General features: G+C 39.5%; 6 protein-coding genes across 10 annotated transcripts in view; 5 read left to right on the top strand and 1 right to left on the bottom strand.

Annotated features, from left to right (window-relative positions):
- The first annotated feature begins 62,927 nt into the window (after positions 1–62,927).
- On the top strand, positions 62,928–72,642 carry bscl2l (BSCL2 lipid droplet biogenesis associated, seipin, like). 2 transcript variants are annotated; one of them, XM_051650363.1, is made up of 9 exons: positions 62,928–63,068; positions 63,347–63,752; positions 66,980–67,061; positions 68,482–68,625; positions 69,915–70,049; positions 70,224–70,321; positions 70,432–70,564; positions 71,661–71,745; positions 71,971–72,642. In XM_051650363.1, exons 2-9 carry the CDS (start codon positions 63,505–63,507, stop codon positions 72,249–72,251), a joined length of 1,206 nt encoding a protein of 401 aa, XP_051506323.1. In that variant the 5' UTR covers positions 62,928–63,068; positions 63,347–63,504; the 3' UTR covers positions 72,252–72,642. The 2 variants fall into 2 exon arrangements, with proteins under 2 accessions (XP_051506323.1, XP_051506324.1); XM_051650364.1 differs by having other exon boundaries at positions 72,014–72,259.
- Positions 72,643–84,540: 11,898 nt separating this feature from the next.
- si:ch73-22a13.3 (inositol-trisphosphate 3-kinase A) lies at positions 84,541–102,475 on the top strand. Its single transcript, XM_051650334.1, has 7 exons — positions 84,541–85,421; positions 87,867–87,951; positions 88,282–88,495; positions 97,821–98,025; positions 98,126–98,227; positions 98,792–98,863; positions 98,978–102,475. The coding sequence occupies exons 1-7, from the start codon at positions 84,618–84,620 to the stop codon at positions 99,209–99,211; spliced, it is 1,716 nt and encodes a 571-aa protein (XP_051506294.1). The 5' UTR covers positions 84,541–84,617; the 3' UTR covers positions 99,212–102,475.
- A 3,937-nt stretch (positions 102,476–106,412) lies between these two features.
- Positions 106,413–145,478, top strand: LOC127412649 (nuclear RNA export factor 1-like). Its single transcript, XM_051649187.1, has 17 exons — positions 106,413–106,479; positions 107,517–107,606; positions 113,813–114,014; positions 114,128–114,203; positions 114,458–114,541; positions 126,112–126,216; positions 127,206–127,286; positions 134,768–134,836; positions 134,919–134,974; positions 135,773–135,877; positions 138,838–138,896; positions 139,048–139,163; positions 139,249–139,291; positions 144,398–144,470; positions 144,616–144,798; positions 145,128–145,188; positions 145,433–145,478. Exons 1-17 carry the CDS (start codon positions 106,413–106,415, stop codon positions 145,469–145,471), a joined length of 1,509 nt encoding a protein of 502 aa, XP_051505147.1. The 3' UTR covers positions 145,472–145,478.
- A 7,730-nt stretch (positions 145,479–153,208) lies between these two features.
- Positions 153,209–219,950, top strand: LOC127413302 (autophagy-related protein 2 homolog A-like). 2 transcript variants are annotated; one of them, XM_051650311.1, is made up of 42 exons: positions 153,211–153,744; positions 155,118–155,280; positions 155,777–155,926; positions 158,756–158,858; positions 160,395–160,533; positions 161,068–161,274; positions 170,270–170,372; positions 170,627–170,794; positions 170,900–171,042; positions 173,160–173,235; positions 173,361–173,613; positions 174,334–174,475; positions 176,429–176,527; positions 178,160–178,327; positions 180,652–180,898; positions 181,771–181,858; positions 181,961–182,129; positions 183,581–183,723; positions 183,931–184,085; positions 184,280–184,434; positions 188,905–189,055; positions 189,281–189,465; positions 189,540–189,620; positions 190,260–190,366; positions 190,457–190,549; positions 190,629–190,699; positions 191,838–191,914; positions 192,063–192,233; positions 192,330–192,456; positions 196,427–196,644; positions 196,779–197,008; positions 198,779–198,914; positions 206,072–206,287; positions 206,404–206,505; positions 211,112–211,196; positions 211,266–211,419; positions 211,512–211,581; positions 212,080–212,162; positions 212,526–212,647; positions 215,423–215,577; positions 215,850–216,002; positions 216,925–219,950. In XM_051650311.1, exons 1-42 carry the CDS (start codon positions 153,574–153,576, stop codon positions 217,159–217,161), a joined length of 6,066 nt encoding a protein of 2,021 aa, XP_051506271.1. In that variant the 5' UTR covers positions 153,211–153,573; the 3' UTR covers positions 217,162–219,950. The 2 variants fall into 2 exon arrangements, 1 of the variants encoding a protein (XP_051506271.1); XR_007892567.1 differs by lacking the exons at positions 215,423–215,577; positions 215,850–216,002; positions 216,925–219,950 and having other exon boundaries at positions 153,209–153,744; positions 211,492–211,581.
- Positions 219,951–244,360: 24,410 nt separating this feature from the next.
- LOC127412895 (transforming growth factor beta-2 proprotein-like) lies at positions 244,361–253,667 on the top strand. Its single transcript, XM_051649594.1, has 7 exons — positions 244,361–245,455; positions 247,213–247,376; positions 247,625–247,757; positions 247,869–247,979; positions 250,345–250,522; positions 250,945–251,095; positions 252,611–253,667. The coding sequence occupies exons 1-7, from the start codon at positions 245,107–245,109 to the stop codon at positions 252,767–252,769; spliced, it is 1,245 nt and encodes a 414-aa protein (XP_051505554.1). The 5' UTR covers positions 244,361–245,106; the 3' UTR covers positions 252,770–253,667.
- Positions 253,668–273,549: 19,882 nt separating this feature from the next.
- The window catches only part of LOC127412953 (potassium channel subfamily K member 4-like), a 20,419-nt gene continuing 5,610 nt past the window's right edge, over positions 273,550–288,358 (bottom strand). For all 3 annotated transcript variants that reach the window (XM_051649688.1, XM_051649689.1, XM_051649687.1), the window contains 2 exons: positions 280,524–280,660; positions 273,550–277,654 (listed from right to left, as the gene is read on the bottom strand). In XM_051649688.1, coding sequence (XP_051505648.1) covers positions 276,818–277,654; positions 280,524–280,660 — 974 coding nt within the window. In that variant the 3' untranslated portion in view covers positions 273,550–276,817. The remainder of the gene's footprint in view (positions 277,655–280,523; positions 280,661–288,358) is intronic.

The raw sequence follows: 288,358 nt of genomic DNA, 5'->3' as shown, positions 1-288,358 counted from the left end.
GACCGCCGCTGGAGCGCCAAACCTGCCAAATAGAGTGGTGGACGGTGGTCGTGATGACGGCTGTGCACACCGGAAACGTGACCCAGGGAACAAGGAAACTGCTCTTGCTGAGCTCTTGAGTACTGCAGCCACTTGGGCATGCAGCGCAATTAAATGCAAAAGGTAACAAAAAGATGGAGACCTGCTTACCAGCTCCAGAGCAGCGGGTTTTGTTGTCCCTGGGTCGCCCGTCTCAAGGGCACTTTGAAGCCTTTCATGGGTTCTGGGCGGCCACGAGACAGGTGGCGTCTGCTTCCTGCGGTGGGCTCCACGCCAGGGCCGGACCGAAGGGGCGGGCTGCGGCGGAGCCGGTGCAGTCACCGCAGGGGGATGCCCATGGCAATGAGTAGACAGGGTGTGGGATCTTGAGCCGCGCCGGGGCAGGGTATGCCGGCTAGCATCCATCTACTGCTCTACCATCGAAAACTGCTGGGCAAAGTCCTCGACAGTGTCGCCGAATAGGCCCACCTGGGAAATGGGGGCAGCAAGGAATCTTGTCTTGTCGGCCTCACCCATCTCGACCATGTGGCCATCGTCTGCCCGAGAGACCGCACCGTGACCTCCGTCACTCGGAGAGCGAAGTCGGTCACCGAGCGAAGTTCCTGCATCAATCCCGGGGCGGAACTACCCTTGTGCAGTTCCTTTAGCACCTTGGCGGACTTGCAGGAGAGCCATGGCATGCAGGGCGGAGGCGGCTTGTCCAGCGGCACCGTAGGCCTTGGCTGTCAGAGACGACGTAAACCTACAGGCCTTGGACGGGGGCTTTGGGCACCCGCGCCAGGTGGCGGCGCTCTGCGGGCATAGGTGCACCACGAGCGCCTTTATCCACCGGGGGATTGCCGAATAGCCCTTGGCCGCCCCACCATTGAGGGTAGTGAGGGTGGGGAAGCTGAAAAGATCGGGACCGGGCACTAAAAAGTGCCTCCCGTGATCTTGTCAGCTCTTCATGCACTTCCGGGAAGAAAGGAACGGGGGCGGGGTGTGGCTTTGAGCGGCGCCGCGAGCCCAGGAACCAATCACCAAGCCGCGAGGGTTCAGGGAAGAGCAATTATTCCTTACATAAGCTACCGTGGAAGTTACTGGGGAGGGGGATGAGGGGAGGGTAAGGACAAAGCGGTGCAAGAGAGAGAGAGGAGAGAGAGGAATAACCTGGTTTGCCAGCACCCAGATACACTGTCGCCCAGCCCTCTGCCACTCCCCAACCTCTGGTGGACAACAGCCCCTCCTCCCCGGGTGGATTGGAGCAAGTCCACCGACCCCTGGCGGATGGAACGCCCCTCCGCGTTCTGGCAGCCGGTAGGGAACTCCTCCGCCCCGGCAGCAGCTCCTCCACGTCCAGGCAGCCGGCAGCAACTCCTCCGTCCCCCGGCATATGGCTGTGGCTGCTCCTTTGGGTTAGCTGGTAGTGGCGAGGACTCCATGACAGTGCATCCCTCCTCCTTGCCGGGTTTCGGCACCAATGTAACAAGGTTAAGGTTGGGAAAGGAGGAGACGTGAACTGGCTGAACTGTCAAAATAATGTTTAATGAAAACAAAAGATAAGGGTTTTCATCTGAGATGAATTGCTAGCAATAGCTGTTTTTTTTTTGTTTTTTTTTTTTTGTTGTTGTTCAGAGTGACAGACAGGGGAAATTAAAGGGGCCAGACCTCAGAATGAGGGAGAGAGAGCCAAGCTGAAGCTTCGAGTGTGTTGGCAGCTGCCAGTCCCACTACATTTTGAGTGTTTATATGAAGCCTTACCATTACGCAGTCAAGCGAACGTGTTTGGGTGAAGAATAAACTTACCTTTGAGTTGGATTCGCTGTCTCCGCTTCCTCATTCCTCGAACCTGTTACACTGGTGCGTAAACCCAGGAGTAGAGGAAGAACGATACGTTGTCATGGAGTCGTTGCTACTGGAGGAAGTCTTCCGGTCCCTTGCCAGCATCCACCAGGGCCAACAACAGGCCCTCATGGAGCTTCAGAGAGAGCAGTAACAGCGCTTTGAGGCACTCCTTCGAGCCCAGGAGGAGGACCGGTGGGTGCTGCAGAGCGTAGTACCCCAGGAGGGGGCGGCCTCCCCGTCCCTGGCAGCAGAGCACCCCCACATTTTGCCCACCAAGATGGGGCCTCAAGATGATCCAGAGGCCTACCTTGAGCTCTTTGAGCACACTGCTGAAGCTCTGAAATGGCCGCCATAACAGTGACCGAGGAAGCCCAGATTGCAGTACAACAATTTCCGGTCGCCAACCTCCTGGACTACTCGGTGCTGAAAAAGTCCATCTTGCAGCGGGTCAGCCACAGCCCACAAGAACATCGCCAGCTTTTCCACTCCATAACGCTGAGCAAGGGCGGCCACCTGTTTGCCTTTGCCCAGCAGCTCCATGACACCTGCCGGCAATGGGTGCTGGGAAAGGAGGACAGCGACGCCAAGGATGCCATCGACCTGCTGGTGCTGAGGCAGTTTGTCTCCCGGTTGCCAAAGGGGATGGCTGAGTGGGTCCAATGCCACTGGCCAGCGTCGCTGGATGAAGCAATCCAGCTGGCGGAAGACCATCTGGCAGCATATCTGGGGGCCAGCGCGGCCAGCTTACCCCCTCTAATATCTCCTCCCCTGTTCACTCTCCCCACTTCTTCCTTCCATCCTGTTCTGTTTCCCCGGTCATGGGTCATGTTCGAGAGCAATGCCCAGTAATGGAGGTGGGGACCTTGATCCGGATCCCCGACACCCCACAGACCACCCCCAAGCGAGCAGGGACATACCAAATACCTGTAAGTATTAAGGGGTACATACCAAGCCTTGGTGAATTCAGGTTGTAATCAAACATCCATTCATCAATGCTTGGTTCAAAACAGGGCATTTGAGGCAAATAATCAGGTAAAGGTGAGGTGCGTGCACAGGGATATTCATGATTATCCTGTAGTGAACGTCACGGTAATATTCCAGGGACAAAAGCATAATATTGAAGTGGTGGTTAGTCCTCACCTCATCCATCCGCTAATTTTGGGAACTAATTGGCCGGCTTTTCGATCATTATTAAAGGGTTTGTGTGTGGATGGGTCCTGTGAGAAAGTAAACCAGTGTGGGATGTGCGAAGTGCTGGCTGGGGAGTTGTGGCCTAGGCTGTCTGCAGCTGCTCCGCATCAGGCTGATGCTGGGTAAGGGGAGGTGTCATCCTCCCCCGCCCTTAGGGAATTCCCAGTAGGGGATTTCCCGCTAGAGCAGTCACGAGGCGAAACCCTGAAGCATGCGTTTGACCAAGTGAAAGTGACTGATGGGCAATGTCTCCAGCTGGGCATCGCACTCACATATCCATATTTTTCAATTATAAATGATCGGTTGTATAGAGTGACACAGGACACTCGGACAAATGATAATACAACCCAATTGTTGATTGCTGTTGGGAAATGTTATTCCAGGCGGCTCATCATAATCCAATGGCAGATCACTTGGGACAGGGGAAACACTAAGCTGTCTCATGGCCCATTTCTACTGGACAGGCATTCACGGGTTGTGTGCAGCATGCCATGAATATCAACTGGTGAATCCGCCAGCCGCTCCAAAAGTTCCTTTCGAACTAATTGGCATGGACTTTGTCTGGCCATTAGAACGGACAGCACGTGGGCATCGCTTTGTGTTAGTCCTGGTGGATTACGCAATGCGATATCCGGAAGCAGTGCCACTGCGCAACATCTCAGCACGTAGTGTTGAGGAGGCACTCTTCAAAATTATCTTCCAACTGGGGATTCAGAAAGAAATCCTCACTGATCAGGGCATGGCTTTTATGTCACGAACACTGCGCCAGCTATACGGATTATTGGGTATTAAATCGATTCGGACAAGCGTGTATCATCCACCAAGGGATGGCTTGGCTGAACGATTGAATAAAACCTTAAAGAATATGATTCGTAAGATGCTCGGAACTGGGGTAAGTGGCTTGAACCCCTGTTATTTGCAGTGCGACAGGTCCCGCAAGCCTCCACGGGGTTTTCCCTGTTTGAATTGTTATATGGGTGTAAGCCCCGTGGCGTGTTATATGTCATGAAGGAAAATTGGGAGGAGGGACCTTCATAGAGCAAAAATGAAATTCAATATGTCCCTTGTGGAGACGATCTCTCGTCATCACAATGTACAGAGGTTGCCAGGTTGCAAAATAATTTCTTGCACTAATCTCATAAAACACCACATCGAGACAACCCCAGGGGTAGTGGTAAGTAGACGTCCATACCGCTTACCCGAACACAAGAAACAGGTAGTACAGAAAGAATTAAAGTTCATGCTCGATATGGGGGTAATCGCACAGTGACTTGGCCAGCCCGGTGCTGTTGGTATTGAAGAGTGACGGCTCGGTCCGGTTCTGTGTGGACTATAGAAAAGTTAACGTGGTGTCGAAATTTGATGCTTATCCAATGCTTCGCATTTACGAACTGCTCGATCGGTTGGGCACGGCTCGCTTTTATTCGACACTGGATTTAACCAAGGGGTATCAGCAGATCCCCTTAATGCAGATTTCCCGTGAAAAAAACGGCCTTCTCCACACCGTCTGGCTTAAGCCAATTTGTGACCCTTCCATTCAGTTTGTTTGGGGCACCGGCTACATTTCAGCACCTTATGGGCAGGGTCCTCAGACCACATGCTACATATTTCTGCTCTGCTCTATTGGAGGCACTGTGTATAGTTTTTTTGAAGCTCAAGGACATATTCGGTGTGAACAGTCATTGTAAAAGAGAAAACAATGAGTGTATGGAACATTATTTACATGGAATACATTTCAAACATGAATTATGTTTATTTACGTTAATTTACGCTTTTGCATCCATCTGCAACCAACGTGATCTCATAAGAATTCATTTATATTCTTACATAAAGTTTGGATTTCGCAAATGTACGTTCTCTTATGTTAGCATAGACACTGAAATGCACAATAATTTCAAACGTCATAATTTTACATATTAACACCTGTAGAAACGTACAAAAATGTATGTGTACTGTTCGAATTGATTAATATTGAATTCATAGAATGAATCAGTCACATTTAATTTATAATCAATGAGATTAAATGAAAGCCTTTTATATATATTTGATATGGATCCGTCAATATTTTAAATTTTTTAAAGCTGTAAATATGTGAAAATGTTTACGTTTTAGATGCTTTCAAACATCCATATTGTATGTTTTAGTGTCTATCCAAACGTACAAACATGTAAGTTTAAATGTTGCAAATATTAATGTACAAATAGCTACATATATTAATGAGATTTGGCTGATTTAACGGATGTCTTTGACTGTTTCACCTTCTGTTAAAAATATATATTGCTCTATTCGAGGCACTGCATCTAGCTTTTTTGTAGAGCAAGGACGTATTTGGTGTGAATAGCCCCTAATGAGTCAATGTAAAGAAAATAATGTTTCATTAAACATTACTACAAAATAAATGCAGACATTGTTTTTTATTTTATTTATTTTTTTAGCAGAAAAATAAAAACTTTTCTTTGAAAAGTCTTAGTGGGGTTTTTAGAAAGTAACTTAAAAGTAAAGTAATTAGTAATGTTATTCCATGTTTTGAAGAAAAAGTAATTAGAATCGTAGAGAAGTAATTTGTAACCTGTAGTGGATTACTTATCTTACCCAACACAGTTCTTGGGTCATGGTGTCAATGTGGAGCATTTATGAAGTACTTCCATTTCAGGGACACACTGTGCAATCACAGCCAAGCACAAAGCACTATATGTATACAGTACTGTCGGTCCATCATGCTGTCTGACAGCACCGTGTAAAGATCCCAGCCATCTAAGAAAAGCATGTGAGATGCTCACACAAGAAAAAACACACGCAAGTAGCCTTATACTGTACCAGTAAAGACACACACATACAGTCATTCTTATCTCCTGCTTTACAGACCTCCTCATATCCTTGTGCATTGTCAAGACCCCTACTGTTGTGGATTAGATGTTTTAAGAGCATGTGTTCTGAAGCACTTCCTGTCTGCATCAGCCATCCTCTAGGATACAGTAATATGCTTCAAAGTGTGCTCACTGTTACACAACTGTGGAGTTAAAAAAATGGTTAGAGAGCATCTGCTCTTGAAGGGAATCTTAACGTTATGTCTCTTGGCATTAAACCCATAAGACTAGTGTGAAGATCTCAACAGATCAAAAATTAATCAAAGTAATCTCACCTACTGTATTGCTCTTCAGGTTCTGGAAATTGAATTTTGTCCTTGAAGTTTTTGGAACAGTTATGCTTCAAATGTTCTTACGTAGTATTCACACTAAACATGTTCTTGCACCCATCCGTGCTGTTTTAAAATATATATATATATATTTTTTATGTAAATACTGTATGCACTAGATGGTTGTTTTAACTGTTGATGTGTCTTACTGTTTTTTCAGTGTCTTGCGCATGAGCAAAGCACTTTTTTAAGACTATTGTCAAGTTAAAAACAGGTCAACTGTTAAATACGAGTCTCACTTGAAATGCAAGAACATGTGACTGGCCCTTAAGAAGTTTGTAGAGGTTGACTGTGTATAGTTTTAGTAATCCCTTTCAATTTCCCATCATCACTGTTGTTGGAAAGCATTTTAGATCCTACAGAACATGAATGATTATTATGGGATGCCCCGCAAGATGATCTTGTCCAAGTGAGGAGTGTAGCTGGACAATTTAATAACTTCCCAGTGCTTATCTTCCCAGTCCATCTTTTATCAAGCCTGAGTTCATTCCAACTTGTTTAATTTATTAGAGTGCTTGAAAAAGTGGAGTATCTTATGTAAATGGCCACTACAATTATTCAGGCCGATTGGATTGTTACTTATAAGAAAGTATAAGTAATAATATGAGGTTTCATTTGAAGATATTTGGAGTCCGCACTAATTTTAGTCAGTAACTGAATATAGATAAGGTTTGTCATAGTATAGGTCTGAATTGGAATTGGAAGGACAGGAAGAGGATTTAATCTAAATCAATAGACCGCAACAGTGCCCGTCCAGTTTTTCAGCTCCTTGGTTCCAGAGGCATTTTTTTCCATAGAGATTTAATGATGTCTAAACCATGATGCACTTTTATTTGAAGCAAAAAATTATTTGAAATTTGTTTGTACTTAACATTTGTCATGAGGGAATGAACTACAATCTCATAAAGCATTGCGAATTACATAATCAAATTAAAAACTATAGAAAAATATAAAACTATTAAAACTTCTTGATTTTGTTATGTCTACAAAAATAGTCCGATATTCTGAAGATTGTAGGGAAACTGACTTGATTGCATCATTCTGAAGAGCTCTTTTGACTCGTTTTGCCGCGATTCTCTTATTTGTGGATCTTTCTCTGCTGGATCACGGGTAGTTGAATTGCAACAGACTAATGCAGTAGTGTAGTCTCTAGGGCATACGCAGGCATACGCAGTATGCCCATCTAACTTTCTATGGATTTTGCGAATGCTCACCTAAAATGAGTGATGATATGTATGGCCACCAGAGCAACGAGTAGGCTTTTGACCCCGTAACTTTTCAATCTACTGAGGTGATAGAAAAATTTGCTTTTCAAGATGGTTTACTTTGCTGTTAGCCTGCTAAACATAAAAATATGTATGCATTTAAATACAACTTATGCTATTAAACTTGTGAAAATACTGTGTGTCATTGCACCCGTGCTATTTTTAAATGCTGTTCCCAGGTGCTGGATCAGTTAACTGGTTTGTCCCATATTTATATCAAATGTGCTTTTCCCTATCTGTCACTCACTCGACGTTGTGTCGATGTAGTGACACTAGGGGTCACTCTTGGGAGCCCGAAACACCTCTGGTCTTTGAAAAAAGGCCAATGAAAATTGGTGAGTGGTATTTGCATACCACTCCCCCGGACATATGGGTATAAAAGGAGCTGGTATGTAACCACTCATTCAGATTTTCTCTTCGGAGCCGAACAGTCAATGTTCACTGAGCTGAATTCCACGACTGTTAATTCACCTCTGCTGGATCTGATGGCGCATTTCAGCAGCTTCTCCCTCCTCTGCACTGATGCACTGCAGAGAACGCCCCTGGGTGCTTCGGCAGAAATAAAAGAGTATATTTCTCTAAAAGAGCTGTCTTTTTTAAGACGTGTCTTTTTAAAGATGCCTTTCCATTTGTGTGTTATTCCTGGTTGCGGTCGTTATCTCTCACCTTCTGATGGTCACGATCGCTGTCTTTCGTGTCTGGGCGTGACTCACGCAGAGACAGCGTTCGTGGATGGATCATGTACTCATTGCAAGAACATGACCATGGCAACGTTGCAGTCGCGGCTTGCCTTTGTAAGAAAGCAAGCCACCCCAGCTGCTCCCCGCCTCGGTCCTTCTACCTACGGGTACCCACGGACCTCCCATTCCCTAGCACGCTCGTCTGCCCCGATCGGGCTTCCGGATGAGTCCGCCGGCTCGTCTCATGGCGAGTTTGACCTCTTGTTCGGAGCCCGCAAAGCTGATGAGCTCTCGAGCGCAACATCGGAGAGCTGGCTCCTCCAGTCAGATGTGGAAGCCTCAGCTGGGCTCCCCCCCCTCGGGTACGGTCGCCCAGTCACAGGCTGACGCTGAAATGACGGACATGCTTTCCCGGGCAGCCGCGCACAGCCACGCCCCACCCCGCCCCAGTTCCTTTCTTCCCGGAAGTGCACGAGGAGCTGACAAGGTCGTGGGAGGCACCTTTTACTGCCCGGTCCCGATCTTTCAGCTCCCCCGCCCTCACTACCCTCGATGGTGGAGCGGCCAGGGTCTATTCTGCGATTCCCCTGGTGGATAAGGCGCTCGCGGTGCACCTATGCCCGCAGAGCGCCACCACCTGGCGCGGATGCCCTAAGCTCCCATCCAAGGCCTGTAGGTTTACTTCGTCCCTGATGGCCAAGACTTACAGTGCCGCTGGACAAGCCACCTCTGCCCTGCACGCCATGGCTCTCCTGCAAGTCCACCAAGCCAAGGCACTAAAGGAACTGCACAAGGGTAGTTCCACCCCAGGATTGATGCAGGAGCTGCGCTCGGCGACCGACCTCACTCTACGGGCGACAAAGGTCACGGTGCAGTCTCTCGGGCGGGCGATGTTCACCTTGGTGGTCTAGGAGCACCACCTTTGGCTCAACCTAGTCGAGATGGGAGAGGCCGACAAGGCATGGTTCCTTGCTACCCCCATTTCCCAGGTCGGCCTGTTCGGCAACACCGTCGAGGACTTTGCCCAGCAGTTCTCGGCGGTGAAGCAGCAGACGGAGTCTATCCAGCACATCCTGCCCCGGCGCGGCTCAAGATCCCGCACCGCACCTGCTCATCGCCAAGGGCATCCCCCTGCGGTGACTGCACCGGCTCCGCCGCAGCCTGCCCCTGCGGCCCGGCCCCAGCGTGGAACCCACCGCAGGAAGCAGACGCCACCTGTCTCACGGTCGGCCGCCAAGAACCGGCGAAAGGCTTCGAAGCGCCCCTGAGAAGGGTGACCCAGGGATGACGAAACCCGCTGCTTTGGAGCTGGTAAGCAGACCACTCCATCCTCGGCGCAGGGCCAGGAGGAGAATCATTTGTTGCCTTTTCATTTAATTTCGCCGCATGCCCAAGTGGCTGCGGTACCCAAGAGTTCAACAAAAGAGCGGTTTCCTTGTTCCCTGGGTCACATACCCAGTGTGCACGGCCATCATCACGACCACCATCCACCATTCCATTTTTGCAGGTTTGGCGCTCCAGCGGTTGTCTCCTCACCCCTGCGTGCCCAGATGTGGCACAAATCCCCGTGTGACAGTCTCCACGGGTCATGAGGACAGGCCTCTTCCTTCCCCGTCCCAGGCTGTTCCGGGGGTGGTCACAAGGAGCCAGGTAAGTGTTTCAATGTCCCTGAACACAGCACGGCCACGACACGGCGTGGCACCTCAGGCTGCGCCCCGCCGCGAGGCCCCACCCGTCGGTACATCCAACGAGATTGTCCCCTTGGTCCCCCTCACCCGAAGCTTGGACGTGTGGCTTGCGCTTTCCAATCCGTCGCGATGGCTGGTCCGGACCGTCCGACTCGGCTACGCGATTCAGTTTGCCAGGTGTCCGCCCAGGTTCAGCGGCATCCACTTCACCTCGGTGAAGGGCGAGAATGCCGCTACCTTGCACGTGGAGATCACTACTTTCCTACGGAAGGATGCGATAGAGCCTGTCCCTCCGGCCGAGATGAAGAAGGGGTTTTACAGCCCCTACTACATTGTACCGAAAAAAGGCGGTGGGTTGCGGCCCATCTTGGACCTGCGAGTACTGAACTGGGCTTTACACAGTCTCCCGTTCAAGATGCTGATGCAAAAACGCATTCTAGCAAGCGTCCGGCATCAAGATTGTTTCGTGGCGGTAGACCTGAATGACACATACTTCCAAGTCTCAATTCTATCTCGACACAGACCCTTCCTGCAGTTTGCGTTCGAGGGTCGGGCGTATCAGTACAAGGTCCTCCCTTTCGGCCTGTCCTTGTCCACTCACGTCTTCACAAAGGTTGCAGAGGCAGCCCTTGCCCCGCTAAGGGAAGTGGGCATTCGCATCTCGAAAAATGGCTAATCCTAGCTCACTCTCGGGATGTGTTGTGTGTATACAGGGACCTGGTGCTCTCGCACCTCAGCCGACTAGGGCTTCGGGACAACTGGGAAAAGAGCTCCTCCCGGTTCAGAGCATCTCTTTTCTTGGCTTGGAGTTGGACTCAGTCTCGTTGACGGCGTGCCTCACAAACGAGCACGCACAGTCGGTGCTGACCTGTTTGAAGGCATTCAGACAGAAGATAGCAGTTCCACTGAAACTGTTTAAGAGGCTCCTGGGGCATATGGCATCCTCAGCGGTGGCCACTCCACTCGGGTTGATGCATATGAGACCGCTTCAGCACTGGCTCCAGACTCGAGTCCCGAGATGGGCATGGCACCATGGGACACATCACGTGGCCATCACGCCTCTTCAGCCCTTGGACCGACCTCACATTTCTATGGGCAGGCGTTCCCCTAGAGCAGGTCTCCAGGTGCGTCATGGTTACGACAGATGCCTCCAAAACAGGCTGGGGCGCTGTATGCAATGGGCACGCAGTTGCTGGCTCCTGGATGGGCCCATGGCTACGTTGGCACATCAACTGCCTCAAGTTGCTGGCAATTCTGCTCACCCTGCGGAGGTTTCGGCCATTGATCCAGGGCAAGCATGTGTTAGTTCGGAGCATATATCAACCATCAAGGCAGTCTATGCTCCCGGTGTATGTCACAACTCACCTGAGCAGGTCATCCTGGTAGCACCCTACTGGCCCACCCAGACGTGGTTCTCGGACCTCACGCTCCTCGCGACAGCCCCCCCCCCGGTGAATTCCCCTGAGGAACGACCTTCTTTCTCAGGGACGGGGCACCATCTAGCACCCGTGACCAGACCTCTGGAATCTCCATGTCTGGCCCCTGGACGGGACGTGGAAGACTTAAGCGGCCTACCACCCGCAGTGGTAGACAAGATCACTCAGGCTAGGGTCCCCTCTATGAGGCGCCTGTATGCTTTGAAGTGGCGTATGTTCGCTAAGTGGTGTTCTTCCCGACGCGAAGACCCCCAGAGATGTGCAGTCGGATCGGTGCTTTCCTTCCTGCAGGAGAGGTTTGAAGGGCGGCTGTCCCCCTCCACATTGAAGGTGTATGTAGCTGTTATGGCGGCACGCCACGACACAGTGGATGGTAAGTCCTTAGGGAAGCACGACCTGATCATCAGGTTCCTGAGAGGCACCAGGATGTTGAATCCCTTCAGACCGCGCCTCGTTCCCTCATGGGACCTCTCTGTAGTTCTTCAGGGTCTACGGAGAGCCCCCTTTGAGCCCTTGCAGTCAGCTGAGCTTAAGGCACTCTCTTTGAGGACTGCCCTCCTGACTGCGCTCACTTCCAGCAAGAGGGTAGGAAACATGTAAGCGTTCTCTGTCAGTGAGACATGCCTGGAGTTCGGTCCAGGCTACTCTCACGTGATCTTGAGACCCCGACCGGGCTATGTGCCCAAGGTTCCCAAGACCCCTTTTAGGGACCAGGTGGTGAACCTGCAAGCACTGCCCCAGGAGGAGGCAGACCCTGTGTCCGGTGAGCACTTTACGCATCTATTTGGGTCGCACGCAGAGCTTTAGAGTGTCTGAGCAGCTCTTTGTCTGCTTTGGTGGACAGCAGAAAGGAAGCGCTGTCTCCAAGCAGAGGATCGCTCACTGGCTCATTGACGCCATAACAATGGCATATCACGCCCAGGACGTGCCGCCCCCAGCAGGGCTACGAGCCCATTCTACCAGGGGTGTAGCGGCCTCCTGGGCCTTGACCAGTGGCGCTTCTTTAACAAACATTTGCAGAGCAGCGGGCTGGGCAACACCCAACACCTTTGCGAGGTTCTACAATCTCCGTGTGGAACTGGTTTCATCCCGTGTAGTGGCAGGCACAAGCAGGTAAGTCTGGGACAGCTGGCCGGGTGTATCGCTTGCACATCGCGCCTTTCACCTCTCCTGAGCTGAAGATGTGTGCTGTTGACTCCCAGTAGTGTTCACAAATTGTGTTCCCCGGATGATTTCCTCTGAGCCTTGTGGCAGACAAGTTCACAGAGAAAATCGCTGCTGGCTCAGTATATGTGCGAACTAAGCCCTGTACTGGGGTAGGTGGTCCACATGTGTTGGTTCCCCATAGGTAACCCCATGCAACATATATATTCTGCTAATTCGTTTCCCTCTTGGTAAACTGCATCTTCCTTGGGCAGAGGCCCCTCTGCCCCAGTCACCATGTTTGTAGAAACTCCTCCCCCATAGGGTAGGACCTACCATGGGACTTCTCCACATGACATACTTCCGACAAAGCTCGGCAAGACCGTGTGACGTATTTCCACTCAAAATACACCCCCCTCTCTGGGCGGGGTGTGGTCTCCGCGGTGTCTTCCCCTTGGGAGGAACACCCCCCCGATGTAGACCTGGTGGCCCCAGTCGGTTAACTCCTTTTTTTGGGGAGAGGAAAAAAAAGAGGATAAGAGGCCACGACTGAGCTAGCCTGTCTCTAGCTTTTGGGCAGTCAACTTGTCCCCAAAGGGCCGTTCGACACTCATGACAGCGTTGGGGGAGGTTACGTGTCAGCCTGATGTGCTGGCTATGAGGCACACAGTGGTCTGCCTGTCACACACCGCCAGTTCACGTAGCACATTTCAGCCAGTTGTGGCATTTCGTATAGGGAACCCTAGTGTCACTACATCGACACAACGTCGAGTAAGTGACAGATAGGGAACGTCCTGGTTACTTGCATAACCTCTGTTTCCTGATGGAGGGAACGAGACGTTGTGTCCCTCCTGCCACAATGCTGAACTACCCGCTGAAATGGCCAGGACCTTGTCTCGGCTCCTCAGCACAAAACCTGAATGAGTGGTTGCATACCAGCTCCTTTTATACCCATATGTCTGGGGGAGTGGTATGCAAATACCACTTGCCAATTTTCATTGGCCTTTTATCAAAGACCAGAGGTGTTTTGGGCTCCCAAGAGTGACCCCTAGTGTCACTACATCGACACAACGTCTCGTTCCCTCCATCAAGGAACAGAGGTTACACAAGTAACCAGGACTTATTCTGTCTTTTACTGCTGTCAGTGGTGGCATTATTCTCATGATATTTCAATTTATATTTCTAAGTTGGAAAACCATATACATAATTTTTATTGATATGGTAATACAACTTGTTAAAGTGAACAGTACTACACTTATATTAGCTATACAGTGCTTAACAGTTTATAGCGTATTGTGTGTTTTATTCATTAAAATTATAAAGTACATTAAAAAAATTAATCAAACCTATTAAGTCAAATCTATCATGTTTCCATTTTATTATTTTTATTGTTGTATTTTTTTTTAATTTTTTATGAAAAGAATCTTTTACACATTAGGGGTATGTGCATTTAAAAAAAAATATATATATATACAGTATATTTATTTATATATATATATTTTTTTTTTTTGTTTTTGTTTTTTTGTTTTTTTTGGGGGGGGGATGGGTGGGGTTAAAAATTCACAACATGCTCAGCTCTTCGGTCACTACTACACCACTGGACTAATAGCTTAATAGAAGCATATAGCAGTATAATAGTAGCTCAAGACTGGTTGCCTACTGAAGCTAAGTAGGGCTGAGCCTGGTCAGTACCTGGATGGGAGATCTCCTGGGAAAACTAAGGTTGCAGCTGGAAGAGGTTTTAGGGAGTCCAGCAGTAGGTCCTAATGCCCCAGTATAGTGATGGGGACACTATACTGTAAAAAGGCACTGTCCTTTGGATGAGACGTTAAACTGAGATCCTGACTCTCTGTGGTCATTAAAAATTCCAGGACACTTCTTGAAAAGAGTAGGGGTGTAAACCTGGTGTCCTAGCCAAATTCCCCCCATTGGCCCTTCTCAATCATGGCCTCCTAATAATCCCCATCCATTAATTGGCTCTAACACTCCACTCTCTCCTCTCCACCAATAGCTGGTTTGTGGTGAGTGTACTGGTGCACTATGGCTGCCGTCGCATCATCCAGGTGGATGCTGCACACTGGTGGTGGTTGAGGAGAGTCCCCTGTTCACTGTGTAAAGCGTTTTGAGTGTAGTGTCAGAAAAGCGCTATATAAATGTAATGTTCATTCATTCATATGTCATCAATTAACAACCTCGGAGCTCATTGTAGGTCTGTCTTTAAAGGTTTATAAGTTATCGTTAAAAATCAATTTGCTTGTGGAGAAAATAAAGTAGATTTTTAATACAGCAACCAGACTGTTGCACTCTATTGAATTCAAAGAAATTCAGCAGTCACAAAAAAGAATAATTTCATTGGTCCAACACAAGTCTTTCGACAAAACATAATTATATAATTAATTTAAACTTATTACAGTGTGTAATTACAGGATGAATAATCCTATTTATTCCCTGAAGTTCAGAGTACTGTCAAAATAATTAACACAGCCATTAAAATAATTTTAATTTAACCATAAACCACCATTACATTTTGGATAAAATGTCAGATATTGAAATCAGAATTTTTCATTCAAATTGAAATTACAATTCTACATCCTGTTTGCTACCTTAAAAATACTTTCACAAATTGAAATGGAATTTAAAAGGCAATAACTTATGCATTGGCATACAACCCTGCACACACCACCTCTACCTGCCTTTTGATTAGAGATGCAAATTTTAAGTAGTTTAAAGCTGAAGTGTGTAATTTCTGCGAAACAATCTTCACTAAACAGAACTGCTCAAATATACATTGTTTTCAAACAGATTTCTGGATAAACCCTCCATCTGCCTTCAGCCAAACAAACAGATGGTCCTACCCCCAAATTACACCATTGTTTGAGTTAATGTTGCTGTGATGGGTGGGCCGTGCAGCTCAAACAAACAGATCCATGTTTGAAAGAGCTACAGATACACAATGTTTACACTTTTAGAAGAAATCAACCTTCGAATGGTTTACTTATAGTTGACTTGACATATTTTGGTTACAGTAAGGCCCTTACAATGGAAGTGAATGGGGCCAGTCCATAAACACTAAAATACAGATAGTTTCAAAAGTACAGCCACAAGACTTAAATGTTATACAAGTTAACACATCAAGCGAGCAAGTCATGTGAGTCGAGCTCTCAATCAGCTGACGCTCAGCTGATCACAACATCTACAAATTAAATTTAGACACTTTTCAGAACAGTCCTATTTAAAGGTCCTGTAAGCGATTTTTTCATGGTATGCAAAAACATTTCCTACTCCCTGAAAGATATTAATGAAATAAGTGTGCTGAGATATCTCACCAGTCTCTTTGACAGCTGTAGGCTCTGTAAACAGCAAACAATAATGTGTCTGTGGTCCGCAGACAATGATGCTGTCTGCCTGTCAATCATTCTGCGTGTTCTCTTAGTGTTGGAATTGCAGCAAATTATTGAGGCATAATGCATTTTTATGCCATGTTGTTCATAACAGTTGTTAGTTGTGGGTGCTTTTTTGCAGCTGTTGTTCTTAACAACCGTTTCTGCTCTCAATAAAGCTCATTTTGGGATCTTTGGAGTTTGGGGTTTTGGAAAGAGGGGGTGTGGCTAATCCAATGACTCAGTCTCGTGGAAGTAGAACAGCTGAAATCGCTTACAGCACCTTTAAGTCCTCCATTTATTAATTGCCTTAGCTGCCTTTCCATTGCATGGATGCAAGCTGCACTTAACACCCTCCTCCATCCCCAGCTTCACATCTGTATGGCAGCTTGCCTTTTAGTTTTCTTACATCTGTTATAATGTTTACGTCTTGTGGCTATACTTTTGAATGTGTATTTGAATGTTTATGGACTGGCCCCATTCACTTCCATTATAAGTGCTGTAACTTTTCCTATTTTTAAATTATTTTTTTAAAAGATACTATAATTTATTATGACAAAATACTGTTCTGAATGTGTGTCTATAACTACATGTTGTGTTATATAAACAACCAGTCAGTAATAACACATATTTTGTACTCAAGACTTATGTACTTATGACACCGTAACAGTTCTTTGTTCATTTCATACTGGATATGATGAAAGTAATGACTTGTGATTTAGTTTCCCAAAGCATCATTAGCCAACTATGGTCGCAAATTCCATTGTTACCAACATAGTTCAACGATTTGGTGTTTCTTGAAACCATAGTTCCAACGAACTTTCGCAAACAGCATCGCAAAGTTGTGTGGCTTCTGTCGGAGAATACGACTTATGTGTCCATGTTAACGCATAAATGGCATTCTTATAGGTTTCTGAAGTGCGCGCATGTGCGTATGTGCCCAAATGCGCCGGGGGAACACCGAAGTTTGATGTAAAGGGAAACCCCACTATTGCAGTGAAATGTATATGTCGCATTACACAGTACACGCCACTGTCGTGTCTTCAGCAGCTTTCGTGCATTAAACAGCTTTCTGGAGTACATGTAAATCAGCTATTATAATTTGATATCTTCAGAAGTTATTACTCCACCTGCTGAGTAACATCATTACTGACAGCTCTATGTTGTTAAACCAACGTCATTCGAACGATAGATGTGTTACATAGTTACTAGGGTCTCGGGAAACAGTTGTGACTAGCTAGTTAATGTCTCCAACATTAACAAGTACTATGGTATTTAAGCAGTGATTTACAAAAAACCCTGACTGATTCAGTCGTCAAGTGAGTCATAAGCCATTAGTCTTTCTCTCCCTTTACAATTAATTCAGACTGCGAGTTCACAACTGCAAGCTAAAACCTGATTTTTTTGTTGTTGTTGTTCTATAGATTGGTGCTGGTGCAGATGTTCAAGAAGTGTTTAAAAAATTGAACGTCATGTAAATTTTTGGTTCCCAGTCCTACTTTTGATGCTGTATGTTCAATAAAAAAACAAAACTTTCTTCTCTGCACTTGAGCAGTGGTTACAAATTATGATTGATCATCCTCTAAAGCTCTCCATTTTCTGACCTATTGAGTTTGATTTGCATTGGCCCGCTTTCATTCACAGCTGTGATCCATGAGAGTAGATGCTGCGGGTAAGTTTTTGGGGTTTGTTCAAAGCATCGCCATTTATCACCTCTCATTACAGGGCTGAGCGTCTGGTGACCCAGCGATTCATTGCCGCAGATACAGAACTCTTCTGTTCCAGTCCATTAGCTTGGGTGATGGGCCTGAGCCTGTGGTAAATGCTTTCCAGAACATTCTAATCCCGCTCATCTCTCTGTCTCTGCACCATACTGACTATACAACAGAGATTCATTCCATCCCCATGACAACACTGACAACATGCCCCACTCCCAGTTCTAAATTCTGTTCTATCTGCACACAGAGGGGGTGGGTCATTAACATGGAGTTAAAAAAAAACGTGTTAATAATAAAAGCAGGCTTAATTTGAGCGTAGTTCAAAATTGCACTATTTCATAATTGTTCTGAAAATGTCCATAATGTGACACTGTACCTAAATCACTGCAGAACAATGTACTGTAAATCTACAGCAGAAGGTACTGTTGGGCGCTTCGTTCAGGTTTGGTTATTAGTAATAATTAATTATTATCAAAGATAATTATTATTTATTAAAATCAATAGAACTTTGATTAGAATCAACATTAGCTTTTTAATCCTTTAAATCAACAATCATCAAAGATAACTATCAATTATCAAAATCAATAGAATATTAATTATTATCAAGGACAACTATTAATTATTAAAATCAATAGAACATTGATTAGAATCAACATTAACTTATTAATCCTTCAAATCAACAATCATCAAAGATAATTATTAATTATTAAATCAATAGAACATTGATTAGAATCAACATCAGCTTATTAATCCTTCAAATCAACAATCATCAAAGATAACTATTAATTATCAAAATCAATAGAATATTAATAAGGATTCATATTGCCGGGGGGGTGTCGAGTGGTGCCATGTGGGGGTCGGACGTGTAAATGGCGAGCTCTGTGCACTTTTTAGTTTTTTATTTTTTCATTCTTTTTGTGTCTTAAACTGGTGAGATTCGATACACCCTGCTACTTAACTGTTCTAAGAAGTCAACATGTCAAAGAATTAAAAATCCTCGGGCTCTGGAGATATTAAAAGACACTTACGTGCTCAAGCTGATACCCCAGGCAGGGCCGCAGACCAGGGACTCAGTTTGGATGGTGCAGTAAGAGAAATTCAGCGTCAACTGGCGAGTATGTCTGTGATGCTGACGAAGGTCGTGGCGGACTTGGAGGATCTTGTGGTAATACATCGATAGATCACTGCGATGGAGACGAAATTCTCTGAGTTGATTACAAGAATCGGGGATGTTGAGAAATGGATCGATTATCTGGAGTCATCGGAGAGGGAGTTAGCTGCTAATCCGCTAGCAACCAAAATAGATTTGGAACGCGTTTGGGAAAAGTTAGAAGACCTTAGAAAATTGTAATCGGCAACATCCGAATTGTTGGAATTCCTGAGCATGAGGAAGGCCGAGATATGGTGAATTCCTAGACGAGCTCTTTCTGAGTCTGCTCGACGTAACAGGCCATAAGCTGGAAATCGAGCAAGCTCACAGGGTCCCGGCTTGGAGATCCGCGGAAGGAGACAGGCCTGATCAATTCTGGCCAAATTTCTGAGATCATCCGATAAAGATCTCGTGTTATGTGAGGCGAGGAGTAAAGGAAGGCTTTCTTGGAAGAACCACAACATTTTCTTGTTCCCAGACTTTGCGAATTCGACAAGAGAGAAACCTGATCGATTCAAGGAATGCAAGAAACTCTTACATCAACGGAAGGTCGCTTTTGCACTGATGTTTCTGGCTAAATTGAGAATAGATACTAAGGATGGCCGCAAAATATTTACATGCCCACAGCAAGCATTGCCTTTCATAGAGACAATGGGGTGAGTAAGCCATTTGGTGATTTTCATGTTGCTCCCAAATGAGCTTGACTCACTGAACATACACTTGACTGTCTGAGGAAACTGGGCGCCTTTTGTTTCTTTTTGTGTTGGTTCCGCCTAGCGGCTGGAGTTTGTTTTGTGGATTAACACTCCTTCAAGAAACTTTTGCATTGATGGAATGCAAGAAACTCTTACATCAACAGAAGGTCACTTTTGCACTGATGTTCCTGGACAAATTGAGAATAGATACTAAGGATTGCCGCAAAATATTTAAATGCCCACAACAAGTGAAATCTTTCATAAAATCAACGGACTGAAGAAGTCATGGTGTGTGGAGAAATAGGCCCAGGATTTTATATAGAAACTGGCCCAAAAGGTCGCTGTCCTTTTCTGCATATTGCTTCCCCCTGTGACGAATGAGCAAAAAATTCTCTTGATTCTGAGATAAACTTGGAGGAGCTTGACGAGTTAATTAAGGCCCTGCCTACAGGCAAGGCTCCGGGGCCAGATGGCTTTGCCGCTGAATTTTCTAGATCTTATGCTACAGAACTGGCTCCACTTTTGGTAGAAGTTTATATGGAATCATTAAAGAATGGAAAGCTTCCTCCAACCATGACACAAGCCCGGATCAGTCTGATTCTTAAAAAAGAATAAAAAAAACAAAAACAAAAGAGAAAAGTTCTTCTGATAACATTAGTTGTTTCATCAGTATCATGTGGTCAGTGGTGAATGATCAGACTCCGGTCACTGCCATCTCACTTGACAGCAAAAAGGCATTTCATATGCTAGAATGGGATTATCTTTTTAAGATTTTGGAAATGTATGGGTTTGGGAGTACCTTTATTGGATGGATTAAGTTGCTTTATAGACACCCGGTAGCGGCGGTACAAACAAATGGATTAATTTCAGATTATTTTACTCTGGATAGGGGCACCTGGCAGGGTTGCCCTCTTTCCCCATTATTGTTCTGTCTTGCCCTGGAAACATTAGCAGCCACGATAAGAAAGGAGGATGATTTTCCAGGGGTGATGGCGGTAGGTATGGCGCATAAGCTTCTGCTTTATGCAGATGATATTTTATTATTCGTATCTGACCCTACTAGATCTGTGCCTTTCCTGGGCGCCTTCCAGTGGCCCAAACAGGGCATTAAGTATTTAGGTATTTTATTCCCAGCAAATTTGTCTGATTTAAATCAAATCAAATCAAATCAAATCACTTTATTGTCACACAGCCATATACACAAGTGCAATGGTGTGTGAAATTCTTGGGTGCAGTTCCGATCAACATAGCAGTCGTGACAGTGATGAGACAGTACCAATTTACACTAACATCAAATTAACACAACACAGTTTAAACATCTGATATACACATAATTACACTCAACAATATACAAATAATAACATACACTGTACAGTATACAATACGCACTATATAGATACACATTATTCAATAAAAAAATTTTAAAAAAATATAAAAAAGTATATATAGTATATATAGAATGTACAGTATTGTACTGTATTGACATTCAGCTGTCGGTTGATAGTCAGTTATTAAGAGAGAATATAATATAATAATAATATAATTTATGACAGTCCGGTGTGAGATATAAGAGTAAGGGTAATAAAGTGCAGTGCTGATGTATTTGATCGTGGGAGATCAAGAGTTCAGAAGTCTGATTGCTTGGGGGAAGAAGCTATCATGAAGTCAGCTGGTGCGGGTCCTGATGCTGCGATACCGCCTACCTGATGGTAGCAGTGAGAACAGCCCATGGCTCGGGTGGCTGGAGTCTCTGATGATCCTCCGAGCTTTTTCACACACCGCCTTGTATATATTTCCTGGAGGGAGGGAAGCTCACCTCCGATGATGTGTCTGGCAGTTCGCACCACCCTTTGCAGTGCTTTGCAGTTGTGGGCGGTGCTATTGCCGTACCAGGCGGAGATGCAGCCAGTCAGGATGCTCTCTACAGTGCAGGTGTAGAACTGTGTGAGGATGTGGCGGTTCATTCCAAACTTCCTCAGCCGTCTCAGGAAGAAGAGGCGCTGATGAGCCTTCTTCACAACGACTTCAGTGTGGATTCTGAGTTAATTTTGAATCTTTAATAAAAAGGTTTTTGAGCAATGTGGGCAGGTGGACTTCATTACATTTATCTATGATTGGGAAGGTTAATGTTATTAAAAGGAATTGTATTCCAAAATTCAACTACCTGCTACAGTCACTTCCTATAGATGTCCCCCTCTCTTATTTCAAGCAATTTGATAGCATCTTTCATTTGGAATGGTAAGCGTCCCAAAGGCTGATTGACAAAGGTGGGTTAGGCTTACCCAAGATTTAGTTTTATTATTATGCGTTCGGTCTCAGACATTTGGCTTATTGGTCATATCCACCTGAAAGAGCCCCTCCCTGGTTTTGTATTGAACAGGAAGTTATTGCTTCTATTTTGCCATTGCAAAGCCTTTCTATAAATCTAACCAGAGAAGCTAAATTACACCCCGTTATCTCGCATTTGCACTCGGTATGGACAAAAGTGTCCAGAGTGTTTAATTCTGAAATTTATCTAAATGTTGCCTTGAGCTTATGGCTGAACCCCAAATTATGTATTAATAAGTCCCCTTTCTGCTGGTCAGAGTGGATTGTGAGGGGGGTTACTACACTCGGTGACCTATATGTGAGTAGTGTGTTGAGATCCTTTGAAAATTTGGTTCAACATTTTGGGATCCCCAGATCTCAGTTTTTTAGGTATCTACAGCTGTGCCACTTGCTCTGTACTATTTTTGGGAATTGCATACACCCCAGTAAAGCAGCAGACACCATGGGAGTGATGATTACTGCTTTTAGAAAAGGTCATGAGGCATCAATGTATTATTCCCTGTTAATTCAGAGTCTTTGGGATGGAGCTTCAACTTCTCTCAAGAGATTATGTGAGAAAGATTTAAACTTGGAATTGGAGGAGGGAGAGTGGGCTAGGATTCTAAAAAACGTCAATTCTGCATCTAGAGACGCAAGGGTGCGCCTTATGCAATTCAAGAGTTTACATTAGTTCTATTGGACCCCCTCTAGATTGTATAGGCTTGGTTTTAAAGACACACCCACCTGCTGGCAATGCCAATCAGAGGATGGAGACATAACCCATGACTTTTGGGGGGCTGTTAAGATCCAGGAGTTTTGGTTGAAGGTTCAGAGTTTGGTGTGTGATGTATTGGGCACTCGGGTATAATTTTTCCCCAGACTCTGTATTTTGGGTGATGGGGTGGTCATCGATATTGAAAATAGACACATAAAAAGTTGGGTCTTAACCAGTGTCATGATCGCCAGGCAGATACTTTTAAGGGGTTGGAGGTCGGCTGGAGCACCCTCATTTCAGGAGTGGTGCTTGGAGATGGGAAAGGTGGTGGCCTTTTAAGAAGGGTCATATAGAAGAATGGGGAAGTTTAGCCTGTTCATGAAGAAATGGGGTGGATATATGTCATTTATGGATGTGTGATTATTATTGTTAAATTTTGTATTTATTTTTATTTATTTATTTGTGTGTGTGTGTGTGTGTGTCTATATCATTTACGACCACTGGGATGTTGTTGGGGGCCAGGGTGGGATTGGGGATTGGGAGGGGGAAGGGTAATAGTGGGGGTTAATGTTGATTCTGTGTATGTATGTTTTGTTTTTTCTATGTTCAAATATGTGAATCAAAAAAAATTGTTAATCTGAAAGAAATATTGCCGGGGCACCACCCTGGAATCAGGGACTAATAACCAGACAGTATAGCAGTCTCAATATAGGATTGTTCTCTTAGGAAAGTCGACGTCTGTAGAACATCGACATTCAATAGGCAAACAATGAAGGCTTGAATCCGACCACTGACATCCCGACATCCCGCCACCTGAGCCATGGGCTGTTCTCACTGCTACCATCAGGTAGGCGGTATCGCAGCATCAGGACCCGCACCAGCCGACTCCATGATAGCTTCTTCCCCCAAGCAATCAGACTTTTGAACTCTTGATCTCCCACGATCAAAATACATCAGCACTGCACTTTATTACCCTTACTCTTATATCTCACACCGGACTGTCATAAATTATATTATTATTATATTATGTTCTCTCTTAACAACTGACTATCAACCGACAGCCTGAATGTCAATACAGTACAATACTGTACATTCTATATATATATATACTTTTTATATATTTTTATTTTTTATTTTTATTGAATAATGTGTATCTATATAGTGCGTATTGTATACTGTACAGTGTATGTTATTATTTGTATACTGTTGAGTGTAATTATGTGTATAACAGATGTTTAAATTGTGTTGTGTTAATCTGATGTTATTGTAAATTGGTATATGTCTCATCACTGTCACGACTGCTATGTTGATCGGAACTGCACCCAAGAATTTCACACACCATTGCACTTGTGTATATGGCTGTGTGACAATAAAGTGATTTGATTTGATTTGATTTGATTTGACATCCCCTGCCAGCCCTTGACACAGGTGCAAGCAGAACAATACCAAAACACTTCTCTTTAAAGTATAACAAAGTTTATTGATGCAGTAATATCAATTAATAATCAATACAATGCAGTCGATAAACTTCTGACTTCCAACTACAAACTAAACAGTAACATGATTAGATATGGTAACAAATCAGATAAGCCTATAATTCATGAGGAGGGTAGGTGTGTGTGTGTGTTTGTGTAAGGAGAGAAGGAGGGCACAAAATGGCGGATGTGGCTCTCGAGGAGAGTACATCACACGAGGTTTCCGGCCAGAGAATGTGGCCGCGATTGTGGGCGGAGAGACTGGTTAATGGCGTCTGCCCTTTTAACGCACGTCTCCGCTGGTACTATACCTTAGGGACAAAGATGGGCTCTATCGCCAAGTTATCTACTCGCCAAATGTGTGTGCGGGTATGTTTGTGAGGGGTCGTGTGTGTGTGCGGTCTGTACGAGAGAGAGAGAACAGGGTGACGGCACTAAAGCCGGTTTTAGCGATCGTGAGAGAGAAGGCAACTGTTAGTTTTATCACTCAGAGATGTGGTGAACGGCTCATAATACGTACACCGTGGCCGTTGGTTCTTTAATGGATAAACTCAGTGTGCCGGTCTCACCCGTGATGGTGGAAATACACAAACAGCCCAACGTGGTTGAAGACAACACAGCAAATCTCATTCATGGTAAGAGTAAGTTACATGAATACCCTGAGTATTATTAGCAGCAATGAGCAGACTCGGCGGTCCGTTAACTGTACAAGCAATAGCCTTGATACACAAGAATAAAACACTATAATAATCTATCTCTGCCCAGACGTAAGAGGACACGGGTAGAATTTGTGTTCGTCCATCATTTGACTCTGATGACGGGAGGCCATTTCCTCACTCTGCCGGTGGGCGGTACGGCGGCTGATTCTCGGCGGGTCAGCGGAGAAAACAGCGATGTCGACTCGGTTGAAGGAGGAAGAGAAATCTTCTTTCTTCACTTCTGCAGGCAAAAGGGTGAGGCGCGGATTGCTCAGCGGTCTCCTTCAGATCCGAGTGTGCTCGGTGGAACACAGAGAAATCTCGGCTCGTCCAGCGAGATGGAGATTGTATGGCCAAAGTTCAGGTTCGTACATTACTTCCTTGAGCAATGAGGCTACACCTGGGAGCAGCAGGGCTGCAACTAGATGTGCCTCATACTGTCACTGGAAGCAAATCTTAGAAGGATCTCCAAGGTTTTATACTCTCGATGACGTCATGGTTGAGGGACGCGTTCTGTCATGCGTTTCATCCAATAGTAGTTGAGAGATCGATCCTTCAGAATTTCACACATGTGTAAAGTGAGCAAGGCTCGATGGGATCTGTAGTCTGTTTTGGACTCCCTTTGTTTGATTTTGGCGGCGTTTGTGTAATCAGGCTTTGAGTGTTCCTTCAGGCCGCAGTCAGGCTTTATGACTGTATGTATGCCTGCCTTTGACTCCTATCTGAGTACGTGAGGCCCAACAGTATGGTCCCTTTGATCAACATATTCTCATGACAACTATCATGTAATATTTTGTATTAGATGTCGAAATCATAAGACATCGTATGACTTGGCTCATTCAAAAAGGTCCAACTTTTACACCAACCAATCAACAAACACAATTTCAAATGTAATGCATATTAATTGTTATTTGTTCTTTTACTTACCTACACATTTATTTAAGATAAACTATTTACAGATGTTTTGGTCAATTGTTTGATTTGCTTGTGACATATGTATATCTTCTGAAAGTAGGCCTACACTACAGTTTGTCCTTACAAAAATGTTTTCCTTCCTTTGAGGTGCTTGCTGGATGATTCATCTCCCTTCATGGAAAGAAAAACTCCTCGAATATGTACACACCCTTTTATCTATAACCAGAAAGCAGCTTTGGCATTTTCAATAGGCTGTGGCCATTAATGACACCATTAAGACAGCAAATTTGTTCAGCCCACACTAATTTATTCATAAGCACAACAGGAACTCATCCTTTGAAATGTGCAGCTGACCTTTAGACTAGCTTTCTGTACTAAAACAGCCATTGTTCATCCACGGTCAGGCTTACTACATGTTTTAACACATTGGCTGCTGTTGTTTAGAAAGTGGTCATTAATTATGGGATTAAACCCTCACCAGCTATATAAATGGATCATGATTAACAGTAGTGATCTTTTCCAAAACATAGTGAGCTATCAACAGAGGCAGAATTTTAATGGATCATAGGTACCCTCTAGTGCCCGACCGATATTATCGGCCGATATTAGCCTTTCACCGATATATCAGTATCGGCGTATATGTTTACCGATATGCGCAAATATGAAAACTTTTTTCAGAACATTTAATGCAGAAAACAATGCTTTAGAATTGGTGTCATTACATAGTTTGTCCAGCAGAGCGTGCTCCGACTCCATTGTTTACAGAGCTGACTCTGAGCTGATGGTGGCTCTGCAGACAGGGCGGAGTTGAGCGGTGTCTTCGTGGTAAGTTGCTAACTAGTTTGTGAAATACATACCTGAAAGTTAATAAACAATGACCCCATCATTTTCCCTTTTCAATATAACTAATATAACGTTATCCCTGTCCCTGACAACCATGTCACTCATGTCTGTTTGCTGTTAGCCAGCTATAGTTTGTCAGTGCAGTCAGTAAAGTAGTAGATTGAAAGGTAAGCATCAGAGCATCTTTTTGCAACTCAGCAGACAACGGTGCAGTGGTGGATTGTGTCAGATGAGTGTTGATTTCACTCTATGCTGTTACCTAGTTGGTGAGATGCAATGCTGGAAAGTAAATAAAGTCTATCTTTTACTCTCCGTGACAACGAGCTTATAGCTAACTAGCTAACCACGTAGCTACTTTCATTGCTTGTCTGCTGAGTGAAAGCTAATGTATAAACATGTATTCACCAAACTGTTTTGTTCAGGATTCACAGTTTGGTACCCCCTTCAACCGAATAATTCCAGTCGTTGCATTTATACAATGTAATATTTAAAAGTCTGGTTTTCCACCATTGAAAGTTTCCCCTGAACTTGTATAGCAGAATACGGTGTAACACCGCTGCCGCTGTTTATCACTTGACTCAGCAGGTGTAAATGTTTCTTGTTTTACAACCTGCCAATAATTGACTGGCAGTATTAAAATAGTCAGCATTTGACTGATACTAAACAGTACTACTGATGTTTATTTAGCTTTTTATTTTTATTTATTCTTTATTTTAATGGTCAGCATTTGACTGATACTAAACATACAGTACTGATGTTTATTTAGCTATTTATTTTATTTGAATTTATTCTTTATTTTAATGGTCAGCAACTGACTGATACTAAACATACAGTACTGATGATTTTTAAGCTGTTTATTGTATTTTAATTTATTCTTTATTTAAATGGTCAGCAACTGACTGATACTGAACATACAGTACTGATATTTATATAGCTGTTTGTTGTATTTTTATTTGTTCTTTATTCAAATGGTCAGCAACTGACTGATACTAAACATACAGTACTGATGATTTTTAAGCTATTTATTGTATTGTTATTTATTCTTTATTTTCTCCGTGTTCATTTCTAGAATTTGTTGACAATGTATAATAATGTCAGATATTCTTTGATAAAAATATTTGTTTAAGAAAGCAGCCTTCTGAGTACCTTTGCATAGTCATATTGGTGCAAAATTGGTGAACAATCCAAATAGAAAAGGTCTGTTTTCATTCCAGCTCAAAAATGTAATATATCGGACACCATATTGGTAATCAGTTAATTTTCCCCCTCTAAAATCGGTATCGGTCTCAAAAATCCCATATCGTTCAGGCTCTAGAGAGACAGACGTAGAAAGACGTTGAGTATAGAGTGCATGCTGCCAAGATGACAAGCGCATTGCACTCACGCCAATACAAGACAAGACATGGAACGTGAGCGTCCGGATCCGGATCCCGACACCGAACCAGACAGAAAGGTCAGGATCCAGACACCATGTTCCGGACATGAAACAAGACCAACCGAAGAGCACACGGCAGGGAAATCAACCAAAACCGTGCACTCACACTTAGACAGACAAGGAAATACAAGACAGACATGGGACGACGATGTCACGGTCCTGTCAGACAGAAACCCTGAATGACAGAGTGACAGGACCGTGACACAATATTTGTTTGTAGCTACAATGTATTTTTATGCTAATAAGGTAGAAAACAATTGTGAGTCGAGTCTCCCATGCAGAGTGCTATTTGTATGAAAGCTGGATCCTACCTCAGAATAAAAAGTTAATTCAGACTTTTTTTCTCACAATTGTGACTATTTCTTGAATTTGCAAGTTTATATCTCACAATTCTGACATATAAACTCAAAATTGCGAGAAATAAACTTAAAATATATCTCGCAGTTGTGATTTCTTGTAATTGTGGCTTTATATCTCAGAAGTGCGAGTTTATATCTGGCAATTATGACTTTACATCTCCCAATTTAGATTTTATATCACGCAATTGTGACTTCTTGTAATTGTGACTGTATACCTCAGAATTTGGAGTTTATATTTCGCAATTGTGACTTTACATCTTGTAGTTGTGACTTTATATCTCAGAATTGGGAGTTTATATTTTGCAGTTGCGACTTTACGTCTTGTAATTGTGACTTTATATCTCAGAATTGGGAGTTTATATCTTGCAATTGCGACTTGAGTAACTGTGACTTTATATCTCAGAATTGGGAGTTTATATCTTCGCAATTGTGACTTTAGTAATTGTGACTTTATATCTCAGAATTGGAAGTTTATATCTCGCAGTTGCGACCTTACTTTTGTAATTGTGACTTGATATCTCAGAATTGGGAGTTTATATCTCGCAATTGCAACTTTACTTTTGTAATCGTGACTTTATATCTCAGAATTGGGAGTTTATATCTCACAATTGTGACTACTTTTTTTATTGTGACTATATCTCAGAATTGGGAGTTTATATAATGCAATTGCGACTTCTTGTAATTGTGAACATAACTCAGAATTGGGAGTTTATATCTCACAATTGTGACTTTATTAGTAATTGTGACTTTATATCTAATAATTGTGAGATTATATCTCGCAATTGCGAAATTACCTCTTGTAATTGTGACTTTATATCTCAGAATTGGGAGTTTACATCTCACAATTGCGACTTTAGTAATTGTGACTTTATATCTCACAATTGCAACTTTACTTCTTGTCATTGTGACTTTATGTCTCGGAATTTTGAGTTTTATATCTCGGAATTGCGACTTTACCTCTTGTAATTGTGACTATTTCTCAGAATTGGGAGTTTATATCTCGCAATTGCGATTTCTTGTAATTGTGAACATAACTCAGAATTGGGAGTTTATATCTCACAATTGTGACTTTATTAGTAATTGTGACTTTATATCTAATAATTGTGAGATTATATCTCGCAATTGCAAAATTACCTCTTGTCATTGTGACTTTATATCTCAGAATTGGGAGTTTACATCTCGCAATTGCGACTTTACTTTTTTAATTGTGATTTTATATCTCAAAATAGTGAGTTTATATCTCGCAATTGCGACTTTACTTTTCTAATTGTGACTTTATATCTCAGAATTGGGAGTTCACATCTCGCAATTGTGACTACTTCTTGTAATTGTGACTTTATATATCAGAATTGGGAATTTGTATCTCGCAATTGCGACGTAACTTTTTTAATTATGACTATATCTCAGAATTGGGAGTTTATATCTCACAATTGCAACTTTACTTTTGTTATTGTGAATTTATATCTCAGAATTGGGAGTTTATATCTCATAATTGTGACTTTATTTTAGTAATTGTGACTTTATATATCAGAATTGGGAGTTCATATCTCGCAATCGTGACTACTGTTTTAATTGTGACTATATCTCAGAATTGGGAGTTTATATCTCGCAATTGCGACTTTACTTTTTTAATTGTGACTACATCTCAGAATTGGGAGTTTATATCTCACAGTTACGACTTTACTTTTTTAATTGTGACTATATCTCAGAATTGGGAGTTTATATCTCGCAATTGCGACTTTACTTTTTTAATTGTGACTATATCTCAGAATTGGAAGTTTATATCTCACAGTTACGACTTTACTTTTTTAATTGTGACTATATCTCAGAATTGGAAGTTTATATCTCACAGTTACGACTTTACTTTTTTAATTGTGACTATATCTCAGAATTGGGAGTTTATATCTCGCAATTGCGACTTTACTTTTTTAATTGTGACTATATCTCAGAATTGGGAGTTTATATCTCACAGTTGCGACTTTACTTTTTTAATTGTGACTTTATATCTCAGAATTGGGAGTTTATATCTCGCAATTGTGACTTTACTTTTGTAATTGTGACTATACCTCAGAATTGGGAGTTCACATCTCACAATTGCGACTTTAGTAATTGTGACTTTATATCTCACAATTGCAACTTTACTTCTTGTCATTGTGACTTTATGTCTCGGAATTTTGAGTTTTATATCTCGGAATTGCGACTTTACCTCTTGTAATTGTGACTATTTCTCAGAATTGGGAGTTTATATCTCGCAATTGCGATTTCTTGTAATTGTGAACATAACTCAGAATTGGGAGTTTATATCTCACAATTGTGACTTTATTAGTAATTGTGACTTTATATCTAATAATTGTGAGATTATATCACGCAATTGCAAAATTACCTCTTGTCATTGTGACTTTATATCTCAGAATTGGGAGTTTACATCTCGCAATTGCGACTTTACTTTTTTAATTGTGATTTTATATCTCAAAATAGTGAGTTTATATCTCGCAATTGCGACTTTACTTTTTTAATTGTGACTTTATATCTCAGAATTGGGAGTTCACATCTCGCAATTGTGACTTTACTTCTTGTAATTGTGACTTTATATATCAGAATTGGGAATTTGTATCTCGCAATTGCGACGTAACTTTTTTAATTATGACTATATCTCAGAATTGGGAGTTTATATCTCACAATTGCAACTTTACTTTTGTTATTGTGAATTTATATCTCAGAATTGGGAGTTTATATCTCATAATTGTGACTTTATTTTAGTAATTGTGACTTTATATATCAGAATTGGGAGTTCATATCTCGCAATCGTGACTACTGTTTTAATTGTGACTATATCTCAGAATTGGGAGTTTATATCTCGCAATTGCGACTTTACTTTTTTAATTGTGACTACATCTCAGAATTGGGAGTTTATATCTCACAGTTACGACTTTACTTTTTTAATTGTGACTATATCTCAGAATTGGGAGTTTATATCTCGCAATTGCGACTTTACTTTTTTAATTGTGACTATATCTCAGAATTGGAAGTTTATATCTCACAGTTACGACTTTACTTTTTTAATTGTGACTATATCTCAGAATTGGAAGTTTATATCTCACAGTTACGACTTTACTTTTTTAATTGTGACTATATCTCAGAATTGGGAGTTTATATCTCGCAATTGCGACTTTACTTTTTTAATTGTGACTATATCTCAGAATTGGGAGTTTATATCTCACAGTTGCGACTTTACTTTTTTAATTGTGACTTTATATCTCAGAATTGGGAGTTTATATCTCGCAATTGTGACTTTACTTTTGTAATTGTGACTATACCTCAGAATTGGGAGTTCACATCTCACAATTGTTACTTTACTTTTTGTAATTGTGACTTTATATATCAGAATTGGGCATTAATATCTCGCAATTACGACTTTACTTTTGTAATTGTGACTTTATACCTCAGAATTGGGAGTTCACAATTGTGACTTTATACCACAGAACTGTGAGTTTATATCTCGCAATTGCGACTTTACTTTTTTAATTGTGACTATATCTCGGAATTGGGAGTTTATATCTCGCAATTGTGACTTTTCTTCTTGTAATTGTGACTTTATATCTCAGAATTGGGAGTTCACACCTCACAATTGTGACTTTACTTTTTTAATTGTGACTTTATATCTCAGAATTGGGAGTTTATATCTCGCAATTGCGACTTTACTTTTGTAATTGTGACACTATATCTCAGAATTGGGAGTTTATATCTCGCAATTGCGACATTACTTCTTGTAATTTTGAGTTTATATCTCAGAATTGGAAGTTTATATCTCAGAATTGGGAGTTTATATCTTGCAATTGTGATTTTACTTTTGTAATTATGACTATAACTCAGAATTGGGAGTTTACATCTCGCAATTGTGACTTTACTTCTTGTTATTGTGACTTTACATCTCAGAATTGGGAGTTTACATCTCGCCATTGCGACTTTACTTTTGTAATTGTGACTTTATATCTCAGAACTGGGAGTTTACAGCTCACAAGTGCAACTTTATTTCTTGTTATTGTGACTATATCTCAGAATTGGGCATTTATATCTCACAATTGTGACATTACTTCTTGTTATTGTGACTTCATATCTCAGAATTGGGAGTTTATATCTCGCAATTGCTACTTTACTTTTGTAATTGTGACTTTATATCTCAGAATCGGGTGTTTATATCTTGTAATTGCAACATTACTTCTTGTTATTGTGACTTTATATCTCAGAATTGGGAGTTTACATCTCGCAATTGCGACTTCTTGTAATTGTGACTTCATATTTTAGATTTGGGAATTTATATTTCATATTTGTGACTACTTTTTTAATTGTGACTTTATATATCAGAATTGGGAGTTTATATCTCACAATTGCGACTTTACTTTAGTAATTGTGACTTTATATATCAGAATTAGGAATTTACATCTTGCTATTGTAACTTTACTTCTTGTAGTTGTGACTTTATATATCAGAATTGGGAATTTATATCTCGTATTTGTGACTACTTTTTTAATCGTGACTTTATATATCAGAATTGGGAGTTTATATCTCGCAATTGCGACTTTACTTTAGTAAATGTGACTTTATATCTCAGAATTGGGAGTTTATATCTCGCAATTGCGACTTTACTTTAGTAAATGTGACTTTATATCTCAGAATTGGGAGTTTACATCTCGCAAGTGCAACTTTATTTCTTGTTATTGTGACTATCTCAGAATTGGGCATTTTTATCTCGCAATTGCGACTTTACTTTTGTAATTGTGACTTTATATCTCAGAATTGGGAGTTTATATATAGCAATTGTGGCTTCTTGTAATTGTGACTATATCTCACAATTGTGAGTTTATATTTCACAATTGCAACTTCTTGTAATTGTGACTTCGTCTCAGAATTGTGATTTTAAATCTCAGAATTGCAGGTTTATCCCACGCTGTTGTGACTTTTTATCTTAGAATTGTGAGTTATTAAGTCACAATTGCAAGAAATAAAGTCAGAATTGTGAGAAAATCAAAAAAAAAAAATTTAATTTTTTTTTTATTTTGTTGATCAAGGCACCATAAATGTATGAGTTTCCGCTAAATCTGTCACGTAACAGTTAGGATGCTGCCTTAGAAGGCAGCTTCCTATGTAGGCAACGAGGAAGCTCACTTCTGTAGTTTTAGGAACTGAGCTTATATGATGGAGAGGGAGTGGAAAAGAAAATCATCTTTATTATTCAGCTGAAGGTTTGCAGCTAAACTTTTTCAACAAAGTATAAATGGGCAAATCACCATCTGGCCTACTGATACTCTTAGATTGTATTTGTGAGCAGAATACTTACATCAAACCTTACTCTCAACTCCTGGTTAATCAGGGAGCCTAGTGAGGCGTGTGCTTCTCTTTTTAATCTGCTTTCTACTCCAGATAACTAATTTTGACTCCCTGCAGACCTTTGAGGTTTAAGTATTAGCACTGAGAGCATATTGAGTAAATGGTCCCAGCTGGATAAATGCATCTTGGCTTCTATCAAAATAGTGTATTAATCATTTTAGAGGCAACTTTCCACTCTTTTTTTTTTACTATATACAAAAGTGTTTGGTTGATTTAAAATGAAATTATTTCAGATTAAAATTAGGTAACAGGTAATGGTGAAATACATTTTTTTGAGATAAGCTGTAGTTTTTATCTCAACAGGCTATGCCAAAATTAACTGAACATCAATTACCACTGACTGCTTTCATTTTAAGCTTGAATTAATCAGGAAAATGTAAATGTGTTTTGTGGAGCTGGTTTCATCTTCATGTCTTATGCAACTTCATTCATTTATTTTTCTTCTAAACAAAACAGAAGCGAAAAGACATAAAAGGAACTGTTCACCCAAAAATGACATCACATCATTCAATCACCCTCATGTTGTTCCAAACTCATATGACTTTCTTTCATCCATGGAACACAAAAGGAGTTAGACAAAATGTTAGGCTCAGTTACCATTCACTTTCACTGCATCTTAATTCAATACAACAAAAGTGAATGGTGACTGAAGCTAACATTCTGTATAACATTTCCTTTTGTGTCCCACGGAAGAAAATAACATTATATGGATTTGTAACAAATTGATGGCGGGGAAATTATGACAACTTTAAAGGGATAGTTGAAGAATGAAAAAAACTATTTACTTTCTAATGCATGTTCCTGGTCTTGAGAACAATTCATTTGCATGTTATTCCTTCGGCTACTGATCATTCTGGAATATATCTTTGCCAGTAGAAAAAGTCCCACCCTCTTTTTGAAGTTTCAAGCTTAGTTTATTTATCAAATGCACAACAATACAGCACAAAGCAGTAAATTCAGGCAATGAAATGCATTATGTGCAAGCTCCAGAGCAGAAGAAAGAAGAAAATCTAAAAAAAAAAAAAAAAGAAAAAGAAAAGTTGAAGCTAATTTAAGGAAAAAACAAACATTTAATAATTTTATAAAAACATATAAGTAGAGAACACTTCAGAAAAGCTACAATGTAGAAATATAAACAGTCAATATAAATAAATAATAAAATAATATAACCATATTTTGAATGATTAAGAATGACTGTTGCTGTTAAGCAGTCGTATCACCTGCAGATAAAAACTGTTTCTAAGTCTGTTTGATCGGGTGGAATATTTCTGTACCGTTTGCCTGAAGGTAAGAGATCAAACAGTTGCTGGGTTGACTGGGATTTCCTATCACTCTAAAAAAAATGCTGGGTTAAAAACAACCCAAATTGTGTTGTTTTTAACCCAGCCACTGGGAAATAACACACATTGGGTTAAACTAACCCAGCAAGTTGGGTTGTTCATTTTAACCCAGCGAATGGGTTATTTATTCAACCCAAACGCTGGTTCATTTTTACAGGAATGCTGGGTTAATTTGATCTCATAAGTGGGTTAATATTTTCAGATTGTTTTATCCTTCAAAAAATATTGTAAAATAAACCACACCATAAACATATGTGTAAACATGATAGCTCCTTTATTTTGGATGAACATAAATACATGTCATAAATACATTTAAATTCATTTCACAAACATTTTAATAAACAGCATGTAAAACATTAATGTATTAACAATGCCCATTGTATTGTTAAAAGGATAGTTCACCCAAAAATGAAAAATGTCTCATTTACTCACCCTCATTCCAGATGTGTATGACTTTCTCTGCTTCTAAAATTATTTGTTTTTGTTCAGACTATCTCAGCTCTGTTGGTCCATTCTGTGCAAGTGAATAGTGGCCAGACCTTTGAAGCTCCAAAAAGTACATAAGGGCAGCATGAAGGTAATCCATATGACTCCAGTGGTTAAATCCATGTCTTCAAAATGTTATGATAGATATGGGTGAGAAACAGATCACTATTTAAGTCCTTTCTTGCTGTAAATCACCACTTTCACATCTGAAAGAAAAACTAAACAGGTGCCACGTGTGACTTTTAGATGTGAAAGTGAAGATTTATAGTAAAAAAAAAAAAAAGGAAAAAAAGGACTTAAATATTGATCTGTTTCTCACTTTTCTCCCTTTCACAGTCATTTAACTACTGGAGTCGTATGGATTAATTTTATGCTGCATTTATGTGCTGTTTGGAGTTTCAAAGTTTTGGTCACCATTCAGTTGCATTGTAAGGACCTACAGAGCTGAGATATTCTTCTAAAAATCTTAATTTGTGTTCTGCAGAAGAAAGAAAGTCATGCACATCTGGGATGGCATGGGAGGGAGTAAATGATGAGTGAATTTTCATTTTTGGGTGAACTATACCTTTAAATGTTACTTATAATTCTAGTGTCTATTACTAGAAAACTATTTATGCAAGGAATTAATAAAATCCATCAAATTAATTCAATTCAAATAAGAATTCAAAATTATCTATGTGCAGGCCTGTATTGTTGGATGTGGGGGAGGCTTTGACATCTCAGCCTGGAGGTACTCCACCATATTTGTTCCAACCTACAAAAAGACAAGAAGAAGTGAGTTCTTTAATGCGCGCGATAATTAAAACAATAATCTTACTTTACACTTCACAGCAGACGTACTGAAGAACAGATTATATCACAGCAGGTGCACTGAAGTTCAGATGATATATTATCAAACATATAACGTGGTGTTTAGATGTTTATTATGACTGATTATGATAGATAAGATGCAAATGCGCTTGCCAGTGTTATGGATCAACTGGGGATCATGTTAACTGGGGATGTGGGCGTGCACGTGAATAACTTGCATTTTCAGCAGATTCGTTCAATGTGAATTTTCAAGGAGCCAAGAAAAGGCGTTTTACACATCATAAAAAATGTTGGTATCATTATTATACCAACTTCGTATGATCGATGTCGGTTCCAATGAATTTGACACAGTTTAAGAGCGATTTTAACATGGTTTCACTGGGTAACATTGTTGTAACTGGCGATTACACTTGTCAGAGCAGTAAACCACATGTTGAGTTCTTTTATTTGCAACACTAAAGCATCATAGGCTGATATGTGTCAACAATAGGCCTATATTCTTAAATTATATGTATATATAAAACAATAGCTTAATAAAGTTGATAAAACAATTGTTACTGTTCATACAGAATGTCTGTTGGTCTAGGGGTAGTGTGTTTGCTAACTGTGCATATAGACCTGGGTACAATTCCCTGTGAGTCCCTGAATTATTTATTAAATTGTTATAATAGCATCTTTTACTTTTCAAAGGTTCTGTGCATGACAATGTTGTGTGTTTCACTACCCATGACACTGCCAAAAGATGATCTTTTAGAACGGTGCAATATTTTGGGTGGAGAGCAAGTACAAAGGCCAAATTGACTAATGGGTAAGAATAAATGGTACTCTGAGAAAGCGTTAGAAAGTTTTTCAGATATGTAATGATTTAAGATTTTCAATATTAAATCTTGAAATTGTTTGACAATTTTAAAAAGCCTGTAAACTTTAGAAAATGTATTTTCTCTCTCTCTCTCTCTCTCTCTCTCTCTTTCTCTCTCTCTCAGTAATTCAAACATTCTCAGAAAATTCAGTAGAGTATACTTTAATTACTGGCTGTTAAATTCACTTGCAATTTTGATCGATTTATTTAAAACAATATAATCAATTGTGTCTGTGTATGTGATTTACAAAATTGTTTTCAATAGACCTGTTAAAAATACGTCATAATCTGCAGCTAAGCTTCAAATTTGTCCTGATTGATTGGGAATTGAACTCAGGTCACTGTGTTTACTGCCAATGTGACTTACCACCAGACCAGTGTCTCATCAATATTTAGTCATTCAATTTGTCTAAGAAAGTTACTCAAACTATTAGTTCATCAAGCCATAAAGAAATAAAAGCAATTGAAAGTATATTATTGACTCATATCAGCATATGATGCATTAGTATTGCAAATAAAAGAATTCAACATGTGATTTACTACTCTGACAAGTGTAATCGTCAGTTCCCATTCAAACCAATGTCCCACGTTAATATGGGCAACCATGTTACCCTGTGAAATTGAAAAGGTAAATGATACCTACATTTTTTATAATGTGCAAAATGTCTTTTCTTTGCTCCTTGACAATTCACATTAAACAAATCTGCTGATAAGGCAAGTAAAATTATTCACGTGTACACACACATCCCCAGTTAACACGATCCCGTTGATCCATAACAAAGCTATGCACGCCGCCATATTGTTTATATGCAATGAAACATGGGATTTTGAGTTTGTGATAGAAACATAGAAGGTTCTAAAAGCCTAGCCCTTCCACTTTTTTAGAATGAGTGACTGATGGAATGGGAGATGTCTCAAGTGGACTTACTAGTTTGTATATTCTTTGTTTGACATCTGAAAACATGGCCGCATCGCTGCATCAGAACAGTGCACTCCAACAGTAACGGCTTTAAACTTTTATTTAATGATTGTTTGAACGTTTGTAATATATAAAAATAAAGATATTGTGATGTTGAAAAGACTATTTGAGCAGCTGGTTGATTATGACAACCACTTTAGTCCCTCTTTTGCAGCAGCAGGAATGCAGATCACACTGGTTTGATCATACGCGTCTGAGCTCAGCCTAGTGTAATCACACCGGTTTGATTGTATGTGTGAAATGGTTCATGTAGATTGGTGAATGGTCTCCTCTCTAATGTTTTCAGAAGTCCACAATCATCTCCTTAGTCTTAGTAATATTTAGAGAGAGGTTGTTATCTTTGCACCATACTGCCAGGTCAGCAACCTCCTCTCTGTATGCAGACTCCTCGCCATCTATAATCAAACCGATGACTGTGTGTCATCAGCAAACTTGATAATGGCGTTTGAGTCATGCCTATCGACACAGTCATAGGTAAACAGAGAGTAAAGGAGAGAGCTGAGCACACATCCTTGTGGGCTACCAGTGTTCAGAGTCAGAGCAGATGACATATTACTGCCCACTCTCACCACCTGTGTCCTTCCTGTCAGGAAGTCCATGATCCAGTTACAAAGCGTGATGTTAAATCCCAGATACTGGAGTTTCAAGACAATTTTGATGGTACTATGGCATTGAACGCAGAGCTGTAATCAATACACAGCATTCCCTTATATATGCCTCTCTTGTCCACATGCGAGAGGGTAGTGTGGAGAGCAGTGGCAATAGCATCCTCTGTCGATCTGTTCTGACGATATGCAAATTGCAGGGGGTTCAAGGTGGAAGGAATGGAGGAGGTAATGTTTCCTTTGACCAACCGTTCAAAGCACTTCTTAATTACAGAGATGAGTGCAACTGGGCGGGAATCATTCAGACAGAAAACTCTAATTTTCTTGGGGATATGAACAATAGTAGTCTTCTTGAAACACACAGGAACTGGACTGGTTCAGGGAGATATTAAATATGTTCAAGAAAACATCTGCCAGTTGATCGTGCATGCTTTCAGATCATGGCCAGGGATGGCATTTGGGCCAAAGGCTTTGCGTGGGTTGGTCTTTTTAAATACTTTCAGCACATCCGCTCTGGAGAATTTCAGTGATTGCTCTCCCTGGGTTACTGATAACCTTGTTGCTTTTTCTGAGGTTGTACCTGCTTTTCCTGTTGCTGTCCATATCACCAAAGTTAAAAGCAGCTGTCCTGGCTTTCAGTTTTTCATGTATTGTGGTATTGACCCATGGTTTTTAATTAGAATAAATACAGACAGTCTTTGTTGGTACCTTGTCTTCGATACATTTATTAATATATATAGTAACATAATCTGCATACATATACAGTAAATATTGTTTTCAGCTGCATTGCAGAAGATCTACCATTCAGTGGCAGAGAAACAGTGACGTAATGCTGAATCTGACTCATCCACCCGGCGTTGAACAGTTCTCAGTACTAGCCTCTCCTGATTCAGCTTTTGTTTGTAGGCAGGGGGTAACAGGATGGAGATGTAATCAGATTTTCCGAAGGGTGGACAGGTGAGGGCTTTGTAACCATGCCAGAAGAGAGAGTAAACTTTGTCAAGCGTGTTTTCTCCGTGAGTCGGAAAATCTACATGTTTATGAAGATTTGGCATGATTTTCTTTAAATTTGCACACAGTGATGAATGCCACATCAGTATAAGAACTGCCATGCCTGATTTGATGCTCATGTAATTTATCTAGTGCCATTATGAAGTTTGCTTGTGATCTGATGTAAACAGCTGTGAGTACCATCAATGTAAACTCCCTCGGTAAGTAGAAGGGACGGCATTTTATGGTCAGGTGCTCAAGGTGAGGGGGACATGATGACGAAATAGTCTCTACATCTGTGCACCACCAGTTGTTTAACATGAAGCACACACCGCCGCCCATGCTCTTACCCGAGTCCACTTTTCTGTCCTGACGGGGAATGGAATACCCTCCTGGGTCAACAGCCACGTCCAGAATAGATGGTTCCAGCCAGGTCTCTATAAACCCCAACGCGTTGCAGTTTTAATGTTCCTCAAACATAATCTTAGCTCTCAGTTCATCCAACTTGTTGTCAAAGGACTGAACATTGGCTAGGAGCAGGCTCGGGATTGGAGGGCAGTGACTTTGCCATCTCAGTCTAACCAGGAGACCCCCTCATTTTCCCCTCTTCCTCCGATACCGGTTTCCAATTACAGGCAAAGGTAAGATGCTCTACTGCAAGTAATCCAAGTGATCGATAGTTATTTCTGTTTCAATTTAACTCTGTCCATATTCAGTCTAATATCCATGAGTCCTTCGGATGAGACGTTAAACCGAGGTTCTGACTCTCTGTGGTCATTAAATACCCCAGGGCACTTCTCATAAAGAGTAGGGGTGTAACCCCGGTGTCCTGGTCAAATTCCCCCCATTGGTCCTTCTCAATCATGGCCTCCTAATAATCCCCATCCATTAATTGGCTCTATAACTCTACTCTCTCCTCACCACCCATAGCTGGTGTGTGGTGAGTGTACTGGTGCACTATGGCTGCCGTCGCATCATCCAGGTGGATGCTGCACACTGGTGGTGGTTGAGAAGAGTCCCCTGTTCACTGTGTAAAGTGTTTTGAGTGTAGTGTCAGAAAAAGAGCTATATAAATGTTACATTCATTCATGAGTGTCTGTCGATCATATCTGATCATTGAACAATCAATATGTGTGTTTGTCAGAACTAAAAGTAACAAGAAACATAGAAAAGAGAAGAATTGGAGCTCGCAGGATGGCAGCCTTGTTTTCCAGTGCCATCTTTTTATGATTTTGTTGAATATCCTGTTTTACTCTGGAATATGTCACATATAAACAAAAACAAAAAAATATTTTATTATAATATATTATTGCAATATTGTGAAAGTTATCTATAACACACTAACCTGAATCACTGGTCTGTTTAAAATCTTAACTCCAGTGGGTAACACTTTATACTGTATTAATGTTCCCTTTTGGGTTTATAAAGGGATTCATTAATGACCAATAACTAATTTACAAATGCATTATTCATTAGTATGCAGTTAAAATAATATAAAGTGTGACTGTCATGCAATACTTGCCAAATAGTGAGCTATTTTACCTCACTTGTTACAAATGCTTAATAACCCTTATTCCACATTATGAATCTATGAAAATGTATCTTAATGTATAGTGGACACATATGAAGCATTTAAACCTATGTATATAAAGTTCAGTATGGTTTAATCGCCATCAGGCGATATATATATATGCTCTGACTGAGCATGAAGGCTAGAAAAAAATTTCTGCAGAGGACTTTAGGTAACTAGGACTAGAAAAGTTAGGGCAGCACTTGGAGAAGCACTATATAAATAAATAAATCATGAATTAGGGCATTTATGTTTTTGATTAGTATAAGTATGAATAAGTGCATTTATTAAGCATTTATAACATGTACATTAAAATGATCACTATTTGACAAGTATTGCATGAAAGTCACCCTTTTTATTTATGTTCTTATAACTGCATATCAATGATTTATAATGCATTTGTAAATGACTTCTTAGTTATTAAAGAACACTATTATAAACCCTTAAAAAAGAGAAAATTTATGTTTGTGTTACCCTGTAGTGAAAAAGTTTTACATTTAATTTATTTCTTTTAAATTTACACCACACTGGTAAAAAAGGAAAAAGAAAAAAACCCTGTTCTCTAATAATCTTCAATCTCTAATAGTGTTCAGTGTAATCCAAATACATTGGTTTGAAAAAGGCAAATGGCAGTAGCATGTGTTAACCAGCATCTGATGAGCCAAACAGGGGCAGTTTGGGCCAAATAATTTGTGCTTGGCATTGGACATGGCCACCAAAGCACTGAAAAAAAAGATGAACTCAGATGAACCAATATACTGTATAACAACTACAAATAGACAGTAGACCATCATAACTGCAAGAGAGAGCAGGAGAGGTTGAAAAGGGTACCCTACAAAATAATCAGTTCTACTGTGTATCATTGCTGCAAAATAATATCTCCTCTTCAAGGTTGCAGTACTACTTTAAAAGAGCCCAAATCACTCACTCAGATTGCAACATCAGCCAGTCTTTAGGACGACTTCTGAAAGATCAGATGCGAGACACAATCCTTCAGGGTTTGAATGAAGAGAGAGAGAGAGCGAGAGAGAGCAATCTGTCCCAGCACTGCTATCAAATGACCTTCACAGAGCAAACATATTCATATGTTGTGTTGGCTAAGTGAAAATAAAGCCAGTATCAAACACATAACGATCCATCTTTATTAATGTCTGTGCAGCCATTTACAGGATTTTACTAACAAAAGCTCCTGAAAGACAGAGAACCAGGCATATACAGTATATCTGTTGAAGGTAGAGCATTATAAACTGTTTTTAATAGCAAGACAAAGTGCAAGATAATGTTTAAAATAGGGCTCAATCGATTAAAATATTTAATCATGATTAATCTCATTCTTTTTTGTAGTTAACACGTTAACACATTCAGTTCCATGTTAAGAGAATAAAATTAACTAATACTGTATGTATAATTATAAGGTTCGGCAATTTGTGTGGATGATACACATTAAACAATCAATCAATCAACAAATCTATCCATCTACAGTATCTATGTATCTGTTTCATAGTTCTATCTATCTACGGTTGAAGTCAGAAGTTTACATACAGGTTGAAGTCATTAAAACTCATTTTTTAATTCACAGATTTCATATTAGCAAACTATAGTTTTTGTAAGGACATCTACTTTGTGCATGACACGAGTAATTTTAACAGCAATTGTTTACAGACAGATTGTTTCACCTTTAATTGACTATATCACAATTCCAGTGGGTCAGAAGTTTACATACACTAAGTTAACTGTGCCTTTAAGCATCTTGTAAAATTCCAGAAAATTATGTCAAGCCTTCAGGCAGTTAGCCAATTAGCTTCTGATAGGTTAATTGGAGTCAATTGGAGGTATACTTGTGGATGTATTTTAAGGCCAACCTTCAAACTCAGTGCCTCTTTGCTTGACATCATGGAAAAGTCAAACAAAATCAGCCAAGACCTCAGAAAAAAAAATGTGGACCTCCATAAGTCTTGTTCATCTTTGGGAGCAATTTCCAAATGCCTGAAAGTACCACGTTCATCTGTACAACAAAAGTACATAAGTATAAACACCATGGGACCACGCAGCCATCATACCACTCAGGAAGGAGATGCATTCTGTCTCCTAGAGATGAACGTAGTTTGGTGCAAAAAGTTCAGATAAATCCCAGAACAACAGCAAAGGACCTTGTGAAGATGCTGGAGGAAACTGGCAGACAAGTATCTATATCCACAGTAAAACGAGTCCTATATCGACATAACCTGAAAGGCTGCTCAGCAAGGAAGAAACCACTGCTCCAAAACCACCATAAAAAGCCAGACTACAGTTTGCAAGTGCACATGGGGACAAAGATCTTACTATCTGGAGAAATTTCCTCTGGTCTGATTAAACAATAATTTAACTGTTTGGCCATAATGACCATCGATATGTTTGGAGGAAAAAGGGTGAGGCTTGCAAGCCAAAGAACACCATCCCAACCGTGAAGCATGGGGGTGGCAGCATCATGTTGTGGGGGTGCATTGCTGCAGGAGGGACTGGGGCACTTCACAAAATAGATGGCATCATGAGGAAGGAAAATTATGTGGATATATTGAAGTAAAATCTCAAGACATCAGTCAGGAAGTTAAAGCTTGTCGCAAATGGGTCTTCCAAATGGACAATGACCCCAAGCATACCTCCAAAGTTGTGGCAAATGTCTTAAGAACAACAAAGTCAAGGTATTGGAGTGGCCATCACAACTCAGTTACACCAGTTCTGTCTGGAGGAATGGGCCGAAATTCCAGCAACTTATTGTGAGAAGCTTGTGGAAGGCTACCCAAAACATTTGACCCAAATTAAACAATTTAAAGGCAATGCTGCCAAATACTAACAAAGTGTATGTAAACTTCTGACCCACTGTAATTGTGATGAAAGAAATAAAAGCTGAAATAAATACTATTATTCTGACATTTCACATTCTTAAAATAAAGTAGTGATCCTAACTGACCAAACATAGGGAGTGTTTTCTACGATTAAATGTCAGGAATTCTGAAAAACTGAGTTTAAATGTATTTGGTGTATGTAAAGGTATATGTAAACTTCTGATTTCAAAGCCTGCCTGACTGCCTGCCAATCATTTCATTATCTATCTATCTATCTATCTATCTGTCTATCTATCTGCCCTACATGAATACAGTAACTTTAGTTATTGCACATAGTTACAATGTAACAACATGTAATAAACATGTCTGGCCTTTCATAATGTCAGATATCTGTGTAAATGTCCTCTTTAGCTGACAGATTTATTTTAGCTGACAATTATGAGCTGATTAAATAAAAGAGTGACAGATGATTTCTGTAAACAGAAATTCAGCAGAATTTAGATGTCACAGTTCAACAGAGCTGTCCATAACTGTTTAATACGAAGTTTAATTCTTTCAGTCTTTTATGCTTTTACTTATTAGTAAAAATATTTCGGTGAGCTTGCATCAGCTGATTGAAACATTTTGATGTTTTAAACAATGATAAAAACACCAAAGTAGGACAAAAGAATTAGAACAAAAGACAAGAATTGCAGGGAGAATGAAAGTCTTTCTCTCAGTGATAAAATATTTCACTTTACTCAGTAAAACTCAATACTGCAATGAAACGTTTTACTGTCATGAGTCATATGTGAGGAACATTCCAGGCAGCATTCTTTGGCACAGCACTTTATGAAACCTGACATGTGACCTTTAAATGGCGAAGTGATTTAAAGTTATCAGCAATTGAATTAATGCATGTAAATGCATAAACAATTAACAACATTTTGCCGGAGCTACAAATCTGATCCCTGAGCATTTTTCGATTCTCATATCCATAGGGGTACTGTGAAAACATTAGTAGAATAATTCAGCATAATTAATACAAATATAAAATAGTATAAAACCATACTGAACTTTATATACATAGGTTTAAATGCTTCATATGTGTCCACTATACATTAAGATACATTTTCATTGATTCATAATGTGGAATAAGGGTTACATTTCTGAAGAAAATGTAAATAATAATTGCCTGTACAAAATATGTCGCCCCAATGGTAGGGTGTTATGGGTGGTTGCCAGTGCACTGCTATGTGGTTAAAAGGGTGTTCTAGGTGGTTTTGGTGTGTTGTAATGCAGTTGCTAGGGTGTTCTGGGTTGTTTCCAGGGCGTTGCATTTATGTACATTTATTCATTTAAAAAAAGCTTTTATATAAAGCAACTTGAGGAATGAGGAATACAGCAAAAGTTATTCGTCCTAAGGAGGCAATCATTTGAGAAGTGCTGCAATACAAAGTTTCAAATTGCTTAGAGAAGTACAAGTAGAAAGGAAGGTGATGAGACAGTGGTGAAAGAATATATTTTTTTAAAGAAAAGAAAGAAGTCAGTGGCATTAGAAGGACTGGATCAAGTACTCATGGAAGAGATGCATCTTTAGACTTAAAGCAGCTAGATTATCTGCTGCCTTGGTTGAGTTCAGAAGGCCGTTACACCAACAAGGAATGGAGGAAGTGAATGTCCGGAAAAGCATTTTATTTATTTATTTTTGGCCTCAATGAGACGAGGCATTGCTCACCCACTGATCGCAAGCATCTGGAGGGCACATAGAGTTGAAGTAGTGAGTGTAAATAGGGGGTGTAGAACCAGTGGCTGTCCTATACGTGAGCATCAATGTCTTGAATTTGATGCAAGCAGCCATTGGCAGCCAGTGCAGTTCAATGAAGAGAGGTGTGACATGTATGTGCTCTCTGCCTCACACACCACCTCTTTCTGGATCAATTGCAGTGCTTTCATCCAAGATGTGATGTCTACCAGGCAGGCTGAGATCCGTGCAGCTACCATAGGATTGTCTGGCTGGAATGAGAGGTAGAGTTGTGTGTCATTGGCATAGCAATGATAGGAAAAGCCATGTGCCTGACTGACAGTCATGTACACTCACTGAGCATTTTATTAGGAACACTATGGTCCCAATAAAGTGTCCAACGTGGTCTTCTGCTGTTGTTGCCCATCCGCCTCATGGTTCGACATGTTGTGCATTCTGAAATGCTATTCTGCTCACTGCAACTGTACAAAGTTTACTTACGTTTTTGAAGTGTTTTTAACTGCCCCATTCTTCAATAACAGTTCGTTTGCAAAGCTTCAAAATCATATTTTGTCTGTTCACAAGCAATCCATGCTGATATTAGACGAAGAAAATGCACATACATAGTCCATAGAATCGTCCATCATCAAAGAGGTCCTATGTTTACATACACCAACAAATAAAAATAGTGCAGATGGGTGAAAGAACACATCCATGATTCATTTGTGCTCAAGTAAACAAGAAGCAGCAGCTGAAGGAGAGAATTGCTTCTCCCTTTCAGAGTTGTAACTTCAATCATTCATTCAAGACATAGCGTCTTTTAAAAGCAGTGAGATACATGGCAGCAGTCAAAGAGTCTGTGTAGTTCATGTTTATATACAAAATAATAAAAAAAATTTAACTGCACGCCAATGGGCGTGGCCAAGGGTGCAATGATGCATGTTGTGGGATGTGTAAATATAAATGAGTAATGTGTTGTGATGTGATTAACACAGAGATTTCAAAACGAGACTTTCAGCAGGGTGGCAACTATAAATGCTCTTTATAGACTGGGGAGGAAGTTTTCAGTTCTGAAATTTACAGTATGTTTTTATAGTACAGTTAGTTACCTGTTATATGTCAATATGCCCTCCCCCCCCCCCCAAATACAGTTACAGAGAATAATTTACAATCTTTTCATATACATATTGTTAATAATTAGGCTTCATGCTAATACTACTACTGTTGTTGGTGCTGTTATTACTCATTTTCCATTCGAAGATTCACATGTCTATCTTACTCCTTATCAAACTCTATTAAATATCCCTTTACAGTAAGTCACTAAAATCCTCTCAACAGTAACTGACTCCTGATGCTCAAGACACTTGCCGCCTTATGATTGTGCCTCATATTAAATGGAAGTGTAATGTGGTAACATGGGCAAGGAGGAGGCGGGAACTGGCTGAAGAGTCAACGTAAGTTTTAATGTCATAAATGAACTAAAAAATGAACTTAAACACAAACACATGGACACATACACACACACACACACACACACACACAGCGGCCTCATGTGGCTCTCTCTCCCTCGAACTGGCACCTCCGGCTTATCTTTATCCCTCTCCCGGCTGATTAACTCGATTCAGCGTGTGTCCTCACAGCCCGGCCCCACCCTCCTCCTCGTCACAAGAAGATTTACACATTTTTCACTTATTGTTATATACTGTAGAAAGGTATTGTCTATATACAGTATATATTATTATGCTAAATATATAACTTTTTTCATCATGATTCACCTGCTTGTTGGCTGGTGTTTTGAATCCAGCTTAACAAAGAAACACTCCCTTTAGCAGCCTCCCTCCGCTCTTTCTGGTCTTCTTTTTTGTGATGGCATGGTACTATAAATGGTGTGCAACACACTTTGAACATATACAATGTACACAGCATAATGTGATGCCTTATGCAGACCTGGTGTTATTTAACATTATGCAGTTGAATTCCAAGGTTAATTAAGTGTTAAAATCACTGTTATTTGTATATATATATGACTGACAAAGGCTTTATATATTTACGTATACTTTAATACACCGTAAATTGTAAAAGACAGCTTGCTTATATATTCAGTTCAGCAACAGTTGAAGGGCTCACTTTATCATTCTATATCATTTATATTATAACTTTATGATTTAGGTGTGCAGCAGCTGTAGTAATTGGACAGCCTACATTTAAGTTTAAATAACAAAAAAGTGAAGAAAATTATTAATTTTTAGAGACTTACATTAGCTTTGCCATCTGATCATTCACCTTATAAAACAATGGACATTTTTAATGCATTTGGGTCTGCTCAAGCAATGTCAATAATAATTCATGCACATTTTTGATGCATTTAGACCCGCTCAAGTGTCAAGCGCCCCTCCCCCTGTCGCTCCTGATCCACTGCCCTTCAAAACAAGTGACACCACGCAACAGCCGAAGACGGTCATCTAGCGCATGTTTACATAAACAAACAATCAACAAATAAGCATAATATTTTACTATTCATCATGTATTAATTGCACTGACACTGTAGATAAAAAGCATCTGCAAAATTAATGTTTGCAAATGAAATTTATTTCTCCAGAGGGGCACCTCAGCCCAGGAGGGCAAAGGGGCAGTGGGTTAGGCCATCGAGCCACCCCCCTGTGCACGTCCCTGCATTCATGTCTATAGCACAAATGTAGGACAAGTTCTACAACGTTTAATACTTGGGTTAAGAGCTTTGTTCAAATTCTTAACCCCAAGTATGAGTAAAAGTGACGACTGCCTTTGCAAGAACAATAAAGTGAATACAAAGTTATTTTATTACTATAATTTCAAAAACAGAAGAACAAGGACCTGGCAGCTCATAATTATGGAAAAATTTTTACGTTTTTCAGTTTTAATGTTTCTGAAGCGTTTTTTCTGATGCTGTGTATCAGAGATACATTGTGTGAGATGCTGGGTTCAGAACTACTGCCTCATGAATGATTGACAGTTGTGTTAGTGCTGCCCACCCATCATTTACATCTATTCACTCCCATTATGCATGCTTGTCACTCTGCATCAGGTCACAATCAATATTGTGTGTGTGTGTGTGTAAGCGTGTACGTATGTGGTTATTTTTGTGTGTGTAATCATGTGCAAGTATACACTTGTGTGTATGTATGTGTTTGTTATGTAAATGTGTGCATCAGGGTATGTGAGTGAAGTAAAGTGTCAGAAATTTCCCCTACCGGCTCAAAGCATTCTGTAATCACTCTGCTCCAACTCCACTCCAGGTTTTCCATTTCCCATTCTTCACTTGCTCACTCCACTGTAAAGTTCTTTCAATGTTTTTTTTTTTTTTTTGTTTGTTTTTTGTATCATGAGCACAAGATATATTAAAGCTGCACTACCGAACAAAAATGCCATTATTGACTGCGCACATTAAAAATCAGTGTTCAGAACAATGCCCTTGCCTTACCCCAATTCACTACGGTAAGCCTACAAAAATTATTTGTATTTTGAGCTGTCAGGACGTATTTGGCAGGGAATCGTAGGCTTATGTCATTCATCCTTGAATTATTACATCATGTCCGTAAACCCAGAAGAGAAGGACAGACTGTTGCATGTTCCGGCTGGGGGAACCACGCTGTTCAATCAGTCACACTCACACAGTTCAGGATAGCATCGCGGCAGTCTGGATGGATGTTTATCTGTTAAATGTTTGGTGAAGTTCTTTACTTGCTATAATGCTTGGATATGTTTTCTGGCAGGGTTGTTGAAGCCTATATTATACTATGTCATACTTTAATGAATCAAACATTACTCATATGTTTACCGATCACGTATCTACATTTTCCGGTGAAGTTACAGCAACATGTTTACGAATGTTATTGACTTCGGAGTATTTTATAACATTGCTGTAGTTTTTGAGTTTTTCAAGTGTTTGTGTGTGTGTGGATCATAACACACACAGACAGGACTTTATCAGTGGCCAAAGAAGCAACAGAATACTTCATCATTCATTGGGTTTGGAGGTAATCTCATGACCCCAGATGCTATCTGATGTCACACACCTGCAGGTGGGCAGCACTGCATCATTCTTTGGTGCTCTAGATTCATGTCTTCTCCTATTTTTGTCATTAATCCAGCACAGCGCACTGAGCCAAGCCTGCAAATACAGAAAAAAGTGTGTATGTGCCTTTTTCTGAGTATGTGCCTGTGTTTTGTGTGAGTCAGAGCATGTTTGTGTGAGTTTTAGTGTCTTTTGATGAGAGAACTCTAGTAAGCAGATGGCCACCCGGAAGGGCTTCATCTCTGGCCTCATTGGCTGCTCACATCACAGGCATGCTGGGATGTCAACCCACCTAAGCCAAGTTTCTCTCCCACAGATATTTACATGACTATTGTGAGAGGAATATTTACCAGTTCAGGGACATGTTATTCTGCAAAAGCACATTATTATGACAGTAGTAGTTTAATGTTTGCACTTAGTAAAATAATCAATATCTTGGATTTCTTGACTGAGATTTGTGTGAGAAACAAATTTACTCGCTGCCACAATGGTAAGGTGTTTTGGGTGCTTGGTCACATTTACCTTTGCAAGTCGAGATTCCGCAGGCGAACAAGGTGTGGGCGGACATTGAGCATGTGTGAAACCAGTAAAAAATTAATTGCCAAGCAGCCTCTTTTTATTGCTCCACTTTATACTCTGTGAGAGTGAAGTTTAAAAAAAACTCACAGCTAAAATGATATCCTTGTCAATTGTGAATATTCAAGCACCGCCCACACAGAGGTCACTGCCAAACAAGCCACTTCATATTAGTCAATGCTGCGAATTCGCCATTCAGAGTTCACCAGACTTGAACTCCACGCGAAATCTGAGAGGGGAAATTCTTCGGCACCGGAAGTCCATCATGCGAAATTTATGATTTGCGCTGATTCCCATTCAAATTACTGAATATCGTCTGTGGAATTGTGCCCTGCGGACTTAAATGTGATTGCACCTTAAGTCAAATGAGCAGCCTGATCTCATGAAAATTATGTGACTACACATTAACAATATATATTGTGGCACTTCTGAGGTGAATTGTACACTGTGTGGTGCTAAAAGCGAGTTAAATGTTCTCTCAAACAAATAAGGTTTTTAAGGTTAATGCTTTATAGAGTTTTAAGTCAACAATCCTACGTCCCTATCCTAAACGATTAAACCTAACCAATAGTGTCATTAAAGCAAATGTGTGCAAAAGCAACCACGCCATTTGTGGTGTTTCTATGACACATCTGGCTCACACGTCGACTCGTAATGTTCAGGATTATTCAGGCCAAGTCCAATGATCTATCAGATTTGACCACACTTGAAAAAGCTTGAAAATGTAGTTGATTATGTAATGCTAACATTAAAATGTTTTGCCTTCCAAGTCATAATGCGCTATATTAAAATTGTTTTCATGTCATAAGACAGCATTGTGTGAGGAACAGAACAATATAAACAGCCGTTTTTATGTGATTTATGTATTTCACCAGGAAGCTGTCGCGATTGTGACAAGGAGGAGGGTGAGGCCGAGCCGTGAGCCCGCACAGCCAGCCCCCAATCGGGCTAATCAGCCGAGGAGAGGGATCAGGCCAAGCCAGATGTGGCAGTTCAAGAGAGAGAGAGCCACACGCAGCTGCCTTGTGTGTTTGTGTTTTGTGTCTTTTTAAGTTTTTATTAAACATTATTTTGACTGTTCAGACAGTTCCCGCCTCCTCCTTGCCCATTTTAACCCTTGTTACATTGGTGCCGAAACCCGGGAAGGAGGAGGGATGCGCTGTCGTGGAGTCCTCACCACTGCCATCCGCCCAAAGAAGAAGCAGCTGCGGCCGTCCGCCAGGGGATGGAGGAGTCGCTGCCGGCCGCCTGGACGCAGAGGAACGGCCACCATCCACGAGGGGAGGAGGGGCTCGCTGCCGGTCACCTGGAGCGTTTGAGCTGCTGCCAGGGGCAGAGGGGCTCACTACCGGCCGCCAGAACACAATGGGGCATTCCATCCGCCACGGGTCGGAGGACTCGCTCCTGTCCGCCTGGGGAGGAGCGGCTGGGAACCGGCGAGCAATTATTATTTTTTGGACAAAACACGTAGACATTTATTGTTGCACTTTTCAGTCGCACATAATAAGGCCGCTTTTCAGCAGTTCACAAAAGGTTTGTTTTTCAGCAACTCCACACTGACACGCAGATACACACAAACAGCTTCACACATCTCTCTCTCTCCCGTCTGCCGCTATCTCTTCTTAAGTACTCCCGCCGCCCCTCGCTGGAACGCAAGACCGGTGTGGCATGCAGGTGAAAGTCAATGGCCACTTATATTCCCTGCCTCACTCTGCCCAGACGCCGCTCGGCTCCACCCTGCTCACCACAGCGTGGTGCCACGAATGGCTGCCTCGGTGTGGAGTGTTTCTATTGTTTTGTTGTTTTTGTTTGTTTGTCCTGTGTTTAGTAATCTTTATTCAATCAGTTTTACCAGAGACGAACTGCTGAACATTCGACAGCATGTACCAGTCAATCTTTTCCTGGATTTTGAATATTAGGACATTTTGTTTGACATTTTAGTCGGAGGCGCGGCTGTGTTGTTTAAACACGCTATGAGACACAGGCGAGGGAGACGAGCAGGTGCGCTGGTCAGGCTGCGTCGGCGTGGATTTTGAACAACGCTGCCGAGCATTCATCTAGCGAATCTCCACTCTCTCCCTACATCTCCTCACCCGCACAAACAAGGACTTTTCAACCTCTGCTGCCTTGTGCTTCACAGAAACCTGGCTGAGTGAAGCCATTCCGAACAGCGCGTTACATCTGCCGGGATTTCAGCTGTTCAGAGCGGATCGCATTGCGGAGTTAACGGGGAAAACGAGAGGTGGTGGAACATGCTTTTACATCAATGAAAGTTGGTGTACAGATGTAGCAATGTTAAAGAAGATGTGCTGTCATAATTTGGAAGTGCTCTTTATTAACTGTAAGCCTTTCTACTCGGCGCGGGAGTTTTCCTCGTTTATTTTGGTGAATGTTTATATCGCGCCAAACGAGTGTTTGAACGCAGCGCTGCAACAGCTGGCTGATCCAATCACAGACACGGAACAACAATACCCGGACTCAGTTATTATTATTCTTGGGGATTTTAACAAAGCAAACCTCAAACGTGAACTGCCCAAATACAAACAGCACATTACATGCCCAACCAGAGACAGAAATATACAGGATCATTGCTACACAATAATAAAGGATGCATATCGCTCTGTCCCTTGAGAAGCTTTGGGACTATCTGATCACTGTCTGGTTCATCTTCTTCCAACCTACAGACAGAAATTAAAATCGGCTAAGCCTGTATTAAAGACTGTAAAGAGATGGACCAATGAAGCAGAGCTGGAACTACAAGCCTGCTTTGACTGCACTGACTGGAGTGTTTTTGAGGCTGCAGCCATATACCTGGATGAGCTCACAGATACTGTTACATTATAAATCAGTTTTTGTGAGGATATGTGCATTCCTACTAGGACTTATTTAACATTTAACAATGATAAACCAAAGTTTACAGCGGAACACAGGCAGCTTCGTCAGGCCAAAGAGGATGCTTACAGAGTTGGGGATAAAGTCTTGTACAATCAGGCCAGGAACACACTGAATAAGGAAATCAGAGTGGCTAAAAGAAGATAATCTGAGAAGATACTCCAAATTACAGGACTCCTACCCCCAACCCTGTGGTGGACCAACAACTGGCTGATGACCTGAATGTGTTCTACTGTAGATTTGAAAGGCCCAATCTCACACCCCACTCTGACCTTCACACAAACACTAAGACCTCCTGCAACCCCCCTCCTCCCCCCTCCTGCTACTCAACCTGCACTTAAGATCTGTGAAGATGATGTGAGCCGCATCTTTCGACAACAAAGGATAAGGAAAGCACAGGGCCCAGATGGCGTTTCACCTGCATGTCTTAGATCCTGTGCTAACCAGCTGGCCCCCATCTTCATGCAGATCTTCAATAGATCACTGGAGCAGTGTGAAGTCCCATGCTGCTTCAAACGATCCACTATCATCCCCATCCCAAAGAAACCAAAAATCACAGGACTTAATGACTACAGACCTGTCGCCCTGACATCTGTGGTCATGAAGTTATTTGAGAGACTGGTGTTGGCCCACCTGAAGGACATCACTGGACCCTTTCTAGATCCCCTTCAATTTGCTTATCGAGCAAACAGGTCTGCATGGGATTGCATCATGTCCTGCAACATCTGGACAGACCAGGGACATATGCAAGGATCCTTTTTGTGGACTTCAGTTCGGCTTTCAACACCATCATCCCAGCTATTCTCCAGACTAAATTACACCAACTCTCTGTTCCCACGTCTATCTGTCAGTGGATTACCAGCTTTCTGACAGACAGGCAGCAGCTTGTGAGACAGGGGAAATTCACTTCCAGCACCTGTACAATCAGCACTGGTGCCCCCCAGGGATGTGTGCTCTCCCCACTACTCTTCTCCCTCTACACCATTGACTGCATCACCAAGGACCCCTCTGTCAAGCTCCTGAAGTTTGCAGACGACACCACTGTCATCGGCCTCATCCGAGATGACGATGAGTCTGCATACAGAAGGGAGGTTAAACAGCTGGCTGTCTGGTGCATTCAAAACAACCTTGAGCTGAACACGCTCAAAATGGTGGAGATGATTGTGGACTTTAGGAGGAACCCCCCCAACACTGTACCCTCTCACCATTCTAAACAGCACTGTGGCAGCAGTGGAGTCATTCAGGTTCCTGGGCACTACCATCTCACAGGACATGAAGTGGGACCCACATTGACTCCATTGTGAAAAAGGCCCAGCAGAGGTTGTACTTCCTTTGCCAGTTGAGGAAGTTCAACCTGCCACAGGCGCTGCTGATACAGTTCTACTCAGCGGTCATTGAGTCTGTCCTCTGCATTTCAACAACTGTCTGGTTTGGTTCAGCTACGAAATCAGACATCAGAAGACAACAAAGGACTGCTGAGAGGATTATTGGTTGCCCCCTGCCCCCCCTTCAAAAACTGTACACTTCCCGAGTGAGGAAAAAGGCTGGAAAAATCACTCTGGACTCCACTCACCCTGCCCACTACCTTTTTGAACTGTTGCCTTCTGACCGACGCTTCAGAGCTCTGACACTAGAACCGTCAGGCACAGGAACAGTTTTTTCCCCCAGGCTATCCATCTCATGAACAGTTAAAACTGCCCCTTTGAGCAATAATTAATGTGCAATACACAGCTTAGTCTTTTTATGTTATCCAACACATCCTACCTCTTCTGCCATTACATTCCCTTGCACTGTACATAACCGATTTGTATTTAGATTTGCACTACGTATGTGTGTGTGTGTGTATGTATGTATGTATGTATGTATGTATTTGTATATATATTCATATATGTGTATATGTGTATATATATATATATATATATATATATATATATATATATATATATATATATATATATATATAGTATATATACACACACACATATACACACATACATATATATATATATATATATATATATATATATATATATATAGTCTATTGTGTATTCTATATATACTTTTTTCTTTTCAATATTTATCTATTTTTTACTCAATTTTTATTATTTTTTAAAAGTCTTGTTGCTGTTTTTGTATTGTTGTGTACTGGAAGCTCCTTTCACCAAGACAAATTCCTTGTATGTGTAAGCATACTTGGCAATAAAGCTCATTCTGATTCTGATATAAACTCATTTTGCAAAAATGAAGGTATAGTTCGCCCACTCCTAAGTTTACAATATTCGGACCCATATGACTAAGGTCCATCCCCATATGACTAAGGGATTTTGCTGCCCGTATTATAGTCCGCCAGGAAAAAATTGTTAGCATGATTGCTTAGAAAATAAATAGTAAAACTCCTCAACAAGCCACATAATTCATGTCCAGAACACAAACAGTTTGGGGCAAGAAAATGTAAAACTTAAAGATAGGGGTTTGTTAAAATACCCAGCAAAAGTATGAGCAATGGTAATATTGAAATTAGCCTTTGCAATCACCACTAATAAAAATGTCCAGGCAAATGGTGGTTGACCCAGCTTTATTAGACTAAATCTAAAATGATTCTCCTTGTTCTCCTCGCACCTTGTTTTGTCTTCCAGACTCACGAAAGTGGAAAGGTGTGTCTGTCTGAGTGACATCTGCTCTGGGTTTTTGCTGGCTGGGGCAGAAATAATCAGCATGTTGTCGGGCGGAGACGAAACCAGGCAAACAGATCAGCATGTTTAGTGTCAAAGAGGTGAAGAGAAACGTTCACTGTCATTTCCTCTACGTATGTTTAGCACTTGAGCATTTTTGTCTGGAATTCTTCTCGTCTGTAAAACCAAAATAAAAATGCTTTAGTGTTCCCATTTAATCCTTTTTGGATTAAAAACCCCAGGTATTTAACTGTCATTAAATTGTAATAATAATGCTAAAAGTGCTCTAAATGGGTAAGTCTTAACTAAGTAATATTTTTGAGATTAAGGTGTTTGTCAAAATACTGTATATAGCCTAAAAAATATTTCTAGCTGAAAGTCCTTTGGTACACAAGAACAACTGAGGGCTTTCAAAGCCTGAGTAAGGTCTTAAAGGTATAGTAAACCCAAAAATGAACCAGGTTTGATATCGCCACATTGCACCAGGTTTGACATCAATGACGAGACACAAGAGAACTAATGACATTTAAACTGTATTTGAATGTTTTAAATACATATTCTCTTAATGTCACAAAAACTTGTTGCCATCAAAAAAGGGCTGGTTAGTGTAAAGCATGGACAGGAGTGAGAAAGAGAGAGAGAGGGGGTAGAGAGATAATGAGGCGTGGTAAAGAGAGTAGAGGTCACTGATGGCTTTATTACTGTGGTGTAATAAGAAATCACCCCAAAAAAAAGAAAAAAAAAAAAAAAAGAAAAAAGAGGACACCTGCCACAGTCTCATAACCTTCACACATACTACCACTATTTTAAACAAACTTTAGCCCACCTACACCCAATAAAACATGTCTGGAAAGAGCTTTGAATGCGGCTGCTTTTTTCCTCTGTAATTAAAACTCCTTTGTGAAAATATTGAGTGTAAGAGTGACCTCTACAGGTCAACACAAATACCAACAGCAGCCACAGTATGTTAAAATGACTTCCAAAGTAATAGAAGCAGATGAGATTGTGTTTTGTCTATGGATATTTTTTTTAAATTTAAGTGCATAAAGGGTGAGATCAAAAATAAGGTATGCTTTGGGTCAAAACAGTGGGATTATCAATCAAAAGTCTGGCTTCATATGTGGCGAGTACACATGCAGCCGCTGGTCTTCAGTTCACCTGTGACTGCGGCAACCTGAGCAATATGCTCTCGCTCTGTTCTAAAACCTAGTGAACTGCCTTACTGCTCACTGCCCACATAGTCAGCTGCCTTCTATGGCAGCATCCTAAAAGAAACGGAACCTCATAAGTGACTAATTTGGAAAACTCTACATTGGCAGCAACTCTGTGTGTCATTACAAACAGCTCTTTACATGGGAGAGTGACTGAATAACTGATTCCAACAGAGCGCAACAGTCTGGTTCCAGAAGTAAAAATCCCATAATTTTTTTTCCATAGTCGAATTGATTTTCAACAATAAACTTTTAAAGACAGACCTACCTTGAGCTCCGAGGTTGTTCATCGATGGTATATGCTTCCACTGAAGCCATACGTCTGCGTTATCTCAAATTTATTGTTTAAAAATCGTGTTTGATAGCAGAATTCATGTAAACAACTACATTACCCATGGTACAACAGAGAAAGATCCACCAATCAGAGAACCGCAGCCAACCAAGCCCATGAAACGAGCCTTGGAGTAACTGCCCACTCCCATGATGCACTGTGAATGATGTAATCAAGTCGGTGTCTCTTCACCCTTAATATACTAACAATATCTATTTGTGAATATCAGAATATTTTACAATAAATTTAAAATATATTGTTTCTATACTTATAATCAACTTTAATCAAATAATTAGTTTGATATATTCCCATAGTTTTTTATTCAGTGACATCATTGGCAATGCTTCATGGGACTGTGTTCCATGCCCTCATAAAAGAAGATAAGTACACAGTCTGTCTCAAAGTACCTTTGTCTTTTTGTCAGATTTTCAAATTAATTTTGTCTCAAAACAAAGTTTGTGATGTTATGATCTACCTCGGAGCTGGTTGGTTTGATTCATGGCTTACAACTCTTTTATGAAGGATTTTATGTAAAGTCTATGGGAAAAATTAATGGGAAAAAATACTTCCGGAACTCAGATGGCTGAATAAGTGGACAAGCAATGTTACGCTCTATTGAGTTTGATGTTAGCATGATGCTAAGCTAACAGTGTATGAGATTTGAGGGAAAGATTTTCAGTGATTAACGACCCCAATTCTTTTTAGAGATTGACAGTATAAATCACAACCCACTTTCATCTCTTCCCAGTTATAGCCAGAGTACAGCTGTATATATTATTGCTTTACATACTAGCAGGGAGAATGACTTGCAAATGAGAGAGAGAGTGAGAGAGAGAGAGGTATTAAAAATATCTCAGCTCATCAGTTCACCGAACACTCACTATTTTTACAAATTCAGTTCAGTCTCCATTCAAATTTAGAGAAGTCATGCTTTAAATGTATACTATATATCTCTATCAGAGCAAAAGGAACAATTACCTGCAAGATTGTTTTTTAAATATGTACTGTGTGTAGGCCAGCTGTCTCTTTTTAGCAGGTCATTCTAAACCATTCACAGAATTCCAATCACCTGCCATCTCTGTCTCTCTCTCTCTGTCTCTCTCTCTCTCTCTCTCTCTATCTGGCACAAGTAAAATCAACCTGAATGTGGCACATTTTCACAATAGCTCACAGAACACTTACATGTATTATAGTGAAAACATCCCATAACAGTGTTTGATGTTTTGATAACATACATGATTATATAAGCTAGATAGTAATAGTTTTAAAAAGAAATTGCAAGTGATGCTTGCCCGTGCAAAAGTCACCAACACAATGCTGCAGTATTATGCATAGTTGCCAAGGTGTTTTTTTTTTTTTTTTTTTTTTTTAAATTATGATACATTACGGTGGCTAGGTTGTCTTGGGTGGTTGTTAGGGCATAGGGTGTTCTGGATGGTTGCATACTATCCCCAGTCAGAAAAGCCATCTTCCAAGTCTTAAATCCTAGTCTCTAGATGGCCTGGCTCCCCACTTCAGTGTAGGTCAATGTTTTGTTTTGTTTTTTTAGATTAAAATTGTAATTTGATCACTTAATAGCACATTTCTCCTTAACAAACCACACAAGTATAATTTATAACACAATACTTAGGGTAAGGGGTTTGTTAACCTAAATACTCTTAATAAATTGTTTGAACTGCATTTTTCAACAAAATGAATGTCAGTATAATTTCACTATTACCAAAACAATCACCATAATCTGGTTTAAAACAGTTTTGCATGTGTGGAAGGGTATTTTAGTGCCATCTAGCAGACGAATGTTCACACTGCATAAACATGTAATGGTGGACAGCACTGATCTATAAATACTGTTCCCTATCTGTCACTCACTCGACGTTGTGTCGATGTAGTGACACTAGGGGTCACTCTTGGGAGCCCCAAACACCTCTGATTTTGAAAAAAAGGCCAATGGGAATTGGCGAGTGGAATTTGCATGCCACTTCCCCGGACATACGGGTATAAAAGGAGCTGGGTCGCAACCACCTCTTCAGATTTTCTCTTCAGAGCCTAGCGGATGTGTTCAGCGAGCTGAATTACTCTGCAGATCCATTCACCATGAAAAGCTGTTGGATTGATGGCGCATTACAGCGGCTTCTCCCCCTCTTGCACTGGTGAAGTGCAGAGAACACCCCTGGGCGCTTCAGCAGCTAAATGAGTATATTCTTACTACTGAAAGAGTATATTGTCCCTTCTAAAAGAGTGGCATTAATGGAGAGCATCTTTTTAAAGATGCCTCTCCGTTTGTGTATATTTCCTGGTCGCGGTCGTTACCTCTCCGCTTCCGATGGCCACGATCGCGGTCTTACATGCTTGGGCGCTGCCCACGCAGAGACAGCGTTTGTGGACGGGTCATGTTCTCACTGCCAGATCATGACCATGGCAACGTTGCGGTCGTGGTTTTTCTTTCGTTAGAGGGAAAAACCACCCCAGCGGCTCCCCGCCTCTGTCCTTCTACCTACGGGTTTGAGGCCGCGTCGGTTAGCACTGGGGGCGATTTAGGGACCCCAATGGGAGCCCTGCTGGGATGAGACCGCCGGCTCATCTCAGGTCGAGTTCACGATCTCGTTTCTGCGCTTGCGAAGTGGATGAGCTCTTGATTGCAGCATTGGAAAGGTGGGGCTGCAAGGGGGTACTCGGCGATTCCCCAGGTGGATAAGGCGGTTGCGGTGCACCTGTGCCCGCAAAACGCCACCACCTGGCGGGGCCGCCTGAGACCCCCATCCAGTGCCTGTAGGGTTATGTCGTCTCTGGCGACTAAGGCCTGTGGTGCCACTGGACAGGCCACCTCCTCCCTGCACGCCATGGCTCTCCCTGCAAGTGCGCTAAGAGAACTGCACAAGGGTAGTTCTGACCCGAATTTGATATAGGAGCTGCGCTTGGCGGAGGTCATGGCGTGGACTCTCGGGCAGGCGATGTCCACCCTGGTGGTCCAGGAGCGCCACCTATGGCTCAACTTGGTTGAGATGTGGGAAGCTGACAAGGTACGGTTCCTTGACACCCCGTCTCCCAGGTCAGCCTGTTCGGCGACACCGTCGAGGACTTCACCCAGCAGTTCTTGCTGATGAAACAGCAGACGGAGGCTATTCAGCATATCCTGCATCGGCACGGTGCAAGACCTCACACCTCGTCTGCTCGTTCTCCTACCGTAACAACACCGGCTCTGCCACAGCCCGCCCCTGTGGTCCAGCCCCGGCATGGAGCCACCCGCAGGAAGCAGACGCCACCCGTCTCACGGCCGGCCGCCAAGAACCCGAGAGAGGTTCGAAGTGCCCCTGAGACGGGCGGCCCAGGCATGCGGAGACCTGCTGCAGGCCTGGAGATGGTAAGCAGACCACTCCATCCCCCGGTGGAGGGCCGGGAGGAGAATCCTTTGCCTTTTCGTTGATTCACCGTATGCCCGAAGGGCTGCGGCACCTACACGTAGAGTCACTCTACTAGGAGTGTGGCAGCCTCTGGGGCCCTGACCAATGGCACTTCTTTGGCAGACATCTGCAGAGCAGCGGGCTGGGCAATACCCAACACCTTTGCGAGGTTCTATAATCTCCGGGTTGAGCCGGTCTTGTCCCGTGTATTGTCAGGTACGAGCAGTTAAGTTCCGGGACAGCTGGCCAGGTGTACCGCTTGTACATAGCGCCTTTCCCCTCCCATTAGAGAAAGACGTGCGCTTTTGACTCCCAGTCGTGTTCACAAGTTGTGATCCCTGGATGAATTTCCTCCTTAGCCCTGTGGCATGCGGAGAAACTCGCTGCCGGCCCAGTACATGTGCTAACTGGTGTTGGCCTTCAGAAAGTGAGCAAATAGAGAGCGAAGCGTCTTGAGTTCCATGAATGGAATCAGTCTCACCGAGCACATGATCTTGGCCCAGGCAGGTGAAATTGTGCTTGTGTGTGTCAGACAGAGGGATATATCGCTTGCACGGTGGAAATATTTACGAAACACCATCTTGAAAAAGAGACGTTGTTAAACTTGAAAGAAACACTGAAAGAAACACACACAATACAACAATTGCAAACACAGAAATGTTTAAAAGATTCACTCTCCACAACAGGGAGAGGAAGAAATATAATTCATTCTCTGTTGAAGGGTGAAAATCAAAACTACGAAGCACTGAGTCGGGTTCAGAGACGAGAGATGTTATCGCGACCCTGAAGATTTATTTTATTTTTTTTTTAAACATGGTTTATTACTACTACAATATTACTGTAGAAAAACCATGGTTTCCGGCAAAAAAAAAACAACAAAAAAACATGATCACTACAATCATGGTTACTACAATTTACAACAGTAATACAATGGTTAATTTATGGCAAGGGAATGCAAAACTGTTATTTTTTTTTAAATCTCTTCCTGTCATCTATGAGGCTCTGTAATGTGCATTATGCAACGTTACGTTTCAAACAGTATTACGCTAAATTGTTGTCACATGACATCATCACTTTGCATGTGTGTGGCATTTAGTTATCCTGATAGTTAAGTTTGTAACTTGTTTTAACTTTTGTCAGTCTGATCAAACAATGAGTCAAAATAGAGATTTTAAAAATCAGTTCAATTCAGATTCTTCCATCCTAATGGAAATAAGGTCAGCTCAAGTGATTTGAATTTTGAAATATTCATTGCATTGCAGTATTCTGTATGAGGTGACATGTGTAACATGTCTAATTTTGTGAACTGAATGAATTACGTGACACAAAATGCAATATTTTATTTTGTTATGTCACATACTGTAATTCATTCAGTCCACAAAATGAGTCATGTTATACATGGCACCACATAATTCTGCACTGTGTGCTCTGTTGTTGACTGCATATTTTGGCAAATTAAATAGGTCATCTGGTATACTGTTCACAGCAGAAAATGTACTGCAGAAAAATTAAAGGTAGTATGATAGTTTTATTAATTATGACAACATAAAATAAAAAAGGTTGATTTAAGGAGTGATGCACCAAATACAGTACCTCTGGAATATTTAGCATTATCCTGTATTGCAGTAGACAGATGTGTAACTCCCAAAGTACATGATTTTCAAAAAAATAAAATAAATAAATATGGGGAATGATTATATACTATTTTTTTTTAAATAAAGTAAATTATTTAATATTGCTATTACCCTTGTTATTTAATCATTAATATGTCACAAGGGTAAATAGCTATCACAAATATTGCATTGTCCAATTGTGGTCATCTGGACACAGATATTTAAAGATTTCAAGGATTTGACTTGGATATTTCACACTACTTGTATTTCCTAACAGCACTTCTTGTCCTGTTGCCTCACATGTTGGTCATGAGTCCCAGTCTCGTCCCACTGAAGCCTTCAAGTCCAGCTGTTCTCTGGATGGTCCGAATTTTCCAAGAATCCACAGTGTCACAGTCCATTACTGCAGGAACATTAATCACAAAGAGCTGCTATATTCATACAGAAGATTTTAGATTAATCAAAGTCAGATGTCAGAGCTTCTAGGGCAGAGTGTTGTCAGGACGCCAAACACACAGGAACTCAGTCAACAATACAGAAATATGAAGTGGTGGTGAGTCTGGGGCAGCATGAGTATTGAGGGAGTTTCTGGTAAGTTATTTGTAGATAGTAAATTATTATATTGGCAGCTAGAATTTGTTTTTTTTTTTTTTTTTTTTTTACCCATTGTTTTAAGCATTTTCTTTGTTTTAATTAATGTTCAATAAAAAAAAAAAAAAGTATTTGCCACTGGGATAAGAAAGTAACTTTAATTCAAGACATATTCTCCTAAAAGTTTAAATATTTTACACAATTTTGCTTCTCAAGTACTGTACATTTATCCTGTTTTTAAAAATAAAAATACTGATGAAGAAATTATTTTTTTTCAGTGTTCAGCGATGCATACCAAAGGACGCCAAGGACAGCTGGGATAGAAAGACAAGAAGAGGTTGTGAAATACTTTTCCAAGACAGTAGCTTCAACAACTTCAATCTGAATACAACAAGAACATTTGAAAGTTATAAATCTCTTTAAAAGTGCACCAAGAATGGAGGAGTTCAGTCCCGAGAGTTATAATGTGCAAGATATCAGACCTCAGATTGGTGGGCTGTTGGTCCAGATCCAGGAGATGGCATCAGTGCTGTTTGTGAGGATCAGACAGAAACTTCTGGAAACAGCCATTTTGATCTGTGTGATTCTACTGGTGTTCTGGCTGGCCTTATTCCTCTATGGAAGCTTCTATTACTCCTTTATGCCCACTGCCAATCACATTACACCTGTCCACTTCTACTACAGGTGAGGGCAACATTTTAGACCATGTGAGACATGTCTACAGCTAACCGTCAGGATACATAACTTTATTGTGCTTCCTGCATTTGTATTGAGTAGAATAAGTGAACAAAAAAATTACTTTCTTACTTTACCATAATGTTTTTAGCACTCTAAATGAGGAATTTGTTATGGTCATTCATGATTTGTGTAAAAGAGAGCTTATTGTGTCCACAAGTACTTCCATTATGAAAAAAACACCAGTGAGATATCTCTATAATGTCTCATTTTGTTTCTTATTTGTTTCTCATCGATAGCAATGAAATTAAATGGAGGTCAAAAGGAGACTTAAGACCTTTCACCACACACGCAAATTTAAATTTTCAATACAAACAATGGATTCCTATGGAGCCTTTCACACCGGGAGCGAACATTCATGCACCAACAAAGCTGAAAAATAAATTGCGCCACTTACTGTACCGAGTAAAATTGGCTGTCCATGAGAGGCACCTACTGTAAAGGAGTGAATGTGCTAACAGCGAGTATTCGCGTCACGTTCCATGTGAAAGGGTCTTTAAATGGTCTTCTATGCTGTTTAGACCCCAGTAATCGCACATCTCCTCTTGCATTTCAGAAGAGATCATAACAGTGAGTGCGTTTACGAGCACTATAAAAGTTTTCTTGTTTTAAATGCTTAAAAAATTAATTAAAAAATCTGCCAATGGGGTTCTGTCAAACTTTGGATTAAGTTTATTTTTCTTTCCCCATTTGCAATATATATATATATAAAATTTTATTTTTTTAAGCATAAACCTCACTAAATTTAGTTAGATTTCTGAAAACAAGACAAACTATATTACGGCATTTTGCTTGTCAAGTAAATGTACAATGCATTCAGAAAGTATTCAGACCCCTTCATTTTTTCACATTTTGTTATGTTGCAGCCTTATGCTAAAATGCTTTAAATTATTTTTTTTCACATCAATCTACACTCCATACCCCATAATGACAAAGCAAAAACCAGATTTTTGATAACTTTGCAAATTTATTAAAAAGAAAAAACTGAAATATCACATTGACATAAGTATTCAGACCCTTTGCTATGACACTTAAAATTTAGCTCAGGTGCATCCCATTTCTCTGGATCATCTTTGAGATGTTCCTACACTTTTACTGGAGTCCACCTGTGGAAAATTCAATTGATTGGACATGATTTGGAAAGGCACACACCTGCCTATATAAGGTCTCACAGCTGAAAATGCATATCAGAGCAAAATCCAAGCCATGGCCAGATGGAAGACTGAAAGGACTCTCACACTGTGAGAAACAAGATTCTCTGGTCTGATGAAACAAAGATTGAACAGTTTGGCCTCAATTCCAAGCGTCATGTCTGGAGGAAACCAGGCACCGCTCATCACCTGCGCAATACCATCCCAACAGTGAAGCATGGTGGTGGTAGCATCATGCTGTGGGGTGTTTTCAGCGGCAGGGATTGGGGGACTGGTCAGGGTTGAAGGAAAGCTGAACGCAGCAAAATACAGAGATTTCCTTAATGATAACCTGGTCCAGAGCGCTCAGGACCTCAGAGTGGGCCGAAGGTTAACCTTCCAACAGGATAATGACTCTATGCACACAGCCAAGACAATGCAAGTGTGGCTTAGGGACAACTCTGTGAATGTCCTTGAGTGGCCCAGCCAGAGCCCGGACTTGAACCCAATCGAACATCTCTGGAGAGACCTGAAAATGTCTGTCTCCTGACGTCCCCATCCAACCTGACAGAGCTTGAGAGGATCTGCAGAGAAGAATGGCAGAAAATCCCCAAATCCAGGTGTGAAAAGCTTGTCGCTTCATACCCAAAAAGTATTGAGTTAAGGGTCTGAATACTTATGTCAACGTGATATTTCAGTTTTTTCTTTCTAATAAATTTGCAAAGTTATCAAAAATCTGGGTTTTGCTTGTCATTATGGGGTATGGAGTGTAGATTGATGTGGAAAAATAAATAATTTAAAGCATATTAGCATAAGGCTGCAACATAACAAAATGTGAAAAAAAAATCAATGGCTCTGAATACTTTTCTGAATGCACTGGATATTGTTTTAAGAATGTTTCAATATGTTTTACTAGAAAACATGACAAAAATACAAAAGACCATTTTTTTTATTTATTTATTTTTGCAGTGTTTAAAAAATAAGCATAAAAAAAAACTTTTTCATGATCTTAAGTGGACTATTTAAATGTAAATTCCATCATGAAATACAATAAAAGAGAGAATATCACCAAGGTTAGCCGGCTAGCATTAGCATTAGCACCATGAATGCAGGATGTAAACATTACAAATTACACACTATCTACTGCATACGTCTTACTTTCAATTATCATCGAGTGGTTATAACAGCTACTTTTACTGATCTCATGTGGATTTCATTCATAGAAAGAGGCAGAAAGCATGATTTTTATTGAATATGCAGCCTGAAGCAAATGACAGGTACTGATGAAGAACTGTTCAAGTGTACAAACAAAAAAAGTTTAAAAATTCCAGCGATCACTTGGAAAATATAGAAAAACTATATATTTTCTTAATCATCTTTATATTCTTAACATCTCTCCTCAGTCTGAACATTATTATTACACTTTACATGGAGTTATAAGGCTGAAAGCAAAGCAAAGTGGAGCTTGTATATTTAGAACAATCCAGGAACAAATTGCGTCACCTTCCGCATTTAGACATCACCATAAGCAAAACGGATAACGTTCATCTGATCTGCACCAAAATCAATGCATAAAGAATGTAAGAAATGTACATGGCTGTAAAGTTTTCCATGTTGTTGTGCCCATTGTGTGCCCGCTGTTGAGAAGCTAGTTAGCTGACATATTCGATGCGCTACTATGATGCAGAATCATAAAATATCTGCGTCACTTCCTCAGCTGACGTTCTTTTTTTAGCTATTCGATTACGCATGGTGTCATGTATACTTGGACAGAGAGATGAAGACTGTAGCTTGACAATGCAAAAATCTGCAGTTGCTCGATTATAACTGCCCACTGTGAACTGTGCTCAGATTTGCCAAGATACCAATTCCTGCAATCAAAAGTAAGAATAATAAATAGTAATACAAATTATTTTCCTGTGGACCAGTTTATGGTGGCAATAAACTTTTAAAATGGGACAAATAATTCAGACCTTTATTCATTTAGGCTGTATTCTCAGTAGCTCTTGATGTCACACATGTCAAATGTGTGTTTCTGCTTGGCAGGACTGAGTGTCCATCTCCTCATCACTCCATGTGTTCTTTTCTCGAGGCTAACGTCTCACTGCTGAAAAATGGAAAACAACAGGTGACCATACATGCTTTACTACACTGTTTATATTTATGATTATATTATTTGTCTTTGACAACATATTTGCCGTTGTGTTTTGTTCTCGAGTTTCTGAGATTGACTGGTAAATGCAGGCTGTGTCTGGAATGGAATATTAGCATACTGCTTACTGTTTAGTATATACTGTGTCCTGTAAACTATTCTTTAATAGTAGTATGTGAAACAGTACATAGTATGCAATGTAAACATTTTCAAATGCTATGTTCGGAATAGTATATTGCCATACTACTCTATTTCTATTATATTGGGTTTCTCTTTAACTTTGGGTACTTCTGGCAATGTAGACTTCTAGAAAGTAAAGTCTCATTAAAACATTTTTCACACTCTCACTAAGTTTTTTAAAACTAAGTTTTCTAACAATGTACATGCATAATTTTCGTCTTTTCTTTTTCTTTTCTGAAAGTCATGAAAATTCCCAGCAGTGTCATTACCAACACATCTCAAATTCTGTATTGTGTTTAATATAATTCTGTGGTGGAAATGACTTTTTTTGACTTAAGACTAATTTCATAGCTAACATTTTATTTATACTAAATACACACAAGTAAATACTATTTTCACACTTAATTTAGCAAAATTACAGCTTGCTGGAAATTATGCCGAATAAAAAATATTCTGCTCACAAGTGATATTTACCATGAATTTTCTTTGTTTTCTTCAAACATCACTTGTCTCATATTTCATCTCAAGCATGTTCTTTACTGACACTTTTATCAACTGGCTAAACATGTACACTTACTTTTGAAAAAATATATATATATATATATATATTAGGGTGAAAATGATGCTAAAACTGCGGGACAGTTTTTATTTTTGTAAAATATTTAGAAATAATTTTCTCACAATAAATATTAAATTGGTTTATATTTATTTCAGTCTTTGTTTAGATGATCATAGTTTTTAAAATGTAATAACTTAAAATGTATTTTAGTAGTATGGTAGTATTCTGCATTGTTGTCACATGATCATATTATGATGCATGTTTAATTCAGCAAGTGACACCCAGTTGCCCTCAGGGAAATAAACATAGTAATTTTGCAATTTAATCCAATCGTAAGAAAAAATTTGCTAAATTTTGGCAGTCTGATAAAATAATAAGTGAAGAAAGAGATTGAAATAGGTTGATATCACTGCTGGTTTATTCCTTACAATGGAAATTGAAGGTCTTTCGAATGGCTTTGTAGGATACTGTTTTCCGCGCAGTGTTCTTTGGTTGCATTCTGGACATTTTGGCAAATATAGTTCATCATCTGTTGTATTTCATGCATAGAGAAGGTGTATGTTATGCACAGTATAGATGCTGCAAAAATAGTTCAAGTAGTAAGCCACTGCAAACATACCCAATCTTCTTTGCTTTTCTTTTTTCTGCCGACTACAGGTAATGACATATGGTCAGCCCTATCAGATCACGCTAGAGTTGGAAATGCCAGAATCTCCAGCCAATCAGCAGTTGGGAATGTTCCTGGTAAAAATGTCCCCCTATTCTAAAGCTGGTCAGGTTGTTGGCACATCAGCACGTTCTGTAAGTATGAGAAGACACAGACACATGCAAAAACAAATACATTTGCTTTTGTTGTTCTTGACAATGAATACTGATATCAGTATTATTAAATGTTCAAATTACAAAAATGTACATGGTTCAACCAATAACGTTAATTTAACTGCATACTTCAGCTAGTCTGAAACCAATGCAACGTGTTGTTTTTAAAATGCAGCTGTGTCATCTTGTCAGATCAAATCCAAGATGGTCTCATTGAATCACGTTACTATACCTAATTATTATTATTTCTTTTTTTATGTGGCTCAATGTACGTAGCACATAGGTGCTACAACAACGACTTTCATTCACTTTCACACAAATCATGAGATAAATGGCAGATTATCAGTTCATAAACACAATGCTATCTTATGACATCTAAACACTTTTACTAAATCGCTTGACTTGTAAAGTGATACATTTTTGCATTAATAACCAACTACATTTACAAGCTTGTTCGAGTGTCATCAAATTATGCGGTAGCTCAACTGATAGTGTTACACTTGTCTGGTACGAGTTCTGAAGAGCGTGCAAGTCGACACATGAGCCGAAAGTGTCATAGAAGAACCACAAAACAACTTGGTTTCATCAGCAGTTGTATTTTTCATCTCACATTTGCTTTATGACACTGTATATTGATTAGGTTTATTTTTAAGGTTTATGTTAGTGAGGTACGTTTTGTTGGTTTAAAACTTTATAGACGGGTGGTGTGGTGGCTCAGTGGTTAGCACTGTTGTCTCACAGCAAGAAGGTCCCAGGTATGAGTCCCAGCTCAACTGGACCTTTCTATGTGGGAGCTTGCATGTTCTTCCTGTGTTTGTGTGGGTTTCCTCTGGGTGTTCTGATTTTCCCCCACAGTCCAAAAGACATGCAGGTTAAGTTAATTGGAGACCCTAAGTTGCCCACAATGAGAGTGTGAATGTGTATATCTGTGTGTATTGCCCTGTGATGGACTGGCCACCTGTCCAGGTGTTTCCCTGCCTTTGGCCCAAGACAGCTGGGATAGGCTCCAGCACAACCCTACATAGGACAAGCAGCTATAGAAGATGGATGCATGGATGGAAAACTTTATAGAGCATAAACCCTAACAACATCATCTGTTTTAGAGAGAATTTAATTCACTTTTAGCGCCACACAGTGGAAATTTCACCTCGGAACTGCTGCGTTATATGTAACGAATCACGTAATGTCATTTTGCAAAAATGTTGCCAGTCATGTAATTTTCATGAGATCATGCCAATCAAATTGGATCTCTTTCGCTCTTTTTCATTCAGGCAATGCTTCATTATCGTTCCACTCTGCTCCAATCTCTGGGTACAGTCATCTTCTCCCCCATGCTGTTGACAGGGGTGTCAGAGCAAAAGCAGTCAGTTATGGTGGAGCTGTTCTCTGAATTCAAAGATGACACTGTGAGTGTAGCCTCAGTACCATTCTCACATCCTAAGATGCAGCTAGCTCAAATACCTATTTATTCATAAGATAGTTGAAATTATTCTCTTATTATTTTATATCCATGAAGTTGTGAAACTTGTTGATGTCAAATGAAAAACACAGTTTGTAATGTTATCTCTCTGTTTTCTCAGTACAAACCCACTATTGGTGCTGTTATAGAGATCCATTCTCCACATGTTCAGATCTACAAAGCAAATCTCTACATCTTTGCTCATTTTTCAGGCATCAGGTCTGTATTTTGTGTGTTTCCGTCTATTTATTTGAACATAGTGCTCACATTAGTCCATTTGAATTAATTTACAGTCTTTATATCAATGCATTTATCTCTGAATTGTACAGGTACCTGCTGTATCATTTCCCCCTGACCTCAGCTGTGATCGGGGTGATGAGTAACTTTACCTTCCTCAGTTTGATCATCGTTTTCAGCTTCCTGCAGTTTAATATGAGTGGCCGCATGTTGTTACCTATAAAGGTGGGCTACTCTAAAATGGAACTGATGTCAAACTCAATATATTGTATATTTAAAGTAAATGTTAAAATTCCTTCACCTATTGTAGGTTATAAGTAGTGGTTCTCAACCTTTTTGACTCTAAGTTCCCCACTGACCAAGACAACATTCACAGATTTGTTTTCAATCATGTCAGCTGCAATCAAAAGTTATAGCATTACAAAAATTATTTATCCTAGTGTCCAAAAACATCTCCATGTGTCCAAAAGCCTCTCAAAACAAATAAAACATAATAATTGTACATAAAAAACTAATTACACATGCAAACACAACAATGACTAAAGGTTGATTTGATTTGAAATGATTTTAGTTATGAGATTTCACAGAATGAGTGCCTTTTGACTCAACGAGTCTGCATCGAGTGTGGGCTCGTTCCGTTTATTTTTCGTGAAGTTATAAGTGAAAATGCGGCACTTTAGCAACACCAAAATAATTGTCAAAGACATATACTTAGCTATTACTCACTATATTTTTGTCTGTGAGTATTGTTGCTGGTTGTATTCTACTCTTTGAGAGCTTTCCAACAACATATGACACATGGCTATTTGATCAGTTTGATGTTTTTACTGATTGCAATAATATGTACAGTGCAAATGTATTTTTATATATAAATGAGCAAAACGGAACACTTCTGATTTGTCGGCAAATTTCAAAGCACTTGTTCAGTTTTGGTCATAATGCATGCATGCATTGTAAAGTAGAGTTTCGAAGCTTTCAAACAATACCTATTTTGTGTTGGTCAAGACTGTAGTGGTTAATATTTTGATGATTGTGTTTTTTTCACGGACTCGCTGGCAGGCCCATCCAAGCTTAAAGGGTTAAATAAAGTGTTGGATAGGAGGTGAGCTAAAATTTGATGCCTGTATTATATTGATTGGTTAGTCTCTTTGGGAATAAAAGTTGTTCATTTTTCGTACGAGCCATGTTGTTCGATATCTTGCGATTTCACCATCTTGTACGAATTATTACAAGTTGTCATGAGACTGTTTTCGAATGGTTCTATTATGCAGCAGGTTTGTGCACATTAACAAAATGTCATACATTGTTTTCTTTGCTTCAGGCTGATACGCAACAAGAAGAATTAAAGGATGAATCAGAGGACATGAACGATCAGTGTGAACTCCAGGATGAAGAAAATGCCACAGGTGAAGTCTTGTTTATGTACTATAATTTTCAAGCAATCCTAACAATGTACAGTAGCAATAAAACATTTAAAATCTTGAAATTAACTAATTTAAGATTTACAGAATTTCATACTGTAAATATTGTACATAAACTTTCATTTACAAAACTGCACTTACATATCTTGGTGGTTTAAGTTTGTGAATGAGAATTTAATGTGCATTAACTTACAGTATGTCTGTATACAGCCACTACAACACATTTGATGGATTCCCCCCTTGTATTGGGCAGCGATGACATCATGGATTCCAATGCTGTTGAGATGGAAGAATCCATTCCAGACATGGGGATGGCTGAGAGTGAAGACTCCAGAGAACTTGCTGAAGAAGAACCCATTTGTGAATTAGGTAATGGGGAAATGATTTTGAGGCAAAGGCATTTGTCAGAGGGGACGTTACAATCATCTCAGGCATTAAAAGACACCGTAGATAAGAACTACTATCGTGTTGGTGTCTGTTTGTGCTCCTAGAGCCGATGGAGTATAACTGTCTGCTTAACAAGGGGAAAGGTTATGACAAGCAAAGGCCACCTACTGGACTATATGTACTTTATAACTTTAGTAACAGTTTCCTTTTTTTTAAAAAAACGATTAACTTTTTTGCTAGACTGATGTAATAGCTTGTATTTTAGTTCACTATTATTTGACAAGAAAAGCACACATATATTTGCCACCATGTTCGAAAATATATTTTTGTCTCCCAGCTATTGACAAATGACCTACATATCCAAGCACATTTTGATTTATAACCTTTTTATTGATAACCAAATGTAACCTTTGATTCTGTATGGATTGTGTTACGCAAACAACATTGCCTTGTCTATTAAAAACAATGAGACTACAGCAATAAATAGCCGATAGGGAAAATGCTATTTGGTTGTGGTTTATGTTTGGAAAAAAACATTATTCATTTGCATTCATTTACATGTGTGCCTCTTTTGAAAACACATCACCAACCTGAGAAATATCCACTGGCTGTTGGAAGTGAACTATTGTTTATACTTAGAGTGAGGGATTAAAACAAACTCTTAACCCTTAATATTAAACTTTGGGTATATAACTCATCCCCCACTGCTTGTGCTACAGACACGAATGTACATAAAATCATGTGGCTTGTTGAGGAAAGGTGCGCTATTACTTTTGTAAGTACTAATTATTTTCTACTGAAAAACAGCATCACCAAATGTCTATTTTGCTTCAATTAAAATATGTTTCAGTAGCAGAACGTCATGGTTACTGGTGTAACCTCCGTTCCCTGATGGAGGGAACGAGACGTTGGTGTCGATGTAGTGACACTAGGGGTCACTCTTGGGAGCCCGAGACACCTCTGGTCTTTGATAAAAGGCCAATGAAAATTGGCGAGTGGTATTTGCATGCCACTCCCCCGAACATACGGGTATAAAAGGAGCTGGTATGCAACCACTCATTCAGGTTTTACGCTGAGGAGCCGATATAAGGTCCGGCCATTTCAGCGGGTAGTTCAGCGTTGTGGCAGGAGGGACCAACATCTCGTTCCCTCCATCAGGGAATGGAGGTTACACCAGTAACCATGACGTTCCCTATCTGTCACTCACTCGACGTTGGTGTCGATGTAGTGACACTAGGGGTCCCTATACAAAACGCCACAAGGCTGAACTGTGTTACGTGAACTGGCGGTGTGTGGTGGGCAGACTTGCTGTGTGCCTCATAGCCAGCACACCAGGTCGACACGTAACCTCCCCCAACACAGTTATGAGTGTCGAACGGCCCTTTTTGGGGACAAGTCGACTACCCAGAGATAGAGACAGGCTTAACCCAGTCATGGCCTCTTTCCCCTTCTCTTTTTCCACTCCCTAAAAAAGAAGGGGGATTATCCGACTGGGCCGCCAGGTCTAGTCGGGGGGTGTCCCTCCCAAGGGGAGGACACCGCGGAGACCACACCTCACCCCAAGAGAGGGGGGGATATTTAAGTGGAAGAATACATCACATGGTCTTTCCAACCATGTGGAGAGCCTTCAAGGTAGATCCTACCCAATGGGGGAGGAGTTACTACAACATGGAGACTGAGGGGCTCTGCCCAAGGAAGACGCAGTTTGCCAGTAGGGAAACGAACTAGCGGAAGATATAGATCGCATGGGGTTAGCCTTACAGGGAACCGCCACATGCGGAGCACCTACCCCAGAACCGGGCTCTTAGTTAGCGCGTGTACTGGGCCGGCAGCGAGTCTCTCCGAAAACTCAACTGCCACAGGGCTCGGAGGAAGTCAACCAGGGAACAACCTTTGTGAACACTACTGGGAATTAACAGCGCACGTCTTCAGCTCAAAAGGAGGTGGAAGGCGCTATGTGCAAGCGATACACCCGGCCGGCTATCCCGGGCTTATCCGCTTGTGTTGCGTGCCACTACCTGGGACGAAACCGGTTCCGCCCGGAGGTTGTAGAACCTTGCAAAGGTGTTGGGTGTTGCCCAGCCCGCTGCTCTGCAATGTCTGTTAGAGAGGCACCTCTGGCCAGGGCCCAAGAAGCCGCTACACCACGAGTAGAATGGGCTCGTAGCCCTACCGGGGGCGGCATGTTTTGGGCGAGACGTGCCATAGTTATGGCGTCAATGAGCCAGTGGGCGATCCTCTGCTTGGAGACAGCGCTTCCTTTCCGCTGTGCACCAAAGCAGACAAAGAGCTGCTCAGAGAGTCTAAAGCTCTGCGTGCGATCCAAATAGATGCGCAAAGCGCGCACCGGACACAGCAACGCCAGGGCTGGGTCTGCCTCCTCCTGGGGCAGCGCTTGCAGGTTCACCACCTGGTCTCTAAAAGGAGTGGTGGGAACCTTGGGCACATAGCCCGGTCGGGGGTCTCAGGATCACGTGAGAATAGCCCGGACCGAACTCCAGGCACGTTTCGCTGACAGAGAACGCTTGCAGGTCACCTACCCTCTTGACGGAAGTGAGCGCAGTCAGGAGGGCAGTCTTCAAGGAGAGTGCCTTAAGCCCGGCTGACTGCAAAACTCAAAGGGGGCTCTCTGTAGACCCTGAAAAACTACAGAGGTCCGATGAGGGAACAAGGCATGGCCTGGAGGGATTCAGCCTCCTGGCGCCTCTTAGGAACCTGATGATCAGATCATGCTTCCCTAAGGACTCACCGTCGACTGCGTCATGGTGTGCTGCTATGGCAGCAACATACACCTTCAAGGTGGAAGGGGACAGCCTCCCTTCCAACCTCTCTTGCAGGAAGGAAAGCACTGATCTGACTGCGCACCTCTGGGGGTCTTCCTGATGGGAAGAACACCACTTAGCGAACAGACACCACTAAAAGGCATACAGGCGCCTCGTAGAGGGAGCCCTAGCCTGAGTGAATGTGTCTACCACCGCAGGTGGGAGACAGCTTAGGTCTTCCGCGTCCCGTCCAGGGGCCAGACATGGAGATTCCAGAGGTCTGGGCGCGGGTGCCGGATGGTGCCCCTTCCCTGAGAAAGAAGGGCCTTTCTCAGGGGAATTTGCCCGGGGGAGCTGTCACGAGGAGCGTGAGGTCCGAGCACCACGTCTGGGCGGGCCAGTAGGGTGCTTACCAGGACGACCTTCTCCTCGTCCTCCCTGACCTTGCACAGGGTCTGTGCGAGCAGGCTCACTGGGGAAAACGCATATTTGCGAATGCCAGGGGACCAGCTGTGTGCCAGCGCGTCTATGCCGAGGAAGGCCTCGGTGAGGGCGTACCAGAGCGGGCAGTGGGAGGATTCTTGGGAGGTGAACAGGTGCACCTGTGCCTGACTGAATCGACTCCAAATCAGCTGGACCACCTGAAGGTGGAGTCTCCACTCTCCCTTGAGGGTAACCTGTTGTTACGGCGCGTCCGCCGAAGTGTTGAGGTTGCCCGGGATGTGAGTGGCTTGCAGCGACTTGGTGCTGCTAACTCCGTTGGAGGAGACGGCGGGCAAGTTATGACATACAGCGGGAGCGCAGACCGCCTTGGCGGTTGACATATGCTACCGCTGCCGTGCTGTCTGTCCGAACTAGCACGTGCTTGCCCTGGATCAACGGCCGGAACCTCCGCAGGGCGAGCAGAATTGCCAGTAACTCGAGGCAGTTGATGTGCCAACGCAGCTGCGGACCCGTCTAGAGGCCGGCAGCTGCGTGCCCGTTGCCAACAGCGCCCCAGCCCATTTTGGAGGCATCTGTCGTGACCACGACGCGCCTGGAGACCAGTTCTAGCGGAACACCTGCTCGTGGAAACGAGAGGTCGGTCCAAGGGCTGAAAAGACGGTGACAGACCGACGTAATGGCCACGCGGTGTGTCCCGTGGCGCCATGCCCGTCTCGGGACTCGAGTCTGGAGCCAGTGCTGAAGCGGCCTCATATGCATCAACCCGAGCGGGGTGGCCACCGCCGAGGACGCCATATGCCCCAGGAGCCTCTGAAAATGTTTCAGTGGAACCGCTGTTTTCTGTTTGAATGCCTTCAAACAGGCCAGCACCGACTGGGCACACTCGTTCGTAAGGTGCGCCGTCAAGGAGACTGAGTCCAACGGGAGGAGCTTGCTCTTTTCCCAGCTGACCCGAAGCCCTAGTCGGCTGAGGTGTGAGAGCACCAGGTCCCTGTGTGCGCATAACCTGTCTCGAGAGTGAGCTAGGATTAGCCGGTCGTCGAGATAGTTGAGAATGCGAATGCCCACCTCCCTTAACGAGGCAAGGGCAGCCTCTGCGATCTTCGTAAAGACGCGAGGAGACAGGGACAGGCCGAAAGGGAGGACTTGTACCGATACGCCTGACCCTCGAACGCAAACCGCAGGAAGGGTCTGTGTCGAGGAAGGATCGAGACGTGAAAGTACGCATCCTTCGGGTCTACCGCCGCGAACCAATCTTGATGCCGGACGCTCGCTAGAATGCGTCTTTGCGTCAGCATCTTGAACGGGAGTCTGTGTAAGGCCCGGTTCAGTACTCGCAAGTCCAAGATTGGCCGCAACCCACCGCCTTTTTTCAGTACAATGAAGTAGGGGCTGTAAAACCCCCTCTTCATCTCGGCTGGAGGGACAGGTTCTATCGCGTCCTTCCGTAGGAGGGTAGCGATCTCCACGCAAGATAGCAGCGTTTCCATCTTTCACCAAGGTGAAGTGGACACCGCTGGACCTGGGCGGATGCCCAGCGAAGTGAATCGTGCAGCCGAGTCGGACAGTCCGGACCAGCCCTCGCGACGGACTGGAAAGCGCAAGCCATGCACCCGAGTTCCGCGCAAGGGGGACCAAAGGGACAACGTCATCGGATGTACCGGCGGGTGGGGCCTCACGGCGGGGTGGAGCTTGAGGTGCCACACCACATCGCGGCCGTGCTGAGTCCGAGGACATCGAAGCACTTACCTGGCTCCTTGTGACCACCCCCGGAACAGCCTGGGACGGGGGAGGAAGAGGCCTGTCCTCATGACCCGTGGAGACTGTCACATCGGGGGCGGATTTGTGCCACAGCTGGGCGCTCAGGGCGGGAGACCGCCGCTGGAGCGCCAACCTGCCAAATGGAGTGGTGGACGGTGGTCGTGATGCCAGCCGTACACACCGAATATGTGACCCAGGGAACAAGGACTTGGGCATGCAGCGCAATTAAATGCAAAAGGTAACAAAAAGAAGATCTGCTTACCAGCTCCAGAGCAGCGGGTTTCGTTGTCCCTGGGTCGCCCATCTCAGGGGCGCTTCGAAGACCTCCGTGGGTTCTTCGGTGCCGACTGTGAGACGGGTGGCGTCGGCTTCCTGCGGTGGGTTCCACGCCGGGGCCGGGCCGGAGGGGCGGGCTGCGGCGGAGCCGGTGCAGTCACCGCAGGGGGACGCCCTCAGCGATGAGTAGATGGGGGGATCTTGAGCCACACCGGGGCAGGACAAGCCGGCTAGCATCCATCTACTGCTCTACCATCGAGAACTGCTGGGCAAAGTCCTCGACAGTGTCGCCGAATAGGCCCGCCTGGAAAATGGGGGCAGCAAGGAATCGTGTCCTGTCGGCCTCACCCATCTCGACCAGGTTGAGCCAAAGGTGGCGCTCCTGGACCACTAGTGTGGCCATCGTCCGCCCGGGAGTCCGCGCCGTGACCTCTGTCGCTTGGAGAGCGAGGTCGGTCGCCGAGCGCAGTTCCTGCATCAATCCCGGGGCGGAACTACCCTCGTGCAGTTCCTTTAGCGCCTTGGCGGACTTGCAGGAGAGCCATGGCGTGCAGGGCGGAGGCGGCTTGTCCAGCAGCGCCGTAGGCTTTGACCGTCAGAGACGACGTAAACCTACAGGCCTTGGACGGGGGCTTTGGGCACCCACGCCAGGTGGCGGCGCTCTGCGGGCATAGGTGCACCGCGAGCGCCTTTATCCACCGGGGGATTGCCGAATAACCCTTGGCCGCCCCACCATCGAGGGTAGTGAGAGCGGGGAAGCTGAAAAGATCGGGACCGGGCAGTAAAAGGTGCCTCCCGCGATCTTGTCAGCTCTTCATGCACTTCCGGGAAGAAAGGAACGGGGCGGGGCGTGGCTTTGAGCGGCGCCGCGAGCCCAGGAACCAATCACAGAGCCGCGAGGGTTCAGGGAAGAGCGGTGAAATCCACTCTAACCGACGCTCGCGGCTGTCCGGGAAAGCATGTCGTAATCTCCGCGTCAGCCTGTGACTGGGCGATCGACCCCAAAGGGAGGAGCCCAGCCGAGGCTTCCGACTGGACGAGCCCGCTCTCCGATGCTGCGCTCGAGAGCTCATCACTTTCGCGGGCTCCGAATAAGAGGTCGAACTCGCCGTGAGACGAGCCGGCGGACTCACCCGGAAGCCCGATCGGGGCAGACGAGCGTGCTGGGGAATGGGAGTTCCGCGGGGGGATACCCGGCGGAGGCGGTCCCATTGGGGTCCCCAAATCGCCCCCAGTGCTAGCCGCGCTGGCCTCAAACCCGTGGGTAAAAGGACCGAGGCGGGAGCCTCTGGGGTGGCTCGCTTCTTTACGAAGGCGAGCCGCGACCGCAACGTTGCCATGGACACATTCTCGCAATGAGAATGTGACTATCCACGAACGCTGTCTCCGCGTGAGCAGTGCCCAGACACGAAAGACAGTGATCGTGACCGTTAGAAGGCGAGAGATAACGAGCACAACCAGGAATAACACACAATCGGAAAAGCATCTTTAAAAAGACGCGTCTTTAAAAAGACGTTCCATGTGTGCGCTCTTTTAGAGAAATATATACTCTTTTAGAGGGGAAAAATGCTCTTTCAGAAAATATACTCTCTAGTTTTTCTGCCGAAGCGCCCAGGGGCGTTCTCTGCAGTGCACCAGTGCAGAGGAGGGAGAAGCCGCTGAAATGCGCCGTCAGATCCAGCAGGTGAATGAACAGTAGAATTCAGCTCAATGAGCATGACCGTTCGGCTCCGAAGAGAAAATCTGAATGAGTGGTTGCATACCAGCTCCTTTTATACCCGTATGTTCGGGGGAGTGGCATGCAAATACCACTCGCCAATTTTCATTGGCCTTTTATCAAAGACCAGAGGTGTCTCGGGCTCCCAAGAGTGACCCCTAGTGTCACTACATCGACACCAACGTCGAGTGAGTGACAGATAGGGAACTTTTAACCTACTATCACCGAATTCATAGTGAGCTTAGTATGTTTTTACTTGGTCCAAACAGCAAACATGCTGGCATTGTGGTAGGGCTGGAAGATATATTGAATATTCACAATATAATCACGATGATTGTGCTGGCGATTTAAAATGAAGGAATATTGTGAATATTGCGATTTTAATGCACTTCTATTTGGCCACTATTTTTCCTAATAAGCCCGCCATAAGACTAGTTTCACAATCCTTCAGGGCTGTACAGATTCACACATTTGCCCACTTCCAAACATCTGTAATCTCAGGATCATAGGAGGAACATTGTAAACTGTGCACGCTGCACTTTCAGTGTTCCGCCAAAATAAAAGCTCCAGGTAAAGGTAAAGTTAAAATGACAGAAAAATAAAACTGTTGCATACAACTAATCTAATTCTCAAAATAATTATAATAGTAATTTTGTTATGTTACAATAATAAACTATACTAATTCAGTATTGTAACAACATTCAACTCGGTTCCAAATATAAGTGAGTGAAGTTGCACTTTTTGCACACCCTGTTCATTCACAAAAAAAAAAAAAATTCTAGTAAAAATGTACAGTGTTTGTAAATAATGCTTTTTTTTATATACACTACTGGTCAAAAGTTTTGAAACACTTACTCATTCTTTATTATAATTTTTTTTTCTTCACATTTTAGAATAATAGTAAAGTCATCAAAACTATGGAATAACATAAATGGAACTATGGGAATTATGTTGTGACAAAATTAAAAATAAATCAAAACTGTGTTATATTTTAGCATCTTCAAAGTAGTCACTCTTTGCCTAGAATTTGCAGACATGTACTCTTGACATTTTCTCAACCAACTTCTTGAGGTATCACCCTGGGATGCTTTTTAAACAGTATTGAAGGAGTTCCCATCTATGTTGGGCTCTTATTGGCTGCTTTTCTTTATTTCTTTATTATTTGGTCCAAGTCGTCAATTTCAAAAACTGTTTTTTTTAAATAAAATTTTAGTTTTATAATTAAATAAATTAATATGGTGGCACAAATATATTTTTGTCTACAAAACTAATTTCAAACATTTAAGCATACGCCTTCAGATCAAAAGATTTTTAAGATCATGAGAAACATTTCAGTCAAGTGTTTCAGAACTTTTGACCGGTAGTGTGTGTATTATACTGTTGCATATAAATTAAAATGATTAAATATCATATTTTAAATAGATTTTTACTTCACGCATTAAACAATTTGTATCTATTTGACTGTTTGGTTTAAATGAAAAAACTGAGCTCCTCATCTTTCCAGCCAACCATACTGTTGAGCACAGTATCACTGTTCAGCTGGGTAACCATCAACAACCAACTCAATTTCACCAACCACATCTCAAAAGCAGCACAATCATAAGCACATCAGAAAAATAAGACCCTTCTTCTCTGATCCTTGCAAAAAGTAGCTTGCTACATTGTTTATTTTTTCCCAGCCAGATGCACAGAGCATACTGTCATATACAAAGCATCTAAAAGACTTATTCACACGATGTTTATCAAAGCCATGGCACAGTGTAGTACAGTATAGTGTAATACAGTATACAAATATACAGTACGGTTCAATATAAAATGTACAGGTATATCCATGTAAAAAAAAGAAAAGTTAATTAATATTAAGACATGTTACCTAAACAAACTAGAGGTGCAATGGTTCAAATTTCTCACGGTTCGGTTTGTATCACGGTTTTAGGGTCACGGTTTTGGTACGGTTCATTATTTGCTATGTTCAGAAAAAAAATATTACTTCAAAATCCAAAGAATACTCTATTTGGTAAACACTTCAACAGGTTTGCCCTTAATAAAAATCATGGTTTTACAACAGTTACCATAGTTTAATCATGGTATTTGTAGTAAAACCATAGTAACCACAAAATGAACATGGTTACTGTCATGGTTACAATATATAGTAAAATCATGATTACTATATGAAAACTGCAGTATTACTGTATAAAACCATGGTTAATTGTATCAAAAACATGATTTCTGCTCAGATGGTTACTTCTGGTTCATGGTTACTAAAATATTACTATAGTAAAACTTATAGTTAATATAAGTTTAATATTATAGTTAATTTTCATCAGGGTCCTTAACTAAAAAAAAAAAACATTTCTCTAATTACTGAATCAACATTTAAAATTAATACATGACTTTAATGCTACATGCATCAACATAAAGTGCATTTTAAACTTAACATATGTTCTGTACATCACTATAAAAGGAATACCCTTGCTAATAAAATAGATAATATGGCTCAGGTATTTTAATCATTCGTGGAAATCCCACATATGTCAATGAACAGCGCTTTAGTTATTGTTTCCTGTCTGTCTGAATTAGCACTGATTGCCTGCTTAAAAAAACGGAAGGGAGAGTGTGCAGTTTCAGCTCACCTGCGGCTCTTTCTTTCTCTGGGTGATATCGACGTAAATGATTAATCATGTATCGATGTATTACTATAACGGCATTTTAATGGCATTAATCAAAGCGCATTATTAATGCTCGCATGCTCGATAGATTACAGCCAAGCAAGGAAACAGGAAGAACTCGTGTGCACGTTTTAAACCCTTGCTCGCATTTTTTACAGAAAACTGTTGCACCCCTAATACAAACCCAATATCCAAAATCACTATTTTTACATTATATTTATTCTTTTACCTGTACAAACCCATTTGAACATAATTTCCTTTGCACATTCATGTGTAACAACTCTACTGTACATACATACAGTATACTACTACTCATACTGTAATTCTGTATAGATGTTGTATTTTCTGTATGTACTGGAAGCTTCTGTTCAGAGGCAAAATTCCTTGTGTATGTGTATGTGTGTGTGTTGCTATTGTATTTGCATGGTGCTCCCAGGTAATGGTACATGTCCAAAAAACATGGAAATGCCATTGTACTCTTTTGATGTGTTTTTGTGTAAACTACTAAGTGTTTTGATGCTCTTTTGGTTGGAAAATATCTTTACCTGCAGAAGTCGTTTACAAGCTGCAAACGTGTTGAACTTAATAAAGAATTTCTTCATTATGGGCAAACGATAGAGTATTTGCAGGTTTGGTTTCCATTGATTGTACAAAAATATCCACTGCAACCAGCGTTATCTTTGTTTTTCGTGTTATAGAATATTTCATTAGTGTTCTGACATGAGAGTACCGCTCCAAACTTTCTGTGTTATTTAGATTGAATTAAACACTGATTCAGACTACTTTGCTATGACATGTGACTCATTCATTGTATAGAAAAGACTCAAATGAATGAATTGTTTGTGAATTGGACATCTTTAGTTTTTATTGAAAACTGGCAACAGTAACACTGGGTTCACATGTTGTAGCTTTTGTCAACACTACATCGCTACCTAATCAAAAAACAAAATAGCTACGCTACCGTGGCAGACATGCCTCTTGTTCGGTAGGGAAAGGAGGAAGCAGGAACCGGATTAACAATCAACAAGACTTTAATTACAACATAAATCGCTGAACTGAAACATAACAACACACACACAGGAACACTGCTGTGTCTGTCTGTCTGTCTGTCTGTCTGTCTGTGTGTGTGTGTGTGTGTGTGTGTGTGTGTGTGTGTGTGTGTGTGTGTGTGTGTGTGTGTGTGCTCTCTCTCTCTCTCTCTCTCTTTCCCACAGCTCCTCCTTTAGCTCTCTCCCACCGATTGGGCAACTCAGCACCGGGCGTGCATCCTCACGGCCCAGCCATGCCCTCCTCCTCGTCACAGCTACTGAAAAACTACTTGATTTAAAAAATAGTGAAGCTACCACCTCACTACTGAGAAATGTAGTTAAGCTAATAGCTCACTCCACACAACTCCTTGTTCAGTCGCTTGTCATATCTAGACTGGATTACTGTAATGCTCTTTTAGCTGGCCTTCCTGCATGCACAATTAGACCTCTGCAAATGATCCAGATTGCAGCAGCACGTCTGCTCTTCAACAAACCCAAGAGAGGGCTTGTTACACCCCTCCTTGTCTCTCTACACTGGTTGCTGGTTCTGCAGAGGACGTTCCCACCAGAAGCCTGCAGTCTGCAAATGAGTGGTGCCTTGTCGTACCAACACAAAGAGGCACCAAAACACTTTCCCGGACATTTGGCTTCACTGTACCTCGTTGGTATTTTTCTGATGCAATTGAAACTTTGTGATGCAGCACTTTTCATACTACTGTCTCCTTAAGATGAATCACTAATATTGTATTATTCCTCTTTTGCATCTGCCAAATGAATAAATGTAAATTAAATTGTAAACTTTAAAACCATTTCAGAGCAAATATATAATTGCAGAGATATATATCAAATATCATCAATAGGCTGGAAAATACTGAGATATAATTTGTGTAGCCATATCACCAAGCCCTGCATTGTGGCCGCAAGATTTTTATAAGCAAGCACCACTCACATTTCCTTAAAAAAATAAAAAATAAATAAATAATCTAGATTTCTTTGGTGTTTTTATTATTATTATTATTTTATTGCATCATTATAATTCTTTCCTTGCTTGTGGTAATATGAACATTTAAATAAGTAACTTGATACTACATCCATCATAAAGTAAGTGATAGCATCTCTTTAGTTCAAGTGGATGAAACACCAAGATCATGCCACATGGGTTCAATTCCCAGGGAAAATGAGTACTGATCAAATATTCCCCCTTTAAGGCGAAAACGTCTACCAAATGAATAAATGTAAATGTATCTGGTTGTAAGAGGCAGTTTCTGCTGAATTCTCAGCCCAACCCCGGAAGAGCTCATTGTCCAAAAAATTTCTGGAAACTTCTTGTCACACTATGCAAATCATTGGTGGTAAACATTGACAGCAAGACTTTGAACTGGTGTTGAGTCTTTGGCATTGAACTGCTGGAGTGTTCAGCGTAACAAACTGGAGTGATAGGTAATGACAGGTAATTCTGGTACGTGGGAGTTAGTGCTTTTTAGTGCTTTTTTTTTGCTCTGCACCTCAGCATATGTGAGCTATTTCCAGGGCACATATATAGCATATTCATGGACTACAATGCATTCATATATGACATAACCACTGATGACAGTTTTTAGTTTTTAGACCAAGGCTTAAAATGTGTCCAGGAAATAACTAACTAACTAACTACTCTATCTATCTATCTATCTATCTAAAATGTATTGTCTTATCAAATCATTAATGTCAGTATCATTTTGCTCATTCCCTCAGATTCTCTTTTTTCAATACTCAAAATAATGAAACTGGATTTTCATGCACTTCTGATGATAATTTCCATTCAAGCAGCTTCATGAAAGACTTGGATTTACCTCCAGGAAGAATGAGCATGTTGTCAGCAAAAGAGAGCAACGAAGGTGATGTAGAAAGCGTGAAAGATGCCGTAGAAGAAACTATTTTTTATTTCTCTTCATCTTCGATCAAACTAAATTATAATAAGAAGAATGTGGGATTCAGAGTCAGACCTAAGCTGGCCTCTGCGCACACAGTCCTATCGTCGAAGCTAGAAGAGCCAACAGAAATGCAGACACTTGAACCAGAGCCTCCCGAACATGTTTGTGTGGATCCCCTACCAATGCCTGCTGAAGAAATGACCATGGACAAGGATATGGAGGAAAAGAGAGTGAAAGAGAGAGTGATGGCAGGTAAACCTTATGTCAAAGAGGGTTTGAGGATGGAGCTTAATACAGCAACTAGAAAGAGCCTATGGAGGGGTAAGTTTGAACTCAAGGAAAGATTGAAGGAAGGAATGCAGGAGAGGCTGGGCAGAAGTCTGGAGAGTATCGATGAGGGGAACGAGAGAGAGTTGAGTGAGAATCAAAGGCAAAGGAGGATAAGTTGGGTTTCAAAACAAAGAGACGCACAAACATTGGGGGCATCAACGGATGGAGAGAATTCTATGGACAGAAGTATTGAGAAAGAGGATAAGATAGACGATAGGGAAATGAAAGACTGTGTTCCACATCCTTTCCTCTCTCGGGTTCTCCTACATTCCTCGGCTTCATCCTCATCCTCCTTCAACTCCTCAGCAGAGAGCGATGATGTATTTAGTGAGGGGGAGGATAATACAGCTGCCAGGAGGAAGACAATGAGGAGGGTAAGTGGATCTTTCAGGACCAGTTAAACTTGATGTTATCACTATAAAAAAAAAAATAAAAAAAAAAAAAATAAAAAATATGATACTATTTGGGGTTCATCAGACTGTCATGTCTGTGGAACCCTTTGTAGAACCTCCAGACTGTAAAAATTAAAAGTTACCTGAGGCAATATTTGGGGTTCCCCAGTTGCCAAACCAGCAGAACCCTCTGGAAATCCTCCAAACACCCTTTAAAGGAGTCTCAAATATCCTGTTTATGTAGTCAAGGAACTTCTAAATATATTTTGAGAGCATATATATATATATATATATATATATATATTAGAGCATTTTCTTCATGATAAGGTTGCTGAAGGAACTATTGACAGTCCTTAGAGTTCTTAGAGATCCGATCACACTTACCCACACAAAATGGAAAATGCTACTTACAACATCAGAGGCTGTGGTAAATGAACATTCTCCTTGATTTAACATGTTTTAAAAACATTTATGGATAATTCAAATGCTTTCCATCACTTTGACAATTAAACAATAAGTAATGTCTACTTTAGAAACATCTGCACAGTAAATGATGCTAATAGTGACAACGCTTACATGTACTTAAGAAAGATTTTTGCAGTAAGTGGCATTCTGAAACATCATGTAAAGAAGAACATCGATTTGCCGTTTAAGGGATTAAGAGAAAGCAGTTTAACACTTCCAGGTTTCTCCTGAAGAACATGGCTTAATGTGGTCATTTAAACACATAAGCGGTGTTCTAACAGGTTTTTGGGGAGCGCGCATGTGTGTGAACAGACCGGATAACAAATATCATAGGATGAAGCTCAACAACAATTCAACACAATGGAAATACTTCAACATTTCTGGGAGTACAGTGGGAAAAGCACACACACTATAAACTATACTCATTTATACACACCAATGTAAAATATCAACTGTCCCTTACGTTGAAGTTAAATTCCGCTGCAGGTTGCGACAGAAGACTAAGGAAACAAACACAGCAACAACTCTGGAATATCTGGAAATAAAGTGAAGCAAAGGGGAATAAAATAGTGAAGACTTCCTTGGATACCATGTTTGTTATTTAAACAAGCATTACAGGGAAAGTACGTTGCTGTGGAGAAAGATGCCTACTGACCGAGCCGCATGAATACGGGAGTAAAGAGTACGCCGTCTATACAGTGCATGTAAACGGGAATGCTACTTTCTCGCAATAAGCCAATTTCTGGTGTCCATGTACACATAGTCAGTGATTAGAAAAAGCACCAGGAGCAGAAATTGCGTTAAAAAAAATCTTTATCAGTGAATCTGACGGACTTAGTTGTAAAATTTCCGCCAAAATTTCCAAATGGTAGCTAGCCAAACTATTGTTGTTTGGAAAACTTTACCTGGTAATGAAACATTATTCCCTCCACCCCCTGACTTTGTCGGTTCCTGCTAAAACACCAGCAAGCTTTTGGGGCTGGTGCTGAACCAGTTATTCCACCACAGAACTGGATTTTCTACGGTGTAAACAGTTGTGAATTTGCACCGGCCCAGAAGCCAGCCTTGGAGCCATGTTGGTGGAAACGGGGTACCAGAGAACTGAAGGGGTGTCTGGAGGATCTCCATTGGGGTTCAACTGAGGGGCTGCTGAGGAACCAAAAATGGAGCCTTGAATATCGTTAAATTTTTACAGTGTAGGTACAATTTAAAAAGAGTACATTTCAGAACTTTCAAAATGGAACCAATAACTTCCTGCAAGAACTCTAAAGATTGTGAATGGTTCTTCCAGTAACTGCATCATAGGGTAAGGGTTTTGAGGCACTTGAAATATACTGTATATTCAAGTTCCTTGAGTACACAACTGGATATTTGAGGCACATTTTAGAGGGTTTCTGGATGTTTTCCAAGGGTTCCACAAGTGTGGGGTTTACAGTTTTGGGTTTCTTAAATCCGAGAAACCCCAAATGGTATGTACTTGCAGAAAAGGTCTTCATTTTTTCGGTACAGTGAAATGTGTTAGACAATTTGCATGATTATGAAACACCACCAAACGATAGTGTATTTGAATATGTTATTTGCATAGTCCAGACTGAGATAAGGATAGAGTAACATGTTACTGTCAAATTTGCAATATTCCCAAAACAAACTCAACTTGTTATCTGAAAATTAAATAGAATTGGAATGAAAAGGACAAATATTCAGTTTTTGGGATTTAAACAGTTTTACCATTGATAGTGTATAAGTGTGAACACTCATGAGGATTGAAATGCTATTTTGTGAGTTGCAAAATTTCAATGATGGCATCTACTGGTCAACTGCATATGGACCAGCATAAATCAGGTCTAAACCAGCATGGAAATTCATGCTAGTCTAAGCTGGTGAGGAAAGTTACAATTATTGATTACAGTTTTAAGGGACTGTTAACTGCACTAAAAGAAATGGGCTTATTTTCTTTCCCAGTGTCAATCTTGGAGAACATTTTTGACCATAATGCAGTGGTCAAAGTGCACACCGAGATCATGGATCCAACTGGCTGGTCACCAAGGTATGTAGCTCGCACTTTAAAAAAAAACAATAACTTTGTGATTCATCAGTGCATGTTATTTTTACTTTGTTTACTTTGTAAACTTTTATAAATGTAATAACTTGCTCCGTCTCTGAAATAACTTTGCTTTTCGAATGACATAATCCAGGTCAGGTCTGGCTGCAGTCTTTATGGGATGGAACATACTTTTTTTTTTTTTTTTTGGCTTGACACACACACACACACACACACACAAATATTTTTGCCTTGTTGCCTGTAACACCTTGAACATTTATTTTGTGTTTGCAATGCCCATTCATTCAAATAAAGAGTGTTTTGTGGTCTCTCCAGGTAATGTCAAGCTGAGCAAGGGTGGGGAGGTGCTCAAGAGGTTTTGTGACGTGGAAGACCACTGTCTGCAGGCCCTCATGTCTGACACTCTCTGTCAGTTTGTGCCTCATTATTTTGGGCACATCAGTCAGGATGGAGAGCAATACATCCGTCTAGAAGATCTGCTGAGTGGCCTCAAACATCCTGTTATAATGGACTGCAAAATGGGTGTCCGGTAGGAAGAGCCTAATAGCTGTACACCAATACTGATCTGGTTTCCATTTTGCCGAATAACATTTCTGAAAACCAATGTTCAATTGAGATCGAGATTCGATTGAGAAAGTATTTGCTTGAGTGCTCCTGGCAAATTGTATGAAATAGTGATACAGTTCCCTGCTAGAGGCTAATGAGACATGATTCATTGCCAGTGAGCAATATTAATGGAATAGTTCACCCAAAAATTCTAATTCTCTCATCATTTACTCACCCTCATGCCATCCCAGATGTGTATGACTTTCTGTCTTCTGCTGAAAACAAGTAAAGATTTTTAGAAGAATATTTCAGCTCTGTGGGTCCATGCTATGCAAGTGAATGTGTAACAAAAATTAGACGCTCCAAAAAGCACATAAAGGCAGAATAAAAGTAGTCCATAAGACTCCAGTGGTTAAATCTATATCTTCAGAAGCGATATGATCAGTGTGGGTGAGAAAGAGATCAATATTTATGTCCTTTTAAATTATAAATCTCCACTTTCACTTTCTTCTACTTTTGTTTTCAGCAATTTGCATTATTTGTGCATATCACCGCCTGCTGGGCAGGGAGGAGAATTTATGGTAAAAACAGACTTAAATATTGATCTGTTTCTCACCCACATTTATCATATCACTTCTGAAGATATAGATTTTGACCACTGGTGGTTAAGGATTACTTTTATGCTGCCTTTATGCGCATTTTAGAGCTTTAAGATTTTTTTACCCATTCACTTGCATTGTATGGACCTACAGAGCTGAAATATTCTTCTAAAAATGTTTGTGTTCACCAGAAGAAAGAAAGTCATACACATCTGGGATGGCATGAGGGTGAGTAAATGATGACAGAATTTTAATTTTTGGGTGAACTATCCCTTTAAGGAAAATGATACAAATATTTCAAAAAATCTAAGTGTGCTTTGTAGCATCTCTGCAAAATACTTAAGAAGTTTTACACAAGTGACTTAAAATTGCAGTTTCATCTGCTTTTATTCATGCTTTATTTATGCTTTATTAGAATCTTGCATAAGGCCTTTGAGTAATCTTGCATATGGCACAGTTTTAAATTGGCAGAATGGGTAGTTGTGTATATTTATTCTTTGAAAAGACCAAAAGCACAGATTTTTATAACAAGTGTGATTTTAAAACAATTTGATGGTTAACTTAATGTCTACAGTATGTTCCAATTTTGTGTCAAATTCCGACAATTTCGATCGTACATCAGTTTGTAAAACTGAACAGGAATTACATTAAAAGTAAATACCTCAATTTTAAAAAATGGGTCCGGGCGGTCACCTCAGAGCTCTTTTGGTACACCGCAGTTCTCTGATTGTTTGATTATTTCTCTTCAGGATCATAGGTAATGTAGCTCTTTACCATATTCTGCTATTTAACACAATTTTTATTTTTAAATGAAGTCAAAATAACGTAGACTGGCTTCAACAGAAGCATATACCAACAATTAACAAACTCAGAGCTTGTAGTAGTCTGTCTTTTATAAGTTATCATTAAAAATCAATTCCTCTTTTTTTATTTATGGAGAAAGACTGTTGCCTTCTATTATTGTAGTTTTGAAGATGGATTTTTTCCCATTCTTGCTTGATATAAGACTTCAGCTGCTTAACAGTCCAGAGTCTCACTGTCTTACGTTGAGCATCATAATGCGTCACACTTTTTCAATGGTAGACGGGTTCGGGCACCTGGAATATGAAGCCATGCTGTTGATACACATGAAGATTGTGGCTTGCAGTTGTCTTGCTGAAATATGCAGGGACGTTCCTGAAAAAGACATCATGAATATATAGATGGCAGCATATTTTGCTCCAAAATGCGCATATACATTAATAGTTCCTCTGCGGAGGTGCAAGTTAGCCATTTTATATTTGAGTGCTAACACCATCACTGCATACACTCACTGAGTACTTTATTAGGAACATGTGATGAGGAGGAGGCACCCTCACGGCCCGGCCACACACCTGGTGCTGAGTTGCCCCAATCAGCGGGAGAGAGAGATAAGGAAGAGCCGGAACTGAATCATAATGGTCACTACAGGATAATTGTGAATATCACAATGCACACACCTCACCTTCACCCTGTGACTAGCACCCAAAGCCTCGTCTTGAACCAGGCATCGATGGATGGAGGTTTGGTTGCAACCCGAATCCACCAAGGCCTGGTATGTACCCCCCTTAATACTTACAGGTATACGACATTTCTTACAGGTATACGACATGTCCCAGCTCGACTGGGGGCAGCCTGAGGCGCGTCGGGGACCCAAACCAATGTCCCCACCTCCGTCACCAGGCATTGGTCCTGGAAATGCCCGGGCTCCCCGCAGCTCCAGCAAACCGGCCCAGGTGGAGAGGGACAGGAGAAACAGAAGGAATGTGCAAACCCTGAAGCCGGGGAAGCGGCTTGGGGGAGAGAACTCCCTGTTTCCTGGGAGTGGGAACAGGACGGAAGGAAGGGTTGGGGGAGAGAGAGAGAGAGAGAAGAGATGATGACGAGGGCTCGCCGCCCTCTGGATAGGCTGCCATGTGATCCTCTGCCAGCTGGATGGCGTCATCCAGCGACGCCGGGCGATGGCATTGGACCCACTCTGTGGTTCCCTTCGGCAGACGAGTGATGAATTGCTCCAACACCATCAGATCGATCATCACCTTTGCATCACACTTCTCCCTGGCCCGTACCCACTTCCGTCAGGCATCACAGAGCAGCTGGGCATAAATAAACAGACGGCCGACCTCGCTGAGCGTGAGGGAGCGAAACTGCTGGCGGTGTTGTTCTGGAGTGCGGCCAACTCATTGTAAGATTGCTTTCTTTAGGGCGTTGTACTCCACTCGAATATCCTGGGCTTCCCTGGACAGCAGAAGAAACAGCTGAATTGCCCACTTGGCTTTTGGCCATCTGAAGGTGGTCGCGGTCTGTTCAAAGAGCCCCACGAATACCTCCAAGTCATCCAGGGGCCCCATCTTGGCCAACATAAACAATGGGGTTGTGGCTGAGGACTTCCGGGGTACCAGGCTCTGTAATGCCCACTGATCCTCCATTTGAGCTTGGAGATGCTCCTGGAAGAGCTGTTCCTGGGCCAGGAGGGCTTGATGTTGCATCTGTTGCATGTCTGCAAGGGCTCGGATGACTTCGCCCAGTGGTGAGGATTCCATGGTGGCAGCTCTTCCTCCAAAGACTTGTAATAAACAAAACACAACATAAAAGTGCTTTTCAGCAAAACAAAACATTGATGCGCACACACACAGCGGCTGCGTGCATCTCTCTCTCTCTCTGGCATCTCTGGCTCCTCCTTATCTCTCTCTCCCGCTGACTGGGGCAACTCAGCGCCAGGTGTGCACCCTCATGGCCCGGCCATGCCCTCCTCCTCATCAAATACCCCCAACACCCGATTCAGGCCAGGAAACCAAATGGCCTGACCTACTCCCTCCCTCCCCTTCCTGGAGGGGAGGAGTTGTCACTTTGGCCATTCCGCCGCCAGCTGGTCTTCTCTGCCTCCTGAGAAACTGAGTAGGACAAAGTGAGGGAGAGGGGAGAGTGAAAGAGAGCGGGAGAGCCCGAGAGAGAGAGAGAGAGAGCGGGGGGGCACTCCGGTTCGCCGGTCCTGACGGACGGCAGCTGGTTCCTCTGCCTCCTGGCGGATGGCAACGGCGAGGATTCCATGACAGTGCATCCTTCCTCCTTCCCGGGTTTTGGCACCAATGTAACAAATCATGTTCTTATTATGGAAAGGAGGAAGCGGGGACCGGGTGAACTATCAAAAAGGCTTTTAATAAACAAAACACAACACAGAAGTGCTTTTCAGCATAAAACATTGATGCGCACACCCAGGGTCTGGGGCAAAATTAAACCTGAGTGCCCAAAATGTCACATACAAAACTCTGAACCATCAATCAAAAGTCCTGGATCTTAACACATCCCCAAAAAACATGGGTTGTGTCTCCATCTTCTGAATGGCATCGCCAGTAGGTGGGTGTGTCTTTAAGACCAAGCCTATACAATCTAGAGGGGGTCCAATAGAAAAAATCTTGAAATTGCATAAGGTGAACCCTTTCATCTCTAGATACAGACCTGAAATTTTTTAGAATCCTAGCCCACACTCTTTCCTCCAATACCAAGTTTAAATCTTTCTCCCATAATCTCGAGAGAAGTTGAAGCTCCATCCCCCAGACTCTGAATTAGCAGGGAGTAATACACTGATGCCTCATGACCTTTTCCAAAAGCAGTAATCACCTCTCCCAGGGTATATGCCATTTAAGTGGGGTGTGTGCTACTCCCAAAAACAATACAAAGCAGGTGGCGCAGCTGTAAATACCTATAGAACTGAGATCTGGGAATTCCAAAATATTGAACAAAATTTTCAAAAGATCTCAACCCTCCACTCTCATATAGGTCACCGAGTGTAGTAACCCCCCTCACAATCCACTCTGACCTGCAGAAAGGGGACTTATCAATACATAATTTTGGGTTCAGCCATAAGCTCGAGGCAACATTTAAATAAATGTCTGAATTAAACACTCTGGATACTTTAGTCCATACCGAGTGCAAATGCAAGATAACAGGGTGTAATTTAACTTCTCCAGTCATTTTGATAGAAAGGTTTTGCAATGGCGAAATAGGGGCAAGAACTTCCTGTTCAATACAAAACCAGGGAGGGGCTCTCTCAGGTGGAAGCGACCAATGAGCCAAATGTCTGAGACCGAATGCATAATAATAAAACAAAATCTTGGGTAGGCCTAGCCCACATTTGTCAATCGGCCTATGTAACTTATTAAAATGTAATCTAGGACGCTTACCATTCCAAATGAAGGTCTTCGCTATGCTATCAAATTGCTTGAAATAAGAGAGGGGGACATCAACAGGGAGAGACTGTAGCAGGTATTTAAATTTTGGAATACAATTCATTTTAATAACATTAAGCTTCCCAACCATAGATACATGTAAATAAGCCCACCTGCCCACATTGCTCAAAAACCTTATTAAGGGATCAAAACTAACTCTAACTAAATCACATAAATTTGCTGGGGATAAAGTGCCCATATACTTAATGCCCTGTTTGGGCCAATGGAAGGGGCCCAGCTGGAAAACCATTACTGGGCAGTATGCTGTCAGAGCCAAAGCTTCGGATTTAGACCAACTGATTCTGTATCCTGAGAAAAGGAATTAATAATTCTGTGGAGGCAAGGCATAGATCTAGTGGGGTCAGAGACGATCAATAAAATATCATCTGCATAAAGCAAAAGCTTATGCACCACACCTCCCACCACCATCCCTGGAAAATCATCTTCCCTTCTTCGAACAACAATGGGGAAATAGGGCAACCCTGCCGGGTGCTCCATCCAGAGTAAAATAATCTGAAATTAATCCATTTGTTTGTACCGCCGCTACCGGGTGTCTATACAGTAACTTAATCCATCCAAGAAAAGTATTCCCGAACCTGTGTATTTCCAAAATCTTAAAAAGATAATCCCATTCTACCATAACAAACACCTTTTCAGCGTCAAGTGAGATGGCCACGACCGGAGTCTGATCATGCACCACTGAGTGGAGCCAGTTCTGTAGCATAAGATCTAAAAAACTCAGTGGCAAAGCCATCTGGCCTCGGAGCCTTGCCTGTAGGCAGGGCCTTAATTACCTCGCCAAGCTCCTCCAAGTTATCTCAGAATCAAGAGAATTGTTTTGCTCAGTTGTCAGTTTAGGGAGATCTAATGGTTCCACAAAGTTTCTAATATCCTCATCAGTAGACGAAGACGTGGAACTACAGAGATCAAGATAGAATTCTTTAAAAGCATTATTAATATTAATGGCCGAGGTAAAAATTTCACCACCAATTGATTTCACTGAGGGAATAGTAGAAAAAGACTCTCTCTGCTATATATATCTAGCCAATAGCATCCCTGCTTTGTCCCCCAACTCAAAGAATGAATGTCTTGCCCTGAATAACCAAAACTCTACCTTCCGCGACAAAATAGTATTATATCTGTATTTCAATTGGGTCAATTCTCTGAGGCCATCAGACAGCACTTTTAATATTCCCTTCCAACTTCACAAGTTCTCGTGCTATGGATTTTTTGATGAATGAGGCATACTGTATGATCCGACCCCTAAAAACCACCTTAAGTGCCTCCCAAGCCATGCCCATAGAGGATACTGAGGACCAGTTGGTCTCCATATATATATATATTGATTTCAGCCTTTAAAATGTTTTGGAAATCAGGATTTTGCAAAAGGGATACATTAAAGAGCCAACTATATGATTTATTTTTCTCCATATGTGGCAAAACCCGATGGTTTGATGCTAATTTATCTTTACTTTGTTTGAGACATTTAATTTGTAGATGTTTACTTATCAATGTAATGACTCCCCTGCTCATACTTGAGCCACCACTAAAGAAAACATGTCCACCCCGTATCTTCCCAAATCTTTCAGCTTCCTGCAGGGAAAGATGCATTCTTGAAGAAACACTATATCATATTTCTTTTGTTTAAGAAAAGAAATAACCTTCCTTCTTTTGATGGGGTGCCCCAACCCATTCACATTCCATGCAGAGAGAGAAAATACACTCATATTAATATTTGACATTTTGACATATGAGAAAAAATAGATCGTGTGTCAAAAATAAAATTATAAAGACCACATTCCAACATTATTGCAACAGTCAAACCCCAAACTTACCCCCAAAGCAAAGAAACAGAAAAAAGAAAAACGTGTGCATTAACCCCGTGTACGATAGTGTTAAACGGTGTCCATCTCTCTAAACTCAAACAGTCCATGTATGCCTATGAGAGTCCCCGTGACCACTTTGCCATCGGATTGCTCAAGTCCGGTGTTTCTATACACATTTTGTAAGATAGGATTACATAACAGAAGAAAATTTATAAACAAATTCCAGCCAATAGGCAGAATAAACACAACGAACATGTAGATTCATCTGCATAACTGTCCCGAAGGTGTGTTCTTCCACAAAACAAACTCCAGCCTCTAGCGAAACCAGCACACACACACACACAAACACACACACACACACACACACACACACACACACACACACAAAATGTTCAGTTTCCTTGGACAGTCAAACAAATGTTCAGTGAGCCGGCTGTTCATGAGTGCAGCAGATGACCTAATCCTTCCAATATCCTGCAAAAAATACTCCACAAAACAAACTCAAGCCAATAGGAGGCATAAGCACAAAGAACATGCAGATTCATCCACATACTGTCCCGAAGGAGTGTTATTCCACAAAACAAACTCCAGCCGCTAGGCGGAACCAGCACAAAAAGAAACAAAACAGGTGCCCAGTTTCCTCGGACGGTCAAGTGAATGTTCAGTGAGTCAGGTCCACTAGGCTGCATCACACAATGACTTATTCATTCCATTGACTTCATGAAGGACAATGCTTGTTGGGGACAAGTAAATATTTGCAGCCATACTTAGCATCTATTCTCAACCTGGCCGGTAACTTCAGTGCAAAAGCGACCCTCCGTCGATGCAAACGTTTCTTGAAGGAGTGTTATTCCACAAAACAAACTCCAGCTGCTAGGCGGAACCAACACAAAAAGAAACAAAAAAGGCTAGCCTAGCTTCCTCGGACAGTGTATGATCAGTGAGTCAGGCTCAATTGACTGCAACATGAGAATCACACAATAGCTTACTCATTCCCTTGACTTTATGAAGGACAATGCTTGCTGTGGGCATGTAAATATTTTGCGGCCATCCTTAGTATCTATACTCAATTTGGCCAGGAACATCAGTACAAAAGCGACCTTCCGTTGATGTGAGTTTCTTGCATTCCTTGAATCGATCACGTTTCTCTCGTCGAATTCACAAAGTCTGGGAACAAGAAAATGTTGTGGTTCTTCCAAGAAAGCGTTCCTTTACTCCTCACCTCGTGTAACACGAGATCTTTATTGGATGATCTCAGAAATCCCCTCAGCGGATCTCTGAGCCAGAACTTTGTGAGCTCGCTCAATTTCCAGCTTATGGCCTGTTATGTCGAGCAGACTCGGGAAGAGCTCGTCTAGGAATTTAACCATATCTCGGCCTTCTTCATTCTCAGGAATTCCAACAATTCGGACGTTGTTTCGCCGATTACGATTTTCAATATCTTCCAACTTTTCCCAAATGCGTTCCAAATCTATCTTGGTCACTAGCGGGTTAGCAGCTAATTTCCTCTCCGATGACTCCAGATAATCGATCCGTTTGTCGACGTCCCCCATTCTTGTAACCAGAATTTCATCTTCATGGAAGTGATTGATGACGTACACTACCGTTCAAAAGTTTAGGGTCACTTACTCATTCTTTCTTTATTTTTTCTTTTTTTCAAATTTTAGAATAATAGTAAAGTCATCACAACTATGGAATAATAGAAATGGAAATATGGGAATTATGTTGTGACTAAAAAAATCCAAAATAAATCAAAACTATGTTATATTTTAGCATCTTCAAAGTGGCCACACTTTGCCTAGATTTTGCAGAAATGTACTCTTGACATTTTCTCAGCCAACTTCTTGAGGTATCACCCTGGGATGCTTTTTAAACAGTATTGAAGGAGTATATGCTGGGCACTTAGTGGCTGCTTTTCTTAATTATTCGGTCCAAGTCATCCATTTCAAAAACGTTTTTATTTTTTTTATTTTAGTTTTGTACATAAATTAATATGTTGGCACAATTATATTTTTGTCTACAAAACTAATTTCAAACATTTAAGCATACGCCGTCAGATCAAAAGGTTTTTAAGATCATGAGAAACATTTTAGGCAAGTGACCCCAAACTTTTGAACGGTAGTGTATTACAGCAAGATCCTCCAAGTCTGCAACAACCTTTGCCGGCATTGCTGACATGCTCGACAGTTGATGCTGAATCTCTCCCGCCACACCATCCAAACAGAGTCTCTGGTCTGCGGCCCTGTCTGAGGTACCAGCTTGAGCACGTAAGTGTCTTTTAATGTCTCCAGAGACCAAGGATTTTGAATTCTTTTACATTTTGTCTTCATAAAACAGTTATGGAACAGGGTGTATCGAATCTCACGGGTTTATGACACAAAAAGTATTAAAAACTAGCAAAGTGTGCAGAGTCCGACCCACGCATGGTGCCACACAACTCTTTTTTTCCCAATTCTGATGGTTGATGTGAACATTAACTGAAGCTCCTGACCCGTATCAGCGTGACTTTATGCATTGCACTGCTGCCACAAGATTCGCTGATTAGATAATTGCATGAATAAGTAGATGTACAGGTGTTTCAAATAAAGTGCTCAGTGAGTGTATATCACAAGCCTGTTCTGGGACATTACTCACAGGACTTACCAAGAGGAGGAGATCATTAAAGCCAGGAACAATGTCAGTGTGCGGACTGATATGTATCAGAAGATGCTGAAAGCTGATCCAGCAGCTCCCACTGCGAAAGAACATGCTCAGAGAGGTGTGACAAAGCTGCGTTACCTGCAGTGGAGGGATGACAGCAGTACTACCTCTACACTGGGCTTCCGCATCGAGGGCATAGTGGTTTGTTGTTGTAGCTGTTTTGACCAACATGCCAGCCAATTTCAAGTATTTCTGATTCTAAACCTAAAAAGTGACCCATGTACAATGTTCTCTTTCACAGATGGGGAATGGGAAAGTATTACGGAACTTCTACAAGACACACACAGAAGCCCAAGTGACAGAAACACTGTTATCCTTCACCAGGAGTCAGGTTCACGTTCTTGTGAGTGCACACCATTTCATACTTGGGTTAAGAATGTGATGGTTTGATGCAAATTTTTTGGAACATTCTCAAGGTTTTTCCTCAAACTGTATGTAACAAGTTCAGTTCTCTTAGACAATTCTCAGGAGGCGACGAAGCAGTGCAGGCAAGACTTTTATTTTTCTGCCTCAGATTCTGGGGTTACTTAATGCAGTCTATTCACGTAGATTCAAACACTCAATCAGATAACAAAATAAACTTTTTAAACACTCAGTCAGATAACTAATACACTCAGCAAGCATCGAATTTGTGCTCTCTCTCTCCCAACTGGTGAGCTGGTGCGGCTTTTAAGTCTCCCTCTGCCATCACTATAACAAGAGACAGGTGTTAGAAATAATTACAATCCAGGTGACGAGCCTTACCGCTCTCTCTTTCCCGCAGACAGACACACGACCACGCCCCCATCACCACACTGTGTTTAATTATAAAAATGCAGAAAAGAAGCATTATCCCAAGTGGACTTTTTTTTTAAATTCCACTGCATTCTGTATAAACATTCTTTGTTTGTCACTCTGCGTATTCCAGAAGGCCTACAAATCCAGATTACAGGCTCTGAATGAAACGCTAAAGCAGTCAATGTTTTTCAGCAAGCATGAGGTCAGTGCAAAGCTCTTTCATTATTATTTTGCAATATTATTCTCGGGCCATGTACATTTTTATGGGACTCCTGGATTCAGCTTTACCTCTAAATGTCCTCTCAATCTCTCACAGATCATAGGAAGCTCTCTGCTTTTTGTCCATGACTCCAGCAGCAAAGCAAACATATGGATGATAGATTTTGGGAAAACCATCCCGACCCCAGAGGATGTCCATCTGAGGCATGATCTTCCATGGGTGGAGGGAAACAGGGAGGATGGGTACCTCATCGGTTTGAACTCCCTAATCTCTCTGCTGGGGGAAGCTATCAGACAAGCAGAGGAGCAAAGTCAAGAGCAACCACTTTGAGACTGAGCTCACAGAGACTGTAAAAAGTAACATTTAAATCAATGAGTTCACATCAGATCCAGCTATAGACTCCATAGAAACAGCCTGTTTAAAAAAAAAAAAAGCCTTACAAGTATGTTAAAATTAAACAATCTTTAGATACCTGAAAAGGTTGGAGGACTGGATCCTCAATTCTTTGTTCTGGAGTTATCCCTTTATGGAACAGTTCACAACTGTGAATGACTCCCTTTCGTCTGTGGAACACACAAGAAGGGATTTAAAGGACATCCTGTTTGTGGCTGACTTTAAAGCTTAAAGCACCCAAAGTATCATGAAAGTAGTCCATGAGACTTGTGCATCACATTCTAGTCTTAAGGCGTATGATAGCTTTTGGTGAGAAATGTGTCTTTCACTGCAAAAAAAGATTTTTGTCTTATTTTCAGAACATCTAACGTCCTCAAAACAATACACACACAAAAAAAAAAAAGATTTGAGAAGCAGAATGGGTTTAAGATATTAAGTCTTGTTTTCGCAGAAATATTTAAAAAAAAAAGAATTCTGGGATTCACTTTTTAATAAATGTTTATTTCTTCCCCCATGGACAAAGTTTTTTTTTTCTTGTTATAAGCATATACTTTACAATTTTTTTTTTTTTTTTAAGATTTCTCTGAAGACAAGATATAAATTCTGTCTTGTGTCATTTAGCTTTTCTTTTAAATGTATCTTTAAGAATGTTTAGATCTGGAAAACAAGACAAAAATACTCCGTAAGAAAATAAATTTTTGCAGTTTGTACTGTGAAAATCTGGAAGCTTATTCGCGTGAGAGCGCTGTTTTTGCTTTCGCGAGATTTAACTGCGAGCCATTGTGAACAAGCTTCTGTCATACACTCACGAACGCTTAAAGGGGTCATGAAATGCCCTTTTTAATAGTTTTATTATCTTCCCTGAGGTCCACTGATAATGTTGGTAATTTTTTTTTTTTTTTTTTTTTTGCATTAAAACAGTCATAATTTATTAATATATGATCATTTTCTACCCTATCTCTGGCCCTCTGTCTGAAACGCTTGGTTTTGGCATAAACACCTCCTTAAAACTTCAACGTAAACGCCCACTGTTCTAATTGGCTAATATTGTGCAGCCTCTTAAATTCAGCCATATTTGAAACTCAAGTATGAACAAGCTCCACAACATTATAAAACTAAATTTCAGGGGTTATACGCACATCAAACAAATTGCATATGAATATATTAAACTGTTCTTTTCAAGCACAGCTGTTAACAATCGCACCCTGTCTACACCGGACGCTAGAGTTGCGTTGCATCGTGTCAAAATCAATAGAACTCGTTATAATCAATGATGCTATGTAGTGTGTACCATGGAAACATCCGTTGTGGCACGTCTCATTTTGCACTGCACGTGCTGACGCTACTACTGCCAACAACAAATAAACGGTTTAGAAAGTTTGTGTCGACGTGGCCGGTGTAGACAGCCTCAAGCCGTTGTGTCGCGTCAGCGGATGCGCCCGGTGTAAATAGGATGCACCATAAACTATCAATCAGTCATGACTGAATGGAATATTCAAATATTCATGAATGGAATTGTTTACTTACTGTTTTGCATCAGGTCCAAGTGTTTTTAACTTGACACCATGTCTTATAAAAGCACCCGAAATATGTATCAAGCGGACAAAGACATCTGTCTACAAAAATAATTTAAAATAGTCCAGATGAGTCCCATTTGGTGTTCAGGAATAACAATTAGGCCACAGTAGGCCTTGTTTGTCCTTCTCTCTCAGTTTACAAACTGAAGCACCAGTGGGCAGGGCCAAGAGTGCACTGATGTAAAAGTAGGCATTGATGTTTTTGAGTTGTAGAGGTGTTCATGACTTAATGAGCCCCCAAATGACGTTTGGAAGATGCAGAAGTAGAGAACGAGGCATTTTTGCAGCTTGGTTTCAATAAATGCTTTTATTGCCTTTGGGATTAAGTTTTGAGCTCTGAAATTTACAGTATGTTTTTATAGTAAAAAGACCTCTTATATGTCAAAATTTCAAGGAAAATTTGATTCCTCGTGACATGACCTCTTTAAAGGAGAGCCATATATAGCCATATATAAATATCAGAGTTCACCGGACTTGAACTTTGGTATGCAGAATACAACATTTCTTCGTTTTTGATGTCCCGTGTTCAGATGCGTATGAATGGAAGTGAATGGAGTGCAAAGTCTAGTGTGGCGGAGGAGGGTACCGTTTCTGTAGTGAATGATAGGTCTTATTAATTTTTCTAAATGCAGCTTTTCCCGTTTAGCCGTTTCGGTATCATACATTTACATATAACAGTAACCATTTTGATGCATGTTGTTCATTTTTTTACACAGAGAAAATAGCATATATTTGACCAAAATACATACAATTTTGACCAAGCTAACTAACATGTACCTGTATTATGGTGTCAAAATAAAAGTTCCCCAAGAAATGTGCAAAAATGAACCTGGCGTTCTCAATGATTCCTTCTCTCTTTGACAACAAAGCACTTGAATGTGATGCACTCGTAATTAAGACTCCTGAAGTGGGAAGTTGAATAATTTCTACAGCATAATAAGCTGATGTGTTGAATCAGGTGTTGGATAGATTGGGGATCCTACAAGACCAGGATTGGAAAAAATGTCTCTTGTCCAGACCATTAAGGTGAAGCACTTAACAGTATTAATAAGACACTAAATTATTTGTGTTGCTATGGCTGGGGCAAATGTTCTTGTGAAATGTACATAAGTGCATTGTTTGTTTTTGTGTTGTTGCTGTTGTTGTTTTACTTAAAATATTTGTTTATTACATTTTTGATATGATACAAGAACTTGCACTATTTGTGTAATCCTCCTATTTAAGTTCCCAACTAATGGCCCTGCTTTTACTGATCTCATGTGGATTCCATTCATAGAATGGAATACAAGAGACTGCATGAAAATTATAGACAAACTATAGTTTTGTAATTGTCTATTTATTTTACGTCTCATCAGTCAAATCATTTGTTTTAAGTTTTATAAGGAGTTTATTAGGCTAATATCCTAATATACTACGGTATATGGAAGTCCCTGGCTGAGTTCAAAATGGCATACTACACATACTACTCTTACTACTTCTGCCATGTCTGTCTATGGCAGAAATAGTAAGAGTAGTGTGGTAGTATGCCATTCCAAACTCTGCCCCTGTATGGGCACTAAGGTAGGCATGATGTCATAACTTTCTTTTTGTATAAGACCAAAAAAATAAATAAATAAATAAAATAAAAAAACTGAACTTATGCACCTTCTAGCTTCTTGGAGGAATGGATCTCATGCTTTTGCTCATCATTTATATGAGACAACCAAAGAGTAACCTTCACACATCTTATCAGTATGTGGTGCTGTGTTTTATACAACATTTAAAAGTATTAATATGTTTGTTTCAAATTTCAATAAACATCCAAATGAGGCAGAAACAGACAGACAGACAGACAGACAGACAGACAGACAGACAGACAGACAGATAGATAGATAGATAGATAGATAGATAGATAGATAGATAGATAGTGCTTTTCCAAACAACTTTAAAAATCTACAGAAAATATAGTTGTGCAACAAAGCGGTTTTGTGAAGAAAAAAAAAGAAAAAAAAATCCTATTCATTTTTATCATTCACAATTTAAAATTTAATTTGAAAGCTAACTGTTAGGCCTAACCCTTTAAAAACAACCACCATAAGCTCTGAGGTTGTTAAGCGATGATATGTGCTTAATTTATTATTCTTTTAGTCACCAGTATATCAGACTTGAGCCATATCTAGGGACCAGAATGTCATGGGGACTTGGGGGTGGACCAGTAACCCCAGATCTAACAATCACCTGACAACCACCCAGGACACCTTAGTAACCACATAGCAATGTGATCAATACAAATTTTTAATAAAAAACTCAGGGCATCCTAGGCTAGCAACAAAAGGTAAAAAGTCTTTAAACTTTACTCATTGTCAATGCTTATATCTAATGGTCAGATTATTTACCCAGTTGAATACATTCAAATATATATATATATATATCTTAGTGACTATGTTGGACCTTGCAAGAGAACGTCCTTTTTGCTCTTATCTACTGAAATGCAGTATCTATGGAAGCCCAGGATTTCCATATACAAAAGAATGAAGGAATAAATTATCAATTTATTAATTTGAAGATATAAATGTGAATAAATAAACCAATTTATAAATGGACAAATAAATAGACACATATAAATGTGTTTATTTAATTCATGTTTTAAAATGTACTTATATTTAGCAATAAAACAGCACATTATTAAGTCATTTTTAAATGCACCTTTTAAATTGTGTTTTAAAAAGCATTTGGCAATTGCTTTTCTTCATCCATTTGCCAGTTGCTTTTTTTCATCCATTTACCAAATGCTTTTCTTTATTGTTTGACTTTTCCTTTTCCGTTTGTCAGTCCATACCTGCTGAAGCCCAGGTGTGCCAATTAAAAAAAGAATGAAGGAATAAATTACCAATCTATTAATTTGAAAATAAAAACTTGAAGTCAATTTATAAATGGACAAATAAAAAGACACATTTAAATGTGCTTATTTAATTCATGTTTAAAAATGTCATTAAATGTAGCAATAAATTATTACATTAATGAGTCTTTTAAATGCACTTTTTAAAAGCACCTTTTAAATTGCATTTTAAAAAGTTATTTGGCAATTGCTTTTCTTAATTCATTTGCCTATTGCTTTTCCTCATCCATTTGCCAATGGCTTTTCTTCAGTGGCGTATCCAGGACATTTTTACTGGGGTGGCCAAGATGGGGCACAGACCTAGTGTGGGGTGGCGATACCGGGAGAACCTTTATGAATGGCACATGATCAAAATGTGTAAATATCGCATTACTTTGCTTCAACATCTACACATGTAGAATAAATGAATTCTTAAACTCATGTTAGCATTCACTGAATTGTTTGTATTCAATATCAGACTGTTGTTTTGACATTTGACAGTTTTCTATTCCTGTTCTATTTCAACCTATTACAGTTTCTGGGAATCTCTGGTTATTTTAACATAACATCCATTTTTAAATCAGTAATTGTTTAGGAAAAGTCAGTTACACATTTTTAAGAGCTATTCTCATTGTAGAGAATGAATCTGCGTATAACATCAGGTATAGTGTATAATCATAAAAAGATACAAGTACAGGTGATAACTGATTGATCAATCATTCAATCAATTATTCATTCATTCATTTATTTATTAGCTATAACTGCACTGTCCAGCAGAAATATTGTTAAATTGGGTACAAATCAGTGTGTGAAATTGGCTATGAGGGCTTATAGGTGTCTGTCTAGAAACCCCAAAATTGCAGATTGAGCTCTGAATACAGTAAAAAACAAAACTCTATTTACAGTGTCTACTCAGGTTTATTTTCCACATGTTCTGATAGCTTCAATTACTTTGAATATTACCAAATAAAATAGTTAGTCAAATCCTTTGTGGCATTTAAGTGCATTTTGCCCTGCCTCTGCATAATTAAAATGTCAAATAAGGTATAAAAACTTTGAAGATTTTATTGGTCTGACTGACCAATAATACACATAAAGAGCTCATAAATAACTCATGTAAAGATTTAAAGTACAGTCACAGCACAAACCCTTCCATTTCACACACAGGTTAGCCATATATAAAACTTTAGCTATTTAACATATACATCTGTAAAACGCTTTACACACCTCCGTCATTAAATCAGAAAACATGGCATTTCATATTTCATGTCAATATAAAGATAACATGCTGAATGTGGTGTAGGGTCTAGCTTACTCTTTAACCTAGCTACTGTAACAATGAAAAAATGTTGTCACATTCACATGGAAATTCAGGATAAATTAAATGATAGATTAGATGAACATACCTCTCAAATAACAGCTTTTTTTTTTTTTTTTACCACAAATCGACGTCAACTCATTGGAAGCTGGAGGTAGACGCTAGCTTGTGTCAGCTTCATGCTTCTGACCGACCACTATACTCCAGACCTGGCGCCCGCTGCCCGCGATCTGTGGCACCTGCCCCTCCCCCCACTGATCAAAGATCAGCTCACACAGCTTCAGTCCCACCACTACTATAATGGTCAGAAATATAAAACTGACCCTGGGTCAGTGTGGCTCTAAATCAACAAATGACCTGAGACGTCATCTTTGATTGACAGGTGTTTCTATTTGTTCTTCGTTCTTGTGTTGATGAACATGATGAACTACCAATCAGTTCTGGGGTGGCCACAGGGTGGCCAATGAGATTTCAGGGGTGGCCCAGGCCACCACAGGCCACCCCCTAAAATTGCCACTGCTTTTTTTTTTTTTTATTTTGCTTTTCCTTTTCTTTCTCCAATTGAGAATCAAGTTTTTAAAAAAATGGCAGGTGGGAGAGGGGTGTGTCTTATAACTGAATCGAAAGTTCATTGGTTGCTCTCACAAGTCAACAGTCCAATGGCATTTGTTTTTAACTCGATTCTCAGTTGAAGAAAGAAAAGGAAAAAGGAAAAGGAAAAGCAAAACGAAAAAGAAAAGCCATTGGCAAATGGATTATGAAAAGCAACTGGCAAATGAATTAAGAAAAGCAATTGCCAAATACTTTTTTAAAATGTAATTTAAAGGTGCTTTTAAAGTGCATAAAAAAGTGTATTTAAAAGACTCATTGTACTCATTTATTGCTACATTTAATGACATTTTAAACATGAAATAAATATGATTTATTAATGCACAATTTTATTTTTTAAATATAATGTCATTTTTAAACATGAATCAAATAAACACATTTAAATGTCTTTTTATTTGTCCATTTAAAAAGGCGCATTTAAAAATGACTTATTAATGTGCTGTTTTATTGCTAAATATAAGTACATATTAAAACATTGATTAAATAAACACATGTAAATGTGTCTATTTATTTGTCCAATTATAAATTGGTTTATTTATTCAAATTTAAATGTGTCTATTTTTTTGTCCATTTATAAATTGGTTTATTTATTCACATTTTTATTTTCAAATGAATAGATCGATAATTTATTCTTTCATTCTTTTGTAAATGGCACTCCTGGGCTTCCATAAGTATGAGCATGTTTTAGATGAAGTAATCAAATCTGCAGTTTCCCGTGCATTGGTGAGTTGCATGCGGTAGCATGCACTTATCACATATCAATTAAGTGGGTGCACGATGACTTGGTACAGGGAATGGTACCCCAACCTGTCTTTGACTACACGGGTTTCCTCCTATTTTTCAGGTATCAAATCTATCGTAATTTAGATTTTCTTGAACCAATGTGGCTTGTGTTTTTAAGCAGAGGCTCTGTTCAACTAGCACACTGCCTGATGTTGATTAAGGATGATTGACATGTTTGAACATGAACATCATCTGCCGCGATTTTTACATTTTTATCATACGATCGCATCGCATTGTTTTTATACTCCTGACAAACTTTTGGCACGCAAACGTTTGGTAATGGGTGCAAAGAATGAAGTGAAGTATAATGATGTCTCCTATCAGAAGCTAAATTTAAATACTGTTTAATAGTGAATCTGGGTAAAGAAGGATACATGTGTTTTGTTATTAAACCTATTAAATTGTATCATGGAATGTGTAACATTCTTAACATGTATCTGTGTACAGGGAATTGAGGGAGAGACACTCACTTTGTGTTAGATGGATTTTAATTCGATTTGCACTAACATTGGCAGTGTTAGGGAAAATAGTGAGAATTCAAAAACATTTTCTTTAAAATGTTCTATAATATATTACGTATTTGGTTCAAATCCCCGAGTTAAGTGCAGATGCAGTTAGTTTATACCATTTGCTATTTACTTTTGAACAACAGCTCTGCTTATTGTTCGTTAATGATTCATTTGAATACTTTTTTGGAGTCGAAGCCCTTATGTCCATACACGGTTCTCTGCAATGCTAATATTGTCTATGCATGATAAAATACGTAATTGTGTGCACATTGCTAAATATCATTCGTCTGTATTTTTAGGTTGGCAAATACCAATCGTTAGAGCCAAAACACAAGTTCTATCGTAGTTAATTTCGGAATATTTTAAAAGTAGTTTCGATGCATTGTGGGTATCGTAGTTCAAGTTCTGCGCAGTCGTAATTCATGACGATTCATTCGACGCACTTTTCAAAATGTAAAGCCGTTAGATTTTTGTAGTTTAATTATGGCAGTCGCTGCTCGCTCAAACAGGGGTATGCTCATTTAAAAACATCAATAATAACAACAACAAATCTCTCACAGTTGTGTTTGAACTCTTCTCCTCTCCTCAGGTGCTGATGGCGCTGCTTCTGTAAGAGAAGTCACCAGCAGTGGAAGCTCTCTCACATGTACAGTTGGACCTGCTGTTGTCAGTACACTGGGTAAATAAATTACACATTATTATAACATTACATTATTTGCTGTTTGGATCCAGAACAGGATTTGAAAAACTCACTAATCAGCCAGTTTGGCTACAAAATCTATGTTACCAGCCATTCAGAACTTCTATTGGTCAAAACAAAAATTTCAGAAATAAATCGTATTGTTAAAGTCACATCACATGCATAATGAATACATTTATTATTAAACTGATACTTGATTACAAATACCCCTGTTCCCCCCTGATATTTATATCCCTGATATCAGAATGAGCTTTATTGCCAAGTTTGCTTACACATACAAGGAATTTGTCATGGTGACAGAAGCTTCCAGTGCACAAACAATACAGCAACAAGAGAGATAATAACAATAATTAAAAAAGCCAATAGAAAATATAAGAATATATAGAAATACACAATAGGACAAATACACACACACACACTTATGTACAATATACAAATACAAATCTGTTATATACAGAAGCAAGGGAATGTAATGACAGAAGAGGTATGGTATGTTGGATAAATATAAATAGACTATGCTGTGTATTGCACATTAATTATTGCTCAATGGGGCAGTTTTAACTGTGGGTCAGTCTGAGGGAAAAAATTGTTCCTGTGCCTGACGGTTCTGGTGCTCAGAGCTCTGAAGCATTGGCCAGAAGGCAACAGTACAAAAAGGTAGTGGGCAGGGTGAGTGGGGTCCAGAGTGATTTTACCAGCCTTTTTACTCACTCTAGAAGTGTACAGTTCTTGAAGGGAGGGCAGGGGGCAACCAATAATCCTCTCAGCATATATTAGTTGAAGTCAGAAGTTTACATACATTTTGGTTGAAGTCATTAAAACTAGTTTAACCACTCCACAGATTTCATATTCCAAACTTTTAATTGACTATATCACAATTCCAGTGGGTCAGAAGTTTACATACACTAAGTTAACTGTGCCTTTAAGCAGCTTGGAAAATTCCAGAAAATTATGTAAAGTAGACAATTAGTCAATTAGCTTCTGATAGGAGGTGTATCTGTGGATGTATTTTAAGGCCGACCTTCAAACTCAGTGCCTCTTTGCATGACATCATGGGAAAATAAAAAAATCAGCCAAGACCTCAGGGGAAAAAAAAAAAAAAAAAAAAAAAATGGTGGACCTCCACAAGTCTGGTTCATCCTTGGGAGCAATTTCCAAACACCTGAAGGTACCACGTTCATCTGTACAAACAACAGTACGCAAGTATAAACACCATGGGACCGTGCAGCTATCATACCGCTCAGGAATGAGATGCATTCTGTCTCCTAAAAATGAACGTAGTTTGGTGTGAGAAGTGCAAATCAATTCCAGAACAACAGCAAAGGACCTTGTGAAGATGCTGGAGGAAACAGGTAGACAAGTATCTATATCCACAGTAAAACAAGTCCTATATCGACATAATCTGAAAGGCTGCTCGGCAAGGAAGAAGCCACTGCTCCAAAACGGCCATAAAAAAGCCAGACTACAGTTTGCAAGTGCACATGGGGACAAAAATATTACTTTTTGGAGAAATGTCCACTGGTCTAATGAAACAAAAATTGAACTGTTGACCATAATGACCATTGTTATGTTTGGAGGAAAAAGGGTGAGGCTTGCAAGCTGAAGAACACCATCCCAACCGTGAATCATGGGGGCAGCAGCATCATGTTGTGGGGTGCTTTGGAGGGACTGGTGCACTTCACAAAATAGATGGCATCATGAAGAAGGAAAATGATGTGGATATATTGAAGCAACATCTCAAGACATAAGCCAGGAAATTAAAGCTCTGTCGCAAATGGGTCTTCCAAATGGACAATGACCAAGTATACCTCCAAAGTTGTGGCAAAATGGCTTAAGAACAACAAAGTCAAGGTATTGGAGTGACCATCACAAAGCCCTGACCTCAGACCAATAGAAAATTTGTGGCAGAACTGAAAATGCTTGTGCGAGCAAGGAGGCCTACAAACCTGACTCGGTTACACCAGTTCTGTCTGGAGGAATGGGGAGAAGCTTGTGGAAGGCTACCCAAAATGTTTGACCCAAGTTAAACAATTTAAAGGCAATGCTGCTAAATATTAACAATGTGTATGTAAACTTCTGACCCACTGGGAATGTGATGAAAGAAATAAAAGCTGAAATAAATAATTCTCTATTATTGACATTTCACATTCTTAAAATAATTGAGTGATCCTAACAGACCTAAGACAGGGAATTTTGAAAAACTGTGTTTAAATGTATTTGGCTAAGGTGTATGTAAACTTCTGACTTTATATACACACAGTTGAAGTCAGAAGTTTACATACACCTAGGCCTGTAACGATAATTACGTTATCAACTTATCGTACGATATATGGACATGACCTCGATATTGCCCATTGTGTTTACATGCATGTCGACATTAACACTTGTATGGGACAAGTGGAAATTTTGAACGGCAAGTTAAAGACAACTTTACTTGCCCGACTGGACAAGTTGCCTGATTAAAATCTCAACTAATGTTAGCTCAATAGCGTGGGTTTGCACCCTCATAAAACAGCAAGAAAGGCAGAAATTGCAAAAATGCTTTGTGTAATAATACCATCTGTAGAGTGAAGAGAAACGCTTAAAACAGACTTATGCACCCGTAACATCTCTCTTCTTTCTAGAGCTCCATCTAAAGCTCAATCTAATCTGAGGTATTTTCTCAGCCGTATGAATCAGTCAGTTTGAATAAGTATTTAACAATATACATTATTATAATATTAACACTATAATAAATTACACACAATGGGGGGCCTGGGTAGCTCAGCGAGTATTGAAGCTGACTACCACCCCTGGAGTCGCAAGTTTGAATCCAGGGTGTGCTGAGTGACTCCAACCAGGTCTCCTAAGCAACCAAATTGGCTCGGTTGCTAGGGAGGGTAGAGTCACATGGGGTAACCTCCTCATGGTCACAATTAGTGGTTCTCGCTCTCAATGGGGCGCGTGGTAAGTTGTGCGTGGATCACGGAGAGTAGCATGAGCCTCCACATGCGGAGTCTCCGCGGTGTCATGCACAACGAACCATGTGGTAAGATGCACGGATTGACGGTCTCAGAAGCGGAGGCAACTGAGACTTGTCCTCCGCCACCCGGATTGAGGTGAGTAACCGCACCACCACGAGGACCTACTAAGTAGTTGGAATTGGGCATTCCAATTTGGTAGATAAGGGGATATAAATAAATAAATTACACACAAAGAAAACATTATCTATCTTTAATATGCATATCTGTTTTGGATATACAACATAACTGATTTAGCATCAAGGTTCTCATGATTTTATCTGTTAACATTTTCAATGCATTTTGTCAATATTAAACAGTTTTTAATGCAACTGGTGAGAATTGGCTTGTACTCTCATAGAGATGATTTACCCAAAGTGAAAATTGGGTAGCACTTTAAAAAAAGGTTCCATTAGTTAACTACATCAGTTAACATGAACTAACAAACACCACTTTTATATAATTTATTAATCTTGGTTAATTTTAATTCCAACATACAATATATTAATACATTTTCATACATTAAAATAGTATATGTTAACATTAGTTCATGCACTGTGAACGAACAACGAACAATTGTATTTTTTTTAGTAACTAACATTAACTGAGATTGATAAGTGCTCTAAAATATTGTTCATTGTTAGTTCATGATAGCTAATGCATTATCTAATGTTAATGAACCTTATTGTAAAGTGTTACCAAAAATTATGTCATCATTACTCGCCTTCATGTTGTTCCAAACCTGTCTGACTTTCTATCTTCCGTGGAACTCAAAAGAAGTTGTTAGCGAGAATGTTAGTTTCAGTCTCCATCCACTTTTATGTTATGGAGAAAAAAAAAAGATGCAGTGAATAGTGACTAACATTCTGCCAAAAATCTAATTTTGTGTTCCTCAGAAGAGAAAAATTCATACAGGCTTGAGGGTTAGTAATGGTTTACCGTCTTTCTGCACTGTGTTCTTAATCCCTATCAGGTGTAAATGATGACGATGGAGGCTTATTTTTTTCTTTTTTACGTATTTTCTTTGTTTTTGTCTCCGGACAAGTAACTTTTTTTACTCTGACAAGTAAATGACCAATTTACTTGTCCAAAGGACAAGCACATGACGATGCTTAATGTCGAGCCCTGTAATAGGTGTTTTCCCGATGATTGCATAATTCCAGCCAGAAAGTTCGGAAGAATTAGTCCAAATGGACTTGGTTTCAAAGCCTCATTCCACAGCTCCCCTCCGAATGAGAGAGGAGTCCATTAACGTGAACGAGCCGGTATGCTGACTTTGTTTTAAACAATGGCAAAGAAAAGTGGCTATACAACTAACCTAAAAGCTCATCTAAAACAACCATCCCATCCAGTTTTCTGAGCTGGGAACAAAAAACGCAGTTGGAGATGGAGAGCGGCCTTACCGATTTAAATTATATATTTTTTTTAACTTTCTGATTCCAATGTCTGAATATTCTTAAGAATTAAAAAGTGAATTTCTCTTTGAAAGGGTGTACTTGCATTACTATGGGTAGGTGCCTTTTGGCAAACTCCAGGCAGGCTGTGATGTGCCTTTTACTGAGGAGTGGCTTCCGTCTGGCCACTCTACCATACAGGCCTGATTGGTGGAGTGCTGCAGAGATGGTTGTTCTTCTGGAAGGTTCTCCTCTCTCCACAGAGAAATGCTGGAGCTCTGTCAGAGTGACCATCGGGTTCTTGGTCACCTCCCTGACTAAGGCCCTTCTCCCACGATCACTCAGTTTGGCCAGGCAGCCAGCTCTAGGAAGAGTCCTGGTGGTTCCAAACTTCTTCCATCTCCAGATGTCCCCACTGTGCTCATTGGGACCTTCAATGCTGCGGAAATTTTTCTGTAACTTTCCCCAAATCTGAGCCTCGATACAATCCTGTCTCGGAGGTCTACAGACAATTCCTTGGACTTCATGGCTTGGTTTGTGCTCTGACATGAACTGTTAACTGTGGGACCTTATATAGACAGGTGTGTGCCTTTCCAAATCATGTCCAATCAACTGAATTTACCACAGGTGGACTCCAATCAAGTTGTAGAAACATCTCAAGGATGATCAGTGGAAACAGGATGCACCTGAGCTTAATTTTGAGTGTCATGGCAGAGGCTGTGAATACTTATATACATGTGATTTTTTTTCTTTTTTTTTTTTTTTAATACATTTGCAAAGATTTCAAACAAACTTCTTTCACATTGTCATTATGGGGTATTGTTTGTAGAATTTTGGGGAAAATAATTAATTTAATCCATTTTGGAATAAGGCTGAAACATAACAAAATGTGGAAAAAGTGAAGCGCTGTGAATACTTTCCGGATGCACTGTAAATACACACACTGATCAGCCACAACATTAAAACCATCTGCCTAATATTGTGTAGGTTCCCCTCGTGCCGCCAAAACAGCGCCAACCCACATCTCAGAATAGCAATCTGAGATTATATTCTTCTCACCACAATTGTACAGAGCGGTTATCTGAGTTACCATAGACTTTGTCAGTTTGAACCAGCCTGGCCATTCTCTGTTGACCTCTCTCATTAACAAGGCATTTCCATCCACAGAACTGCCGCTCGCTGGATGTTTTTGGCACCATTCGGAGTAAACTCTGTTGTGCGTGAAAATCCCAGGAGATCAGCAGTTACAGAAATACTCCAACCAGCCCATCTGGCACCAACAATCATGCCACAGTCGAGATCACTAAGATCAAATTTTTTCCTCATTCTGATGGTTGTTGTGAACATTAATTGACACTCCTGACCCGTATCTGCATGATTTTATGCACTACACTGCTGCCACATGATTGGCTGATTAGATAATCGCATGGATGATTGTTGGTGCCAGATGGGCTGGGTTGAGTGTTTCTGTAACTGCTGATCTCCTGGGATTTTCACTCAAAGTTTGAGCCCCTTGTGTCTGCAAACACTGTACCTAAAAAGTAACTAGAGTACTTAATAATGAAATTACTTTGCCCCTGACAATTGCTTCTTGCAGCTATATTTTATTTTATTTATTTTAAAATTTTGTTGAAGACTGCTGTATGTGTTTATTTGCATTTTTGCATGTTTTTGTATATTGAAAAATGAACTGATGAGCATCTTATCAAATGTACAGCCCTCAGTGGCACAGTGACTTATTGTAAGCATGAGAATGTTCTGTGTTTTTTTTTTTTTTTTTTTTTTTTTGCAGAGTATGACAGCTTCATGGGCAACCCACAGTTTTGTAAGCGTAAAGGATGGGGATCAATCAAAGGTTGTCAATACAATCCAGTTTGCTCGAAGCAGCAAGGTGGACCTCCAGGATGGTTTGGCCCAGGACCCCGCAGCAGGTTTCAGGATGCCAGTTTTGATTTGTCCGAAGATGATCTGCGTTGGAAGTCCCAACAGAGTTTGTAAGTGTGTGTTTGTGTTCTTGCCAATGATAACAAGGTGCGATTGTATCTATAAAGTTTGCAAGTAATTCCCGCCACATTTTAGCTTACTGCATAATATGCTTTTCCTGCAGTATTCCATATAGAAAGCACAGCCGGAGAGGTGTCAATGTAGGGAGAGGAGGAAGGAAAAAATGGTTCAAACTTAATGTAAGAATTGAGAAGCACTATTAGTATCAGTAGTACTGTTTCTCATAATTGAGGTGATGAATTTAAACAGTCCACTAATTGTAAGTATTAAACTTGTGTGTACAACCCGTCCTTGGTTTTCACTAATGTGAACATGAATTATACACAAAGAAAAAGTGACCTGGAACATTTCTTGAAGATATTGTTACTTTTTTTTTGGTTAACGTGACTTTGTTTTCCTTGATTTTCTCTTTACTTTTCTCTTTGTTACACAGATACCACATGGACAAAATTATGATAAGACATGGCTGCTAACAGCACTGCAGAAACGCTGTCCCATACCGTTCACCCCACTACATGTAAGTTATTATCAGAATTCAGTCAGTTACTTTGAACTTGACCGCAAGCTGTATAACAGTTTGTCCACTAGAGGGCAGAGCTGATTATAAGGCAATGGAAGTCTGATGATGTGATCCATTTTTATTTTTAGCATTTTCGCAAAACGCAAGATATTTCACTTTCTTTGTATTTTTTTGTCTTTTCATTAAACCATAATCACTTTCTAATACACTGAGTGCATTTACATGCACTTTAAAAAGTTATATTTTACTAAAGTAATAATTTGTCTTTTTAAAGTGTTATGTAAATGCATTAGTCCAACTGAAGTCCAGCATGTTTTTTTGAAATCGAACTAACAGACCTAAATAATGCAATTGGAAATCTGCTTCATCCAGCATGTATACACGTCAGTCAGGCCGTAATAGGCCTTGGCGTTATGTGCTTGCTCCAAAAAACAGAGGTGTTGCACAGTGTGTATTTAACCTGATAGTCGAAGGCAACAGAATGCAGAGAAGAAGAGCAACAACAATAACAACAGGGTGCGTTTCATTCTGAAGTGATCATCCCTATGCCCTCTTCCCTTTCAAAGACTTCACCATCCATTGTGAGCTTTGGAGGGCTGAAAGGTGTGGGGCTCAAAAATAATGTTTATTCGGAACTCACCTTTTAACTAATTTTTATTGGAAATTCAGTTTGAAGTGATCTTACAGCATGACTATCATGAATGTTCTCCTTTCAAAGTGCCCTTCGGAGGCTGATTTATCTCAACAAATGTTCATTTTTGGACTGATCAGCAGTTTGTAAGCCAGTCACACCTGTGACGTTAATGTGGCTTTAATTTTTATTCTTTTGTCTGTATTCTGTCCAGTGACTAATAGGGATGCACCGATACCACTTTTTCTCTTCCGATTCTGATATCCGAAATCTCAGTATCGGCCAATCCGATACCAGTGTTGTTGTTGTTTTTTTTGTTTTTTGCATAATCAGTTTAGAATCTCTTTACATTATTTTGTGGAACTAATTGGGAGTGCTCTTTAATATGTAAAGAAACACAAACCTCTAACTACATTATTTCAATATAAATGTATTTTTCATTCACACAGTTATTTTTTGGAACCCATTCAACTTAAATATTATAACTTGTAAACAAATGATGATAATAATAATAATATATTATATTAGTAATATATAGTAATATATCTCAATCGTACACCTTTAACTTTTAAACCCTCACGCTTTTATTTTGACATCCTGAACTCTCCAGGAATTCCTGTATGTGTCTGTTTGTAGGCAAGTTCACAGTAGTTTGATTCGCTTCTTATTCAAATTCTGATAAAAAAATAAAAAACCGCCTTCAGTGCCATTCTAAATGCATATTATAAGTAAACCGAACTATTGAGCATCTACATCTGAGATGTTGTTCGTGAGAGGTGCTCAAATATTGTGCATCATGTGAAGGCTAAAAATAGCCATGGGTGTGTGTCAACAGAGCAGTGCCATTCACTGACGTACTGGAGCGGAGTGTGCATTTTATATATTTACTTATTAAACACGGACTTTTGTGATTCACAGAGCTATTGCATGTCTTCAAGTGGCTTTGAATAAAATGCATAAGTCATATGAACTACTTTAATTGTTTTTTTATGGTTCTTTTATGTCATTTTTTTGAGCTTGATAGTAACGAACATGACTAACACACAGTATCGGATTTGGATCGGGCTCGTCGGACCGATACCCAATCCATTTAAAAGCTTCTGTAACGGAGCTGATACCGATCTAGATTTATTGTGAAAATCTTGCATGGATTTTCACAAATTCCAACATAAAATACAATAAACCAGAGTAACAGATGCATATGGCCAAGGTTAGCCCACTAGCATTAGCGCCATGAATGCAGGATGTAAACATTACAAATTACACACTATTTACTGCATATATCTTTCGATTATCATCGAATGGTTATAACAGCTTCTTTTACTGATCCCATGTGGATTCCATTCATAGAGGCAGAAAGCATGATTTTTATTGAATATGCAGCCTGAAGCAAATGACAGGTACAGATGCAGAACTGTTAAAGTATACAGACAACTAACCAATAAAAATACCAGTGATTGCTAGAAAAATATAGACAAACCATGTATTTTCTTAATTGTCTATTCACAACATCTTAAGTTTAAACGTTATTATGCTTAACACAGAGAATATTAGGATTATGTCAAGTGAAGCAAAGCAGAGCTTGAAAGTTAGGAGCAAATTGCATCGTCTTCTGCCCTCGGATATCACCATAAGCACAACGGATAATGAACATCCGATCTGCACCAACGTCAACGCATAAAGGATGTAAGAAATGCAAGTGGTTGTAAAGGTTTTGCTGTTGTTTGTGTCTCGCTGTTGAGAAGCTAGTTAGCTGACTATTTTGACGTGTTACTATGACCCAAAAGGTCAACCAGAAAATTTGGAATAATAGCAGCAGAGTTGCGAAGGTTATGGAAATATCAGGGAATTTTTTTAAAATTGATTTATAGAATGTAAAAAAAAAAAAAATCTTAGTCCGACTCCTTCCTTATGATGGGCACAGAGGCAACGAGTCCAAAGTGAACAAAATCCCAGATGCAGTTTGTTCAACCAAAATCCCAATAATAACCAGAACAAATTAAGATTTGGTGCATAACTCAGGACTTTTAACTATAAACAAGCCCAAAACACACCAGGGACTCTTATTTTGAAATAACGGAGAATTGGGTCTGTTAAGGCCGGTTTATACTTCTGCGTTGAACCTACGTCAGTTCCGCATAGTGGCCAGCACGGTGGTTCGTATTTATAGGTCTGCATTGGTGTCTATGTCATTCTGCGAGCACACAGCCAAGTGCTAATATATTGAAAAAGAATGCATTCATTTCTTAAATAATTATATATTTCATTAATGAATAAAAAGCAATGCAATTCGTAAATTATTCATAAAGTATTTATTAAATTATTAAAGTATTGAATATATTAAGTCTTTTTATTATTAAAAATGTATCTCGCTTCGTCCCATCTTGGGTTTATTTTTCGACCGAGTGTGTCACAGTGCATTCTGAGATCGCCTACCTGGGGAAGGATACATACAATGTTACCTTAGAATTTGGCCAAAACAAGATATCTTAGGAGGCAGCAAAAAGGCCTTCACGTCAGGAGTGTGCCTATGATGCCTTAAAGGGATAGTTCACCCAAAAATGTAAATTCTCTCATCCTTTACTCTCCCTCATGCCATCCCAGATGTGTATGACTTTCTTTCGTCTTCTGAACACAAATTAATATTTTTAGAAGAATATTTCCGTTCTGTATGTCCATACAATGCAAGTGAATGGCGACTAAAATGACTACTTTGAAGGTCCAAAAAGCACAAAGGCAGCATAAAAGTCATCCATATGACTTCAGTGGTAAAATCCATGTCTTCAGAAGTGATGTGATAAGTGTGGGTGAGAAACATATCAATATTTAAGTCCTTTTTTACTATAAATTCTCCTCCCTGCCCACTAGGTGGCAATATGCACGAAGAATGTGAATCGCCAAAAGTAAAAGAAGAATGTGAAAGTGGAGATTTATAGTAAAAAAGCACTTAGAAATGTATCTGTTTTCACCCACACCTATCATATCATTTAAGACCTGGATTTAACCACTGGAGTCTTATGGATTACTTTTATGATGCCTTTACAGAAGGGGTGCACCTATACTGATACTGGTATCAGAATCGGGTCCGATATCGTGCTCATGTACTCATGTAAAAATGCTCCAATACTATCTGACATATGAATGTCATTACGTAAACATTCAGCATACAGATTAAAATCACGTCGTCCTAGTGAGATTATTTAACAGCAAAAGCTGCGATTTAATGAGATAAATAGTTTGCATATGCAGCGTTTTAAATGTGAGTGCTTGTGAATGTGTGGAGCTGGTGTTGTGCAGGCATAGAGACACAAACTGCTCATACCTTTAGAGATCCTTGGCTCATACACGGAAAACATTTGTAGCAGATGACAGCAGGCAGAGCGCTAATTCAGTTTTTAGCATGCGTCATATACAGACTACATATTTATTTAAATAATAGACTTTTGCGGTTTAATAATTACTGTGATTCATTGCGACCGGCTTTTCCGGATTGGAAATCTGCCGTCATTACGTCAGAGGTCCTTGGTCTAACAACACAGAAACTCTTCAAAATAAAAGCTATGTCAAAATAAAAGTTGCAGCCGAGTGGACCGGCTCACTGAATATTCGCTTGACTGTCTGAAGAATCTGCACGCTCTTTTTGTTCTGGTTCCGCCTAGAGGCTGGAGTTTATTTTGTAGAATAACACACCTTCAGGACAGTTTTATGGATGAAGCTACACACACTGTGTTTATTCTGCCTATTGGCTGGAATTTGTTTTATGGATTATATTTTGCTGTGTAATTGTGTCTCACAAAATTTGCATAGAAACACCGGACTTGAGCAATCCGATGGCAGGGTTGTCCCGGGGGCTCTCGCAGGCATGCATGGACTGTTTGAGTTTGGAGGGATGGATGCCAGTTGGCACTGTCGTGCGCGGGGTTAATGCGCAAATTTTTTTTTTCTGTTCTAGGGGATGTTCGGGGTTCGATTGTTGCATTAATTTTGGAATGTGGACTTTATAATCCTTTTTTTTTTGACATGCAAACTATTTCTTATGTCAAAATGTCAAATGTTAATATGAGTGGATTGTCTCTCTCCATGTGGAATGTGAATGGGTTGGGGCACCCCATAAAAAGAAGGAAGGTTATTTCTTTTCTTAAATGTAAGAAATACGATAGTGTTTTTTCAAGAAATGCACCTTTCCCCGCAGCAAGCTGAAAATTTGGAAAGATATGGGGTGGGCTTTTTTTTTTTTTTTTTTTTTTTTTTTTAAATGGCGCTGGCTCGGGTAAGAGCAGGGGAGTCATTACACTAAGTAAACGTCTACAATTCAAATGTCTCAACCAGAGTAAAGATAAATTAGGAGTCATTATTGTTTTAGCTGAAATTCAGGGACAAAGTCTTATTTTGGCTAATATTTATGCACCTAATGTTGATGATCAGGGCTTTGATGGCACCCCTCATGATATAATATTGGGAGGAGACTAATCTTTTGATGGACTCGCAGTCCTTGATCATAGTGAAGCAAAAGTGTGCAAGCCCCCTTAGAGCAACAGTGACGCTTCACAGGATGTGTAAAAATCTTGGTCTTACAGATATTTGGATACTTTTGAACCCATCTGGTAGGGACTATAACTTTTTTTTTCATCCGTCCATAAGATTTACTCTTTTTTTATTTTATATCAAAGTCCCTCGTTTCATCTGTTGTTGATTGCTCAATTGGAAACATCTTGGTCTTAGATCACGCCCTGGTGAGTTTAGAGGTGTTGCCACATACGGAGAAAAAGAAATCATATAGTTGGCGCTTTAATGTAGCCCTTTTGCAAAATCCTGAATTCCAACAAATGCTAAAGGCTGAAATCAATGTCTATATGAGACCAACTGGTCCTCAGTATCCTCTGTGAGTATGGCTTGGGAGGCATTTAAGGCAGTTCTTAGGGGCCGGATCATACAGTATGCCTAATTCACCAAAAAATCCAAAGCACAACAACTCGTGGAATTGGAAGGGAATATTAAAAGTGTCGAGGCAGAGCTGAAGTTCTGAATGTCATCTAATGGCTTTGGAGAATTGACCCGATTGAAATACAGATCTAATTCTATTTTGTCGCGGAAGGTGAAGTTTTGGCTATTCAGGGTAAGACATTCCCTCAGTGAAATCTGCTGGTGGTGAAATTTACCTTGGCCATTGATATTAATAATGCTTTTAAAGAATTATATCTTGATTTATATAGTTCCAAGACTTCATCTACTGCTGAAGATATTAGAAACTTTGTGGAACCATTAGAACTTCCTAAACTGACAACTGAGCAAAAAACTCTTGATTCTGAGATAAACTTGGAGGAGCTTGGCGAGGTAATTCAGGCCTTGCCTACAGGCAAGGGTCCGGGGCCAGACGGCTTTGCCGCTGAATTTTTTAGATCTTATGCTACAGAACTGGCTCCACTTTTGCTAGAAGTTTATATGGAATCATTAAAGAATGGAAAGCTTCCGCCAACCATGACACAAGCCTGGATCAGTCTGATTCTTAAAAAGGACAATGATCCAAGTGAGTGTAGGAGTTGCCATCCAATTTCCCTGATCCAGCTAGACGTTAAAATATTGTCCAAAATTTTGGCTGACCGATTAAGTAAAATAATGACATCTCTGATACATATAGATCAGGTGGGGTTTATTCGGGGCTGTAGCTCTTCTGATAACATTAGGCGTCTCATCAATATCAAATGGTCAGTGGATAATGATCAGACTCCAGTTGCTGCCATCTCACTTGACGCCAAAAAGGTGTTTGATATGGTAGAATGGGATTATCTTTTTAAGATTAAGTTATTTTATAGACACCTGGTAGCGGCGGTACAAACAAATGGGTTAATTTCAGATTATTTTACTCTGGATAGGGGCACCCGGCAGGGTTGCCCTCTTTTCCCGTTATTGTTCTGTCTTGCCCTGGAATAATTAGCAGCTGTAATATGAAAGAAGGATATTTTTCCAGGGGTGATAGCGGGAGGTGTGGCACATAAGCTTCTGCTTTACGCAGATGAAATTTTATTTGTCTCCGACCCTACTAGATCTATGCCTAGACTCCACAGAATTATTAATTCCTTTTCTAAATTCTCAGGATACAGAGTTAATTGGTCTAAATCCGAAGCTTTGGCACTGACAGTGTACTGCCCGGTAATGACTTTTCAGCCTGGCGCCTTCCAGTGGCCCAGAGAGGGCATTAAGTATTTGGGTATTTTATTCCCAGCAAATTTGTGTGATTTTAGTTAGTTAATATTGACCCTTTTAATAAAGAGGTTTTCAAGCGATGTAGGCAGGTGGGCTTCATTACATTTATCTATGATTGTGAAGGTTAATGTTATTAAAATGAATTGTATTCCAAAATTCAACTACCTGCTACAATCTCTCCCTATAGATGTCCCCTCTCTTATTACAAGCAATTTGATAGCATAGCGAAGTCCTTCATTTGGAATGGTAAATGTCCCAGATTACACTTCAGTAAGTTACATAGGCCGATTGACAAAGGTGGGCTAGGCCTACCCAAGATTTTTTTGTATTATGCATTCGGTCTCAGACATTTGGCTCATTGGTCCACCTGAGAGAGCCCCTCCCTGGTTTTGTATTGAACAGGAAGTTCTTGCCCCTATTTCACCATTGCAAAGCCTTTCTATCAAACGAACCGGAGAAGTTAAGTTACATCCCATTATCATGCATTTGCACTCGGTATGGACAAAAGTGTCTAGAGTGTTTAATTTGGACATTTATTTAAATGTTGCTTTGAGCATATGGCTGAACCCCAAATTATGTATTAAGTCCCCTTTCTCCTGGACAGAGTGGATTGTGAGGGAGGTTTATACACTCTGTGACCTATATGGAGTGTTGAGATCCTTTGAAAATATGGTTCAACATTTTGGGATTCCCAGGTCTCAGTTATTTAGGTATTTACAGTTGCGCCACCTGCTTGTACTATTTTTGGGAGTAGCATACACCCCCCCCCCCCACTTAAATGGCATATACTCTGGGAGAGGTGATTACTGCTTTTGGAAAAGGCCATGAGGCATCAGTGTATTACTCCCTGCTAATTCAGAGTCTGGGGGACAGAGCTTTAACTTCTCTCAAGAGATTATGGGAGAAAGATTTAAACTTGGTATTGGAGGAGGAAGTGTGGGCTAGGATTCTAAAAAACGTCAAGTCTGCATCTAGAGATGCAAGGGTGCGCCTTATGCAATTCAAGATTTTACATCGATTCTATTGGACACCCGCTAGATTGTATAGGCTTGGTCTTAAAGACACACCCACCTGCTGGCGATGCCAATCAGAAGATGGGGACACAACTCATGGTGGTGTGTTAAGATCCAAGAATTCTGGTTGAGGGTTCAGAGATTTATGTGTGATGTATTGGGCACTCAAATTTCATTTTGCCCCAGACTCTGAATTTTAGGCGATGGGGCGGTCATTATTATAGGGGATAAATACATAAGAAATTTGGTCCTAGCCAGTGTTATGATCGGTAGACAGATCATTCTGAGGGGATGGAAGTCGGCTGGTGCACCCTCATTTCGGAAGTGGTGCACGGAGTTGGGCAGGGTGGCGGTATTTTAGGAGATGTCAGATAGAAGGCTATGCAACCTGGATGTTTTTAATATGAAGTGGGGCCTGCACCAGATTTACCTGTTCTTGCTGTGAGATGTTACCCCACTCTTCCAACAAGGCACTTGCAAGTTCCCGGACTTTTCTGGGACGAATGGCCCTAGCCCTCACCCTCCAATCTAAAAGGTCCCAGACGTGCTCAAGGGGATTGAGAACTGGGCTTTTCACTGGCCATGGCAGAACTCTGACATTCCTGTCTTGCAGGAAATCATGCACGGAACGAGCAGTATGGCTGGTGGCATTGTCATGTTGGAGGGTCATGCAGGAAGGGTACCACATGAGGGAGGAGGATGTCTTCCCTGTAACGCACAGCGTTGAGATTGCCTGCAATGACAACAAGCTCAGTCTGATGATGTTGTGACACACCGCCCCAGACCATGACGGACCCTCCACCTCCAAATTAATCCCGCTCAAGAGTTAGGCCTCGGTGTAACGCTCATTCCTTCGACGATAAACGCAAGTCTGTCCATCACCCCTGGTGAGACAAAACCGTGACTCGTCAGTGAAGAGCACTTTATGCCAGTCCTGTCTGGTCCAGCAAAGGTGGGTTTGTGCCCATAAACGACGTTGTTGCCGGTGATGTCTGGTCAGGACCTGCCTTACAACAGGCCTACAAGCCCTCAGTCCAGCCTCTTTCAGCCTATTGCGGACAGTCTAAGCACTGATGGAGGGATTGTGCATTCCTGGTGTTGCCATCATGTACCTGTCCTGCAGGTGTGATATTCGGATGTACCGATCCTGTGCAGGTGTTGTTACACATGGTCTGCCACTGCAGGGACAATAAGCTGTCCTTCCTGTCTCCCTGTAGTGCTGTCTTAGGCGTCTCACAGTACGGACATTGCAATTTATTGCCCTGGCCACATCTGCAGTCCTCATGCCTCCATGCAGCATGCCTAAGGCACGTTCACGCAGATGAGCAAGGACCCTGGGCATCTTTCTTTTGGTGTTTTTCAGAGTCAGTAGAAAGGTCTCTTTAGTGTCCTGAGTTTTTATAACTTTGACCATAATTGCCTACCATCTGTAAGCTGTTAGTGTCGGCTGTAAGCTGTTAACGCCCGTTCCACAGGTGCATGTTCATGAATTGTTTATGGTTTATTGAACAAGCATGGAAAACATTGTTTAAACCCTTTACAATAAAGATCTGTAAAGTTATTTGGATTTTTACAAAATTAAAATAGTGTCCTGAAAAAGGGATATTTCTTTTTTTGCTGAGTTTATATATATATATATATATATATATATATATATATATATATATATACATACACACACACACCGTACTGTGCAAAAGTCTTAAGATGTTTCACAAAAACATTTGTCTTAAGATGGTTATTTATATCTGCTACTTTAGTGTGTCAATAGGAAATATACATTTTATACTCCCAAACATTCCTTGAGCAAATAGAATAGAATAGAAGAACAGGGAGCCCTGCAACAGATGGCATGGCCCTCACAGAGCCCCCCACTGAACATCGGGTCAGTCTGGGAGTACACGAAGAGTAATCGAGAGAGCCTAAATAGATAAAACAACTGTGGCGAATTCTCCAAGAAGCTTTGAACATCCTATCTGCCAACAACCAAGAAAAACTGTGCCCAGGTGCAAGTAGGAGAATCGGTGCTGTTTTGAAAGCAAAAGTGTTCACACCAAATATTGATTTAGCTTTTTTATGTTTACTGGACTTTGTATGACATAAATTGATTAATGAAAACTATGTCATTATTTTATTTTAAGAAATCCTCACTTTGAAAGTTTTTCACAAGTGCCTAAAACTTTTGCACAATATTGTGTGTGTGTGTGTGTATATATATATATATATATATATGTATGTGTGTATATGTTTTATTTATTTTCTTGTGCGTGTAATTTGGCACCCACAGGGATGTTGGGGATTGGGAGGGGGAAGGGGAATAATGGGGGTTAAAAGTTGATTCTGTGCATATATGTTTTGCTTTTCTGTTTTATTTGTTAGAATCAATAAAAAGAGTTAATCGTAAAAAAATGTAAATAAAATAAAAGTTAAATATCTTTTGAATGCATTGTCAGATTTATAAGAAATTTGGTATGCATCATTGATGTCATGTCCTAAACGTACCTGATCAGTTTGGAGACAGCACCACCTATAGTTCAAAAGATAATCCACACTTGTATGCTGACTCCAACCTTGACATGTCTTTTTGCCATTCGTGAATCATGTCAACTGAGTGACACAGTGTGTACATTTCTGTAAATTGTATATATTTTTGGCTAATCTAGGACAAGTGATTTAGATTGCAAAAAAAGTTATTTCCACATTCTGGTGGTTAGTGGCAGAGGTATTCAAACATTGTTACATTTTGTAAAATGAATTGAAAAGTAATGGAAGTCTGTTAAGTTGTTTTTAAACTTTGAAGTGTTACTACTGCATACAGTATATATGGCTGTTCTTGTGCTTCCTAGGCATTTACATTTAGAGAGCGATGCGATGACATTGTTTTCTCTTAAATTTTAACCTTAAACTTCCTGTAGCTGATCTTAAAAAGGTCTTTAAAAAGTCTTGAATTTAGCTTCATAAAACCTGCAGAAACCCTGTGCACCTCCAGTTATGTTGGTGTTTATTTTGTGAAAATGACCATTTGACTCCTCATTATCAAGCTTATTACAAGACTACTTGCCAAATAAATAAATTAATAAATGGACATGAAACATTGATTTGAGTTTTAAATGTATTTTAGTAGCTTACTTGTAGATATCACAAAGGGATCCAAGAAGCAGGAGAGATGACTCTCAATACCTAGATGATGGGTCTGATACGGCTTAATCCCCGGATGTGCAATTGTTACTCAGACATATCAGACTGCTAGATGACGCCATTGACCAATCAGAATAGAGTATTCCAGAGACCCGTGTAAAAAATGAAAATATATCACTGCCTTTTGTTTTCCTTTTATTTTTGGGGGGGGGGGTCATTTTTGCATCAAAATTTTGAAAACCCCTGCTTTTAAAAGAAATGGAAATTTCTATAGTGAGTATAACTTTTCCTCACTGTGCTCTGCTCTGCTGTATTTTATCAGCTAGAAATTAAAAGTTTAAATCTTCAAAATGTATAACAATGTTCAATACATCACAGAAAAACAAATGTTTGAGTCTGCAGGACATAAAAATATATGTTTGAAATCGGTAAATATAAGATGTCCCAGTTGGGCAAGTGACAGTTTATCAACTAGCCCAAACTCTCAGGCCATCCTCACTGTTGAGGCGTGTACAGTATTTGCAGCTGCTGTTTCGGTTCTGTCTGATTGTCTGACTGTGTCTCTCTATGTTTGTCTCTAGTACTCCACAGATGGACATCAAGTGCATTTCTATGTGGAGGATGGAGCCACTGCCAGCGCCCTGTGCAAACTCTCACGCAAAATCACAGACAGTGAAGGACGCAAGGTACTGTGCAGCTTCCTCTAGTCCTAAACCAACCATCTATTTCAAAGTTGATTTGCTTTTTTAATTGGACAGTGTGCCTGTAAACAGGGCTGACATGTTAAAAGCTAGTTAAAATTGATTTTTACATCATGGTGTTCCTTGACAGTAGTGGGCACCCAATCATTTAGTCTGGATGGCATATATGTAATGGTGTATATATGTAATGCAGCTATATTTGAAATGATTCAATAAATGATGGAGAATGAGATGCACACAAAATTGATTAAATTAAGGAAACACTTATTTTATACAATATTTACTCATAATGACTAAATAAGTGATGAAAAATATATTTTTCTTTGACGAGGCTGTTTATTACTGTTCATACTATTCTGCAGTTTTACTCATTTTGAATGAAATCCTGAAGTCCTTTTTGTACATTGTGAGTCTGTATATGTCTCCATTCACTGAATTTGAAGATGTCAGTGCAGGGTTTTTCCTAGGACAAAAATGGTCTTCGGTGGTTCTTCCTTAATTCTATGTTCTTCTTGCCCTATGTTTACTATGCTTGCTCTGTTTACAATAGTTCTTCCATTGTGGCATTTGTAATGTCATAACCACATGTAAGACCATTGACGTCTCCTCATTACTAATGTAATGATTAAAATAAAATATAAATAATAAAAATAAAGTCTCATAGATTGTCCCTGACAGAATATTTAATATGAAATTTCTGCTTGGCTTGTATGACACTCGCATGAAACCAGGCTTCAGTAGTGCAACGCACATGCACGTTTCAGACGATTCGCTTATTTAACGCACATGAAGCACAGAACATTGAATATCATTGAATTTGCGTCAGCAGCCAAAACATTTTCAGTACAGGAAAAACCCTGCAGTATCATTCTGTAAATAATTTGTACAGAATGCTAGTGACATCTATTTTCTAAGCTAGAGTAATAAAACATGAATTTTGGTTTGTTTAGAGTAATGAGATTCTTGTCCTCCAGGTGGTCGTGTTTATGAATCATTGTTCCACTCCCCCTTTCCTTCAGAGCGAGCTGAAACATCAAGATCTAGATCATTCAAAGGTAGGATCTACAAGCTGTTGTCCCACAAAGACTTGTCTTTTCTCTCCAATATATTTCTTGTTGTATTAAAACCCAAAGCACACTTCAGTTTTGTGTTAACAGCAAGTGATATATATTTCATCATCAGCAGAGTGCGAGTACTGTACCTGTGCGGCCCGATTTTTCTAAAATAGTCTGCCCATGCGCCTGGAATTAACACTAATTAGTTGTCCACAAGGAGGCAACCCTCAGCCGTTAACAGTGCTGGGTAGTAAGAGATTACATGTAACCTGGATTACGTAATCAGATTACAAAAGGTGAGTACTTGTAGTTGGATTACATTACGTTTTATAAGGTGTGTAATCGGGTTATAGTTCAATTTGTATGGATTACATGATAATCCATACAAAGGCAAGTAATAGTAAATTACTTGTGCGTAATTTACTATTTTTGCTCCCAAATTTTAAAGAGCGGTCTGTATTTTAAATAGTTGTGTAACATCTAGTCATTAGGCATGTAACGATACACAAATTTTATGATACAATACGATGCATAGCCTCACGATACAATACAATACGAGCACCCACAAATGTTTCGCTCAAACTTATTCAGGGATTCAACATAAATGTCTTTTAAATCATAAATTGCACAAAAGTGTCTGATATTGGAAATAAAAAGCAGAGCTCGAAGTAACTTAAACAACAGCACTGCATTTATTTAGTCTGATTGAGAAAAACTAATATGAACTTACAATTTTCATGTTTTTCTTGAGAACATAAGTTTGTGTACACTCTAGTCATTTATATTTATATAGCACTTTTCACAATACACAGTTTCAAAGCAGCTTTATAGATAATCATGCCTTTTGTTGTCTGAAAGTCCCCTGTGAAAAAGCTGAAGTGACTGTAGCAAGGAAAAAACTCCTTTCAGTGTTTTTTAGTGGTGAAAAAAAAAAAAACTCGAGAGGACCCTGACCTCTGGTTTTACGATGTACATAACCCACTATTATTTAGCGGCTTGAGCAAAAACCGATTGGCACACAATTTTTTTTGCCCTCTTCCCCTTTTAACTTTCCATGTAAACTTTACCGGCATTATTACCGGCTTATAACATGTGCGCAAGTGTTGTTCTCAAAGCTGTTTACAATTCAAATTCAAAGGCAGATAATTATAAGTCTCATGTAATCGTGGATTTCTTACGTTGTTTGTTTTTTGAATAAGGTGTACAATCTACTCGCTGTTTGCCATTGATTTTCTCACCTATGTACTGTAGATATGTTGCCCTGTTGTCCTGTGAGCGCTCAGCGCCGCCTCTCATGGGAGGAGACTGTTCCGCAGCTCTCGATATTGCGCTGCTTGGTTTTAATTACACTGTAATGTGTTTATGTATCGTATGATACATATGGTATTGTATAGTGAGCGTTGTATCGTACGATAAAATAATATACAATATTTTTTACACCCCTAGTACACAGGGCATTTGGTCTTGTTTTAAATTTAGTTTCTAATTTAATAAACAAATAAATGCCAAACTGTTTGTATTTGCACCCTGCTTTGAAAAATAATGTACGTCAGACTATCCAACTGTCCATAATTCTAGACACTCTTCTGCAAAAATATATGTTGCCAACAAACATTTCAGAGGTGAGTCACATGCTACTTTGTGTTGTTGCACCATGTAAATGCACTTCGCTCCATGCTTCAGAATAGCAGAAAAGCCCCAGTCTTAGGTTAAGGCCACAACTTCTCATGCATAATTATGACGAGTGACAATTCATACATCTCATATACATACATAATATCTTCAGACATTTTCTTATTGTTGATTTCAAAGCTGATTTCAATCCCTGTTCCTAATTTCATAAATACAGTTTTCCTTAAAGTGCTTTAAGTGCTTGAATTTAGCTTTTAGAAATGCAAGTACTGGAATACCTGGGAAATCGGCATGTTTTGTTAAAGTGTTTAAAAGTACTTGAAATTCAAATGGAACATTTCTATACATTTAGCATGCCTTAGAAACACATTCGTTTTCCACATGTCTCTTGATTATATTCACGATATCACCCCCAACAGCACATAATTGAACCGCCCAGAATTGGAAGGGGTCATCTGGCTGACATAAAGTGACCAATCTTAGCTCGTTTTGTTTTTTACGTGACGTGAGGTGGGTGGGTAAACAACAAAAGTCTGTTGTTGCCAAATGTCAATGTGGATACACAGACCTTTACAACTCTCATAAGGCAACATGTCTGTCATTGGCCACTGGCCAGTGATAAAGTTGTGTAGTGGCGAAGAACATTAACACCAAAGTCCTTTCATTACGTGTTGTCGCATGAATGCATACTCTGATGGATTTGCTGCATGGAATGTCACCATCTCTTTAGTATGAGCCATGATATGCCATAGTTACATTTACACAGAATTGCATGAGGTCAGCTCTTATTTTGGTTCAACTTTACAACAGATTTTCACAAGATTCTCCCTTGTAACGCATATGCCTCTAAAGTGGAGTCTAATGTGGCAGTGCTCCATTTAATGTGTCCATCAAAGAGGAGATCCAAGCAATCCATTTTCATTGAATAATATCTTTTAATATCCTTTCTGTTCTGTACAGTCAATTGTTTATCAAAAAGTAAAAAGAACCATTAATTCTAGTCCGACATTGTGCAGATGCGATAAACCGTGCAACTCTTCTCTCGTTAATGTGCAACAAAAAAACATGTCTGTCAGATGCTTGCTGTAAAGTGCCAGATTTCTTGGAGACAGTACCATTTTAGCGCTCGTGAAACAAATGAATGTAAACTCAACGCAAAATATTTGCAAACAGTAAAAATTATTGCAAACAGTGACAGCTCCTTAATAATATATGCAATTTCATTACATCATGTTAATTGATCAAATGTAGAATTTATAAAAATTTTAAAAGCTAAAATGTGTTTATAATAATGACATACAAGTTCTCTCTCTCTCTCTCTCTCTCTCACTATATATATATATATATATATATATATATATATATATATATATATATATATATATATATATTATACATTTTCACATACTATACATAGTGCGTTACTTTTCCTGGCCGATTACCTCCAATACAGGGTCCGAAATTAACACCTGCCAAGCGCCAAATGCGGGTACATTTTATGTTTGGCTGGTGAATTTCACGGCGTCACACGCCACTCTGGCGGTGCTTTGTGCTTTCTATCATGTCAGCGTGTAAAATAATTGTATATGTTCCACTTTCATCCTCAAGGGGGCTCTGTAGGCCTACAGTCATGAAGGTCACTAGCATTTACATAAAACAGCTTTTATTAGCTAGTCCGCTGCTCCACTGGCACATGGTGAGCAAACGTGGATTCAGTGCACACCATTGTTTAATCCAGACTTTAAATTATGATTGCAAGCATTCATCGTGGCAACTGTGGCTAGGTAAGCAAAAGTTTAATAAATCAACACTGTTTGTATACTTTGGGCATTTGAAAACGAAGTTGGCATTTTCCCAACTGTAATAGTGCATATTTAAAATGATGTCATTGCTCGTGTACTGAAAGCTAATAGAAGACGATACACATGCTGGCTTTGCATATTACGAACTTGCCCCAAAGCTGCAGCTGTCTGGCGTGGTGAGCGGAGTTGAGCACATTTCTTCCGCACCAGTGGACACGTACCGTTCGCAGTAAATCTCAATGCAAGATGAAGGCAATGAAGGGAAGACCACTCTAGGATTTCCAGTGGATGTGCGAGTACGTTTTAATTATGCACCATCACACATACAAATTCTTTGGTAATAATTGCATTGTAATACAAACCAAATCATTTTCATGACGTTCGGTTTCATTTACGGTTCTTGAGCATTTATTGTTCCGACGATGCGGACAGAAAACTGGACTAAAACACTTAGACAGTGTTTCCTGTACTACCATTAATCACCACAGCAACACTGCTACTGAATCTATATAGCGCGAGACGAGACATAAAGCGCAACCAGTGTAAACCGGCTCCCAATCAAATGACTTGTTTGAGCCGATTCTTTTGAATCTACAGCGCAAGACATAAGAAGCGACCGTGTAATCGGATTTCAAAAGTTTTTTTTTTTTTTTTTGTGAATCAAAAAGACTGAATCAGTTGGAGCTGACTGAATCACTCCAAATAAACCAAGAACTGTGTTATGTGTAGAGTTACTAGCTGGGAGTTCATATGACAACATGTAGTTTAAAATGCAAATGTACTTTTGTTGTAAAGTTAATAATCTGAAAAATAACTCTAAATGGACTATCAGGCAATTAAATATTTCATAAATAATACAACGATACAATTATTTAAAGCAGTTCACTTTTAAACATGCTTATAGTATTGTTTATTTGTCTCTTATGTCTGTAAAATCCACTTGTAAAATGCAATAAAAAAAAAAAAGTCAAAAAATTGGCCGGTAAGAATTCTGACTTGCTGGTAAAAAAAAAAAAATTAATCTACCAGCCACTTTGGCTGGTGGGCTAAAAAGTTAATTTCAGACCCTGCTCCTATACATTTGTTAATGGTCCATTAATGCCTTGTCAGAATGACTTTTAATTGCAAGTTTCCGACTTGTACATTTTGTTCACGTCACTTGTAATTAGGGATGAGCATTTTGGTCATTTTGTCTACTCGAGTACTCTGACTAATTACTCGAGTACTCGTCGAGTACTTGAGGGGCAATGACATGTTCATAACTTTATATATAATAACATGTCTGACAAATGTCTATAGCTGCTGCACTGTGTCTTGCTGTTCCAGTGTATTGTCTATTCATCATTATAGGCTGTTATAAAATGAAATGTTACAAAATGTACAACAGATTGCATAATCAAAATATATTGCATCATATTTTGTCATTATGTGAAGATTCACTGCCCAGCACGGAAAGAATATGCACAACGTACGTCTGTCTGTTCTTCCTTCAGGTTACCGTAGTAATCTTTGTAAGCACGCACCAGTTTTTTAAGTGACTGTCTGAACCGTCTAGTTTCAAATCGCATTTGGCTTATCAGGAGATGCCATAACCATCGTGTTTTTAATATGCATGTTAAGTTGAAGTTCAGTTTTGAAGACGCTGCATTCTGTTCCATTTAGCTGCGCTCTGTCAAAGTGTTTGAAACACTCGCCTGCTGTATATGCGTTGCTTCATCTCGTTGAGTCCACTGCCATACTGCCTGGTGTGTGTGTGCGTGTGTAAGTAAGTGTGTGTGTGTGTGTGTGCGTGCGTCCAAGTGTTCGCTCTTGTGGGGAAAGCCTCGATGCTCCGTATTGTGTTTGCTGTGATTCATGAAGCATTCCATTCAACTTGGAGAGTTGGAATTTCCACCTTTCAACTGGGGAAAGTGCAACGGAATGACACTTTATATCGGACATCTAACTTAGAAACTTGTGCGGAAATCTTCATTCATTTCATCGAGATTCAGGCGTGTTACATCAATGACGCCACCCAGGGCAGGGAGGTTTACAGTCAGTGACAAATATTCACTTTTATTAAATAATGTCCATTAACGAGTCAAAGTTCTTACATTTAAATGATAATAAAACGTGTTTAGCAAACGTTTTGCATAGACAGGTGTTCAAAACACGGTTAATTACACTCTCTTTTGATTATCGTAACTATAGCATTGCAGTGTTGTATCAGTTTGGTTGCTATGAGACATCTCTGATTATCAATGTACCCCTCAAAACCACAATGTAATCAATCGCAAAATTAAAAATAAGCTTCCGCTTTGACACATTTGTGTTTAGTTGTCAGGTAATTGTCACTGGATTTCGAATTATGTGAAAAGTCACATCATGCATGATCACTATCGATCATCGATTTCATGATCGATCATTGCTGCCACGTCCGAGTACCCGAGTACTTGAGTACTCGTGCCCATCCCTACTTGTAATACAAGTTGGGAACTCAGAACTTTCATATAATTCTGAGTTCTTCTGTGACGTCCTTGAAAATGAAGAATTGGTGCTGGAAAAAGTACACACATGCAACCAGGTAAATTACAGGAAAATTGTTGGGTTGCCTTTACGGGTAAATGTACCAAATGTGCTGTTCACACATTCCATCAATAAGGAAATGTATAGGTAATGATACAACTTCACATTAAAGAAAATTGCCAGAGCAAAATTTACCAGCATTTACAAAAGGGTCGTTCACACATGACCTCTAAACTGGAAATTATAGGTACTTTTCTGGAAAAGGCTGTATGTGTGAATGTGACTTGTCTATTTTCTTGAGTAACATTACTTTTTATGACCCTTTAAGCACCTTTTTTTATCTCTGCAAATAGCAGGTCTCTGTTGGGTTTTATGTTTACTGAAAGTGTTAATTGGTACTGAAAAGTAAAAAATCAGTAAAATGGTTTTTAAACCAGTAAAAATGAATTTCAAGTTTTGCTGATTATAGTCCATATCTATTAGCTTTAAGGTCATCTATATGATAATGTACTTCTAAACATTGGCCAAATTCATTTTCGGAAGATATAAGCATTTCAAGTCTGCCTTCTCTTCAGGCTAGACAGACCCAGGCACAAACATGATGTCACACATTGGTTGTGAAACTTTGTCCAATCAAATACTTTATAGAACGAGAACGCACCCACCCCCTACAACACGCACATGGCTGTGTACATACTTCAGCAGGAAATGCATCAACAGGCCAAAGAAAACTGCCCTCATCAAGGCACTTCAAGGGGGACTTTAATGATACAGTTTTTAGGAAAATATGAAATGGGTAATCCAAAAGTAATCCAAAAATAATCTGATTAGATTACCTAAAAGTGGCATCTAAAGGATACTTAATGGATTACAATTTTAATTGTGTATTTTGTAATCAGTACCTGATTAAATTTTTAAAGTAATCTACCCAGCACTGCTCGTTGCTTCTACGAAGTGCGGGAAGACAATGTAAATTCCACTGAACAAGAGGAGACAAAGATGGAAACAAGAGTGGATGTGCTCGTCAAGAGCGCATGTGTAAGGAGGCCAGGAGATACTATAACTAATACAATAGAGATATCTTTACAGGGCTAAACTCCTTAAGAAAATTAGTCCAGTATGTCATAACAGTCTTGGCATGCGTGCATAAACCGCCTGTGTATGCACGCACACAAATGGAAGTATACTTTGGGTTTAACACTAATGGCCTACTGGTGGCAGCAGTTGAAGATTATGCAATGAAGGTGCACTTTTCTTTTCTGCTAATTGCTAAACATTTAAACAAAGAAATGAATCATTTTTTTAAAGAATACGTTTAAAATTCTGTCCACTCCTATAAGATAAAGACTCTGGTCATATCACAGCTGCTTTATTCTACATATGGTGATGGCCAAAACCCAGAAGAAGATAGAAAAATAGAAAACAAGCGGAGAAGAGAGAACGGGCTACTCCCGTCATTGAGGCTAGACAGTGGTGAGAACTACTGAGTGAATCATGTGAATAAAACATGCCGTTCTCTTTACAACACTGTTGCATCTGTAGGATGATCATGTGCTTCCAACTACCATCGGATTTGATGTGGAAACAAGCACCACCATTCCTCCCTGCAAGGTAACTGAAGGAGTCTACTTTGTTTTGCATTGTTATATTGACCTGAAGCTAAATTTTGACTGCGTCTGTGTAACTAATTCAGGGCAGCCACTTTGTCTCAGAAGAAATCAAGGTCTTCATTCAGGGTTTCCTGCAACAGTAAGTGCACGTGTGTTTAACTACTAATGTTTTGATGAATATTAAAAATGTTAAAGGACAAAAACATGAAATGCCATGGATCAATATTTATGGAATAATACATTATTTTGTCAAATGAAAATGTTTGCCTTATTTCTAATCTTTGTTTTGTTGGACAAGAAAAACTAGCTTCCATGTGACCCGCATTCGGTTTTTGACCATTGAAAGCAATTTACGAATGGAGCCATACTAAGAGCCCAATATCAAACCATATAGCTTTAAAAATGAAGATACCAAAAGGAAAGTTTAAGATTCTGGTTCAGAAAGTCTATTAAGATATCTTTAATACTTATGGAGTTATAGACACTCAACAGCACAAAGGTTTTTATTTCTAAATTTTTGAACAAACCATTGCCACATAATGCAAAAAATGGTGCAGAAGTTAACTAATTTTAGTAATAGACCTAGCTATCTCTTTTTAAATGAAAATAATGATGCTGCCACCTTTATGGGTATTTTTTGGACCTGTCATTTTGCTCCAAAATCAAAAATGAAAACTGTAATTGTAATATTATCAAAATAAAAAATTATGACATTTGGTTGATTTGACATGCCATTTGCATTTACACTTTATTTGAATGTGGTCAAAATGTTTCCCTGACCTCTTCTGGATGTGATTTCATTGATCTGTTCACAATCCATCTTGGGGACATTTTACCCATGGCATTTAATGTGGTCAAGTGTTGTGTGATTGTGATCCAGTCATGGAAAATGCACAGTGATGCCAGGTGTAAAAGGGACCTGTTTGATTTGTGTCAGTTATTACAGAGTTTATGACTCTGGGGACAGACAGCCGCTGCTGGAGGCGTATCATTATGGTGCCTGCTTCTCTCTCACTGTACCGCCAATATGCAATCCCTCCAGGTACAGTGCAAGCTCTCTGTTCTTAAAACACCACCCATCTGAGGTATATCATTCTGTTTTACAAAGATTTGCCTTCTGCCAACTTTAATATCTCGGTGAATCTCATGAAACCAGTCAAGAACATGTCGAGGTCACATTTCACCCCAAAATCGAAAGAAATATGAAATTATATTTTAATGAAAGAAAATTAAGCCTATTTTTAGGACCCTTAAGATTTTTTGTATTGTGACATTATTTTCATGACAATTAAAGGGATAGTTCACCTCAAAATGAAAATTCTGTCATTATTTACTCTCATTTATGTTGTTCCAAACCCATATGACTTTCTTCAGCGGAAGGTATTTTAAAGAATGTAGCGATCGCTGATTTCTATACAATAGCAGTTAATCGTCATTCATCTGTAAGCTTTAAAAACACCCATAAGTGTCATTAAAGTACTCCATGCAGTGTCATATTCCGCATTGCACATCAAACATGGTGACACGTCAATAACATCAAATCTCTTTGGTTCTCGTGTCATGATGCTTAGTCACGAGATGCACAAGAACCAATTAGATTTGATGGGATTGATGCATCTCCATATTTTATTAGGGCTCTGTATATACATGTTCAATTATTTGATTTGAGAATGAATAGCGACTTAAATTTCTGTTTATACATCATACAAATTGATCGAATATCTTCAGAAGACTTGGAATATGATGCCTGAGTTATGCATCTAAAACGCATTCTAAAAGTTATGGACTTTGCAGATGAAAATGTGTACGTTTGAATGAAACTGTCGGATTTATCAGGTATCATTTAAATGGTCACTGATGCCTATGGATAACGCTGGATGCACACAAAATGTTTGGAAAATGCAATACATGCAAGAAAAGATGTTAGATTAATTTTAAAAGAAGTTTAAAATCCATGTATTTTTTCCATATTTATTGTGTAGCCTATATTTGTAACAATATTTTGGTTTGTGTCTTTAATCTATTCACTGAAAATATTAATACATTTGTAATGGTTATTGAGACAGGTGTACATTTGTTTATTCATTATTACTTGGAAGGACATTATTATGAATAGTGAATATTGATTGGCTTGCCGGAGGTCCGACCATGGCAAGCTCGTGGCATACGTGTGCCACCCCAAAAATGCTGGAAGACAGACAGGTCATTGTTAGCTGGGGATTATGAACCGAATGTGGTCGTGGGCCGCCAACAAAAATGGCAACTATGCCACCGGCAGTCCGCTACTGGCGCTATGTCCTTATGTTAGGTGCCAACATCGACTCCATCGTAGACAATATCTTCTTTTCTTGCATTATAACATTTTGTGTGGATCCAGCGGTATCCTATCTGTGGAGGCGTCCGGGACAGTCTCATTCACTTGCATTTTCATTGCCCATAACTTTCAGAATGCATTTTATATGGCTTTTTCTTTAACCATCTTAACGCCAGCAACCACAGGTCTATATATGCCATTCATAATTCAAAATACATTTAAAAAAATGTTTTTCATTAATCATGTCTTTTGTATGTCGTTCATAATTCAAAATAAAATGTTATATCATTAATCATCTCCGTTTTTGCTGTTTGTCCATGATGCGGTCATATAGGTCTTTGTTTTAGCCCTTTGTTGTGGCCAAATATTATGTTAAGGGAACAAGATTATTTGCTCGTGGCCATGAGAAAAGGATGGCGGTCCCTAGACATATTATCTAGTGGCCACAACATATTAATATGATGTGGCCACAACAAAACTAAGTGAACCGAACCTGTCCCTTCCCAGGCACCATAGTTTTACCATTGTTTTGCTATGTAAACACATGCTGGATGAATGTCTTTGACTGTTGCATCGCGTCTTGCTGTTTGTTGAGCATCAGGACCGATTATTTTTAGACTTGTTAGGAGAAGAAATGAAGACAGTGAGCGACTTCTGCTTATCAAATCAATACATAAATGGATAAAGAATATTTGCTAGAGTTGAATAATTGTATTATGTGTGAAGAAAGTGGAGTAAAATATATTAATTTTTTTTTTTCACATTTTGTTATGTTGCTGCCTTACGCTAAAATGCTTTAAATGTTAAAATCAATCTACACTTCATACCCCATAATGACAAAGCAAAAACCAGATTTTTGATAACTATTAATTATAATTACTATTTATCCGATGCAATGACATTAGCTAATCAGAACAGTGGGCGTTTACTTACAAGTTTTAAAGGAGAAGCAGCCTAAAACCGAGCATTTCTGACAGAGGGTCAGAATGAGGATGGAAAATGATCATGATTTACAAATATTTGACTGTTTTTTTGTGCAGAAAACTTTAACATCATCTTTAACACACTTTAACAACATAAGCTAATCTCAAGGAACATAATAATAATTAAAAAAAAAAACATTTCATGACTCCTTTTAAATATCTCCTTCTGTGTTCCGCAGAAGAAAAAAAGTCATTTGGGTTTGGAACAACATGAGCGTGAGTAAATCATTTTTGGGTTAACTATTTCTTTATGCACTGTAATGCAAAAAAAAAAAAAAAAAAAAAAGATTTCATTTATAAAGTATTTATACATCATGGCAGTTTTTGTTGCACTGCCTTTGATTTACACTGATGTTAATGAAATTATATTTGTATTTACAGTAATTAGTTATGAGAATTACCATCATAATGAGAATTTGAGGGGTAAATTGTCATGAAAATATATTCGCAATACCAAAAATCTTATAACGTTTTTTATTTTGCTTATAATTTTGTTCCTTTGATATGGGATGATATGTGACCCAAACATGTTAGAATGAGATTTACCCATCTACTGAGGCCTTTAAAAGTTTGTACAAAAATGAAATGCCATCTTGTTTCAGGGAGAAAGAAAATGAAATAATTTGAAGTCAGTTTTCTTGTTTATAAATGTGCAAAGTTTGATTTGACGTGCACACAAAGTGTATTTGCTGGTGTCATTTACAGGTATGGTTTGGAAGAGTACCATAACAATAGCCGCAACATCAGCAAGGTCAGAGATTTCTGTAAGTTTCAAACATGAGAAACGAGCAAATTAGAGTTTCAAAAATGTAAAAATCTGAAATATAGCAGCTGTTCTCATCTCAAGGTGAAGTCCAAGGAAAGTCTTTTGCTGTGTTTATGTCCATGAAGATCTTCACTCAAACTTCTTTACAGCCAAATGGACCCGCATGCTAAAGCGCTCCCGGGTGAATGTGGTTGCCTGCCTTAATAACCTGCCACAAACCCAGCATGACATAGCTTCGTTTACTGTGGACGTTAATACATACACAGTGAGTTCCTTGATCATTTCAACATTGCCATCACTGCAGCTCTTGTTCAGCTATTTACTTTTTTGATGTCTTGTCTTTTTCATAGAAAACTTTATTAATGTTCACAGTGAGTGGAGCATTCAAAGAAGGTGAGTCTTGCTTGAACACTGCTACACCTTTCAAAGAAAAGTCTGTTGATTTAAAAGTGCACTCAGTAATTCTAATCCAGTACACTTTTTGTCAAATTCTGCAAATATCTCCTCACAGACTGCTAGCTGTCCGTTCTGTGCGTGGGCTGAAAAAAAAAATCTAGTATTTGTACACAGCCCTGTTTCTGTAAATGGGACAAAAACAAAGTGGATCAGACTGATCCACACAACACTACTTCAGCCAATCAGCAACAGGGGGTGGTTCTTGTGCGTGCACAGAATGGGGAGTGGGGGCAGAGCGAGAGGGAAATTTATTAGAAGAACGACTGCAAATCTGGCTGATGCGAACTTTCTAAACTCCAAGGAAGACAAATGGCTGAGAAACAGACCAAGAGAAAAAGGTCAGATGAATATAAACTAAAAAAGGATTATGATAAGTCGAGGGCTAGGAGCTGCGTCAACATCGGCGAGGCTTTTCAGCGGTGTAGAGACCTCCGAGAGGTAAAAGGCTTGAAGACGGATGCAGAAGTTGCTCTTTTGGTGGGTAATATAAATTTTGCTATGTTTCACAGAACATGCATTTGTTGTGATGTTAGATTTAGTAGCAGGAGAGTTGTGAGTGTCTGGAGCTGGTGTGCGTAAATCCGTCTCATCTTCTCTGCAAGTTATCTTAGCAGCAGCAACTTACTGAATTTGGGGGGCAGAGCTTCCAAAGAAGCACTGAAGGGAGGGGTGTGTTTGTTATGGCAGTTGAGTTTGAATATCAACAGTGTTTCTCAGGAATCGCTGAGTGCACCTTTAAAGACCTCTGTGAGGGTGGGGGTGGGGGGGAATTCACTTAAACGTGTCATTTGTGGGTGGGACCAGAGTCAGAAATTAATGGGGGCTTTGACCAAAAATGCCACAAAAAGTGAGAAAAACAGGTGAAAGGAAAAAGACTGAAACGCCTTGTTGATGAGAGAGGTCAATGGAGAATGGCCAGACTGGTTTGAGCTGACAGAAAGGCTACGGTAACTCGGATAACCACTCTGTACAATTGTGTCAATCACTTCAAAATCACTTTTACTGAAATGCAGGGCTATTCAACTTCATAGACAAGTGGGCCAGATGGGAAAAAATCTCCAGAGCATGTGAGCCAAGCCAGACAGTAACAGTTAAGTTTGTTATACATGCAATGATTTAAATACTTTTCAAATGTTTTTTTGACAATTTATTAATATAACTTTTCTGCTTCTCCGAAATCGTTTATTTTAGTTCTTTAATCTTCCCATTTCGTCAAAATTACAGATAATGATTATTTGTAGCGTAACCTCTGAAAGCATCTAAAGCGCTGTGCTCCTGCATGAGACATTGTTAAATCATTGAGACCTGGGCGATGCAAGTCTACATAGGAAAACAATGAAAAAACAGCACAAACAGACACAAAACGCATTCAGTGTGAACAGCCCCTAAGACAACTGACAACCTCACGCGCGCCACTGAAAATTACAAACAAGCCAGATTTGGCCTGCGGGCCACCAGTTGAATAGGCCTGCTCTAACACATCATTTGAATACTTTTCAGGGCTCTACAGTGCGAGTGTTTCACTCGCATTTGCATGTAAAAATTACTGTGTGTGAATACGGAAAATTATTTGGCCGCACTGGTGCGAGTGACAGCTGATAACACCCAAAGTTTAAACTTAAATTATTGCAGCCTATCATCAAAATAAACACTCCCTACTGAATCTTGCCTTAAATACGAAGTATTTTAGTTAGTTATTTTTACATTTACACATGACTGCGAGCAGGGGTGCAACTACACATTTGTTGAGGGGTATGCAACGTCAATGTCTTTAAGATTTTCAGTGATAAAGTGATAAGTTAAGCCTATCAATCCCTCTTTATCCACTTGGGCATTGTTTTCTTCATTTTAATGCACTGTTTTTCATTTTCCATCTTCCTTTTCTGTTCTACGCCCCAGACTTGAACACATTCCCCCTCTGACCATTTTTGTCAAGTGACAGCAACGTCGGTAGATGGAGAGTGAGCGGTAGATATGAAGGTACCACTTGATAAAATAAAAATGCATATTTGAACCCATTTAAAATGCTTAGAAGATTTTAGGTTAAATTAAATCAAATCAAAGTTAAATAAAATGGTTTAAAATTGTGCTTGTGGTTATTTGTAAGGTATTATAGGAGATTTAAAAAATATGATTTTGTGTTGCATATGTTGCATACCCCATTTTTGTGTCCCTGGCTGTGAGCATTCTGTCTGTCTCTCTCTTTCACGTGCATGCAGAGACCGAGACAGAAGCGGCACTCTGCTGCAAGGCCTGAATTCTATAGAAAACGCTACCGTAAAGATGAGTTTCTTGCTTGTTTTTTATCCGTCAAAATGACGGACAGCATTTTGAATAATGACGGATGTCTTAAAAACCTTGCACTCAAGCGCAAGATTGTGAGAAAAACAGCCAGTCAAATAAAAATGTGCGATACCAGTAATACAGCATGTCCTCGTTTATCTCAATGTGATAATAGCAAAATCTTAACATTTAAAATACAACAAACAAAAAAAATAATAATAAAATGTCCAAAGGCCTTGACACCCTGGTAACTGTAGCAAAACTTCATGAAATGTCTCCCTACCACCCAGAGCCTCTTTGCACAACTGTGTGTGGATGAAGCACACCAAACTTACAGTGTTCTGCTTCTAACAGAGATGCACTCACTGTTGGGTGGCCAAGTGCTTGAGTTTCTTTTTTTATTTTTATTTTTTATCTTTTTGATCTGCACAATTCATAGAAAATTCAACATAATCATAATTCCGCACTGCAAGACTGCAAAAACCTCTCAAAACTGCACTTGTTGACATGTTCACGCTTTATAATGAGGCCATCAAGAATCTGCAGGGCACTGCATCAAGCTGGACTATAGTCCAGTAGAATTGTGTCAACCGCTAGAAATGCGGTTATGCAAAATCCTGCCGTTCCAAAAAAATTTATTATCACATTATTTTTATCTGTCATTATTCTTTTGCGATATATTAATTTGCATTTCTTACTGCCATAGATGATAGCGCTCTCTTGTGTGAGCACACAGCACAGGGAAGGAGAGAGAGAGTGCATATGTATAGTCTTTCTGATATACAAGTAGAGGGGGCTTCAAGGTCAAAAGCATGGGAACCACTGTTCTAGTGCTTATTTTCATAGAAAAATGATTAAAAAACAGCATATAGGCACATTTTATAACTTTCATGAATAACCTTAAAGGTGCACTCAGTAATTTTTTCCTCATTAAAAAAGTTTAACTCCTAAAGACATGAATTGTAATTTTGCAATATATGTATGAAATCATGAGCACTCACATTAAAATGAAGACTCCAGTCATATCAGTAACCTTATAAAAGCTGTTTTATTCTACATGGAGAGGGTCCGCACATGGGGTCTGCCATGTTAGAATCACATGACCAGCCGAATACTACTCGCTTAATCTCAGTAACTGTCCTGTTGTTTGACACTTTCACTCATTGATTAAAGTAATCATGGCTGACTGTGAATACTACATTTCAATCCAATGAAATGAAATGAAATCTGTGGAGTGGTTAAAAAATTTTTTTAATGACACTAAATGTATTGAAACTTCTGACTTCAACTGTAACTAAAGGTTCCGCTTGCACCAAATGTATTTTTTATTTATTTTTTTTTTGGTTATTATTGGGATTTTGATTGCACAATAAACTGCATCTGGGATTTTGTTAATTTTGGACTTTTGCCGCTATGTCTGTGCCTGAATTTTTTTACATTTCAATAAATAGATTTTTAAAACCTATTGGCTGGTTAATCAGTTATCGGCTTTTTCCTCCAGCTTAGTTATCAGTATCAGCAAAATCCACTTCGACCTCTGTATCTACCATCATCCATTTGTCAACCGAGTCACATTTGAAAAGTTTCCCCAAAAAACTGGTTTGTGTATAGTGCTCTGTGCATGCATCAAGTGTGAGGAAGTGTGTGCGTGTGCGTGTGTGCGTGTGTGTGACTGAGCTTCTCTCATGAACGTGCCAAGGAGACTGCGTATGTCAGGATTTATAATGAATAAGGACTTACATTTTGGTCTGTTTTTCACAAAAAGCGATAGTATCACTTCAGAAGAAATTAATAAACAAAGTCGTGTAGATTACTTTTATATAAAATCAAGTAGGATTGAGTGCTTTGTCCACAGTGCACATTATTAGTGAAACGTAGCTGAAAGCATACTGTACTCGGACCACCTACAAAGACTGTCTTGGTTTTGTTCTTTTATACTTTGCAGTAGTATCAGTGTCATCATAAATTACAAAAACAGAGTGTAATCGGTGCACATTATGGCAGCATATAACCTGTTAGTGCATTAGCGTCATGAATTCAGAATCTAAACAAGACAAATTAAACATTATTTACTGCATATTTATTGCTTTAAATCATCATTGAGTGGTTAAAACAGCTTCTTAAACTGAGCTCGTGAATTCTCATAGAATGAGGTATGAAGTCGTTGATAACACATTTAATGTCACATTAAGGTTTTACTGAGCGTCCTCATATTTAAATGTACCTCTAAACGCCTCCCACATCGCTGTGATGGGTGTCTGAATGTTTGGGAACAGTATACTATTGCTCGGCTGTTTAGAACTTATTTTTACCCCTGAACGAAGAACGCAGAAGAACTTCTCCGGAATTATATCAGGGTCTTTAGGCTTATTAGTTGCTTTATTCACAGAACTCAGCACTATTTTCCTGGCACAATTTAGATCGACCTTTTGTTGATCATGGCACATTTGAAAAATATCCCAAAAACAAACTCAACGAAAACATTAAGCACAGTATAAAAGCATCCCAGATTAAGATAGTCTGACGCATCCTCCACAACCTACTGTAGCACTCAAAATCCAGAATAGTGCCGTGCAAATTGCGTTCAGCTCTACTTCTGTGGCCACATTTGTGCCAAAACTTCTTTAATGGATAGGCTTTAAAAAAATGCATACACCATGTGCATAAAAACCACGCTAACAACAGGCCCAATTCATTCTTAGTGAATTCCCCACCTGTGTTTTCCCTCTTAGCTCAAAATGTTTCTTTTCCCCTCTTAAGTTGATGGCACATGGAGAGAATCTGTTAAGGCGTTCTCCAGAGTCTTCATCACAGTTCCAGCTCAAAATTCTGGGTAGGAACAGCAGCAAAACACAACTCTAAATTAAATTAAAAATAATCTTATTATTTAAAGCAAATTAAAACAATCATGAGTTCATTGATCAAAATGTCCAAAAGTTAACTTTGCATATGTTCATTGTACTTGTTGCATCCTGCAGTTTGTGCATTGTGAATGACGAACTCTTTGTGAGGAATGCCACTCAAGGCGAGATACACAGAGCGTTTGCTGTACCAGCCCCGACCCCCTCCAGCAGTTCTGTGCCCACCCTCAATGCATCCCAGCAGGAAATGATCTCCGCCTTTGCTTCCAACTCGCAAATGAACCTGGAATGGTCACAGAAGTGAGCGGAGAGAAACAAAGATTTTTGTCTTGCAAAATCATGCCCATTTACATCCTATTCTTTCCAGGAGCTATACAGCCATTATTATATGTCAGGTATAGAATTAAATGTCTATGCTGAAAGAGGACTTTCTGTATGGACAGAGTTCCCATGTAAAATGTATCTTTGTGAGTGCAATCTCTATTAAAGAAAATCCTTCTCCACTGATCACAAACGACTAGAGAATCTTGTTAGAAAAGGAGTGGGAACCCTGTGTAGACATTTACGTGGATACCTCGATCCTGCTGGTAAGGCTTGTTGATTGAAGGTTTTTGTGTTTCTATATGCAGGTGTCTCCAGGATAATGGCTGGAATTTTAACAGAGCAGCTCAGGTCTTCATGGCATTGAAGGTAAGAGTACAGCTACACAATTGTTCTGACTCGAGCCTTAAACTTGAGGAATTTAGCTGGATTTCCTCTTTTACATGGTGTGATTTGTTTGGTGAACATGCTGTAAACCATTGGTCAATTTGTGTTGATTTTTAAGTAATTTGAAGTGGACCATGTGGTGCTGCTGCTTACTTTCTTTGTGAATATCTTCACTCTTCAAACTAATGTAGTCATCTTATTCCACCTATTTTTGTGTCTTCTTTAGGTTCAAGGGATGATCCCAGAGGCTGCTTTCTTCAAGTGAAGATTATATGCATATATAGGATTTTTCTTCTTTTTTTTTCTTCTTTTTTTTTTATTGATTGTTTTATTTGTTCATATCATTATTTTAGATTATTTGGATTATTACAAAATGTAATACGTTAAAATTGTGAGAGCATAGAAGGAATGTTTGGCCCTTGCAAATACACAACCAGTTAAAAGTCTAAACAAACACGACTGAATGTGTTTCTTTGTGATCCTAAAAACATTTTGATTGTAAGGCTTTTACTTAAAATACGTTTTGTAGATGAATAGAAATTGTATTTATTAAAAAAAAATTTCTTTGAAAATGGTTGAATTGGTCCGGCTAGTGGAGGAATAGCGGCCAACAAGTGACTAGCATGTATGGGAACTCTTCATTAAGAAAGGCATCATGAAGTCAGTTGATAATGACCAGAGTTTGCAGTGCTATAATCTAGACCTGTGCTTTTCAAACTGGGGTCCGGGGAACACCGGTGGGCCTGAAGGGGGTGCTTGGGGTTCCGTGGAAAATTTCAAAAGGAAAAAAGTTATCAATATTTATAAGGAGTAATTCAGACTGAATGCATTCTTGAAAAAAGCTTGACACAGCGCAATGAATGGAGTCGACTGCAGGTGTCTCGAGATGGATATATATATATATATATAATATATATAAAAAAAAAAAAATTTTTTTTTTTACATTGCCTGACACTGTCTAAATATGTGGTGCTTATGTGCAGGATGCTGAAGAAACAGCGGGCCGGGGCACAATGGTCAAAGATGTCCATCTAGCACATAGAAAAACTAGTAAAAACAGTGTAAACTGTCTGTTACTTTTTTTTTATTATTATTATGCTTTCAAAGGACAACAAGTAAATTTCAATTGGATTGAAAATGTTTCTTAATCTAACATTACGTTACTATAATAGTGGATAGAAAAAAAGATATGCTGTCAACTTAATACAAAATACAAATATTTCCAGCTTTAGTACAATATATAAGCCAATTATTTAATTTTAAAAATAACATGTCTTATCTTTATAATGCCACACTAATTTTTCTCACACGGTATAAATTGCTCTTTATAGATAAAAACATAAAGTTGCCTTTATAGATTAGAAAGGGGGGCCCTCAAATCGGAATCATCATATTTGGGGGTCCTTGGCATTAAAAAGATTTTAAAAGCCTTATCTAGACAAAGAGGTAGATACTTTTGACTTTGACTAATATATATATAAGATGTCATACAATTTTTACTGTTATTGATTACTAAATAATTCCCATACTTTTAGATTTATCCATATGTTATTTCATAGTTCCAATTAATTTTCTGTTGTTCTAAAATGTGGACAGTAGTAACTTGGAAAAATGGATTCTGTGGTATTTTCTACAATAGTCAGTTACTCCCTACTCGGAAAAAACCTTAAACCAGCCTATCTGTCAGGTTGATCTCTTTGCTAGTTTAAAAGAGGTTATATACTATACAGTTTAAACTAATTGAGCACTTTATTAGGAACACTGTGGTCCTAATAAAGTACCCGACGTGGTCTTCTGCTGTTGAAGCCCATGCGCCTCAGGGTTCAACATGTTGTGCATTGTGAGATTATATTCTTCTCACTACAATTGTACAGAGTGATTATCCGAGTTACCATAGCCTTCTGTCAGCTTGAACCAGTCTGGCCATTCTCGGTTGACCTCTCTCATCAACAAGGCGTTTTCGTCCGCAGAACTGCCACTTACTGGATGTTTTTGGCACCATTCTGAGTAAACTCTTGGGACTGTTGTGTGTGAAAATCCCAGGAGATCAGCAGTTACACATATACTCAAACCAGCCCATCTTGCACCAAAAATCATGCCATGGTCCAGATCACATTTTTCACCATCCTGATGGTTGATGTGAACATTAACTGAAGCTCCTGACCCATATCTGCTTTATTTTATGCATTTCACTGCATAATCATGCCACATGATTGGCTAATGAAGGTGTTCCTAATAAAGTGCTCAGTGAGTGTATAAAAATATTTTTAATAAATATACCCTTAATATTTAAATATATTACTCTAAAAATAATTCAAATAAAAATGTCACATCTGGCCACATAAAACATGAATAAACACTTACTAAGCAAAATTGGAGTAGTGGAGGAGCTGGGGCAGGAGGAACAAACTACAGCAATTAACAATGACATTATGTGGAGAAGGTGTGTGAAACTCATTTTATGTCATTTTTTAAACCTGTACTTGCAGAGAGCACATACACACTATATGTTCCTATGGATCGAGTAAAGTCCTGAATAAACTTTACCACTTTAATGACGAATATTGGGGTAAAACTAAAGGGAGCTCTCACCCACTACTCTTGGCTCTTTTGCTGTAATTAGCCATATGTAACCGTATGGTAGGATTGCCAACTCTCATGCATTTAGCATGAGACACACTTTCAGGCTCTGTCTAATGCTACCCAAATAAATATCATGCCAAATAATAAGACAGTGTAATTCAATGTAAAAATATAGCTGCAAGCAGTAATGATTGGGGCCAAGCCCTAAAACCATTCCCCAAGCACAATTCAAGGAGCTCCAGCACAGCAGAGTCTGGATGTCTACACTGGCTAAGGCAGGTTTAGAACTGGGGTTCACCTAGTTCTTTGAACTGAAGCTCAAAGCACTAACCACTGCACCACACAATTGACAGGTCTGAGTGACATCAAAGAAACATTCTAGGTTGAGAATATACAACTATTGCTGAGAAAATATTGTTACAGCTTATTTATTTTTATTTTTTATTTTTTTTAATTGAAGCAGGGATTATGCAATAAAGTACAGTCTGCATTGCAGTGAGCACAAGATGAAAACATAAGTAGCGTTTTTTAAACTGTTTTTTCCTGGACTCAAACTCATAACCTTTTGTCCTGTATTCCAATGCATTTACCAGTGGGCCATTCAGGTGACAAGCTTAAGGTGCCAAAGAGTTATTCCAAGCTGAGAGCAACAGGCATGAGGACTTCTAACTCTAAGAGTTTCTCACAAATGATCCAAAGCATGGCTGCTGTCATCAATCCACATTAAAAACAATATATTACAATATTACTATGACACTGACCGTTTAAAAAAGGCATCACCTGAATAACAAATGAGTCTATGTATTTTAATAATATAATATTGTAATATTATACTGTAAATGTTGACATTGACCTTTAAAACGGTATCGTCTGAATCACGAGGCGGTTTGTATTATAAACTTTGTTAAAGATGCTGTTACCTAGGGGGCCTGGGTAGGTCAGCGAGTATTGATGCTGACTACCACACCTGGAGTCGTGAGTTCGAATCCAGGGCGTGCTGAGTGACTCCAGCCAGGTCTAAGCAACCAAATTGGCCCAGTTGCTAGGGAGGGTAGAATCACATGGGGTAACCTCCTCGTGGTCGTGATCAGTGGTGTGCGTGGTAAGTTGTGCGTGGATTGCGGAGAGTAGCATGAGCCTCCACATGCTGTGAGTCTCCACGGTGTCATGCACAGCAAACCATGTGATAAGATGTGCGGATTGACAGTCTCAGAAGTGGAGGCAACTGAGACTTGTCCTCTGCCACCCAGATTGAGGTGAGTAACTGCACCACCACAAGGTTCTACTAAGTGATGGGAATTGGGCATTCCAAATTGGGAGAAAAGTGGATAGAAAGAAAAGAAAAAAGATGCAATTACCTCTCCCACAAACCGAAACAACCTAATTACACTGGAGATAAAGGCTGTTTTTTTAATTATTTTTACATAGGACAAGACACATAATAGAACAAGACATGGATACAAAGTAACAGTAGAATACACAGGTGGTTTTACATGATTGTGTATGGTGTGTGTGTGAGGGTGTGTTGTATGGGTATGTACAACTCTATTCAATCTAGAACGAAGTATATTTATAATTAAGGGAAGAACAAATATATATATATATATACACACACTACCGGTCAAAAGTTTTGAAACACCTCATTCATTTATAAACATTTTTTTAAAAAAATCACATTTAGAATAATAGTAAAGTCATCAAAACTATGGAATAACATAAATGGAAATATGAGAATTATGTTGTGACTAAACAAAATCCAAAATAAATCAAAACTGTGTTATATTTTAGCATCTTCAAATTAGTCACTCTTTGCCTAGAATTTGCAGACATGTACTCTTGACATTTTCTCAACCAACGTCTTGAGGTATCACCCTGGGATGCTTTTTAAACAGTATTGAAGGAGTTCCCATTTATGTTGGGCACTTATTGGCTACTTTTCTTTATTATTTGGTCCAAGTCATCAATTTCAAAATTTATAACATTTTTTATTATAACATATTTATAACAAGTTTTATAATGAAATAAATTAATATGGTGGCACAATTACATTTTTGTCTACAAAATAATTTCAAACATTTAAGCATATGCCTTCAGATCAAAAGGTTTTTAAGTTCATGAGAAACATTTCAGTCAAGTGTTTCAGAACTTTTGACCGGTAGTGTATATATATATTTAAATAAATGGCCTATGTATAGCAACAAGGAGGATGCTAGGAGAGCACTGGCAGTATGTCCATGTGTCTGCCCCAGGCCACCAGCACCAGAGCGGTACAAGATCAGGTCACCATCAGAGGGATCCCAGAGCAGCTCAGCAGGGTAAGGTCAGCCAAGGAAGCAGTATTGTTATTTTATGGTTATTAAATTGAACCATTTCTCATTTTTATTATTTACCATGCATGGTTTTAATTTATTTTGGTGACCGAGACTGCGTTCTGAGTCGCCCCCAAACCCCGTCAGGAGAGAGCTGACCCATTGCATGATCCCTTCCAAAACAGCCCCCAAACCCTGAGGAGGGAGCCTGTTTATTAGGGAGTTAACAGTCTAGTCACGTTGACGTTGTGTGTAATTAAAATGAGGGAAACGATGACTTGGCCTTCCCCACCCATGCTGTCCACTCCCAGGGAAACCCAAGTGCGACCTGGATCCGCATAATACAGCTACCATGGGCAGGGCCATTTCTAGTGGCTAATCAAATAAATAAAGAATACAAACACTTAATTTTTTTTTTTTTTTTTTTTTTTATCATGCCACGGTCCAAATCACTGAGATAAAACAAATTTCCCATTCTGATGGTTGATGTGAACATTAACTGAAGCTCCTGACCCGTATCAGCATGATTTTATGCATTGCACTGCTGCCACACGATTGGCTGATTAGATAATCGCATGGATGATAGTTGGTGCCAGATGGGCTGGTTTGAGTATTTCTGTAACTGCTGATCTCCTGGGATTTTCACACACAACAGTCTCTAGAATTTACTCTGAATGGTGCCAAAAGCAAAAAATATCCAGAAAACGGCAGTTCTGCAGATGGAAATGCCTTGTTGATGAGAGAGGTCAACAGAGAATGGCCAGACTGGTTTGAACTGACAAAGTCTACGGTAACTCAGATAACCACTCTGTACAGTTGTGATGAGAAGAATATCATCTCAGTGCATCTCAATGCTATTCTGAGATGTGGGTTGGCGCTGTTTTGGCAGCACAAGGGGGACCTACACAATATTAGGCAGGTGGTTTTAATTGTGTGGCTGATCAGTGTATATATTGTTGTCTGTCTTAGCTGACAAATAGCAGTTCCTTTTCTACCAATCAATGGGCGATTTAAAAGAGCGTGCTAATAAAACGTGACGTCATCCATAACAACGAGGTCCACTCCGCCTTACTCTTAAGATTTCCTTATAAAAACTTGCTCTTAGCAGTTTTGTTAATAGGTTTTAAGCAAAAACATCTAGCTAGGAAGTCTTTGGAGAACTCCTAGTGGTAAGATAAAAATATTTATGAATACGGGCCCTGAACTCTGTGCTACACAGCTGACGTTGTACTGCTGCAAAACAGACATACCAAGCTGAGAGTCAGCAGGTTTTAAACGAAAATAAATAAAATTTAGAAATTTCTCTCTGCCATTTTCAGAAGACTTGGAATAAGCAAGCAATGATACATAAAAAATAAATAAATAAATTGACTAAGCATTTCGACCACTATGTGGTGCTATATCCAAACTGCTCAGGTACCCTCAGGACATGATGTCAAAGACCCCTGCCAATTTTCTTTCAAATCGGACAAAACTTTTAAAATATACATTACTTTTTCATGAAATTTAAAATGGCGGAGAAGTTATATGGCAAAATATGGATAGTTGAAATCCTTATGACCCAAGGAATCCAAAGACCCCAAACCCATAATTTTAGGACAAACTGTTCAAAAGTTATGGGAAAAAATAGCCAATTTTGACATTTCTTGACCCATAGGTGGCACTGTAACCAAACTATGCATATTCCCTCAGATCATGGTCCTGATGAAGCATACCAAATTTTGCTTCGATAGGACAAAGCGTTGCCGAGATATAGTCTCACTCCCTGTTTTATGCCGACTCGTTAAATTCGCATTGGCATCATTTCTGATTGGTAGCACAAATTAAAATGGTTTAAAATAAGTTAGTTTGATTTCCCATAGCATTCTGAAGTGAAAAACAATTGTCAAATTTAAAACATGAAATGGAATTAAGTAATTATGTTCATTGGTAAATAATAGCATTTATGTAACCAACCAGCTTTGAGCTTGTGGTTGACAGTGTACCTCAGCCATCACCGAAGACCATTTTTGGACCCAGGAAAACCCCTGGTTTCGCCATAGTGTATGGGTGTTTTTGAGCTGTGAATGCCAGGTTAACTGGCATGAGCACAAAAATGTTTGTTTGCATTGTAGGGTTTGATTAGGTTTTATTGTGGCGTTAGAAAGTAAAGATAGTACTTGTATCAAATACGCGAATAATATTTACTTCCATTAATAGAAAATATTACATCCAAACATGATATGTGTGTAACAACACATAAGCATAATTGTTATGGTAGAAACTATTCAAAAAATGCAGTTGTTCTTTTATGGCTATGAGTGTGGTTATAGACCTTATTCTTTCTTTTTTTCCTCCCCAATTTCACATGCCCAATTCCCAATGTGCTCTAACTCCTTGTGGTGGTGTAGTGGCTCACCTCAATCTGGGTGGCAGAGGACAAATCTCAATTGCCTCTACGTCTGAGACAGTCAATCCATGCATCTTATCACAGGGCTTGTTGAGCATGTTACTGTGGAGACATAGTGTGTGTGGAGGCTTCACACTATTCCCTGTGGCATCCACACACCCCACTGGGAGCAAGAACCACATTATGGTGACCATGAGGATGTTACCCCATGTGACTCTACCCTCCCTAGCAAACCGGGCCAATTTGGTTGCCTAGGAGACCTGGCTGGAGTCACTCAGCACACACTGGATTCAAACTCACGACTCCAGGTGGGCTAGTCAGCGTCTTTACTCACTGAGCTAACCAGGTCCAATATATACCTTATTCTTTTATTTTTGATGGGAATGACAACAAGGCTGTGAGGACGTACAGTCTCTTCAGTGGGTTTTACAGTTGTTTAAAGTGTTTTTGTATTGTTCCGCTGACGAAGCATTTAAAAAAAATATATTTCCAAGAAATGTCAGTAGACAAAAAAACTCAACAAAATGAGTTGTGAAAAATTTTATGTGATCTAGGAGCTTTTCGATAGCTCTATACAGTGCATGCTCACAGCCTCGTATTCATTCCCCGTCAAAAATCAAAGAGGATGCTGCTGTGAATAAGGACATTCTACTGACCTTCCCAACATGGCGGATCCTCACGTCTAACTTCTGGCGGCTTGCGTCCGCGATGACGTCATGACGCCATTCGTTAAGTCTGAGTATGAAAACAATAAACGATCCGTTGGCCAGAAGAAGCGTTGAGGAACCTGTCACATATTTCTGTGACATATACGATTAAAAGTATAACCGGAGAGACCCGTTTCAGCAAAAATAAACTGTTTAAAAAGCAGCTTTGGAAAAAGCCAGGTCCAAACACGGATATTCGTGGGAATTTGGTGTCAAAGGGCAGGAAGTTAGACGTTTCAGTCCCTCTTTTTCACAGTAGTAAGCTTTTATTCTTGTATTCTCATCTGTACATACTACCGAGGGGGTTTAAATTTGTTATGCAGGACTGGTCTCTTGCTCCGTCGCCTCTCTACTCCCTCTCCCCGTCTGCTCTGACCCCATGTCTCGGTGGCTCTTTCCCTGGTCGGGCTCTATAAAGAAACGGGCCTGTCGGTACCTCTTGCAGCACTACCTGGGCCACTTCTTGGAGGAGAGACTTAGTTTGGACCAGCTGAGCTTGGATCTGTACAATGGCAGCGGGGTCATTAGGGATATTAACTTGGATGTTTGGGTAAGTTGTTCTGAACACAAACGAAGGTTTTTAGAAGAAAATCTCAACTCTTTAGATCCTTACAATGCAGGTAAATGGGATCCGAAAATTTGAAGCTCCAAAAAAACACATTAAGGCAACATAAACATAATCCATATGATTTCGGTGGTTTAATCAGTGTCTTCTGAAGCGATCCAATCTGTTTTGGGTGAGAACAGACCAAAATCTAATTCATTTTTAACTGTAAATCTTAACATCAGCAGTCTCATTGGCGATCATGAGTTTAAGCTCGATTACACTTCCTAGTGCCATCTAACGCTCTGCGCATGCGTCAAGCACTATGACGCATAATTGAGCTTGAAATCATGATCGTGCCTAGAGACAGTGATGGCAAGTGAAAAGGGGGTTACATTTTGGTCTGTTCTCACCCAAAATTGATCAAATCGCTTCAGAAGACATGGATGAAATACTTTTATTCTGCCTCTATGTGCTTTTTGGATGGACCAACAGAGCTGAGACAGTCTTTTAAAAATATTATTTTGTGTTATGTAGAAGAAAGTAAGTCATACAAATCTGGGTTGGCTTGAGGGTGAGTAAATGATGAGAGAATTTTCATTTTGGGGTGAACTATTCCTTTAAGAGCTCTCCACCATATGGCCCTGATTTCCTTTGCCAGTGTTTCACAATGTCTGGACAAACTAGACATCAACACAACTCACTCATGTTTCCAAGGTTTGATGACTGTAATGTATTTTTATCTTACAATGACAAGTGCAGAAAAGCCTGCAGCTTAAATTCTATCATTGATTACTCACCCTTATGTAGTTCCACACCCATATAACTTTCTTTCCTCTTTGAGGAACACATAAGAAGAATGTTCACACTGCACTTTTCCTTACAATGAAAGTGGATGGTCACTGTGGGCTTGCAAGCGTTGAAAAGTACTAATGAGCATATTAAAAGTAGTCCATATGACACATGCTCTATGATCCAAGTCTTCTGAAGCCATATGATAACTTTGTGTGAGGAACCGACTGAAATTTATGTCATTATAATCTTGCTCGACAACTGTGGTCACTTTCATTTTATTGGTAAGAGCAACTTGTATATTCTGCTGTAAATCACTCCTTTTGTGTTTCATGTAAGAAAGAAAGTAATTGAACAACGTTGAAGGCCCTTGATCTGCTTTAATTACTTCTGCTTTAACTTTCCGAATTAACACTCGTGTGCCTTTACTATGTTTTGCAATATTTCTGGTGATGTCATTTAGCTCAACATCCTTCCTCTGTTTTGAAGTCATCACCTCTTTTGGCACACCTTTCTCTTTTTTTCTTCCACGTGGTTAGTTGTCCACCTCCAGATTTCCTAACTGCACTCTGATCCTTCTCTTTCAGGCGGTGAATGAGTTGTTGGATTCATTGGGGGCTCCGCTAGAGATTGTTGAGGGTTTCGTGAGCAGCATAGCGGTGACTATTCCCTGGGCGGCACTTGTGACGGACCACTGCACCCTTGAAGTCACCGGATTGCAAATAACATGCCGACCCAAATACAGAACCAGTGAGTTTAGTTGACTGTGCTTTGTGGACTCATTTGATTTGATGTGAGAATAAAAGCACAGGACCAAATTTAATACAGTAATTTAAAGTTGTAATTTGTAAAGGTAAAGAATTTGGTTGTTAAAGTACTTTCTCCTGTCCCAGTTTAATATGCATAGATTGCAAGTAAGCCATTCGTAGATTGACTTCTTGAAAAATGTAAATACTGTGGCTCTGTGGCACTATCAAAGCATTGCTCTGTTTGTTTGAGCATCCCAACCAGCCTGACACAGGAACATTGGCTCAACCAATGGCATGAGTTTGGGGCGGGACTATCTGTTTGCCCAACTAATAACAGACAGCAGTCATTATTTTTGCAATTCCACACACTTCGGCTTTAAAAATCAACTACTGAAAACACAAATTGGTTGACTATTATTTTGAATATTAAATTAAAATAGTTTTTGTGAAAGCTTTTGGTCAGTTTTAGTAACTGTTTTTTTAATGATCTCTGTTAGATGGCAGCTGGGATTCTCAAGGGTGGTCCTCATGTATGACGTCCAGCATGCAGCTGGCCCAGGACTGCTTGAAGGACCCGCCCGAGGCATCCGAAGAGCCACCTGCTCCACTGGAGGGGCTGGAAATGTTTGCACAGACCATCGAGACAGGTGTGTATCAACACTGACCAAAAGGGCTGTACTGTACAGGTGCTCTGTTGTCAGCAGTTATTGTTGTTTGTTTATTTTTTGTAATTTGATGTCACAGAAGAATCTTCTGGGTTCAGTACATTTTAATCTCTATTGACAGCATTTGTAACAATGTTGATTTACTTATTTTGTATTTTTTTTTTTTTTAAAGAAGAAAAATTTGTGGTTACAGTATAGCACTAAGCCCAAAGTATACTTCGGTTTTGACGTGAATGCTTAGCGTAAGTCCAACACTCAGCCTTTTAAAGTATACTTGACTGTGCACATACACAGGCGGTTGGCACAAAAGCTCTACGACTGCTATGAGAAACTGGACTATTTCTTACACACGCGCTCTTGACGTGCACATCCACTGTTGTTGTTTCCACATTCATCTCCTGTTGTTTAGCGGTGATTACATCTTCTGGCACTTCTTTGTGTCCGCAACGGCCAATGGCTGAGTGTTGACACCTTGTGGACCCACTAATTAGGGCAAATAATTCCAGGCGCATGCGCATACTGGATACGCATGGATAGAAAAATCGGGCCATGTCCGTTCAGTGCTCAAGCACTCGGCGGATGCCGAAATTTATGTCATGCATCCTGTATGCAGACGCTTAAGGACTAAACGTACTCTACGCAAGTACACGAACGCAGATGTAATCGTATGGCCAGTGCATTGCCAACGCATGATCCAGTAAAACATGCTAAACATGCGTTCTTGCGTTACCGTGGCTGGAACAAACCTCAGTACTCAAGGGGGTGATAGAGTTACCTTCAAAGGTCAGTGCCATTTGGATGTGTCATTATTCAGGTACGTTGCTATGAATATATTGACTTTAGCTTACTTGCTCAGCAATATTCTCTTCAAACTGTTGCTCCGCCATGACAGTAGTTGACTTGCACGAGAAAATTCACCATAGAGGTGGACAGTTCACACTAATCTTGCTGTAGCGGCCCTTGTGGCAACGCTGAGAATGCAATGCATAGTTGCGTTGAGTTATGAATTGCGCTCTGACACATTTCAGAATGCAATGATGCGTGAAATCGAGCTTGCGTTGCAAGATGCGTCTGCGCTCACATACTTGTGTAGAGTATGTTTCAGCCCTTGGCGTTCGCGTCTAACCGAAGTACAATTTGGGCTTTAGAAGAAAAGTAATGGGTACAGTGCAATAAACAATAACATACACACTGTTTTATAAGTAGCCTTAAACATGCTAACATGACAGTATTTTCATGGAATCACTTGCTTAGCTTGTCTGTGTAAAGTTATGGGCAGTATTTCCAGCTCTTTTTTCCTGACCTTTTGCATTTTACCCATGAAGGATACAAAATAAGGACTTTTTACACACAAAAAAGTCCGTACACCAGAATTATTCATTGGAGACGAATAACAATGATTAAGTTAATTGTCAAGAACAGTAATCCTACAACAAATTATCATCTAGACAGCATTAAAGCTCAGATCATATATTTATATATATAACATTTTTAAAGAAATCAGTCAATCACTTTAAGCATTTTAACAAAAATAGAAGCTTTTCTGCTTTTAAAGGAATTTTACGGGTTTAATACAAGTTAAGCTCAATCAGCAACAATCTGTTGATTACCAAAAAAATTCTCTCATCATTTACATCATGCCATCCCAGATGTCTATGACTTTCTTTCTACTGCTGAACACAAACAAAGATTTTTAGAAGAATATCTCAGCTCTGTCGGTCCTTACAATGCAAGTGAATGGGGTCCAAAACTTTTAAGCTCCAGCTTTTGGGTGAGAACAGACCAAAATGTAACTCATTTTTCACTACTAATCTTGACATCTGCAGTCTCCTTTACAATCATGATTTCAAGCTTGATTACACTTCTTATAGCGCCAAGCACTAGGAAGTGTAATCAAGCTTGAAATCATGACCTTGCCTAGAGACTGCAATGGCAAGATGTACAGTGAAAAAGGAGTTATATTTTGGTCTGTTCTCACCCAAAACCAATTAGATCACTTCTGAAGACATTGATTAAACTACTCGATTCTTATGGATTACTTTTATGCTGCCTTTATTTGCTTTTTAGAGCTTCAAAGATTTGGACCCCATTCACTTGCAATACTTGAAATATTCTTCTAAAAATCTTTGTTTGTGTTCTACAGAAGAAAGAAAGTCATACACATCTGAGGATGGCATGAGGGTGAGCAAATGATGACAGAATTTTTATTTTTAGGTGACCTGTTCCTTTAAGGCACTTACAATGAAAGTGAATGAGGCCAACTTGTAACCGTTAAAATGCTCTGTTTTAAAAGTATAGCCACAAGATGTAAACATTATACATGTTAACATGATTTTAGTGTGGTAAAATGGCTTACTAACCGTAGCTGTGTAAAGTTATATTCAGTACTGAGATTGCAGGTTTTCGTTGTCATGATCACAAAGTTTTAAGATTGGTTATAACTTTACACAGATAAGGCTTCTAAGCGGTTTTATCACACTACAGTCATGTTAAAACTTATAATGTGTCTGTACTTTTGAAACAATGTGTATTTTAGCATTTTTGGACTGGTCCCTTTAACTTCCATTTTTTAATGCCTTACCGTTGCTGCTTTTTTTGGTGCTTTTTTTTTTTTTTTTTTTATAAAGTAGGGATGAGTCATTTACTTTGTGTGCTAATGGACTTTATGCCACAAATGCTTTCGATAATGCTTAACTTGTACTGAATGTGGAACATTCCTTAAATATCTTTTTTGTGGTTCATGAACTTGTCTATTACTGGAAGCTTTAGCTTGATATATTCAGATTTACTGGACTGTTTATATGTTTACAGTCCTGCGTCGAATTAAAGTCACCTTTCTGGAGACCGTAGTGAGAGTAGAACACCATCCCCTGGACGCTGACACTGGGGTTGCCTTAGAGATGCGCATTAAACGGTGAGACCTCACATAAATCACATCTTTGTAGACATGAAAATTATGTTTTATGTGTGTATTTATAAGGTATTATAATTGGTAGTACTACAAACAGTGCATGTCAGGTAACTCCTTCAATAGAAAAACAAATGCTAAATACTAAAAAGAGCTTTAAATTGTTTTAGAAGATCCACTGGTTCAACTAAAAGCAGTGCTATGACATACTTAGTGACTCCTAGACACTCATAGACTTATTAAACTGGTGGCCAAAAGTTTGGAATAATGTACAGATTTTGCTGTTTCGGAAAGAAATTGGTACTTTAATTCACCAAAGTGGCATTCAACTGATCACAAAGTATAGTCAGGACATTACTGATGTAAAAAACAGCACCATCACTATTTGAAAAAAGACATTTTTGATCAAAACTAGACAGTCCCCATTTCCAGCAGCCATCACTCCAACACCTTATCCTTGAGTAATCATGTTAAATCGATCATTTGGTACTAGAAAATCATTTGCCATTATATCAAATACAGTTGAAAGCTATTTGGTTCATTAAATGAAGCTTAACATTGTCTTTGTGTTTGTTTTTGGGTTGCCATATGCAATAGACTGGCATGTCTTAAGGTCAATATTAGGTCAAAAATGGCAACAAAAAAAAAAACAGCTTTCTCTAGAAACTCGTCAGTCAATCATTGTTTTGAGGAATGAAGGTTATACAATGCTTGAAATTGCCCAAAAAAACTGAAGATTTCATACAAAGGTGTACACTACAGTCTTCAAAGATAAAGGACAACTGGCTCTAACAAGGACAGAAAGAGATGTGGAAGGCCAGATGTACAACTAAACAAGAGGATCAGTACATCAGAGTCTCTAGTTTGAGAAATAGAAGCCTCACATGTCCTCAGCTGACAGCTTCATTGAATTCTACCCGCTCAACACCAGTTTCATGTACAACAGTAAAGAGAAGACTCAGGGGTGCAGGCCTTATGGGAAGAATTGCAAAGAAAAAGACACTTTTGAAACAGAAAAACATAAAGAAAAGGTTAGAGTGGCAAAGAAACACAGACATTGGACAACAGATAATTGGAAAAGAGTGTTATGGATCTTAACCCCATTGAGCTTTTGTGGGATGAGCTAGAGAGTAAGGTGCGTGAGAAGTGCCCGACAAGACAGCCACATCTATGGCAAGTGCTACAGGAAGTGTATCTGGACGAGTATCTGGACAAACTGACAGCTGGAATGCCAAGGATCTGCAAAGCTGTCATTGCTGCACATGGAGGAGTTTGAAGTAGTTTAAGAAGTTCTGAACATTTTTTTCAAATTGTAATAGTAATTTTTTATGTTATTAATGTACTGCCTATACATTGTGATCAGTTGAATGCCACTTTGGTGAATAAAAGTACCAATTTCTTTCCATAAGAGCAAAATCTGTACATTATTCCAAACTTTTGGCCACCAGTGTATATCTGATAAATAAACTGATTTCTACAATGCATTTCTTTGTTGGTAACTGATCTGTATCGTGTCCCCGGTGGCTATGTGTGGTATTGCAGGTTGGACTATTGTGATGAGGCTGTGAGAGACTCAAGCCAGACAGTGCCTGTAGACATCCACCAGCCACCAGCCTTCCTGCACAAGATCCTACAGCTCAACTCTGTACAGCTGCTCTACGAGACCCTGGGAGGATCACAGGTGAGAAGCACTGTAGTCTCGAAAAAAAACACAAAAAAAAAACCCCGCAATAGTCCTAGCCAAGAACCGCCCACTTAGAACTGAAATGTAAAGCAATCATTTAGAGTTGATTTTTTTTCACATGTCGTTTTGGGTAATAATAGTTGACTGAAGCAAACATCATTATTACCATTGCTTGTAATTCCCATATACAAACAATCCCGTATATTTGTATTGATGGAGGGACCCTAGCCTAGCAACCACCCAGAGCCCCTAGCAACTGCACAACAACACGCTAACAACCACTTTGAACACCTTAGCAACCACATAGCAAAAAGCCCTGGCAAACATTCTAGCTAGAACCACTCTTCAGAAAATGTAAAAATCTAGTGCAGTTTTAGTGTGTTGTGAGTTGGAAACTGAAAGGTTGTAGACCTGAACCTTGCAAAATGCCGTTGTGCCCTTGAGCAAGGCACTTAACTCAGGTTAAAGGGTATTATTCCTGTAAATAAAATGCTGTTGTTGAATTATTTGAGCTTCTTTCATGTGTTTCAGGGACTGATTCATTTTGACATGGAGAGCAGCAGGGAGAGTTTTAAAAAGACAGATGATGATGATGATGATGATGAAGTTGCCTCTGATGCCCCACAATCACTGAATCTGACCCAGAAGTCCCCTGAACCCTTGCTGATTGGACAGTGCTCGGGATTCATAGAGACGACTGTGAAAATCAAACAAAACGAAATGCTGCCTGGGCCCAAGGTTTGTGCTCTCAACCCATCAGCCTGAATTCAGCGCCTGAAAATGAAACCATTGCAATGTCTAAAATTTTCACTACATTGCTCTAAAGTTACAACTAGGGCTGTCAATCGATTACAATCTTTAATCGAACTGATTACATGTCATGCAGATTAATTAATCAAATTAATCACACATGTCACTATTTGCTGAGAAAGGCCCCCAAATAAAGATAATTCTATATAATAATACAAAATAATTCAAATAATTATAAATATACTGTATATGATATTCAGATTGAAATGTATGATAGTGTATTATTGTGGCAAACAAGAAAAGCATTGATTAGACTTTAGAAGTCAATAGATTGTTTGTTTATAGTGGTGCCAACAGTTCTTAAACTCAGCTGAAAAATGGTGAGAGAAACTGCAACACATTTAGTACAAAAGTACAGTATGCATTAAGGTTTAGTAAAAAATACTTAATATGGTTTCCTTACATTTCCCTTCTGATAAACACTATTTAATGCTAAAACAAAGACACTGTAACCCAAGCAGAAATACACTATTATTATAATGGGTTTTCTATCCCATAAAAATCCACTTTAAACAAGTGTATACCTGTGTGTTTACCCGTTAATTATATACAGGTGCATCTCAATAAATTAGAATGTCGTGGAAAAGTTCATTTATTTCAGTAATTCAACTCAAATTGTGAAACTCGTGTATTAAATAAATTCAGTGCACACAGACTGAAGTAGTTTAAGTCTTTGGTTCTTTTAATTGTGATGATTTTGGCTCACATTTAACAAAATCCCACCAATTCACTATCTCAAAAAATTAGAATACATCATAAGACCAATAAAAAAAACATTTTTAGTGAATTGTTGGCCTTCTGGAAAGTATGTTCATTTACTGTATATGTACTCAATACTTGGTAGGGGCTCCGTTTGCTTTAATTACTGCCTCAATTCGGCGTGGCATGGAGGTGATCAGTTTGTGGCACTGCTGAGGTGGTAGGAAGCCCAGGTTTCTTTGACAGTGGCCTTCAGCTCATCTGCATTTTTTGGTCTCTTGTTTCTCATTTTCCTCTTGACAATACCCCATAGATTCTCTATGGGGTTCAGGTCTGGTGAGTTTGCTGGCCAGTCAAGCACACCAACACCATGGTCATTTAACCAACTTTTGGTGCTTTTGGCAGTGTGGGCAGGTGCCAAATCCTGCTGGAAAATGAAATCAGCATCTTTAAAAAGCTGGTCAGCAGAAGGAAGCATGAAGTGCTCCAAAATTTCTTGGTAAACGGGTGCAGTGACTTTGGTTTTCAAAAAACACAATGGACCAACACCAGCAGATGACATTGCACCCCAAATCATCACAGACTGTGGAAACTTAACACTGGACTTCAAGCAACTTGGGCTATGAGCTTCTCCACCCTTCCTCCAGACTCTAGGACCTTGGTTTCCAAATGAAATACAAAACTTGCTCTCATCTGAAAAGAGGACTTTGGTCCACTGGGCAACAGTCCAGTTCTTCTTCTCCTTAGCCCAGGTAAGATGCCTCTGACGTTGTCTGTGGTTCAGGAGTGGCTTAACAAGAGGAATACGACAACTGTAGCCAAATTCCTTGACACGTCTGTGTGTGGTGGCTCTTGATGCCTTGACCCCAGCCTCAGTCCATTCCTTATGAAGTTCACCCAAATTCTTGGATCGATTTTGCTTGACAATCCTCATAAGGCTGCGGTTCTCTCGGTTGGTTGTGCATCTTTTTCTTCAACACTTTTTCCTTCCACTCAACTTTCTGTTAACATTCTTGGATACAGCACTCTGTGAACAGCCAGCTTCTTTGGCAATGAATGTTTCTGAATGTTTGTGTATCCTCCTTGTGAAGGGTGTCAGTGATTGTCTTCTGGACAACTGTCAGATCAGCAGTCTTCCCCATGATTGTGTAGCCTAGTGAACCAAACTGAGAGACCATTTTGAAGGCTCAGGAAACCTTTGCAGGTGTTTTGAGTTGATTAGCTGATTGGCATGTCACCATATTCTAATTTTTTTAGATAATGAATTGGTGGGTTTTTGTTAAATGTGAGCCAAAATCATCACAATTAAAAGAACCAAAGACTTAAACTACTTCAGTCTGTGTGCATTGAATTTATTTAATACACGAGTTTCACAATTTGAGTTGAATTACTGAAATAAATGAACTTTTCCACGATATTCTAATTTATTGAGATGCACCTGTATATATATTTTTTCGTATTTAGAGTTGCAATGTCCCATTTTTGGCTGGTAGAATACTTGGCAGCCCTGTTCCCATATCACTGAACACGCCTAAAGTCGACAGCAATCCATTTTGCATTTGAGTTCGTCAATATGTCTTGTTCTCACAGGACGTGTTACGTTCCGCAGCGCTATTTTTAATTGTGGATTTATGCACATAATTGTCAGACGGACACATTTGAAGCGTCTCACTGGTTTTCAGCATCATAAACGCCACGTTTTTAGGAAGCTGTGTCATGTTAAAAAGAAGTTGAAACTTTGAAAATCATGAGATCCCTGCAATCTGTTGTGCTTCGTCCAGGTGTCAATAACGTGTCCTTTGTGTTAACAATAGAGCGCAACAGTCTGATTCCAGAAGTAAATATCCCATTAATTTATCCCATTGACAAATTGATTTTCAACAATAGCTTTTAAACCTTAAAGACAGACCTACCATGAGCTACAAGGTTATTCATCGATGGTATTTGCTTCCGTTGAAGCCATCCGTCTGCATTATATTAACTTCATTGTTTAAAAAGCGTGTGCAGAGGTAGGGGCGTGATTGAGCACCGGTTTGTGAATGGAGCGCAAGATCGGGAGATGAGAACTGTAAGGATCATCACCTGTCATTGATTATTTCTAACAGCTGCTTGTCTGCAGAGAGAGTTGTAGAGGGATTTAAGAGCGAGCCAGATGACAGAGGGCAAGAGAGAACTGCACACACACCCCGAGAGCATGTTTATTAAAGTCCGCTGAAAAGCGAGTTTTGAGTTGGATTTCGCCGTCTACCGCTTCCTCCTTTCCCCTCCTTGTGAACTTGTTACAGCGTGTTTGATAGTGGAATCCATGGTAAACAACTACATAACCCTTTACCCAGCAGAGAAAGATCCACCAATCAGAGGCCAATGAAACCCGCGAAACGTTCCCTGCAGCAACCGCGAGCTCCCATGACGGACTGTGAATGACGAAATGGAGTCGGTCTCCCTTCACTCTAAAACTACTTACTTATATATTTGTACATATTGGGATATTTTGCAATAAACTTAAAATATATTGTTTCTATAGTTATAATCAACAACCAAAAATTTTATGTTTTATATATTCCCATAGTTTTTTTAATGATATCATTCGCAATTCTTCATGGGATTGTAGTTTGTGCCCTCATGAAAGACGGCAAGTACACAGCCTTGTACCTTTGTCTTTATGTCTGATTTTCAAATACTTTTTTGCCTCAAAACAAAGTTCATGATGTTGTGAATCACCTCGGAACTGGTTGGACTAGTTCATGGCTCACAACGGTTTTATGAAGGATTTTATTAAAAGTCTATGGAAGAAATTAATGGGGAAAATACTAGGGATGCACCGATCCGATACCTGGATCGGTATCGGCTCCGTTACTGAAGCTTTAAGACAGATCGGGTATCGGTCCGACGAGCCCGATCCAAATCCGATACTGTGTGTTAGTCATGTTCGTTACTGTCAAGCTCCAAAAATGACATAAGTGAACCATTAAAACACCAGTAAAGTAGTTCATATGACTCGTGCATTTTATTAAAAGCCACTTGAAGACGTGTGATAGCTCTGTGAATCACAAAAGGCTGTAAATATATAAGTTAATGTATAAAATGCACACGCAGCTCCAGCGCATTATTGAATGGTGCTGCTCTGTTTACACACACACTCGCGGCTATTTTTAGCCTTCACGCGGTGCACAGTATTTGAGCACTACTCACGAACAACATCTCAGATGTAGATGCTCAATAGTTCGGTTTACTTATAATATGCATTTAGAATGGCACTGAAGGCGTTTTTTTTATTTTTTTATCAGAATTTGAATAAGAAGCGAATCAAACTACTGTGAACATACAGGACTTCCTGGAGAGTTCAGAATGTCAAAATAAAAGCATGAGGGTTTAAAAGTTAAAGGTGAGATATATTAACGATTGAGATATATTACTATATATTACTATTATATATTATTATTATTATCATTTGTTTACAAATTATAATAATATTTAAGTTGAATGGGTTCCAAAAAATAACTGTGTGAATGAAGTGAACTGATATCTTACAACTAAATTGAACAAAACAAAAGATCTGAATCCTATAAAGTCCAGATACAAGTTGAAAATGTTTTGCCAAACAAACGGCTTCTTCTTTACTGATGACTTATACTGGAATTACTGTTAATTTTGCTGCTACATTATCCAGTATACTAGTTAACAATAAAGTTTTCTTAATAAGCTATACATTTATATTGAAATAATGTGTAGTTAGAGGTTTGTGTTTCTTTACATATTAAAGAGCACACCCAATTAGTTCCACAAAATAATGTAAAGAGATTCTAAACTGATTATGCAAAAAAACAACACTGGTATCGGGATCAGTATCGGCCGATACTGAGATTTCCGATATCGGATCGGAAGAGAAAAAGTGGAATCGGTGTATCCCTAGAAAATACTTCCAGAACCCAGACGACTGAAAAAGTAAGCCGCTTATAGAGTGCTTGTAAACGGGCACACTGCTTTCTCCAATAACCCTCTTTCTTGCAATACGGCACTTTCTGGTGTCCATGTAAATGTAGTCATTAATTCGCCGCTCGCTCGCGAAACCAACGTGTACAAAATTGCTACCTAGATCAACATCCATAGTCTGGCACTATTTTACTTTGGACATAACAAAAAAAATTACAATGGAAATACAATGTCAAATTTGTGACAAAATTGGCATACAGTAAGACAACTTTCCCAATGATTAAACACCTTTGGGCTGTCAAGAAGGAGATAAAAAGGAGAATTAGGTAACAATTTGTTAATTTAACACAGCAATGTGTTAAAAACCCTGAAGATCAGTAACATACAGTGCATTCAGAAAGTATTCAGACCCCTTCATTTGTTTCACATTTTGTTATGTTGCACCCTTGTGCTAAAATGCTTTATTTTTATTTATTTTTTCACATCAATCTACACTCCATACCCCATAATGACAAAGCAAAAAACAGATTTTTGATAACTTTGCAAATTTATTAAAATGAAAAAACTTAAATATCACATTGACATAAGTATTCAGACCCTTTGCTATGACAATTGAAATTTAGCTCAGGTGCATCCCATTTCTCTAGATCATCTTTGAGATGTTTCAACACTTTTACTGGAGTCCACCTGTGGCAAATTCAGTTGATTGGACATGATTTGGAAAGGCACACATCTATCTACACTGGCGGCCAAAAGTTTGGAATAATGTTCAGATTTTGCTGTTTCGGAAGGACATTGATACTTTTTCACCAAAGTAGCATTTAGCTGATCACAAAGTATAGTCAGGACATTACTGATGTAAAAAACAGCACCATCACTATTTAAAAAAAGTCATTTTTGATCAAAACTAGACAGGCCCCATGTCCAGCAGCCATCACTCCAACAACTTATCCTTGAGTAATCACGTTAAATTGCTAATTTGGTACTAGAAAATCACTTGCCATTATATCAAACACAGCTGAAAGCTATTTGGTTCATTAAATGAAGCTTAACATTGTGTTTGTTTTTGAGTTGCCACAGTATGCAATAGACTGGCATGTCTTAAGGTCAATATTAAGTCAAAATGGCAAAAAAGAAACAATCATTGTTTTGAGGAATGAAGGCTATATAATGCTTGAAATTGCCCAAAAAAACCCTGAAGATTTCATACAAAGGTGTACACTACAGTCTTCAGAGACAAAGGACAACTGGCTCTAACAAGGACAGAAAGAGATGTGGAAGGCCAGATGTACAACTAAACAAGAGGATAAGTACATCAGAGTCTCTAGTTTGAGAAATAGACACCTCACATGTCCTCAGCTGACAGCTTCATTGAATTCTACCCGCTCAACACCAGTTTCATGTACAACAGTAAAGAGAAGACTCAGGGGTTCAGGCCTTATGGGAAGAATTGCAAAGAAAAAGCCACTTTTGAAACAGAAAAACAAAAAGAAAAGGTTAGAGTGGCAAAGAAACACAGACATTGGACAACAGATAATTGGAAAAGAATGTTATGGATCTTAACCCCATTGAGCTTTTGTGGGATGAGCTAGAGAGTAAGGTGCGTGAGAAGTGCCCAACAAGACCACATCTATGGCAAGTGCTACAGGAAGCGTGGGGTGAAATGTCACCTGAGTATCTGGACAAACTGACAGCTAGAATGCCAAGGATCTGCAAAGCTGTCATTGCTGCACATGGAGGATTTTTTGATGAGAACTCTCTGAAGTAGTTTAAGAAGTTTTTTCAAATTGTAATAATACATTTTCACTTTATCAATGTCCTGACTATACATTGTGATCAGTTGAATGCCACTTTGGTGAATAAAAGTACCAATTTCTGTCCATAAGAGCAAAATCTGTACATTATTCCAAACTTTTGGCTGCCAGTGTATATAAAGTCTCACAGCTGAAAATGCATATCAGAGCAAAAACCAAGCCATGAGGTCAAAGGAACTGCCTGCAGAGCTCAGAGACAGGATTGTGTCGAGGCACAGATCTGGGAGGGCTACAGATCACAGGGAAGGCTACAAAAGAATTTTGGCTGCATTGAAGGTTCTCAAGAGCACAGTGGCCTCCATAATTCTTAAATGGAAGAAGTTTGGAACAACAAGAACTCTTCCTAGAGCTGGCCACCCGGCCAAACTGAGCAATTGGGGAGAAGAGCCTTCTCTGGTTGAGCGCCAGAGATCATGTGTGGAGATGGGAAAAACACACTCTACCGATCTGTGCTTTATGGCAGAGTGGCCAGACGGAAGCCTCTCCTCAGTGCAAGAAAGCAAAAAAGCACCTAAAGGACTCTCAGACTGTGAGAAACAAGATTCTCTGGTCTGATGAAACAAAGATTGAACTGTTTGGCCTCAATTCCAAGCAACATGTCTGGAGGAAACCAGGCACCGCTCATCATCTGCGTAATACCATCCCAGTGGTGAAGCATGGTGGTGGTAGCATCATGCTGTGGAGGTGTTTTTCAGTGGCAGGGCCTGGAGGACTGGTCAGGGTTGAAGGAAAGTGAAACGCAGCAAAATACAGAGATATCCTTAATGAAAACCTGGTCCAGAGCGCTCAGGACCTCAGACTGGGCTGAAGGTTCACCTTCCAACAGGACAGTGACCCTAAGCATACAGCCAAGACAACGCAACAGTGGCTTAGGGACAACTCTGTGAATGTCCTTGAGTGGCCCAGCCAGAGCCCGGACTTGAACCCAATCGAACATCTCTGGAGAGACCTGAAAATGACTGTCCCCCGACGTCCCCATCCAACCTGACAGAGTTTGAGAGGATCTGCAGAGATCCTCTCAAGAATGGCTGAAAATCCCCAAATTCAGGTGTGCAAAGCTTGATACATCATACCCAAAAAGACTTGAGGCTGTAATCACTACCAAAGGTGCTTCAACTAATTACTGAGTTAAGGGTCTGAATACTCATGTCAATGTGATATTTCATTTTTTTTCTTTTTAATAAATTTGCAAAGTTATCAAAAAACTTTTTTTGTCATTATGGGGTATGGAAAGTATATTGTGGGGATATATGGGGTAATGCCATTTTGTCATTAAGTTTTTTGCTTTGTCATTATGGGGTATGAAGTGTAGATTGATGTGAAAAAATTATTTAAAGCATTTTAGCATAAGTCTGCAACATAACAAAATGTGAAAAAAATGAAGGGATCTGAATACTTTCTGAATGCACTGTAACTAGATAAATTCGAAGGTTTAAAAGACAGACGGAATGCACTTAAATGTTTAGCGGTTCTGCTCAGTCGAGTACTAATATTAGTGGTCAGTCAGATTAAGCGAGTCATATTAACACAGGAAGGTTTTTCAGCTCGGGGCAGCATGTGGTTCATTGGGTAGCACTGTCACCTCACAGCACGAAGGTCCCAGTTCAAGTCCTGATGTAAAAAAACAGCACCATCACTATTTGAAAAAAGTCATTTTTGATCAAATCTAGACAGGCCCCATTTCCAGCAGCCATCACTCCAACACCTTATCCAGGGCCTTTCTGTGTGCAGCTTGCATGTTCTCCCCATGTTCGCATGGGTTTCCTCTGTGTGCTCCGGTTTCCCCCACAGTTCACAAACATGCAGGTCAAGTGAATTGGAAACTCTAAATTGCCAGTAGGTGTGAGTGAGAGTGTGATTGAGTATGTCTGTGTGTGCTAGCCTTGTGATGGACTGGCCACCTGTCCAGGGTGTTTTCCTGCCTTCAGCCTGAGACAGCTGGGATAGGCTCCAGCACTACCTGCGACCCTACATAGGACAAGTGGCTATAGAAGATTGATTGTTGGATGGATGAAGGTTTATCAACTTTCATTCTGTGGCTGCACTCTTTGTGAGGTTTGTTGAGGCATGTTGCCCCCTGCTGATGTGGCTTGTAAAAATATGTACTTCAAGCTTGAATTGCTCCAATAGAAAATATGTATTTTTTTTTTTTTTTAAACAGAATGAACTTGTCAGGGGACATGATTAATTGCATTCATTTTTATAGCGCATTATTTAAAAAAAAACAAATTATAATCATAAACTGAATGCACAAAGTAGAAAGACAAAATGAGAATGTTTTATGGCCTTTCACATGAAATGGACATTCATACATTTTCTGTATTAGTAAGAAATTGATTGCATCATTCTGCTTCAGGGTGCATGAAAAATTTCAGTAAGGTTTTGAAAACAAAATAGATTCAAGTGTACTTTCTGTCGTTCACACTGAAAGTTTATTTTGTAGTCTCTCAAGTGCTGAATTATGTCTCTTCTCTTAGTTTGAGTTGGATGGTAAGGTGGGCTGTCTCCACCTGCTGCTGTCCCCCAATCAGATCACTCACCTGACCGATCTCCTGTCTGCCCTCTGCATTGAGACTTCAGGTAACCTGGGCGTTTGTACAGTCAACTGTGTGTGTTCCTGTCTAGCAGTGATGCTGATGACTCTATCTCATGTCCTGATACCCAAGTGTCTCTTCATGCAAAAAAATGGTATCAGCGAAAGTATTTAAATGCGCTAAAATAGGATAATTTCATGATGCAGTTGAAACATGTCAACAATGATCATATGGCTCTTTGCTCCAGCCTGACTGTATAGCCAGTGGGATGATTGTGTTCCCTCATTCTGATTCTTTCAGAGGGCAGCAGTGGTGGAGGTCTATCTGCAGGGGGCATCTCTAGGCCACTGGACTCTGATGATCTGCGTTTGATTGAAGAGGATCTCGGTAAACAGCTGAATGCAGAAATGATTGACAGAGACCTGGAGCTGAACACAGAGCCTTACGTCACCACCATAGAGAATGGAGGTGGGAATCGGCTTCTGTGGGCAGACCTCTCCTTTCTCAAGAAGCACATTTATAGTTGAGGATCATGTTCAGTTTTCTTATTCTTTGACCGTTCTTCTCTCTCAGAGATGTTCTACTCGATGGGTGCTGGATACATGACCAGCAGTGTATTGTCGACACGATCTGGGAGTGAATTGTCTGACAGCGAGATGGAGTCGTCCATTCACAGCCAGAGCAGCCTGGCTCAAACAAAGCCTCTGTCTCCACAGGTCAGTGCTGGTTGTGTACGTGTGATAGGACCCTACTGCTGTTCAGATGTGCAAAGATCTGTTCACATCAAGTTTGACCAGAAAACATAACATGACAAGATTTTAAAAGGAAGCAATGCTTCTGTATGATCTTCACTCTGAGTTTGACATATAGTGATATCCAGTGTTCATATCGTCAACAAAATTACTAACAAAAATGTTTGTAAACGCTTCCTATAGCCATATGAGATTAATCAGATACAGTGGTAAGAAAAAGTATGTGAACCCTATTTATGCGGTATGTAGTGCTGCGTGTTCTTCACAAACAATTCAACAGGATGCGTGAAGCAAATCTCATCATCAGCAGAGTGCGCAAGCACTGAACGTTTGCAGACCAATTTTTCTAACCATGCGTCGAATGCACATTGCACTAATTAGTGGGTCCACAAGGTGACAACACTTACATTTTGAGCTGTTGCTGTCACAAAGAAAAGCTAGAAGATGATGTTATCACCACTAAAGATCAGGAGATGAAGGTAAAACCAACAACATTGGATGTGCAAGTCAAGAGTATGTGTGTGAGGAGGTCTAGCGATACCTGCATAAGTATAACTCTAGTATGAAGGAATATAACAACATCTTTATGGATATAAACTCCTGAACAGAAAGTCAGGTGTCTCATAGCAGTCGTAGATCGCATGCATCGACCGCATGTGTATGCGCGCACAGTTATATGTAGTATACATTGACAGGCTCGCATTAGACTTTACGCAGATGCTGAGCATTCACCTCAAAATGGAATTATACCTAGGGTTTTAGTTTCATCAGTCCACAAAAAAATTTCCCCAGTAGCGTTGTGGAGTGTTAAGGTGGACTTTGGCAAACTTCAGGTGCGCAGCAATGGTTTTGTTAGAAAGCAGCGGCTTCCTTTGTGGTATTCTGCCATGGACATCATGCCTGTTTAATGTTTTCCATATAGTAGACTCACAAACATGTTAATGAAAAATGTTAACCTGTTCCAGTGATTTCTTCAAGTCTTTAGCTGTCACTCTAGGGTCCTTTTTTCCCTCTTTGAGCATTCTGCGGTGTGCCCTTTGAGTCATCTTGGCTGGATGGCAACTTCTAAGGAGAGTATTCACAGTAATAAATCGTGTCCATTCCTAGACAGTTTGTCTAACTGTGGACGGATGAATATTAAAGCTCTTCGAGATAACTATGTAACCCTTTCCAGCTTTATGCAAAGCAACAATTATTGATCGTAGATCTTCTGAGATCTCTTTTTTGTGAGGCATGGTCCACATCAGCAGACCAAGCCTCGCAAATAGCAAAATGCTTCTTGTGAATGGCAAACTCAAAATGTTTGTGCGCTTTTTATAAGTCAAAGTAGCTCTAACCCACACCTCCAATCTCGTAATATGTACAAGAACAATACAATCATTTGTTTGGTAATAGTTAAAACAGATTGAGTTTGTTCATTATTGTAACTTAGATGAAGATCAAACCAGATTTAAGACAATTTTATATGTGAATGCAGGTAATTCCAAAGGGTTCACATACTTTTTCTTTCCACTGTATATCCACATCATAATGAATGAGACAATGAAGCAAATACACAGGTGAATGTAAACTAAGCTAGTCAGAATGTGTAATTTGCATTGTGAATACACTGTTTCCATAAAATTGTGCTACATGTAACACGATAACTGTCTAAAACACTGAATACTTTTGTGATGTTTAGCTGCATTGGACTTTCTGTGAACAGGCCTTCTATATGTAAATGGTTCGTAGATGTGAAAAATTATTTTGGGCAGTTGACCTCATATGGTGTGACATGCTACTCTCCATCTAAAATTCTTTAACATTTTGATCATTCTCTTATAATTATTATGAATGGAGCTTTTTATGACCTATTATTTAAGTGACTACATGGAATATTTGCACTTAATTAATTTTTTTCACACTGCAGGATCATGTAAAGGCAAAAAAAAAAGTTATTAAAATGGTGAAAAACTTAGATATACACTACCTTATACATTCATATATATTTTAACCCAAAAATGTCCATGGACACATAATACATCAACTACAAATGTACTGTGTGTGAGATAAGACTGATCTGTATGAAATCTGTCCTGCAGGGAATGCTAAATTGCCCTCATCGTTATCCTGTACCAGGATCCTTATCTAGTTTGCCACAATGTAGCAGACCTCCAAGTATGTATCTAAACCTGTTTTAAACAAACACACACACTTACTTTTAATGTCACTGCAGCTAATTTCCGTTTCTCTTGCAATCAGGCAACAATCTTCACCATTGTGATACGATTCTTTACCAACAGGACGTTCATCTCGCAGTAGCCAGTCGGAGCCACTGAAACCAGACTCTCTGCTCCGTCTCTCTCTGGGTGGAGTCACTCTGACTCTGCTGGAGCAGGAACCGCCCCCTGGGCCGGACGGGCTCTCCTCATTGGCTGAGGTGTCGCGGTTGTTTTTCCGAGAGCTTGCATTCTTTAAGGATGCTATGTTCAGCGAGAGAGACTTCCAGAATCTGAGGGAGAGCTTTGCTAAAGCATGTCTCCACTCCCACATCAGGTATTGCAGAAATGATGCTTGTGCCACTTTCAAGTAATTGGGGTAGTAAATAGGATCTGAAACGTAAAAATTCTTTATTTAAAAATTATTTCTTAAAATTTTTGACTGACCGATGTTTTCCAACACAATGTAAGTGCTTTTCCAGTTGCTAGAGCCATTAACACAGGGAGTTGAGTCAGTCAAGTGATGAACAACCTTTTTTATAGTAGGGGGAATATTATGCAGTAACAGAGTTGGGCTCCAAAAATGGGACTCACATAAATGAGGGCTGTCAATTGAATAAAATATTTAATTGATGTAATTACATGAAATGCAGAGTAATTAATCGAATTAATTGCAGTTAATCACATACCAATAATTACTGAGACAGGCCCCCAAATAAAGGTAATTTAGAATAAACAAAATTATTATAAATAAAATATATTAACCTAATAAATATTATAATTCAGTTAATTTAAATGCGTAATATTGTGGTAACAGACAAGTGAAGCATTTAGACAATACAAAAATGGCTTTAAAAGTGAAAATATTGTTTGTTTTGGGGGATATTGACACTTAATGTTTAATAGTTTATCTAACATGCCTAATAATTCTGACAACACCATTGTGCCTCTAATGCTTTAACAAAAGTGTAACCTATTCAATGAAAGGTCATTGCACATCAACTGTAGATATATGTAAACACACTCCCTTTGACTGCCTCTGACCTCTGGTCTCCAGGGTGACTGGTGCAGCAGTGCAGCTGGCATGTGAGATGCGAAGCACTGGGCGGCACAACCGAGTCACGACCTCTGACCTCTCCTTCAGCAGGCTGGAACTGCTGGAGTGCCTATGGGACTCAGGTGGCATGCAATACACAGAGGTACGCGATAAACTTTTCAATTTTCAATTCAGCTTTTATTAGGCTTTCTGTATTGCTTGTCTTTTTGTAATTTTTTAACCCCCCCCTCCCCACCCCCCAATAATTGTCAAGCATGAGCGCACTTAGATTAATAGTGCAAATTTTAAAAGGGTCATATTCTATACTTTTGTAAGATACATGGACCATGAAGTCCAATTATACATTTTTGTCAAGGTGTCTTGCATGAAAATCAGTCATATTTTAGTTTTACATGACATTGTTCTACTCTCTCTGAGAACATTAAGGCCTGTTCACATCAAATTTGTGAAACAAACTGCTGACAAAGTGTCTATTCACATCAAGACCGAAATGAATGAAATGGAAATTGTTTTACCCCTGTACAGTAGGTGGCACTGTTTTGGTTTTCTTCGGACTATTAAGCATTCAGCTTAAGGCATGGAATTAATATATTTATCGCTGTTGAGGCAATATTTACCTAATTTGGCATAACTGTTTCATTATGGTCTTTCTATGTTTTTGATGTATTTTGAAGTATATAGTATCTGTGTTTTTTGTGCGAGTGAGATGAGTAATGTTGCATTTGCACCATGTCTTCATATTTACGTGTGAATTTTGCCATGAATATATTCTAATTGAACTCCCAAACCCAGCTTCTCTTTTTTTTAATGCCTAGATAATATAACACAAGGTACAGTGATATAAATACACGTGAAATAATAGTAAAACAGGTTAAATTATGCATAACATTAAAAATAATATAAAAGAGAAACGGCCTCCCTGTGTTTTCTTTAACTATTGCATATTTGTACTGAATTCAGGGTTTCTTGTGCGTGGTGAGAAAAAGAGCACCGTTACTGGAATACTTTGTGTGATATTATCCTTGCAATAAAAATAGCAGTGAGGTTCGGCAATTCTTTTGGCTATACTCGTAGTAATATATTGCATATAAAGAGCTTTTCTATGTGATATTTTACTACAAGTTTAGTCCAAACGAATTGCCGAACCTCACTGCTATTTTTAATGACAGGATAATATAGCAGGCACAGTAATATGTACATTAAGACAAAACACCAGGGAAATGAGGTATCAGCACATTACATAAATATTCTAAAAGGAAATGATGTGCTTACAACTTCTATATTATTTATTTACAGCATATTTGCATTGAATTCAGAGTTTTTGTGCATGAGACGAGTAAAAGAGCACAGCACCTGTTTACCAGTTGATTAGCACAACCAATGCGCTAGCAGCAGTGACTCTGGAAAAAATGACAAAAAGCTCCCATCTCATTGGTCAGTCAGTTTTCATTGCAGTCTGAAGGGGGAAAAAATGGGCTGCTCTTTACAAACAATCTTCGGATTGTCGGTGGACGATTTGTTGGACCCGGTTTGAATAGCTCCACTGGAATCCATTGTTCCTGTTCAAAAGCTCATGCGTAATGAACATTAGCACCATAAATGTGGGATTGGTGTGAAAAGCCTTAAGACTTGAACAGGCTGTTTTTGCTACTGTACCTTTAAGACTTTTACATGTAAATGAACTTGCATGAGAAATGAGTAACAAAGCCCTTATGAAATGAGTAACAAAGTTGCTGAATTCTGAATAGGTGTTAATATGTAAACATAGGTGGCCATATGCTTAATGTATTCATGGATGTTGTGATGTCACTAACTTTTGAACACTTTTATTTCAACAGAGCAAAGGAAATCCTTTTATCATTTTAAGTCACCTTGAAATACTTTCTCTGCATCATTCTGTGGAGTATTTTGTTTAATTTGTTGAACTCTGGACCAGTTTGATTTGTTAAAATGTTCAAATGGCCTTATTATTAGAAAATAACTGGTTGGCGGCCAGCTTCTCACACATCAGAGAGAGTTCTGAACAAACGTGAACACAGTTTGAATTATACTAAGTCATACAGTCAGATAAGTTTCTTTCATATTGTTCTCTCAGCTTTTGCAGTTCCAGTCAGCTGGTCTCTCTTTGATGGGCACCACTGCCAGACCATGTGCTCAGTTCCACCACAGTCTGTCTGAAAAACATATGCGTAAGGTACCGTAGCTTCATTTGCCTTGTCTTGAGACTCAGATCTAAGAGAAGTGTGTGAGCATTTTTAAACTCACCTTTTCTTTGTCTTCTTCCTTAAACAGTATCTGGGCACACCTGGCTAAAAACTGAAACCAAATATTTTTATGATCCTTTGTTTGAAATAAAAAGAATACATTCTCTTAATATTGTAATACATTTAAGAGGTATTACTAGTGCTGTCAGTCAATTAAAAATTTTAGTCGCGATTTTTGGTAGTTAATCGTGATTAATTTGACACTGTATATACTTCTTTTCTTGTCAAAATTCATTTATTTCCATTTTAGGGAAGGAAACAAAACAATCTGTAGCAATATAATGCTTTATTAAAATGTTCCAAGCAAAGCCTTCGAAAATATAAAGACAGTGCACTAAAATATCACCAATTCAAGTAACATTAAATGTTTCCCAGAGTCTAACTGGGAGTTTGACTAATTGAAAAAATAGTCCCCACATAGGTTGCATATTCATTCCAATGGGTATTAAATCCCTCAAACTGTCATCCGCCACAATATAAATCTGCTGGTAGACTGTGGTTATCCCCTTTCCTAGAGCAATCGCGAAGCTGCGTTCATGATTCACGTCAGAGCGTCAATGCCAGCGTCAAATGCCACTTTGAACTCACCATGAAAAGTGCTTGCTAACAAAAATGTTTCATTCTACGTTTTGGTGATAGTTAAGATTTGGTGTGCTTCTGTCGTTTTTAAAACATGCCTTACATAGGCTGAAAAATACTTGATTTCTATCATAAGTCCCATCTGGGCTTGTTTTGTACATCAAATAGGGTTAAGAGTTCCTTTCTCCATAATTTTATCTCTGACAGGGAAGCACTGTCAGAATTTTTTTTTTTTTTTTTAATGAGATAAACTCCGTGGCTTTATCATAAGAGAGACCATAACAGTCAATTAGAACCCAGCTCCTGGAGGGACACTGTTCTGCAGAGTTTAGCTCCAGCCCTAATCAAACAAACATGAGCAAACTAATCAAGGTCTCCAGGATTACTTGAAAAAATTAAGGGCAGGTGTGTTTGATTAGGGTTGGAGCTAAACTTTGCAGGACAGTGGCCCTCCAGGAGCTGGGTTCCCCACCCCTGAACTAGAATGTCTATGGGACCACGCATTATGCTATTTTATGCTAAGCTTGTAGGCTCAACTTGGTAGAAGGGCTCTGACGCTGTGGCGTCTGCGTCAGTGTAATGCCTCCGGGTGGACACATTAGTAGGTTCCGCCCCTCACACCAGTGTTTATGCTGTATTAACAGTAATTGCTTTAATCCCAATTAAGAAAAGTTAACCCGTTAAACTTTTTTAATTAATCGCATGCGTTATGCTTTTATTCTGACAGCTCCATTTATTACATTGTTCTTTCTTCAAACTGACTTTACAATAACATCTAGGCTCCAACAATTTTTAAAATGTTGTTTACAATATTCCATTCAACACTATTTCAAACAAAGTACAATAAAAAAAATTCAAATATTCGGCCAAGGCATTCTCATTCCATTAAAACGGAAAATGCCATTTTACTGAAATTTTGGCCGAAAATGTTTGGTGCCTCAACTGGTCACATGTTTACACTCTTCCTGTTGTCTGTCATGTAGAGTGGAACGAGACGGCGTGTGGTGCATAAAGACAGCTCTCTGCGGGTTGAGCTCGGGAAGCTCAGCTCTGAGTTGGACCTGGACATTCTGGGCCGACTGGAGAACATCCTGCGGGCTCTGAGCTACTGCCCAAAAACACCCCAAAGAACCAAAGCATACACTGCAGAGGTGACTGTACTCTCCTGCTATAGAGCACCAACCAGTGCATATGTGACATACTTGTGTACAGTAATGCATTTACAATGGGGCAGATATGCCAAAGGGTTTAAAAGGCAGAAAATACGAAGCTCATATTTTTTTGTTATGGCCTTTACATGAATTATTTTGTTAGAAAAATGTTGTCCTTTTTAGATCAGACTGCTTTTCTAGGACTGTAGGGAGAATCACCATGGCACCAATTTAAATGAACTGGGCCTCACACAAGACACCAAAGTATGTGGTGATTTTTGATCACACTTCACTTAAGGTGTATGTGTGTGTGATTATTAATATTAGATGGCCCCTCCCTCCATCCTTGTGGCACCAGCTAAGGAGTTTCACCTTAATAGTAAAAGAATGATCCAAATGGACCATTCAGTAAATTAGAAATATGTAAATTGGAGGGAGCTGGTCATCTGATTAATCTGAAAGATTCATGAGATTCGGCCTAAACCTTTAGAGCTCTTCTGTGTCATCAACACAAGGAACACACAGTTGTAATAAAATGAGTTTTATTTACAAAAAGATAAACAAGCATAACTAACAAAAACAAAAAAAAAGTTAATAATATGCTAAAAGATAACATGAATAGGTAAATAAAAGTGCAAAGGATGGAAAGATGTAAGTGGCTGAATTGGATGTAGCAATGGCAAAGTATGACAATTATCTGATGAAAGATAAATGTTTCTGTTATTTATTAAGGTGAAAACCTTATTCCTAATTAAACAAATAACGGAAAGATTATTTGCAAAACATTTGATACACAGGTTACGTCTATAATCTAAAGAACATTAGAAAATCATAAACTGATAGTATACACTAATGCCAAGGTCTATGGAAAGAGGTTTAGTAGTGATATTTACGTTCTCCTTGATCGATCGATGAGTTTGGTGACGGCGACGTCTTCCTCTGGGGCTCAGGGCCACGTTACAGTGGGGAAGGAGCTGGATTCCATTTCAACAGCCTTGGACACGAAAGAGCTGTGGAATTCTGATCTCCTTGAAGCACCGAGAGGGATCTTGCAATCCGCAACACGCAGATATACAGCCCTTAGGTCGGCGCATGTTCCTTTATCTGGAACACGCAGATGCAGGAAACCTGAAGAGAAGGTTTGCTCACCAGAGCTAAACCTTGACGCTGTAGTTATCTCCCTGGTATAGGGATTCCGAACTTGCTAAGACTTGGTACTTGGTCAATCTCCTACTGTCTCTCGGATGGAGACTAAGAACATTGGATGATCTGTTGTCCTCTCTCTCATAGAGTGAGACCAGAACGGAGAAGTGTTATAGAAGTGTATCCTGTTACTAACCCTCTGGATGGGTACTCGGGACAAATGTGTTTTAGAAGTGTATCCTGTTAATGAACCTCTGGACAGGGACTCAGGACAAAGATGTGGCTGTTGTAAGGATGCTATTTACCTTCCTGATGGGGAGGAGATTTCAGTTTGGCACTTGTTTCAGGGTCACGATTGGCTGCTTAGATCAGAAGGGAGGGCACACAGTGTAGTCAACCCAGTTAAATCTGGGCAAACCTTAGGATGGGGGGTTTCAGAGGTTGCTAAGAAACAACTCATGGACCAATGAGAAGTCTTTTCCAACGTGTTGGAAGGTCTTTCCTTCCTTGTGAGGGGTATCTGGCAGTTGTCCGAGCAGCTTATCTGATGGCTGTGCTTGGCATTTGTTTGTGTTGGTCCTGTCATGATCCAATCAAAACGGAGACCAAAGACACTCTTCTTTGCCTTGATAGTTAGAGAGGGGCTCTGACATAATCTGGCTCATGGAATGTTATCTGGTCCGATGGTTCACCATAGGACGATGGGTGGAGTTTTCTCCATGTAAACAGTGCATTAATGATAGTTACGTTACCTCCCTTCATGGTGTTTTTATGCAGATATCATGCGAAAGTTAACAGGTTTACATGGTCATGACATGAGTTGAAAGATTGGATATGATTTGCGAAGAGGTTGATACTATACGGGTCACACGCTAACACGTTAGATTGTTATACTTTCTAACACTGTGATTGTTGCATGTTTGAAATGGTTATTTGTTGTGCTGTACACTTTCTCCTTAGGCTTCCATTAAATGTATTACTGTATACTTATTTTCTTTCGTTTGTGCAAACTGATGGATGGGTCTAAATAATTTTTTGTGGTAACAACAGCACACCACAGATTCTGTCAGAGCTTAACTTGTATTAAACCTGGAGCATTTTTTCAAATACACTTGAGAATAAATAGTTTGAGGAAATTTTACAGGGTGCAATTGGTTATAATTGATTGTTTCTTTCTGCAGACTCATTTGTTGGAGCTTCACTCTTCTCTCCTACTTCAATCGCCTCACACCATGCTGAAGGTCCGTTTCCCCATCCCTGATCTTCGACCTCCAGGGCTAAGGCGACCCTTGAGTCAGCGTGCAGTGCGCAGTGAGGTCTTAAGTCTGGAGATCTCTAATCTGGAGCTGAAGTCTCAGCAGGGGCCAGACGTTCAGCAAGAGGCCAAACTCTCCAAACTGCTGGAGGCCTGTTTCACTGATCTGCATGGTGAGGAGGATAAGAGTTTAATCAAACATTGAATCATGTGCTGAGAATGATCATATATTCTATTCATTTATTGATGAATCATTTTTCAGAACCAATCAGAAGTCAAATACTGGGTAGAACATGATCAAGATTAACCCCATGTATTTTTATAATCCATTGCCTATTGAGACTTACTGCCATTTTTAAGCCATGTCGTTCATGACAGTTGTCAGCTGAGGGCGCTATTTTGCTGCTGTTGTTTTTAACAACCGTTTCTTCACGATGTTGGTCTCAATAAAGCTCATTTGGTATCTTCGGAGTGCGGGGTTTTGGAAAGAGTTGGCGTGGCTAATCCAACGGCTCAGTCTTGTGGAAGAAGAATGGCTAAAATCTCTTAAAGCACCTTTAACAACTTATGTATATTACTACCAATCTTGATTCGATTGGCATGAATAAAACTAAGCCCTGCCCTACACTGAAATCCCTAATAAGTTGACTTTACTCAATTGATTGAGTAAACTCATTCCTTCAATTGAATTGAGAAATGGCATCTTCAAAACTTGTGTAATTAAGTTCACTTAACTTGATGATCATATAGAATGAACTTTACTAATTAAGTAAAGGTAACTAGATGCAAGTAGATTTTTAAGAAATAAGTTCAAGGAACATAGAAATTTGAGTTATGAGCCCAAAACTTGACATCTTAAGTAAAGTTTAATTAGAAGAACTTGATTTGTCCAGTTATGACAAAATTATGGTTTACAGTGTACACTTTTTCATGCTGAATATGTTGCTTACTAAATTTAAATACTTTGGGAATGTTGTGTTGTTGTTGAGGATACAGTGTCACTTACTCTCAGATATTAACTCAACTGGCACGTTGTTTGTTTTAGGAGTGTATGAGGGCTGGGAGGGAAAATCATTTCCCTGTATCCGTGTACAGAAGGGTCCTGATCCACAGAGCTCTGATGGAACACCCAGGTGTGTGTGTGTGTATTTGAGCCTATGTGTCATATAATAACACAGACCGATCTTTATTTAGATGGAACATTTGGCCATCTCTCTCTCTCTCTCTCTCTCTAGGATCCAGGTGCGAGTGAATGAGGGAGCAGGCTCTGACAGCAGAGGTGTGTGTGAAGGGGTGAACAGAGATCTGCATCTGGGCTCCATGTCTCTGGAGAATCCCTGTGAGCTCAGTGAAAAGAATAGCTCTCCATTCTCATCCAACCGCACCATGTTTGAGACAGAAGAGGTACATCCACCCTCTTTGTATCTGTTTGTCTGTCTGTATGTCAAGAATATCTGGGTCATATTTCACCCTTAAAATCGAAAGAAATATTTTTGGACCATTAATAAATATTCATTCAATATTATATTATTTAAAGCAGAAGCAGGTCATTTCTGCATCACCAAACGAAATAAATACCAAAAAATGGTAGCGCCACAGAGTGTTTGAGTGGACATCTGACTAATCAGAGCAGAGTAGGCTCTCTGAAAGGAGGAGTTTAGAATGAATCCTTTAGAACAGATCATTGAACGAGTCGTTTTTGACACTGGGAAAAAAAGTAATGCTGCAATTTAAATTACGAGCAAATGACAGTGTTTTTTGACCTTGGATGCATGTAAATCTATTGTATGAGACCTTTAAAACAAAATTAGGCACGTTTAAAAACTATAATAGGTGCTCTTTAAATTGTGTGATATTATTTAAATTGTAAAGAACAATTTTAGGTATACATCATGGTAGTATTTTTTGTACTGAATTTGATTTATGCTGATTATTGTGTTCAAAAAGGGTAATTTATATAACTTCTGTTCAAAACACAATTACAGATATCTATAATGAATTTCTTACTAGTTAAAATTCTAATTTCACATATCAGCTGTGTAAATATGATAATTTTTTAATATCAATATTTACATTGTTACTGTACAAATTTCCAATCTTGATATCAACAGTTGAATTACAAGTAGTGAAAATGCAAATTTGTTGGTATCTGTTAATGTAGTTCAGCATGTTAGATTTGCTATTTCAGATATCTGGAAATGGATTTCAGATATCAATAAATTGAAGAGCAATTAAACATATCTTTAAAAGGCTTTCTTACTAGTTATAATAACATTATAGATATCTGATATTAACATGTCACTAGTGAAAACCAAAATACTGATATCAAAAATGTACATTTCTCTAGTTGTAATTCAATTGTTGATATCAGGAATGGACAGCTGCACTTGTAACAATTTAATTATTGTTATCAAAATATATCATTTTTGATATGTACATTGCTGAAATGTAAAATTGTAATTTCAAATAGTAAGAAATTCATTATAAATATCTGTAATTGTGACTTTTACAAGTTTGATATCAAGAATGGGTAATTCCACAAGTAATGACATCATTTTTAAAATCAAGTATTGATGTTTTACTAGTGCAAATGTAATAAACTGAAAATTTGCATTTTCACTAAAAGTAATTCCATTGCTGACTGTAGTAATTAGCATTTCAACTAGTAAAAATTGTATTGTATATATGTATAAATATAATGAATATTCTTCACGTGAAAAGGCTTGCGATATGTGCACATTTCTTTGAGATTCACATATTTGTCTGTAAGTACATTCATGTACTGCGTTTTGTCTTCTTATTCTTTTTCTCTCGCTCTTTATTTGTACATGTCTTTCTTTCTCTTTCACTCTCAGATGGTGATCCCAGCAGACCCAGAGGAGATGAATGAGTTTCAGGCTCAGTGTATATGTCAGTGTCAGTATGTGGTTGATATCACGTTTCCTGTAGCCTACATCCTTCTGCCTAGTAAAGAGGCCTTCCAGAGCATCTATAACAGGTATCACAATTACACATACATGCAGATATTTTAGAGTTTTATCTCCGAACATCAGTTAGAATTAAGTCATCATCTTCAGCCTAAATGTATATCAATTTCAGTTAGATTACATGTATGTTAAGCTTTAACAACGTCTCATGGAATTCTTGTGTCCTCCCCTGTTATTTTCCTCTTTCTCTCTTTGTCTTCTCCCTCTCTTCCCCCCAGGATTAATAATGATCTGTTGATGTGGGAGCCTCCTCCGCCTCTTCAGTCTCCTCCTCCTGCTCCTCCTTCCTCTTTGCAAAGTGCTAGTAGTGCCTCCCAGCAGCACAGACATGAGGAGGATGAGTTTTACGCCTGTAAATCTGCCTTCAGACTTGGTCAGTCATCTTCGTCATTTCCCTATTTCAAATTAAGATACTGTGTGTATATGTGTGTGTGTATATATATATATATATATATATATATATATATATATATATATATATATATATATATATATATATATATATATAATTGTTTTGGTTTCCATGGAAGATTCTCTCGTAATCTTTTGTCTCTCCCCTCATTTTAGAATCTGACTCTGAAGAGGAGGAGCCTCAGTTTTACTCAGCTAGCCAATCAAAAAGAAGAAAGCAGCCAGAGCCTCAGTCTAGCCACGCCCTTAGTCTGCTCTGTTTATCTGTGCTCATTGGCAGAGGTCGCCTCCAAGCCATGACAGACAGCAAGGTAAAAAAAAAAAAAATATATATATATATATACAGGTGCATCTCAATAAATTAGAATGTCGTGGAAAAGTTCATTTATTTCAGTAATTCAACTCAAATTGTGAAACTCGTGTATTAAATAAATTCAATGCACACAGACTGAAGTAGTTTAAGTCTTTGGTTCTTTTAATTGTGATGATTTTGCTCACATTTAACAAAAACCCACCAATTCACTATCTCAAAAAATTAGAATACATCATAAGACCAATAAAAAAAAACATTTTTAGTGAATTGTTGGCCTTCTGGAAAGTATGTTCATTTACTGTATATGTACTCAATACTTGGTAGGGGCTCCTTTTGCTTTAATTACTGCCTCAATTCGGCGTGGCATGGAGGTGATCAGTTTGTGGCACTGCTGAGGTGGTAGGAAGCCCAGGTTTCTTTGACAGTGGCCTTCAGCTCATCTGCATTTTTTGGTCTCTTGTTTCTCATTTTCCTCTTGACAATACCCCATAGATTCTCTATGGGGTTCAGGTCTGGTGAGTTTGCTGGCCAGTCAAGCACACCAACACCATGGTCATTTAACCAACTTTTGGTGCTTTTGGCAGTGTGGGCAAGTGCCAAATCCTGCTGGAAAATGAAATCAGCATTTTTAAAAAGCTGGTCAGCAGAAGGAAGCATGAAGTGCTCCAAAATTTCTTGGTAAACGGGTGCAGTGACTTTGGTTTTCAAAAAACACAATGGACCAACACCAGCAGATGACATTGCACCCCAAATCATCACAGACTGTGGAAACTTAACACTGGACTTCAAGCAACTTGGGCTATGAGCTTCTCCACCCTTCCTCCAGACTCTAGGACCTTGGTTTCCAAATGAAATACGAAACTTGCTCTCATCTGAAAAGAGGACTTTGGAACACTGGGCAACAGTCCAGTTCTTCTTCTCCTTAGCCCAGGTAAGACGCCTCTGACGTTGTCTGTGGTTCAGGAGTGGCTTAACAAGAGGAATACGACAACTGTAGCCAAATTCCTTGACACGTCTGTGTGTGGTGGCTCTTGATGCCTTGACCCCAGCCTCAGTCCATTCCTTGTGAAGTTCACCCAAATTCTTGAATTGATTTTGCTTGACAATCATAAGGCTGCGGTTCTCTCGGTTGGTTGCGCATCTTTTTCTTCCACGCTTTTTCCTTATATATATATATATATATATATATATATATATATATATATATATATATAAACTGATTGGTCCAGTGCTATCAAAGTGCCTTATTTGTAAATTACAGTGTTAATCTGGCCAACGAATTACTGAAAAAAAAATATTATTTGGCGAAAAGTTTTTTGATTTCAACACTAATGAAAATATCTATGTCTTTAATGACATAAAAAGACCCATCATGATGAAAATTAACAGTTTTTTAATTAAAACATACTGTTGAGGAAAATATGACGGGTAAAAACAATACTATAAGATATTAACAATGTAGTAACAATGTTTTAGAACAATGTTCTGAACTGCTTCACAAACAAGTTAATTGCCTCACTCAAATGCAATGTATATATATGAAAAAATATATCTACAGTGGCAGCCATAAGTTTGGAATAATGTTCAGATTTTGCTGTTTTGGAAGGAAATTGGTACTTTAATTCACCAAAGTGGCATTCAGCTGATCACAAAGTATAGTCAGGACATTACTGATGTAAAAAACAGCACCATCACTATTTGAAAAAAGACATTTTTGATCAAAACTAGACTGGCCCCATTTCCAGCAGCCATCACTCCAACACCTTATCCTTGAGTAATCATGCTAAATTGCTAATTTGGTACTAGAAAAGCACTTGCCATTATATCAAACACAGCTGAAAGCTATTTGGTTCATTAAATGAAGCATAACATTGTCTTTGTGTTTGTTTTTGAGTTGCCACAGTATGCAATAGACTGGCATGTCTTCAGGTCAATATTAGGTCAAAAATGGCAGAAATAAAAAGAAACAGCTTTCTTTCTTTGTTTTGAGAAATGAAGACTATACAATGCTTGAAATTGCCAAAAACTGAAGATTTCATAGAAAGGTGTACACTACAGTCTTCAAAGACAAAGAACAACTGGCTCTAACAAGGACAGAAAGAGATGTGGAAGGCCAGATATGCAACTAAACAAGAGGATCAGTACATCAGAGTCTCTAGTTTGAGAAATAGACACCTCACATGTCCTCTGCTGACAGCTTTATTGAATTCTACCTGCTCAACACCAGTTTCATGTACAACAGTAAAGAGAAGACCCAGGGGTGCAGGCCTTATGGGAAGAAGTGCAAAGAAAAAGCCACTTTTGAAACAGAAAAACAAAAAGAAAAGGTTAGAGTGGGCAAAGAAACACAGACATTGGACAACAGATAATTGGAAAAGAGTGTTATGGATCTTAACCACATTGAGCTTTTGTGGGATCAGCTAGACTGTAAGGTGCGTGAGAAGTGCCCAACAAGACAGCCACATCTATGGCAAGTGCTACAGGAAGTGTGGGGTGAAATGTCACCTGAGTATCTGGACAAACTGACAGCTAGAATGCCAAGGATCTGCAAAGCTGTCATTGCTGCACGTGGAGGATTTTTTGATGAGAACTCTCTGAAGTAGTTTAAGAAGTTCTGAACATTTTTTTCAAATTGTAATATTAATTTTTCATGTTATTAATGTTCTGACTATACTTTGTGATCAGTTGAATGCCACTTTGGTGAATAAAAGTACCAATTTCTTTCCATAAGAGCAAAATCTGTACATTATTCTAAACTTTTGGCCACCAGTGTACATATTAGTGCTGATTAAGTGCATAATTTTTCATAGTTAATCACGATTAATCGCAATTTTGAAAGTGCTAAAATTTGACTCTGTACATCCTTCCTAGAACTATGTATTGTGAAAAGCGCTCTACAGAATAAAAATGACTTGACTAGAAACAATATATAACATTTTCCAAGCAAAGTATTCAACAGTATAAAGATAGAAATGCACTAATATTATTATTATTATTATATTAATTAGCACCAATTCAAGTAACATTAAATGTTTCCCAAAGTCAAAGTGGGAAGTTGACTAGATGAAAGAACTAGTCCCCATAAGTTGTATATTAGTTGCAAAGCACATTACATTTCTTAAACCCTCATCCTCCACAATATGTTGTGCCTAATTCTGAATTCTAGTAGTGAGGGTTAGGGGTAGGTGAAGTATTGGGCTTCAGAGATAGGGACCAATCAGTTAGCGAGAGTGAAAATCTGGCGGGGAGTCCGATTTCAGCACAACACCGGCAAGCTTGGCTATCCACTAGGCTACCCACTTGGCTACAGCAATCGTGAACCCGCATTCACATGATTCACATCAATGCCAGCATTAAGCGCTGCTTTGAAGTTTGATCTCCACATGAAGAGTGCTGCAGAGAACATCCGAGTTTGCAATGGAATACTACCTATACTACTCTCACTGTTTCTGGCATATCTGTGTATGGCAGAAATAGTAAGGGTAGTATGCTGTGCAGACGTGTTAAGCAGTTGTGAAACATTTTGTATAGTGAGGACGTTTTCAAAAATAATGCCATGCATAATTTTAATTTATCAATTAACTTTTATACAAAGTGCAGCAAACATAAACAACTCAATCAGTATTTGGTGTGAGCACACTATGCCTTTAAAACAGAACCAATTATCTTAGGGACACTTGCACACAGTTTTTCAAGGATGCTGGCTAATGGGTTGTTCAGAGCATCTTGGAGAACTTGTCACAGTTCTGTTTATTTAAGCTGTCTCAACTGCTTCGGTCTCTTCATGTAATCCTAGACTGACTCAATGATTTTGAGATCTGTTTTCAAAGGAATGTTTGGGAATCTGAAATTGATATTTCTTATTGACACACTAAAGCAGAAAATATAAATTGACTTCTGAATCTTAACACCAGTGTTTTTGTGAAATATCTAATGTGCCTAAGACTTTTGCACTGTACTATATATTGACGTTTTATTGGCAAATAAATGGGTGAACTAGTATTTTGTTTGTTTACAAATATTTAATAGATATATATTTTTTAAATGTTTGAATATTGTGGTTTAAGTTTGGTCTGTTACAGTTTGACACCTTTTTTTTTTTAATTTTGCACATTATCGTCTAAAGGTTGACCAATATTGGACTTTGCCGATACCGATAACTAAGGTAGTGGAACAAGCTGATAACCGTTAATCAGTCGTTTGTTTTTAAAATTGCTATAGTGAATTTGTATAAAAAAAAATTTCTGAGCTATCGACATATAACCGATATTTCCAAAAGCGGCTATCTGTGCTGATTAATCGGTAAAACCTCTATTATAAAATGTTTTTTTTTTTTTTACTAAAATGATATGCCATTTTATCGTCCGAGTAAAATTGACTAAATTAAATGAATGACACAAAGAAATAATGACTACATTTAAAAGATATTTTCATATAAAGACTACAACTTCCTTTTCATTTCCTGTAGAATGAGGCTGGATGTAAAGTGGATCAGTGTCATGGAGAACTCATTTTGGACTTGGAAGGGGGGAAGATTTTTAGTGTGACACAACATCAGAACAATCCCAATCTCAACTTTCTGACCATAGAGAGCAAAAGAGTGGAGCTCTACCATAAAAGTAAGCTGTTAACAAAGTGTTTTAAAATATTAAACACTCAAGTCTGGGTAATTCTCACAATGAAATTATCTGGGTCATATTTTCTCCCCACAAAAAAAAAAAAGTAACTTGTGTTCATAAAATGAAATGTGAAGTTTAAAGCTGATGCCCATATTGCTTTGTAAAGTACTGAATATCCTGTTATTTGCAGTTCTAAAATGCTAAATGATGTTGTTTCCTCTACAGCGGAGGTACCGGACTCCCCTATCCCTTTCAGATTGGAAATGTCTAGGTTTACTCCCCCAGGGCATTTGGACCCAACCATTTACCTCACAGAGGTGGGGGAAAGCAGCATCAGCGGCCGAGAAACAGACATTCAAATGTTGTCGACTGCCATCAAAATTACATTAGACCTTGAGAGGAATGTCAAGGTTTGTGTATTATTACTTTGTTTTTACTGCCTCACATTTGTGACAGAGAAGTATTCACCTAATTTCTTCTTTAGGAGTTTCTGGTCGCTCTGCGACTCCATGGTGCTACTTTACGACATCACATGGCTTTGACCAATCATAGCTGGCATGAACAGGTACCTTTTGGCAGTCACATTAGATAGAAGGCTTCAATAGATGTATTCATCTTTCAGGAATGTCAAAATTGGCTAATGTACAGTACTGTGCAAAAGTTTTAGGCACTTGTGAAAAATGTTGCATAGTGAGGATGTCTTCAAAAATAATGCCATAAATAGTTTTCATTTATCACTTAATGTCATACAAAGTCCAGTAAACATAAAAAAGCTAAATCAATATTCGGTGTGACCACCTTTGCCTTGAAAACAGCACCAATTTTCCTAGGTACACCTGGACACAGTTTTTCTTGGTTGTTGGCAGATAGGATGTTTCAAGCTTCTTGGAGAATTCACCACAGTTCTTCTATCTATTTAGGCTGTCTCAATTACTTCTGTCTCTTCATGTAATCTCAGACTGACTGGATGTTCAGTGGGGGGCTTTGTGAGGGCCATGACATCTGTTGCAGGGCTCCCTGTTCTTCTATTCTAACCTTTTCTATTTGCAAAAGTAATGTTTGGGAGTCTAAAATGTATTTTTCCTATTGACACACTAAAGCTGAAGATATAAATAACCATCTTAAGAAAATTGTTTTTGTTAAACATCTTAAGTGCCTAAGACTTTTGCAAAGTACTGTATATCTCTCTACATTCTTTATTCAGATAGTTGATTTCCTTGATGTCATCGATGATGATATATTGGGCTACACCCCACCTGCCGTCATCACAGTTTTACACACTCACCTGGCCACCTGTGCAGTTGACTATAGGTAATATTATACTCCTGAATGTATGATACAGTTAGATAAATGTCTCTTTAATTTATTCTCAATATTTTCTCTGTTCTTTTCCCCCTCCAGACCCCTCTATCTTCCTCTGCGACTTTTGTTTACAGCTGAGTCCTTCTCCCTGTCCAGTAACATCATAGTGGACACTGCAACCTTTCACCTCAGGTACTGATCCTAACCGGTTATGCTGAGACCAGGAGAATGCTCCATTGATTGGATCTAACTGCTCCGAATTTCCCATTAGGTTTATCTTGGATGACTCTGCGTTGTACCTGTCTGATAAATGTGAAAGCGATACAGTGGATCTGAGGCGAGGTACAGAACTTTTGTTCATTTATTAACAAATGACAAGCTTCTGGTTAGAATTGGGAATTAACAATATGTTCAAACAATGGACAAAAATGTGAAGTGTACTTTTTACATCAACAATGTTTTGGCAGTCATTTTGTTTATAGAGCTAGCAATTTATTTTGACTAAACGGCCTTTGTTGAACTGGATACTAACTGGTATTGAAGAACTATTCCGGGTTAAATACAAATAAAAGGATTAGTTCATGAAATTAGATGAAAATTCTGAAAACATCACTCTCGATGACTTTTCTTCTTCCATGGAAAACAAAAAGAGATGTTTGGCAGAATTAGAGATTGACCGATGAGCGGTTTCACCAATGTTTTAAAACGATATTTACACTTTGACTCAATCAGGTTTTTTTTTATTTTTTATTATACAACAGTTAGTTACAGTCAGAGATGTTCCATGAGCACTGATGTCTCACACCATCAGCACTCGGACGCTACACTGTTTGTATCACACCGCTTGGTTTCGTGGTGTTATAAACTAAAGCGTAAGAGCAACGCAAATGTGTAAAAGATTTAGACATTTGTCTTTTCATTTATCCCTGACATTATAGATTTTAAAGAAAGAAATTCCATGCACAAATGCGTTTTGTGTGTGTATGTGTGTGTGTGTGTGTGTGTGTGTGTGTGTGAAATTCCTTAGTTTTTCCTAATTTTTTATTTACTTGTTCTTTAAACTGTTGTATAAAAGCAATATCTCACTCACAATTGTACGCTTTATAATCTGGGGGAGTGAAGTAATAAAGAAACTCGCCGCTAAAATAAAATCCTTGCTCATTGTGAATATTCAGTGTAGCTGTGTATGAAGCACCGCCCATACAGAGGTCACTGGCAAACCAAGCAACTTCTTATTGGTCAACATAGTGAATTGTCATAGTTCACCAAACGTTTAACTCCACGCGGTATCCACGAGGGGAAATTCCATTGTACGAAATTCACAATCGCACAGATTCACATTTAAATTGGGGGTGGGGGGGGGTCATGGTATAAATAATGGGGGTTGTACTTGCTTGTTTTGATTATTAGGGGGAGGGGGGTGTACCTAGGTACATTAAATGAATGGCTGCCTGTAATCATATTTTCCTTTCTGTCTCAGACTATGTGTGTGTGTTAGACATTGACCTGTTGGAACTAGCCATTACGACATGGAAAGGAACAGACTCAAGTAAACTGGTTAGTTTCACGCTGGTTTCAAACACCAGCATGAAGAAATCATGTGTATTGTCAATATTTACATTATGACAAATTCTTATATTTGTTTTGCTCATATTCCTCTCCCTGTTTTTGAATAGACACCTGTGCTTCTGTAATGTTTTTCCAGACTCAGCCGCTGTTCGAGCTTCGTTGTTCCAACAATGTAGTTCACGTGCACACCTGTGCGGACTCGTGCGCTGCACTGGTTAACATGCTGCAATACCTGGTTTCCCAGGGTGACCTACACCCTCCTCCTCGCCACACGTCCCCCACAGAGATCGCTGGGCAGAAACTTCTGGTGAGATTTGTCTTTTAAACCTGTAGTTTAAACCTCCTTAAAATTTTTCCTTTGTTTGCAGCTTTGCACTCTACCTTGAAACTCTGTTCCTTTCAGCTCTCTGAGAGTCCTGCCTTCCTTCCATCCTGCCCACCAGCAGAGACAGAAGAGATTAACCAATGTGACCTCACAGATGCCTTGATTGACACAGAGAGAATCCTACAGGAAGAGGCCCAAGACTCTGGTGAGACTGTGACAATTTTTTGTAAAGGCAGAGTGATGTTTGTTAAGGGAAGCATCATTTTATTATCACTCATACGTAGGTAACTGTAAGAGGTGGGATGATATGTCGGTTCGATAAACGATATGAGGTTCTTGATTCAGTATAATCTCGATTCGCTATAACACTACTTATAAACTGACCGAAAATTGTGTTTTTATTTTTCAGAAAAAGTTGCTCCAAAATACACAAAGTGCAATTAAAGTTCTCTAATACATAATATGAATGCTTGAAGTTCAAATAATAAGACGAGCAATATAACTGAAAACTCTTGACAGGTTGCAGTCAAAACTCCTCTAAAGACAGCTGCCCTTGATTCAACCCCTAGCCAAGCTCAGGGACATATCGTTTGAGAGGGGAATAAATAAATATAAAGTATGTGAACCCTTTGGAATTAGCTGGATTTGCATTAATTGGTCATAAAATATGATCTCATCTTCTTCAAAGTCACAAGATATAGACAAAGCACAATGTGCTTAAGCTACCAACACACAAACAATTATAATCTTTCATGTCTTTATTGAACACATCCCATTAAACATTCACAGTGCTGTGGAAAATGTAATGAACCTTAGGATTTAATAACTGTCTGGTCCTCCTTTGGCAGCAATAACCTCAACCAAGCATTTCCCATAGTTGCGGATTAGACCTGCACAACTTTCAGAAGGAATTTTGGACCATTCTTCCTTATAGAACTGCTTCAGCTCAGCCATATTCTTTATGTCTGGTGTGAACGGCTCTATTGAGGTCATTTCACAGCATCTCTATTGGGTTAAGGTCTGGGCTCTGACTGGGCCACTCCAGAAGGTGGATTTTCTTTTTTTTTTTAAGCCATTCTGTAGTGGATTTACTTTGATGTTTAGGGTCATTGTCCTGCTGCATCACTCAACTTCTACTAAGCTTCAGCTGGCGCCCAGCAACCCTGACATAATTCTGTATAATATTTTTTTTTCTTTTTTTTTTTTCCCTTTTTTATCCCAATTTGGAATGCCCAATTCCCACAACTTAGTAGGTCCTCATGGTGGCACGGTTACTCCCCTCAATCCGGGTGAGGGTGGACAAGTCTTAATTGCCTTCGCTTCTGAGAACTTCAGTCCGCGCATCTTATCACGTGGCTTTCTGTGCATGACACCGCGGAGACTGACAGTCCGTGGAGGCTCATGCTACTCTCCACGATCCACGCACAACTTACCACGCACTCAATTGAGAGCAAGAACCCCTAATTGTGACCACGAGGAGGTTACCCCATGTGACTCTATCCTCCCTGGCAACCGGGCCAATTTGGTTACTTACGAGACCTGGCTGGAGTCACTCAGCACGCCCTGGATTTGAACTCACGACTCCAGGGGTGGTAGTCAGCATCAATACTCGCTAAGCTACCCAGGCCCCGATTCTGTATGATATCTTAATAAACTTGGAAATTCATTTTTCCCTCCATGATGGCAAGCAGTCCAGGCCCCAAAGCAGCCCCAAATCATGATGCTCCCTCCACCATACTTCACTGTTGGGATGATGTTATCATGTTGGTATGCGGTACCCTTTTTACGCCATACGTAGTGCCGAGTGTTCTTCCCAAAAAATTAAACCATAGTTTCATCATTCAACAAAACATTTTCCCAGTAGCATTGTGGAGTGTCAAGTTGGTCTTTGGCAAACTTCAGGTGCACAGCAATATTTTTGTTGGAAAGCAGCGGCTTCCTTTTGTGGTGTCCTGCCAGGAGATCAGCAGTTACAGAAATACTCAGACCAGCCCGTCTGTCACCAACAATCATGCCACAGTCGAAATCGCTGAGATCACATTTTTCCCCATTCTGATGGTTGATGTGAACATTAACTGAATCTCCTGACCCTTATCTGCATGATTTTATTAATTACACTGCTACCACACGATTGGCTAATAAGATAATCACATGAATAAATAGATGCACAGGTGTACCTAATAAAGTGGCCGGTGAGTGTACAGTATATTACTGCTGTCAGTCTATTAAAATTTGTAATCACGATTAATCGCAAATTTTGAAAGTGCTGGAATTTGACTATATATAATTATTTTCCTGTCAAAATGCATTTATTAACATCGTAGGAAGAAAAAAAAGCAAAACAATATGTAACAATATAATGCTTTATTAACATTTTCCAAACAAAGCCTTCCACAGTATAAAGATAGAAATGCATGAAAATAGCACCAATTTAAGTAACATTAAACGTTTCTCAAAGTCTAACTGGAAGGTTGACTAATTGAAAGAAACTAGTCTCCCCATAGGTTGCATTTTCATTGTAATTACTATTTTCAACTCAAATCAGTGTTTCATGTCCATTTATTTGTTTATTTGGCAAGTAACATTGTAATAGACTGAATAATGAGGAGTCAGACGGTCATTTTCACAAAAAGAAACCACCAACAGAACTCGGACGCAAACCGGAAGTTGATTTCAGCTGTTCAGCGATTTCTTCTCAAATTACATAATTTCAATGCAAATCAATATTTTATGTCCATGTATTTATTTATTTGGTTAGTAGCCGTGTAATAAGTGGGATAATGTACAATCAGCCGGTTGTTATCGCAAAACAAACCCTTTCAGGAAAGCACAGGGCCCAGGTGGCGTTTAACCCACCTGTCTTAGATCCTGTGCTAACCAGTTGGCCCCCATCTTCACACTGATCTTCAATAGATCACTGAAGCAGTGTGAAGTCCCATGCTGCTTCAAACACTCAATCATCATTCCTGTCCCAAAGAAACCAAAAATCACAGGACTTAATGACTACAGACCTGTCGCCCTGACGTCTGTGGTCATGAAATATTTGAGAGACTGGTGTTGGCCCACCTGAAGAACATCACTGGACCCTTTCTAGATCCCCTTCAATTTGCTTATTGAGCAAACAGGTCTGTGGATGATGCAGTCAACATGGGATTGCATCATATCCTGCAACATCTGGACAGACCAGGGACATATGCAAGGATTCTTTTTTTGGACTTCAGTTTGGCTTTAAACACCATCATCGCAGCTATACTCCAGACTAAATTACACCTCTCCGTTCCCATGTCTATCTGTCAGTGGATTTCCAGCTTTCTGACAGACAGGCAGCAGCTTGTGAGACAGGGGAAATTCACTTCTAGCACCTGTACAATCAGCACTGGTGCCCCCCAGGGATGTGTGCTCTCCCCACTACTCTTCTCCCTGTACAAAAATGGCTGCATCGCCAAGGACCCCTCTGTCAAGCTCCTGAAGTTTGCAGACGACACCACTGTCATCGGCCTCATCCGAGATGACGATGAGTCTGCATACAGAAGGGAGGTTAAACAGCTGGCTGTCTGGTGCATTCAAAACAACCTAGAGCTGAACATGCTTAAAACAGTGGAGATGATTCTGAACACCCCAGCACTGACCCCCCTCACCTTTCTAAACAGCACTGTGGCAGCAGTGAAGTCATTCAGGTTCCTGGGCACTACCATCTCACAGGACCTGAAGTGGGAGACCCACATTGAAAAAGACCCAGCAGAGGTTGTACTTCCTTAGCCAGTTGAGGAAGTTCAACCTGCCAAAGGCGCTGCTGATACAGTTCTACTCAGCAGTCATATAATTATATATATATATACACACACACAGTGGCAAGAAAAAGTATGTGAATCCTTTGGAATTAGCTGGTTTTCTGCATTAATTGCTCATTAAATGTGATCTCATCTTCATTAAAGCACAATGTGCTTAATCTAACAACACACAAACAATTATAATCTTTCATGTCTTTATTGAGCACGTCCCATTAAACATTAACAGTGCTGTGGAAAAAGTGAATCCCTAGGCTAAAGATGACAAAAAAAAAAGCTAATTAGAGTTAGGGATTCGTTCATATTTGCAACTTGAAAAGGTTTATTATAGATTCTATATAAATTAGATTAATGACAATTTATTCCCTCTCTGTATTTGTTGAGCAGGCTCTCCCTCCATCCGAAGAGCATCACCTGTCTCGGTCTACCTGTTCCCAGGAGAAGCCCCTAAGCTCCACCCCTCTGTTCTCGAAGGGGTGGAGTCTGATCTCAGTGAGCTGGTGAGCACAGCTATGGAGGTAGAAATGATATCGGAGGAAGGCTCAGAGGGATCCATTGACCACGATGACTTCTGCATCCTAGAGGCTCCTGGCATGGGCATCCCGGTGTGTACCTTCTTTTCTTTCTTGACCTTTTCTCTCTTCAGTAAGTGAAATTTATTCATCTAAATTAATTTCCTTTTTGTATTCAATAAATGCTCCACAGCATCCCATACCGAGATTCTCTCTCTCTCTGACAGTCTAGAGATGGTGAGCCTGTGGTAACCGTGCTCTCTCAGGGTCCTATAAAGGTGCGAGATGGGTATTTCTCTCGCCCGCGGGGAAGTTCAGACCTGTTGCGTGCCCCGGCCCGTTTCGCAGTGCCTCAGAACAGAGTGGTGCTCCGAGAAGTTTCCATCGTCTGGCACCTGTATGGGGGCAAAGACTTTGGTGGCAAATCAAGCTCTGCCCACACACAACACAGCCATAAGTAAGTCAAGCATTACCATAAGGAAACCCATACTTGTTTGTGGTCAAGAAATGAACACATACTGAATGTATTTTCTCAGGCACATTAAGTCTAAATAGTCACACAACTTGCATAACTCCAACAAATGGATGAGGTAAAGGGGGTGGAATAAGGTCCCAGCATCATTGGAAAGACCTGAGATATACACTGATGAGCTAAATCATTATGGCCACCTGCCTAATATGCTGTTGGTCATCCGTGTGCCGCCAAAACAGCACGACCCACCGTGGCATGAACTCTACAAGACCCCTGAAGGTGTCCTGTGGTATCTGGCACCAAGATATTAGCAGCAGATCCTTCAAGTCCTATAAGTTGCGAGGTGGAGCTGCTGTGGATCGGACTTGTGGTCCAGCTCATCCCACAGATGCTCAAGATCTGGGAAATTTGGAGGCCAGAGCAACACCTTGAACTCTTCATCATGTTCTTCAAACCATTCCCGAACAGTGTGTGCAGTGTGGCAGGGGCGCGTTATGCTGCTGAAAGAGGCCACTGCCATCAGGGAATACCATTGCCATGAAGGGGTGTACCTGGTCTGCAACGATGTTTAGGGAGGTGGCACGTGTCAAATTGACATCCACAAGAATAGCGGGACCCAGGGTTTCCCAGAAGATCATAGCCCAGAGCTTCACACTCCCTCCACCGGCTTGTCGTCTTCCCACAGTGCATCCTGGTGCCATCAATTCTCCAGGTAAACAGCGCAAATGTACATGGCCATCCATGTGATGTAAAAGAAAACGGGACTCATCGATCCAAGGTCCGGTTCTGATGCTCACTGCGCCCATTATATGCACTTTCGACGGTGGACAGGGTCATCATGGGCACTCTGACTGGTCTGCGGCTACGCAGCCTCATACACAGCAGGGTGTTGTGACACATTCCTCCCGTAACCATCATGAACATTTTCTGTGGCTTGGGTCACAGCAGACCTTCTGTCGGTTCAGACCAGACGGGATAGCCTTCGTTGCCCTCACACATCGATGAGCCTTAGGCGGCCAACACCCTGTCGGCAGTTTTTGGTTTGTCCCTCCTCGGACCACTGTCGGTAGGTACTCACCACTGCTGACCAGGAGCACCCCAAAAGCCTTGCCGTTTAAGAGATGCTCTGACCCAGTCATCTGGGCAAAACAGTTTGGCCCTTGTCAAAGTCCCTCCGGTCTTTACTCCTGTCCATTTCTCCTGCATTCAACATGTTGACTACGAGAACTGATTGTTCCCTTACCATCTAATCTACCCAGACCTTGACATGTGGCCTTGTTAGGAGATGATCAATGTTATTTGCTTCACCTGTGAGTGGTCATAATGTTTTGGCTCATCAGTGTACATTTAAGGGTTAAGATCTCATAGGATTTCCTTGTTAAAAATGTCTTACAATGCCCTTGAGATGTTAGATAGACAGGGTGCCACAGTCATGGAAAACCTGGAAATATTAGGGAATTTTACAATTTTGTTTTCCAGTCCTGGAATAGTGTCACGGAAAATTACACAATCTGAAAAGACGTGCTCCATTCTTAAATATTTTGAGCTAAATTTTGCTCTTGTGTTGAGTAAATCTTGCTCACAATCCAAAGTGAAGCTAATTTGTAAGCTAATCTTTTGTTTGAGTCAGTTTTTTTCAAAACATTGTCTAAAAGATTAGTGAATTGGTCAGAATAAAAAATATTTTTAAAACATATCAGTTGTGAAGGTCATGGAAAGCCCTGGATAGAGAGACTGAATGTTTGTGTCTGTTAGGGTTCGCTCAGCTGCTCCTGGAGCCCGTGGTTCTCCCTCTTGCTCAGCAGGGCCCTCACGGCCCCAGAACTCTTGGCGTTGGGTTGGAGGAAGTGGAAGGCAGCACACACTGCTCATGGAGATACAACTGACCAAGGTAAAGTGTGTGTTTGTGTGTGTGATAGTCCGTACTGTTTGGGAGATTTAGGCCTGAAGCGCACTCTAAGCAAGTGTGTGGATTCTTTAAGCCCCGCAATCTTGATTATGTGCCACGTTGTGTTTCTAAATGTGTCATGGTGCAGTTCATAACGCTTTGCTGCTAGGGTTTGACCCCTTGATTTTAATTTACATTTTTTTCAATACTTTATTTTGCAGGTTTTCATAAATCAACAAAAACAGACAGACAACATGTAGGCTCAGATAAGGGGGAAAAAATACATCAATAAAACATTATAACACTTGAAATACATGATACATGAAATAACAGCATTGAAGGGCTGTCAGACAAACGAAGTACATAAAGTGCTGTGCATTAGGCCTCGGAATGGCCATGAGAGGTCAACTAGGTGGGTTAGTCATCCTCCCCCGACCTCGTATAGATAAGCAAGAAATGGGTCCCAGATAGCCAAAAACGTTTTGATTGAATTAGTCCTCAGAGTCTTTCCATCTGTATGACTGAAATCATGTCCACGATCCATCTCTGAAAGGAGAGGGGAAAGGGTGATTTCCATTCCCTCAGAATTAGTCTTTTGGCGACAGTCATCCCCAGCATTAAAGACTGTTGTATGGCTACAGGGAGGCAGAGCGTGGACTGTGAGTAGCCGAAGATGGCGAGTCCGGCTTCCAAGGGAGAGGTCCTATTATAGGCCTTTGAATACCAGTCAAATATTTTTAGCCAGAATCCAGACAGTGAATGGCAGAACCAGAAAGCGTGGGACAATGTGCCCTCCGTCACTTGACATCTGTCACACGTTGGTGAGACAGAGGGGAAAATCTTATGCAGCCTGGATTTAGAATAGTGAAGATGGTGGACAACTTTGAACTGGATCAGTTGGTGTCTGCTGTTAACAGAGCAGGCCTGTATCATAGACAGACTCTTGTCTCATGCAGCTTCGGAAAGTTCAGTGCCCACTTCCCCTCTCCAGGCCTCCCTGAGCCTTACAGTGGAGGCTGTAGCATAATCATCAAACAAACATACAAACTTTGAAACAGGATGCCTGGAGTCTGGAGGGTTCTTTAGAGTATCAAAAAATGTATGCCCCCCTGGGAGGATTTCGGAGCTACAAATCTTAGATTTCACGTAGTGTCTAATTTGCATGTGAGGCAGCTCAAATTTCTCTTTCAACTGACTAAATGATGCAAACCGTCCTATCACTCCCCTCCAGGAGTGATAGGTTTTGTCGGACCACGGGGGAAAAAAGGAGTGATTGAAACAAATTGGTGTTTGGACAGATGTCTCCGGTAGGCCCAGAACACTTCTAACCTGGTTTAGGATTCTAACAGATTTTTTCAAGACAAAACTTTAGCCTCTTTAAGGCCCCGGGCTTCTCTAACTTAGAAAACAGCATGGCTGGCAGGGAAGAGTTGGCAACCGAGTTAGCCTCCATATGTAGCCACAAGGGGGCCTCAGAAACCAAGTCACCCGGAGCCCCCGTGCCAGAACATTAGAGCCCTAGCATTGGCAGCCCAATAATAATGTTTAAATATGGGTAAACCCAGCCCTCCTTCAGATTTGGGCTTTTGTGAATGAATTTTCGAGATCCTGTGATTCTCACAATTCCAAATGTAAGACAAAATTATGGAGTCCAGTTCTTTGAAGAAAGCTGATGTGAGAAAAATGGGGAGATAAAGAAATCTGGGGAGAGAGACCATTTTAATTGAATTTATATGGCCTATCATTGACAAAGGTAAGACTTTCCAACTTTCTATGTTCGATTTGAGTTTTGAAATAAACTCCGCAAAATGTAGATTAAATATTAGTTTAGGGCAAGGGTCTTCAACAGGGGGTCCACGGTGGTACCGCAGGGTGTCAGCAAATTATTGTTTTATCCACCATTGGCATTTGTAATAATAAATCACTCACTGACACTAGAGCGACAGCGAGAGAGAGGAGTATGGATTTTAGTCTGTCCACATGTTGAAGTCCTTCGCAGCTGCATGCCAAATCTTAAAGTGTGACTAAACAGCGCTAGTCAGTAGAAGCGTGCAGCCCGGACAAACCCTTCACAGGACCATTGCTCATCACGAGCTGCTCAATGCGTGACACACATCAGGTTCAGCAGTGCTGCAGTGGAGAGTCGCATGATTAAGCACGTCTGCTTTGCGTTGGTCGCACTGTGCAGTTGAGCAGATGACAGCCTACAGTTTTTTAATTTTTTTTTTTTTTTTTTATTATCAGTTGCTTTTTGCTTTCAGAACAATAGCTTACTTGTCTGGTGTAAATAAATAGTTACCGCTGAGATTATCAAGCTGGCATACACTGTCCTTAACATTCCACACATACAAGATGGTGATGGTGATTGTTTTCCTTATTACAAATTTTTCCTCAATGAAATGAACAGTAATTTTGAAATATATGTATAAAATCGATCACTCACATGAGATGAAGACTCCATTTTAGTAACCTTATAAAAGTTGTTTTATTCTGCATGGACAGGGTCTGTCTGTTTTTCTGTGTGTCTGTCTTTTTCTTTCTTTATGGAGGAGGGTTGGCACAGGGATTAACAAGGAAAATTAAAAATGTCACTTCATGTCAAAAATGTTGCAGACCCCTGCTGTCCCTGCTGAAAAGACCAGCTAAAACCAGCCTAAGCTGGTCAGTTAGCTGGTTTCAGAGGGGGTTTGAACACTTTTTAGCTGGTCAGGCTGGGAGACCAGCTAGCCTCCCAGCTTAAACCAGCTTGGCGAGGCTGACCAGCCAAGACCACCCTGACCAACTAAGATCAGCATGACCAGCTAAGACCAGCCTGACCAGTTAAAACCCCTTTAAATCCAGCCTGACAAGCTACTGTATGACTAAGCTTATGCTGGTTTTAGCTGGTCTTTTTAGCAGGGCAGCATTTAATGATTATTTCAATGGCTTTGCAATGTAAACATCATAAAGTATGTGCATACAATAATATGGTACTGTAGCACTATACATGTTTTTATAGGCATAAAACGCAACACTCAATTTTATGCAATATTTAACGGGGGTCCCGGCTCCGTCTCTCTACCCACAAAGGGGTCCTTGGCATGAAAATGGTTGAAGACCCCTAGTTTAGGGTATTTGGGTATTATCAAGCCGAAATAAGTAAGGTGATCTTTGACTATTTTGAACGGAGTACTTAAAAAAAAAAAAAAAAAAAAAACGGGTGTGTAAACATCAGAGAGAGGCATGAAATTACTTTGTCCAATTGATTGTGTATCCCGATAGCCTGCCAAAGGAAGTGATTAAATCTAGGAGAGCGGGGACTGATTTTTCTGAATTTTGCAAATACAATATCACGTCGTCAGCTTACAAACTAATGACTAATAGTGTTTCCATGCCTCCCACTTTGAGGCCCACACTGTTTGGATGATATCTAATGCTTAGGGAGAGGGGCTCTATCGCAATGGTGAAGAGGGCCGGTGAGAGGGGGCAACCTGCTGGACTGAGCGGTGTAAAGGAAACATGTTTGACTTGTCACCATTAGTTAAGAGAGAACATATTTGGCTGGCATATATCAGTTTAACCCAGGATATAAATGACTCGCCAAACCCAAGTGTATACAATGACTCAAACATGTAGGGCCACTCGACGCCTTCTGTGCGTCCAGGGGTAGGATCGATGCTCCACTGGCTTCCCTGTGGTCAGTGTACATGGTATTAAGGAGGTGTCTGACATTAGAGAAAGAGAACTTGCCCGGGATGAATCTTGTTTGATCAGGATGAATGATAGATGACAAGATCTTGTTTAAACGGTTAGCCAACATTTTAGTGATTACCTTTCTATCAAAGTTCTGGAGTGCAATGGGCCTGTAGCTGGCCTAGTCTATTTCCTCTTTACCTTTCTTTAAGATGAGGGAGATATTGGCCTTGTACAGTGTTTTAGGCAAGGCTTTATCGCTCTTAGAGTTAATTATCATTCTGAGGAGCAGCGGGGCGAGGGTATCACAGAATTTCTTATAGAATTCACTGCCGAATCCATCTGGCCCCACTGCCTTGCCAGGTGGAAACGATTTAATGGCAGAGGTTATTTCTTCTAATGTGAAATCGGAGTCCTCCCTGGCAGCATCACTAAGTTTGGGTATAACAAGAGGATCAAAGAAGTTATTCAAGTCAGAATGAGTGGCGCCACTTTTGGAAGTGTACTATAAAACATTTATATCCTTAGGGTTAGTTAACAGGGTGCCTGCCCTCATTCTGATGCGGTGAATTGACCTAGAGGCCTGGACGCCCCTAAACTGTCACACCAATAGCCTACCGGGCTTGTCTCCCATCTCGAAATGCTTTTGTCTTAGTTTTAAGAGGAGGTTGTTTATTTGACCACCTAAGATACAGTTGTACTCATATTTGAGCTTCATTATCTTATTATAGTCTTCAGGGGATTTTTGATGCCTGGTATGCCACTTCAAGGGTGGGGAGAATGTTCTTTATCTCTAATAATCACTCCTCTCTCTCCTTGGCGGTGGATTCATAAGAAATTATATACCCATGAATGACCACTTTTAATGTCTCCCAGAGTGTAGAATCTGACACTTCGCCATTATCATTGATTTTCTATCTGGTGGTAATGTTTTCTATGAATTCCTTATCAGTGAGTAAGGAAGGGGTGAAATGCCAGGAATTAGTTTGTTTAGGAAGGGAGAGATTTAGGGACATGGTGTAAGGGCTATGGTCAGAGATTAATATGTTGTGGTATTTTGTATCAGTGACGTGGGATATTAAATGAGAATCAACCAAAAAAATAGTCTATTCTACCATAGGATTTCTGAACATGAGAAAAATAAGAATAATCCCCATCGGTGTGGTGTTGAACTCTCCAGATATCTACTAAATTCCTGGACTTAATCTGGTTGTCTAGGACCTGCACTGATGCGATAGTATGGGCAGGCGGGAGGACAGTCTGTCTAGAAAATGATCCAGATAGCAGTTCAGGTCACCTCCGATTATTATGTTTTAGTTACTGGCATCTGGAAGCAAATTGAAAAACCTTCCTGAAAAACTAAGTAAATGTTAAGGGTCAGTGTTTAAACAAAGATTTTGTAAGAACTGTTATATTGATGACTAATGTCTTTGAAGTTCATCCTGGATTAACTGCAGAAATTCACATAGATGCATTGTTCTTTGTTAGTTGGCTGATGAAGGGTTTTGTTGGCAATTAATTGATAGTCTATGTATTCCATTATAAGAGTGTAGTCCATCATTAGACCAAGGTGATGCAGGCAGAGATCAGTGAGGTGCATCGCAGTTCAACCGGCCGGTAATTTCGGTCCAAGTCCAAGGTTTAGGCTATGGCATATGATGTATCCCATGTCTTATGGTTGGAGTTGGCATCAATTCATCCTCTGAAGTCCATCGTAATAGACTGAGTGATGCTTTGATATGGGTTTCCTGCAGGAAAATTAAATCTGCAGATAGTGATTTAAGATGTCTAAAGACTTTAACCCTCTTAACCGCATGGCAGAGTCCCTTAACGTTCCACGAGACTATTGTGATATCTCTGTCCCCCACCTGTGTTCTACCATGAGACCTCTGCATATGAAAGAGAGAAATTATTATACTTGGGCACAAACATAGTAAAAAATGTAAAGCAACTGGCAGACTCATAAGAACACAATATAGGGAAAAAAAACACATGTCTGAGCCATCAACAAGAACAACACACGCCCCCTCATGTCTCCCTGAACCAGACACGAGTTCTCCATTTCCATCCAGAAAGGAGCTGCTGGGTAGATAATTAGCTCTGCTACTCTTAACACAGACCACCCTATCCGAGGGTTTAAAAGATAAGCAGTATGATACCGTTAGACAAAGTAATGCTCTTTGGGTTAGGGGAGAAATATTTAGTGCCTGCTCTTGAAACTGTGCATTCATAACACCAACTTAAAATCAACCAGTATAACTGCAAGTATATGTAAAACATTCTCTGCAGTCAAGTCCCAGTGCGGCATATGGCATTATTAAGCTGCATATGACAAACAATACTTTTCCCCCTGTCCCAATATGCAAATAGGCACGATTGTAAGCTGAATGTACAGCGACTGTGTGTGAGTCAACTCCCCTGTATGTGCATTGTTCCTTTCCAGGAACTGTGCTGCCTCCTTCGGGTCAACGAAGACGGTTGGCGCTCCTCCATCATGGTGGTGGATATGAAGCCTGGCCAGGTAAAGCAGGGTGTGCTGACTCCTCCGTCCTGTAGAGTTTGCATTACATCCCGGAAGGTGCGACAATGGGACATCATCTTGCTGGTGTATTCCTGGAAAATCAGGACCTTCTTTCCCTTGTAATCCATGGGTTGTAGTCTGCCGCGATGCAGGATCAGCTCTTTCACTTGAAAGTGGTGAATGTGTGCCAGGAATGTGCGCGGCCTGGCGCTGGTGGCCAGCTTCGGCGGGAGAGAGCGATGTGCTTGGTCAACTTTGACCAGGTGTGGGAAATGCTCTTCACCAAGCAAATTGGGAATCAGTCTACAGACGAATTCAGTGGGTTTACCTTCCTCTTCGACCCCTCTTGTATTCCCACAATCTTAATATTGTGTCTCCGAGAGCGAGCTTCTAGATCTAGCACTTTAATTTGGAGCTGGCTGTTCTGTTTCGCAAGCTCTGAATACTTAGCTTCTAGCTCTTGTATGCATGCTTCGAAGTCGCTAGTGGTTAACTCTTGGTTAGCCACATATGCTTGTAGATTGGCCTGCAAGGCCACAAGCTTCTGGAAGCTGGATTCAAAAGAATCAGAGCGTTCATTAATGCTGCGCAGAACTGACTCGGACATCTCCTGGCATAATTCCTTGCACATGACGTAAGTTTTGTCCGGCGGTTCCTCCGATGTGATGGGAGAGTGGTTTGCAGGCCTGTTGTTGGCATTAGCTTAAGCTCTGGTGGCTTGGCCGTCAATGGCCTTGGCTTTGTTGGCGATGTTTGGCTTCGGCATTATCAGACTTTTCCATACACTTAGTTTAAATAGGGAGAGTAGGCACGCACTAGTGGCCTGTAAGTGAATAAAGCATGGTTAAATAACAATATTGTCAAGGCCTCAGAGAGGAGCACTGACCAAACACGTCTAATCCATACGCATGCGCACTAGCGTCCCCCACCCCTTGATTTTAACCACTCACTGTAACTGTTTCTTCAGGTCAGTTTCCAGCATGAGACGTACCCAGTGGTGGTGCCTCCTACTGTGCTGGGGCACGATGCAGAGGGGGCGGGTCTTGGGGAGCAACCTATTTTCCGTCAGGTGTTTATCGTCCAGGAACTTGAGGTGCGAGATCGACTGGCCTCCTCTCAAATCAACAAGTTCCTGTATCTGTACACCAGCGAGAGCATGCCACGCAGAGCCCATTCCAACATGGTAAATTATAGAGAACAGGAGGCAATTGTGTGGTTGTGATGGGGGGGAGTAATCATTCTCCTTAACTGTAACTCTGTTTCTGTTTGTGTTCTCATCTTTCCTACTCGCTGCTGTAGCTGACAGTGAAAGCTTTACAGGTGATGCCTGATTCAGGTCTGGGTGGACCAGAGTGCTGTCTTAGAGTCAGTCTCTTACCACTGCGACTCAATATAGATCAGGTACACATTACACACTATTTATACAACAGTCCTCAAATCTGATTGGGCGAGCAACATTCAAAGAGTGCTGATAGACAGTCCAACATCACTGAGATGCTTCACTATTTGTATCACTCCTCTTGTCTGTGTTTGTGGTTTTCCAAATTGTAGTGGGGATTTAGATTCTTTGTTCATTTTATTTAGTTCACTGATTTGTTCAGTGACCATTTCTATAGATTGCATTTTTATGCCACCAGATGGCAACAAATTATGTTATGAGTGAGACATTGAATCACTGACTGAACTGAGTCATTAAAAAGCACAGAGTCGTTCACGACTGAAACAGTGGAAATGAAGATTTGTTCAAAAACACCACAAGGTCAAAACTAGAGTATGTGAGCAGAGCAGAGTTGTGCTTGATACTTTTGCTTCTTTTGGAACTAATTTTGTTGGTTGAGAAGAAATGCACAAACTAACTAGCCAATATTTTTCTAAAACATAAGTTAATCAATGTTATTGTATAAAGCAAAATCACACTTAGAATTTTGGTGTTGGTCTGAATTTCAGCACGGCTGTGATTCATAATTCAGACCAACTTAACATCACTTACACGTTTAACATAACAAAGACCAGTAACATAGCTGGGTGAAGGTTATGAAAATTGTTGAAGTGTCTGGGTCATATTTCATCCCAAAATCAAAAAATAAAATTAAGAGATTATTAAACCTGGGAAATTTAACACATTAATTTCTAGTGTGTAACAGTAGTTGACCGTTTAAAGCATTAAAAAAATAAAACTCAATTAATGCAGTAAAATTGCCATATATAAATTTCCAGGAGGTAAACAGTCAACTCAACAGAAACTGATTGAGTGGCACAGTGCATGCTTATTCATTTCACGTGATGCACATAATAAACACGGGAGCAGATTTACTGTATGAAGAATGGAGACTTCACCCACATGTGGTAAGCCAGGTGTGGAAGAGATATGGGCAAGCTGCCGTATCTCTTGGCATTGCCCGAAAATGCCTACTCACTGTCATCTGAAGCAGTGTCAGTAGTGAAACTGCGTGAGAGAGACCCAGTGTGTCAAAATGGTCACCGATTCGGGTTTCATTCCCAAGAAGGAAACTTGCCGACTTGGTAACAGCACACTCTTCGCCCAATTGACTTTGAGGCCCAAACGTTCCAAATGCGTGTGCAACAGATCCCTGTGCAACCAGTCATCATGGTAGTTTAACATACGGACGCCACTCAGCCTCAGCGGAGCGAGCGCTGCATCAATACAGTTTGTAAATGAGGAAGGGAAATGTCAGTATTAGCCCCTTTAAGCGGAGCGTCTCCGTCTGATCGTGAAATGTGATTGTGGTGTTTGTTGGGCGCAAATCATCATTGGCGTATTCAACGGGCAAAGATACTTGAAGGGGGTGGGGGGATTGGCACACAAGGCTTGCGCCAGCAACAAATCCTCTCAAACTCTCCGCACTCTATATCCCTGCCTCGTGTGCCCCACTTGTGTGGTCCTTCAGGAGCCACAGAAGGAGTATAGTGGGAGGAGTGGTGACCGGCGTTTTTAAGAAAGAAGGCTACCCAAGACCGAAGCATCTTGAGCTTGGCACAGGCAGACAAAACAGCGCTCGTGCCCATCAGAAATGGGGACATATAGCTTGCAGGGTGGAAAACATTTGCAAAACGCCTTTTTTAAAAAGACGTTGCTAAGCAGACAGCTGTTTTATGTGCTTTTCGCTCAATGAACACACACAAAACAGTCACAATACAATAGCGTTTTAAACGCAGATGTGTAAAAGGATATGCTGTTCATCGGAGCACAGGCAGGGAGAAGAAAAACTTTCACTCAGTGTTCAGGTGTGCAGATTCAACAGCGAAAACCCCGCTTTTTAGGCGTCCAGAGCAGAGGTGTAGTCAAGGCCAGAACCTTCAAGACCCAGACCAATACCAGACCGCCTAAGACCCAGACAAAGACTAGACCCTTCAAGACCCAGATCCAGACCAAGACCTGTTCTCAAGACCAAGACCTGTCAGTCCAAGAACCAGGCAGTACATTTTAATGAACCAAGATGCTGAATTTATATTTGAAGAATCTTCTTCCTTTACTGTCCACCACAGTAGAGGTCTGCATGGCATTGGTCTGATTTTCACTGCATGTACACCCATTCCTTCTATTCCCCCACTGCCTCACCCCACAGGTGTCACAAAGCTGTTTATTCTTCTGCTGTAACAAAAGTAAGATAAAGTGTCATAAATGGTTCTTTATTGCAGGCATAATTAAAAAAAAAAAGAAAAAAATCCTAAAGGAATGCTAATAGAGATTGTTAATTAAATAATTCAATTTCAGTTTATCCAATAGGATCTTAATGTATTTTTAGTGAATACTTATTTGATTCCTTTAGGATTGATTCAAAATTATGAAAAATTCCTTCAAGATTTTCAGCATCATAAATGAACTCCCAAAGCACAGATGGCTGCTTCACATGTTAACATTAAATGCCAAATGTATCTTTGCTAATCAAAGTTAAACCGAGAGATGGAAACTTGATTGAAAACTATTGTTGGAAAATTAAACCATTAAAACAACTATGCATAAGCAGAATGTTCTTCACTGACAATAACACTGACCATCTCTGATTGAAATAAAGACAAATGTTGATGTAAAACAATGGCAGTAACTGAAAAGAACAGTTTGAAATAATCGATTCAACGGACTTCCTAAAACCATGGGTAACTGAGAATTGTGTTTAATATGCATTATTAATATAAAAAAATAACAATGTTTATTTTTAAAAATCACATCCATATCTGTTGAGCGCATGAATGCAATGGACAGTCAGAGACGTTTAAGTTTAAAGGATTAGATTACCCAAAAATGAAAATGATGAGAAAATGTACTCCCTTATGCCATCCCAGATGTGTATGACTGTCTCTCCTCAGCAGAACACGAAGACTTTTGGAAGAATATTTGATATGAATATCTATGCAGAGGAGGCTTACACGCTTAAGTCACATGAGAGGCTTGAACCCTACCCTCGTCAATGAGCTGGCCGGATGCGGACATTTTTAGTAAAAAAAAGTTTTAAATATTGATCTATTTCTTACACCTAGCGTTTAGCTTCAGAAGACAAAAATTTGGCATCCATTCACTTGCATTTGGACCTACAGAGCAGAAATATTCTTCCAAAAATCTTTCTTTGTGTTTTGCTAAGAAAGACAGTCATACACATCTGGGATGGCATGAGGGAGTAAATGAGAGAATTTTCATTTTTGGGTGAACTATACCTTTAAGTCAGAAGAAATCTGCTCAGTGTGGGCTCACTGACTGAGTTCTGCTGCTGCACACTCGTGAATGATATCAGTATAAACAACAAGGTATAGAAATTATGTGAATAAGAAATGTATTGTGCAGTGTAAACGGCTTCATTGATTATAACGGGAGTTTTGGCTAGAGTGCAGAACTAGACAGTGAGTTCACGCTGAACTGAAGTAATTGACAGCTTCAGTGATTATAAAGGGAGCGTTCTTTGCTCACTTTCTGTATATAATTTAATCACAGTTTGAATAACAGTTGATTTTCATGCTGCTAAGAGGAACAATGTGAAGTTTACTGTTTAGTCACTTTATTTACTGATGCATAGAACACCATTGAACTAATTCAGGAACATAGTTCTCAGCTTGTTTGGGATGTGTAGCTACATAAATAATACGGCATCGCGCAGCCCTACTCCCGCCAACAACTCATAAGAATACCGGCCACTCCCTCTTACAACTCCCACAACGTAACAAGCTTATTGGGTCCCGTGGCTACTGCAAATAAAGTCATGGGTTCTACATGGCTGTTATAACCATAAATCACTAATGATTGCTTTGTGTTGTTAGACCATAGTTCTTGCACTTACAATTACTTCTCAGTAATGGTGAAGATGCCATGCAACTAGTGGTTGAAATAATATTCACATTTAGTGCACTGGTAATACACTGAGGTCTTGACTAAGACCATAAGCAGAGACCCAGACCAAGACACTGAGTAATGAGACCCAGATCCAGAGAAAGCCATATTTATATGGTCTCAAGACATCTTGAGACCAAGACCCCAACTCTGGTCCAGAGTACGAGAGATGTAATTGCGACCCTGAAGAGAAAAATTCTGATGAAATGGAGCTGTGCTCCGGTTTATATGCCCTCGATGATATGCACATCAAGGGTGGAGCATCAAGCAACTTCTGCCAATAGATTGGTGTGATTTAATAGGGCTTCAGAGATCGTTACTCCTGGGTGGAGTGTCCCATAGCGTTGAAGTGACTGACTTGAAAGGGAACCCATTTTTCTTGTAAATTTAGGGCTGGACTTAATTTTATCCAGTGGGAATAGATTGAATGGTAAAAGTGGGTTTTTAAAACCAGAATGGAGCTAGGTGATTGGAGGGGAGGGGTTCAAAAAGTTAAAGAAATTGTTGCTGTCAGCCAGTTATTACATTTTGCTGACAAAATACAAGAGAAACTTTTTCTGTAGAATAGACCACATGGACACATAAACCATTCACAATAAGACCAGGACAGGTATTAAATAGGGTCTGTTTTGATTGCATGTTGACTTATTTGTTGTCAATTCCCAGGATGCACTTTTCTTCTTGAAGGACTTCTTCAGTAACATGGCTGCAGGAGTTATTCCTTACCTACCCGTCGACCCTGCATCTGAGGGTAAGTCTAGACTCTGAAACAGCACTCTTCTCTCCTTTTTCATCTGTCACTCCTTTGCTCTCTTCCCAGTGAGAACTGACGCTCCTCAAAAGCATTCAGACGAGAATGATTCTGCCTCTGGATTGGGCCACGATCTCGCTGCCTCTGTAGAAACGACCTATAGTGAGCAGAGTTCCTCCTCTGCTGGCTCTTCCTCCTCCTCCGACCAACCAATCTACTTTAGGTAAAAGATCTGACATCAAATCTCAACCCTGTGTCTAATGAAACAAATGTCTAAATCGTAATTATTGTTTAGTCAAACTCTTTCTCTTTTAGAGAGTTCCGCTTTACCTCTGAAGTACCCATCTGGCTTGACTATCATGGGAAGCATGTGGTTATTGAGCAGGTTTGAGATCACCTTTATAAAATTACGGATGTTTTATCTTCATGAAAATCATTTTATCTATGTCAGGTTTCCCACGGAAAACCTGGAAAATTTCAGGGAACTGTTTTCCAGGCCATGGAAAGAACATTTCTAGTTTGTCAGTACTCTAAAATATTTAATGAGCTAGAAATTGCTCTCGTGTAGGGTAAAACTTGAAATGGTTCAGAAATCAGTCTAAATTATTATTTATAAATCGGTCTGAATCAAAATTACTTCTAAAAATCTGTATCCACTATCCAGCTATCACAAATGCCTGGAAAATGTAATGGAAATTAATAGGTCAAAAATGGTGGGAACCCTGCTGTGAAGATTTAGAGAGGAACTTATATTTAAGGACTTAAAAACAGTAAAATCTTTATATAAGCTTTCACACAACTAAAGCTAAACCAGCTTTTTTTATCATCTGAATAAGAGTTTCAGCTTCTATTGTAATAATAGATATCGTCTCTGGTTTCTTAGGGGACGTTTGCTGGCATTTTGATTGGTCTGGCCCAGCTGAACTGCTCTGAGCTGAAGCTGAAGAGGTTGTGCTGTAGACATGGGTATTCATTCTTCATAAACACTTCTTCATCCTCACCTGGGCTTTCTAAAGCTCTGTTCTCATAAATAGGGTCATTTACATATAGATATCATAAAGGTACAGTAACAAAATCAGCCTTTTTTATTCTGATCATCAAAAGACAGGATCGAAAATGGTCAAGATAAACTAAATTATGACTGTTTTTGGAACAAGAAACCTTGACTAAAATTATAAGTTCAGTAATGTGCTACCGAAGTTTAAATTTAAAAAAAAAAAGTTTTCTTTGCCTGTTTTACTGTAATACAGCAGTAATCATCATCATCCATACTTAAAATCCATCATGTAGACTTATAAAAGGACTCGTTCTCTCTCTGTCTCGTCTCAGGCTGCTGGGTGTTGATAAGGTTATTCAGTACGCTGTGAATGAGTGGCTAACAGACATCAGGAAGAACCAGCTGCCTGGGATTTTGGGAGGTGTAGGCCCCATGCATTCTGTCGTACAGCTCTGTAAGTACAAAATGTCATTTTACAACACTGTGTCTCTCACAACTGTTCAGGCTCCTTATAGATAATAGCCCTGAAATCGGTATGATATTTGTTTGAAGTTTAGGCCATTTTCACACCTGGCTCGTTTGGAGCATTTGTTTTGGAACCTGGTGCATTTTCTCCCTTAGTTTGGTTCGTTTATGAACAAGACATATGTGAACACAACAGTCGCACTCGGATTCGCACCAAAACAATCGGTCAACTGTCTGATTTTAAACAAACTCTAGAGTGGTTTGCTTGTGGTGAGAATGCAATCCGATCCAGTGAACCAACCAATATTCTTATGAAAAACATGAGCAAACCTGATGGATCTTTGGAGAAGAAATCTGTAGGTCAGCTTGTCACTGTAATAATCAAAATGTGGATTTATCCTTAGATTAAATACTGGAAACTTTTTGGTGACTAAATATTAGATAGAATTGCTTGAAAAAAAAGTGTTGTTTTTTTGAGTAATTCCTGAGGTAATTTTTTCGCTCCGTTTGATCGCTTTTCTTGTGTTTGCAGTAGTGCTGTCTGTTGATACATTTTTTTTTTTTTTTAGCACGATTATTCACATAATTTTTCGTAGTTAATTGCAATTAATCGCATATTTTGAATGTACTGAAATTGAACTCTAAATATACTTCTGTTCCAGTGAAAAGGCATTTTTTTCATTAATGAAAGAAAAAACAATGTTACAATATAATGCTTTATTAACATTTTCCAAACAAAGCCTTCCACAGTATAAAGATAGAAATGCACTAAAATTCAAAGTAACATTAAACATTTCCCAAAGTCTATGTGGAAGTTTGACTAATTGAAAGAACTAGTCTCCCCATAAGTTGCATTTTCATTGCACTGCACATTAAATGTCTTAACCTTCTGGGGTCTGAGGGTGTTTTTGGGCCCTGGAGAAGTTTTGACATGCCTTGACATTTGTGCTTTTTTCAGTTGCTTAAAAACATATTAATGGCTAAAGTCTGATAACACTGTATTCAGCACAAACTGGGCTACAGTAATATGTGAGCAACATGTAGACGGCTGAAAGCGCACCATGTTTATTTTCTTTATTTTACAAAAGCACAAGGTTTTGTTGTTATTGTGAATGTACACAAATAAAAGTAGACCCTTTATAGTTTCTAATGATGTCTTACACTTATCTGTATGCCCAAAAATGCTGGAGTATTTTAAGTTGTTTCCGCTGTTATGAGGAAAAAAATCCAGCAGGACGCGCCGGCACATCCGTCAACCCCTGAGGGTTAATCCTCCACAATAATAATCAGCCAGCAGACTGTGGCTATCCACTTTGTTACAGCAGTCGTGAAGCCACGTTAATGATTCGCGTCAAGCGCCGCTTTGAACTCCACATGAAAAGCACTTGCACACAAAAATGTCTCATTCTGCATTTTGGTGGTAGTAAAAACTTGACGTCAAGGCTTGTTTTGTACAACAAATAGTGTTAAGAGCTCCTTTCCCCATCACTTTATCACTGACACTGAATCACTGCTGTGTGTTTGTGGTGTGTGCATCAGTGTAATGACTCTGGGCGGACACATCGCAAAGGTTCCACCCTTCCAACCAGATCAAAGAAAACAAGTTTGAGTAGTTAAGTGTTTTAACCATCTTTACATGGCTTTACTCTGCTGTGTGTATGAGAGAGAGAGTGCTTGATGAAGAAAAGGCACTTTTTAATGACGAAATAGCACATATGTAACTATTCATTGAAAAACCATGACGGAAATTTTATAACACTCATCCATCCATCAGTGACAGATATCATAAGGTTTATTTGTAGTGCAACCTTTTAATTCAAACGTGCATTCTGTCCCACGCAACGGCTTTAAGCATTATCACGATATAAATAATAAAAAATAAAATAATGACCGGTTGACACATTTCTACAGGAATATTGTTTTAAATGGAATATCACCCACCCCTAAGCCACAATGAGCTAATGCTGTGTTCCATTCAAGTCGGATGTGGGATATTCCTACTTGATATCTCCGATCATTAAAGCATTCCATTGCCAGGTGCTTGGAAAATGACGTGTAAGGAAACAAAACTGCAATGCTCCCGTTAGCTTAGCAGGGGGTTTAACTGTCACCAGAGACGTCTCCTAGCAACCCAATTCATAAACAATGCTGCAACACTAGCATTTGTGCTACAGGTGTACGATTATCAAAAGAGAGTATAATTTACCATGTTTTGAACACCTGCTACTCTGCTAACGTTTGTTAAACAAGCTTTAAAATCATGTAATGTAGGAAGTCTGACTTATTTATCAATATTATTTAATAAAAGTGAATGTTACTTTGAAAAAAAGTGATCAGTTACTTTGTATATACCCCGAGTTGAAAATTTCCGCACGAGTTTACAAGTTGTAATTCTGACTTTTTTCCTACTAGGAAGTTGGAAAATCTGACTTTCCGAGTTTAATGGAATGCAGCATAAATCCCGGAACAGCACACAAACATTCTGACCAATGAGGGGACCGTTTGCTCACATGTGACTTATCAACGAATTTTGGTCCATTTTGAAATACATCCTTGCGAAAGCCAACTGAACCAAGGAGAAAATGCAACATTGTTGCAATTTTAGTCTGTTTCTGGACAAAGCAAATGAACTACAAATGAAAATGCCCTTAATCTGTTTCAGTAATGTGAATCCAATTCATTTAGAATTGAATAACCATGAGGTGCATTTCGGACATTCAGATTACAACAAAGGCTTTCTTATTGTCTGCCATTCACTTTGTAGTCCATGGTGTGCGCGATCTGTTCTGGATGCCCATTGAACAGTACCGGAAGGATGGACGCATTATCCGAGGGCTACAGAGGGGGGCAGCATCGTTTGGCACCTCCACAGCCTCTGCTGCCCTTGAACTCAGCAACAGACTGGTGCAGGCAATTCAGGTATACACACAAAAACACTCACACTCACAAATATTACTGAGCCATGATGTATAAGACTTGAAATTACACCCCAAACTGTCAGATCCAATAAGCTACAATTATTTATTGACAATGCCTTTCTGTTTGTGAATGTAACTCAGAGACTTGTGATTATGCTTTTTAACCAAATTGACACAGAGTACATAAAATTTGTACCGTTTTCTGGGCAGGCCTGAGGTTAGATGTCTTAATAATAGATAAGTAGTAGCCACATTTTTGCTGTGTATTTCCAGGCCACTGCTGAGACTGTGTATGACATCTTATCTCCGACTCCCCCTCTGACTCGTTACATCACTGAGGGACGCCCCACTTCCTGTCCCAGACGCACCCCTCAACCAGCTGACCTCAGAGAGGGCGTGGCCAAAGCCTATGACACCGTCAGAGAAGTATGTCTCTATATTATTGCAAACATGTTGTTTTGCGAGTTGTATCCATTTGTATAAACCTTGTAAAAGTTTCCAATTAAAAAAACATTGCTAACAATTGGACAAAAATTTCCAACATTTGGTAGGGCTGGGTATCGATACAGATTTCGAATTTTTGATTGCGATTCACAAGCTCATGATTCGATTCTGATTCATTTGGGTACATATCAGTTATAATGTCCATTTTTGCTTTCATTTGAAAGCAATTTGAGGATTCTTAATAATAATTTCAATACCACAACAGAATACTAACAAATTTGAGTAAACATTGTTTCAAGTTATCAAGTAATTATTCAAGAAAAGTAAACAATCGCGAGAACATGCAAACATAAAGCGCGCACACATAAGCCGCCTGTCAGTCAGTCAAACAGCTCGTGGATGCCGAAATGAGGAAATAAAAAATCTTTAAGATTCTCGTTATTTGTGTAGTTCCTCTCTCTACTCTCTTTTCCTTTTGGCCTGTTAATACAAGACAACCTGTGGTTGATCTTGATCGACTGATTTATCGCAATCGACATAGTGAATACGCCAGACATAGAGTAAAAGATCGTTCTTGTAATTTTAAGAATCGATATCGGGATCGTACAAATGGAGATTGCGATTATTTGTAAAATCTTTTTTTTTTTTTTAGTCTAGAGACGGCCCTCTGTAAACATCCCCAAAAAAATCTTGCCCACACTTTAGCTAATAGAAGAACTTCCAGGTAGTTCTCTGCCAGTGGCGGGAGTTTGAGGAGTGTTTGGTAAACCTGTTTGGAAACCGTCACTATTTTTGCAATACTATTTGGTGCCGCTAGTGGTGCAGAAATTGTTGACAGCAGCTTTAACATAAGCTTTGATTGCAATCTCATACACAAACTCTCATGCCATCTTGTCTTTCACAGGGAGTGATTGACACAGCTCAGACCCTGTGTGATGTGGCATCTCGTGGGCATGAGCAGAAAGGTCTTCCTGGGGCAGTAGGTGGGGTTTTGCGCCAGATTCCGCCCACCGTTGTCCGCCCTCTAATTGTTGCCTCAGAGGCCACCTCCAACCTGCTGGGAGGCATGCGGAACCAAATTAAGCCAGACGCGCGGAAAGAGGACTTCTTAAAATGGCGCACCGAAGATGGCCAAGAATGAGATTTTTGTTTGTGTGAATGTTAGAATGAAGTAAAAACGTGATAGTATGCGAGCTGATCTTTGCAAAAACAAAGGACAAAAAAAAAAACACGGAAAACGCTAAATGGAAACGTTTTTTTGTGGCTTCCACATAGTTGCGCACTTTGTTTTATGCAATGCAAATGTTTTCATGTTGCACATTGCTAGAAGTGGAGCTCTCTAGACAGCCAAGTGCAGCTCATGTTCATCTTGTCATATTGAAACATATGCAATCATATCAATCTGTAACACTGTTTACCTGTGAGCTCAAGACCAGATGTTTTCTCACTTCTAAACACTCATTCAACATTTGATTAAATCAGTATTCTCCCTCTGAAGTATTACAAACATAATGTTTTTTGTCATTTCTGATTTAGGTCAGGTTGCCTTACCATACACTTTTCGTTGATGTTTTTGTAACGCTAGGAAAATGATTCTTCTTTATCCTCTTTGAAGGATATCCTCTTTGTCCTTTTTTCCTGGTGTCTTTGTGCCATAATTGATTCATTGACATTATAAAGATCTTGTTTTAAAGTTTCATCCTGTTTAACTCTCTCTTAAACCTACACTTACACCTTTATCATTTTTGTTTCTTTCAGAATGTGATGGAAAGTTATTTTTTGTTTTTTGGGTGAATCTCACAGAAGCATGTCCAGGTTATATTTTACCCCAAAATAAAAAAAAATGAAAAATTAGATTTTGTTTAGGGTAATTATGAGTTTTTGCATTGTTAAAAGCATATTCATGACAATAAAGCAATTTTTTTTTACCTATAATCCTCATTGCCATAATGCATCTGGATGCTTTTGAGATTTTTCTATCTTTCAAAATTGATTCTCATTACTGTAATGTAGAACAATGATGTTTAATTTAAATTAGTATTAAGGCAGTACAACAAATACTACCATGATAAATAAATGCTTTGCAATTTAAAAATATTATTTTTGCATTAAAGTAATATTAACTGTGGGTGGAATGTGCTTGATTATCATGAAAATAATATCACCATAATTTTTTTTTTTTTAAAGGTTCTAAAAATGGGCTTCATTTTCTTTAAGAAAAAATGTCTTTTAATTCATCCTTTTGATTTGGGTCTGAAATATTGCCTAGACTTGTTCTAGAGAAGTTTTGTGAGACTCACCCTTTTATCTGCCATTTACCCATCCAAACATGCTTGTTTTTGTCTCATTTGTTCCCTTCCTACATGTTTTAAATGTTTTATTTCACTTTAAAAAAATTGTCCAGGTGCAGGAAAAAGGTGGGAGTCAGTTGGTTGAGAAAAGGGTTTTTGAGTAATGTCAATTTTTTAAAAATTTTTTATTGCATTACAAAGTGTAAGGGAAGTGAGTTGTTTTAGCTTGTGTTTTAGTATGTGTACAGTGCATGTTCTGAGTGAGTGAGTGTGTAAGGACGTGCATGTTTGTGTCGAGCTGGCTATGTGACTCATAGCTATCAGCATGTGTTTATTTCTTCTGTAATTACAACTATATCATACACTGTAAGAATGACCTGTATAGCTCCAGGACAATGTGTCAAATTCATACAAAACATTAAAATGTGCATTTGAACAGTATTGTAAATTATAGGTGTAAATATTGGACTCACAAAGATAAGAAAATTAATTTCTCATTTATTTTTGGATTAGTGTGTTCAGTCATGATGTGCCAACGTGAAAGGCTAATTTGTAATGGATGTACACGGGAACAAAAAAATATTTAGGAGCTTAAACCCGTTATAAAGCTGATGAGGGTTTGATGGAAGAACCTTATTTTGTATATTAACTAGGGCTGTCGATTTAACATGTTAATTTAGTGTGATTATGCATTAAATAAAATGTTTGTTTAAAAAAAACACATGCAATTAATCATGCCTCCTGACCCGTACGTAAATCCCATAATAAAATAATTTTCCTACCATCAGAGCAATTTAAGCTTGAAGTACATAAATTTGTGTTTGAAACACATTAGCAGGGGGCAGTCAGTGCACCTCTACAAACCTCATAAGCAATGAAATCACTAAATTTGTCAAGGACGAATGCATTCTTGAAGCACAACAGAATGCCTCTCAAGACACTATTTTTAAAGTTTCAAATTCTTTTAAATCGACACCGTGTCCTAAAATTGCACAGTTTGATGCTGAAAACTTGAGATGCTCCAAAAGCCTTTGATGCATACACCGATCAGCCACAACATTAAAACCACCTGCCTTATATCATGTAGGTCCCCCTCGTGCTGCCAAAACAGCTCTGACCCGACCCATTGAGGCATGGACTCCACAAGACCTCTGAAGGTGTCCTGTGATATCTGGCATCAAGATGTTAGCAGCAGATCCTTTAAGTCCTGTAAGTTGCGAGGTGGGGCCTCCATGGATCAAACTTATTAGTCCAGCACATCCCATAGGTCAGGGGTGTCAATCTCAGTTCCTGGAGGGCCGCAGCCCTGCAGAGTTTAGTTCCAGCCCTGCTTTAAAATGCCTCCTTGTAATCTTCAAGCACTCCTGAAGACCTTGATTAGCTGCTTCAGGTGTGTTTAATTAAGGTTGGAGCTAAACTTTGCTGGACTGTGGCCCTCCAGGAACCGAGTTTGACACCCCTGCCATAGGTGCTCAATAGGATTGAGATATGGGGAATTTGTAGGCCAAGTCAACACCTTGAACTCTTTGTCATGATCCTCAAACCATTCCTGAACAATTTTTGCACCGTGGCAGGGCGCATTATCCTGCTGAAAGAGGCCACTGCCACAGTGCAAATGTGAACACCGTTGCCATGAAGGGGTGTATGTGGTCTGCAGCAGTCTTTAGGTAGGTGGTATGTGTCAAAGTAACATCCATATGAATACCAGGACCCAAGGTTTCCCAGCAGAACATTGCCTAGAGCATCACACTGCCTCCACCGGCCTGCCTTCTTCCCATAGTTCATCCTGCTGCCATCTCTTCCCCAGGTAAACGACACACACACACCCTGCTGTCCACATGATCTAAATGAAAATGTGATTCATCAGACCAGGCCACCTTCTTCCATTGCTCCACGGTGCCCAGTGTAGGTGCTTTCGGCGGTGGACAGGGGTCAGCATGGGCACTCTGACCAGTCTGCGGCAACGCAACCCCATACACAACAAGCTGTGATGCCGTGTGTTCTGACACCTTTCTGTCATGGCCAGCATTAAGTTTTTCAGCAATTTGTGCTACAGTAGCTCTTCTGTGGGATTGGACCATACCGGCTAGCCTTCGTTCCCCACGCACATCAATGAGCCTTGGACGCCCATGACCCTGTAGCCGGTTCACTGGTTGTCATTACCTGGACCACTTTTGGTAGGTACTAACCACTGCATACCGGGAACACCCCACAAGACCTGAGGTTTTTGGAGAAGCTCTGACACAGTCGTCTAGCCATCACAATTTGGCCCTTGTCGAAATCGCTCGGATCCTTACGCTTGCCCATTTTTCCTGCTTCCAACACTTGAAATTCAAGAGCTGACTGTTCGCTTGCTTCCTAATATATCCCACCCCTTGATAGGTGCCATTGTAATGAGATAATAAATGTTATTCACTTCACCTGTCAGTGGTTTTAATGTTGTGGCTAATTAGTGTATGTACATAAACCGACAATTAAAAATAGCGCAGGCAGAATGCAAGAACGCGTCCTGTGAGAACAGAACAGATATTTGAATTATATGTATTATTTCTTTTTAATTATATTTATTTGGGGACCTTTCTCAGCAAATGTGTGATTAAATGCTATTATATAATTGTCATATCATGTAATTAATTTGATTTAAATTGATGTAATCGAAATTTTAATAATATTAAAATTTTAATGAAGAAATGTGCATTAAATGTAAGCTTTATTTTATATAGTTACAGGCTTCCTGAATCTTCCTTTTAGTCTGAAGGAGACACAAAATTGGTGGAATAAGATGGCTAGTTTCAAGTCAAAGTCCCAAACAGAGCGAGCTGGATGAAATGAGACTTCAAGAGCATTTCAAGAGTTCACTCCAAATTGTCTTCCTGGGCACTGAAATCAACGATCTAAAACATAAATAATGATTTACTGCCACTTCACAAATCACCTCAAATAAGAGGAAATGCAGCTAAATTCTGCATGTGCTGTTTATCCAGTCAAGACTGGAAATCTGGACATATTGGAATAAGTTTAAGGCTCTTGAGTCAGATGCATTCTGTAGCATTGCATTTTATCTTCAGTTCAGTGAAGATCTCATAAAATTAGCAGCTGTATTAAAATTACAGCCATTATCCTGCAGATACCTGACAGCAACACCACAACTTTCAACACATTTGCCTTTCCAACAGGTTCAAGATAATGGACAATGCAAGTAAACATATTTTATATAAATTAAATAATTTTCAACTAAAAACAAAAATGTAGCATTTAAAGTATTTTTATACAAAATATTTAATACAATAAAACAGAACTTGTCATCCATTGTACATTTGTATATTTTCACTTAAGGATAATGTGTCCAACTTCACCAATAATCCTCACTGTAATGTAAAAATATATAGTTATAAGTACACATTTAAACACCATGGTAGTATTTGTTGTACTGCCTTTTTCTTTTTCTTTTTTTTTTTTTTTTTTAAATAGGCCTAAGGTATTGTATAGCAGTATACAACGTTTTTTTTGTTTTTTTCTCCCCTTTTCTCCCCAATCTGGAATGCCCAATTCCCAATGCGCTCTAAGTCCTCGTGGTGGCTTAGTGACTCGCCTCAATCCGGGTGGCGGAGGACGAATCTCAGTTGCCTCCGCATCTGTGACCGTTAATCCGCACATCTTAACATGTGGCTTGTTGAGCACGTTACCGCGGAGACATAGCATGTGTGGAGGCTTCACACTATTCTCCGCGGCATCCACGCACAACTCCCATGCACCCCACCGAGAGCGAACCACATTATAGTGACCACGAGGAGGTTACCCCATGTGACTCTACCCTCCCAAGCAACCAGGCCAATTTTAGTTGCTTAGGAGACCTGGCTGGAGTCACTCAGCATGCTTTGAATTCGAACTCACATCTCCAGGGGTGGTAGTCAGCGTCTTTAGTCACTGAGCTACCCAGGCCCCCTGTATAGCAGTATATTAAAAAATATAAAAAAAGGATCAAATTTACCCGACACAGCTCACCCAAACTGTCCGGCTCTTGATTTGTTCTCAATATAGTGATGAAATATGTTCCTCACTTGAAACAGCTGTGTTGACGGTGAAGACATGTTCAAAAAGTAGCTGTTTAACTTCATCTTGTCCAACAGTTGCTCTGCAGCCTGACTGTTTACTTTCCCAGCCAGCTGTGGTACTAATGTGAGCTTCCTTAGAACATCACCACTGTCTTCAGTATTGCTTTCATGAAATGGATCATACAGCACTTAATGATCAGAAGAACCTGTCACTGGGTGTCCATGGACATCTGCCACTGTATTTTTAGCATCCAGCCATGGCAGTGACACTGCCAACATTCCACTCTGCACCAGTTCTATATTATCTGGAGAGGGTTCCATCAAGCGTCCTTCAAATGGAGAGATGAAGACCTTTTCTGTTGCCCTCAGATTGATATGGATTGCAAGACCCTGTGCAGTCATAAATGATGACATTTGGCATGTGTTTCCATGATAACAGTAAGTCAGCAAATTCTCGAGGACTATCAGCATGAATATTGCATTTCAGACTGTACATAATTCCACAGGGGCACATGATCACTGCCCAGCCTCCCATTGGTGAATAGAAAAAGAATGCAAGGTTTTAGAAGTCATCAGGTTTGAGAAAATTCAGAATTCGCCCCTTTTTTAATTAACCTGTTTCACAGACTTTGATTAGAGCATTTTCTTATTTTTTCTTTTTTCTCCCCTTTTCTCCCCAGTTTGGAATGCCCAATTCCCAATGTGCTCTAAGTCCTCGTGGTGGCATAGTGACTCACCTCAATCCTGGTGGCGGAGGACCAATCTCAGTTGCCTCCACGTCTGAGACCATGAATCCGCACATCTTATCACGTGGCTTGTTGAGCGCGTTATCATGGAGACATAGCACGCGTGGAGGCCCACGCTATTCTCCGCGGCATCCATACACAACTCACCACGCGCCCCACCGAGAGCGAGAACCACACATTATAGCGACCACGAGGAGGTTACCCCATGTGACTCTACCCTCCCTAGCAATTTGGTTGCTTAGGAGACCTGGCAGGAGTCACTCAGCACTCCCTGGATTCGAACTCGTGACTCCAGGGGTGGTAGTCAGCATCAATACTCCCTGAGCTACCCAGGTCCCCCAAAAAATGTCATAATTAAATATTTTTTTCCAAAACATGTTTGCCACAATTATTGGCACACCTAGAAATTCTTATGAGTAAAATATATCTGAAATGTATTCCCATTCATATTTTTTTTTTTTTTTGTACACCTAGGTGACTAGGAACATGAAATTGTTCAGCCATGACTTCCTTTTTCACAGAGGTATAAATATGAGGTTACACACAGGCCAAATTCTCTTAATCATCTATCACAATGGGTAAGACCAAAGAATAAAGTTCTGATGTGCAGCAAAAGGTTGTTGAGCTTCACAAAATGGGAAGTGGCTATAAGAGAATAGCTAAAGCATTGAAAATGCCCATTTCCACCATCAGGGCAATAATTAAAGAAGTTTCAATCAACTGGAGATGTTAAGAATCAGCCTGGAAGAGGATGTGTGTCTACAGTGCATCCGGAAAGTATTCACAGCGCTTCACTTTCCACATTTTGTTATGTTACAGCCTTATTCCAAAATTGATTAAATTCATTATTTTCCTCAATTCTACAGACAATACCCCACAGTGACAATGTGAAAGAAGTTTGTTTGAAATCTTTGCAAATTTATAAAAAAAACAACAAAAAAAAAAAAACACACATGTACATAAGTATTCACAGCCTTTGCTCAATACTTGGTTGAAGCACCTTTGGCACCATTTACAGCCTCAAGTCTTTTTGAGTATGATGCTACAAGCTTGGCACACCTATTTTTGGGCAGTTTCTCCCATTCTTCTTTGCAGGACCCCTCAAACTCCATCAGGTTGGATGGGGAGCGTCAGTGCCCAGCCATTTTCAGATCTCTCCAGAGATGTTCAATCGAGTTCAAGTCTGGGCTCTGGCTGGACCACTCAAGGACATTCACAGAGTTGTCCCGGAGCCACTCCTTTGTTACCTTGGCTGTGTGCTTATGGTTGTTGTCCTGTTGGAAGATGAACCTTCGCCCCAGTCTGAGGTCCAGAGTGCTCTGGAGCAGGTTTTCATCAAGGATGTCTCTGTACATTGCTGCATTCATCTTTCCCTCGATCCTGACTAGTCTCCCAGTTCCTGCCACTGAAAAATATCCCCACAGCATGATGCTGCCACCACCATGCTTCACTGTAGGGATGGTTTTGGCCAGGTGATGAGCGGTGCCTGGTTTCCTCCAGACATGACGCTTGCCATTCAGGCCAAAGAGTTCAATCTTTGTTTCTCATGGTCTGAGAGTCCTTCAGGTGCCTTTTGGCAAACTCCAGGCGGGCTGTCATGTGCCTTTTACCGAGGAGTGGCTTCCGTCTGGCCACTCTACCATACAGGCCTGATAGGTGGAGTGCTGCAGAGATGGTTGTTCTTCTGGAAGGTTTTCCTCTCTCCACAGAGAAATGCTGGAGCTCTGTCAGAGTGACCATCGGGTTCTTGGTCACCTCCCTGACTAAGGCCCTTCTCCACCGATCGCTCAGTTTGGCCAGGCAGCCAGCTCTAGGAAGATTCCTGGTGGTTCCAAACGTCTTCCATTTATGAATGATGGAGGCCACTATGCTCATTGGGACCTTCAATGCTGCAGAAATTTTTCTGTACCTTTCCCCAGATCTGGGCCTCGATAAAATCATGTCTCGGAGGGCTACAGACAATTCCTTGGACTTCATGGCTTGGTTTGTCCTCTGACATGCACTGTTAACTGTGGGACCTTATATAGACAGGTGTGTGCCTTTCCAAATCATGTCCAATCAACTGAATTTACCACAGGTGGACTCCAGTCAAGTTGTAGAAACATCTCAATGATGATCAGTGGAAACAGGATGCACCTGAGCTCAATTTTGAGTGTCATGGCAAAGGCTGTGAATACTTATGTACATGTAATGTTTTTTATTTTTAATAAATTTGCAAAGATTTCAAACAAACTTCTTTCATGTTGTCATTATGGGGTATTGTTTGTAGAATTTTGAGGAAAATAATGAATTTAATCCATTTTGGAATAAGGCTGTAACATAACAAAATGTGGAAAAAGTGAAGCGCTGTGAATACTTTCCGGATGCACTGTATATTGTCTCCACGCATGGTAAGAAGGATGGTTTGAGTGGCCAAAAATTCTCCAAGGATCACAGCTGGAGAATTGCAGAAATTATTTGGATCTTGCGGTCAGAAAGTATCCAAAACTACAATCAGACGTCACAAATATCACCAGTTGTTTGGGAGGGTTTCAAGAAAAAAGCCTCTGGTCTCATCCAACAACAAACTCAAGCGTCTTCAGTTTGCCAGACAAAAATGGAGCTTTTTAGCAGTGAACACCAGAGATGGATTTGGCACAGAGAGGTAGCCATATGGAAAAGTACCTCATGCCCATAGTTAAATATGGTGGTGGATCTTTAAAGTTGTGGGGCTAATTCATGCCAGAGGTCCTGGACATCTTGTTCGGATACATGGCATCATGGACTCTATCAAATACCAAAAATCAAAACCTGATTGCCTGTGCCAGAAAGCTTAAAATGTGCTGTGGCTGGATCTTCCAGCAGGACAATGATCCAAAACAAACATCAAAAACATCAAAAAAACAGCTTGCTCACTGGGTTTCTAAATACAATTATTATTTAATTACTTATTTTTATACACACTTTATAATCGTATTTAATCAAACTACACAATGATGGCTCTAAGAATTTATAGATATTATGGTTTCATTTTCTATTAATGCATGATTTTCTGTAAAGCTGCTTTGAAATGATATGTGTTGTGAAAGGCGCTATACAAATAAAAATTACTTGACACAAAATTTTCACTGACCACAAAATCAAGGTTCTGCCATTGTCATCCCAGTCTCCTGACTTGAACCCCATAGAAAACCTGTGGGATGAACTGAAGAGGAGAGTCCACCAGTGTGGACCTTGGAATTTGAAGGATCTGTAGAGATTCTGTATGGAGGAATGGTTTCAGATCACTTGCCATGTGTTCTCCAACCTCATTAGGCATTATAGGAGAAGACTCAGAGCTGTTATCTTGGGAAAGGGAGGTTGCACAAAGTATTGAATAAAAGATTGCCAATAATTGTGCCACACACGTATTTGACAAAAATGTTTTTTTGATAAAACTTGTGTTGTGTTTGCAATTGTTAGAGGATAGATTTTTGTGAATATTTTGTATGAAAGATCAAAAGGATAAACAATAAAGACAATTTTCACAGCCTTCTTTGCTCATACGTATTTACCAAGGGTGCCAATAGTTTGGCCACAACTGTGTGTGTGTGTGTGTGTGTGTGTGTGTGTGTGTGTGTGTGTGTATGTACATATATACATACATACATACATACATACATACATGTATATAACTCAGAATAACAGATTTATTGTGTTCTCTCCTCAAGAGGGGTGTTTGCATTGTCCGGAGTCTGGCAGAGAGTTCCCCATCTCTAAAGGTGTTCCCAACATGCTTCTCAGTGAAGATGAGTCGTAGACCCTTCTTATACAGTAATCTGACTTATACAGCATCCCAGAAAAAAAACATTACTGTGTGCTGGACCCAGTTGAATGTTTCAGTCATTCTGAATGCCATTTTCAAGAAAGCACTGAAAAGACTAGTAAACATATGACCATGTTCCACAAGTTATTCTGCATTTACTCATTAGTCATATTCTACTACAAGAACATGGTTACTCTGTATTAGGGTTTCTCACAGAATTGACATTTTGCTGTTTCTGTCATTGTATCTTGTGCTCTGTAAAATATTAAATAAATTTGTATTGGTTTAGATACTCTTTAGCAGATCTTTTCATCCAAATCTGCTTTGTTACTCACTGAAGTGACCTGCAAATTAAAAAAGGATTTTTCTACACACTTTATTTTTAAATATTTATGCTTTTCAAGTTGTCATGGAAAATGATCTAGTAAAAATGCCATTGTATTACTATGTTGTTGGTTCTTTTTAGAATACCATGGCACATGAATGGTAATGATTCAGTACCATGGTATTACCATCTGATATACCATCACTGTACCATGGTACTACCACAGTCAGTGAAAGAGACTATGCTGTAATCTAACCTATACATTATGTTGCTCAGTGGCTTAAATGAATATTCCGGGTTCAATACAAGTTAAGCTCAATCAATAGCATTTGTGGAAAAATGTTGATTGCCAAAAAAAAAAAAAAAAAAAAAAAAAGCCATTTTGACTTGAAATCACAGTTACAGTGAGGCACTTACAATGGAAGTGAATGGGGCTAGTCCATAAACAATAAAGTAGGCTACACACTGTTTCAAACGTATAGCCAAAAGACAAACATTATACATGTTAACATGATTTTAGTGTGATAAAATCTCTCACAAGGACTTCGTTGTCATCACAACCTCACACTGGTAAACCCTGTAATCTTGTAAAGGTCTGTATGTTCCTGATTTTATCACACTAAAAAGCATGTTAACATGTATAACGTGTATGTCTTGGACTGGCCTCTTTCTCTTCCATTGTATGTTTTTTATTATCATTATTTAATCGTGTGTGTGTGTGTGTGTGTGTGTGTGTGTGTGTGTGTGTGTGTGTGTGTGTGATCAACACTGTGCCTCAAATGTTGCTGACTGATTTTAACTTGTACTGAACTCAAAACATTCCTTAAGTAGGATACTGTGCTTGCTTGAGATTAACTAGGTCAGCCACAGTAGTTTCTAGGAGCAAACTCTGCCAAAGACTTTTTCACATCACACAAAAAGCTCTGAGAGCAAGATGACGTGGCAAGACGGAAACTATATTTAGTTAAAGGGAGGTTAAAAGAAAGAAAAATTGGATATGCTGTTTTCGAAGGCTCTATTTTTAAATCTCATATTGCAATACCGCAACTAACCACCAGAGCAGCTCTAGAGTCTTTCATCCATCCGCCGCCAGATGTCGCCCATGAGAATATTCCTCCCGTTCCAGAGTAAGAGATCAAATGTTGGCAGTCATGTTTGAACAAGAAAATAGTTGTTCTTTGGAAATTATATCGGCCCTTGAAAAATTCTAGCCCTCTGGTGTCTCTTTTTGCTTCCTGATTTGTAATTTCTCAAAGGTCTTTGGTGTGTCATACCTTCTCCGTTCGCTGAAGTTCAATTACAGCCTTCTTGGCCAGACTGTAATAATGTCATAATGGTGAGGTGGAGAGAGCAGCAATAAAGCCGCTTTTGAAAGATTAACGATCATGCTGTTGGTGAACTGTAATTAACAATGAGAAGAAAGATGGGGAGTGGAAGTAAAATAAGAAAGGGTGTACCTAAAATGAAAGGACTGGAAATCTTAGACTGAGACCTTGGCTGTCTATCCTTTCTCTTCAGAAAAAAATAAAATAAATAAAAGGTGAAATTAAAATCCAGTGAGCTATTTCAAATTGATCTGGTGAGTCTGGGCTACTTAAAACGGGCCTGTTAAATGAACTAAACAGATGAGCGGAAATAGTAGATGAGAAAAGAGCATTGTATTGTTTCCAAGGAAAAGGAAAAAGGTCTGTAATTTCTGGTTCTGTGGTGGATTGGTTATTTGACTGTAAAGGATATTGTTAATTATCCGACTCATCCTTGGAAACACGGTTGTCGAGGAAAGATTCCAAAATGTGTCACAATTATTGTGCAATAATCAAATGGAAAAGACATTTTGTAAGAAAGAAATAAAATGTAACATATTAATATTTATTTTTGTGTCAGATTTTCATCACACGAACCAACATCATTGTATAAGCACACATCTTAGGCTATGGCTAATAATATTATGTGCAGTACCAAAGTACATAGGCTATACTTTTTTACTGTACTTGAGTAAAATCTTTGGATATTTCTACTTTAGTATAAATATTTCGGTTGACTTTTACTTCACAGTGTTTTAAATAGAAAATGATACTTTTACTTCAATACATTTCTCCAGACCCTTTTGTTACGTTTGTGACAACAACGTAAAAAATATTAGGCCTACAACGTAAATGTAAACTACAAGCGGCTCAGTGATAGTGATGCCCGATTCGTAAACAAATCGTATGAGTCGAATCTTTTGATCAATACAATTCTTTTGAATCTGTTAAATCAGTTCGAAAAGCGGTCTGAAAGATTCATTTTGCGAATCTGAATCAAAATCACCCAGAACACTAAACAGCGTATGTTGTGTCTCCACTCGAGAATATAAAAAGTGGAGACTGTTTTTGTACGTTTTAATCTGAGTTTTTGGCAATAAATTAATTTGCAAAAAAATAAATTAAAAAAATTACATTAAGAACATTGTAAAATACTTAAGTTATGTTCCTTAACATTGGTTCAAGTCTCCCACCTTTGAGAACTGTTCATCTGTGTAATATTTAGCAGTTAAATAAAAACTGGTTTAAGTTTACTTTTAGCTAAGGTACAGTTCTGAATGACCAGGTGTCCTATTTATGCCATGTCAGGCATTAATGTCTATCAACCTCTCTGCAATGTTTATGAAAAATAATAAAATATATGATAATGAAAATTAATCAACAGTTAGTTCCGGTCCTGGAATCTGATTGGACAAGAGGTGTTTCAAGAGTGCTGATAGCTCACACCATTAGCACTGGGACACTCCACTGTTTGTATCAATTCCGTTTTGTTCGTGGCATTCCCAAACATGTAAGAGCAGCTAGATGTGTGAATTTTCATTCATCCCTGTGACATTAAATATTTAAGCCAGCAGGTGGTGACAAAAGACTGTCTTGTGTGTACTATGAGTGAGTTGAGCTGCCGTTGACATTGACGGTGTCAGTCAGTGCAAGGGGTGTAAAGTAATTGAGTAAAAATACTTAAGTATTATTTTTGGGGATTTGTACTTTACTCGAGTGCAGTTTAAATGGAATACTTGTACTTTTACTTAATTACATTTTCTGATTAACAATTTTTTACTGATTCACTTAAATGTACCTCATAGAACAAAACATATATACATAGAATCAAACTTAACCCCAACTATTACTCCTCCCCCTCCCAATCCCACCCTAACCCCGGCAACATAACAGTGGTCTTAAATAGACACACATGCACACACATTAAAAAAAAACAACAACAAAAAAAACCATAAAAAATAAACAAATAAAAAAAAAGAAAACACAACAACAATAATCACACATCCACAAATGACAAATACCCACCCCATTTCTCCACGAACACTTTATACCTCCCCATTCCTCTGAAAGTAACTTCCCCAAAGGCTGCCGCCCTTCCCATGTCCGAGCACCACTCCTGAAAGGAGGGTGCTCCAGCCAACCTCCAGCCCCTCAAAATGATCTGCCTGGCGATCATGACACTGGTTAAGACCCAATTCTTTATGTGTCTACTTACAATGTCAATGACCACCCCATCACCCAAGATACAGAGTCTGGGGCAGAATAATACCTGAATACCTAACACCTCGCATACCAGACTCTGCACCTTTAACCAAAAACTTTTGAATTTCCACACACCCCCAAAAGACATGGGTTAAATCTCCATACTCTGATTGGCATCTCCAGCAGGTGGGTGTGTCTTTAAGACCAAGCCTATACAATTTAGAGGGGGTCCAATAGAACCGATGTTAAATCTTGAATTGTATAAGGCACATTCTTGCATATCTAGATGCAGTTTTTATGTTTTTTTTTTTTAAATCCTAGCCCATTCTCCCTCCTCCAATTCCAGGTCTAAATCCCTCTCCCATAATCTCTTGAGAGTGGTTGAGACTCCGTCCCCCAGACTCTGAATTAATAAGTAGTAATACACTGATGCCTCATGGCCTTTTCCAAAAGCAGAAATCACCTCTCCCAGAGTATCTGCCACTCTAGGGGGGTGTATGCTATTCCCAAAAATAGTACAGAGCAAGTGTCGTAGCTGAAGATACCTAAAAAACTGAGATCTGGGGATCCCAAAATATTGAACCAAATTTTCAAAAGGATCTCATCACACCACTCTCATAAATATCACTGAGTGTATTAACCCCCCTCGCAATCCACTCAGACCAACAAAAAGGGGACTTATTAATGCATAGTTTGGGGTTTAGCCATAGGCTCAAGGCAACATTTAGATAAATATCTGAATTAAACACTCTGGACACTTTTGTCCATACTGAGTGCAAATGTGAAATAACGGGGTGTGATTTAACTTCTCTGGTTAGTTTGATGGAAAGGCTTTGCAATGGCAAAATAGGGGCAAGAAATTCTTGTTCAGTGCAAAACCAGGGAGGGGCTCTTTCAGGTGGAAGCGACCAATTTGCCAAATGTCTGAGACTGAATGCATAATAATAAAACAGAATCTTGGGTAGGCCTAGCCCACCTTTGTCCATCGGCCTATGTAACTTATTAAAATTTAACCTGGCACACTTACCATTCCAAATGAAGGACTTCGCTATGCTATCAAATTGCCTGAAATAAGAGAGGGGGACATCTATAAGGAGAGATTGTAACAGCTAGTTGAATTTTGGAATACAATTCATTTTAATTACATTAACCTTCCCAATCATTGATAAGTGTAATGAAGCCAACCTGTCCACATCATTTGAAAACCTTTTTATTAAGGGTTCAAAATTAAATCTGACTAAATCAGACAAATTTGCTGGGAATAAAATTCCCAAATACTTAATGCCCTGTTTGGGCCACTGGAAGGCGCCCGGCTGGAAGGCCGTTACTGGACAGTACGCTGTCAAAGCCAAAGCTTCGGATTTAGACCAACTGACTTTATATCCTCAGAACTTGGAAAAGGAATTAATAATTCTATGGAGGCAAGGCATAGATCTAGTGGGGTCGTAGACGAATAATAAAATATAATCTGCATAAAGCGCCACACCTCCCGCAATCACCCCTGGAAAATTATCCTCCTTTCTTATCGCAGCTGCTAATGGTTCCAGGGCAAGACAGAACAATAATGGGGAAACAGGGCAACCCTGCCGAGTGCCCCTATCCAGAGTAAAATAATCTGAAATTAATCCATTTGTTTGTACCGCTGATACAGGGTGTCTATAAAGTAACTTAATCCAACCAATAAAAGTACTCCCAAACCCATACATTTCCAAAATCTTAAAAATATAATCCCATTCTACCATATCAAATGCCTTTTCGGCATCAAGTGAGATGGCAGCGACCGGAGATTGATCATTTGCTACTGACCACATGATATTAATGAAACGCCTAATGTTATCAGAAGAGTTACGGCCCCGAATAAACCCCACCTGATCTATATGTATAAGTGATGTCATAACGTTACTTAATCGGTTAGCCAGAATTTTTGACAAAACTTTTACATCTAACTGGATCAGGGAAATTGGACGGTAACTTTTACACTCGCTTGGATCTTTGTCCTTTTTAAGAATCAGACTGATCCGGGCTTGTGTCATGGTTGGTGGGAGCTTTCCATTCTTTAATGATTCCGTATAAACTAGCAAAAGTGGAGTCAGTTCTGTAGCATATGATTTGAAAAACTCAGCGGCAAAGCCGTCAGGCCCCAGAGCCTTGCCTGTAGGTAGGGCCTTAATTATCTCATCAAGCTCCTCCAAGTTTATCTCAGAATCAAGATTATTTATTTGCTCAGTTGTCAGTTTAGGGAGTTCTAATGGTTCCACAAAGTTTCTAATATCTTCATCAGTAGACGAAGACGTGGAACTATAGAGATCAAGGTAGAATTCCTTAAAAGCATTATTAATATCAATGGCCGAGGTAAATATTTCACCACCAGCAGATTTCACTGAGGGAATGGTAGAAAAAGACTCTCTCTGCTTAATATATGTAGCCAAAAGTTTTCCTGCTTTGTCCCCCGACTCAAAGTATGACTGTCTTGCCCTGAATAACCAAAACTCCACTTTCTCTGTGACAAAATAGTATAATATCTATATTTCAATCGGGTCAATTCTCTGAGGCCATCAGACGACAAACGGCACTTCAGCTCTGCCTCGGCACTTTTAATATTTCCTTCCAACTCCACGAGTGCTCGTGCTTTGGATTTTTTAATGAATGAGGCGTACTGTATGATCTGGCCCCTAAGAACCACCTTAAGTGCCTCCCAAGCCACGCCCACCAGTTGGTCTCCATATAAACATTGATTTCAGTCTTTAACATTTGTTGGAAATCAGGATTTTGCAAAAGGGATACATTAAAGTGCCAACTATAACATTTATTTTTCTCTATATGTGGCAACACCTCTAAACTCACCAGGGCGTGATCTGAAACTAAGATGTTTCCAATTGAGCAATCAACAACAGATGAAATGAGGGACTTAGATATTTAAAAAAAATCTATTCTAGAATAAATCTTGTGGACTGATGAAAAAAATGTATAGTCCCTACCAAATGGGTTCAAAAGTCTCCAAATATCTGTAAGACCAAGATTTTTACAGTTCCCCGGATGATCAAGTCAATTCACTCGGAGGCCGCATAAAAGTATATACCATGACTTACTCAATCCGTCAACTTTATAAAAGACATCCTTTGTGTGAGCAGCATGTAGATATTTTGCGGTCATCCATAGTGTCCACTCTCAAACTGGCCGGGAACTTCAATGTAAAAGTAAAAGTGATCTTTCGTCAATGCAAAAGTTTCTTTAAAGAAAAGTGTTATTCACAAAACAAACTCCAGCCGCTAGGCGGAGCCAATGCAGAAACAAACCAAAATGATGCCCAGCTTCATCAAAAGCCATAGTAAGTACAGCGAGTCGACCCACTCACATGAGAAGCATCTGATGGTTTACTCACACATTGATTCTATAAAAGACATTGCCTGATTGGGACACATAAATACTTTGCAACCGTCCTTCACTTCTATTCTCAGCTTGGCCGGAAACATCAATGCAAAAGTGATCTTACGTTGATGCAAGAGTTTCTTGCATTCCCTGAACCGATCGCGTTTCTCTCTTGTCGAACTCGCAAAGTCCGGGAACAAGAAAACATTATGATTCCTCCAAGAAAGCTTTCCTTTGCTCCTCGCCTGGCGCAACACAAGATCTTTATCGGATGATCTCAGAAATCTGGCCAGAATCGATCGGGGCCTATCTCCCTCAGCAGATCTGCGAGCAAGGACTCTGTGAGCTCACTCGATTTCCAGCTTGTGGCCTGTTATGTCGAGCAGACTCGGGAAGAGCTCGTCCAGGAATTTCACCATATCTCTAACCTCCTCATGCTCAGGAATTCCAACTAATCAAACGTTATTCCTGCGGCTTCTATTCTCAAGATCTTCAAGCTTTTCAAGAACCCATTCCAAATCAACTTTGGTCACAGGAGGATTAGCGGATGATTCCCTCTCCGAAGACTCCAAATAATCGATTCAACATCAGTCACTCTTGTAACTATCTCAGAGAATTTTATTTCCATCGATCGACGTATTACAGCGAGATCCTCCAAGTCAGCAAGAACCTTCGTCAGCATCACCGACATGTTGGACAACTGACTAAATCGAGTCCCTGGTCTGTAGGCCTGTCGGGGCTTTCATCCTGAACACGTAAGTGTCTTTTAATGTCTCCAGAACCCGAGGATTTTGACTTCTTTGCCATGTTTTACCTCAAAGAGCAAATTTGTAACTGGGTGTATTGAATTTCACCAGATTATAACATAAGAATAATTAAAAATTAGCAAAGTGCGCAGAGCTCGTCGCTCACACATCTGCTTCTTGCATGGCATCACGTGACCCCCACTTAATTACATTTTCAAAGAAATAATAGTACTTTTTACTCTTTACAATTTTATTTAAACTTTAAAATGTACTCACTACATTTTTGCAGATCATTTTCTTTCATATTACTGGACTGAAGTCGCCTTTCCACTGCATCTGACAAACAAAAGATGACAGACCAGAGGTCAGTCATTTCATGGCAGCTGTGTGGAGTTCTGACCATCTGCAGAGGATTTCAGATCTGATTTGAGCTTCAAATCCGTTGAAATATTTGTGCGGTTAGACCGTATTTGACCGCTCGACTGAATATGATGTATCCATTCAAAATTATGTACACAAAGTGAAAATACTGACAGTTTTTGTACTAAGCTTTATTCTAAATGTCTACAGATTGGAAAATTATGAAGTAAAAAATGATCATTCATGCAAATATATAGTATATATAAAAACAAAAGGCTTTTGTAATTAAATGTGTACATGTCGATTATTTCTACACTTGCCTTCATATTTAAATCATATCTATGAATTTCTACTCCCTATTTCCTGAATTATTATTGTTATTGTTGATGTTAGGCAACTATTAATTATAATAATAACTATAAAACTAGCAATGATAATGATATTGATTTCATCCATCTACTCAACAGCAAGGTTTGGTAGCAAACCTCAGAAAACAATATACAAAACCAACACCATTACTAATTTTCTTCAAAGCTTATTTTTATTTATTTTTTATTTTATTTATTTTTTTATCTTTCTCTGTGTCTCAAGGTGCTGGGTGCTCTGACATCACAATTTGTGAGTGCCTTCTACCATGCAAGGAACATTGCAAATGTGACATGAACAACAAAATTTCTGAGCAACCACGTCATTTTGTGGTGCTTCTATGATACTTTCGGCTCACGTGTTGACTCGCATGCTCTTCAGGACTCGTACCCCAGTCCTTTGTATCGCATATGTAACACACTATCTGTTCAGCTTAGGCGCTGAGGTAAATGTAGTTGGTTCTGTAATGCAAACGTTAAAATGAGTCATGCGCTAAAGTGAAAGTGTTTATATGTCTTTGTAATATATGAAATGTAAGTGTTTATGGACTCATAATCTGCTGTTTTACTCGTGATTTTAATGGAAAGGGAATAAAAGTTGTTGTTGTTTTAGCATCTCTAGTGTTCATTCCACCAGGAAATTGCCATGTTACGTACAACAGGCCACATAAAAATCATTTTGCAAAAATTTTATTATTGTAACATGCCACTGGGTGACAAATATGACTCATCAGAGACAGTAAAAAGGCAGCTTAACAAACCAATCGAATTTAACAACATCCTCTCTCACACAATCACCTCTCTTGCTTTCATTCTAGCTAGGAAAAAAGTTACTTTTTACTTTTTTAATACTTAAGTACAATTTACTGTGAAAACTTTTATACATTCACTCAAGTATCTTTTTGAGTAGAGTACTTTCTACACCCCTGGTCAGTGCGCAAATTTCTTTAAAGTCATCCAGAATTGTCTCTCACTCCATGATTGCTCAGATTACTACTACACTATAGCTGAGAAATAGAGTTAAATTAACAGCTTCAGCATTACTGCTGATCACAGCTGAGAGTCACGACAGATGAAGTAATCAAACACGCTTAGAGTGCCTACCTGACACCCTCAGAGTTGGGAGAAGACCTAAACTTTCAAAATGGCGGAGTAGAGTGTTTCTGTGTCACTGTCAAACTAAGAGTTCCACAAGAAATGTACAAGAACCTGACTGAAATTTTTATAGATTAATTCCAATAGCACATATGGCAGCATCACTCCATGACTGGAGCTGATTACAATCACACTACAGCTGAGGAACAGAGTTAAACTAACAGCTGCAGGTAATCACACACTCTCTCTCTTCCTCACTCTCTCACACACACACACACAAACACACATGTCCCTGTTTCTCTAATAACTAGAGAAACAGCCCAAACCGTCATTACTAGTTCTAATGTGTGGTTTTTGAATTAGTACCAGAGGATTGAATGCATCTTTCACAATAGCAACGGCAGATCCTGTGGTGTAAGAAAGTAGTTCCAAACACAAGAGCATTTTTTGGGACAGTCCTTAGTTTTTCCCTATTTATTTATTTACTTGTTAGTTGAACTGTCATATAAAAGCAATATCACACCACAATCGCGCTGTATTTTCCATCAATCAGCATGGCTGTGATTCAGCCATAGACACAAGGCCACAGGTAATCACAGTCGTGCTGATAGATGGACAATACAGCACAACTGCACGTGTGATATTGAGTCTGATATTGATATTGTTATATTTCGTTAATAATGAAAAATGTGGGAGTCACGTGACGCCATGCGAGGAGCGGACATGTAAACGACGAGCTCTGCGCACTTTGCTAGTTTTTAATTATTTTTATGTTATAATCCAGTGAGATTCTATACACCCTGCTACATATCTGTTCTTTGAAAACAACATGGCAAAGAATTAAAAATCCTCAGGCTCTGGAGACATTAATAGACTCTTACGTGCTCAAGCTGAAACCTCTGACAGGCCCACAGACCAGGGACTCAATTTGGATAGTGTGGCAGGAGAAATTCAGCGGCAACTGGCAAGCATGTCTGTGATGCTGATGAAAGTTGTTGCTGACTTAGAGGATCTTGCTGTAATACGTCAATCGATTATGGTGATGGAAACGAAATTCTCTGAGTTGGTTACAAGATTGTTGGAGGTCGAGAAACGGATCGATTATCTGGAGAGTGAATTAGCTGCTAATCCACTAGCGACCAAGATAGACTTGGAATGCATTTTGGAAAAATTGGAAGTCCTTGAGAATCGTAGCTGGCGAAAAAACGTCCGAATTGTTGGAATTCCTGAGCATGAAGAAGGCCGAGATATGGTGAAATTCCTAGATGAGCTTTTCCTGAGTCTGCTTGTTATAACAGGCCATAAACTGGAAATTGAGCGAGCTCACAGAGTCCCGGCTCAGAGATCAACTGAGGGAGACAGGCCCCGATCAATTCTGGCCAAATTTATGAGATCATCCAATAAAGATCTTGTGTTACACAAGGCGAGGAGCAAAGGAAAGCTTTCTTGGAAGAATCACAACATTTTCTTGTTCCCGGACTTTGTGAATTCGACGAGAGAAACGTGATCAATTCGAGGAATGCAAGAAACTCTTACATCAATGAAAGATTGCTTTTGCACTGATGTTCCTGGCCAAGCTGAGAATAGATACTAAGGATGGCCGCAAAGTATTTACATGTTCCAAGCAAGCATTGTCCTTATAGAAACAATGGGGTGAATAAACCATTTGGTGTTTCTCATGTGGCCCCCGAGTGAGCTGTCTCGCTGTACATACACTTGTCTGTCTGAGGAAATTGGGCACCATTTTTTATTTCTGTTTGTGTTGGTTCCGCCTAGCGGCTGGAGTTTGTTTTGTGGAATAACACTCCTTCAAGAAACATTTGCATTGACGGAAGATCGCTTTTACACTGAAGTTCCCGGCCAGACTGAGAATGGATACTAAGGATGGCCACAAAATATCTACATGCCCACAACAAGCGATGTCTTTTGTAAAGTTGATGGACTGAGGAAGTCATGGTGTGTTTCTTATATGGCCTCTGAGTGAAATTGACTCGCTCAATATACTCTTGACTGTCTGAGGAACTGGGATGCCTGTTTTGTTTCTTTTTGTGCTGGTTCTGCCTAGTGGCTGGAGTTTGTTTTGTGGAATAACACTCCTTCAGGACAGTTGTGGATGAATCTGCTCGTTCTTTGTGCTTATGCCTCCTATTGGCTGGAGTTTGTTTTGTGGAGTATTTTTTGCAGAATATTGGAAGGATTAAGTCATCTGCTGCACTAACAGTGCACAATGAACAGCCGGCTCACTGAACACTCGTTTGACTGCCTGAAGAAACTGAACGGCTTTTTTTTCGTTTTTTGTTTGTGCTGTTTCCGCTAGAGGCTGGAGCTTGTTTTGTGGAGGAACACACCTTTGAGACAGTTCTGTGAATGAATCTACACGTTCTTTGTGTTTATTCTGCCTATTGGCTGGGTTTGTTTTACAAAGTATTTTCTGTTATGTAATTTTGCCTCACGAAATTTGTACAGAAGCACTGGACTTGAGCAATCTGATGGCAAAGTTGTCGCAGGGACACTCGTAGGCATACATGGACTTTTTGAGTTTAGAGGGAAGAACGGCAGTTGGTGCTGTTGTGCGCGGGGTTAATGCGCATGTTTTTCTTTTTTCTGTTTGTTTTGTTTGGGGGGGGAGTTCGGGGTTTGATTGCCGAATGTTGGAATGTGGTCTTTATAATCTTGTTTTTGACACACAATTTATTTTTTCTAATATATCAAAATGTCAAATATTAATATGAGCGGGTTGTCTTTCTCCATGTGGAAGGTGAATGGGTTGGGGCACCCCATAAAAAGAAGGAAGGTTATTTATTTTCTTAAGCGTAAGAAATTTGAAATAGTGTTTCTTCAAGAAACTCAACTTTCCTCGCAGGAAGCTGAAAAATTTGGGAAGATATGGGGTGGGCATGTTTTCTTTAGTGCTGGCTCAAGTAAGAGCAGGCGAGTCATTACATTGATAAGTAAACATCTACAATTCAAATGTCTCATACAGATTAAAGAGTCATTAGGAAGAGTCATTATTGTTTTAGCTGAAATTCAGGGGCAAAGGTTGATTATGGCTAATATTTACACACCTAACGCTGATGATCAGGGCTTTTTTATAGATCTTGAAAGGATGTTGCAAGCTACTGGCACCCCTCATGATATAAAATTGGGAGGAGACTTTAATCTTTTGATGGACTCAGTCCTTGATCATAATAAAGCAAAAGTGTGTAAGCCCCCTAGAGCAACATTGACGCTTCACAGGATGTTTAAAAATCTTGGTCTTGCAGATATTTGGCGACTTCTGAACCCATCTGGTAGGGACTATTAATTTTTTTCATGAGTCCATAAGATGTATTCTAGAATATATATATATATATATATATATATATATATATATATATATATATACTTGGATGGATTAAGTTACTTTATAGACACCCTGTAGCAGCGGTACAAACAAATAAATGATTTCAGATTATTTTACTCTGGATAGGGGCACCCAGCAGGGTTGCCCTCTTTCCCCACTATTGTTCTGTCTTGCCCTGGAACCATTAGCAGCTGCAATAAGAAAGGAGGATGATTTTCCAGGGGTGATGGCGGGAGGTATGGTGCATAAACTTCTGCTTTACGCAGATTATATTTTATTATTCGTCTCTGACCCCACTAGATCTTTGCCTTGTCTCCACAGAATTATTAATTCCTTTTCTAAGTTGTCAGAATACAAAATCAATTGGTCTAAATCCAAAGCTTTGGCTCTGACAGCGTACTGCCCAGTAACAGCTTTCCAGCCGGGCACCTTCCAGTGGCCCAAACAGGGCATTAAGTATTTGGGTATTTTATTTCCAGCAAATTTGTCTGATTTAGTTCGAGTTAATTTTGACCCTTTAATAAAAAGGTTTTCGAGCGCTGTGGGCAGGTGGGCTCCATTACATTTATCGAATTTATTGAATGGGAAGGTTAATGTTACTACAATGAACTGTATTCCATAATTCAACTACCTGCTACATTCACTCCCTATAGATGTCCCCCGCTCTTATTTCAAGCAATTTGAGAGCATAGCAAAGTCTTTCATTTGGAATGGTAAGTGTCCCAGATTACATTTCAGTAAACTGCATAGGCCGATTGACAAAGGTGGGCTAGGCCTACCCAAGATTTTGTTTTATTATTATGTGTTCAGCATCAGACATTTGGTTCATTGGTCGCTTCCACCTGAAAGAGCCCCTCCCTGGCTTTGTATTGAACAGGAAGTTCTTGCCCCTATTTTGCCATTGCAAAGCCTTTCTATCAATCTAACCGGAGAAGTTAAACTACACCCCGTTATCTCACATTTTCACTCGGTATGGACAAAAGTGTCCAGAGTGTTTAATTCAGATATTTATCTAAATGTTTCGAGCTTATGGTTGCACCCTAAACTATGTATCAATAAGTCCCCTTTATGCTGGTTAGAGTGGATTGTAAGGGGGGTTATTACACTCGGTGACCTATATGAGAGTAGTGTGTTGAGATCCTTTGAAAATTTGGTTCAACATTTTTGGATACCCAGATCTCAGTTTTTTAGGTATCTACAGCTGTGCCATTTGCTCTGTACTATTTTTGGGAATAGCATTCACCCCCCAAAAGCGGTATATACTATGAGAGTGGTGATTACTGCTTTTGGAAAAGGTCATGAGGCATCAGTGTATTACTCCTTGTTAATTCAGAGTCTGGGGGATGGAACCTCGACCACTGTCAAGAGATTATGGGAGAAAGATTTAAACTTGGAATTGGAGGAGGGACAATGGGCTGGAATTCAAAAAAACGTCAAGACTGCATCTAGAGACGCAGGGGTGCACCTGCTGCAATTCAAGATTTAACATGGGTTCTATTTGACCCCCTCTAGATTGTATAGGCTTGGTCTAAAAGACACACCCACCTGCTGGCGATGCCAATCAGAGGATGGAGACATAACTCATGTATTTTGAGGGTGTGTTGAGATTCAGGAGTTTTGGCTGAAGGTTAAGAGTCTGGTGTGCAATGTATTAGGCACTTGGGTATCATTTTGCCCCAGACTCTGTATTTTGGTTGACATAAAGAGTTGGGTCTTAACCAGTGTCATGATCGCCAGACAGATCATTTTAAGGGGCTGGAGGTCAGCTGGAGCACCCTCCTTTCAGGAGTGGTGCTTGGAGATGGGAAGGGTGGCGGCCTCTGAGAAGGAGTCATTCAGAAAAATGGGGAAATACAATGGGTTCGTGGAGAAATGGGGTGGATATACTGTATATCATTTATGGATGGGTGATTATTTGTATTATATTTTTTATTTGTTTATTTATTTATTTATTTATTGTGTCTGTGTGTCTATATAATTTGTGACCACTGGGATGTTGTTGGGGCCAGGGTGGGGTTGGGGATTGTTGAGGGGGAGGGGTAATAGTGGGGGTTAAGATTGATTCTGTGTATATTTGTTTTGTTCTTCTGTGTTCATTTATGAGAATCAATAAAAATTGATAATCTGAAATAATGAAAAATGTGAACGAAAAATAAAACCAAAAAAATAACCATTAGAAAATGTTCTGTATAAGTTCTATTAAGGTTGTCCCACAAAACCCTTGCTGCAACATTCTGCGAAGGTTAGTTTATGGTTCTAAAAATAAAACCTAAAAATAAACATTAGAAAACGTTCTGTATAAGTTATTTTAAGGTTGTCAAACAAAACCTCACTGCAACATTCTGGGAACATTAGTTTATGGTTTAAAAAAATATAACCTAAAGAGAACATCCCTGGAACATCAAGAAGTGGGCCCCCCCCCCCCAAAAAATAACCAAATGGGAACGTTTGCTGGGTTACTTGTACTTTTGATAGTTAAGAACATTTCATATCAGTTACTTTAATACTTTTACTTTAGCATTTTGCTCATTAGCTACTTTAACTTTTACTTGAGTCACTTTCCATAGAAGTATCTTTACTTTTACTTAAGTATAACGAATGGGTATTTTATATAACTTAAATGTCACATACTCTAATATTTCGTTGGACCACCTTTAGCTTTGATTATGGCGTGAATTCGTCATGGCATTGTTTCGACAAACTTATGCAAAGTCACAACATTTATTTTCATCCAAAGTTGCATTAATTTTTGGCCGAGATCTTTTATTGATGACAGGGAGTCGAACCACTCCGTAAAGTCTTCTCCAACACATCCCAAAGACTTTCAATGGGGTTAAGGTCAGGACTCTGTTGTGGCCAATTCATGTGTAAAAATGATTCCTCATGCTCGCTGAACCACTCTTTCACAATTTGAGCCCGATGAATCTTGGCATTGTCGTCCTGGAATATGCCCCTGCTGTCAGGGAAGAAAAAATCCATTGATGGGATAACCTGGTCATTCAGTACATTTTATTGCCACATAACGATGCTGAACCTAGACCTGACCAATTGAAGCAACCCCAGATCATAACACTGCCTCCAGAGGCTTGTACAGTAGGCACTATGCATGACGGGTGCATCGCTTCATGCGCTTCCATTCTTACCCTGACGCGCCCATCGCTTTGGAATAGGGTAAATCTAGACTCATCAGACCACATGACCTTTTTCCATTGGTCCACACTCCAATCTTTATGCTCCCTAGCAAATTGAAGTGTTTTTTTTCTGATTAGCCTCACTAACAAGTGGATTTCTTGTGGCCACACAGCTGTTTAGTCCCAATCCTGTAAATACTCGTCGCATTGTGCGTGTGGAAATGCTCTTTCACTATTAAACACAGCGTGAGTTCTACTGTCAATTTTTTATGATGTGACTTTTACGAGCATTTTAGTGATCTCCCATTGCAATCATTCAAGATTTTTTCCAACCACATTTCTTCCGTGAAGCTGACGGTTCAGCACTATCCTTCCAGGCTTTAATAATGCGTTGGACAGTTCTTAACCCAATTCCAGTGATTTCAGCAATCTCCTTAGTTGTTTTCTTTGTTTGCTGCAGGCCAATAATTTGCCCCTTCTGAAACACAGTAACATATTTTCCATGACCACGAGATACATCTGGTTGTTTAAGAAATGAGAAGCTACACATTGCATCAGTTAGGGTTAAAAGAATTGTTGCCAGCTGAAACAAATTAATAACTGCAATAATGATCCAGTCATAGGCTCTTATGTATCTGCTTATTTAAATCCAGACAGGGACTTTTTTTTTTTGGCCAGGCAGTGTAAAACACTGCTTGAGTGATCATTATTGTACTTTCCAGTAGTTAGAAATGTAATTTGATTTACTTGGATCCATATTTTATGTAGGCTAGCCTATTCAGATTTTAATGTATATGTGGAAGAAATAATAATAAAAGCTATTTCAATGCCACATTTTCTCTCTCTCTCTCTCTCTCTCTCTCTCTCTCTCTCTCTCTCTGCTCTATGTTTTTCCGCATCTCAAAGCTTCTGAAAACATCAGGGACAGCTTGTCTTGACAGAGAGGAGGACAAAAATGTAGGTAGTTTTAAAACCCAAAGAAGGGGTTTGTGTTTTTAATTGAAGCGATTTTTAAGTTTATCTTCAAACACTCACCTTGAAGTCTGTATTTTTTTTTATTATTATTTTATTTATTTTTATTTTTCTGACTTTTTAAATGGATTATCCTTCACCAAAGATGTATTCCGGTAAACCTAGCATAGGATAGTATTTTCGGTGAGTTTCACATTTTGTTTATACTATATCCAGTTCAACTTTGTGTTGCTGGAGACAGTCAGCCTTTTTCATGGGATAATTTAATTTTCCTAATGCAACTTTAACAACTTTATTGAACATTTGGATGACAGATACGCATCCTGACTCGAGGCTGTAGAAATAAAATCTGACCTGTTCTCTTATAAACGACTTGTTTATCGTGGGAAAAGCACCGAAGAGTAACTTTAAAAGAAAGTACTAGCAGTCCTTACTAAAGCTCCAAGACAAACCGCAAGAATTCAAAGCAGCTTTTGGAGTTTCATCTGAATCACTGGATACCAGACGAGCATGAGCAACTGTTTCGTTTATTACCTTACCGGTAAATACTAAAAATCTTGGGAAGCATGATGGAAAGGAACTGAAAATCTGTGTTTATACATTCCCACATTATTATTCAGATATTCAGTTAGGCCTATAATGGGTGATTGCATTAGTCTTTTCATCTTAACGGGCGCAAAAATTGTATTTCACCTGTCATTTACCTGAAGATATCTCAAGTAATGTTTTTGCGCACTCTGGGAACTTTGCGCAATCTTCTTTAGAATAGAATACATGAGTGCATAAATTACATTTTAGGCAGTGCTTAAGGAGGTAAAAGTTCGAATCTGACAGCAGAGCTGCTCATTCACCTGGCGAACACACACCGCGAGCAGCGCAACCTACGCACTTTGGGTTTGTCCCATTGCAAGAGCGGACCGCTCAGTGTTTCCGAGGCCATCCAGAGGTTCTGGTGTTAAAGAGGAGCGCACCCGACCCTCTAATCCGGTCAATCAATCATGTGGTTCATCAATCTGACTTTGCTCATTCTCAAACTGTCCGTGTCTGCGGAGGGATTCTCGACGTGCCATTCCTACAACTTGGACGACCACAAATCCAAAAGGATCGAGGCAGTGCGCGGACAGATTTTGAGCAAGCTGCGCATCCGGAGCCCACCGGATCCCGAGGCTAGTCCGTCGCCGGAGTCGGTGCCGGTGGAGGTGATGTTACTTTACAACAGCACGAAGGAGCTGCTCAAAGAACGCGCGCGCCAGGCCGAAGCCGCGTGCGACCGAGAGAGCAGCGAAGAGGACTATTACGCAAAAGAGGTGCAACGGGTGAATATGATGCCGCAGCGCACAGATTTGAGTGAGTGCTGGGGATTTGATCAGAAACTTGTTATTAATGCACCATTATAAGAATACATTGGGGTTCTTGATGTGTAATGAAAGCACCAGTCACGTGCGTATTTAGCTCTTTGGGCATCAGGTCTGGTGGTGTAGCCTTTCCATTACAAATAGAAGCCAAAGCTGTCAAGAACATTTACGGGTCATATTTCACCCTTCAAAACAAAAGAAAGAAAGAAGAGTTTATATTTTGCTTGACGAAATTAAAGCCTATTTTATGACCATTACGACTGTAATAGCCATACAAATTGTTTAACTGTCATAAAAATAATAATTTCACAATGTATCATGGTCCTGAAATAGGCTTAATTTTCTTGTGACCTGCATGCTATCATGAGATTTACCCAGATAGGTTACACATACACATAATAGGACTAATAAGGCATAATTCTAAGGAAACCTGCCAAGAAAATGTTCTACTTTTTACTTACTGTTTTCAATGATGATTCTCATTACCGCAACAGTCATTTGTATACTGTGTTATTACAGTAAAAATAATGCTGTTGTAATTCAAATAAGAGAAAATGAAAAGGTGTACCAAGGGAATGCTACTGTGACGTGTTAATACCTTTATAATTTAAATAATATATCATCTTTTCACGTTGCGGTAATCATAGATATACACACATAGATGCCTCATTAGCGGCTTTTCCTATGGGCCGCTATACATAAGCCGTCCGCCATATTGGAAAGGTCAAAGTCCGTACATCAACACACAAAAGCAGTTGACTGTGCCTCTGTAACAGTCTTTGGCAGTTCATTTTGTTTGTCATTAATGTTAAATAATTCTAAATATTATAGATAATAAAAATGCATTTAAACAGAAATTAAACAGTTAAAGCTCTTATAAATATTATTAATTATCAGATGTTGTGTCATTTTTAGTGAAAAGCATTATTGTGTCTGGTGTAAGTTAAAAGCCACCGAAATGTTGACCGTTCCAAGATGGCGGACGCATTGACGTGTCCAGAGCGGTCAAATGGGGTATGGTGGTAATAAGAATATTATTATGACCATCTTTTTTCGCATTGAGATACTGAGAATTGCACTGAATTGTTTTTTTTTTTTTTTTTTTTTTGTGGTAAAGTAAATATAGCAGAAAAGATTAAGTACTTCCTACATTGAATAAGTTAGCTTAAGCCCGAACTTGAAAATATTAAGTAATTTCTACATTTGTGCTTAAATTCAAACATGTAAAAATGAATGCTCTAGCTTATAAGTAAATAATATTCACGATTGCTTATCTTTACAATGTATCATCATGTGTTAATCCTAAAGTAGAAAACCTTGTCATATTTAGCCGCTAATTTGAGTAAAATTCACATGTAAATTAAATCAGTATATTTTACTTTACTCTTCGAAGCTGGTGTTCCCAGAATGCACCAGGCTTGAATAATTAATGAGCTTTCATGTTTTTTTTTTTTTTTTCTTTTTTTTTTTTTTTTGGAGTAAAATAGGACCAGGACATTTTCTTGATGGGTTTCATGAGAATCACCCAATATTATAGATTTTAGGAAATATGATGCATTACCACTGACACACTAATCTGATCGAACACCTATAATAAGCTGTTGAGAAACTGAAAAGTGTTAGTCTCTACATCTGCTGTTATGGCACTGAGGCAAGTTTTATTTCCTTGAGGTCAACCATCTGAAAACCTCGCACAGGCCAGTAAGTGTAAATAAGAAGGCCTTAGTGAATCCTCATTTTGTCCCACAGACTCAATCAACCTGGTTCCTCAGAGCCCGTTCTTCAGGGTTGTGGGTTTCGACGTCACCAATGTGGAACGAAATTCTAGTACTTTAGTCAAAGCAGAATTTCGCATCTTTAGAGCGCCAAACCCACAAGCGCGCACCACAGAGCAGCGTGTGGAAATATACCAGGTGAGAGGATTGCATGTGGGTTTTCCACCAGACAAAAGCTTGGAGTTGCTTCAAAGTGTCTGAACTGTAGTGACATAATCTGAAAGGGCTAAATTCACTAGATTTGCACGATGCATTCTTATTGATTTTATTATATTCATGTTTTATTTGTCCTTATTGCATTTATTTATGCACAAAAGATAGATCAGTAGATGGATGAATGGATAAGCTGTCAAATAAGCTTGTGGTATTTTCCTTAACATATGTAGATTCTTAAACCTGATGATGTGACGGCTCCATCTCAGAGGTACATTGACTCTAGAACAGTCGATCCTCGAGCAAAAGGGGCATGGCTGTCTGTTGACGTCACAGAGACTGTGAAGGAATGGATGGCGTTCAGAGGTCAGTGAGTTCATCCAGGGATCTGAACATATGTTTACTGCATGTTGAAGCAGAGGTTTTGAAATGAGATGTATTTTCTTCCTTATGAAAAATGTTTTTTCTCTCCCTCAGAGAGAAATCTAGGGTTGAAGATCAGTGTTCACTGTCCCTGCTGCACATTTGTCCCCTCCACAAACAATATTGTTCCTAACAAGAGTGAAGAGCTGCAGGCCAGATTTGCAGGTCATTATTTCTTAATTACACATTTTATCAGAATTACAGTTGGGTCCAAAATTCTGAGACCATTAGTGAAAGCTTTTTTTATATATATATATAATTGCAAATTATATTATCAGTGTAACAATTTAAGTGAAAAGTTGAATTTAAAAATGTACTTGAATTTCAGAAAGTCATAGTATTTGGTATGTCCCCCTTTCAATCTGGTCTCAAAGAATCACATAACTGTACCTACTTTTTTGCAAAATGATTTTTACGCGGCTTGTTGTACATATCGCAGCAGTTTCACTTGAGGCGCCACAACAACCACTTTTACACAAATCACGAGCAAAACGACAGATTATCAGTTCATTAGCACGTACGTTTCATTCTGTTCCTCACACAATGCTGTCTAATGACATCTGAACACTTTTACTAAAGGCAATACATTTTAATATTTGCATTACATAGCAACTACATTTACAAGCAACCACGTCATTTTGTAAATCAGAGGCATGAGTTAACGGCATGGCTTGCTGTTGGTTCGGCCAAAAGCAGACAAAGAGTGTTGGACCCGCTTTATAGTGTCTTTAACTATGTACTTAAGCATTTGTTACAATGTACTTATTATATACATATGTGTTGTTGCATTGTACTTACATTTAAAGTACCTGCATTTAATTACATCTGTAATTACACTATTAACCTTAACCCCTAAACCCTAACCCTACCCGTACCGTAACCTCAGTAGCAGCAAATGTGAATCTTGTGAGAATTTTGTAGAACAACATGTAGTTACACAATAAGTTCATTGTATTGTATGTATTTTAAAGGTGCAGTATGTAAGATTCAGAAACCCTTGTTATTAATGACACCTGAGGCCGTTAAGTGAACTGCAGCCAGCTACCTGTTGCTCGTGCTCGCGCTCATGCACACACTCCATAGGGACGCAAGCATTGACCAAAACAATGACGGAATGTACAAAGAGACAACGTAATTCACCGGCATCATGCTGACAGATGAGGTAGCATAATTAAAATGACACAGTTATGATTGTTTTACTACAAACTTTGAGACTGTATGTTATATTTGACTCTCCAGTGCTGGAACAGGGCTAAAACAAAGTGTGGATATAGGTCTGACTATGTGAGACTGTAGTTTGAAGTAATCACTTTTCTTTGCATGATACATTGACTGCATTTATACGATAGCCTATGTCGGCGTTAGCTAGCTAACCAGCTTTATCAATAGCTGTTAGCTAAATTTGGTGGATGATGACAGTAGCGGTTTATAAAATAGACTGTACATTATAAATATGTTGACACAATTCATTATTGATGTGATTCATCACAACTTTCATTTTGATATATCAATGCGCTATTGTTTTATAATAATAGATTGTATATATTATCTGTATAACCAAGTTACGTTACACAATGAATGGAGCCTTTTGCATTATCTTGAACACTGTCTAGCATTCATTTCATGTGTTATTGTTGTTTAGCTAAAATTACACAGATCAATGCTTATGGCCCTATATTTCACATGCTTTGCAGTTATGTAAGCTTACCTGTCCAATAAGTAGAACGCCAATTCAGGGTCGGTTTTGATCCCCAAAACCGAACGAACCCTGGCAATGTTCACTCTATTTTTCACTCGACCACGATCATGTTCCCGCTTAGACGGGATTCAGTAGATATATTTCTTATTTTATTTTTTTAATTTTTTGGCTTACTCTGAGTTTGTGTAGGAGTTGGAGTTGTGCTGGGAGCCGGCCGTTTGCTGGATTCCATCTCTAAGATAACGTTACCTAGTGTTGCAGTTTGTTGTCGCTGTTGAATAGTGGAAGAGATGCACTGAGGCAAAGCTCTTGGGAGCACGCATAAATGTCACATCCTTTGGATTTTCCCGGCAAAAGAAACCCGCTCCCTTCGCATGAAAATCAGTCTACAGGCTTTAATAGGCAAGATAGGAAGTCCGGGAAGGGCTCATTTTTTTACGTTAAATTACAAGCCATTCGCACATTGGCAAAAAAAAAAAAGTCGAATATTACATGAAAATTGTTACATATTGCACCTTTAATGTTAGTACATAGTAGTTAAAGACACCTAATATAAAATGGGACCAGAGTGTTTTTGAAAATCTGTTCCAAACAATCTTTATTTTTGCAATTTTGTGTTACAGAAATCGCACAATTCAGTTTTAAATGAAAATAAAAATCCCAGATCTCAGACTTTTGGTCCCCACTGTATCTCCTACATAAAACCAATGCGATCTGCCATATTACGAAATGTAATATAAACAGATATGATTTCATGCATAATTGCATAGCAGAGGTATGTAAACTTTTATAATAAGTGATTTTAGATTCTGCCTCCAACAATATTCCCAGGGATTGATGATGACCTCATAAAGCAGAACAGAAGACCAGGCGCTATTAAAGGACAGATTGAATTTAGCACTAAAACTCCCCACTTGATACTAACCCTGTTGCCCACCGACCGCATGGACAACCCCACCAAGAAAAACCGCAAGAAGAGATCTGCCGCAGAAACATCTATATGCTCACGGTACAGAGAGAGAGAGAGCTGGAATCTGTGTGTCTTTGAGCGTCTGTGTGTTTGAAGACAGTGATCAAATGAAATGCTATTATTTCAAATAATTGGTGTGCAACCTAACATGTGTGCAAGAATGATAGAGACAGAGATGGTCTTAAGACTCTACTGCATGCACAAAATCTCACACACCCAAAAGGAATGCATGCACTAACTTGCCCAGGGAGTGTCATGTCTGATATGAAGACTGCATCTTGTCTGAAAGTAAATTATCTTTTAATGAGTATTTGTTATATGGAATGGTTTCTCTGTGCTGAACAAGAAATTAATGGTCATTAGAGGCACATTCAAGTCAAATCAGAGCTTTTTGCTGGAGTCAGTCTAGTTTTGAGTATGGTCCAATCTACCTTACTTATTAATAATTTGATCTCACTCAGGACTGACCAGGGCTGCTGTCTGAGGTCTCTGTATATTGACTTCCGTCGGGACTTGAACTGGAAGTGGATCCACGAACCAAAGGGCTACAAAGCAAATTTCTGTGCAGGGAATTGTCCCTACCTCTGGAGCGCAGACAACCACTACAACATGGTGAGTGTATTCATTATGTCAGGCTGAGCATGCATTGCTTTCAAAAAAGGTTAAGGTTTGGTTTAGGATTTAGGGGTGATTAAAAAAATTAAAGATTGTTGGATTAATTTTAAGTAGGGCTGACTTGAAGACTAGGAAGTGGCCACAGTCCTGCTACTTATTATCCCTTTTGATAATGTAACCTCAGCTTTCTTTAGGGAGGCTGTGCCACCAATTTTTGTACTGATCATATCAGATTAAATATTTCTGATAAACAGGTGACTCTCAGGAAATCTGAACATGTCTTGGTCATATTTCATCCCAAAATCAAAAGAAAAAAACCATTGATCATGACTATTAATATTTTTTGCAGTGTGATATTGCCAATTAGGCACAATGGACAATTAGGTAAGAGTGTTGCATGAATGTTTCGTGATGCCAGATTAAAGTCACTATTCTGACGTTTCGCTTATGAGACAGTCCTGTTTCTAGCCAACTGTTAGAGTTAATATTCATAATAAAACATTGTGTTTAGATGTTGCTTTAACCCTTTATAACTGTTCGGGTCATTTTGACCTGAATCATTTTTTAAAAAATGTTTTTATGGTTTACTTAATCAGAGCAGCACAAGGCTTGGTGACTTTTCCTAAACTTGCAACCTGAACACACAAAACATTTTTGGACTAGATTTGATAAGTCTAGGGGGTTTTATCAAACAGTCCCCCCATTTATACTGTTCGGGTCAAATTTGACCCACAATAGGAAATGAATGGGTGAGACTATAATACAGAGCAATTTTTTTTTTAACTGTCAAATAAAAATCAATCAGCCACAATGCAGAACACACACACACTTCAAGGTCAGATCAAAGTCTTAGTCTGACCCCACTGTGAGCAAGTTTAGGCTTAGGTGTGGGAGCTGCACACCACGGTCAGGTTTGACTAAGCATATTGTGGCATCTTGCAATATCTCACCCTTCAACACAATTGGTTTAAAAATAAATGCTACAATTTTACAAATAATTGACTTTTTATATTGTCTAAATATATATCCAATGCATAATGAAATTAAGTTTGTTACAATATTGGCTTATATAGATCAGCCAATGCATAGAGCACTGAAGCCATCTACTGGCTATAGTTGTCACTTCATGTAATTGTTATTTTTTTTCAAGCAGATGTCACCAGAGACCCCCAATGCATGACATATTTTGATGTTTTGACAATCTTTCAATTTACTGAAATAAAGGTTTTTATTAAAGTGAAGATAACATAAAATGTGCTTATTTTATATGAACATTAATGTAGTAATTGAATAATTTAGAAATTTAGAGGTAAATAATGTCAAAAGAAATGCATAACTTTAGTCTTTAGAGAAGATAGTGTTATTACATTTCTTTTAAAAAAATTAGGGGTTTCACATTAGATGTTTCGCATCAAATTTGACCCGAACAGATGGAACGGGGTTCTCTATTGATAAGTGTACCAGGGTTAAATGTTGTTCTCTAATCACTTGTCTTTCTTTGTCTGCTTACAGATTCTTCCTCTGTATAATAAGATGAACCCAGAGGCCTCTGCATCTCCATGTTGTGTTCCACAGGATCTGGAGCCCCTCACCATTGTTTATTACCTAGGCCGAACCCCTCGTGTGGAACAGCTCTCCAACATGGTGGTCAGATCCTGCAAGTGCCGTTGATGCAGAAGACATAGATATCCCTAATGGAGGATAGAAAACAGGTGGATGAGACATACAACAAACATCTTAATGAATGCTACATTGTAACAAACTTCTGAGGATGACAAGGAGGAAGAGCATTTAATCATTCCTTTAAACAGATCAAGTAATAAATTCAGGTGCCACGACCAGCATAATAGTCCCCTGCGTTGTTCATAGTTTATTAATCATAAGCTTTCTGACAGTTATAACTCCTCGCATTCTCAGTATCGCAGCAGTGATGCACAGAAAATACGCCAGCAATCTGTACGAAGTTTATTGCAGATAGGTTTATATTTTTGGAATTTGCAAATGTAAATAGTTTTGGTGATGTTTATATGTGATTATTTACTGAATACAATAAATTTTGAATATGTAATATTTTTGGTGGTTTTTATATTTGTTTTCATCACATTTATAGACCTCTCTCAAAGTAGATTATTGGCTGTGGATTTAAATGTTCAGTCTGGACAGTTTATCCGTGTCATCGCCCAGCAAGTGGCCTTTGCTCAAGGTTTCCTTTTTTTCTTCAAACGATAACTGTGTGGTCTACTCTCGCTGAAAATGCAGATTTGACTAGTGGACTCACCAGTTAGATCCGGTTCGAGGTTAGAAAATCTCCGGCGTAAACAGGATGTGAACAATTTCCAGACACCGACCACTCATGGAATGCCAAATTTAAACGCTTGGGGTTCAGGGTTTGTGGTGACATGGCAGAAAGAACAGTGGGCCAATGAAAAAGAGAGACACACACAGCCAAAATCATACCTCTTTCACTATAAACGCCTGCAGGATTTTTAAAATGCATTCAGCGCTTTGATTTGTATAATGTGGCAGTACCCTCCACACCCTATAATGCTGAGCAATGTCATTTTGTCTGATCTGTGGGAAGTAAAAGGAATGTTGACTTGGCCTACTTTTGCCTGTTTGCTTTTTTTGTTCTCCCTATGAAAACCTATGAAGCCTCAATGTATCCTTTATAACCCTATAGCAGCTGGCATCGTGTTAGAAGTTTGTTTTTGAGTGGAAATGTTGTGTTTTTTCCTACAGTTTAAATGTTTATCTGTGGCCAGTGAGAATGATCTGTAGGGAATGACAGGGTTTCTGTGTTTGGTTGCCAAGGCTAAATCGAGCGAATGCCTCCATCGCTTGCTCAATGAAAACAACTTGAAGAAAATGGGATGCAATGGCTTAGAGGGAGAGAGAGTGAGAAGCCATAGAAAATTGTTACATAACAGTCCTCTAAATGAATCAACATAAATACTTTATGTATTGTCACTTACGCAGCATTGACTCAGCATGGTCCCCCGCGCAGCAGATGGGGGTAATAAACTCTAAACCTCATGACGAGAAAGGGGATGATCAGCCATCTGAGGAACATGTGGTTTGGGAAGAGCAGTCTGGGTATGAGAACAACTTTGGGCCGCATGGGTTTTAATGGGGTGTGAACTCATATTATTAGAGTTGTGAGAGTTGCACAAAAGCGTGAGTCTACAGACAGCAGTTATAACATGAAAATAAGAATTCAATAGTGTTGAGGAGGCTACTTTGAAAAGATTCAAGCTACTTGTTTAAAAAAGTACAGTAGTTTGCTACATTCGCAATTAACCTGGTTTAAATACAATAACCATAGTTTAACCATGGTATTTGTTGTAAAACCATAGTAACCACAAAATTAACCATGGTTACTACAGTCAGGGTCAATTTTAAGAGTTAAACAGATAAGATGACAACATTAAATAAAACATGAACTGGCTCACTAAAATGAATCAGAGTTACCAAAGTTAAATATACAAGAATAGTTTATTTTAAGCAGTTCATTTACATGAACTGTCTGGAAGAACAGATTCACACTTAAATTATTTGCTTTTCCCAGCACTACATAAAAGAGGACGGTTCAGGTGAGTGTGTTTCATTTCTCTTTCTGCTCCATTGCTGCATTCCTAATTTGTTTTGTGATGCTACATCTGTACTTGCTGTGAAAATAGCTGAGCTACTGTCACGCTTCTGAACAATTTTGTTAAAGGTTCACTCAGTAATATTTCTCATTTTTAAAAGTTTACTTAAACGTATAAAATCATGATCACTCATGTGAGATGAAGATTTCCTCTTCATATCAATAACCTTATAAAAGCGGTTTTATTCCACATGGAGCAGGGGCACCTAATGGGGTCTGCCATGTTAGAATAACATGACCAGCTGAATCCTACTCGCTTAGCCTCAGTAATTGTTATTGGACACTATAATTCATGGATTAAATTAATCCTGGTTTACTGTGTATAATGAATTTCAACAATGGCATTGGTAACTGAAAACTACTGTTTGAATGATGCCAATGTAAGCTACTTTGACATACTTCAAAAAATAACTGAGTGCACCTTTAAATTAGTAGCGTCACTACTTTAAGTTGACTACTACCCAACACTGCCATTCAAATACTGAGATCAATAAAAAAGTGGGCACTTTGCCAATGTCAAAAATGATATTTATATTAATAGGCAGTATTTACCCCATGGAGTTGATTTTCATTTTTTGAAACATATCTGGCATAGACATTGAAATAAGGTTGCTGAACTGTTTTTGGTTCTGATTAGAAATTCTCTTTAGGTTCTATAAAGAAAAGGAACCTAGGGCAGGAGGAAAGGACCTTTTCAGCATAAAAGGGTTTTTCATTTTTTTTACCATTCAGGATTCTTTAGGTAGAATTTGGATTCTAAATGGAACTATTAGTATTATTAAAGAACATTTAAGCAACTGGTAATTTTATATAGTATACTTTTCTGTCTATCAGGGTCGGCACTGGCCAAATAGAAATTGAGGCATGGTGCGAGATGTGAGGCGATCGTCTGTGTTCCGCGACTGCTATTGGGTCCTTGAATAACGTAAACTGTGCAAGAAAGGGCAGCTTGGTGGAGTTTCTGGTGCTCCACTAGGGTAAGATGGTGCCCCCCTAGAGGTTGCTGCCCAATGCAGACTGTGTAATGTGCATATAGGGAGTGGTGGTACACTGTCTATACAAGCCAAAACATTTACATACTGTATAAATGCTACCCATAACATGTGCAGCTTGTTGGAGGTCTTAAATGATTCTAAGTTCAGTAATGAAACTCTACATGGCCCAAGCTGATAGGTCTTTTGACATGTAATCTGTTAGCCAATCAACATACAGTTGTGCTCAAAAGTTTGCATACCCTTGCAGAAATTGTGAAATTTTGGCATTGATTTTGAAAATATGACTGATCATGCAATAAAACCCTGTCTTTTATTTAGGGATAGTGATCATATGAAGCCATTTATCATCACATAGTTGTTTGGCTCCTTTTTAAATCATAATGATAAAAGAAATCACCCAAATGGCACTGATCAAAAGTTTACATACACTTGAATGTTTGGCCTTGTTACAGACACACAAGGTGACACACACAGGTTTAAATGGCAATTAAAGTTTAATTTCCCACACCTGTGGCTTTTTAAATTGCAATTAGTGTCTGTGTATAAATAGTCAATGAGTTTGTTAGCTCTCATGTGGATGCACTGAGCAGGCTAGATACTGAGCCATGGGGAACTGAAAAGAACTGTCAAAAGACCTGCGTAACAAGGTAATGGAACTTTATAAAGATGGAAAAGGATATAAAAAGATATCCAAAGCCTTGAAAATGCCAGTCAGTACTGTTCAATCACTAATTAAGAAGTGGAAAATTCGGGGATCTCTTGATACCAAGCCAAGGTCAGGTAGACCAAGAAAGATTTCAATCACAAATGCCAGAAGAATTGTTTGGGATACAAAGAAAAACCCACAGGTAACCTCGGGAGAAATACAGACTGCTCTGGAAAAAGATGGTGTGGTTGTTTCAAGGAGCACAATACGACGATACTTGAACAAAAATGAGCTGCATGGTCGAGTTGCCAGAAAGAAGCCTTTACTGTGGCAATGCCACAAAAAAGCCCGGTTACAATATGCCCGACAACACCTTGACATACCTCACAGCTTCTGGCACACTGAAATTTGGAGTGACGAGACCAAAATAGAGCTTTATGGTCACAACCATAAGCGCTATGTTTGGAGAGGGGTCAACAAGGCCTATAGTGAAAAGAATACCATCCCCACTGTGAAGCATGGTGGTGGCTCACTGATGTTTTGGGGGTGTGTGAGCTCTAAAGGCACAGGGAATCATGTGAAAATTGATGGCAAGATGAATGCAGCATGTTATCAGAAAATACTGGCAGACAATTTGCATTCTTCTACACGAAAGCTGCGCATGGGACGCTCTTGAACTTTCCAGCATGACAATGACCCTAAGCACAAGGCCAAGTTGACCCTCCAGTGGTTACAGCAGAAAAAGGTGAAGGCTCTGGAGTGGCCATCACAGTCTCCTGACCTTAATATCATCGAGTCACTCTGGGGAGATCTCAAACATGCGGTTCATGCAAAACGACCAAAGACTTTGCATGACCTGGAGGCATTTTGCCAAGACGAATGGGCAGCTATACCACCTGCAAGAATTTGGGGTCTCATAGACAACTATTACAAAAGACTGCATGCTGTCATTGATGCTAAAGGGGGCAATACACATTATTAAGAACTAAGGGTATGCAGACTTTTGAACAGGGGTCATTTCATTTTTTTCTTTGTTGCCATGTTTTGTTTTATGATTGTGCCATTCTGTTAGAACCTACAGTTGAATATGAATCCCATAAGAAATAAAATAAATGTGTTTTGCCTGCTCACTCGTGTTTTCTTTAAAAATGGTACATATATTACAATTCTCCAAGGGTATGCAAACTTTTGAGCACAACTGTACACGCTCCCTCTTTGTCTTATTTTTAAATTGCCTGCAGTTAAGCTGGTTATACTGCAGTGGGCTACAAGAGTTTTCTTTCTGAAACCCTCCTCCTCCACATGTACTACTGGTCTAAATCTACTTTACGGGGATTGTATGTACATTTGTCTAATTGTGCAAGGTAAAAAAATGTCTTGCATGCTTGATTCAATATGTCTCATGTTTATCTAACTGTGCAGCATCAGCAACAGGTTACATCTCAGTACAGCATATCTGTGTATGTTCTAGCAGTAGCAAGTATTCGTACTTGCGCTGCAACAGCAGCAGTAGTGTAAGCACATCTAGGGTGCCAAGACCAAACCTACCAACTCATCATATCCATTATAAAACCTGACTGAAATGTTGAAAATATTAATATTGTTTAAAAAAACTATGTAATATGTAATAAAAAATTATAAATATATATATATATATATATATATATATATATATATATATATATATATATATATATATATATATAAAAGAGTTCCTTGGCATGTAGTTGCTGTACCACCATATAAGAGAAATTCAGTTTTTTTTTTGCATGTTCCAGTCTCTCGCCAAATATTTAGACCTTTTTAAGACAGAAATGCAGATATATAGAATAATGCATTATAAATACCATATTAGTAGTACATAAGGACTGTTGTTGAAGGCTAAGGTCAGTGCCGGTCCTCCCTGTATGCAAACTACGGAAGTTGTGTAGGGCCCCCGATCTACCAGGGGGCCCCCATGCTGTCAAAGGCGTTAAAAGCAGCCGAGTATTTTGGACTTTAGGGTGGGCAACTGTTAATCTCTTTGTTGGACCAGGGGGTGCTCCTCCTTAATAATTTCGCTTGGGATGGTCCGCCTTGATCTTGTTTAGAGTTAGTCCAGGAGGCGTCAAAAGTTTCATGGTAGGCACAAGGAAAATCTAGGGGGGCCATGACCCTCCCTAAAAGGGGTACAGTAGACCACTGTTTTACGACAGAAATGTAAATTCCAAAGTAACAAATCACGCCATCTTTTCTCACCTTCAGTCTAGAAGATGGAAAAAAGGACAGATATTGCAGCTAAACATAGTAATAATCAGAAAGATCCTTCACCTTAAATGTGCACTCAGTTATTTTTTCCTCATTAAACATTTTTAACTCCTAAAGACATGTATTGTAATTTTGCAATATATGCAGGAAATCATGAGCACTCACATTAAATTGAAGAGTCCTGTCATATCAGTAACCTTATAAAAGCTGTTTTATTCTACATGGAGAGGGTCTGCACATGGGGGCTGCTAGAATAGTGCATTTTAAGTCTAGGCCTTCAGTGCAATTCATGCCATTAAGAAAACAGTTTCACAATGAATAAGACACCGTATGTGTCTATCATACATTACGTGGCAGTCAACTAATAATACCAATTGACATTTCAAAAACACGTCCATGCACGAAAGCTAGAACCAAGGAGGTCTAATACCAAGAAAAAGCTCTCTAATAATATTTGCGATTTAATTTTGCTTGCAATAAATTTTGTTTTGTCAGGGTACACGGTTACTTTTCAAAACTTGATCCGACACTGAATGCTCAAGCAGCCTAATTTACACTTACATTTAAACTCCTGATGTTGCTATAACAATGCAAAAAGCACTTACCAATTTGCTTGAAGTGAAAATCAGCCCTCCTTTCCTGTTTAATTAATCAATCACTCAATCATGCAGAACATCTTAGGTTTTTAAATCCATAAGGATCTCTTTCTCAATGGTGATGAGGCAGTGACAGCCGACTCGTCAGCATCTCACACTCTTTGCTTTCAAATTACGTACATCACTTACAGCGCGATTGAGTCACTCAAGGCCAGCTAGAAGGCCTGGACTGGGACATATCTTAAAGACCACACCAACTAAGAACAAATAAATCAATCTGATTGGCTGATGAATCTGACAATCTGACTTTAGTTGCCTATTCACTTACAATTTCTGCAGAAATTCTGAAGGCCTGACAGGGTGGAGCTCAAACTCACGTGCTGCTTCGGCATGGCTTTGGGCATGCAATTTGTGAAACAGCTGTCACACTTTGCTTGTAAGCATCGAGGAATAAATTCTGATTGGATAAAGTTTTTGTTTTTTTGCTATTCATTTGTAGTTGAATTAGTAATGGAAAGCGATTGAAAATACATAGGCAAAAATGTCAATGAGAATGAAAGGATGAAAAAATATTTATTTATTAGGCATGTTACGCCAGTAGAGAAGGCCTTGCTGGCCCTAAGAAATCGCCACTGTTAGAATCACATGACCAGCCGAATACTACTCGCTTAATCTCAGTCACCGTCCTGTTATTTGACACTTTCACTCATTGATTAAAGTAATCATGGCTGACTGTGAATACTACATTTCTACAATGGCATCTGAAACTGAAAACTATTGATTTTAAATGATGCTGCATCCAAACCACTAGGTGTCAGTGTAAGTCCAAGATGACACAAAGACAAAAGTTACTGAGTGCACCTTTAACAGTGTGAGTGCCTAGCTTTTATATACACAACAAAAGGTGTATTTACTTGAGGATTCAGCTCATGTCTTACAGTTCACCATCACAGATTAACTGTTAAAGGCAAGATGCCTCAAACAAATGCTTAATTCTATTAAAAAAAGCAATAACTATACGTCCCTAATCCTTCAAGAATAAGCTTTATTGTAACCTCCACAGGAGTGGTTACGAAACAGTTTGTAAACATATGGGAATAAAGAAAGCACAGATGGCTTATTTATAGTGTATTTATTTTTAAAATGTTGAAAAGAGAGGGGAAGTGTTGCTTCACACCTGCAAGATAATAAAACTAGATTTTTACATGTTTTTCCTGTCCAGAACTCACCACCAAAGCCAGGGTGTTGTGGGTGATCGGCAGGGCATTGATATGCAGTTGCAAAGGTGTTCTAAGTGGATTTAAGCATGTTGCTATGCGGTTACTAGGTGTTGCAAGGTGTTTTACTTACTGGACCAAGTCAGTATGATATTCTGGTCTCTAGGTAAGTCTACAGGATTTTTTTTTTCACCCGTTTTATCGTCCACCAAGCTAAATCAATTCTGATCATTTTAAAGTAATAGCACACCTCTCTTCAACAAGCTGCATGATTTGAGATATCATTCATGCCTTTTATTCAAAGAAAATAACATTTATAGTAAAAATTTAGAGAAGTATTATGTCATTTAAGGAGTATTTTGTAAAACTATCATATTCCAGTCATCGCATTAATTACAGAATTGTTGTAGCTGAAATGCTGAACTCATGATGCCTGGAATCAGCTAATCTGCAGTTGAGCTCTCCCACCACAATTTGTTCTTTTGTTTTTAGTTTTCTTGCCTCTGTCTATATAAATGTGTTTTTTATCAACTTCAGAAGTACAGATTTTGTGACCTTACTTACTGTGTAAAAGCATAAACTTTAATTTCCCTTTGTGGAATCACATACAGAAAGATTCATTCCAAAACATTCCTCTAGAATTCAAACATCCATACTAACTTACTGCTAGTTTTTACATTCTTTGAATTTAGCACACATAACTAGTATGGAAACGAACAAATCAGAATAGTGATAGGAAATATATTATCTGATGTAATGTTATTGAAGTAATACTGATGTGTTGATATTTTTAAAGATTAATTGAACATGTCTTTGTCATGTGTATTTTGATGATTCATGTCTTTTATTATGAAATGTTTAGTTCCTGTTTCCCCTGTCATGTGATTTCATGTTTTCCCTCCATGTTCATGTGTCATGTCTTCATTGGTTCATTGTTTAATTAGCTTGTTATGAGTTCTGTTTGTTCATTGGTTTATGTTCTCCCATGTCTTGTATTTAAGCCCTCATGTTTGGATTGTCTAGCTGTCAAGTATTGAATGTGATTGTGCATAGTTGAGTCATGTTTATGTTTCACGTTTGTAGTTAGGGTTATTGGTTGTCACGTTTGTGAATAAACTGCACTTGGGTTCTCTATACTTCATCATCGTCTTCATCAGTGCCAGCAGCAGTACTATGTTACAGTCTTGCATTATCTGTGTACATCAAAAAAATTTAATAAAAATAAGACAAATTGTGAAACAAAAACAAAAAAATTGTGCATTTACTCAGAGTTTCCTGCATCTGGTTGAAGCAAAAAGCAGCTGTTAGATTTGTATCATAAAAAGTGAAAAATACTGTATATTGTAAAGGTTAAAAAACTATGTTCTTAGAAATTGTATCAGAATTGTAAATTGACCTTTATACTCTTTGATTGTATGAAAAAGTGCAGATTTTCCATGCATTGACAGAATAATTACATCATCCCTTATGTTGTTTGAAACCCGTATGACTTTCTCTCTTGTGTGGAACACAAAAGGAGATGTTAGGCAGAATATTAGCCTCCGTTACCATTCACTTTCACTGAATGGGGAAAAGGTCCTATGAAAGTGAATGGTGACTGAGGACATCCTCTTTCTCATGTTGAAAGAAAGTCAGACAGGTTTGGAAAAACATGACGGAGAGTATGATGAAACCCATTTATGAGTGAACTATTCCTTTAAAAGGTTTCTGTCCAGTCATTTTCCTGATAGCACATTCCCTGTTGTATTGTTTGATTTATACAGTAGGATGAGTGCTTGCTCTTAAGGACAAAAAAATAAAATGAAGGACAAAAACTTCTGACCCAAATATGCTGAGACCACTGAAACAAATGCATAAAATTTGCGGTGAAGTAAATATTGCAGAAAAGATTAAGTATTTTCTACATTTAATAAGTTAGTTTAAGCGTGAACTTGAAATAATTAAGTAAATTTTACATTTGTACTCAATTCAAACATTTAAAAATGAATGCTCTATCTTATAAGTAAATATTATTTGATTGTTTGTTATCTTTACAATGTGTCATCATGTATCAGTCCTAAAGTAGAAAACATTGTCGTTTTAATTTGCTAATTTGAGTACATTTTACTGGTAAATAAAATAAGTAATTTTTTTTGTCATTAACAATATTTATTGATTCCAAATTCAAATCAACACAAACAGCACATGAAAACACAGAATCAACTTTCATCAATACATGCCCAAAGAAAATGCTCAATGACATAAAAAGACACAAAAAATTAACCAACAAAAAAGAAAAAGAAAAAGGGTTCCACACATCAATCAATTACATACATTCAATTCAAACTGTCCCTCTCCACTGCTCCTCCCTGGCAACCCTCTAGGAAGGCCAAATAAGTGCCCCACTTCTTGTCAAAGGCCGCCACTCTGCCCAACTTGGTGCACCACTCATGAAATTAGGGCTCACCAGCCGACTTCCATTCCCCAAGAATCACCTTCCTGCCAATCATCACGCTGGTAAGGACCCAGTTTATTATGTGTTTATTCCCTACGTTAATACCCGCCCCATCACCCAAAATACAAAGTCTGGGGCAGAATAAAATCTGAGGCTCAAGATCTCACAGATATAACTCTGAACCCTCAACCAAAACTCTTGAATCTTAGTACAGAACCAAACAAACGTGGGCTACGTCCCCATCCTCCAACTGGCATCGCCAGCAAGTAGGTGTGTCTTTAAGGCCAAGCCTATACAATCTAGAGGGAGTCAAATAAAAATGATGCAGAATCTTAAATTGAATGAGGTGCACCCTTGCATCCCTAGACATAGACTTGACATTTTTAAAAATCCTACCCCATTCTTCATCCTTCAGTACTAAATTCAAGTCTCTCTCCCATAACTTCTTAAGAGATGTTAAAACCCATCTCCTAGACTTTGAATTAGCCAGGAATAGTACAGTGAAGCCTCGTGACCCTTTCCAAAAGCAGCAAGTACCATCTCAAGAGTGTCTGCCGCTTTAGGGGGCTGCGTACTACACCCAAAGGTGGTACAAAGTACCATACACAAAGCTTCAGATTAAGACCAATTGACTCTGTATCCCGAGAATTTAGAAAAGGAATTAATAATTCTGTGGAGGCAAGGCATAGATCTAGTGGGGTCAGAGACGAACAATAAAATATAATCTGCATAAAGCAAAAGCTTATGCACCATACCTCTGCCGCCACCCCTGGAAAATCCTCCTCCTTTCTTATCATGGCTACTAATGGTTACAGGGCAAAACAGAACAATAATGGGGAAAGAGGACAACCCTGCCTGGTGCCCCTGTCCAGAGTAAAATAATCTGAAATTAATCCATTTGTTTGTACCTCCGCTTCCGGGTGTCTATAAAGTAACTTAATCCATCAAATAAAAGTATTCCTGAACTCGTATATTTCCAATATATATCCTCACGACTTGACTATTGCAATGCCCTCTTCATTGGTTTACTTGCTAACTCTATTGCTAGGTTGCAGTATATTTAAAATTCTGCTGCTAGAATTCTTACACATACCAAGCGCTCAGCTCATATGATTCCATTCCTGTTTGAACTTCACTGGTTATCAGTTTTGTTTCGCATCAAATATAAAATAATCCTGCTCACATTTAAATCACTTCATGGTCTGGCACCTCGCTATCTTAGTGAATTGCTTCTCCCCTACAACCCGGTCTGTTTGCTCAGGTCTTCTGGGTGTGGACTCCTTTCTGTCCCTAGATCTCACCTCTCAACTATGGGTGGTAGGTCATTCAGCGTAGTAGCACCAAATATATGGAATTAACTCGCTCTGACTTTTCGCAGCATCTCTTCTCTCTCTGAGTTTAAATCTCAACTTAAAACTTTTTTGTTTTCTCAGTGTTATTTGTCTTAATGTGTTATGTATTCACTCTCAATGACTGTACTATCTGAACTGTGTTTTTGTGACTGTTCACTGTTTATGTATTATTGTGTTACAATTGTAAAGTGTCCTTGAGCTCTGGAAATATATCTGGCTATATAAATTAAACATATTATTATTTATTAATCTGTTTGAGACATTTGAATTGTACATGTTTACTTATCAATGTAATGACTCCCCTGCTCTTACTTGAGCCAGCACTAAAGAAAACATATCCACCCCATATCTTCCCAAATTTTTCAGCTTCCTGCAGGGAAAGATGTGTTTCTTGAAGAAACACAATATCATATTTCTTATGTTTAAGAAAATAAATAACCTTCTTTTTATGGGGTGCCCCAATCCATTCACATTCCATGTGGAGAGAGACAATCTACTTATGTTAACATTTGACATTTTGACATATTAGAAAAAATAGATTGTGTGTCAAAAATAAAATTATAAAGACCACATTCCAACATTAGTTCAACAATCAAACCCCAAACTTCCCCCCGAACCAAACAAACAGAAAAAAGAAAAAACGTGCACATTAACCCCGTACACAACAGCTCCAACCGGTGTCCATCCCTCTAAACTCAAATAGTCCATTTACACCTACGAGAGCCCCCGCGACAACTTTGCCATTGGATTGCTCAAGTCCGGTGCTTCTGTACAAATTTTGTGAGACAGAAAATAATCTATACAACAAACTCCAGGCAATAGGCGGGATAAACACAAAGACGTGTAGATTCATCCACATAACTGTTCCGAAGGTGTGTTCTTCTACAAAACAAACTCCAGCTGCTAGGTGGAACCAGCACAAAAAGAAACAAAAAAGGCACCCAGTTTCCTCAGACAGTCAAGTGAATGTTCAGTGAGTCAGGTCCACAATGCGGCAGATTTTACTTGATTTCATGTTATTGAAATTAACTTTAGTTAAACTGTGTGCCTTCTTACTTGCAAAAGGGACCTACCATTGATGTAAGAGTTTCTTGCATTCCTTGAACTGATCATGTTTTTCGAATTCGCAAAGTCTGGGAACAAGAAAATGATGTGGTTCTTCCAAGAAAGCCTTCCTTTACTCCTCGCCTCACGTAACACAAGATCTTTATCAGATGATCTCAGAAATTTGGCCAGAATTGATCGGGCCTGTCTCCCTCAGTGGATCTCTGGGCCGGAACTCTGTGAGCTCGCTCGATTTCCAGCTTATGGCCTGTTATGTCGGGCAGACTTGGGAAGAGCTCGTCTAGGAATTTCACCATATCTCTGCCTTCTTCGTTCTCAGGAATTCCAACAATTCAAACGTTGTTTCACCGGCTATGATTCTCTAAGTCTTCCAACTTTTCCCAAATGTGTTCCAAGTCTGTCTTAGTCGCTAGTGGATTAGCAGCTAATTTCTTCTCCGATGACTCCAGATAATTGATCCATTTCTTGACGTCCGGCACTCTTGTAACCACCTCAGAGAATTTCATCTCCATGGCAGTGATCGATCTACGTATTACAGCAAGATCCTCTAAGTCAGCAACAACCTTCGCCAGCATTGCCGACATCTCTCCCGCCGCACTGTCCAAACTGAGTCCCTGGTTTTCAGCTCTATCTGGGGTATCAGCTTGAGCAAGTAAGTGTGTTTTAATGTCTCCAGAGCCTGAGGATTTTGAATTTTTTGACATTTTGTCTTCATAGAACAGTTATGGAAAAGGGTGTATAGAATCTTACCAGTTTATGACACAAAAAGTATTAAAAATGAGCAAAGTGCGCAAAGCTCGCATTCATGCATCCGAACCTCGCATGGCGCCATGCGACTCCTCCAAATAAGTAAATTTTATTTAACGTTTCGAAGCTGGCGTTCCAAGCTTGCAACAGGTTTGAATAATTAATGAGCTTACATGGTTTCACTGTTTGCAAGTTTATTTACACTATTTTTATTGTTGATTTTGTCGTTACGTCTGGTAGGTTCTTGTTTTGTGAAGTCTGAAGCCATTTTCTACTCAAAATTACCTGTTCATGATCAAAGAAATTATTCGTTGATTGTTACCGTCATAGAGTTTTTTGCACCAAGAGTTGAGGTCTGCGTGTGCAGCTCTGTATCTTGTTTCTCTCACCAGCAATGCAAGGTAATGTCTAATGTTGGCTTCCTTGTGTCATGTGGTACATGATTAACCATGTGTTTATAAGGAAAGTCCAAAATGTGACATTTTATCATTTAAAGTTAAGTACTATGTACATCAGATTTGTAAGTAAAAATTACTGTATTAACTGAAATTGTTAAGTAGATGAAGTAGATTTTACTTGATTTCATACTATTGAAATTAACTTTAATTAAACTGTTTGCCTTCTTACTACCTTACTAGCCATTGTTTTTTTCAGCGTAGTCAATAGCATGTGGTTAATGGAAAATTCTGAAACAGATTTTTTTGGTACATTTTCTGTATTGGCACAGTTAAATTAAAGTGTTAACACATGCGGCTAAATTGAAATATTTAATGCATTAATTTTTCTTAATCCCGATTAATACACATTTGATTCTGACATTTTATTCAGCTCTGTGTGATTGCTGAACACTGGTTGAAATAGGGCTGAACCTTTGTGATGTTGTATCCGGGGTCATTACAGTGACACACACACCTCAATCACACACACAGCAGTGATTCCGTGTCAGTGGTCAAGTGATGGAGAAAGGACCTCTTAACCATATTTTTTTGTACAAAACAAACCTCAGATTGAACTTGTGATAAGCTGCATTCTCACAACTCGGTAGGGTGTAGCATTAGCATTACCCCGGCATCACGTTCCAGACAATTTGAATGAAATATCATTACGTGAACAGTATCAGCGCTAATAGCAAAACAAAACATTCTATGCAAGTGCTTTTCGTGTGGAGTTCAAAGCGGCAAATCATGTAAATGCGGCTTCATGATTGCTGTAGCAATGTGGATAGACACTATTAATATTGTGGAGGATGAGGATTTAAGAGATTTAATGCCCATTGCTATGAAAATGCAAACTACAGGGACTAGATATTTCAGTTAGTTAACATACCACTTAAACTTATTTAATAAGTTTATTAAATATTTAATGTTACTTGAATTAGTTCTATTTTAGTGCATTTCCATCTTTATACTGTAAAAAAGAAGTATATTTATAGTCAAATTTCAGCACTTTCAAAATCTGCAATCAGCTATGTCAAATCATGCGATTAATCGCGATTAAATATTTTAATCAACTGACAGCACTCATAGTTATATTATTGTTTATCTAGGAAGCTAATCTGTTTTTGTCCCCTAATTTATATACTATCTGAATATTTCTGTCCATAACACAAAACAAATTTTCATGTTTCTCAGAAAAATACCACTCCAATCCAGAAGTTTCATAGTCCACAAGTTGTATTGTCTTCTTTCTCCAACCCAGAAATCGATTGAAGCCACACTTCAATTACGACTGATCTGGGTGAGGAAGGAAAAGAGGCATCATCCGGTTTGAGACATCATTGCTCTGAGTGTAGAAGCTGTTAGGTGGGGCTGGACTGCAGAGGTAGAATTGAAGGGTGCTTTGGAAGCCCTGCGGAAAAGCTCCTCTGTAAACCGCCACCATGTGTTTGTCCTCTTTCCTCTAAATACCCCTTTCATTCTGCAACCAGTATTTATCCCAACAGTCCAGGCCTTACAAAAGCCATTCCTGGAGCTGTCTCACGCTGGGATATATCGTTACGTTTGCTCTCTCATTCTCTCTGTCTTCCCACTCCAAGAGCATTTAAAATCTCATTGGGCCCCTGCTGCGCAAATTTCACCTTTGAAATGGCTTCGGCTCAGACTAAAACTAAATGAAAACATTTTAGTTAAAGGAATGGTTTACCCAAAGATGAAAATTCTTGAATCATTTATTCACCCTCATTCCATCTAAAACTCATATGTCTTTTTTTTTCTTCTGCAGAACACTACAGAAGATAATTTTAAAAATGTCTCAGCTGTTTTTGTCTTTTCAATGTAAGACAAGGGGGTCCAAAACTTTCATGCTCCAAAAAACTCATAAGGCAGCATAAAAGTAATCCATATGAGTGGTTATATCCACATCTTCTGAAGCGACACAACTGCTTTGTTTGAGAAACAAACCAAAAATTCGGTCCTCACGAAAAATTATTTCTGTAACTGCTAATCTCCTGGGATTTTCATGCACAACAGTCTCTAGAGTTTACTCAGAATGGTGCCAAAAACAAAAAACATCTAGTGAGCAGCAGTACTGCGGACGAAAATGCCTTGTTGATGAGAGAGGTCAACGGAGAATGGCCAGACAGGTTCGAGCTGACAGAAAGGCTACAGTAACTTAGATAACCACTCTGTGCAATTGTAGTGAGCAGAATAGAATCTCAGAATGCACAACGTGTCGAAACATTGAGGTGGATGGGCTACAACAGCAGAAGACCACATCGGGCACTATATTTGGTGGCCTACATGTTTATTTTTTTATACAAGTTAATACTGTATACTCTACCAAAATGATGAAAAACTAATGCTAAAATTACCTTTATAAAATTTTACATTTTCCAATATACCTAGTTAGAAGATAACCTGCACTGTATAATTAACAGCATTAGTCTGTTCTAAATGCACATTTCATGGCTCATTTGGCCTGGTTTTGTTTTTGTTGTGGATGATGAATAAACCACATAAATTATATTTATATATAAATCATATTTATATCAATTATATTTAGCCTCTGGTACACATCTTTGGTTCCCTTTCGATTCAGTTCACTCGACATTGCTGTAAGCACTATGGGAAGACACTCTAGAAGACCTGATTGAAGCCCTTATACAATCATGCCAATCCTCTGATTGGCAATGGTGTTTGAGCCCTGCCACTTTATGCTCGCAGTTGGCATAAATAAGCAGGCGCTCAATCACCATTTCTTCAGAATTTAATTCCTTCAAGACAGCAACATCTCTCGTCTTGAAAGCCCTCTATGCTTTGCCGTCGAGATACACACTTCAGCGGACGGGATCTTCTCTGCAGACATGGACAGGACGACTCATCGACTGTACTAATTCAGCGCAGCAGCGAGAAGACTCTCCCCTCCTCTGTGTGTTCTGGCAAAGATTTTTCTCCGCCTCACCATCGAAGATGCTTCTCGGTGAACGGGTTCTTCGCTCAGACGCTCACCATTGTACAATGCAGGGCTTCATCGAGACACCACCCGCTCCCCGCAGCGTTCCAACAGGAGATACAGTTGAAGTCAGAAATTTACATACACCTTAGCCAAATACATTTACACTCAGTTTTTCACAATTCCTGACATATAATCATGGAAAACATTCCGTGTCTTAGGTCAGTTAGGATCACTACTTTATTTTAAGAATGTGAAATGTCAGAATAATTTATTAATTTATTTATTTCAGCTTTTATCTCTTTCATCACATTCCCAGTGGGTCAGACATTTACATACACTTTGTTAATATTTGGTAGCATTGCCTTTAAATTATTTAACTTGGGTCAAACATTTTGGGTAGCCTTCCACAAGCTTCTCACAATAAGTTGCTGGAATTTTGGCCCATTCCTCCAGACAGAACTGGTATAACTGAGTCAGGTTTGTAGGCCTCCTTGCTTGCACACGCTTTTTCAGTTCTGCCCACAAATTTTCTATCAGACTGAGGTCAGGGCTTTTTGATGACCACTCCAATACCTTGACTTTGTTGTCCTTAAGCCATTTTGCAACAACTTTGGAGGTATGCTTCGGGTCATTGTCCATTTGGAAGACCCATATGCGACTGAGCTTTAAATCCTGGCTGATGTCTTGAGATGTTGCTTCAATATATCCACATAATTTTCTTTCCTCATGATGCCATCTATTTTGTGAAGTGCACCAGTCCCTCCTACAGCAAAGCAGCCCCACAACATGATGCTGCCACCCCCATGCTTCACGGTTGAGATGGTGTTCTTCGGCTCGCAAGCCTCACCATTTTTCCTCCAAACATAATGATGGTCATTATGACCAAACAGTTCAATTTTTGTTTCATCAGACCAGAGGACATTTCAAGATCTTTGTCCCCATGTGCACTTGCAAACTGTAGTCTGGCTTTTTTATGGCAGTTTTGGAGCAGTGGCTTCTTCCTTGCTGAGCAGCCTTTCAGGTTATGTCTATATAGGACTCATTTTACTGTGGATATAGATACTAGTCTACCTGTTTCCTCCAGCATCTTCACAAGGTCCTTTGCTGTTGTTCTGGAATTGATTTGCAATTTTTGCACCAAACTACGTTCATCTCTAGGAGACAGAATGCATCTCCTTCCTGAGCGGTATGATGGCTGCGTGGTCCCATGGTGTTTATACTTGGGTACTATTGTTTGTACAGATGAACGTGGTACCTTCAGGTGTTTGGAAATTTCTCCCAATGATGAACCAGACTTGTGGAGGTCCACAATTTATTTTTTCTGAGGTCTTGGCTGATTTCTTTTGATTTTCCCATGATGTCAAGCAAAGAGGCACTGAGTTTGAAGGTAGGCCTTAAAATACATCCACAGGTACACCTCCAGTTCAGTACACCTCCTATCAGAAGCTAATTGGCTTATTGTCTGAAGGCTTGACATCATTTTATGGAATTTTCCAAGCTGCCTAAAGGCACAGTTAACTTAGTGTATGTAAACTTCTGACCCACTGGAATTGTGATATAGTCAATTAAAAGTGAAACTTTTTACTCATGTCATGCACAAAGTAGATGTCCTAAATGACTTGCCAAAACTATAGTTTGCTAATATGAAAAAAGTGGAGTGGTTAAAAAAATGAGTTTTATTGACTTCAACCTAAGTGTATGCAAACTTCTGACTTCAGCTGTATTGTATCCTTTCATATACGTATATGTATATATGTTGATATATTAAAAAAGAGCCGCTTGGGTGCAAGATGTCTTTTCAAGATGTCGTTCCGCAAGTGTTTCCCATAGCAAGCGGCCTAAAGAGCCGGGGCTCAAACACCATTGATATAAGAGCTTCAATCAGGTCATCTAGAACCTCAGAACCTTCATCTCAGAGAACTGAGGTTACATGTGTAGGTGGAGACATTTTGTGTTGATAAAGGGGTACTTGAGCCTTTACTTATGGCAAAAAAGGTTGGAAAACACTGCAATGAATGTGCAACATCTAATTTATGTATAAATGATACCAGGATTGAGGACCTGGCAACCACATGCAGCATCAAAGCAGCCTGCACTCTGTTCCAATCAGGCCAGGGCCTCATTTCCCAAAAGCATCGTAAGTCAAAGTAGATCTTAGTATCCATCTTATTATTCATCTTAGTTTTGCAGCCCATTTCCTAAAGCCATCGTAACTGAAGTAGTACTTGAAGATGGTCATAAATTTACAAGTAATCGTAGAGCACTAATAGCAGTCACCTGCAGGACAATTAAGAAGTTACACTTAATGCACTTAATACAGATTACAGTTAATTTTACAATGATTACACTTTATGCAGCATATAATGATAATTTAATATCAGCTACATTTAAGGTTTATTTATTTGTATATAAATCAACAATTAATAATGATAATTCATAAATGCATAAAATAGATAAACGACCTAAATCAACTAGTAAATACATAAATTACACTAAATTGTTTGGACTGCCACGTAGTTAGTAACAAAATAGGTAACAACAAACTGGCCATAGGTTATATTGCAGATGTCCTGGCTCGTCATCCTTGTCTCCTCTTCCTCTCTGACACGTACAATGTTGTGCAGCCATGACGTTCCACTTTAGGAAGCAAAGAACAGACTTCTGCTTGATTGGTGAATGTTCCTAAAGCACAGCTTCCAGCCTCCTATACTTTGCACTTCTTTGACAACACAGTGAACCTTGTTAAGTTCAATATGCACTCGATCATTGCCCAACATTTCCCAGTGAGGTATATTATAAGTATTTCTAATATAATGAAGTTACAATGATGAGCGACACTACACTGTCACATTTCAACACCTCAAATGTAGATAGCGACTCTCTTGAGTTCAGTTTTAAGAAATGCACGTAAAAAACAACGAACGTAAAAGTAACTCGTAGAAAATGCTCTTAAGATAAATTGTTATTGGGAAACAAGGCCCAGATCATGTCAAGATTTATAGTAAATTTTTGGCTGTTTCACACCTAAAGGGATTGTAATGCTTCAGAAGACATGAAGAAGGAAAAAAAACACATGACACATGAATTACTCTTATGCTGACTTTGGATGCCATTGACTTGCATTGACATGAACAAAATTCGACTTTTTATACCCACCATATTGTGAAATTTGAAACCTTTACAAGCCACCCTCATTAAATATGCAAATGCCACTAGATAGTGACAGCCTGAGAAATTCATCTATCCTATCTTCAGAAATAAATATTGCTTTAAATTCGATTAATTTATTGTTACCTTTGGCAGCCCTAAAATAGCCTACTAAAACTAAAATAAAAACTATATGACAACCTAAACCAAAACTAACAGTCAGAGAGTGAAAACTTACGAAAGCTAAATTAAATCAAAAGGACAAATAACAGAAATTTAAAAAATCAAATATATAAACCCTGGTTTGCGTTTGTGTTCTATATCAGTATTTGTTTATATGCAGTAAAATGTGTTTCTCTGTAATATGTGGCCTATAGTTACCTGTTCTGGGAAAGTGAACACTGTTCAGAGTGGGCCAGTGTGTGTGAAGCCACAAGCTGAAGTGTAAATATACCATGTGTACAAATATCAGACTGATTTAAGCTGTGTTACGGCTTTTTACGCAAGATACAAACAGAGAAAACTTCAGAGAGATGAGCAGTCCCAGTCGAAATTAAATTTTGTCCTCATGACATTATTACAGCACATTTCATTTGATAACCACAAGAGGACGCCCTCTAATGAGTCTGAAGTTACACTTGTGGATGTGAATAATTTGGTTTTAGTAATTTATCTATAGAATTATATTGCTTAATGTGACTGTCCGACATAAGTAAAACAAATTCTGCCATCTTTTGCTCTTGCTTCTGTATACAGACCCCCAGTGCCCTATGCAGACTTCCTTAGAAAATGTGCAGATTTTCTGTAAGATCTAATAGTTACTGTGTATATAGCTTTAATATTTGGTGACTTCAACATATACATAGTTAATGAAAATAATAAATTGTAATTAGCATATCGATATTCTCAACTCTGTTGAAGTCAGACAAAATGTGACAGGACCAACTTATTTCCATAATCATACGCTAGATTTATTTTGGTCTTATGGAGTTAATGTTGATAATACAGCAATTCTGCCTCAGACTGATGACATCTCAGATCATTTCCTCATCTCTTGCATTTTGGGCTTAGCCCCACACCATGATACAATAATCATACTCATGCCCTCAAGAGAGCAGCTCAGAAAATGGAACGCAAGTGAAAAATTACAAAATTAGAGCTGATTGTCTGTGCATGGAAAGATAGTGTATCTAACTATATTTAGTACCCAGAACTTTCAAGCTGGCAGTTATCAAACCGCTAATCAAGAAACCACAGCTTGATCCTGGAGAGTTGGCAAATAAATCTCCCATTGATGTCTTAAATACTAGAAAAAAATAGTGTCCTCCCAACTATGTAAAAAAAAAAAAAAAAAAAAAAAAACAAATCCAGAGAAATGGCATCTGTGAGGAATTTCAGTCAGAATTTAGGCCCTATCATTGTTCAGGACTCAGACACTCTCTCTCAGTTTAATTCTAGACTAAAGACTCAACACTTTAGCCAGACATACATCTAATTTATCCCTCAACCAGTAGTTATGCTGCATTATACAGGTCTACCAGAACCGAAAACACCTCATATTCTCTAACTCTGCTTTAAAGTGAATGGCATCTATGCTAATATAATTTTTTTTGTTTCCATCTCAATCCAGAGCCTGCCAGATCCAGCACCGTTCCAGCCCAAAGTCCCACTCCCACTGCTTTGTGTCGCTGAGCGATGACTACTAACTGCAGTCTGTGCCAACCAGACAGCGAGGGGTGCTTCGATGATCACTGTCTGCATCACTTCAGTCTATTACAATGGACTTCACAGAGGATGAACTACTGCCAACTACAACCATACAACAACACATTTCAATGACCTCTGCTTGCATCATTTGCATCTAGAGTACATGCGCTTCCACAGTCAAATCGGGATGGACTTCAAAGACACATAATCATTCATCTTAAAGTTCAATCAATATCCTTTAGTTTTAAACATTGCCCACTAACATCTCCTCGGTTTACTCAAGTAATACATTACTTTTATTACTCATAGATAACTAATATTGGCATTATATTTATGCTGTATAGCCAGAAGGGAATTGGCTCCCCCAGCTGAGCCTGGTTTCTCTCAAGGTTTTTTTATTCTCCATTAACTAACGAGTTTTGTGTTCCTTGCCAAAGTTGCCTTTGGCTTGCTCACTGGGTGCCTAAAGACAAATAATTTTTAAGTATAATTTTCAATCACATTTTTCATTCAAACTTCTCAATGAGGACTTTAAGACATTACAGCATCAATTTCTTTTACAGCATTATTTTTTGTAAAGCTGCTTTGAAAATGTGTTTTGTGAAAAGTGCTATGAAAATACATAAAAATGACTTGAGCAATTGCAAAGGAAAGTCACATAAACAGAAATATCACTAAATGCCCAAAATATGTTTTTGTATTCTTTAGCAGTGAAATTATAACATATCTGGCACACAAATGACATGGAATTTTAATAAACAGATGTATCTGAAATACAAAAATGCCTCCCATTTGCTTACAGTAAATCTCACAAAATTTAAACTGGAAATTATGTATCATTCATAAAGTTATACACATTAGGAGAATGGACCCTTTTCACAGACTGTGATGACGCGTTTTCGCCTTATTTAGCAGCGTAAATCTAATTAAAACAAAAATTGCAATTATTAAATTATTTATTGTAAATGTATAACATTATGCTTTGTGTTATATTACCCTGGAACTAGTTTAAAAATATTAGTTACCACAGCTGCCTGCCGCCTGTTTAGAATCAGAACTAGCGATGCCCTATGCGTGAATGAATCATTCTTTTGAGTTGGTTCTTCTCAATGAATTGCTCAAACCGGTGGCAGAACTGTGTGAATTGGTTCATGATTCTCTCTGAATCTGCATGGACTGAATCATTTGGAGCTATTTATCACACCATAAAACTGTAACAGAATACAGAATACTGCTTTTTAATGGGTTTTACTTTGTACAATATACGGTGAATTTTATTGTTAAATATGAACAGATGAGCGCATTGACCCAACAAATCTTAAAATAAATCAACAAATGGTGTAAGGTCTTATAAGCTCTCTATATGTTTTTCATGGATGCATGCTTTGTTTTTGTTTAAAGGCCTTGACATCACACAAATAATTTTCATTTATATTTACATGCATGTCTGTGATGGTCTGCTTTTAATCTTTATTTGGCATCTTAAAACTGTTATGTAGTATTGTGAAATAGGGCTGGGCGAAATGGCTACAAATATCTTATCTCAGTATTGACTATTCTGATATACCGTATAATGTATATGTCGCCAAAAGTAGATTAAATGTTTTTAAGGCATTGAATAAAATCTATTTAAAAATAATGAAGGCATGTTTCCCACAGTTTTTCACTAAATTAACACAAGGGAGAATGAGATTTAACTTTGAGATTTAAGCTTTTTTTATTTATATTTTATATACAATTATACATAGTAACTTAATAAAAAGCATTATTAACCTTCAAATATTTTTATTAAAACAATTTTTTGTTCATGAACAAGGTGTGCAAAAGCTACTTCACTTATTCACTTCATTATTGAAATATAATACTACATTATCATTATTATTTTGAGGATCAGATTTGTTTTTATATAAAAGTAATATATTTCTATCCTATTAACTTCACCTTCAGCTGGAGCTTTTATTTTGACACTGAAAGTGCAGTGTGTAGTTTACAATGTTCCGCATCTGGTGAAACAATGTCATCTACTCCTTATCTGTTTTAATGTGTCATGTTTGTAGATTTGTATTATAACTTGTAGCGGTAACTAATGTTTGAAATTGTGCAAATGCTCTTTCACGATGCAAGTGAACTGCTCTAAAAGCGCTAAAAACACGAGCCCATGAACCCGCACGTGCACAGAACAGCACGTAACACGTTTATTCTGAAGCACACACAGACCATGTTTATCCATCTTTGATCACAGTCTTTTGCAGTTTAATAATCACATATGACCATATCGCCATTTTGGCATTATTTTGATTAATTGTGCAGCCCTGAAGGATTGTGAAATTAGTCTAATGATATGCTCTTTATGAAACTTAATGGACAAATAAAAAGCACATTAAAATCATGGTGATATTCACAACATTGCATAATTTTATATCGTCAGCAAAATTAAATATTAGGTTATATCATGCAATTTATCGCCTAGCCCTATTGTGAATTAGCTTCGGAATACTAAAAATCCTTGGTCGCATGCTGATTTCTATCAGTTATTAGGTGGAGGTGTTGGAGGGTGTGATCTGGGTTGTAGTTCACTACTGATCTCCCTCTGTAGCCCAGTAGGATGCAAGTGCGAGATCTGCCTCCTCATACTCCTCCTCTTTGGCTTGTGAGGACGGTTCGATCCTGCTGGTTTGACTCGATCGCTAAGAGTGTCTGATGACTCATCAATGTACGCCAGGTTCTCACCAAAGAAGTCCAGCAGGGAGGGGCGGGGCGAAGTACAGCTGGCAACTATGACGACGGGAACATCCTTCCCACCTCCCAGTGACCTGTGTGACCCGGCTCCAGATTCCATCTCCTCTGAGTTATGTGAATTTGACTCGGAGTCCGACCAGGATTTCGAAGGTGTCTCGGATCCGGAGACTGATCCTGATCTTGATCCTGAAGGAGACCTGCAGATGCCTCTGGACGCAGGTCTTGACGGTGGTTTCAGATCTAACCGTGAGATGGATCTAGACGCAGATCCTGCTGTTAACCTTGATCGTTGTCTCCTCTCATACCTCCCGTCTAATCTGGACCATGACCTGGACTGGGACATCGCTTCAGACCGGATATCAGATGCTGGATTATACTTGGATTCAGGCCAGCCGACAAGCAGATGTCCATTCTCTCGAATTGCAATGGCATCTAGGGAGATGCCATGAGCCAGACCAGCCGTGCTCAGCCTTGGGTGGCGGTGATGGCGGTGGCGCTTTTTTCTGCGTCGGCGTTGAAGCTGAAAAGGGTCGTTGAGATCCAACGGTACAGGAATACGGAAGTCCATGGACATGTTCTGGATGTTTTGGGTCCAGTCTGTGGCATGAGCTCTCAGCTCCTCCATCTGAAAGAAACCATAAAGTACCAAGAAAACAAATAAATGTGGAATAAACCCTGAATATAAATGACCAAAGTTCAGCCATGCAATTCTAGGTTCTTTGACTTGTTATCTGTTAGCAATCGGCTCACTCACATGTGACATGTTAAACCAATCGGCTCGTATGGCGTAGTCTTTCTCCTTGTGTTTTATTTAAATGGCTCAGTTTTTAAGTAAAGCTGTTTTCTCTGCAGCACTCTGCGAGAGTTTTTTCTCTGAAAATGCAATTTGCTCAGGTGGTTTGCTGGAGGGTTCCTTCGATCAGCTTGCATGGTAAGATCTGCTTCGGCCATGACACATAGAAGCACGTCTTAATAAGGTGAGCCTTAGCCATATCTGGGTGGCACACCTTGCTATCTTAGGTCATTAGATTAAATAAATCCACACATAGCTAGTTTAAGTCACTAGTTAAATAATCTCAGGGTTTTCTTAGGTCAGGTACACATTATGAGTTAGGACAGAAGCGTTTAAGCTATTCAGCTAAGCAGGCTGAGGCACACAAAGAAATTTAGTTCATTAGCGTTACGCCAATTGGCCTGTGGCCTAGGCAAACCTAGCTAGCATACAGTCAGTGGACATGGCTCTTCAGAGCAGCAGCAGTACAGAAGTCTTGGCGACAGATCTGCTTGGTTGGTTATTTGTGTTTATGTCTTCCCTGCTTTGTTGGGGGATTGTTTATGTCTGTTTGTGCAATAGCATGTAATACATGCTTGATGCAGCAAGACTTGCCTTTTGTCATTGTGCAGCAGCATGTCCACATGCTAACTCAGTATATATGTGTTTTCTAGCAGTAGCAAATCTCCGTACTTGCTCTGCAGCAGCAGCGTAGCAGATCTAGTCCACCAAGACGATTTTATCCTATCAATATGTCATACCCACATTCACATGCTAAATCTTTCCGAGAGTTGGCATGACTGAACTATGTTAATATCCCAGTTTGCATCCTAAAACTATGCTCTCAAAGTATGTACTTCGCTTGTAATGGTAATACCTATTAGTATGATGTAAGAATTTTTTTTTTTTTTTTTTCAAAATCTGATATGGTTCTTGTTATCCTATTGTAGTCCTATTATACACATTATGGCACAAAATATAAATTGATTTTGATCGATTTTTTTAGGGTAAAAGATAATACATTTTGAATTTGAGAATGTGTACTAATGAATTGAAATAGAACTGAATTGATGTCATCCAAGTCAATGGATGAAATCAAATGGTTAGAAAAAATATGCCTTCATAAAGGTAAAAATATCCCAATGAAAATCAAATTTATGGGCAAATATTGCCCCTTAATAAAAAAAGTTAATTTCTGACAGTATATTCTGAATATTGTTTGCATTTGAAAGTAAGCATTAATATCTATCTTATAATACTAAGTATTATTCTTTCTTTAAGGTGCAGTGCATAATATCTGCACTACTACTATCACCAAGTGGAATAGAAAGCAATAGTCTGGTTCCAGAAGTAAAAATCCCATAATTTTTTTTAAACTTCAAAGACAAACCTACCGTGAGCTCTGAGGTTGTTAATCGATGGTATATGCTTCTGATGAAACCATCAGTCTGCATTATTTCAACATAATTATACAAAAAAAGTGTTTAATATTGGAATTCCTGGTGAAGAACTATACTACCCATGATCCAGAAGGGAAACTATCCACCAATCAGAGAACTGTGGCAAACAAAGCACACCAGACAAGCTTTGCAGTGACTACCCACTTCAGTGATGCAATGTGAATAACATAATTGAGCTGGTCTCCCTACACTCTCAAACTAATCATATATTAGTAAATATATTCATATTCATTTAAAAATATTTTATTTCTATACTTATATTCAACAACTTAAAATCAGTGGTTTTATATATTTCTATTGTTTTTAAATTTGATTGCGTCATTCGCAATGCTCATTGGGATTATAGTTAATTCCCTCATTAAATATGTTAAGTACACAGTCTTGTACCTTTTGTCCTTTTGTCTGATTTTCAATTAGATTTTTGCTTCAAATAAAATAATTTTATGAAATGGAAAAATGGAATAGGAAAAATACTTCCGGAACCAAGACAGCTGAAAAAAATTTCTATTGCAAAAAAAATGATAGCTGTGTTCTCGCCTCGACTTACCGATCAGCAAGATTTGGCGGTTGCAAGCCGGACACTTTGCGCTTCCTGTCATCTGCAGAACCTACATCATTTGCGAAGATCACGCAATGTTTGCTTTCTTTATTGCAGACGAAATGGAATTCAGATGTCAGAATAAACACCTTTGTTAATGGCATACTACCATACTAGTACATTTACTATTTTTGCCATAGATTGATATAGCAGTAGTAGTAAGAGTAGTATGTGTAGTATGCCATTGCAAACTCAGTCCATTAAACAAAATGTTGTCACCGCGCTCTCTCTGAAAGTTCAGGTACCAACGCCCAAAATTTAAATCACAAAAATAAAGGAAGGTCTGCACTCTGAAAATGTGACGTGGCGGTGTCTAAAGTTGGACAAAATTTAAAAACAACATGCACTGTTTCAAATTCGGCGTCGATCGGTCTGTGCAGCACTGTATTAAGTCAAACACCCCTAATGACTGTTTTCAAATAGGTTTCCCTAACACTCTGCCTGTGTGCCATTGGTTGAACAAAAAATATAGTCCTGCCCCAAACTCACACTATTGGTTGAGCCACTGTTGCTTTGTTGAGCCGCTCATACAAACTGGAAAATGTTTTGAAAGTGCCAGTGTTTACGAATAGCTTATTTATAGTTGTCCCTCCACATTAAACTGGGATAGGACAAATCATTTTAACATTGTAAAAATTGCACATTTTATTGATTTATTGTTTACCTCTGCACGTGTCTTCTTGGATAGCACTCTGAGCCAGTTCCCAATCATAGTAAGGATGGACGCAAAGTACGCCAGACCAAACACTATCCACAACCACACCAACGGCTTGTACAGGGGCATGCCATCTCTCCTGTTCTCTGAAGTATAGAAAAGGAGAAAGATAATAATTATTCACATCCATAATAATTCATAGGGGTGGTATGGCCTAGTGGCTAAAAGATGAGGTCTGAAATAACTGGAAGATTGCTGGTTCGAGCCAGCAAATGATGGAGCCGTGAGCTATCACGATTGTGCCTTTAAATGAATATTTCGGGTTAAATACAACTTATGCTCTATAAACAGCATCTGTGGCTTTCTGCCAATTACCACAGAAAATGTCAACTTGCACCTCAGTTTGTAAAAACAAACAAAAATCATATTAACAGTAATGCCCTTACAATGCAAGTCTAATGGGCAAGGCATTCTGGAGGGTTTTGAAGCAGAAATGTGAAATTGTTGTTAAAGCAACATTTTTACGTGCAAAAATCTGTTATTTGAGATGTAAAGTTGTCTAAATCATCCTTGTAGCAGTGGGACTACTTTTCAAGATGGATTAACCAAGTTATGCATTACTGGGTAGAGTTTTCTCCATGTAATATGTGTTTCACAGATAATTACATCAAGTCCATTTATTGTATCCCTGTGCATCATATATCATAACATGTAATGAAAGTTATTGAGAATGTTGAATTTACATGGTCATAACATGAGTTAGAAAGATTGGAAATAACTTTGCATACACAAAAAGTGATTCTATTATACGAGTCTCATATTAATTTGCATAAAGTATATATTTTGTATACTACTTTAGAAATATTCTTAGTTTATATTTTAAAATACTTTCGAAATTATAACATTTATCCCGGTACAATGCCTTGCCACAAAGACTTCCATTATAAGCTGTATAGAGTGCAACAGTGCTCACTCACTTTTTCAGCCATCTTGGTTCCAGAAGTATTTGTCCTATTAATTTTTTCATAGGGATTTCATAAAATCCTTTGGTTAAAAACCAAACCAACCAGCTCCAAAGTGAATCACAACATTACAAACTTTCATATGAAGCAAAAAATATTTGAAAATCAGACAAAAATCAAAAGTACAATGCTGTGTACTTAACATATGTTTCATGAAGTAATGAACTACAGTCCCATAAATTGCGTATGATGTAATCAAAATAAAAATGATAGAAAAATATAAAACTATTTAAAAGTTGTTGTTGGTTATAAGTCCAGAAACAATATATTTTAAAGGTGCCCTCAGTAATTTTTTATGTATGTCATCTTGGACTAACAGTGACACCTAGTGGTGTGGATGCAGCATCATTCAAGCGCAATAGTTTCAGTTTCAGATGCCATGGTAGAAATTCACTTTTCACAGTTAACCATTTTTTATTAATCCATTAGTGAAGTGTTCAAAACAAGGACAGTTACTGAGATTAGGTGAGGTATTCAGCTGGTCATGTGATCCTAACATGGCCGCCCCCATATGCGGACCCTCTCCATATAGAATAGAACAGCTTTTATAAGGTTACTGATATGACTGGAGTCTTCATTTTAATGTGAGTGCTCATAATTTCCTGCATATATTGCAAAATTACAGTTGATTTCTTTTTAAGATTTTGAGGAAAAAATTACTAAGTGCACCTTTAAATTTATTGCAAAATGTTCAGATACATACAAATTAGGGCTGAGAATCGATTAAATAATTAATTGCACAATTTTCTATGATTAATCACGATTAATCATGGTACATGGTACATTAAAACAGACATTAAAATACAATCATAATTATATTTACTTTATACTTTGTCTCAAAGAACTTTTTAGTCATCATTTATTTTAATTATTTAAATATGTACATGATAAAATGTTCAGTTTTTTGCAGAAAGAGTTAATTATACATATTTTAACAGGTATAAATCTTTGAACAAAGTATAAAAAATAGGATCAATTGGGCAGATTCAATATATATCAAGCTTTATTGGCAAGATAAATTTAACTGTGCATTGCCAATGCATTATTAGATACTATACATACAGAGATAAAACAAATTGAATTTGCTGAAGTTTAAAATGCCAAAACTATTATTTTCTCTGGCTGCCGTTCAGTCTCTCTCACACTGTTCCGTTTTTGACAATGGTTCAGATGGCAGTGAATGAGCATTTTCGGTCGGTGCGAAGAGATACAGTATGGCAGCTTGCCCGTATCTCTACCACACCTGGCTTACCACTTGTGGTTCAAGTCTCCATTCTCCGTACATTAAATCCGCTCCGTTTATTAAGCCCGGGACACGTGTTGCGCGTAATGAATAAGCGTGCACTGTTCCACACAATAATTTTCTGCAGCAGGATGTGCAGTCAAGTCGAGTGTGTAACTCCTGGAAATTTATGTATGGTAATTTTAGCCACAAGAAGTGGGGAAAAACATTAGTAAAGTTTCATTAAGTGAAAAAAAAAAAGGATACTGTATTAATTGCGTACATACTTTCTGTGCGTTACACAGTCAACCATTAATCGCAGAAATTAAAATTTCTCAACCCTAATCCAAATATACACAGATGGGCCAAAATATTATGACCACCTGCCTAATATGCTGTTGGTCCTCTGCGTGCCGCCAAAACAACGCAGACCATCCGAGGCATGGACTCTACAAGAACCCTGAATGTGTCCTGTGGTATCTGGCACCAAGATATTAGCAGCAGTTCCTTCAAGTCCTGTAAGTTGTGAGGTGGAGCCACAGTGGTTCAGACTTGTTGGTCCAGCACATCCCACAGATGCTCAATCGGATTGACATCCAGGGAATTTGGAGGCATATTTATACACATATATTCACTGACTGCATGCTCATATTAATTTAAATGCAAATATACACCCACTTTACCTGATACCATTTCCATGAAGGGGTGTACCTGGTCTGCAACGATGTTTAGGTAAGTGGCACGTATCAAAATGACGTCCACATGAATGGCCAGACTCAGGGTTTCCCAACAGAACATTGCCCAGAGCATCACACTCCCTCCACCAGCTTGTCATCTTCCCACAGTGCATTCTGGTGCCATCACTTCCCCAGGTAAACGGCACACACGTACACAACTGTCCACGTGATGTAAAAGAAAATGGGACTCATCGGACCAGGCGACCTTCTTCCACTGCTCCAAGGACGAGTTCCGACACTTGCGTGCCAATTGTAGGCACTTTCAACAGTGGACAGGGGTCATCATGGGCACTCTGACCCATCTGCTTCTACGCAGCCCCATACACAGCAGGGTGCGATACATTGTGTGTTGTGACACATTCCTCTGTACCCATCATTAACATTTTCTGTGACTTGTGCCACAGTAGACCTTCTGTCAGTTCGGACCAGACAGGATAGCCTTCTTTGTCCTCACGCATCGGTGAGCCTTTGGCACCCAACACCCTGTCACCTGTTTGTGGTTTGTCCCTCCTCGGACCACTGTTGGTAGCACCCAACTTCTGAGCGGGAGCTCCCCACAAGTCTTGCTGTTTCAGAGATGCTCTAACCCAGTCGTCTGGCCATAACAATTTGGCCCTTGTCAAAGTCCCTCAGGTCTTTACTCCTGCCCATTTCTCCCGCATTCAACACATTGATTACGAGAACTTATTGTTCACTTACCATCTAATCTACCCAGAACTTGACATGTGGCCTTGTTAAGAGATGATCAACGTTATTCATTTCACCTGTGTGTAGTCATAATATTTTGGCTCATCAGTGTAAAAGCAGTTTGAGAGTATAGCAAGACCTCATTAACAGTACGTCATGGAAGTGGACTGTCATTGTAGAGCTCTTTTGGTGCACTTTGTTTGCTGTAATTCTCTAATTGGTGGATCTTTTGCCTTCAGGATGATGGGTAGTGTAGTTCTTCACTAGAAATTTAAACACAATTGTTTAAAAAATTACGTTGAAATGGGAGTCACGTGATGCTATGTGAGGAGTGGACATGTAAACAATGAGCTCTGTGCACTTTGCTGGTTTTTAATAATTTTTATGTTATAATCCAGTGAGATTTGATACTCCCTGCTATATATCTGCTTTTTGAAGTCAACATGGCAAAGAATTCAAAATCCTCAGGCTCTGGAGACATTAAAAGACACTTACGTGCTCAAGCTGAAACCTCTGACAGGCCCGCAGACCAGGGACTCGGTTTGGATGGTGCGGCGGGAGAAATCCAGCATCAACTGTCCAACATGTCTGTGATGCTGACGAAAGTTGTTGCTGACTTAGAGGATCTTGCAGTAATATGTCGATCGATTACAGCGATGGAAACAAAATTCTCTGAGTTGGTTACAAGATTGTCGACAGCGAAAAATTCTGATCGATTATCTGGAGTCATCGGAGCGGGAATTAGCTGCTAATCCACTAGCGACCAAGATAGACTTGGAATGCATTTTGGAAAAACTGGAAGACCTTAAGAATCGTAGCTGGCGAAACAACATCCGAATGTTGGAATTTCTGAGCATGAGGAAGGCAGAGATATGGTGAAATTCCTAGACGCTCTTCCCGAGTCTGCTCAACATAACAGGCCATAAGCGGGAGATTGAGCAAGCTCACAGAGTCCCAGATCAGCTGACGGAGACAGGCCCCGATCAATTCTGGCCAAATTTATGAGATCATCCGATAAAGATCTTGTGTTACATGAGGCGAGGAGCAAAGGAAAACATAAAATTTTCTTGTTCCCGGACTTTGCAAATTCGACAAGAGAGAAACGTGATCGACTCAAGGAATGCAAGAATCTCGGGGGACGAAGCAGGAAAACTTTTGGCTAGATATATAAAGCAGAGAGAGTCTTTTTCTACTATTCCCTCAGTGAAATCTGCTGGTGGTGAAATATTTACCTCGGCCATTGATATTAATAATGCTTTTAAAGAGTTCTATCTTCATCTTTATAGTTCCACGTCTTCGTCTACTGATGAAGATATTAGAAACTTTGTGGAACTTCTAGAACTCCCTAAATTAAAGAATGTAAAGTTTCTGCCAACCATGACACAAGCCCGGATCAGTGTGATTCTTAAAAAGGACAAAGATCCAAGTGAGTGTAAGAATTATCGTCCAATTTTCCTGATCCAGCTAGACGTTAAAGTATTGTCCAAAATTTTGGCTAACAGATTAAGTAAAGTTATGACATCTCTTATACATATAGATCAGGTGGGGTTTATTCAGGGCCACAGCTCTTCAGATAACATTAGGCGTTTCATAAATATTATGTGGTCAGTGGCGAATGATCAGACTCAGGTCGCTGCCATCTCACTTGACGCCGAAAAGGCTTTTGATATGGTAGAACAGGATTATCTTTTTAAGATTTTGGAAATAATATGGGTTCGGGAATACTTTTAGACACCCTGTAGTGGCAGGGATTAATGGATTAATTTCAGATTATTTTACACCTAGCAGGGTTGCCCTCTTTCCCCATTATTGTTCTGTCTTGCCCTGAACCATTAGCAGCCACAATAAGAAAGGAAGATGATTTTCCAGGGGTGATGGCGGGAGGTATGGCGCATAAGCTTTTGCTTTACGCAGATTATATTTTATTATTCGTCTCTGACCCCACTAGATCTTTGCCTTGCCTCCACAGAATTATTAATTCCTTTTCTAAGTTGTCAGAATACAAAATCAATTGGTCTAAATCCAAAGCTTTGGCTCTGACAGCGTACTGCCCAGTAACAGCTTTCCAGCCGGGCGCCTTCCAGTGGCCCAAACAGGGCATTAAGTATTTGTTTATTTTATTCCCAGCAAATTTGTCTGATTTAGCTAGAGTTAATTTTGAGCCTTTAATAAAAAGTTTTTCGAGCGATGTGGGTAGGTGGGCTTCATTACATTTATCTATGATTGGGAAGGTTAATGTTATTAAAATGAACTGCATTCCAAAATTCAACTACCTGCTACATTCACTCCCTATAGATGTCCCCCGCTCTTATTTCAAGTAATTTGAGAGCATAGAGAAGTCTTTCATTTGGAATGGTAAATGTCCCAGATTACATTTCAGTAAACTGCATAGGCCGATTGACAAAGGTGGGCTAGGACTACCCAAGATTTTGTTTTATTATTATGCGTTCGGTCACAGACATTTGGCTCATTGGTCACTTCCATCTGAAAAAGCCCCTCCCTGGCTTTGTATTGAACAGGAAGTTTTTGCCCCTATTTTGCCATTGTAAAGCCTTTCTATCAATCTAACCGGAGAAGTTAAACTACACCCGTTATCTCGCATTTGCACTCGGTATGGACAAAAGTGTCCAGAGTGTTTAATTCGGACATTTATTTAAATGTTGCCTTGAGCATATGGCTGGACCCCAAATTATCTATTAATAAGTCCCCTTTCTGCTGGTCAGAGTGGATTGTGAGGGGGGTTACTACACCCGGTGACCTATATGAGAGTAGTGTGTTGAGATTGTTGAGAGTTAAAATTTGGTTCAACATTTTGGGATTCCCAGATCTCAGTTTTTTTATGTATCTACAGCTGCGCCACTTGCTCTGTACTATTTTTGGGAATAGCATTCACCCCCCTAAAGTGGCAGATACTATGAGAGTGTATTACTCCCTGTTAATTCAGAGTCTGGGGGATGGAACCTCGACCACTCTCAAGAGATTATGGGAGAAAGATTTAAACTTGGAATTGGTGAAGGGAAAGTGGGCTGGAATTCTAAAAAACATCAAGACTGCATCTAGAGACGCAAGGGTGCGCCTTATGTAATTCAAGATTTTACATGGGTTCTATTGGACCCCCTCTAGATTGTATAGGCTTGGTCTTAAAGACACGCCCACCTGCTGGAGATGCCAATCAGAGGATGGAGACATATCCCATGTCTTTTGGGGGTGTGTTGAGATTCAGGAGTTTTGGCTGAAGGTTCAGAGTCTGGTGTGCGATGCATTAGGCACTTGGGTATCATTTTGCCCCAGACTCTGTATTTTGGGTGATGGGGCGGTCATTGACATTGAAAACAGACACATAAAGAGTTGGGTCTTAATCAGTGTCATGATCGCCAGACAGATACTTTTAAGGGGCTGGAGGTCAGCTGGAGATGGGAAGGATGGTGGCCTTTGAGGAGGGGTCGTTTAGAAGAATGGGGAAATACAACAGGTTCGTGGAGAAATGGAGAGGGTATATATCATTTATGGATGGGTGATTATTTTTATTATATTTGTTATTTGTTTATTTCTTTCTTTCTTTATTTTGTGTGTGTGTGTGTGTGTGTGTGTGTGTGTGTGTGTCTGTGTGTCTATATAATTTGCGACCACTTTGATGTTGATGGGGACAGGGTGGGGTTGGGGGTTGGGGATTGGGAGGGGGAGGGATAATAGTGGGGATTAAGACTGATTCTGTGTATATATATGTTTTGTTTTTCTGTGTTCAATTATGAGAATCAATAAAAATTGTTAATCTGAAAAAAAAAAATTACGTTGAAATAACAAGGACTGATAGGCTCAACAAAAGCATATACCATCAATTGACAACCTCTGAGCTCATGGTAGGTCTGTCTTTAAAGGCTCTAAAGTTTGTTAAAGTTATTGTTAAAAATAATTTCTCCTATTGAAAAAATTAAAGTGATTTTTTTAGTTCTGTTGAATAAAATAAAAGCGTCTTTGGATAAAAGCGTCTGCTATATGATCAATTATCTATTAACATCTCAAAAGATTTTCACAGAAAAAAGGCATTTTATCCCTGGTGGGTGCATGTTCTGGTTTTCTATTACAGCTACAGATTTAGTTACAATTAGTGTCAAGGTTTTAAAAAATTGATAATTAGCTAATTTAGATGTTATTATAAAGTTGTAAATTCATGGC

This window comes from Myxocyprinus asiaticus, chromosome 22, assembly GCF_019703515.2.
Source record: "Myxocyprinus asiaticus isolate MX2 ecotype Aquarium Trade chromosome 22, UBuf_Myxa_2, whole genome shotgun sequence".
Taxonomy (NCBI): domain Eukaryota; kingdom Metazoa; phylum Chordata; class Actinopteri; order Cypriniformes; family Catostomidae; genus Myxocyprinus; species Myxocyprinus asiaticus.
The sequence above is the reverse complement of the archived record's forward strand: the minus strand, read 5'-3'. Positions and strand labels throughout refer to the sequence as shown.

Excerpts from the sequence above, each read along its gene's own strand:
- bscl2l (XM_051650363.1), top strand. The coding sequence starts at position 63,505 with ATGGAGGAGTTCAGTCCCGAGAGTTATAATGTGCAAGATATCAGACCT. Across the intron at positions 68,626-69,914 it reads TTGGCACATCAGCACGTTCT|GCAATGCTTCATTATCGTTC; the intron begins GTAAGTATGAGA and ends TTTTTCATTCAG. Across the intron at positions 71,746-71,970 it reads GGATGAAGAAAATGCCACAG|CCACTACAACACATTTGATG; the intron begins GTGAAGTCTTGT and ends GTCTGTATACAG.
- si:ch73-22a13.3 (XM_051650334.1), top strand. The coding sequence starts at position 84,618 with ATGAAAGACTTGGATTTACCTCCAGGAAGAATGAGCATGTTGTCAGCA. Across the intron at positions 87,952-88,281 it reads CCAACTGGCTGGTCACCAAG|GTAATGTCAAGCTGAGCAAG; the intron begins GTATGTAGCTCG and ends TGGTCTCTCCAG. Across the intron at positions 98,864-98,977 it reads TGTTTTTCAGCAAGCATGAG|ATCATAGGAAGCTCTCTGCT; the intron begins GTCAGTGCAAAG and ends AATCTCTCACAG.
- LOC127412649 (XM_051649187.1), top strand. The coding sequence starts at position 106,413 with ATGACTTGGTACAGGGAATGGTACCCCAACCTGTCTTTGACTACACGG. Across the intron at positions 107,607-113,812 it reads TGCTGTTGTCAGTACACTGG|AGTATGACAGCTTCATGGGC; the intron begins GTAAATAAATTA and ends TTTTTTTTGCAG. Across the intron at positions 134,975-135,772 it reads ATTCAGGGTTTCCTGCAACA|TTATTACAGAGTTTATGACT; the intron begins GTAAGTGCACGT and ends GATTTGTGTCAG.
- LOC127413302 (XM_051650311.1), top strand. The coding sequence starts at position 153,574 with ATGTCTCGGTGGCTCTTTCCCTGGTCGGGCTCTATAAAGAAACGGGCC. Across the intron at positions 153,745-155,117 it reads ATATTAACTTGGATGTTTGG|GCGGTGAATGAGTTGTTGGA; the intron begins GTAAGTTGTTCT and ends CTTCTCTTTCAG. Across the intron at positions 189,056-189,280 it reads AGTGGAGCTCTACCATAAAA|CGGAGGTACCGGACTCCCCT; the intron begins GTAAGCTGTTAA and ends TTTCCTCTACAG.
- LOC127412895 (XM_051649594.1), top strand. The coding sequence starts at position 245,107 with ATGTGGTTCATCAATCTGACTTTGCTCATTCTCAAACTGTCCGTGTCT. Across the intron at positions 247,980-250,344 it reads GCTGCAGGCCAGATTTGCAG|GGATTGATGATGACCTCATA; the intron begins GTCATTATTTCT and ends CAATATTCCCAG. Across the intron at positions 251,096-252,610 it reads CAGACAACCACTACAACATG|ATTCTTCCTCTGTATAATAA; the intron begins GTGAGTGTATTC and ends GTCTGCTTACAG.